This window comes from Acanthaster planci, linkage group LG21, assembly GCF_054643075.1.
Source record: "Acanthaster planci isolate LZ-2023a linkage group LG21, COTS_SCS, whole genome shotgun sequence".
Taxonomy (NCBI): domain Eukaryota; kingdom Metazoa; phylum Echinodermata; class Asteroidea; order Valvatida; family Acanthasteridae; genus Acanthaster; species Acanthaster planci.
The window spans coordinates 7,721,146-7,945,515 of NC_141797.1; the positions used below are offsets into that span (position 1 = coordinate 7,721,146).

General features: G+C 42.0%; 11 protein-coding genes and 3 long non-coding RNA genes across 42 annotated transcripts; 10 read left to right on the forward strand and 4 right to left on the reverse strand.

The window, feature by feature from the left end:
- Window positions 1-2,688: 2,688 nt before the first annotated feature.
- Window positions 2,689-5,985, forward strand: LOC110984052 (retinol dehydrogenase 7-like). Its single transcript, XM_022243846.2, has 4 exons — window positions 2,689-3,204; window positions 4,071-4,329; window positions 4,629-4,795; window positions 5,036-5,985. Exons 1-4 carry the CDS (start codon window positions 2,874-2,876, stop codon window positions 5,275-5,277), a joined length of 999 nt encoding a protein of 332 aa, XP_022099538.2. The 5' UTR covers window positions 2,689-2,873; the 3' UTR covers window positions 5,278-5,985.
- A 139-nt stretch (window positions 5,986-6,124) lies between these two features.
- Window positions 6,125-12,355, forward strand: LOC110984051 (retinol dehydrogenase 7-like). Its single transcript, XM_022243845.2, has 5 exons — window positions 6,125-6,889; window positions 7,306-7,677; window positions 8,529-8,787; window positions 9,562-9,728; window positions 10,919-12,355. Exons 2-5 carry the CDS (start codon window positions 7,356-7,358, stop codon window positions 11,176-11,178), a joined length of 1,008 nt encoding a protein of 335 aa, XP_022099537.2. The 5' UTR covers window positions 6,125-6,889; window positions 7,306-7,355; the 3' UTR covers window positions 11,179-12,355.
- Window positions 12,356-13,131: 776 nt separating this feature from the next.
- On the forward strand, window positions 13,132-56,930 carry LOC110984003 (uncharacterized). Of its 3 annotated transcripts, none has more exons than XR_015423615.1 (7): window positions 13,132-13,184; window positions 16,550-16,653; window positions 30,340-30,478; window positions 37,080-37,241; window positions 49,604-49,670; window positions 51,198-51,573; window positions 56,446-56,930. It is a non-coding gene; the product is annotated as an uncharacterized LOC110984003 (long non-coding RNA). The 3 variants fall into 3 exon arrangements; XR_002598818.2 differs by lacking the exon at window positions 56,446-56,930 and adding an exon at window positions 29,409-29,579 and having other exon boundaries at window positions 51,198-52,003; XR_015423614.1 differs by lacking the exon at window positions 56,446-56,930 and adding an exon at window positions 39,159-39,261 and having other exon boundaries at window positions 51,198-51,998.
- Window positions 13,911-66,954, reverse strand: LOC110984001 (uncharacterized). Of its 3 annotated transcripts, none has more exons than XM_087131024.1 (71): window positions 66,723-66,954; window positions 65,485-65,669; window positions 64,677-64,824; window positions 63,789-63,854; window positions 63,441-63,509; window positions 63,063-63,128; window positions 62,781-62,858; window positions 62,465-62,533; window positions 61,793-61,942; window positions 61,412-61,483; window positions 60,674-60,745; window positions 59,524-59,595; window positions 58,809-58,892; window positions 58,307-58,384; window positions 57,493-57,624; window positions 56,300-56,449; window positions 55,897-55,974; window positions 55,038-55,175; window positions 54,618-54,761; window positions 54,205-54,423; window positions 51,196-51,264; window positions 50,795-50,872; window positions 50,458-50,532; window positions 49,304-49,372; window positions 48,419-48,487; window positions 47,762-47,833; window positions 47,242-47,310; window positions 46,941-47,081; window positions 45,922-45,993; window positions 43,277-43,342; window positions 42,854-42,931; window positions 42,148-42,332; window positions 41,182-41,308; window positions 40,018-40,211; window positions 38,541-38,607; window positions 37,926-38,144; window positions 37,531-37,620; window positions 37,035-37,213; window positions 36,657-36,754; window positions 36,212-36,443; window positions 35,770-35,913; window positions 34,994-35,163; window positions 34,443-34,612; window positions 33,761-33,978; window positions 33,524-33,664; window positions 32,597-32,784; window positions 31,766-31,919; window positions 31,022-31,185; window positions 30,594-30,656; window positions 29,462-29,564; window positions 28,580-28,759; window positions 27,673-27,806; window positions 27,365-27,499; window positions 26,841-26,915; window positions 26,277-26,426; window positions 25,711-25,815; window positions 25,274-25,381; window positions 24,802-24,961; window positions 24,455-24,647; window positions 22,980-23,065; window positions 22,297-22,392; window positions 21,879-22,060; window positions 21,020-21,256; window positions 20,651-20,823; window positions 19,736-19,879; window positions 18,767-18,952; window positions 18,442-18,539; window positions 18,020-18,090; window positions 17,786-17,851; window positions 16,486-16,612; window positions 13,911-16,059 (listed from the first exon to the last, which is right to left on the reverse strand). In XM_087131024.1, the coding sequence occupies exons 2-71, from the start codon at window positions 65,621-65,623 to the stop codon at window positions 15,884-15,886; spliced, it is 8,670 nt and encodes a 2,889-aa protein (XP_086987150.1). In that variant the 5' UTR covers window positions 65,624-65,669; window positions 66,723-66,954; the 3' UTR covers window positions 13,911-15,883. The 3 variants fall into 3 exon arrangements, with proteins under 3 accessions (XP_086987150.1, XP_022099459.2, XP_022099460.2); XM_022243767.2 differs by having other exon boundaries at window positions 66,615-66,954; XM_022243768.2 differs by having other exon boundaries at window positions 66,576-66,954.
- On the forward strand, window positions 22,387-26,788 carry LOC110984002 (uncharacterized). 2 transcript variants are annotated; one of them, XR_015423616.1, is made up of 3 exons: window positions 22,387-22,480; window positions 25,317-25,437; window positions 25,726-26,788. It is a non-coding gene; the product is annotated as an uncharacterized LOC110984002 (long non-coding RNA). The 2 variants fall into 2 exon arrangements; XR_002598817.2 differs by lacking the exon at window positions 22,387-22,480 and having other exon boundaries at window positions 24,957-25,437.
- On the forward strand, window positions 49,838-50,910 carry LOC147795742 (uncharacterized). Its single transcript, XR_015423617.1, has 2 exons — window positions 49,838-50,247; window positions 50,392-50,910. It is a non-coding gene; the product is annotated as an uncharacterized LOC147795742 (long non-coding RNA).
- Window positions 66,955-69,945: 2,991 nt separating the features above from the next.
- On the forward strand, window positions 69,946-80,916 carry LOC110984047 (lactadherin-like). 5 transcript variants are annotated; one of them, XM_087131347.1, is made up of 4 exons: window positions 69,946-70,103; window positions 74,020-74,194; window positions 74,892-74,959; window positions 76,629-76,788. In XM_087131347.1, the coding sequence occupies exons 1-4, from the start codon at window positions 70,055-70,057 to the stop codon at window positions 76,640-76,642; spliced, it is 306 nt and encodes a 101-aa protein (XP_086987473.1). In that variant the 5' UTR covers window positions 69,946-70,054; the 3' UTR covers window positions 76,643-76,788. The 5 variants fall into 5 exon arrangements, with proteins under 5 accessions (XP_086987473.1, XP_022099534.2, XP_086987471.1 ...); XM_022243842.2 differs by having other exon boundaries at window positions 69,947-70,103; window positions 74,892-75,072; window positions 76,629-80,916; XM_087131345.1 differs by lacking the exon at window positions 69,946-70,103 and adding an exon at window positions 71,691-71,900 and having other exon boundaries at window positions 74,892-75,072; window positions 76,629-80,916.
- Window positions 80,917-82,693: 1,777 nt separating this feature from the next.
- LOC110984020 (EGF-like repeat and discoidin I-like domain-containing protein 3) lies at window positions 82,694-91,803 on the forward strand. The gene is made up of 5 exons (XM_022243804.2): window positions 82,694-82,804; window positions 84,559-84,795; window positions 88,651-88,831; window positions 89,347-89,527; window positions 90,717-91,803. Exons 1-5 carry the CDS (start codon window positions 82,759-82,761, stop codon window positions 90,864-90,866), a joined length of 795 nt encoding a protein of 264 aa, XP_022099496.2. The 5' UTR covers window positions 82,694-82,758; the 3' UTR covers window positions 90,867-91,803.
- Window positions 91,804-92,495: 692 nt separating this feature from the next.
- spryd3 (SPRY domain containing 3) lies at window positions 92,496-120,888 on the forward strand. The gene is made up of 9 exons (XM_022243827.2): window positions 92,496-92,594; window positions 104,200-104,470; window positions 106,699-106,826; window positions 107,804-107,948; window positions 109,160-109,342; window positions 109,903-110,110; window positions 110,907-111,021; window positions 114,440-114,668; window positions 115,065-120,888. Exons 2-9 carry the CDS (start codon window positions 104,204-104,206, stop codon window positions 115,197-115,199), a joined length of 1,410 nt encoding a protein of 469 aa, XP_022099519.1. The 5' UTR covers window positions 92,496-92,594; window positions 104,200-104,203; the 3' UTR covers window positions 115,200-120,888.
- A 512-nt stretch (window positions 120,889-121,400) lies between these two features.
- LOC110984007 (large ribosomal subunit protein uL11-like) lies at window positions 121,401-127,542 on the reverse strand. The gene is made up of 5 exons (XM_022243772.2): window positions 127,377-127,542; window positions 125,153-125,226; window positions 123,559-123,739; window positions 122,266-122,465; window positions 121,401-121,581 (listed from the first exon to the last, which is right to left on the reverse strand). Exons 1-5 carry the CDS (start codon window positions 127,411-127,413, stop codon window positions 121,576-121,578), a joined length of 498 nt encoding a protein of 165 aa, XP_022099464.1. The 5' UTR covers window positions 127,414-127,542; the 3' UTR covers window positions 121,401-121,575.
- A 482-nt stretch (window positions 127,543-128,024) lies between these two features.
- LOC110984048 (protein phosphatase inhibitor 2-like) lies at window positions 128,025-137,655 on the reverse strand. The gene is made up of 4 exons (XM_022243843.2): window positions 137,510-137,655; window positions 135,431-135,628; window positions 134,666-134,769; window positions 128,025-132,872 (listed from the first exon to the last, which is right to left on the reverse strand). The coding sequence occupies exons 1-4, from the start codon at window positions 137,590-137,592 to the stop codon at window positions 132,649-132,651; spliced, it is 609 nt and encodes a 202-aa protein (XP_022099535.2). The 5' UTR covers window positions 137,593-137,655; the 3' UTR covers window positions 128,025-132,648.
- A 513-nt stretch (window positions 137,656-138,168) lies between these two features.
- Window positions 138,169-151,557, forward strand: vcpip1 (valosin containing protein interacting protein 1). 3 transcript variants are annotated; one of them, XM_087131081.1, is made up of 15 exons: window positions 138,169-138,284; window positions 139,299-140,199; window positions 140,346-140,474; window positions 140,639-140,769; window positions 141,353-141,464; window positions 142,211-142,429; window positions 143,193-143,280; window positions 144,523-144,666; window positions 145,567-145,756; window positions 145,960-146,271; window positions 146,650-146,967; window positions 147,458-147,656; window positions 147,943-148,089; window positions 148,348-148,535; window positions 148,940-151,557. In XM_087131081.1, exons 2-15 carry the CDS (start codon window positions 139,332-139,334, stop codon window positions 150,005-150,007), a joined length of 4,113 nt encoding a protein of 1,370 aa, XP_086987207.1. In that variant the 5' UTR covers window positions 138,169-138,284; window positions 139,299-139,331; the 3' UTR covers window positions 150,008-151,557. The 3 variants fall into 3 exon arrangements, with proteins under 3 accessions (XP_086987207.1, XP_022099478.2, XP_086987208.1); XM_022243786.2 differs by lacking the exon at window positions 139,299-140,199 and having other exon boundaries at window positions 138,227-138,284; XM_087131082.1 differs by lacking the exon at window positions 138,169-138,284 and having other exon boundaries at window positions 138,291-140,199.
- Window positions 151,558-152,422: 865 nt separating this feature from the next.
- uap1 (UDP-N-acetylglucosamine pyrophosphorylase 1) lies at window positions 152,423-170,416 on the reverse strand. Of its 3 annotated transcripts, XM_022243814.2 has the most exons (12): window positions 170,256-170,416; window positions 168,242-168,557; window positions 164,876-165,080; window positions 163,648-163,823; window positions 162,818-162,990; window positions 162,488-162,681; window positions 160,630-160,770; window positions 159,220-159,405; window positions 158,621-158,662; window positions 157,180-157,252; window positions 156,824-156,948; window positions 152,423-155,759 (listed from the first exon to the last, which is right to left on the reverse strand). In XM_022243814.2, the coding sequence occupies exons 2-11, from the start codon at window positions 168,510-168,512 to the stop codon at window positions 156,847-156,849; spliced, it is 1,563 nt and encodes a 520-aa protein (XP_022099506.1). In that variant the 5' UTR covers window positions 168,513-168,557; window positions 170,256-170,416; the 3' UTR covers window positions 152,423-155,759; window positions 156,824-156,846. The 3 variants fall into 3 exon arrangements, with proteins under 3 accessions (XP_022099506.1, XP_022099505.1, XP_022099507.1); XM_022243813.2 differs by having other exon boundaries at window positions 152,423-156,948; XM_022243815.2 differs by lacking the exon at window positions 158,621-158,662 and having other exon boundaries at window positions 152,423-156,948; window positions 170,256-170,414.
- A 3,613-nt stretch (window positions 170,417-174,029) lies between these two features.
- On the forward strand, window positions 174,030-222,225 carry LOC110983999 (sorting nexin-33-like). 16 transcript variants are annotated; one of them, XR_015423664.1, is made up of 21 exons: window positions 183,782-184,333; window positions 187,441-187,602; window positions 193,261-193,332; window positions 195,089-195,139; window positions 196,316-196,384; window positions 197,778-197,831; window positions 200,971-201,066; window positions 203,370-203,837; window positions 207,183-207,301; window positions 207,955-208,051; window positions 208,783-208,908; window positions 209,344-209,458; window positions 209,849-209,979; window positions 210,862-210,965; window positions 211,649-211,752; window positions 213,629-213,706; window positions 214,477-214,506; window positions 216,862-217,028; window positions 217,580-217,694; window positions 218,080-220,566; window positions 220,612-222,225. XR_015423664.1 is itself a non-coding variant. In XM_087131234.1 (20 exons), the coding sequence occupies exons 1-20, from the start codon at window positions 174,360-174,362 to the stop codon at window positions 218,217-218,219; spliced, it is 2,310 nt and encodes a 769-aa protein (XP_086987360.1). In that variant the 5' UTR covers window positions 174,030-174,359; the 3' UTR covers window positions 218,220-222,225. The 16 variants fall into 16 exon arrangements, 15 of the variants coding, with proteins under 15 accessions (XP_086987360.1, XP_086987359.1, XP_086987361.1 ...); XM_087131234.1 differs by lacking the exon at window positions 183,782-184,333 and adding an exon at window positions 174,030-174,371 and having other exon boundaries at window positions 218,080-222,225; XM_087131233.1 differs by having other exon boundaries at window positions 218,080-222,225.
- The last annotated feature ends 2,145 nt before the right edge of the window (window positions 222,226-224,370 follow it).

The window sequence follows — 224,370 nt, forward strand, 5'->3', positions numbered from 1 at the left end:
GATGCACAACATAACCAACAGCGTCAACTATTTTAACCTAAAAACAAAGTTTGTTATCGTTTCCTTCTCTTCTGCATTTTCTTTCCAAGTATAAACCCACGTCAATGAATGCAAATACGAATCAGGAAGCACACGTTGCCATAGAGACCAATTTGAGAATGGAAATTTTCTGCTCGTTGATTACATTGAATTCTTGATCAATCTCTTCCAAATGCTTCCGATGAATATGAATAAACGATAGGACTATTTAAATTTGATGCGACATATTAAAGAAATTCGAAAACAAAATCAAACACTTTTGGATGTGCAAATGCAGATTTTAAACTAATTTCCATGAGCCTCGTCGCATTAAACTTCACGAATTATATTGGAAGGGTCAGGAAAAAGCTATAGGCCTACATATAGTATTTTCCATGTAATCTGTCGGGATGCACGCACTCTGCGTGTTTAGAATAGACTTATTCTGCGCCGTCGTGCACGCGTTGGAAATGCAGTTCACTTCAACAAAGCTCTTTTTTTTTGCTTAGCTGCAGTGAAGCATTTGCACTTTCACTGATAATGATTTCTATTAAATTTTTCATCGTAAATGATTCTTGAACTGAAGAATTATTGTTCGATAAATATAATTAGTTAGAAATACACACTCTTTCTTTAGGATACTTTGCCTGGACATACCTTGTATGGGGTACATTCTTTATACCTGAAACTGAAAACGAAATTGAAATGAAATAAAACTAAAGTGATAAACGCATTTATCATAGTTCAATTATAAAGGAGGTCAACTTAACGGCAAGTACAACTATAGTCAAGAACATTGAAGTTGGGTCGTTTAACAATGTAAGTTTGACTATTCTGTAGTCAACTTACAAAAAGTAAACTCCAATGAGAAGTCAACCTTGTTACATTTTCCCGATGGACGGCAGCAAGAGTCGAACCTACAATGTGCAAAATTAAACTGTCCACCCATTACCGTCCGGTAGGCCACTGTCCATCAATGTTGAAGGCGGTGCCTGTTTAATTAATGCTGCAAACTTCAGTCTGCGGCACGTGGCCAGCCAACATGCCAGCACACAACCTGGGAAGTGACTTTTTAAACTCTGGGAGCTCTCGGAGAGCGCGCGATTTCAAACACAGATCACGAAGTAAAGTACAATGGGAAACTGCCAACGTTAACTACTCATTGGAAGATCGAACAGGTCAGATTTTCTTCTGTAGTGTCGAAAAAAATGGATCAAAATATTAAATGAGTTCGACGTACCATCAGTGTCCGAAGATAACCAGAACGAAGTTCAAATTAGGGCATTGTGGATTTGGAGGTTTCCATAGTATATTATTACAATTCTGAATATTTCTGTCTGACCGAATAAAGTTCAGCTGAAGGTTTGCGCCAATACAAAATGCCGCCAACAACAGGATACCGTGGAAGTGCACGCTGTAAAAGTAGAGCTCATGTATAGGGAAAAGGCCATGGTTCATGCTCACACATCGTAACAGCTGATGCGCTAGACCTAATTGTTATAGACGGTTAAACTGGGTCATGTTCACGGAGAATTTCGCACGAAGAGATTCGTATTTACCGTGTGTCGTGTATCGACCACCCAGCAGCGGGTCAATCCGCCAACGCGGCTTCCATTCATGGGGTGAACAAATCGGAAGTTATTGCTTGGCACTCCCGTTGCTGGCCTGGTTATTAGACCTGCGTCACTTCGCATCGGCAATGGCGCAAATTCAAGCTGAGTTATTCTCATCACGAACTTTCTTTTCCGGGCAGTACCGGCACAACGAGGTCGCCAAAGATGTCAATATAGGACCATAATGCTTGATTTGTTTCGCGAGTTCCACCATGGGCATCTCATTTTTTAAACCATGCACCATTAGATTGTGTCCGTGCCTCCGTGGTATAATCCTGTTTCAGATACCTTGAAAACATTTAGATACCTGAATACACTTTATATCTGCTTCATATAAAATTCTGGACGTGCAACAGGGTGTCCGTTTTGAAAATTGATCGCCAAAATGTCCTTGTACTGTAGGCAGGAAGCTTGACGGATATGTGAATTTATTTATACCGTACGTCATTTACAACAGGTCCATGGTTATTCCTGTATTGTCGGCATTAGCCTGTCTCTTTATGAGAACCATGCGTCTCACTCTGTTTTATGAAAACAACCACAACACTACAGTCAAAAAAGGGACATGTGCTATATGTACTCGCATTCAAGCGCACGCTGAATTATATTCCGTGTTACCCTGGAACGTGTTTACATGCAGATACCGCGAAATTACATTTTATCCCAATAGGTTGAACACATGAGATGCATTAATGAAACGTAGGCTTAATTCTTCATGCTTGCAGTTTTCACATCGACTGCCGAGATCTGAGCATTTTTGGTTTGGAAACAGCCAATTCTCCTGGACGACCATAGATGAAGCGTGCTCGATGAAAACAATCATCTTTCAACCTTAGAAATATTTGAAGGAGGAAAAATTCACCCAACTTAGGATCTTCGTCTTAGGGGAAGATTTGGACTGTAAACTGTGAACTCAACTCTTTAAGACATAACTCCTATCGATATATTTGCATCTTTAACGAGTGCCACGTTAGCCGTCTGTTTAGATGTAGGCGTCGATAACAATATTGAAATTTAAAACTAAGTGAGTACAAAGATCACCGGCGAGGTCACAGATCCGGCGTGCCGCTAGTGTAAACAAAGTGCATTCCAATGGAAATGGTGTACTGGGATACACCGACACCCGTTTGCATTGACTCAAAATACCAGTAGGCCCTGTATTTAAACCGTCACAAATATTTCATTTTTGTCTACGGCAGGCTTTGCCATTAATCTCGTTCTTGCAGTGTATGGGAAAACAACATGGAAGTTTGGCCATTAGCGTTGGGATTGTTGTTTGTGGTGCTGGTGGTGGTCACCACTATACTCTTCACGGATCGTTTGTTTGTCGACATCACTGGTAAATATGTCCTCATCACTGGATGCGACAGCGGCTTTGGCAACTTACTTGCCCGTCGTCTCGGCGAAAAACGGGGCTGCCATGTGATTGCTGCCTGCCTGACAGAAGCTGGAAGGACTGCGCTGGACAGTGTGACGTCATCAAATGTAACCACTATCTTCATGGATATCAGAAACAGCGACAGCATTCAAAGAGCACGCGATCGAGTAAAGAGTATTATACCAAGAGGCGAAGGTAAGACAGTGAACAGGTGTAGACCTTCTGTAGCTATCTTGAAACAGAAATATAACCTAACTGGTTGATTTTGCATTGAAATTAGAATATCTGAATTATGGAAAATATCAGACTTAAGAATTTAAAACGAAGTGCACAGGCTCAAAAAAGTCATACCCGCGTCGATGCAATTATACATCAAACCGATTTCTTCAGAAGAGTGTCGATAGTGTAGTTCAGGTTGTAACACGAGCCTTCAACGCCCACATGCACGTGCTATGTTTAGAATTCTTCTCCAATCAAATTTAAAGTATTCAGGATTTTAATTTGACAAATGCTTCCATCAGGAGTCGTTGATCGGACGTTTTCATTAACGTCCTATGTATTCCACGATAATTGGCTTCTGATGTAAAATACAACGTACTGCATCACTTGGCTAGGGAACAGTGGACCAGGGGAGGGCAATGAGACTGGTACAGAACACCGAAGGGGACGGGAGGGGTTTCGTGGAGAGGTCTGTTAATGGCTGACGCCTGATGGTTTTACCCCATCCCCACCCCCCAAAAATTGTTTCACCGCCGTTCGCCAACTTAGGGAGGGGTAACAAGTAATACTACGTTGTTAGTTTAGCGGCATGACTTATGTTCAGACTACAACAGTTTCCTAAAATAAACTTGTTCAAGTTGATTTGCAATTTGGATATAAAACAACTCCTGATGGGATTGTTCTAGATTCAGTTTAGATAGCGGTAACCCCTCCATTACAAAGAGCCATGTGCCCTAATGCTACACAAAAGCACAATACTGTTTTCTTCGATCTGAAGACATGCTTGTGTGATTTGCATTGGCGAAAGTGTATTTACTGAGTGGAGTGGATCTTCGACTTAGGACTGTGGGGACTAGTCAACAATGCCGGAATTATATCCGCCTTGGGTCTTCCTCACTGGCACACGAGACAAGAGGTAACTAACGTAATGGAAGTCAACCTCCTGGGCACGATTGACGTCACCAACACTTTCTTCCCGCTGGTAAGGGAGGCACGAGGCCGGGTCGTCAACGTCTCCAGCGGAGTGGCGCTGTTTCCCACCGCGGGGAGCTACTACGCGGTGTCCAAGGCTGGGGTGGAGGCCTACTCGGATTTTATAAGGTAGGTTCAAGAGTACCTTTGACCTCTAACCTCCTGGATATTTGACATGATGAAAACGGACCATCCCAGCGAGGTGACAATGTCCCACTCTTCTGTCCCTATTGTTCGTAGCCTACAATTTTAACTATGAGGCCGACCGCAGCTGGGAATACAAACGCCTTTAAGAAAAAAATCACTTACGTCTTCACACTGCCTTTGTTAGATTTGGATTCTTCTGTAGGCGATGTCAATAGAAAGCTAAATTCGTTACACATTCACAATCTTGTTTTGCCTTTTCCTGTAATATCTGGTATGTGCAGGGCGTCTATGCAGCTATCTGGAGTATCTGTGCATATCATTGAGCCTGGTTCTTTTAAAAGTTCGTTTGTCAACCCGCAAACAACAAAAGACTTGCTGAAGAAGCTTTGGTACAGGCTACCCTTAGAAGAACGTCAGGATTTTGGTGGCGAGAAGGCCTATAAAGCACGTAAGTTTAACATGCGCTGCACTGGCAATTTAAGACAGTCTTTAAGTATTTTGTAAAGGAATACAAAAGTAAAACGATACCGTCTTTGTAGGTGTACCTATACCTGTAAAAAAAAAGGGAGACGGAAAGCTGTACGTCCAAACAACTTTAAATCGACAGCAAAATGATGTTTTCGTCGCCATGGTAATACAAACTGAATAATTGTGGTATTGTGGGTTTTTCTGTTTTCACTCTAAACAGTTGAACTAACCATGGCACAAGCTTTGGAAATGGCGTCTCCCGACCTGCACCTAGTCACGGATGCCATGGAGCATGCGCTGAGTGCCAGGTTTCCATGGCGACGATACTTGCCCGGTTTGGAAGCCAAGTTATTTTACAAAGTTTTCTCGCTCTTACCCGCCTTTTTCACTGATTTTGTCTTCGCCTTGGGGCTCAATTTCCTCTTGAAAAGAAATACGAAGACTTTTCATTCTGTCACATAAAACGGGAATGGTCATTTTGTTTTTGGATGCAGTCCTCTAAACTAGTTTATGTTCCAGTAACTAAATTAAGAAGTGATAATAGACTGCAAGAGAAGTGTAAAATCTCATAATGAAAAGCGTATTATGGATTCAAGTAAAGATTTTGTATTATAAATTATGACTAGTTTCATGAAATGTTTCTCTTATTCCCAAACTGAAAAAATAAATAAACCTATTAGCATAGCATTATTCATACGTGAACATCTATGAAGCAATCTATGCTTTAAAGTTTGGTATATTCCAGACTAACAGTTACTTTCAGTTGGAATAGAAAGTTATTTGGTGTTAGAAATGACAAATAGTTGAAAATTGTTTCAATTAGCAAATGAAAACCACGGGTAAAATAGTCCTCATGAAGTATGGCCGAATGAGATGTCTGTTCATTATTTTTGCATTCTTGTATGCCTCCCATTTTTGTGTTATGTTTTCCGTTTGTAGGATCAGGGGTTAGGGAATGCAAAATATCCGCACTTAGGGTGACAAAAGTGGGCAGGAGGGTCAAAATAACGCGTGGACTTTTTAATTTTTGAATTTTTTTTAGTTAACGTGGTATCTTAACTTCTTTTTTTACCCATTTGTTGATTGTGTCATCTTTTATTGTAAATCCTGTGCAATTTGACTACGAGACATGAGTTTCAGTAAACCAAGAATGAGTGAATGACAATCTAACACGGTAGCTATTGGATTTTATTAATTATTTTAGTGGCCTATTGTCGAAAAAGAGAGTTTGGGGATTAAAAGGTCTTAATTCGAACGTAGACTGAAATCAAATGAAAAGTTCAGACACTTTCCTATTTTGTCACTTATATAGAAACAAATACATGTCCCTTTAAACTCCATCAAATACAAATGAACGTCGCCCGGCACGCAAGCAATGAATAATGAACAAATTCTACACTCGAACGGGCAGGTATAATTGTATTTCATTATACAAATTGGAAAGGTTCGCCACATTTCGTTCAGTCAAATCCGAGGTCGAGCATTAAGTTAATGAGAAAATGAGACTAGCTTTTTCAGTCACCTATCAGAAATGTGCTGGTATTAGTAACATTTAATAATGCATTGTAATTATTTTTGGATTTTATGAAGCACTCACAGCTGGAAAATACTCAGGTTTTTAAACAGCCTTCATGGTGCCGCTGTTTATTCTACTTGGGCTTTTAAACATGGCTATTAACTGCAAGTGCAATCCTAGTTGGTTAAAAACAGTGAAGAGTGACTGATCGTTTGTCTTATACGTCACATATGTCCATCATTAAATCTGAAGTTTTTGATAGACAGATCATAAAAATTGTGGGGTTTGGGTGTGTTTTTTTTAGGTTTTTTTTTTGTTTTGCATCTTGCACAGTCTGCTATTAGACTATTGGTGTCATTAACTGAACTCTGGCAGCAAACTATTTAAAGTCAACTAGAGTATTTTTAGCTCCCAGAGGTCAAAGAACAGCGCTTCAGTAGTCAGAAAGTGCGTCAAGTTTATAGTACAGAGTTCATAGTACATGGGAAAACCACTGACCTCTTGTCAGTACAGTGGTCTCCTAGCACAGACTATTGGCTTTTTCTCAACACACAGCAGGTAGGTTATTGCTCACGATTTCACGTGTGTCCTGGTCATGAATTGTGTCCAAGGACGAGGAAATGTAAGCGCAAGTGAGTCTATTGTATAGAATCTCTCATCTGATGTGCCGGTCTGTGCTGGCCCACAAACCTTTCCGCCGCCAATATAAGTACTTATGCTATCATGACACTATTCGACTACCTGTACTACGTTTGACTTCTAATTGTCCATTGTAACAACCTTGAACGAAGGAGCATGATTACTTCTCAAATACCGTGATGTTAGCCACTGTTGATAACGAGTGAAAAGATTGTAATGCATAAAGAATCATTAAGCATATCCATCATCTAGTTTTATACATCAGCCTCAACCTCGTTCTCATATTGTGTGGTCTCAATTATGCTCGGTATGTTTATCATTTCTAAAACCTTTAGTTCGGGAACTCGATCTCAAAACGCTTGAAGTACAGCAACAGACAGCAAGGATGTTGGTGCTGGTAGGCGCAGCGGCTGCCGTATTCGCCTGCCTGGTGCTGATCGTGCTGCTGGATCGCATCTATCTGGACACCAGCGGCAGGTACGTCCTGATCACCGGCTGCGACACGGGCTTTGGCAACCTGCTGGCCCGCAACCTGGATAAGCGCAGGGGCTGCTGCGTGATAGCGGCCTGCCTCACCGAAGAAGGCAGAGACACGCTGAAGCGTGTGGCGTCGCCCAGGCTGACTACGTTGCGACTGGATGTCACAAGCAGTGAGAGTATTCGGGATGCGCGTGATGCGGTAAAAGCCTTGATCCCAGAGGGAAAAGGTACATGTGCACACTTGAAAATTTAAAAGGGAAAATTGGGATTCCCACCTCCATGCATTGGAGATGGGGGCACGTGTCCCCTCCCGCGGCCACTGGCTTCATTAATTATTGATAACATGTAAAAACATTCTCCAAGGGGATTGCAGATGGCATCTCAGTTACATAAACACAAAGACTAATTCTTTGTTTACATTACTTATTGAGCAATGCGGGCACAGACTAGTACTTTTCCCCTCAATTTGTACTCTAAACGTTACATCTGAGATTCATGAAACTAACGCTCATATTTTGAGACTTGTGAAATCTTAACATGTTTCAGGAGCACCGGCTCACAGTCATCCGAGATAAGCCACTGCACTGAAAAATTACCTGGGTTAAATTTTAACCCAAGCGAGGGTAAAAACTGCAACTATAGTTCAGGTTGTTTCAACTCAGTCTGGGTGATTGAAATCAATTTCTGGTTTGTTTTAACCAAACAGCGGTTAATATCCGCTCATTTTGTGGATGAAAACTGAAACAGAAAGTTATTCTCAACCAAAAATTGGGTTAATACAGCCCATATTTGGGTATATAGTTGCAGTTTTCACCCATCCTAGGGTTAAAATTCAACCCAAGTAAGTTTCCAGTGTGACCGGCATTAAAAGCTTGCTAATTTAAACATGCTCTGTATCATAAGTCCGACTTGCCAAACATTCTGCTGAAAACGGACTAAGCGATAGTATTTCTACGCAAAAGTGTATAGCCTGGTTGTTCCCTTGTCGAGACAGATTTTGTTTGTCTCACCCTGCAGGTATGCACAACTCTCGGGAACAAAATCGGTTTGTTATACTATTCATAATTATTTTCCTCAGGATTGTGGGGCCTAGTCAATAATGCTGGAATTATCTCTCCGCTGGGACCATACCACTGGCTCAATAGGGAAGACATCTCGAAAGTTCTGCAAGTCAATCTTATTGGCGCCATTGAGGTGACAAACATGCTTTACCCGTTAATCCGCGTTGCCGGAGGACGAATTGTCAACGTGTCCAGCGCCGTCGCGCTGTTCCCGTCATCGGGCACGATATACACAGCCTCAAAGGCTGGGATAGAAGCTTTCTCCGACAACATCAGGTATTTGGGGAACTGGCTTTTTTTTCTCCTTTTTTTTTTTTTTTTTACTAAATCTTGCCCTAATAGTAACGTATTACCTGATGTCGGCAAGGTGGTATGGTGATTTCGAAACACCGTTTTTAGTGCAGAGTATGTTGACTTTAAAGAAAGAAATAATAGCACTAGCCATGTTTGCATTTTCTGGTCAATGGGTTCAATGTAAATTTTCAACAGGAACGTTTTCTGCATGTGCAGGTACTTCTGGCGTTTGTTCCTATTTATTACTATGTACAGTTAAGCAGCGAACACAAAATGACATTTACATTAAACTTGAAATGCTGTTCAACTAACTGTTGTTTACATTTAAAAACTGATCAACATCCGTCCACGCTCTGCCGGAAGAGGGACCAAATGAATCCTGCACGAAATAAAGGAATTTGTTTTCAGGCTAATTCGACTGCTTAAATCAAGTTTACAGTATAACTGATATCAAGTTATAGAGTTGGGAACTCTTCAACTAGTATCTTTGGTTGATGGCATATTAACTTTAATTTCTGTCAAAAGATCAGTATAAATGTGATTGTTCAGCCTACGTCAGCACACACACATATATACATTGAATTAAATTTCCTCTATTTGATTTCCTCTAACTCCTCAGTATTAAAAGTGGTCTTTTTTTACGTAGGATATGAAAACAAACTCCTGCAGTCTTGGCATCCGCAACCCTGTCACCATACTGCCATGAAATGAATTAACTGTTCCCCTTTCCAACTCTTGGCCCGCATGAACCACAAGATGCGACATGAAGCAGTCAGACGTGTCGGTTCACATCATCGAGCCCGGGGCGTTCCAGGGTACATTCTCCGACACGGATGCCATGAAACGAAGAATGGACACCGCTTGGGGGCGTCTGCCGCAGGCAGAGAAAGACCACTTTGGCGGAGACATTGCACGAGAAGCAAGTGGGTTCAATTTGGCCAGCTATAATTCATCACTTTACATTATAAGTTGTTTCACTGTTCGATAGCTTCCCCACGAACTGCTTCTTCTGTGCACAAGCGGGGGAGCTAGGAGATCTCCGTTTTAATCTATCCCTCGCATTTTAAATGATTATAGATCTTTCGCTCCTTTGCTACATGAGCCATGCCTGCATGCGTATGAAGATTTATACAGACTTGCCTATCGAAGTATGGCTTAAAATTTTAAAAGTTCAGTCAACGTTATCACACTCCCTTGTCGTTTTTTGTTAAGCTTCAGGTCGTGAACCAGCTCGGTATTTCAACAGAGCGTACCAAAATTAAGTGCTTTCCAAAATGAAACAGCAATACGCGTGCGTGAGTTCATTCTATCAGCGAGGCCACCATCATAGGACAAGTTTGCGCGAGGACTATCCGGTTCGGTTCGTAAGTGACTTAGTCATACACAACGACGCGCCACGACGTGACGTTCGGGCTCCCACTGGACGATCGCTGAAGTTGCCCGTTAATTTCCCATTCCATGTAAACGGCGATCAATGCATTTAGCTCTATGTGCAGTGCACGTGCAGTGGGCGTGGTTTAAACTGAAGTGACGTCACACTTACGAACTGGATGGTTAACAATAGATGGATTTCACATTAGCGCCATCTGCGCATATCTGCATCGAAACCGAGCCTCTCTGTTCGATCAACAATGGATGGTTTGGACTATCTAGTCAACCCTTTGGGACCAGGCCCAAAGGTATGGTCGCGCCGCTTAGCAATAGTCGATTTCATTTATCATTACGGAGGCAACCGTTCCCATGACAATAATTGTACACCATTCAATGACCAACAGAGAAATAATTATGAATAACGATGAGATTTTAAAAAGTAAATATATAGGCTGACTAGGGTCGTTCGAAAGTTACTGAATTAATTGAGCGTCCGCATTGTTAGACGACCATCTGACCATTGGCTGAACTGTGGTTTACGTCCGAACTTGCCCAACAATGTCGGATGAATTATTCTGATATCTATCAGCCACATGCCAACAATTGCACGCGTGCTTAGTTCTCAAATGACCTTGCCTTTTTGAGGCACAGAGCTTGGCTTATTCTTTGCTAACACTCTGATATTTTTCACTATCCAAAACTAAACTGAACTCTGATTCGTTATGTTCAATTTCGTTTCCAGTGCAACTTCTCATTGTTGACGCCCTTCGTATGGCATCCCCTAAGTTGCATGAAGTGACAGATGCAATGGAGCACGCCCTCTGTGCCCGGTTTCCTTGGAGACGCTATCTACCAGGACTGGACGCTAAATTCTTCTACAAACCAATGTCTCTTCTTCCTGCCTTTTTGGCGGATCGTATTTATAGTGTTTTGTTTAGACAGGCTTTGGAAAGTAAAAAGGAGGTTGTGAGAAAGGCCAAAGCGATTAGCAAAAGCGATTAACGTAAAATCTAATCAAAATTCTTTTATGTCGTATGCTGTACCGCCTATATTTTAACAATGACACTGTTGATTACTAAAACGCAAAACCTTTTTATCTATTGTAGGGCGAAGGTCACACTGAACTACCATTTGACCACTCTTGCGATTAAGGGTTCCAGGTCTTTCCCTGACTCAGAGACCGTTGTATATCAATTGAGTAGGCCCATCACCAATCCCAATCTTTACAAGAATTACAAAGGATGACTGATGAACCAAACATTACGCATCAGTGATCTATTATGAAATCCATATACTGTAAGTGTGTTTATGCAAACCAACCTCAATAATTATTTGAGAAAGATTTTATTGAAAACTTTAAAAAAGATTTTGCAACGACGTTACTCATTGTGCACAGTATTAGTACGAAGTATTTAGTTTCACAATAATGTAATTGTATGTGGTAATATTATTTACAGATCGTGGGGTTTGGACACATGGCACCAACGTCTCGTGTGCAAAGGCAAACTAATTTCCGGTGCTGTGAGATGGCAGCATTTAGGCATTTGATGTTAAATTACAGCATCATTAACATTAATAATACCAAAACGGAGGTATAAAAATACGTCCAAATGTAAGACAATAAATTGCAATAAAAATTAAAGCAGAAGCGTTATATAAAAACATCGCTTCTGGGCGAAATTAATGATAAGTATACAAATAGGGGAAGTCAAAAACACTCATAAAAACGAAACCACGAAGGGCCTACAACACTTAAGACAGCACACCTGTCTTAACACTTTACGTATACTTGTCCTCGAATTATTAGGCTACTATAATGCTCACAAATTTGAACACCTAGCATTGTACATAATAACAAATATAGCCCAACATCGTAGTAATTTGGGACAGTTTCTATGTGATAAATTTCAACAACCCTGAGACAGCTGTCGGGACTGCTGCCGTGTATGGAGGAGGAACGCATCCACGTTGAGATCGTCCAGCCTGATTTAATTGGGAAAAATCGAAACGGTCCTGGGAAAGGATCAATTTCGCAAGTAGTGCACGTGGATTCAGATTTCCGACCCCCTTTAATCAATAAACTGAACTTGACTGAATAATTCAGTCAGAACATGATGCCAGCCCGAAAAGAATAAATAAAACTGACTAAGGGAATAGGCCTAGGCCTATTCTGTGTTAATGTCTTTGCTATATTAGTTTTTCTCAATTCGGAACTTATAGTTGCGCAATGAACTAAGCAGGGACCAGTGGCAAACATTTCAGCTTTTTGGAAAAATAGTTAAGAAATTTTTGAGAAATGACCTCAAAATACTCTTTTTTGTTTCTTAAAACTAAAAAAAACTGTAGGTTGATCAAACTTTGAATCACCCCAGTCAAAAATGTCCACCCCACATTGCCCGGCAACGGATTTACACCCTTGGTTGCTGCACTATGAATTTGGTGGACACCCTGTGCTTACAAGTTGGACAAAGTTACTAGCTCGTAGTTTAAAAACAAAATTAAAGTGCGTCGGGGCACATCTTTAGGCCTACATATTAGGCCGTGTTTGAATCACTTGGCTGCGGCTTGAAATTACACACAAGTCTAAGGTAGTGGCTGCGTCCAGTTCCCATAGATTTGTGTGCAATTTCCGGCCGAAGCCAAGTGATTCGGACACGGCGTTACATGTTATAACACCCCGAGTAGGATCATCGGACATTTCCACGGTGTCACAATTTTATTTGCATCACCAACTTGTCACGACTGTTATGTTCCACATACGCTGCAAAATCTAGAGCTCTTTTGTATCCCTTGGTGAAAACCGATGCAATAAGCCATAGACAAAGTATTACTAATGACGCTAATGAGGTCAGTATTTGAGAAAATAGGGTAATTGTGGCAAAGGACTGAACACACCCTGCCTTTAGCTTTGTGAGTGACGCAGCGGAAGACTAACACACTTTGCCATGTGAACCGCCTTCGGACATCTTGTCAGCCTCTCTTGTCGTTGCCATCTCTCCGAGGAACAGGTAATGCAAAGTTGCTCTCGAAATTCCCTCTATTTTGTTCTGCCCCTACGCTCGTTTTCTCCCTTCATGACATGCAGCAGCTGTACTATCAAACCCACATGCTTTTGAATGAGTTAAATTTGTCTCTACTATCGTGTTTCATGGGTTTTGAGCGTGCTTTATTCGCCTTGATTCTGAACACTGACAAAGGCTAGGAAACCTCGCGTGCGTGCGTAGTGGGCATTATTGTTCACGCGTGCGAATTCATGCGCACACAATGCCCACACCGGAGGCCTATCCGTGCCAAAATCGATTGGTCGCAGCGAATGTCGCGCTGCGGTGCATGAACAGCATGAAGCTATAGGCCTCTCCATTTATGTCCAACGAAGCCCAATACAGGCTTTCAACGCCTTCTACCATTTAAGCCCACGTTTTTTCAAAGAGCGTTCACTCTGTACGTGTGGTATTGATATTGCTCATACATGTAGTGAGAGCGCTTGACGCAAACATCTGTGTTTCATTATTGCTAGTCACATTATGGTCATTTTGCAACGCCCGCACCCCCCCCAAAAAAGTGAGTAAATACCGTTCGTTTCAAATTCAGACTGATGTCAACTGGTAGCATTTATAACCGACTCGGTTTTCAACAGGACACACTGTGCTCGATGATGCTTTCACTTTATATTATTTCATTTCAATTTGATGAAGGAGAGAAAGACCAAGTAAAACACAAGCTCTCAAAAATGCTTGCTTTTAAATCTTAAAATTTAATGTTAAATGTGCTCATCAGTGCAGAAACACTATACATCCTAATTTCACTTTTCTCGGATGCAGTGCATTAACATTGTGATCTACTTTTCTTCAACTACCGTTAGTCACATTGCGTAGAGGCTTAAGCTATATTTGATATAAAAAGTATCCTTTGCACATGTACTACCAAATATGGCCAATACTGCTAACCTGAATACAGTCCGAATGCAAAAAATCTGTAATATTTGTCTCTTACAAAGTATAAAGCCCTAAACTTGCTAGGCGTAAACAGTAAAATTCTAGCACCTTTACCTTGGTCACTGATGTGCATAATTCATAACAAAAATAACTGTCTATAAAAATGTGAATGTTAAATCTAAACAAATATATTAAAAGCTGAACAGAGAAAACTAACAGGTTATAAAATCACATAGCCAGCCAGCCACGCTGTAAATTTTTTTTTTCAAAAAATTTCAAATATGAAAAGGTTTAATGATAATACATGTATAATATAATAATGATTTCAATAATTAACATTTTCTTCCATAAATTTTTAAAGGGTATTCTTTACAAACTGTACTGGTAACCCGAATTTTTCAGTTTCTTTACTGTTTCATAGACAGCACAAAATCAGTTTATAGCACTTTTATTTTACCATACAGTAAAGGCATTGACATCGTGGCATTTGATCTTGTCGGGTTTGGTTTCCTAAAAGTCACTTTACACCCCCAAAATTAGACTGGTGCAATATGCAAGACAAAGTACAGTAAACTATTGCCTTCTTTTCTGGATGCAAACAAAAATCACCTCGTAAGGCCAAAAAAGGCTCCAGTTTATGGTCAGTGCGCGCATTGCCGTAGACCTGCACATAGGAAAAATAAGTTTTTTATTTGGTATTAAATGATGTCCAAAAGCTGCCAAATTTACTTTTTCGACTGTAATTTAATCCTGTTACTGCCTAATTTTGACGTGTTTTTGATGGGGTACGGTTGAGTAATACTGTACGTACAGTAAAGGAGTTCCTTTAGTTTCCCATACATTTAGTCGGGAATTCTTTTACAGATGACGTCATTTCTATATTTTACATTTATATGTACATCTGGGAACCAGACAAACGAGCTGGTCTAATATGTCCTGTGTACATGTACAAGCTGAAAGTGCTTTAAAACAGTAAAATGTGTGGGGACCACTTTATTTTAGCAGCCAGCGTTACCCGCGCATGCAGTCGCAATGGACATCACACGTTATCATACATCATTTCCAGAAAAAAAAGTGAGGGGAAAAAAAAGAAGCTGCTTTGCCGCACCACTTTTGGAGCCAGCTCCTAAACCAGAAACTGGAGACTTTTTTGGCTAGCATAACTGCATTTCTAAAATCCATCAGTTTCTCATTTTAGTACTGAAGTCCAGCTTATTCCAAATACCCAACAGTAAATAAGCCTTTTGCGAGTTAAATTTGAATAAAATCTGCTAAACTGAGTTATCTATTGCACATAAACATAACAATTGAATTCCCCAGACTAAAGACACTGTTGCTACACCTCGTGACTCAGGGCAAGCTTTTGCATAGCGACCACCATCTCTGAAATGGACTGGTTCCTTCCTGCCCTTCTTATCCATTGAAAACAGTATATTAATGCAAGGCATCTCTTATGTAACTAAGGAAAACTAAGAAATCACGAGGTATAGCTGCAGCAACAGTGTCTTTAGTTAGGAGAATTCAAACTGTTATGTTCACACAAATTTTAAGAATTCAGTGTACCAGATTTTATTAAAATTACTTCGCAAAAGGCTTAGTGAAATTTGCCGAGGCTGTCAACCACTCTCACCAGAAAACCATCAAAAGTGAAAATAGAAATCAATGTCTCAACTCAAAGGCTTCAAAAGCTTTTCAGAGAACAGACCAAACAAATAGTTTCCTTCGTGCTTTGGCTTGAAAATATAACAGCCAAAATAATACTGTGTACTAATCTACAGCTCAGCGTGCTTTTCCATGTAGTGATTTCTAACACTTCGCCGTCTGCGTCGGTTCTCTGGGTATGTGACCTGGAAGCGACCCTGGTCAACAAAGCTGGGAGTGAAGACAGGGCTCCCTACTATCAGACCATGGTGCCCATACAGGCCGTGGTCCAGAAGCATAGTGGATCCTGAAAGTCCAGAAATACAAACTCGTCATCAATAGTGACGGAATTTCACTGCTGTAACTTGCTGTATACAGTTGCCAGAATGTTTATGTTGAAATAAAAAATTCTCCTGCATTTTCACACATTCAACTGAATGCTCGGTCTTTGACCTACTACACAAGTTGAAGAGTGTTTGAGTGTCAAATGGAGTAAATATTACAATTTATTCTCAAGACCAAGTTTCAACAAAAAGGTTTTTAACTCCAAAAGAAATTTTACAAAACCTCAGAGCAAATACATTTAAAGAAACAGTTGTTCATCTGTTATTGCGGGCATCGTGATACCTTCTTTTAACCAGATTTAGATTGGAAACCTTAACAGGTTTACTGTCGGAAATCATCCATGGCTGAGGTTTTCACCAGAAGTGGCGTGTCCAAACTTGTGTCCTACCTTGTTCCTCATTGTCCATATTATAGTGTGCGTCCAGCAGATCTTTGTGTTTCTGTCGTTCCAGGCTAGCCAGCTGCATGTGCTCCTCAATCTCAGCATCAGAGAGACTTACACCCCATATACGCACCTGTCATAAGAACAACATTGCTCAGCAATCTTCTAAAAGTGGTAAGCCTTGTGGCAGACCTGTCAGTACTGGTAGAGATACATGTATTGTATCAGATTTAAAGTTTTCTCATGGTGAAGGTGGCAAGCAAAGGTAGTGGGTTTGCACTCGAACCATTAAAAAAACCTTTTTTGTGAGTACTGGCTGGTATGTGTGGTTCTGATAAGAACTGGAGGGTACTCGAACGGTATGCTCACAACTGGTACCACGGCAAACCCATCGCCTTTGCAGGTATTGTACTTTGGTAGGTTAAAAAAGTGGTATACTAAGGTAACGAAACCCATCTGTTAGGGTCAAATGACAAACAGTTCAAATAAAGTTACGTTTGTTACATGCTCAGACAGTGATGAAACTCAAAATTTCCCAAATATCCTGAAATCCTAAAAACCATATGAGATTAAGGTGAGATTTGTAGGCCTAAATTGAACAAGTTGGCATCTCTGTAGACAGGGTCAGAAAATACACCAAATATAAGGAAACTGTGCCGCTTTCAAACCTAATTAATGTGACTAAAGGCTAGCAGGAGCTCTGCATATGACCCAGGACATCCTACTTACGCTACAGGTATAGGACCTAATCCGACAAAAAGTCTCCATTGCAATCCTTCTCCTCCAACCATTTCGAACTAAAGACATTTCTTATACTTTTGTCAATGTCCTTTATATTGCGTGACTGATCTACCACTTTGTACATGTTGCCGATCGTTGAATGAAAAGCAGATTATTTCGCTTGACAGCTTGACATGATACAAGGCTAAAAACAGAACATGTCAGACGAGTAGCAAAGCGCAGGCGCATAAGAGATACAGCTTCTAGTCTTTGTGCAAGGCGTTATTCTACCCAAAATGGAAGAAGGCCTTTTTTATATGCGCGCGTTAAGTCGTGTCCGTGTGTGATGTCTGTAGATGGATCTATTCTATAAACTACTCATGTCAGCTCGTTCTGCATGCAATTTTTACGTGACAATGCATGAGATTGAGGTTAGCTATAAAGTGTATTTTCACCAGGGACAGAAAATCAATTAAAATCCGGAAAATCCAGGAAATATATTTCTGCCGCGCTGATATCCGGACTTTCGGATAAATCCAGGTAAGTTTCAACACTGTCAAGAGGATAAAGGAACAGATTAACCTACCTCATCCATTGTTCCGCTAAAGAAATAGTCTTCATTTCTACCAATATGCACTTGGGCACTAACATCCTGTTAAAGAAGAGAAGTGCAGTTAGGGGAAAAAGTGCATTGAAATTGAAAGAAAAATAAACAAAAAGGAAACAAAAAACCAAAACCGAACAAAACAGGAAAAAAACTGAACCCACAATGCCAGAAAAAATGAATGCTGTCTTTCAGATTCGTTCCAACAATACCTACCCATTCAGGGGTTCCAATGTTGGCTTGTGTGGTTCCAGCATTTCCATTGATGAACACAGTCAAGTGTCTATCTGAAATGATACAAATATACACGATACCCAGCATTCACAAATGAATCTTGCAATAGATGTCAAAGAAGATTCTGAATTATTATATTCAGTTGCTTTCTCACAAAATCCAATTCTTTTAAGCCAAGTATTAAGCCCAAAAATGCTTACCTCAAAAACTCTACTGCAAACCAATAGAAATACTTCTCATTAAAGGCCTTGCTTATGTCAAAGTAACTACAAGACATGGCAGAAAATCTTGCAGATGAAGCGTCTGGGTGGCAAAAATTATTGCACATGAAGTTTGCGTCTCTTTATCAGAAAGTGCAGGTCACAATTCAATTGATTTACACATTCTAAAAATACTCCTCTTACTTTGGGCGTCAAATCTCATCGCCAGGTGTGTCCAGGTGGAGTTGGGTAGAACTGTATTGCCAACAACAATTTGATCACCTACTCTGCCCTTCAGATACCTACACCAGACATAGACAAACAGTGTATTTGTTAGAGCTGGCAGCTAACCATTGATGACAATAACAAAATGCATACTCTATTGTCTGGTTGGATAAACCCATCGTGCCAATGTCAGTCATAAAATCTTGGCCTCAGTATGACTACTTGTATCCTTAAGTCTGCGTCCAGGTCTGGTGTGGAAATACTGGCATTTCCATCATTCAGGTCAGTATTGTCAGTGACTAACCCATTTTCTATGAACATGCAAAGTCTTCGATCGAGAGTGCACACGACGGGCATGGTGACCAAGGGGTAACTTGAAGGAAGGTGCACCCATGCTTCCAGGGTGAAACTCGAGGTAAGTTGCAAGGTTTCTAGGCTAGGAAGGATGACGTAATCATCAACGCCATCAAACTCCAGTGCCTGATTGACCCTGAAACAAATGAAAATTATAAACCAAGATGATGTCAAAGGTGAGGTGCAAGGTGTCTGTGAGACAGGATGATATTGTCGCAAGCTACACCAATTCTTCAGACTGAGTTAACCAGCACTTGAATCAATAAAAGGACAGGAAAATTTAATACCACAGCATTTGAAATAGTGGTTTGACAATGGCACAGAAATAAAACCAGCATCTACACCTTCAACTTAACTTTGAAAACTAGCAGGTACTCAGAATCAGAGGAACCTTGGTAAGTATCCTTGTTCACGGGAGTAAATCCTTGTTTCTAGCATTTTGCATTCAATGACTGAAGTGTTAAAGCAAACAAAAGTATGAGTGAACAAACCAAACATTTTCTTTGTCAGTTTCCCATAATTCCTATGTAGGCTCTCTTTTGAACCATTTTCTCACCTTGTTTACTCACTTTTCAGAACATGCTGAAATGTTCAATTTTAGATTTTTGCCCTGCCCGACGTGTATCACACCGTATACTCAGTGTTTGCCCCCGAAGGGCTTGTGAAAAAACCACAATCGTACTCGGGCGGGAGTCGAACCCCAAACTTCCTGCTTACTCGTGCAGACATCTTAACTGCTCGACCACCGAGCTTGCCGAGGTCGGCTGGCTGGTTCGAGTCTGATGTAGCAGCGGGTACTGCGAACAACTACTTCCAAAGATGGAAATGATTAACAGGTTACTGCATGCCTGGTGAACCAAACATTTGTCCTGGATTACTTGAGAGGCAATTTGTCACCAGTTTTGCTCACAGCACCTACCTTTCAGCACACTTGTAGCTAAGTCGTGACCATATGACATCCTTCTGATCATAGACAAACACCCCAAGTCGACCACCAAGGTAAGTGGCATCATAGATGTCTCCAGAGTCAGTCAAAGTCTCCTCTCCCACCTTGATGACAACTCTGCACAGGCAAAATGCATGACAGATACTAAACATATGGCTATGCTTATGGTTGGTACTAAACGTATGGCTATGCCTATGGTTAATACTAATCATATGGCTATGCCTATGGTTGGTACTAATCATATGGCTATGCTTATGGTTGGTACTAATCATATGGCTATGCCTATGGTTGGTACTACGGCTAATGTAATGCTTGCAATTTCAGTTACAACTGCAACATCTTAAACTATGACCATGGCTACCGAAAGTCTTTATTACACTGAACAAGAAGTTCCTTCAGGATGTTTACGACAGAGGCATGTTGCCCAAGGACATGCCCGGGGTCATTCTACAAATTAGGGGTCCAATAGTTTTTGTGTCCCTGTCACACCTGGCATTCATGCTTTGTAAGTTCAGAACGTACTTTCTAATTTCCAAGAGGGATGAATTAATTCAAATTACCTGCCAAACAAATGTAAATAGTTTGAAATCAATTTCAGTGATATATCAATGTCAAATGACACAGGTCAGGTGTAATGGGCACAAAAAATTCACATTTTTGGATCCCGAATTTATAGAATGACCCACCTAGCATTTATGTAACTCTGAACACACGGAATATGTGACTGCAACTTCAGCTACCTCTGTCAGGTAAGTGTGAAAAAGACGAAAGTGTTATAAAGGATTTGCCATGGCAGGAGGATAAACTGATACACTGTATGTTAGTTGAAATGCAATGAAGATGTCATCCAACATGGGTTTGGCCACAGACACAATGACCTTTTAATACCTGATTAATCCAATATCTGGCCTATGTGTCAGGAACCACTTGTACGAAGTTCGGTGCTGCCACCCCTGCAAAAATGGATCCTGCCAAAGCAGCTCAACCTGATTGGCGGTGGTGTAGGAGTGGTACAGAGCATCTGCCAATAATTGGCCAGGCCCACTGGCAGAGTTCACTTTCTGCAACAGGACAGGAGACAAATGCATCAACAAGGGACTACACAATGGACTGCATCAATCTGGTTGCAAGATGGACACAGACTGCAGTTCACGCCCCAAGGAAGAGGTTTTCAATGGCCTTCAGAGAGCAATGTTACAGTTGCTTCTTCTCACAACCGAGTGTGATCTAGATGTTAACATCGTTTACACAACTTACCTTAATCTGTATTCCCCTGATACCGCCCTTGTTTCTGGGATTGTTCATGTTATCATGTCGCCACATCACCACATAGAATTTCCGGTTGCTCTGGTAACCAAAGACAAAGCCGATGTAATTACTTCCCTCATCGGTGTTGACAAACATGGTCCCGCTGTAATCTACTGCTGCCAGTGTTGCCTGACCAATCAACATGGATGGCATGATGGTGTTGCTGATGTCACGAATCTCTTTCCCCTATACACAACAATGGAAAATTTCATAATCTTTAATCTGTCCAGGTGGGAAAGGTCTCAGGAGCATAATTTAATAATATGAAAACATTTACTGATTTAGTTGTTTGAGAGTTGTTTCTATCATCTCCCATTTTTAATGCAGGAAGACTTGCCATGCTCATGCATACAGTCCTCAGCCAAAAAGCTCTATGCATAAATGAGAGCAAGCTCTTTTTAACCAAATACCAATCTCCCTCTGAGCAAACTAAGTGCTCAGTGTATCCAAAAGTGGTTTCACAAATCTGGAAGACCTTTGCATGTGCAGTGAGCGAGTATGGCTAATGACAATCACCTGTAACCCCAAGCAAGCTCTGAACAAGCATTGCATGTACTGTTCACACAAACCAACTTATTTGCTTTTTCTATTTTGCAGACTTGAGCCTTATCCAAATCACTCGGCTGTGGCTTGAAATTGTGCACGACTCTATGGGATCTGTCTACAGCCATAACCATAGACTCACACATAACTTCAGGTAGCAGTCAAGTAAATCTGAACATGGCTATATCTTCCTATAACGTCATATTTATTTACTATAAAACAAGGGCGAATTCTGTTCAGATAATCAGAAACCAGCTTGACATACCTTATCGGTAACAACCCAGACTGGACTGGTGCCGTTGATGAGTCCAGAGTGTAACTCCACCGAGATGAAGCCTCGTGAGAAATCTGTAACTTGATACTTGTTGCTGTTGGGGCAGATGTCATCGCTGTCAACTGTGCCGTCACCATCGTAGTCTGTTTCACATGCATCTCCCAACTTATTACCTTGAGAGAGTTATCGGGCAAAAAGTTGTTTTCCTTGATGTGATTTGGTGATCACTTCTGTGGGCTCAAATCTCACTTGGATTTGAAGAGTATGGTAAGCAGCATTAAAAGGTTACAAGGAGTGTATGACATTGTTTTTATAATTGTTTACCATGCTCCCAGTAGAAGAAAATTACAACCTGTGGCATGGAGTAGAAACGAACTTTGCAATTACAAGTCATAAATGTCAAATTTACCATTTGTGTCTTCCTGTCCACTGTTCGAAACATAAGGACAATTGTCAACGTCATCCAAGATGCCATCACCATCTTTGTCACTGTCACACAAATCACCTGTCAGGAAAATTGTTTGGCTTTATCAGTGCCCATTTAATTTGGAGGTAACATTTTCCAAACCTACTGAGAAGCATTCTTTGTACGGGTAAGCAGACTAACACATTTGCACTCTTAAAAGGACTTCATCAGCAAAGAATTTGGACAGTAGTCATGGCCATAACTGGCGGTGCTGTAGTTGAGTCCATCACAAGTCCCTGTAAACCCTGCAAGTCCATCACAAGTCATTCAGTCTTGGTCACAATGATGAACTGTGACAAAAGCATTCTTTTGTCATTTTTCACCCTGTTACTTGTGACAAGACTTGTGAAAGGACTTATGACGGGAATTATGATGGACTCTACTACAGAAGTGCTAAGTGGAAGTGTTTTGTAAATAGAACTTAATTGAAGGTACTTGAGCAGCTACAGTGTTTTAGCTGAGTCCAATCAGGCCATCACAAGTCCCGTTACGAGACAAGTCATACCGCTAAGTTAGAGAGTGAACATTGGCAAGACCGGTAGGGACTTGTGACGGACTCAATAACAACATTGGGCATGAAGGTTTCAACCAAATCTAGGGATGGCAAAATATGAGCAATGACTCACCAACACCATCAGCATCATTGTCCGTCTGATCTGCATTAGGAATGCTGATACAGTTGTCGTCTATATTGAGAATACCATCACCATCCCTGCAAAAGTAACATAATCTTGAATTAAAGTTGGTGAGTGCAAGAGCAGATCCAAATTTTCACAAGGGTCAAAAAATTTCAGAATAATACATATGACTATTCTGGGACCTTTCTGACAGGTGAGGCTACATTCTGGGGCTATTTACACGCACTGGAAAGAAAGAGAATGAAATAATTCCCCCTACTTACCATTTCTCATTATGTGTTATCAAAAATAAAAAAAAACCTTCGCCCCTCTTTGGTGGGCCATGATAACCCATTGGTCAACCTTGAATACGGTAATGTCTCAGTGCTGCACATATGATATTGCTCACCCTTTATCAAGTGGATCTACAACTTCATCCCTATCCCTAAGCAAAATGAAAAAAAATCTTGGCTCGTAGTACTAATGCAGTTATCTAAGTTGAGAATGATAGATGTATCTCTGCAAAATAAAGCCAGACTTCTGTCCGCAGTATAAGTATTGCAATACCAGCACAGCTTTTTGGACGCTATAGGGGAAAACTATCTATATGAAATAATTCAACAGTAAATTGAACCCTCTCCCATTCATATTGCAACAATATTATTTAGTAAAACACCACTCTTATCCAAGAGAGATAATTGCCATCAATAATCATAACACTACAGTTGTAATCAAAGATTATATAGCGCCGCATAGCAGCGCAAGATTGGTAATTCGGACATTAAGGTGTTATCACCATGGGCGCCATTCGAGTGTGAACGTTACTGTGTGTGCCTGACTGTCGCGGCGCCTGTGCATTAACATGCACTGCGCAGGCGTAGTCCAACCAGAATGGCGCCCATGTGATAACAACGTTTTACACGTATTCATGGTGAAGTTCCCCATCTTGCGCCGCTATGCGGCGCTATACAATCTTTGGTTGTAATGCTGTTCTTGACAAATGTCGCTGTTGATTAAAATAAACCATTGTTTACCGTTACTTGTTTCAAGCAGTATTTTATCGTAACCGGGTATAGTTCGTCATGTGCCCAGCAGAAGGGCGTAAGCGCTTAGGCCCTTTTGCCGGGAAGCATAATCACTGCAAAAAAAACTTTTCCCGGCAAAAGGACGAAAGTATGCAACTTTTGTATTTTAAGGAAATATGAATATTTCTTGGCGAAAAGTAAAAAGAAAAAGGCCCAAGTCCCTTTAATAAGTTGTTCAAAGGTTGCTTTTTGTACAGCCCAGGTTGATTTTATAGTAAATTATATCCGTTTTTTACTAAATAAAGAGAGTGTGTTTCTTACACCCTTTTGCCGGGAACATTTTTTCTGCTGTGATCATGCTTCCCGGCAAAAGGGCGTAAGTGCGCTTACACCCTTCTGCCGGGCACCCAACGAGTTACACTGTCTTAATTTCGCAGCTTTTTGGGGGGGACATCTTACATGTCTTTGTTTGTGCCACCGACGACATCACAAGCATCACCATATCCGTTCTGGTCCGTATCAGTCTGTGCTGTGTTAGACACAGCAGGGCAGTTATCACATGCGTCACCCACACCATCTCCGGTTGGTGTCTCTGAGTCCTCCTGACTTGTGTTGGGAACAAGTGGACAGTTATCGGCAGCATTAAGCACTCCTTTAGGTAAAGAGATACCAAAAAATCTTTCGTTTGTGTACAAACAGGCTTCGAATTCGCAAGTTAGAAGTACACCGGATCATCAACAAAACCATTCACTTGAGCAAGATGCATTGATGTTCCAAAGCACAATGGATGCCAAGTTAATGCATACCATCATTGTCAGTGTCTGGGTCACATGCATCACCAAGCCCATCACTATCCGTGTCAGCCTGGTCTGGGTTGTTATCGCTGAGGCAATTATCACACGCATCACCAATGCCATCACCCTCTGTGTCTTCTTGGAAATAATTAGCTGTGTACTGGCAGTTATCCTGTTGAGAGACACAATGTGATAAGTTCACTGTAAAAGCCTGAAGAATCTCTCTTTCTGAAGATGATTACATGGCTGACTGGTTCTTCTGAAAAAAAATGATCAATATCTTCTCTGGTTTTACAGCCAACCTTCTATGGTTTACCTCTACGCCATACTGTTGCACAAGTTACTAATGAGTAACAACTATCTACTAACAACCAACCATCTGTTTGGTAAATTCTCACAACTGACTGGAGGCTTGTCTGCAGTGAATGCTTCTCCAGCAAACTAGTGACCGTTTTTGTGAATTTTTGATGAGTTCAATACTGACCTTGGCATCAAAGATACTATCATTATCGTCGTCATCGTCACAGATATCGCCAATATGATCATCATCTGCATCTTCCTGCCCACTGTTGGGATGTTGGGGACAGTTGTCCTTCAAGACAAAATCAACATATTTAGAGTCTCACCTCTAGGCCAAGTACAGTACTGGTAAGTACATAAAAGCAAACTACTCAATTAGGTTTATGGTCTCAGATGTGAAATCCAATTGTGTGCAATAGGCATGCTGTGATTTTGAACTCAGAGTGTACTGACATGTTGTTTATCTAAACAGTACTTATTCGAAGGAGTCACATACCTGTCTCTCAAACCCACATTCTCTTCTGAATTTACCTCATGCTTATACAGTGTCATGTCTGACATTGGATATAAATTTTTCATTTTAAAAATTTCAGTGGGGCTCATAAAAATTATTCCACTCACTGCTTTACATGCCAGATCGCTGCAGAGAAGTGTCATCTCTGGCCGACCATCAAGATCGGTGTCAAGGCCGCAATAGACTCCATTGCCCGCCCAGCCGTTGTTGCACTGTCAAAAACAAACAACTGATGTTAAAAATCACCAGCAGAGAAGAAAGAGCCACATGACTTCAAAGTTTTTTTCATCTGACCCAGGTAGCATACAAAAAGTACTCTGCATCAGAATATACGTAGAATGATAAATTGGTAATTTAGCGATTTAGAGGTATTATCAGGCTTCAGTTGTTGGCTAATCTTTGCCTTCAACATGTATCTCCAGGTACCTTGGTTTGAATCCCACCTAGTGCATCATTTTGTCAACTTTAATCTTGTTTATTTCTGTGTAGCATAAGTATAACATTTCTCCTATGGACAATCCATACTCCTGGATATTTTTTTTGGGGGGGGTCATATCGAAACTGGAAAAAAAGGAATCAAGACCACAAAGATCTGGTTTTAATGGTGTGTTGAGATAAGATGGACTGGACTGAAGAGATGGCAAATCAACCATGTCAGTCTCTGAGAACTTACCTCGCAGACATAAGTACCAGCTCCTGTGGAGATGCATGTAGCATTCTCATGGCAGTTGTTTTTGCCCGTGAGGCAATAGTCGCCAGGGAGGCAACCAGTCTTACCGTCTCCTAGGTAACCAGGTAGGCAGAAACCACAATGGTAACTTCCCTGTAAAAACAATATTAGTTGAGAAAGACCAAGCTTCTTAAAACGGCAGAAAAAAAGCTGCTGCTAAACTGACACAGAAAAATCACACTAGACCCAGGGAGTGGCTCCCATTCATGGACCTGAGGCAAAGAATGTTTACTAATCAATTATGACAAAAATTGTGATACACAAAAGGTATTTCCAGAAAGCTGGCACAGGGATAACGAGGAGGGTTGTTATATAGCAGGAGGTAATGAAGCTATTCTAAAGCACAGAGAGTTTGGATATCAGATAAATTATACATTCTGTTATTAATTTCAAACTGCAAAAGTCAGTCATTAGAAAATCCTAAAATGGAAAAGGAAAACAGATTTGCTTCTCCATGCATGGATCACTGTTTTTATTCCTTTAAATTATTATCGATGTTTACTGTACCTCAGTGTTCACACACTCAGAATTCGGATCACATCCGCCATTGTCGATGGCACATTCATCAATATCTTTACACACCTGACAAAAACACAACAAACCACACCCTGCATTAGCTGCAGACTTAAGGACAAAGATGACCAAGAGTGGTTATTGTTCACCTGGAAAGACAGGTCTAGAAAGGCCAAGTCGATGTTGATGTGAAAAGTTCACAGCACTCAGGCAGATGCAAACAAGAGGGACTTCCCAAGTATGTTTATTATGTTACTACTTAATGTTATCCTTTGAGGTTGTTATAGTGTAATTCGGCAACAAGAATTACAAGCCATTAGGGCGGTAGTGCAAGGCTCGTGGACAGGTGGTACACACGCATCACATGCCTCTTTGACAAATCGGGTGTTGGGAATTGCCAAAAGCACACTCGCGTCAAGCTTAAGAACGCGCATGGCATTTATGGCATCTCCTTGAAGTAGTAGAAAACTTAGAAAATTAAGGCCCTCCCTGGCACCCTTTTTACCACCAACCATTACCTGGGGGTTAGCCAATGCATGATCCACTCCTATACCATGAGGTGTATTGCCGGCATAGCCAGGTTTACATGCACTGCATTCATAGCCTGGTGACAAGTTGATGCAGGTGAAGTTGCAAGGGTCTGCGATGGCACACTGAAGTACAAGCGTAACAGAGAACATTTTAAGGATTTATCATTTCTTAATCAGTTACAACAACCTTAAGCATCTTTCGTTTCAAACTCCTTAAAATCATTCATTCTTTTTGGAATTACATAGTGACTATCCCTATCCCACAAACTTTCTGATCATTGGTACCGGTACCTTACCTCATTAATATCTGCACATCCATCTCCAACCTGAGAGAAGCCAGTCGGACACCCACCACAGATATATTTCCCTGCTCCCTGATTGATGCATAGTACATCTTCAGCACAGGGGCTAAACTCTGTCATACAGGGACCTATTAAAAAAAAGGAGGAGCAGTAACGTCAAGTAGTCCAATGAACAACCCTGCATGAAAAGAGAGGGAGGTTTTTCCTTTGAGGCAGCACACCTGACAAACATGCAAACATCGGGTATGGAGAACAACACTCCAGCAATTGTGCACATCTGTAGTGTCTTCATACAGGCACCAAGCACACAGGAACAGAGTTAAGTGTCACCTCGGTTTCTCTGTAAATTTCTAGGGCACTAGGCTGGAAGCTGATAGGTCCTTTTAAAAAGTGTGTATCCAATAGATTTAGGTCTTGCATCTTTCCACTGCAAGCTGTGGCCCTTATATTGCTCAGTGGCTTAAATGTGATCAGTTATTTTGTTTTAGTGTGGGGAGAAAAAGTAAACTTCTTTTCGTATATCACTCAGTGTGGCATCCTGATGAAAGTGGACACTACGTAGGTGAGAAATGTTGAAGGGTTGTATATCTTTTCACAGCCCTTAACTCAAGAGTGGCCCTGGCAATCTTCAACTCAATTTGTTAGACTGGGTCACAAACGGTCTCGTCTAGTTACCGGAGTCATGAGTTTTAGGATACGTTTGCGTGGTTACTCCTGTTAACACGAGTAGGATGCGTGCACATTACACTTGGATGCAGGAGTACACCCCCCCAGCGAGAGTATACTCTCGCTGACCCGCAGAACGTACTTCAGCTGTTTGAGCGCTTAGGAGTATACCCATGCTAACACGAGTAGCTCGCTCGAACGCACCCTTAATGTGCAATTATTAATGGCTACTTACATTCAGCCTGACTGGAGCATGACTTGCAAGGCCTCCCGTCTCCAGCCGACCATGCTGTGATGTGGCACGGTGCGCAGGAACTCTTACCCTGTGTGCTCTGGTATCCTGCAGGGCACTTCTCACAGATCGACTGCCCAGTTAAGTTATTGAATGTGCCCGGCTGGCAGGGCTTGCAGAACTCTGCAGCAGTAAAAGTAACATTAGGTAGAATATGAACCCCACTGAATGAATGGAACCTGAGCATCTTAGAAGTGGGCCATTCCATGACGTTGGGGCATAATTTGTAACGGTGTCCATTGTTATGTGGGTTCCGTTACAATGAACAGCTATTTCCCTGCAAGTGGATTCCAAATTATACATCTTGCGAGGCTAAATACAGAGGTGTGTGTCATTTTTACAGAGTAAATAACCTACTCTAAAGGTTATGACGAGTAGTAAAAGTTACCGATGTATATAAACAAGGACACCGTCACAAATTGTCCCCAAATCTCATGGAATGATCCAAACTATGAATGCACATATCTGTGAAAAGAGTCAGTTTTGCATATCTTGAAATCTAAGCACAAACTGATTCCAGGAATTATTTTTATACTGGCTGGTGACATATTTTGCTTCAGGGAAGGTAATTAACAGACTTAAAGAAGTCAAGATCTCGTCTGAGGTGCTATGATTATAAAATTTCAAAATGCTACATTTCTTGCCGGGAATCATTACCTACGAGGACAAGTTTCTTAAAACAATAATCAAGGATTGTTATCCCAACATATGCTAGCACTTGCATTGCAATCTTTTGGCATCACAATTCTGTGTTTGTGTACTGTTTCCTGAGATTGGGCATAGATTTCTACCAACCAAACGTGATCTCTGATCTCTGCAACTGACCTGAATCAAATCCTTGTGAGAAGTAGCCTTGGGGGCAGATGGACTGTATCCCCCTAAAGCAAGCTGTGCCTGGGTCACACAGAGCACAGGCCTCTGGGCAGTGCTGGGAAAAAAAGAGGTAATTTTCATGTTCAAGGGTCCGTTCTATACGTGAAGGGTTGGTACTATAGACAAAACCAGCAAACTAAATCAGAAATCATAACTTGTGAGGCCTTGCTCCTGTTTCAAGTACTGAAGTCCATCACATGTCTGCCACACGTCTAGTCACAATCGCACATCTTTTCACAGGACCAATCACAAAAAACAGGGACTACACAATTAGAGTCCAAATTCATCTAAATAGCTGTGATGACTCAACTAGAACACTGATGAAGGTAGCCAAAATGCAGACACCTAAAACTTAGCAACACTTGCACACTGTGACAAATGTTCATGAGAGAACTGAAAAATATCTACCTTCAAATTTTGGTTTACCAATTAAAATAATGAATATGCTTCCTTTGAGATAGCATTCAGTGGGTAGATGTCAAGCAACTTGATGTTCATCATAATCACTGATAACAATTTAATAAGCTTGAACTTTTCCCATTCTGACTAGGGTCGGCCAGCCAACTCCGGCAAGCTTGGTGGTCAAGCAGTTAAGACATCTGCTCTAGTTAGCAGGAGGTCGGGGGTTTGAGCCCCATTGGAGTAAGCTTGTGAATTTTATCACAAGCTCTCAGACACACACTGAGAATACAGTGGTGACTAATATAAATCGGTGTAAGGGCAAAAATCCTGTAGTTATCTGGATAGATTGAATGGTTTACCACCAATATTTCCCGAGACTGCCTTCTGTCTTTATCATTCTAACACTACAATTTTTTCTTTTCTCCAAGGAAACCATCAGATGTCAGTGACTACAAAACCAAGTGCTAAACTGGATTTGAAACAACAAGGTAATCCCTACAAGTTTGGTGCTAGAGGCGACACATCTTCCACTAGTGTGAAGGAGGTCAAGTGTTTTATATCACCCAGGTAAGTTCATTAATTGTTTTCTTCCACAGATGAAATTGAAAAGAGAGAGTGCTAGGGGAACTAAAGCATATGTAGGACAAAACCCAGAAAAAGCATTCAGATCTTCTGCACTCACTGTTTCATTGCAGCGGCCATGATGATACTTTGGGCATGGTGTAGCATAACCATCTTTGCACAACTGCAAAATGCAAACAGTGAAATGAGATTATTATCACCATTAAGGCACATAACAAATGGTCATCAGCAATCGGTAATTTTGGCACAAGAATTATTCCTTTGAAAAGGTCTAGCCCCAAAGGAAAACCAACAATTTGACAGTATATCTTTTTTTCCGTTCTACCTGGCTTTAGAAAATTCTAGATAACACACAGGTCATGCTTCATATTTCTCATAGAAAATACATGTAGTCAACACCAACCTGTCTTTCATTCATTTCCACAGACACTTTTTGCATCTCACTGTCAATAGTTGAAGCTTCTGGTCAGCAAACTAACTATCTGAAACTCTTCAAAAACCTATCCAACTCCTGATCCTTATACTTACCCATCCAATAGGGCAAGGTACACATTCTAAGGCATGGCCAAAGGAATGCTCTGTTGGTGACCGGTCGCACGAGTCCAACGGAGGATCACAGCGACCACAGGGGCGCTGTAAACCGTCCCCTATGCAGTAGTTGGTGGTTAGACAGCGCTCACACTGGGTCAAGTCTGTCAAGAATAAGGATGTTGAAAGTAGCTGATCCAGGGTCATTAAACTACAAGAATACAGAGCCACAAAGGTGACCATGGCCCTGCCCATTCCACTAAATTCATATATTTTAAGTAACCTGGACTGCCCTGCTCTTGGATGCAGAGGGAGTTGGTGATGAACCAATCTTTACCCTAAACCAACCTCCAGAGGCAATCCGGTTCGTACGTGTGACATCACTCAGTTCAAACCATGCCCACTGCACATGGAGCTACATTGAACCATGGAACTGGAGGTTAACAAGCAATTTGATAGCTCAACCAGTGGAGGCTTGCAATAAGTGTTGCATGCATGTGTATGACGAAGTCACTTAGGACCAGATAAAGAAATAAGATAACACGTAGCTGAAAGCTATTGCTTTTCCTCATGGGATTCAGAGCATTATGATAATATGCTGGAAGAGCTTACAAGATGTGATTACAGTGCAGTGGAGTTATTTGGCCAGCTACAGACAACTCTGAGTCAGATACTTTTATAGGAGGTATAGCAAACAGGTAGATTAACTTTAAAAGTAGAGGCAAATGCATCAATGTGACTTACGTCGTAGCCGTCTCTCTGTGGTACAACCAACAATTTCTAGCCTCAGCCCTATCTTGCTGTGCCATGATTGGGGCAGAATGCGGATATACTGAGCATAGACTTCATTAAAGTACACACTGGAGACAGCATCCTGGTCTATGTTACCAGTGAAGAGCTACAAGGAGTACAAAAGAAAATGCACTGACATTATAAGCAGACAGTCAGTGGTTTGTGGCTGCAACTGCCATGCTGATATTTTCTAAGAGGATTCTAACCTGTCATAGTGCTTGTGTTCTTAGGCAAGACTATTTGCAGTAATTGCTTCTGTCCAAGGATGAAAGGAGTTTTCACCCGATCAAGGGTTAATCGAATGGCGTTACATGAGCATAGGTCCAATTATTCTCCTTTACCAAATACACGCACACGCTGCAATACTATAAAGTATCTCTGAACCAAGTAGTAAGACCACTGGAGTGTGCTAAATAGTCACTCACCAGAAGTATTGTATCTGATCATTGTCATCTTTACACTTTATCCTTTACAGTGTGCTATTATCATAGGAGTATTCTTCATAGATACTATCAGTAGCATTATATCTGACCACTGCCATCTTTAGCCTGCTTCCATACTACAAAATATCTCTAGATACTATTTTCACCTTAGAAGTAGTGTGGTTACTTCCATCTTTATCACGTACCATGTACTACTATCATTGGAGTATGGTACATTGTCTCAGTAGCATTATATCTGATCACTGCCATCTTTATCCTGCTTCCACACTACAAAGTATCTCTGTTCAAAGTCGTATTATCAGTGGAGTGTGCTGTATGTACTTCAGCAGAAGTACGGTACCTGGTCATTGCCATCTTTATCCTGTATCCTATACCATGTGCTGGTATCATTGGAGTATGCCACATAGTAAGTCTCAATCCAGACTTCTGCATCCCCAACACCCTGAGTCCTGACACCAGAGAAGATAGTAACCAGATCCATGTCGACCTGCAGCCACTGGTTCGTGTCAGTGGTTTCTGCTATCCAGCCTGCGAAATGGAATCACAACTATGATGTGGGTTATACTTTTAGATTAGCCATACGGATTTAACAAGCTAGTTACCATCAGCAGCGGCAGGGGGGACCAATGCATAATACTCAAGAAGTTTTCTCTTCAAGTGTTTTTCTTTCCATAAGCTCTTTACAAACAGTGTGTGTGTGATAAACTGTACCTTACACATTGCCATGCTAATAAACATACGAAAGGTCTCAAAGTCGGTGCATATTTGGAATTTCTTCTTTCTCAACACAGTTTCCCCAGGACTTCTTCTTGTCAAGAGCCTACAAGTTGAGATGAGGTTGCCATACCACCAAATCTTTACTCGACGCATAAAGGTTCTTGCCACCTTAGATATCACAAGTCGTACATTTACATGTACTCATTCATGAACTTGTTGCAGTAATGTCGTCATACTTAATATTTGATGGATGTTGTAGTTCTCGGTTGGAGGGCCAGGATGGCATACTGATTATTTCCTTGCTTTTTCCCCCCTGCCGTCAAGGTTCGAACCCCAGTCATACAGGTTGTCCTGTTCAATCGGTTTTCAGTCCCTACCTGACTCCTTTGCTTTCACCTGGAATGTTCTTCCATGATGTCCCTCCCATCTAGAACTCCAATTTTTGTCTCAATTCTTCAGTTTCTTCAGATTTACCGGCTACAGTGCCTGAGGCACTTTTGAGGAATCACTGGTCGCATTACCTGAGATAATCCAATTACATGAAACCCACCTGACCCAAATTCACCATCTGTGCTGGCATTAGCATGGAGCCTTGCTCTGTTTGGTGTGTGCGCACTGTCATAAAATGATGACGCTGATACCATTCTGTCTTGAATAACGCCTGTCTGCATTCCGAGGGCATCTCTACAATCTTTGAAGGAAGAAACAATATGACAACTTAAAAATCTGTTGAACAGTCCACTCCTACATGAATCTCTGCAGGTCAATTACCACAGCTTCAACGTACCATAAACAAAGACGTAGTATTTGGGCACCCTAAGGTACAGGCCACCTGTCAGGACATCAATGTAGACTTTGACTTCAACTGGCTCACTGATAGCATCATAGAGACAGGTGTTGCTGATGGTCACGGTGACGTTGACGACTGTGCCGCGAGCTGGAGTGCCATCATCAATGGCTACGATTGTCAGCTGAAGTACTGAGAAGGTGTCGTTGATGATTGGTCTGTAGTGAAGGAAAATAGGGAGTTTAAAGGATTGAACCTTGCTATTCTTGCCAAAATGAAGATGCGGGATGAAATTGATCTTTTACTCAAATCAACAATGATCTGCATGATTCAAAGCAGCCTATTGTCTCTGAGAAATACAGAATAAGACTAAATGATGGACGTGGAATATATTGTACTCATACAGTACTCGAAGTCAAACAATTGTTTACAGGAGCTCAGGTGCATTGGATATACAGCACACAACACAGCAAGGTGAAACTACTAAGGATGTTTAACAGCAATGCATTCCATTGTGGCTTGAATCTCTTTCATCAGTGCCTCTGAGGTTAAACGAACTCACACAAAGTCCACAATAGCCATGTTCAATTTTTCCTCGGCTAATCAAAACAGGAGCCTATAAAAGCGAGCTCCATATTCACATTGGGTTCCTACATTTGTGGATCAAATCCAATCAACTCACATCTCTGTGACTGCTGAGGTGTGATAGGTGATCTGACTGTTGGCCCCGCTGTCCGCATCAGTCACTAGCACCTCGGCCAGGGGTTCCTGCTGCAGAACGGGCAATGGGAAGAAGACAAGGCTGTTCTTGGACACCACAGGGCAGTTGTCGTTCACATCAGTCACAGTAATCTGGGAAAAGAAAAGGTGAGCTTAAGCTACAGGTGAGATGCATCTGAACCCCAGGCCTTTACTGTCATGTGGTCTGTATATATATCAGACCATCAAATAACACTGCTCTTTACTGTATACAAAGTGAATACGTCATGCATGCATTTATGCGTGTAAAAGGCATTGGCGCGATAACCAGCACGTAAACCAGCACAAACACATACTCTATTCCTCTGCACAGCACTTCCTGGTTCAAAATGACGTCACACATCAGTATTCTATATTGCAGGCTGGACTGATCACTTCTTTCATAATAAAGCATGCCATCCATTGACCCATGCTGCAAATCCATTGGACTGAAAGAGTTATTGGATGTTTGAGCAATACTCAGCGTTAACTTACCTCAACGGTCAGCATGCCTTCATGCGGTGGGCTGGCATTGAGATCAACTACACTGATCTTCAGGAAGTACCATGAAGCAACTTCGTAATCAAGCTCAGTTGCAAGTGTTATCAAGGCCTTGTCCGTATTGACATTAAATGTTTGCTCTGCAGTTTCATTTAGCTCCGGCACTGAACAGCACAAAAGCAAAGATAATAATAAAAATGGACACTACACATATTATCATCATCCCTGCATACTGGGCTAAAAAATTCTGAACATTTCTGAGACCATCTCAGCTCCCTGGGGAGTACACAACCCCAATGCTGCCATATTTGGCACAAACGAGTACAAAACATAACCATATCTGCTATAACATCTCCCTATTTACTCCTGGGGTAAAGTGACTTGCCCAAGATTACAACATGCCAACACCAGCTGGATTCGAACCCCTGACCCTATGATCAGATTGACAAAGACAGGTTTCAAACTTGGACCTCAGGCAGCACTGGAAAACGGAAACAAGTAATAAGCCTGATGGACTCTCTGCAAACTATGTTATCTGTCAGCAAAAGTGCAAATGTTGGAGACTGCAAGAACCCTCTGTGTCCTGGACCATGCTTCAGTGAATACCCCTCAATCGGATTCCATACGCTTGTACCCTTCAGTTGAAAACTACACACAGCAGACTACTTGCAACCAGTTTTCAACTGAATGTACAAACCTTTATCAAATGCACATGAGCAAACTAAAAAGAAGACACATCTTTAATACTCCTGAACGCCTCGTGTCGTTACCTTTCTCTGATTCGGAGTCACAAGTGATGAAGTCTGTACCATTCACCGTATTACTAAATGATGGTGGACCAGCAGTAGGGGCCTCACCATCTGCTACATTTTCTTTGGTGTTGTTTTTGAGGGTGAAGTGTCTTGCTTCATTGCCTGTTAAACAGATAAAATATACACATTACTCTATACTGTATCTTGGTATCACAGATTGTGAAAGTTGACCAGTGGACATCTTGGTAATACTTTTAACGTGGTGATTAGATGGAGATACAAAAAACAAGTCTAGGTGTAACACTCATCATACCTTTAAGCAATCTTAATAACCAGAATGGTATCGTCATAAAAGCTTCAGCCATGAGATTCACTGGCTTTCTCCCTCAGCACTTCAGCAACCAACAAAAATGTGTAGGGTGGCTCATAAAAATGTGTCAGGAATATTTGTCACGCATACCACTTGTGATGGTGACTTGAAAGTTTGGTCCGGCAGAGAAGGCATCTGCCACCCAGACTGATTCCAGGATGGCACTGAGGTGTAGGTCCTCATCCACAGTGACAGCATAGTCAACTGGAGGGTTATCTGGGTTCAGAGGAAGGAACTTGATACCTTGAACCTCCAGGAAGAACTCAGAGGAGCAAGGATTCCGCTCGGTGTGGAAGAGGTCAAAGTGGTAAGACTCACCAACCTGCAAGATAGTAAATTATAGCAACAAGACTCAACGGCCTGCGAGATAGTAATAGCAAAAAGTTGTAGTCAAGGTACCACAGGTCATGGCATAAGTTGCATTAAATCTTATTTGTCCAGTTTTAATTCAGGTTTCAAGCTACTAAAATGAGCTGGGACAAATGCAAATCCCTGTGAATCATTGGGCATCTTAAAAAAAATTATTTCTTCTTACCTCCATTTCAAGAAGTACTTGTTCTTCAGGAATGGAATTGGTGATGACGCATTCTCCGTCAACAATTGTTCCCTCCTCTGGAGTTAAATAGTTCCCACCTGAGAAATATGATTAAGTACTTCAGCTTCGTCTCTTCCAGTGGTCAAATTTTACATAAGTCAAGTTGAAATTCTTGGTTCTACCACATTAGCATTTTCTGCTAGGATTCTGTGTCGAAATGCCAACATCACGTCACTAACTCTGTTTTTGTCACACAGGCAAGTCTGGGTTTCAAATTTGTTTCGTGCAAGTTTCAACGAATCCCATGAAATTGCTTCACATTTTCACAAATGGTGTACATAAACATGCATTCCGAATTGAACAAGAGACAGCCCATACCTTGATCAGCTGCTAATGCCAGTGCAATGCTCTTACACCTGACAGGATTGCCTGAAGAGTCACCGTGGACTTCCAATACGAGGACCTTGTTGACGTACACCCAGATTTCATCCCCGCCACCAACCGTTATGACCTCAGTCTCATTGAACATGATCCCAGTTCTTATGGCACTCGTGAAACTTTCAAGAGTCAAAAAACAAGCCAAAGGTACTTAATTTGTCTTCATTTGTTTTTCAGGACTGTTATGTCGAGGGGATATAAATTGAGTTATATATCCTTTAGAATGTCGGCACCACCTTAAGCTACAGCCAACAGTACAGACTGCTTTGTGTTAATAACAGACTTAAGAACACAGCTGTTTGGTTGAAAAGGCAAAACTTCCCCTTGTATAATCATAAAAACCCTTTGACAGAAGTGATGGAATTATGTATCCCTAGATTCTGTACTTCTCTTTCGCTTTCACATTAACTGGTCACGAGGTCTACACCTGTCTTACCCAAAGTTGTGGAGAATGAAGCTGCAGTCCCTTTGTCCCTCAGCGGCAAAGCCAAGACCATCCACTGGGTAGAAAGCCTCTGACCAATACCTGAAACAAAACACGGACCTATAGACTAATCCAAAAAGCACATCAGTATTTTACCTTTTTGTCTCATACCATCCTTAACAGCCATGCCTACCCTCTCTGTAATGTGCTTCATTGCCCAGGCACTGGAAAAGTTCTATTAATACATCAGGGAGGGAATCAAATAACCAAATTGTAATACTTTGTAAACACAAGTAAAAAGTACAGACTCATGGAAACGAACCCTCAAGACAGCCAGATACATGCATTGCAGAACACTGTCCACAGCAAATAAACGGTAACAAACACAAGCTCTTAAGCAGCCCCACCTGTTGACGGGGTCGACAACACCTGATGAGTTGAGCCACTTCAACACCAGCTCCGTATCAATGGCGTAGTTCACGCCTGGGTTGTTACGAAACCAGCCGGAGAAGGCGTCACCAGTGGGGTTGTCTGATATGGCCAGCCAGGCCCCATAGGGTGAGACCACATATGTTGGTTGGCTGATGACATCTTTTCCAACTGGGGTGAAGTCCGAATTTCCAGAGCTGAGCAGCACAAAGGAAAAAAACAAATGGTTTCGTTCATTTTAAGTAAACGTGTTTTATAGAAATCCTATGAAAGTGGGGTCACATACTAAAAAGTAAAAACAATTCCAACGGAAATAGACTTCATGTTCCACAGAAAAAAAGGATGAATTAACTTTGTATCACAACATTCACATTAGGTGGCAACATGTAGCTTTTTCAGTACTGTCACATGGAGTGAGTGTCATCATTACACATCCTTTCTTGAGCATTAGACGCTTAGGATTGTTTCTCTGTTGCTGCAGTCTTCATGCTAAATGAAGTTCATGTACTCTGCCTAAAGAATTTACATGATGTGTAAAAATCTACCAGATTAACAACACGGAAGACAGGCATATTGCAGTATTTTGAACAAACCTGAAGTCATAGTAGACAATAGCCAGCTTGATGTCTTGAGCTGTTGCCTCAGTAAAATTTGTTTCAGCTGAAGGTGAGAGAAAATTATGCATCATACAAATAAACCTCTTAACGTGCCAAAACCTCATTCAGCAATAACCTCAAAATTAGCAAGAAACTGCTTATGAGCACAGTGCATTTACAATTTCTTCAAATGTCCGAAGTACTGCAAATGCTGAACGGACTCACATCTAAATACCTGCTCTCTGTACAAGTACCCAGTCACAGTGGTAACACGTGGAGATGCTATAGCTACCAGGCAAAAGTCAATATGCATTTGTCACCATGCAGTATTGTACCCAATGCCAAAGCAAGTACACTAATGGCTTACAATGTGTGCTCCGGGTCGGACAACATCCAACAAGCACAAGGGCTTGGTATGTCACCCTATCATTGCTTGGTACAATTTTATCCTGTAAAGTCTACAAATCTCTAGTGGCGATCTATAGTCCATTTGTGTGCATATAGGGTGCTCTATTTCTGCATGATGCCAATGATATTTGAGTGTAGCATTTGATAGTAGCCTTTCTTTCTGCCACCATTATTAAAGGTTGCTAAAACCATTCATTGTGTCAACAGATCAAAGTGGAGCAAAGTGACTGCATCAGGCCTCGAATTTCCCTACGGCCACGACGGCCATGGCCGTTGGTGCCCTCCAATTTGGCCATGGTGCCTCCGAAAAGTGAGCGTGTTTCACCGCCAAGGTGGTAATGCCCTTTTTTTCTCTTGGCTGTAGTGCCGTACACGTGCATATCGACTGCCCCTGTTTAGCGAGGTACAGGGAAAGTGGCATGGAAAGCGACATATCGCTCCATGATCATTCATATTCCACGGGAACACCGCGCCGCGCCTCACAAATGCATGGCATGCATGCATATACAGGGCGTGCGTACACTGTGTGTATATGGGGATGTCATACACTCAGCCCGCTGCGTACCGGCGGCCCGGCCTGCTCCATGCACACTGCATGCACCATCGCAGCACATGCCCAAGCCAAGCATTTTAATGTACCATGCAAAAAGTGCTCATCAATGTGTATGCATTAACGGTGTATCAAGATCTCCACATTTTTCATGCGCACAGGATAATCTTATAGTCGTGGCAGTATTTCAACTAACACCGCAATGTAGTGTTTGCAGTTTAGTGCCTCGGCCTAGAAGCGTTATGATTGAATTACAGTCCGCCTAGAGCAGGACCACGCCCTCATCACTTGAACAAAGCGATGTTGGTCGGGAGTGTTCATTTTGCTGGTAGCGACGCGACCGTACCACGTGCAGTTCATAATCATTTCTGAACCGGGGAAGTGCAATTCTGAACAGAGGAACCTCAGTTGGTTGGAAAATTGAGCCTTCTATCTCTTGGTCCAGCTCGGGGCTCGTAGAGAACATCGACAAAAGGTGAGTCTGACAATTATTAAAACACTGTTGAATATACACACCGACATTCTCTAGTGTGGTGACTGGGACATATTCATCAGGTGCACCCGTGTAGTTTCCCACAGTCAGGGTCACATGACAGATATAATCCGTGCCAACCTGCACCCCATCACCAGCAGTGAAGAGATGGCTGACGGAGGTAGTGTTGTAATACAGCAGAGGTGCCGTGTTACTGGTACAGGTCACACCATACATCCTGCATTGACATGTACACAGGGCTTGAGACATTGGCAAAGGTCCCTTGTAAAAGTGGCCAGCTGCTAGAAAAATCAGTAATCTCAAATCAGACTTAAAGGTGCAGTCCATTACTTGTCATTTGTGCACTGTGTTCCTTTGAGGCAACAAAGTACTCCAAATGTAAAGAAGGGTGCTAAAATACGCCTGGTGAAGATTCAGCCCAGTGAGTACTGTACATCCTGAGAAAAGCAATATACTACGATTTGGATTTCAGTTCAAAAGTTGCTGAGTCATGTTTTACATTGCACCTGGAAACAGTGTCTGATAGATACATATTCTCACCTTCAGCTGAATGCAGCTACATGTCCGTAATGTCATGCACTGAACCAACAAATTATAGTAACCATGCACAAGTGTTGTGTCAACATTTGGACATGCTTTCCAAAAATGCATCTGGACATGCTTCCTTGGATGTGGCCTTCTTTCATTATTTTCTCCCAAACCAAGAATGCTTTTCAACCATAATTTCATCAATTATTTTGGCTTAAACTACAAATTATGGACTGTACCTTCAACTTCCAGCACTGGAATGGAATCGGAACTGTCCAGCCTGCAGTTTCTACATGAGAGGTGATCTCAATTTTGTAAAAAGAAAGTTTCCCTGGTGTTTGTCAAAGTAACGCTTTTTTAATGGAAAGTGCCAGAGTTGCAATTAAAACCCTGTAAACCATCACAAGACCTCCTGTCTTAATTCAAGTCACAAACTTCATCCTACGTTTGTGTTCAGTCTTGTCTTTGGTCTTGGTCAGGTCTCATGAAGACCTAAACTGCAACACTGATCCCAGATTGTCAAAGTCAAAATTTCAGTGCAGAAACTTGCAGCAGGAGGGCCTTTCATATTCAATGGCCACACCACTTTATGGCAAGACTTTGTACAACAGTTGCAAGCTTGGGATGCACCAGTAAGGATGTTTCAGATTAGAACATACCATTCATCATCCGTGGAGTCATCTGTTGAATTTGTGGCATTTATGCTGGGAAACACTTCAAACGGTTCCGTCCAGCTGACTAAGATCTGCCAAAGGTGTGGGGGAGTTGCCGTCACATTATACGGTGCTGTTTGGATGAAAATACATTACCACAGGCTTGACCCCCAATATTTCTAATGTGGATGAAATCTCCTAGTGTTAATGGTCTCCCAGTTGTAAGTGTATTTTATTAAAGGGGAGCTTGTTGGAGACCAAATGCTAATAGTCACACTTTGGCAGTCACATTAGCAATGCTGCAAACCTTTATGAAACAGTTTGGAATTTCAAACAGGCATGATCATTCAAGAACAAAGCATGCAAGTGGACGTATAGATGTGCCAACAGGGCAGACCTTGCCCTTGCATATTGGTGCTCCCCGATGACCTTGTACCTTGGATATGCCAATCCGCCCTGAGTTGAAGTGCACCCTCGCCAGCAAAAGAAAAGCTGGTGAGAAGTTTTCCAACCCGGTTCCCGTACTTATTCTCACATGGGCATACTCTGTGTGCCCCCGCCACATGCGCACAGATAAACTTGCACACCTGCGCGCAAGTTTGTACCAAAGGACCGTCATTTTTATTGAAAAAAAGGCCCTCTTTTGTTCCTGCTCGGAGTGGATAGGGTAACCTTACACTTGCCTATTGCTGCTCCTGTATGACCTTAGACGTGCTTTGTATAGCGCATGCGCTACTTGAATACCGAACTAAATTATTGAAAACAACAGTCAGGGTTACTCAGAGAGGTTAAATTTTGTTACAAATCAATGCAGAAAGGATGCAGGTTTCGGTTACAAATCATCAAATAGGCTCGGGTTGCTCTGAAATATCCGGTTGACCAAGGCTGCAAGGTTATGAAATGGAGTGAAGAGAAATTTCTCAGTCTTTCCAGAATACACACAGTCCAGCTATAGTAGGGGACTGGACTCACCACACTGGAACAGCCGACGGGGTACATTGGTGAAGTACATATCGGACGACTGACTGAAGTATGAGAACAACACTCCAGCTGCCTCCTCTGGTGTCGCACATTTGCCACCAGTGACAGCAGTGCGGTCGTAATCCAGCGAGTAATACAGGTTACAGGTGCAGCCCAGAGGGTTGCTGGCAAGATTTCTGTGAAGAGTTGCAAGTTCGCACGGTTGGAAAGGGTTCACACTTTCACTGGTCAATGCCCAATAAGAACCAAGTCAACTGTAATTCAGAAACCAAGTGCTCAGTTTCAACGTGGCAAGCATTCACTGAGGATTACCACAAGCACTGATTTATCTGGTTTGTTGAATGTTTATACACGTTCCTAAAATAGAAAGTGTTCATGGTAGATTGATTACAGAAGGCTATATATATATATATATTTACTAATTTTTTTTTAATTGTAAATTGGAGTCTCTAAATTTGCTTCATTGAGTGTGCAGCTCTTTTTCTTTAAAATTTAGTATTAGACTGATGCCAGCCATCTTTATATATTTTTTTACCACTCAGTAACAAGTCCGTTTTGCTACACTGTATGCAGTCCAACTACGCTGTCTGCTGACAGAGATGAGAAACAATGAAGAGTTGTGAGAATGACTGCACAGTTTATATTTATGTACATGTACGCCCGACAATCGTTTCAACTTTTGTTTACGAAAACTTACAGCCATATAAGGACATCGGCGTTGAGGTCATCAAAGGCATTCTGCCCAACTGTCTTTATGTTGTTGTTGGACAGATCACTGTAATTGATCAACAAGGCACAATGTAAGATTAGTAAGCCCTGAATTCTTGATAATGGTTTTTGCCTTTACGTAATGTAATTTTCTAAGCTATATAGAGCCTGTTCTATCCAAAAGCGTGTGGGAGAAAAGTAAAATGTTCCAACATGTTGGGACTTTATTGCAATTTGCTTGCTATTGAAGATTATAGACAAAATAACTCAACGCAAGTTGGGTCTTGGTGGGGTAGCCAAATGATACCTGTATAGCTTTTTCAGACAACGAGCTTAAATAACATTGGGAATTTTGGGGGTCTCTCTGTAATTGTAAACACTGCACTAAAGCATTCATAAATATATGACTCACAGTTGCTGAAGCATTGGAAGGCTGGGCATTATGGGCCAGTGACTCAACTCATTGCCTGACAGATCTCTGGAAAACAAACAATATGGTGTACCTCTTTAAAAATTATACTTTAAGAAAGTTTCGCACACGTACCTGTGGAAAATTATACAGACCGACATCGTCTTATAGCAGCATGATAAAAGGAGCCGAATCACTTTGGTTCACCAAGTGCCACTAATAACAATCACAACAATCATCTCAAGTAATCTAGCACTTGTGAAAATGCAAATTACCTTTTTCCCGCAAATTCAGCATAAATTCAACAATGCCTAAACAAGACTTCAAAATTTCTTTCAACAACCAAAACTTCCTGTGATTGCGCATGAAGAACAAGACGTCAATTTAAGTACACTTTTGAAAGAGCTATATCGGAGCAATTTCGAGAAAAAGGAAAGAAAGCAAGACAAAAGTCATTTTCATTGTAACCTGCCATTCTGTAAAACGTTTGTACAACATCAAAAAATTTCAATTTCAATTGGGAAAACAGGTGCAGTATGTACATGGATGTATACAGAACAACAGTGTACTTTGCATCACGATGTCAGGGTAATTCCAGAAATTAGGGGTCAAACAGTGTGACATTTGTGTGTCCTTGTTACATCTGGCATTTGTTATTTGACATGGAAATATCACCGGAATTGATTTCAAACTATTAGTACTGTTTGTTTGGCAGGTAATTCATCACACTTGGAAATTAGAAAATGTGTTCTGAACTTACAAAATCATGTCAGATGTGACAGGGACACAAAAAATGGAGCCCTAATTTCTGGAGTTACCCATAAATGTAAATCACATAAACTACAAAATGGTAAAACTTGTGATGTCAATGAAATGAATATTCATGATTTGATGTTACTTACATCCTCTGTTGGCTCGTCAGATCTGCAAATGCACCTTCAAATGGGACAGCAATCTTTATAAATGTAACAACATTCAAATTGTGACATGTTTATGAATGAAATGCAAATGACACAACGTAATGATACTTAAACTCCCTTGAAAAAATACACCAAATTGAAATGCCAAAACTATCCCTCAGGTTTCGTAGCAGTAATGAAAAAAATACCAACAATCAGTGCCAAGCAGCCTTTTATTCAAAATGCTGACAGAACAGCGAGCCAAAGCAACATCATCAGCATGCAAAACTAGTTAACACTAAACTTCAAAAGTCGCTTTACCAATCAGCCACAAAGGGATATTTTCATTCAGCCACACCAACATCCTTCCCAACATTTGACAGCGAGTCATGCAACTTTGCCATGCTTATTTACTTTATTTCGGGATCCATGACCATAAATCATGATGTGACAAGGAGAACTGAGAAATCGAGTTGAATGTCAGTTTGGGGCATTTTCTCACATCTCTGATCTCTTTGTACCAGTTAGGATTTAAGTATCTCCATGGGACTTGAACTGGACCAAGAGATAGAGGGTGCTATTTCCTTAGCAGCGGAGGCTCCTTTGGTACTAACTGTGCATCGCTACCTACAAAATGAATCGATGATCATGAGGGGGTGCTTCTGCTTGAGGCAGATTACAAGTCTAAGAAAATATTGATCATATTAAAAACGGCTTCAGTTTTTCTCCCTGAGCTGTGGATATGCAGACATAAATATCTCTTTGAGTGTTTCTGCAAACACATCTACACATGCTAATGGTAAGTGATTTCACTATTGCTTTAACAATGTGGTCAATAGTCTTTTCGACCATTGTTGCAGTTGAGACCTTCCAAGACCTCAGTTTTCAATCGTTTTGATTTCGCACATTAAAACAAATTGCCGAGTATCGTTACTTGGAAAATAAAAGTTACATACATGTACATACAAATTATTTTCAAGTTCAAGGCAAACTTCATTATAAAAATGTATTTTTGAGAGTTAGAATTTAATCCATACTAGTGAGATATTTTATTCATGAAACTGTAGAGGCAAATTTTAACGGATAAAATAATGTTCAACGTGGAAACATTCCTCACATTAGAATTATTTGATGTTCTGATGTGGGGTCTTGGAAATGGTCTCTACTACATAACTGTTCCATACACCTGACAGGGCACACTGCATTTGAGGCAAAGCCGAGATTGCTCAAAACAAATGGGTCAGTTTTTAACAGCACTTTTAAAACAAGGAATCTAACATTCAAATTTCTTGACGAGGATGATTTAGGTGATGTATCTTGACACACAAGTGATGTACTGTGCAGGGACTATTCATGATCACAGGTGACAAACTTCTGAGATGGGTCACAGAAAAAGTACTCAAAGCAAAGACCGTCTGTTTCAATTTAATTTCAGCAATTCAGAAAAAAAAATGATTTTTCCCCCATTTTTAAGAGAAGGTATAAGAATTACTTTGATTGATTACGCCCATTTCCAATGCAATTTAAAAACTTTCACTGTTCATTTCGAAGTGAAATGAATTCTGTGACTAGGCCCAACGTTTGACAACCTTGATCACATTTGCTTGGTTGCAATGATTGAATTTCATGTTTTTTGTGGTCTATACCTCCCCTCGGTAGCATACACACACTTGTAATTTTACATATTTTTTTTTAACATTGCGTAGTGCTTCATGTGCATATAAAGTACACTGCAGAGGGAATACGTACAGTTTTTCCAAGTTAGTCAATGGTGCTAGGATTCCAGGTGGAATCTCACTCAGCCTGTTGTTCTGTAAGTTCCTGTGTAAAACCAAAGATCAGAGCCTGAATGTATGTACACTACACAAAAAAGTTACGGACCACTTGTTATTTTGTGTATATTTTTTTTATATGCAATATTTTACTGCGGAAATGTGCATTTGATGTTTTGAAACATTTTTAAAATTTGAAATTCCAATGAGAACACCATCTAGACAAACAAAAAGAAAGAACTAGAACACACTCAAGTTACGAAAAAAGTGGTCCTTAACTTTTTTAAGTAGTGCATGTAAGCAAAGGACTGGCACTTGATACTTTTAATTCTATGGGTGGGTTTGATCGAGCTACTCACGTTAACATGAGTATACTCCTGAGTGCTAAAACGGCTGGAGTACGACCCAAGGGTCAGCGAGAGTATACTCACGCTAGAGGGAAAGTATAATCCTGTACCCAAGTGTAATGCACATGCATTCTACTTGTGTTAACAGGAGTAACCGCACAAATGCACCGTTTGGTTTCAAGTACTTCATGTACTGATAGCTAAGTTACCTAAGGTTTCAACAGCACTGAGACTGCAGATACTCGTCCAGTCGTATCACTCGATATTATTTGGAAGGCGGTTACTGCATTTTCATTTTCTGGTTGGACCCTTAAAAATTTCATTAGAGTTGAAGTCAGGGCTGTCATCACAAGTCAAATAACAGGTTATTGCCTAGTTTATCACAAGATTGGCCTCAGATTGATAAGATTAACAGATTTGTGAAAGTGGGTTGTTATTTGAAATGAAACTAGATGAGTTCTTATGAGGACTTAAAAGTTATCTCAAGAGACTTACAACATGGAATCAACCCATATAATTTGGAGTATGGACCTGAACTTTGACACTGGGGACCATTGGGCTTAATGTGACAGGACATGAACACCTACCTGATTACCTAAAGTTTATTATTTTAATTGGTTTGGGGGTAGTCACAGACGGCTTAACTTACAGTAACTCCATGCTGCTCTGCCCCTCAAATGCATCAGGGGGTAGAGTTGCAATCTGGTTGTCATTCAGATGGACTTCAGCCAGATTCTGACTAGAGAGGGACTTGGCTGGGTACGTGATCAGTGCATTGTTATCCAAAGACCTGCAGGTTGATTGGTAAGACTGCTTGAAAGTTGTGGCCAAGACAATGATAAGTCAGTTGAGAGAAACGGCTTCAACAGAGTCAAGACAAGACCAGCTTTCTCAACTTAGACCACAGAATGTGACATACTTTAAACAAATTAATCTACGGATGTACTCACAGTGTACTTATGGATGCCCCATCAAACGCGTCACCAGGAAGTGATACAATCTCGTTGTTCTGCAACCACCTGCAACACCGCACAGAATTTTCTCATATTCAGTTGTGGAATTGGGTGTATATACAAAGTATGACTTAAATTACAGGACTACAGGAAGTAATTCCTTTTTGTGCAACTTTTCGAAAAGTAATGCTTATACAGACGATTCTTTAACCCAAATTGTTCGCAGAGGTGATCGGTAGCATGTATTTTAATCTGGCCAGGTGTGGTACATAAGAGCGTGCTGACAGGCTTTTCAGAAAATATCAACTACGAAAGGTAAATGTTTGTCAATTATTCTTCTTAAAGGAATGTTGTGAGTTCACCCAAATAGTACCCTTTTTAAATTGTGAGGAATTTGTTATTAAATGTTCCAGGGCCATGTTTATGGCTGGTGCTATGTATGTTATTTGCTATATGGCACTGTGTCACCGTTGCGTTATGTTGTTCCTTTCTAACACAACTATTGACAGGCACTTACAAGGTGTCTACAGTGGTGCCATCTGCGAACATCTTGCCTCTAATGTCATAGATCTTGTTATTCTCCAAGTGTCTGTGGAGAACAGGAAAGAAATACATGTTGTAACACTTCCACCAAAAATGTGCATTTTCTTTAAAAAATTGTTGAGTTCTTAGCCACATGTACAAGTCTTTGGTACAAACTGAACAGAGCGATGAACTTGCGCTAACAGAAAAGTTTGGAAATTGTTTTTAACATCTGTGACTACACAGTTGCTACGTCCGGAGTTTCACCACTGATTGTGAAGTCTGGTTTGTTTCCACAGGAAGTGGCAAAATTAGGGACTTGGCGACCATGTGGTAACAGACATTAGAAGTATTTGCTGATCATGAACAGTTCCTTTCTTTTACTAAAACTGATCAAACAGAAACGGCAACAGCCTAACATTTTTTTTCAAACGCTAGGCATGCAAAGCACAAGCCATGCATCCTTCATAAGGTAGCAACTGAATTTTCACACATGCTAATGAAAACAGATATTAGAAATCTTGAGCCATAGTTAGTTCCTAATGATCGATCCCCAACTCTCTTATAAAAATGGAACATTTTTGGAGATTTCACCCACTTCCATATTATACAAGTCCTTGATTTACACAGAACAGGGTACGCAGACACTTACAACTCTTCAAAGACATTGACATTAAACGCTTCCTCCTCGACAACTTGCACAGAATTGGACTGCATTGAGCTGTGTGTAAAAACAATCACGACCATGATGTAGTGAGAGCCTACTCAGACTTTTCTTAATTGAAGAAACTGAACAAATCTAAAGCCACAAAATAAAAATTAAGTAGTTAGTGAAATGGAAATATCCATGCAGGTGTCTGAAAGAAGAGATGATTATCATCACTCTGTCTGGCATGGATTTTTTTGCGAGAAATTTGCCTTTAGCATAGCACAAAAAGGTATGTGATAGTTGCTAAACCTTGGGCCCCAGCATTAGGCCCAAAACAAGGTTTCGCATGGCAAATTGGGAAAAGTTGAACATAATTGGGCTCAAGCAAATTTCACTACAAATGTTATGTGGTGTTATTTTTACTATGAGTAAATTCACATACAGTACATTCATTCAATCCACGTTTGGAAATATGGTGCCTTGGGGAGACCCAGAATGAGTTGAATAGGTCTCCACAAGGAATTTCTAAACGTGTATAGGTCTCCACAAGGATTTCACGAAACTGATATTTGGAAATTGCTCAAAAAGAAGAAATTTTTAACGTGTAAGAATCCGTCGCAAATTGAAGTGTTTCACATAAGGGACATTCGGTCGAAACCTCTACTCCAGAAGAGTGATTCATGTTGAAATGGGAGCCTTTTGAAAACATCGTTTCACACGCGACCGAATTGGTACAGGAGAACAAAGCCATGTCTCCACAAGGATACAAATTTCAGAATAAAAGAACTTGTGTGTGGGCTGATGCAGGAGATGGACCATAAATGTGCCACTGATGGGAACTGAAAACAACTTCCTAATCTCTGAGTATACAAAGAAGGCCAAACTTACAAGTGGTATGCTGTGATCCCATTGAATGCAAAAGAAGGAATGGTAGTCACACCCACTGAGAGCATGTTACTGTCAATAAAATATACAAAATGCTTTTCAAAAGAAAGGGCAAAGTACTTGTGTAACGTAAAATGTAACCCTTTCTTCGTGTGGGGCAGCTACCACACCTGGGTAAAAAACAGCATCTCTTTCTATACAAGTAGGCAACTGGACTCAGACACAAATACAAGAGTAACAGAAAGAGTCAAATACTTTCCACGTCTACAACTGTAAATGCTTCTCTTTGTCTCCTCTCTGCAGGTTTGTTTCAGGCTTGCGAGCTACAGTGGCTGGGGCACTTTTGAGGAATCCCTGATATTATTACCAGGTATGTTTACTAAAATCAATAACAATAATAGTAGTAAATTAAATACAAGTGCCATCATCATGCCAAGGCTGTGAGTCATCCGATGTTATTACCAATTACCCACTCTCAAATCCAATCGCACAAGCTATACAAATAAACTATCAGAAAGGTCCATTTTCATTGGGAATACATGTAAATGGGAAGAAGTGCTTGACAGACTTCTGACAGACTGGATTGCTGATCTTCACTACTTGCCAGATGCCCATACAACCATGCGACACATTTTGTGCACATTCACACAAAAATTAGTTGTTATTCCTTAGCACCATAAATGAACAAAGTGCATGGACAGAATGCAGTTCTCATCATAGGTGGCTACTTTGCATTCGTTTCTGTTCCTCCGTGGACAATCCATCACATATATACCCCTCAAACATTGCCTTCGACCGGACATCTCAGAAAGTTTGAAACCCTAAGATGGTTTGAATCATACGGTGTATCACTTCCAAAAGGCACGCTGCAAGCGCTAGCACACACAATTCTTGGCACGAAAAGGGTCGTCGAGACACACAAGCAGCTGTGTATTCAAGTCCATCAGGTACAAGTCCTTTTACAATTCCCTTCACAAGGCCAGTCATAATAAGTAACAGGGTGAACAATGACACAAGAATGCTTTTGTCACAGCTCACTTGAATAGCTTGTGAATTGGCTTAAGACTGAATGACTTGTGATGGACTTGCAGGGACTTGTGATGGACTCGAATACAACACTGTACACAAGAGGAACGGAACCGATTGAGATTACTTACAAGTTCCTGCAGGTGATGTCATGGAAGGAATGTGAGCTTAGTGTCTGTAGGGGGTTGTTGTCCAATGTAAGAGAGCTGCAAACCAAAATGTTGCGAGAACATTTTAATCAGATCAAAGTACCATATGTAAATTTTTGGATTGATGAACTAACATGGGGAAGGGGGACTAGTTAACATAAATTTTTCAATTTCACATTGAACATATGGGTCGGAATATCAATGAGAAAATCAATTAAAAGAATTTGGTTACATGGACCTGTAAACATTGTGCCCAGAAAAATGGCAATTGATTGTTGACAATTTGACACATGGAGCAGAGTTCAGTAAATATACTCACGAGGTAGTCGATCCCGACAATGTGATATCATCAAATGCATAGGGCTCAATGTGTGCAATGTCATTGTTTTGCAAGTATCTGGGACAGTGAAAAGATACCTTCAAAGTTACAACAAATTCAGACTATTAACATGCAATTCATTTAATGTATGTGATAAATTAGTTTCGATTTCAACATTTAACATTTCTGGGGACTCTGAATTTAGTAACATGAACAGGTGTGGGCCACGTATGCCATTGCGTAGCAGTGAAGCTAAATGTGCCATAGAGATTGCAACACAGATCAAGGTAACCTTCATATTTGTGTCCACGAACGCAGCTACACAGAAACTGAAAGTTACTGAAATAGGGCATTGCAGGATATGGCTCAAAGGAAGCTCCAATGTTGTTACTATTACTCACAGATTTCTAGCAGCAAGATTCTGGAAAGCACCCGTCTTGATTTCAGTTATGCTGTTGCCTCTGAGGTCCCTGAATAGGTGAAGGAGTTTGAGACAAACTGAATTGGGAGGTCATTTAAAGAGGCCATGGACTGGTTCTTGAGCTGACACATGATATCCCAGCATATACAAGTACCATCCACACCTTTTGGATCCCAGCCTAAGAGTATCTGTTGTGGCACACCTTCAGACTCTGCATCTATGACACCCCAGGATGTATTTCACACACCTTAAAAACCTGCACTGCGGCACCCAAGTCTCCTAAGTGAACCTTCAGACCTTGCACTCAGCTACCAGTAGGACAGCCACAGCTTCAGATCCTAGATCCAGGACATCCCAGGTTGGTCACGCTCATTCACCTGCACCTAGCAAATCCCCAGGTTATCTCTCACACCTTCAGATCGTGAATGAAAGCGCATCCCACGTTGTGTCTCATACCCTCATATCCTGCATCTAGCCAGGATAGTTCCAGTTAACTCACACACCTTTAGATCCTGCGCCCACATCTCTTAAGATCCGGCACTCAGCCAACCGGTAGTATGTCCAATACCTCAAGACTCTGCACCTTGCATACCCCAGATTGTCTCACGTACCTTTGGATCCTGTACCCGAAATAGCCCAGGTTATCTCACGCACTTTCAGATCGTGCACCCAGGATATCCCAGGTTGTGTTACACACCTTCATACCCTGTACCCAGAATAGCCCAGGTTATCTCACACACTTTCAGATCGTACACCCAGGATATCCCAGGTTGTGTTACACACCTTCATACCCTGTACCCAGAATAGCCCAGGTTATCTCACGCACTTTCAGATCGTGCACCCAGGATATCCCAGGTTGTGTTACACACCTTCATACCCTGTACCCAGAATAGCCCAGGTTATCTCACACACTTTCAGATCGTACACCCAGGATATCCCAGGTTGTGTTACACACCTTCATACCCTGTACCCAGAATAGCCCAGGTTATCTCACACACTTTCAGATCGTACACCCAGGATATCCCAGGTTGTGTTACACACCTTCATATCCTGTACCCAGAATAGCCCAGGTTATCTCACACACTTTCAGATCGTACACCCAGGATATCCCAGGTTGTGTTACACACCTTCATACCCTGTACCCAGAATAGCCCAGATTATCTCACACACTTTCAGATCGTGCACCCAGGATATCCCAGGTTGTGTTACACACCTTCATACCCTGTACCCAGAATAGCCCAGGTTATCTAACACACTATCAGATCCTGCACCAAATGTATCCCTAGCTATTTACATTCTACACACATCAAATTCAAGTTGATGGTGTGCGGCGCCGTATTTCAGCCAAATATAACCAGAACACAGGGTCAGCATTTTTTAAAGTACACCCCAAGAACAAGGAAGAAAGAATTCCGTAAGCCAGCAGCACCTTGGCTGTCAGCCAGTAATTGGTTAAAAAAGCTTACACGGACAGAGAAGTTACAGAAAAGTAAAGTTACAAGAATCATCCACTTCAGGCCAGACCAATTGTTGCCAGTGAGGGTATCCTCACTGGCAACAATTACCAGTACAAGATCAGCCATACTAGAAATGTCATTAGAAATATTAGAAGCGTTGTACATGTGTGTTCCCCATCCACACTGTAAATAATTCATTTGTGGAATACGTTAGCGTGTATATAGATTACCAAAAATGGGTCACTTGGGAGACATTCCCATAAGAACGTGCACAAATTTTATTGTCCCATAATTGAATACATGTACGTAAATCTGATCTAAACCAAACTTTGTACGTTTTCAATTGAGACCCTAATCTATCATCTCTCAAAATTTGGACAGTAAAATTCGGCTTCCTTCTGGTAGCTGGGGCATTAGAGAGACATTGAAATGTCTCCCTCATGACCGATGTCTCCCTAAGGTCGAAAAATTTACCACGAAATGTCTCCCTAATGACCCATTTATGACGCGTTGATATAGAGCATTCCAGTACAACCAGACTTTTAATGCGCTTAACACAACATCTCTGCTCACTGGGCCCAGAAACATTGCTACCAGGGTCATTCTATAAATTTGGCCAGGGTCCAAAGTGTGACATATTTCCGTCCCTGTTACCTCTGACATGTATACCATCTGACATGTTTGACAAGGGATGTATCAGTGACATTGATTTCAAACTATTATTATTTGTTTGGCAGGTAATTTGAAGTACTTATTCAGTCTTGGAAATTAAACAATGAGTTCTAAACATTTAAAATCATATGCCAGACGTGACAGGGATGGGAAACATTTGGACCCCAAGTCTATAGAATGACCCATCAATAATCCCATCTCCCTGGGGAGCATACAACCATTGGTGTGACCATTTCATGAGTTACCAGGTTGACCGATCACAGATGATCCTTTCTACCCTCATGGGTACCCATGCACTCCTGGGTGGAGAGATGCAAATGAAGGTCAAGTGATTTGTCCAAGGTCACACCGAATGCCCCAAAGCTAGACTACACACCCTTTGGGTGATCAACAAGCATGCCCACACTCCATGCTACCCTATTAACCCTCCTATGGTTTTACAGCACAAATGTCCACAGTCACTGGTGAGCATGTAGTTTCTATATGGAACTCAAACATGCACAGGTTCAGTGTGTACACAGTAGATTGCCAGCACAAAATGACCCAGGGTCTTTTGTGCAGTCCTCTTCACTACATTTGGTTTACTGCACAATTATGCACATGAAACAGTGAAGCACAGTTGTTGGGCAGCACAAAAGTGCAATCTGATATTCCTGTGAGGGACAGTTGGTGCAGTGCACAACATGACACAGCTGTGCTTCTTTGAGGTGTTTACCAAATGACCCAAAGAGTGACTTCAGCATAGGAGGGTTACAGGAAAATCTCTGCTGGGCAAACAAGCTCTTCCAACTATACTGTAGTATACATGTAACAAGAAATTGAAGGAAGCTACATCTATTGTAACATTGATAGGTACTTACAGCTCCCACGTGATTGAAAGATTGACAAAATCTCCTCCCATAGGAATCTTGGTCAGTCGGTTGTTCTGCAGACTAATACTGAGTGTTGACGTTATATGAGCCAGGGAACCATCCTCGATGTATGCTATCTCATTGTAGGCTAGATTTAGACCATTGGACAGTGGACAATCCTCAAATGTCGTTTTGAGAATTCGACCAATTTTATTGCTGCTGAGACCACTAAGATAAGAAAGTATACAAAGCAAATGAAAAAATGTATCAACTACATTCAACATTTGCCAAGATTTGCTCACCAGCTGCAATATTTTTGTACACCACAGCCCAAACATGAAATCCAAATGAATCTGAATTTAAAAATGCTTGACTCTCAGTAATTCAGCATTGGTAGTAGAAAGACGAAGGTCTTCACTCACAGGTTTGCAAGAGATGTGCAGCCATCAAATGCCGAGTCTGGTATGACATCAATCTCATTACTCCCCAGCTGAAGCCAATTCAGTGAGGTCAAATTACTGAATGGGTTCTCATGCAGGAAGTAAAACTCGTTACTACTAAGGCCACTGCAAAATTTTGAGATAAAAAGACAAGACTATTAGTCAGATTTCTTTCCAAGACCAAAAATGATACAGGATTTTCAAAGATAAGCAGGTGAACTGTTATAACTTTGCCTCTAACCAAAATTTCGTTTCTGAAACTTTGGAACAATGGCTTTGGTAGCCTTTAAAATCCAACAAAATAGCCCTCATGCAATAATGTTTCAAAACAAGAAGTCTAATGACTTTTCCCAAAAAGATTCTTTATTCTTGTGTAGTAAAAAATAGCTAATTCTTACTCACATGTGGGATATATCAACAGGGAAGGCATCATTTTCCACAGAAATGATGTGATTACTTGACAGATAAAGACCTCTTAGAGTTGTTACATTGGAAAATGCCCCAGCCAGTAAAAAAGTCAAGTCGTTTCCAGAGAGATACCTGCAGATAGATACAAGAAATGAAGCAACTTGATAATTTCGCTTGCACAAGGGCATGCCTTTTGACTGTGTACCTACATTAGAGATTGAATGCTGTGTCATTTTGAAAATTTTGCCATACGGGAATTTAATTTGCAGGCATTTGAGAACTCGTTTCTCAACGAGAAAGGGCCAGGATTTGATAATCTGAAGAGTCTTTTTGCAAAATTACCTTACCTGCTTAATGTGTACTACAGAGAATACAAATGCATGTAAGTTTCAATTAGTTAATGAGGTCCACAAAGTTTCTTTTTCCCCTAATTTTTCTCTGAGAAAGGTTCAGCCTTGAAGGCGCACAAAAATGCTCGAGCTGAATAATCCAGTCGGGAAGACTTAAGAATTTATAAATTGCACACATTTATTATTCATATCAAGCCACAGGATTAGAGTACTAACAGTGGCGTAGCTAGGATTTTACTAGAGGTTACACAAAGGGGGCACCAACATCTTTTGGGGGGCACCAGCTTTCAGTGGTGCAGTTTATGGGGGGCAAGCTTTCATTGGCCTTGTTCAATATCCATTCAGTATTGCAAAGCATGATTTTTATCTTGTTGTTTTAGAGGGAGGCACATCCCCCCCGGGCTACGCCCCTGGGCATTAATTACCCTCTGATGCAAAAGTTTCAGTAGTTGAAGCAAACACCAATATTTCAAAGAATAAATAAAAGCAGCACATAAACTTACAAATATCGAAGGCTCTGGACTCTTTCTTGCAGCTGCACAGCAGGTGGAACATACCTGAAGTAGTTGTTGCTCATTTCCCTGTTTCACAAAGTGAAAATACCTTTCAGTATGTAAAAAGAAATTCCCACATTTCCTCACAAGTGCGCAAGTTACTTTTTTTCAAACATGACCCCATAGTCTTTACTACCCTAAGAATCGATTTTTGTGATTTTGAAAATGATCCAAATCCCTTCAGCCTTCATCAAAGAGAGTAACCTTGGATTTAATGAGCTTCATCCAAGACTGCCAAAGGTGTATCTCAATTCTCTGGAGGTGCTGTTTGATACAGGAGAGATAACTGCTTGGTAAATAAGCTCCCTATCTTTCTGACCACCCACAAAGGACATTTCTTCCCAATACTCACAGTCTTGTCAGAAAGGTCAGACACTGGAAGGCACTCTGATCCAGTGTCTCGTCTCCAAGGTGATTGTTGTTAAGGTTCAGTTCCTCAAGGACAGTCATATTGCACAGGTCTTCAGCATTAACCCCCTTGATTTTGTTCATGTGCAGGAATCTGCAGAGGGCAGCCATTTCAGGAGGAAGGTTAGTACTTTGTTCCCTCTCTCTTTCAACTGCTTGACTGGATTCATTTAATTTCCACTGATTTTGAGATTTTCAAAAGCTTCCCAAACAATCTTTTGTTTCCAAACATATCCTACTGTTTGAATGATATCCTCAATCTCATGAATATGCTGGCTATAGTAAAATCGGTCTTTCAACTGGACAGCTGGAGTAGAGACAGGCAAGTTGCACTTGTTACTGTCATAGGAAGAGAGTCTTTAGCCTTCATAAGCAAGTACTAAATCTATCTGCCAGTGCAGCCTGCTGCTAGCTCAGCACAACCTTGCATTACGTGAACAAGATTACTGGCAGGATGCCAAAAAATGTTGACTGCCATAATTCCTCCACACCAGGATTACAGCATATCACATCAAACATGAACAATGAGAGCGATCCTGTAGAATCAGCTAAGGGGACACCTCAAAAGTTGGAACGTTCCTGTTCGTATTGGAACATTCCTGTTCCTGCTGGAAATTAAATCCCAATTATCTTTGGAACGAGCTGTTCTTCCGTTAGCATGCATGTATGATGTGTGATTCTAAGTATGAAAAGCAGGTACTTTCAACAGCAACAAGTAATGTTGTCATTGGAATCTTCTTTGGCATTCCAATGTCAGAAGCTCCCTGAAAGGAGGCCAGAGTTGCTCATTCACCTGATATATATTCTGTATCTACGGTGGTTCTGCAGTAGACATACAATGGTACAGTTCAATCAAAATACAACTCTCTACTTGTAAGAGAGGAAGCAAAAATTCACTCAATATGGAAGTTTCACAATAGTACACCACCAAGAGTTTGTGGCATGTTGGCCGATCACAACGTGCAAAATGTGTCTACCCTTTCCTGATATGCATTGCCAGTCGACACATCCGGACATGTCAACCCATTCAAATGCGCATTGCGTACAGTGACCACTGCATTGCAAAAATGGTGGCGCACTCTTGAAATGCCAGTATTTGGAGCAAAAAATGTTCTTGGACCACCAGTTCCAACTCACAGCTTCTTCAGGTTGGGAATCTTTGCGAACGGTTCATGTATCGTCAGCCGGTAGTTGTACAGGGTCAGGGCATTGACAAACTGGTTGACATGTAATTCTGTGACGTTGGTGATCAAATTATTGTCTATGTGCCTGAAAATGGTAAAAAATGAAAAGCAAAGCTATCTGTAAGTTGAAATTTGAGTAGACCACTACAACTCATCATCAAAAAACACGAGAAAAAAAAGTTTAATAAGCCTCCTCAAAACCTGAGTAAACCACTTGATAAAACTGCTATAAGAACGTTTCAAGTCACCGACCAACTATACTTCTTCAACTGTTTGTCCATGTGTTTTATGGAAGAATAAACATACAAGGGAAACGAGAAGTTCTGCACCTGTTTCGGTAAATTAACAGCTTTTCATAGTGCAGGAACATTTGCTGTTGAAGGTTTCAGGCAATGACTTGGAAATGCATCTCTTCTGAACATTACAAGAAGTTCAGGTCTCTTGATTCACCTAAGAAAAACATGGAGCTGCAAACGGTGATCCTATTACAATTTACACCTCTTGCAACTAACTGCCTTCTTTCCAAGAGAGAGATCTTTTCCTGAAGGTTCCACAAGACCTTTCTTGGCTCAATTAACCATCATAAGTATACTCAGCACGCACATCAATGTGGGCACAAAAGATCATTTCAAACATCAGGTTCCATCAAAATCCACACAATGAGCTAACTACCAAGAAAAATTCAAGCTAAATGTATTTCCACCTAGGCTGGTTATTACGGAATGTCACAAACGCAAACACGTTACAATGTACATATCAAGACTCACAGGTCTGCCAGCTGATCGTATGTCTCTTCAGACAGGACAGCATGAGGGAAGTAGGGCAGTGCATTAGAACTGACATATCTGCAAAAGAAAACCAACAATTCACAATCTGATTCGAACAGTAAACAACTGCAGTCGTGCAACCCTTTGCTGTAGGGGGCACCATCAAGAAAGACTTTAAAAATGGAATTCAATACGTAATTCAAAAGAAATGAAACAATGTCAGAATTTAACAGCTTGTGGCTAGGAGAGTTTGTAAATCCCAAAGTTTTGCCTCTTTTGCTAGGAAATCTTTCCTGTAGATTTTATATACTCAAGCAGCTTTAGTATGCCACATCTTTCTTTTTCTTCTACTGGCAACCTTGGAAAGATTAAGCTCCCAAGGTAACGAGCATGGCTGTGTACTTACAACTCTGATTTAGTATGCCACATCTTTCTTTTTTCTTCTACTGGCAACCTTGGAAAGATTAAGCTCCCAAGGTAACGAGCATGGCTGTGTACTTACAACTCTGTAAGGTTGCCTCCAATACCAAGGAAAGCATTGTACTGAATGCTGGCCAACTTCAAATCCTGCTGATTATGCAAGATACTGTGCAAAAACAATACAACAGAAGTGATTTATTTGACGGACAGTTGACTTAATGATTTGCTCCTTGAAATTCCAAATATTGTGCAAAGTTGCACAGCAGAGAGAATTGAACCACTCGTAATAGCTGTTGGACTTGTTCTTGACGGCCTCTTGAAACGATATTGCATAATACCGGCATTTCACAATGCGGTGCACCACAAAGAGGTTGCCACGTAGAGGCAGTGCATTGTGGGAAAAACAGTCAACAGCGCAGGCTTCACTTTGCATGGGGAACTTGCATAGTTTCCACTGTTTGTGTGGATTGAAGATACGGGAGTGTTAAGAGTATCAGAGTCAAATTCATAGAAACTGGTGCCATTTTTGCAAGGCACAGAATTCCCAGAACAATCACCCTTTTCCTCAAGTTGCCTAATCACATTTTTGCTCAAATGCAAATTGTGGTGAATCCACCACTTTCTGTCAACCATAAACTTCACAAATGGCCTCTCTATGACAACCTCTTGGTGGCGCACTGTATGTAACTTGCCCTAATTTGCGAAAAAAGGGATCATTTGCCACTCTCCCCTCTCCGGTGACACCCTGCTGTTTCTACTTAGTTTGGGGGAATGATGAGGTAGTAAGTGTCACTCACAGTGTCCTCAGAAATGGCAGATCCGTCACCGATTTGGCTTTTAAAATTTGAAGCCTGTTGTAGCTCAAATCCCTGCAAATAAGACGAACCAGATACACAAGTGGTTTAATGGAAGTCTAAATACCAGACAACTACCTGCTTCTGCAGGTGGATGTAATTAAGAAATACACAGGTGCGCTAGAGACAATCAAAGTCTACAATCAACATGGCTGACATGCTCTCACTGACCCATGTTACCCAACGTACATCAGACAATGTCAAAAGCAAAGGCAACGGTGACGAGCACAGTATTTAAGTGGTAGAAAAGTCTTAAAAGGTTAATAGAAAACATGACAAAGGCAGCCACAGTGCTGAATATGCTTGATTACAACCACTATATATTGCACATAATGCCATTATAATGCCATTTGCTAAAGTGTTCACATTTATTCAGAGTGAAAGTAATCCGCCCCCGAGTTGAAGTGCACCCCCAAGCGGCAGAAGAAAGACAGATGGTAGTAAGTTTGCCAAGCAGGTTCTTGCACGCATTCTGCGTGTACGCATTGCAAAGACCATATACAAAAGTCAGCATGCTCTGCGTCAAACGCGCTATTTATCACCATTATAAACACGCACCTGTGTGGTGAGTACCCCAAAAACATGCCCTCTTTTTTCTGCTTGGAGTGGATTAAGCCTTACTGATGCAATGCCTGATGTCTGGTTAACATGCAGCAAACAGTTATCTGTACCGCAGTAGTTACTAATCTCAGGGAAACCACACCATCAAGTGGTAGTTACTGATCTCAGGGAAACCACACCATCAAGTGGTAGTTACTGATCTCAGGGAAACCACACCATCAAGTGGTAGTTACTGATCTCAGGGAAATCACACCATCAAGTGGTACACTGAAATCTTACTTAGCGTCTCATAATTAGGAACAATTCCCACTAGACATGCAAGAATGTTGCCTTAGGTCTAAAGTGGACCATTCATTCTGACATGTCAACTTTAGGATGGAACGCTAGCATTCCACTGGGAGCAGTCCACCGGAATTCAAACTTTCCCAATCTTTTGAGACTGTTCTATATATGGGACCCTATGGCGATCACTCAAGCAAGTCTCTACCAACAAATTTCAGCACATGCAGGAACGTTATGCCTCAACACTCACAAGTGTAACAGTTGAGGGATCCTGTCCATGGTTTGAGGGGGCAGATCATCCAGAGCATTCCGATGCAACTCTCTGTGAAGAACGTACACCACAAATTTACCTTTCAAATACTCTTTCTGAAACTGACACTATGTGATGCGGGCCTCTAGGATATCTTGGGTTTCCATAAAGAATTGATGAGAACTATGACACAGTACAGACTAGATGATTGACACACATGTACCTCATCACAGCACCAAAGATCAATAGACCTTGTACGGGGAAGACATTTTTCATCATGTAATTCCCTGAATCTATCATATTTAATGTAAGATGGTAAATGGAGTGGTGCCAGACTATTTGGGGTTCCAAACCTCACTTCCAGGGCTTTTAAATGTAGCTTAAAACTTTTAGAAAATTTATCAAATATTGTAAACGATTAAAAATGTTAAACTGGCATTAATTGGCAACAAACTTTTACTTCGTTGCCGATATTTTTACTCTAAGGTTCCAAAAATGACAAGTTAACCTCACTTTCAATTCAAGATGGCTGACACAGGAATACAGTCAATTTCATTGCAGTGATGTATGTCTTCCAGCATCCCCAATGAATGTGTTTGTTGCAGGAATAAATTTCATCAACTGACATTCAAACTCGCATCCAAATCCCCCCAATTTACACATTCCTCCAATTTCACAAGTGAATTCAATGTGAAACAGTCCAGACCGAGGGAAACGGGTACATGTATTTATACTCACAGAATCTTCAGGTGTTGCAGCTGTCTGAGGGCTTTTGGTGCAACATAATTTATCTGGTTGTTGCTTAGATTACTAATAAACAAGACAAGGAAACAATTTCATTGTGGCAAATGTCCTCAAATCAAAGAGGATGGTTCATTTTTTTAATCTAGGATTGCAAATCGACTCATACAAGTACGTGGTGACTTAAACCGACTAACTCAGACCTGGGGCCAATTTCACAGAGCTGCTCAAGCTTACAATTGGGCATGATGACTGGTGATGTGTCTGATCTTGTGTCTGGTTTTAAGACTGGTCTCATGACTGATCTTGTGACTGGTATTGTGACAGTCTCAGTTACAACACAGAACCAAGTGACTGATGACAACTGTAAAAACTTACAGATGTTGAATCACAGAGGACGCTAGGGGTAAGAGATTGCGTTTGGAGACCGAGGTGAGCTTGTTGAGGTCCAGAGACAAGAAGGTTAGGTTCTTCATGTTCTGGAGGGAATCGCTGGGAAACGTGGCCAGCTTATTCATGCTCAGACCACTGGGGAAGACAGTACAAGGGAAGAAATATTGCCAGACTGAAAACAACTATATATTTTGCATTTAAAGTTATGGGTTTAACTATTATCAATGACGAGAACCTTGATTTTCTGACTAATGTACACAAGGAAATACTCGCCTTGATTGAGTTATCCACTCCACCAACAGGTAGATGGAGTTATCCACTCCAACAAACGGTTGATGGAGTTATCCACTCCAACAAACGGTTGATGGAGTTATCCACTCCACCAACAGGTTGTGGAGTTATCCACTCCAACAGCTTGACGGAGTTATCCACTCCACCAACAGGTAGATGGAGTTATCCACTCCACCAACAGGCTGATGGAGTTATCCACTCCACCAACAGTTTGATGGAGTTATGCACTCCACCAACAGGTTGATGGAGTTATCCTCTCCACCAACAGGTTAATGTAGCAACATTAAAGGAACACTGATTACCAGTGATGATGAATATGTGAAATGGAATGCGGAGAATGGGACACGATATCTTGGGTATACTTACAGGTACTGAATGTTGGTGTTGGCAAAGAATCCAGAGGGAAGCCAGTTAATGGTGTTCTCCATCAGGCTCCTGATGGAGGGTAACAGAAAGGGTGACAGATAGGTGTACCGACAAAGACACACATGTGCTTACAGGCTGAACAAAAATAACTTGAAAAGGAAAGGGTTCTTAGCAGTGTAGATTGTATGTTTTTTAAGTCAAGATTTTTAGGAACTTAAGTGGAAAAATTTCTTTAGCATGAAAAACCAAAAATGTACAAACATGAATTATGACAGAATTCCATCCATCTAAAGCTACTGGGTTTCACAGAACTTACACTCTTTTCAGCGTTTTGGCAAATGTAATGGTTTTGTAGGTGGACGGAGACAGGTTAATCTTGTTCCTTGTCAGATCCCTGCAAGAGACACACATGTACCGTAGAATAACATTGCTAGTTTGCCACTGACATAAGGAACAGTTTGTGTACCCGACACGCTAGTTCCATCCCTTGGGCTCATAGACTACAGCAATTTTCAGTTACAGTGCAAGAAATAACGTGTTGTAAAAAAATACGTTTGAAACATTCTCTCAGAGCTCTGAGGACAAAGAAAATACTTACAGCTGCTCCAAACTTGTGCAGTTTGACAGGTCAGGAAAGGTTGATATGTCCGTGTTGTGTATTGTCCTGGAGAAAGAAATGAAATAAAACCATTCATTTAAACTGTGAGAAAGTCTGACTCACCTGTCTGACATGCTGCAGTTATACCGACCAATGGAATGAGTCTGCATCCATAACCATGATTTTAATATTTTGCTATAATGAAGCCAAATTTTACAGCTCTGAAAACCATTATTTTGTACCCATGAAATTCACAAGTTCTTCTCTAACTAACTGGCATGCAGCTTGGACTTTGATAAAAAACTGAGGACATTCCAACCTTTACAAGACTTTGTACAGCATTTTGCATGCCTGACACTAAAGACTTCAACAACTTACAATTCTGTGAGCTTAGTGAGAAGGCCGAATGCATTTCTCTCAAGATGTTTAGGACCTCCAACAATGGTTCTACAAGAAGAAATAATCAATGATAATGTCGATAATAAAACAATCTATCACAACAAGTTACAACGAACTGAGCAATGTCAACAACTTCCAATGAACTAGTAAGATTACTTTCTTGTCCTACTTACAATACTCAATACAATAAGGCTCTTCTAAATTTGCCAAATCTGAATGTGACTTGTCCAAATCTCAGTATAGTAATTTTTATTCATTTTAGTCTGTCTAAATGCCACCAACGATAAGACACTCAAATTAGCAAGCAAACACAGGAGTTCTACTCACATATCTGTGGTTTCTGGGTTGAACATCTCCGCAGTAATGTTATCAAAGTTCATATTCTTCAGAATTCTACGGTTCGTTCGTTTACAAGAGAAAAAGACAAAAGGATGCAATACAGTGAATCAAACAAAATGCAGAACAAACAAATTAACCCTAACACTCCTCAGTCCTCCAAAAGGTGAAGGATTCAGGAGGGTTAGGGTTAATGATCGGTATTGTGCTGAATGCACTGAAAGTGGGAACATTGACATCTGATGAAGTCAGTGTTCGAGTCCGCTCTATGAGTACGACCATTCTGTAGATGCATGAATTGCTCTGTGCCAATTATGCAGAAGTTTTGCAGATTTTGAAGTTACCCCCACTCTTTGCAACCATATTTTCTCCAAAGACGGGAAGATATTTCTCGCAATCCGCTTCTGAAGATTCATGTGGTTTAGAGGCCCACTGCAATAATACACATTATTAAAAATTAAATTTGATTAGCACAGCACCCACAGCTTAATGAACTTAGCCAGCCAGCCGACCCCTGCCAGCTCAGTGGTTGAGTGATAAGACACCTGAACTGCAGTTTAGAAGGTCATAGGTTCACGTCCAACCTGAGAAAGCTGGTGAATATTTTCACAAGCCCTGAGGCGAGACTGACCACTCTACGGAGTAATAGGCATGGCTGACTGAATGACAATACTAATATAAAATTTAGTACCTCACTGACGTAAAAATTAAATCTTATATCTTATTATTTTATTAAAAAAAAGAATTAAGTTTAATTCATTCAAGATCTTCAGCATTTGTCCTAAACTTAACAGGAAGAAATGTGAGAATGAAGTCCCATCCAACCCTGGCTCTCTGTCGTATACACGAATCGTAACTAAGCAACATCACTGAACCTACACGACTGTCTGCGTTCTGCAGTCCGCAGTTTTCTCTTTCTCATCACAAACGCAGTTACAGACTCTTGAGCTGTAGTCTGTGTCGGGCCGTCCGTAACCACCTTTGAGGTTGGGCTGATCTGACCAAAGGCCATTGAACATCGCACTACCTGCAAGATGAAAAAAACAAATGGAAAATATTCACATGTACCGGTACATGGTGAGTTGTTTTGCAATACCTGCATAAATCCCTGTCATCTGATTGGTGGATTGTTGATCAAATGTCATTGAATTATTTGTTATATTGAATGGTACCTGTTAAATAGAACTTCATTTCACTTGACTGGTTCTCAGCCCCATTTCATTATCTCATTTCAAGTAAGAAAGGAAAATAATATAGGGGTAACTCCAGAAATTAGGGGTCCAAAAGTGTGACATTTAAGTGTCCCTGTTACATCTGACTTTTGTTATTTGACATGGAAATATCACCGGAATTGATTTCAAACTATTACTATTTGTTTGGCAGGTAATTTGCATCAATTCATCACTCTTGGAAATTAGAAAATGTGTTCTAAACTTACAAAATCATATGTCAGATGTGACAGGGACACGAACAAAAATGGACCCCTGATTTCTGGAATTACCCATAGGGACCGAAACCTGTACATTGTTAGAGAAAACTTTTCAGAACAGGCTCATAGGGTTTGTACGCAGGGTGTCAAGTGATGTCTGCATATGGAACTCTTTCAAATATTCTCTTTCAGAAATCTACTGGAGTGGATTTTGGAAAACACTTGTGAAATCCACTGCTTTCATAACATTGCACTCACCGGTTTCATAGTCGATGCCGAATTCCTTGTAGCGGTCATTCCAGTAATTCGCTCCATAGAAAGCAGCAAACGTCCCAGGCAAACTAGCCATCACTGCAGCAACAGCAAAGACAACGATTGCCAGGAAACCTCCAGCCATGGTTTCAGATGAGCAGCGAGGAAGTTGGAGAACTTACAGAATGTGCCTGGAGAGAAAAAAAGCAAACTGAAGAGTTCTCAATTGACATCCCATGCACAAACTCAACGAGACTGATCTAAAAAATCCTTTCTAAGCAGAGGACTCGACATTTTCCCCGCTCCATTTCACTTTCCAGGATGTGCTACTGCTTCCTCATGGCTGATACATTCATCAAGTGGCAGAGAAAAATTAACAATATCAGGTCTAGAATCCTTACCGAAGCAATTTATCAGGCAACACTTCCATACACATCACTAATTTTTTCCCGTGTTGATGTACATGTATTAGGCCCACCCTTAAATTTTAGCCATCGGAAAGTCATAAAAAGTTAGATAGCAAGGAAAATATCGAAGCATTAATTAGGAAATACATGTATTTAGAATTTTTCAGACCAGTCTCATAAGGTTTGTGCACAGGCAGACAGGACCCGTGTAAAGAAGGCCCTCATGTCAGTGTATGGAACTCTTTCCAATTAATTTTTCCCAACTTAGTCACTAACTCAGTGCACATCAAGCTATAAACTGTAAAGGAGGACTGTGCCCAGTGAGTGACCACTGCAGATAAAGCAGGAGACAAATCTTCAAATGAGGCCACCGACTGACTGGTGGTGAGTCTAGCAACTGCAGGTACACGCACTAGGCCTAGCATCGCGAGCAGACAGGCCCTGATAGTGATACAGTGATTGTAATCAATACCAGATCATTTATGATTTAGTAGACATGGTATTGGTAGATGGGGCTGACAGCACCCCGTTTACCATGTTTACCACGGACACCCAACCACGCAGGAACAAAGTATTCGGGCCTAGCCCGAGGCGTTGTGCCTCAGTGACTGCATGCTATCGCGCAACGTCCGGGAAAAACTGTGCTGTCATCGGACTTGACGAATGGTCAGTTACAAAATGCAGACTTACAAATAATCTAAATTAACATCAGGCCGAACCCAGTATTACCAAGAAATGATCCAGCTTTCTGTTGACATGTTTCCTTTGACATCTGATCAGAAAGAGTTACAGCTTTGTGCTTAAAAATGTTTCCGCATCAGTTCACCTGTCACTCACATCTAACCATGGTGGTTGTAGCTGGCAGAGCTCAAACTTCAAAGGTCAGAGTTTGAATCAATAGAAATAGCTGAGACCGTACTTGCACGAAACAGGTGCTTTGGTCTACGGCTGCGAGTGTTCTGTGTATATATGCAGGATGTTGGCAAGTGAAGCATTAGCCACAAAATTACTCACAAATTCTGACTGTTTCTTGATACTGCAACGCAAATGCACGCCGAAAATGCCGCCGTACCAATGTGTTGATAATTTTACGATGGACGATGCAAGACACATTTACTCAAACGTATTGCCGCCACGCATTTTCACGTACGCACGTCATAGCTTCACATACGTACGTGGAAACTGTCGCGTACGTACGTGAAAAAATTATATGCGTGACGGTAATACGGGTGCAGTGTCCCAATTCAAGGAAAATTCTCCGCCAGTCTCCAGTTGTAAATATTTCTGCGAATGTTTTTCCAGCAAGCCAACGAGAAGTTGCTCGGCTTTTGACGCAGTTTTTTTTTAACGTAGTGCCCCCTTTGTTGTACCAACAATGCCCAACCGATACGCGACTTGTTGTCAAGTCGGAAAATGTAGGTAATTACGCGTGCGTTTGAAAACTTCATTTCCGCCTAGATTGCTGGAAAAAAATCGCGGCAATACTTGCGACCGGAGATCAACGAGTCCTGCGCTTTTTGCTCGTAAACAGTGGCATCAATATTCGCGACTGAAGAGCAAGTCGCAAATTTTGGTCCCAGATATTGATGGCAATATTCACGACCAGAGAGTGAGTCGTGAATTTTGTTGTGAATATTGGCGTCAATATTCGCGACGGAAGAGTGGGTCGTCACGGATGTGCTTGCAAAATATCGACGTCAATATTGACGGTTGGCGATGTCCCTCCATGGCCATCATGCTATCCCAATTGTAATATATAGGTGACAACTGACTTCATCGTCCCCAATGGCCTTATTATTTTGTATTCATGTTATTTATTATCTCGGCAATGTACTGTTCCGGGGCAGATTCTATTTAGAAGGCTTTATGAGCGCCGTCATTCCTGTATGATGACCACATCATAAACATCGACCGCTGTTACAATGTCACATCGGTCCCACCTTGTACTTTGTAGTAGAAGCCCCCAATCCTGGTGAGAAGGCGCCGGCACTGCCTGATGCGATCGGGGGGGGGTCGGCGTACTTTTTTGGAGCCGGCAGCGAAACGTAAGCGGAATGTGCACCTTAAAATAAATGATTCATTGTGAATTCTAAAAAACAGGCCGTTTTTTTCTGGTCAGAACTGCAATGCTAGCAAAAGGTCGAGGCAGGAAGACAGACAAAAGCCGAGTCCTTCTATCCCACAGTTAGTGCGTCATGTACGATGGCGGCTCATTTTAAATTTGCAGCAGACAAAAGAGAAAAAGCAATCATTGCGTTCCTTACGGCTTCACCGATTTGACCTTTTGCGAAAGGCCCGGTGCAGAGATAGGCTTTTAGTTTTTATGTTGTTAGCACAAAAATTATCTTGTCACGGCTCTGTATGCTCCAACTAGGCTCGGCAAGCGCGGTTCTAGGGCCATTTTTTGGGTGGGGGCAAGATTCTTCGCACGTCTTTTAGCCTTCGCTACTGCTCTTCCACTTTGGGAGCTAAAAAAAAGGACAAAAGAATCTAATGTATAATGCGCATATTCTGCAAAATGGTCTCGGCTATATTCATTTAATTTAAAAAAAAAGGAAAACAGAATTACGATTCTAACATTTTCCGGTTTTATCGTCGTCATTATTAGGCTTTTTTTTTTGGTTGGGGGTGAACAGCCCCAACCATCCCCACTCAGTAGCGTGGTATGCTTCACCGAAGATTGAGGAGCCCGGTCGCGGGGGCTTCGTGAACACGGAGGTAGGTTCCGTGCGCTATCCAATCGTTTATAGAGAAGCGCTCGTTCTGTGTACGCTGTTTTGGATTTACGACAGAACAACAAATGCGTACTGTCTTCACTCTTTGTAAGCGTCATACTCGCGGCCTTCCATTCATGAATGGTGTAATTTATTAATTGGAAGATAATGGGATAAAATCTGTCTCGTTTCACTGGACCGCAATATTTCTCCAAGGAGACGCGGCAGAAATCAGGAAATCCCTGGATGGCTTCCTTGCTTGATGTATATTCGTGCAGTAACTGCATTATTAATTGGGACTTTATATCCAAAAGACATTTACATTTCGCAAGGTCTAGACCGCTGTACCAGTCAGGCGGTTTTTTCCTGTGTTGCCGTTGTCATGTAAGGCTGAAAGGGCTTGCTTTGGGTTAGTTCTCTTCCAGATTTATTTATTTGTAAAAACTCACGTCGGAAGATAAACCATGCAGTATCAAACTTATTGAAATTGTCAGCAGCAACTTTGATTTCATTTTAAGCGAGATTACTGGACACAATTTTTGGGTTTTTGCGAAAGTCCCCGGAATGTTCCTGCCGTCCTTAAAACATCGACTAAACAATTTTATGGACATTCTCTTCTCGGGACAATTTGCCCAACTTAATTTCCATTTCCCTTTACGCCCATAGGAATATAAGGCCGGGGTTTATAAACGAAAGTTGGATTTACATGTTGGATGGCTAATTGGAACCTGCAAACAAAGCGTATGAACAGTGACATGCAAACAGTCAGTTTCTCATGCCTTGCGTTGCTTTTGGATAAGGGTCATGCATCATTAGGGTCGGGTTTCAGCTGGTATTTTTGAAATAGTGGGATTGTGTCAGATGGACCTTTGCCTAACAACTGCTGTGGTATGCAATATGGTTGCACTAGTATAGCATTGGCACCAAGAAGCAAAGCATTTCTCATTTCTATGGAAATCGGATTGGTTGTCCCTCTTCCTGCTTACATTAATGACCACGCCTAAGTAGTAAGCTTGAACCACTCAGACGAAAAAGATTTGGACCCTGGTTTTTGCTGATTGGCTGCTAATGGCGTTAGTCTGCTCCCTGCCTACGCTGAAGGGTCGGATAATTTGAAAGTCATTCAAGCATGATATTCAGCACCTGACAAAATGGACTGAGTTGCAGCCTTTATTTTGATCGACAGCCACTAACTGGTAGCCTTTTTTCTTCCGAGTTCAAATTTTTATTAAGTCTGATGTATATAGTCCCGCCCATTAGGGGCCTACTGCAAATTCGAACCAATGAGGAAGCTTTTGGCTCTGGTTCCACTTTCAGACTCTTTCCTAAATGGCTGTTAATGACATCTAACCGAGCAGCGCTCTTCACAGCAAGCTGCTGTGTGATGGGTTGTGAACGTGTATTTGATTATAATGATCAACCAGAAAGATTCACGTTCACATTATATCTGGAGGAATGGACGGTGCAACTGAAGTTCAGATTCTGGTGTTATCGACGTTGACAGGTAAGCTCGCGTTTTCAGTTAGACTTACTTTTTTCATTGATATCTCCATTCACATAGACACGCACGGAGCAATACTCATTCTCACACAAATTTGTCAGAAATGCCTTTCACTCTGTTAGGACGTACGTATGGAAGAGATTTTGCTCCTGACGGTAATCTTTTTGCTCTTCTCATTTCTTTCTCTCAATGCAGTTTTCTCTACATATACGTTCGTTCGTTGGTCTTGGCTAGGGGGCTGTTTATCCCTGCCCAAAAAAGGCCTAACAACGACGACGACAAAAACGGCAAATGTCGGAATCGAAATTCTGCATTTCATATTTTTTTATTTAAATGAATAGTTCGGGATCATTTTGCAGGGTCATTATGCGCATTTCACATAAGATGTTTTCCCCAATGAAAGAGCAGTGACAAAAGTTTAAAATATGACATCATGTGCAAAGGATCTTGCCCCGACCAAGAAAAACCAAAACAAACCAAACAAAAAATGGCTTTTGAACCGTGCTTGCTGAGTTGGAGCGTATAGAGCTCTGACCAAATAATTTTTGTGCTGACGACATAAAAAAAAAAAAAACCTACCTTTGCTTCGTATACATGCATATACATATATAAAAAAGTTATATTCACTAGAAGCGGGCTCTAATGTACGGTCATGACACTACAGCCAACCAGTGGTGTAGCTAGGATTTTACGGGGAGGGGGACGCAAGGGGGGGCACCAACCTCCTATTGGAGAGCACCAGCTTTCAGTGATGTGTTTTTTTGGGAGGGGGAAAACCTTGTTCAATATCTATTAATCGGGTTTTTTTAGTGGGGGCACCGGGAATACTGGAAATATTGCCTCAAAGTTTCGATAAGACCACGTCTGACATCAAAGCCATTCCCTCTTTTTATGATTTTTTTCCATAGTTCTGGTATCATGCCATCAACTATGCTTCATTGGAACGGAGTACAACCCACGGTCTGGTACCCAGGCCCGCTGGTTCCTACCTTACAAAGATCACTGCCAATGTACTGTCATACGTTTTGATGGGGTAAACGTGCCTGCTTCGTCATACCTACAGGGGGCGCTACGATACCTGGACGAACTTTTTCTGAGCGAGGACCCTGTAGAGATCCAAGCTTACTTCAAATTAAATGCAGTCGTACAGGTAGCACTTTTTTGTGGGAAAAAGGGAGGCTTGCGCCCCCACGCCCCTAGATCTACCCTTGGCGGTAAAATAGGCCAACATGTACCCTTTGAAATATTGAATCAAAACTGAATACAAGATTAACTAAGACACAAAGGTGCACTTTGAAGGAGTGCATTAAGCGAGGTGACACATTGTCCAAATTATGGCCAAATCATATTTATATTACAAAGGACTTAATCACATTCTCCTACTAGCTTTCTGAGTAAAAGAGATGGAAACCTCGGGCAAGCCTGTGTGTATCATTTTGCGTGGTTACTTACAGAATTTTTCCACATGGCCAGAATCAGATTCCGGGATGGGGGGGGGGGGGGCTGGAGGTCAGTGAACTATCGGCTGGGCGCCAGCCAGAAGGCTCTAGAAACGCTGACAATGATAAGAACAGTGACTCTGTGGCGTGGTCCATTTTATAAGAGGGGAGAGGGTATTTTCTTCACAAACATGTAGCAGACACGTGGCAGTAGGGAGTCGGTGTACGAACATATGGGAGCAGCACTTTGTGCACGAACAGGAATGTAGGTTTGGCCCCGCCCTGTTTCAGTGACTGTCCGGGCATGGTCCGGGTGACCATTAGTGAAACCCCTAAGAAGAAGTCACGGGATGTGGAATAGGTATGTATAGCTTTTGATGGAACAAACATAACACGTGATTTCTGGCCATTCTGTGGACACCCTACCACCACGAACTATTAAAACAATCTGACTGTAGTTAAGACTTGAACTTTGCGTGGTGGAGATAGGCTAAAGAGAGGGCTTGCGGTAACTCCATGTGGATAAATTTCTTTTGGAAGAGGTACGGTTCTGATGGGAACCGGTGAGTTCCTTGAAGCTTCCCTTAAACTCATCCCCGTGTACCGTCTCGCTGTTTAACATGGCTCACATGGCCCTCCCCGGGTCAGAGTTGCCGCGTGCAAGCAAATCGAACGCACTCTATTTTGCTCAAACAAAAGCAAACAATAATTGGGAAAGGACCAGGACGTTTGCCACCTTCCAAGCGTCTTTAGTTAAAAGTCTCGTATTAAAAGGTGTATGTATTGTAGTTTTTCAACATAGCCGTTGAAAATACACTTTTCTGTTCGGAACTGTTGTCATTTTCCTGCTATAAAGGGTATATTCGTCTTTGGTTTTCTGCTTACACAGAAAGTCATATTCATGAGCAAAAAGTAAGGGTGATGTGCAGTGTTCCATTGTTTTGTGAAAAAAATACAATTTTTGATATTTTGTTGTCCCAAATAACCGTTTCGTCACTGATTCCTTGTTGAGTAAACGGCAATAAGCCAAACGAGTAATCCTTTCTCAGAAATGTTATTGAATTAGCACATTTTCGGGTTCACACCTCCCCACCCAACCCCGCCGCCCCACACTGCTCACACCCATCACGCACACACACGTTAATGCACCTAAACCGAAATTTGTATCCTTGTGACGACAATGGTTTTAGGGATTACCAATCAGGTGCCTTGCGGAGACCCAGGAGAATAGTTGAAAAGGTCTCCATGAGGATAGATGATTTGTATATTACCCCAAAAGGAGGAATTTCAATGTGTAATTATCGGTTTAAAATTGAAGAATTTTATATATTAAACATTTTGCTTAGAAATTTCAACCTGGGGAAGTTCAAATGAGAGCATTTTGAAAACAGTGTTTCACACTCGAATGTTTTAATACGCGAGTGTTTACTAGTTTCACACACAGGTATATTAGGATTGTTTTTAAAGTGTAGATGGACAGAGTTTTTCCCAGGCACTGATTTTCTGCCACTATAATACATGTACTCTTGTTCAATGTATGGAAGTATGGACCAGTTCAGTATTCTAACAGCGCATGCCCAAGAGGAAGCACAGCCGTTGGTTTCTCGGACGCACGGCGAGGTCTGCTCTATCAGCACGGCCTTAAGGCGCCTTCCATTTGTACGTTTTTTTGGCTGCGCGACGCGTTGCGTTTCACTTTCACGGACACAAATATCGACTCCATGAACCTACACGTGTCCTTTGCGTTCGGCAAATCAAAATCGCCCCGGAGCTATTTTGACGGATATATACGTTACGTTTGGTGCAAATGTTGACGAACTGACCGAACTGACTCACGGGTCAATCCGCCTCGAGCAGAAGCACCCCCTCATCGGTTAAAAAGAGCCGCGTTGGTCGGGGGTGTTCATTTTGCTGTTAGCGATATACGACCGTTACGCGTGCATTTCCTAGTCTTTTGTGAATCGGCGAAGTCCAGTTCCAACAAAGGGAGCCCCGTTGGTAAGAGAATAGCGCCCTTTCTTGGTCGAACTCCAGGACCTGTACCTTCACAAGTGTACTTTCTTGAGCATTCATAATTATTTGTGCTTTGTCAGACAACAGAGAGCCCGGATGCTGTGATGTCATCCAGTGAAGACATGGTTCAGTGCATAGTTTTCTTTGTCCAAATTGCATTGTGAACTCACTGAAAACATCTCGTAGAAAGGGTTTTCTTTCTGAGATGACATGACAGTTTTGTTCATGAATATGAAAATACACATTCGAATAAAATCTCAAACGGCAAAAAAATAAAATGCCTTTCACAATAATAAAGCATTAACAGGATTAACTGGGACTAAAAGATGAAATTCAGAGATTGACATCATAAAAATTCCATTGCAGCTTCCCTTTAAGTATCATGAGCAAAGTTTCCTCACACTGATTTCAAAATGATAATGATTGTAAATTCTCATTTTTATTTCCATGTTTGCCCGAAAATGAAGGACCAACGGAGCCACTACCCACGGCAGTTGAGTGTACGAAAGGCGAGTGTTCATCACCATTAGGGATGGAGGACGGCACCATCCTCAATGCAAGAATCTCGGCGTCCAGCAGTGCAAGTTGGGCCCCTGCCCGTGGTGCGCGCCTCAATGGGAAAAACCGGTGGGCACCCCAAAGGTAAGTCAGTTGAGAACAAAGCATATGCAGCAAGGTACGAGACGGAGAGAACCCCCCCCCCTGCTTTGTGTTGGTCATTGTCTCGCAGGAATCTGGGGAATTCCTTTCAGACATCTTGGGGGGGATGTGTTAAGTAACAATAGTCTGGAATGTGTATAGGGATGTATGCATATGTATGTACCCCTCGGTCTCATTTCTTGCCAGGTATAGAACAAAGCATGCACGCAAGTCTTCGTATGGCTACTCTGACAAGGAAGACCTTAGACCGAATGCGCTTCAGGAATACATGTACTAGACCACTGACTGGTTCTTTGGATCGAAGAGCAGGGTGGGGAGGACCTGTTAAATCTAGAGGGCGCTATTCATTAAAATATTTCATAATGTTGCTTGTACATACATACCTAACCACATGCACTTTCGCCCCAGAGGGGAAGTTCGTGCCATTTACATTTAAGTGGTGTCTCTCATTCGTTTCTTTCATTTATCATTTCTTTTTCACCTTTAAAAAGTTTATGGATGCGGAAAATCTCCGAGATGATCTTATGGTGCTACCCGCTCAAAAAATTTGGCGTAAACCCCTCCACCAACCCTGGTGATCGGCCTCCTTTGCATGGTGCTTTTCTGCCCTAAAGGCAAGTTTGGTTGCAGAATGCTATTATTTCGCTGTTCGTTATCCTTTCACCCTTTTTATATGTAGAAACGCCGGTTCTTGGATCGAAGTGAACCTCGGCGAAAGCACAGTGGTGTCTGGCGTCATCACGCAAGGTAACCCGTCGTGGCGCAAGAGGCTGATTTATGTCACGAAGTACAAGGTGTCTTATCAGAATTTATCTTCATCTGGCCGTGTATACGTGACAGGAGGAGACGGCAACATCACGGTATAGACATGATGTTTGCACAAACCTCTCGGAGCTTAATTAATGTCTTTGTGGGAATGTACGTAAGTTTATGGGCAAAACCCAAGAAATGTTTTCCGGCAGTCTTTTGCTTCGTTTGCCAGACTTGTCCATTTCATGTCCCTACCAATAATGTCAAATCAAAGTATACGATGCAAAACTTTGGTGTTAAAAACAACTCTTTTTAGTGTTATCAGATGACCGTACCAAAATGTGTTACTTTAACACTGCTGGTGTTACTTTACACACCTACAAGTGTTACAGTGCACTGGAGGATGTCAAAAAGTGACACCAACAGCTTTGAAATAACATCGAAAATTTTAACACCAATGAATTAGTGTTAGAATGGTCCCCTAATAACACTGATTTTTTTACAGTGTCATAACAGCGATTGTCTATTGTATTGCGTTTTTATTCTAAATGTCATCTTGCCAAGAGACGTTGCGCATTGTTTCCATAGATAATCTGTATCTAAAATGCAATACGGGCGATTCACAATAGTGCGCTTCCAAGAGTTTGCAACGCGTTGGCCAATCACAACGCGTGAAATTTGTCGACCCCTTAAAAACGCGCATTGGGTCGCCAACGTGTTGCAAACTCTTGGAGGCGCACTATTGTGAAACGCCCGTATTATTAGATTAAAAGATCTCCATTTAAATTTAAATGTGTTTAGGCAACCAAACGTGAAATCTAAAACTCAATGATATTCACTTTTTCGTTTTCTTGAATCTTTTTTTCCCAACTCGATTCACATGTTTAACTCTCCAACCACACGGTAAACGACATTACGATGTATGCAAGGGGGTGTCTGGTTTATTTGGTTTAGAGTTCTGATTTAATCCGATTCAGTAAATTAAGGGAATTATTTATGTAAATTGATTACATATAGTTATAATATCCTGTTTAACTATTTATGGTTTTGTCTTGTTTTGTTGATTTTAGTGGGTGAATTGTTGAATGCAACAAAATAATTATCCGTAATTATTTTAGGTGGACACAACAAATTTGAATCGAAATTTGAATTGGAATTTGAATTGAAATTTGAATTGGAATTTGAATTGGAATTTGAATTGGAATTTGAATTGGAATTTGAATCGAAATTTGAATTGGAATTTGAATTGGAATTTGAATTGGAATTTGAATTGAAATTTGAATTGGAATTTGAATTGAAATTTGAATTGGAATTTGAATCGAAATTTGAATTGGAATTTGAATTGAAATTTGAATTGGAATTTGAATTGGAATTTGAATTGGAATTTGAATTGGAATTTGAATTGGAATTTGAATTGGAATTTGAATCGAAATTTGAATTGGAATTTGAATTGGAATTTGAATTGGAATTTGAATTGGAATTTCATTGTGGACGTAATAACTTTAATTGATTGAATTGAAGTTTTAACTTTCAGACAGAGCCCCATACAGGCGGAAGTATGAGTTCAAGTGCTGCAGTTTGATCAGTGAGTGGTTTGAAGAAAGTTTCTTCCTCCAGTGCATGCTAACATAACAGTCTGTTTTATCCGTTTTCGTTTCGGTCTCAGGTGTTCACTGGTAACATGGACTCCGACACCCCGGTCTGTAACGTGTTTGATGAGAGTGTAGAGGCCGCCGTAGTGCGTATTGAGCCCATCGAATGGTATGGTGGAGTTCGCCTCCGATTTGAGTTGCTTGGATGTCGCCATAATTAATTCATTTTCGATGCGTCCAGCAATTCATAACCTTTGGTTATGCTACAGAAAACTACCACCCGGCAAATGTATATTAAATTGGCTCTATTCAGACAAAAATCTGATGTAGATTTCCTGAAGAAGTTGGTTAAGGTCACGACAATGACTTGTAAACATGTAAATATCACTTTCAAACACACATTTGAAAAGACCCCAAATCATCACTTTTTTGTACAATGTAACTTTATGATAACACAAAATACAGAAATGTCATTATAATTATGATATTTAAAGTGGTTGTTATTACCGAAAATGGGTCACTTGGGAGACATTCCCATAAGAACGTGCACAAACTTTACTGTCCCATAATTAAATATTCCCCAATCTGACCTGAACCAAACTTTGTATGTTTTCAATTTAGACCATAATCTATCATATCTCAAAATTTGGACGATAAAATTCGGCCTCCTTTTGATTGCTGGGGCATTAGAAATGTCTCCCTAATGACCCATTTGTAAGAATTTAAATTAGTTTAATTAAGCAGATAGTTAGCAAGCTTGTATTGCAGACTGTTAATTGTAAACCTTGCGGGCACGAAGTTATGGTAGCACAAGCTCGCGTCACTAATGGGTCAACGGCATAGATCTGATCAGATTTTCTCTAATTAGCTAACCCCTGCCCTAAGCAATGTCCTTAAGTCACTGACTGCCATTTTTCTAATTTTTTTTAATTTTTCTAACAGCATTTTTTTTAAAAGAATAGTCGCTGTCACTGTAAAAATGCTGGGCATTTTTGTTAACGAGGGATACCAGGTGAATCGTTGGGCAAACAGATTACCCAACCGCGTTAATTCTCTCTTGAAATACGGAATGGGCAAACTTGTCTCATTTTATCAAACGGCTGTAGAAATTTTTTGGAAAACCACTTTTTTACCCAGTGTTATTCTCTTTTTGCCCAACAGTTGGGCAAAAAAAATTGCAAAGCGTTTTTACAGTATACGGAATGCACATGCCATCTAGCTTAACAATTTCACGAATTCAATGCATCATGCCGAGGCATAGGACGTAAATTTTTATATCAAATGCATGCGGGAAAGGACGATTCCCCCACATTGTGGGATTTCGAAAAGGGGCGTCATTTCCCTTGTATAATAATCATTTTTGTTCATACTGGGACACGGCTTCCTTTCCAACTCTCAAATAGAAATTCTTCTCGTAGTTTACTTTTGGTCGACTTTGCTGAACGGAAAGCTGCATAATACAACATGAAAACCTACCCATTGTGCGGCGTTCTTATACCGTGGCAAGAGCCGCGACTCGGCGGCACGGTGCTGAGGAAGTAGAGCTCCGTGACAGAAGTTGCCCCAGCTGCAGGTTGTACAGTTACGACCATAAAAAAAGACTACACGTGAGCCAAAGACTTGGCAGAGAATGCAACCTCGAGTCGCAGTGCTTCTTATTCTTTAGTATGAGACGCGTAAGCGTTATCGTTTGGTTTGTTGAGGTCCACGAGCTCCGGAGGGCTGAAGACAGGGCAGTCAAATATGATGTGATGGGTTCTCTGTTCCACAGCCCTATACCCTTTCATGGGCGCAGCCCCCAGCGAGACATGTTGGCATTGAAGCGGCCCACTCCAGAGCGCCGTACTGCTAACATCGCTCGACCATTCCCGAGACATCTTCGAGAGAAGGCATTTCTCTGTAAATTAAACGCGATCACATAAATACACAGTTTAATCCAGGAGAACAGACTAGTTAAGAATGAGCTCAAAATAGGATAGTAGGGATCGATTTACAATAAAACAAAATACTCTCGTAACAGTCTCCTGCGCACCGTCCACCTTGTTATTGCTAGCGTGGACGAGAGTGGCACAGACATCCCCTGCGACGCCTTCTGCAGACATGTATCGTGTAACATCCGGGAAAATCAGAGCATGGGATGAGGAATGACTCGTTATAAAAGTGCACGTTAACATCCGGCCGAAACCAGAACATGTGTTACCAAGAAATGACGCAGCGTTCTGTTAAAATGATTCTACTAACATGCGGAAATGGAGGGCGCTGTTTTGAAAATTTTGGGGAAAAATGGAGAAAAAATTGACGCGGACGTTTAAAATGATGCGCGCGCTGACTAGAGACCGAATTTCTTTTCTTTTTTTTTCTCTTTTTTTGCCTAGCATGGTAATTCCTTTAGACCGTGATGAAGTGCTAGTGGCCGAGCTCAAACTTCAAAGGGTAGAGTTTGAATCCACAGAAGTAGCTGAGGCCGTACTTGTACGAAACGGGTTGCTATTGTCTACGGCTTCGAGTCTGCATGCAGGATATCAATTTTGGCAAATGAAGCCTCAGCCACAAAATTACTCAATTCAACCCGCCCCCTCTTTATTTAGCCTACCGTGAGTACTCAGCAAATGCACGCTGCAAAAGCCGTCGTGGGTGCTAATAATTTTACCATGGCCGATACACGACACATCAGTGTTACCAGGACATTAGCTTTTTATCGTAAAAATAATCAATAATAATCATAAAACAATGCCCAACAATTAGTTTACATAAACAGGCACGGTGCTCAGAACTTGGAATAATTCTTTCAAAAAATGGAATTGATTGACATTTTAGCTCAATTTTTTGTTCCGTTAATCCAACTGTTATACTGACCTCAAGCATGTGTTCCAATAATCCTCAAACGAAACAACGATTGATAAACAGAAGAACTTGTGTATTTGTTATGTGTATTACACTTGTTACCTGATTGATATGGCAAAAACCATTGCAGTTGTCAAAGTCGGCATGCAAAGGTAGACGGAAAGGCCGACACGTAGAACGACGTTCGTCATATGCGTTATGCTCGGGACGCATAAAATACGTAGTGTACATTTTCTGAGCATAGTATTCATATCCGTACGTCGTTCTACGTGTCCTCCTTTCTACGTTCAGATGAAAAAAATGAAGCGGGTCAGACTACGGTGAATGCGCGCGTGCGAGATCAGCCCAATTGACACCGCCCATCAAAACCCTCTAAATCATTTCAAAGTGTTACAAATATCCTTTTGACTGTTTGGAAGGTTTCATTAAAAAACTGGAAAAGCTGAAACAGGGTGAAGCCGCTCGGGAAATATTGTATTAAATAAACCACATTATAACATTATGTAGTGTTTATTGGAGTTCCTTCGCTTAGGCTGGCTTGAAAGCTTGTCAAGACAGACTACCTAAGTCACTTAGAAGGTCCATAATTGTGCACTGTGCGTGACATAAAATCCAAAGATATCAGCGAAATGCCGACAATCTTATTCAGTTATAGTTAGTTGCTGTATCATAACCGTTATTGACCGCTTCAAATGAATCCACTTCTGTATGTATATGAAACCAAACGTAAACTATAAATATCTTTGTGAGCACACAAATTATTTGTTTACGGCTCTTCACTCTTCTCCACAGTATGGAAAATTGCAGCGCGTCATATATGCCTCAATGAAGTGGTGGCCATTTTTGGAACCCTCAGTTGTTGTAGATTTAATGGCATGTACGGCAGTCTTGTGCCATGTAATGAAACAACGATTACTCAAACAATATTAAATAATGCGCGAGAGTTGGAAGAGGGAATACTGCAAGAAAAGGAAGATGCAACATCACTAAACGGTATCGGCAGTAGGGCGTGGAGGCAGGAATCGGGGAAAGCGCCAACAATCCTCCAGACATGCAGTACCGGTGGTGCCCTTTTAGATCGGACCGTGTACCATGCAGTTTAAGGGCCTGGGCCCCGCTGGGTTCTTCGCAGGTCCACAACGCCTTCAGGTGATGATAGCAATGGCGTATCGGGGGCGGGGAAACCCCCCCCCCCTCTGTTTTTTGGGTTTTTTTACAAAGAATACTTCATTGATAAGAAAGTCATCGGTATATTTTGTCAAATATTAGCACCAAAACCCTTTTGAAAACAACACCATGAAATAAACGCTGGAATGTTGGGATCGGGCGTAAGGCTTTTCATATCCCCCTCCCCATTATCATGTTGAATGACTCCGAAACCGTATTCGCTTTTGAATTCCCCCCACCCCCCACCAAAACTTCCCTCTCCTGCACATGCGCTAACACCGCAAAAACCAGGAGGCATTTTACAAAGACAAGGTAAATGTTAATGTTGCAGTTTTGGATGTATTTGAGGATTTGGTGACAAAGTTGGTTTTGTCCCAGTAAATGTTTTAGAGTCATTGCGGTGTCTGTTGAGCAAAGTGTTCTTTTGGAGAGATTGACTTTGGAAAGGAACCCACAGAGGCATCCCGGAGGATCCTTTAAATAAAAATAGAGATTTGCGCGCTGTCCACTAGTTTCTAGAGAGATCAGCAAGCTCTGCGGTTGCTCTGGTGAATTTACAACCGCAAAACGACCCAGGTATACCGTGCCCATTGTCTTGTAAGCATCATATTTTCGGCAATTCCACTCGTGAATGGTGCAATTCGGCAGAAAGCGGGTGCTTAACGGATGCTGTCCTTGGCGGATACTGGCGCACTTACCGCATGTATGTTTTGATTAACTACGATAATGACTAAGTGGCATGTACCTTCGCTGATATCCAACAGACTTTTATATATGGCAATGGCTGGATCGCTAGCCCTGTCTGGCGTTTTTATAGGGCGTTTTTATCGGGGATTTCGTCGTCATGTTTGGTTTGGATTTCTACCCGATCTACTCTTTTGTACACACTCATGAAGGGAGATAAACCCAACATCAAACGCATAAAAAAAAATAATATTGCCAGGTGCAGTCAGTTACGGCCGGGGCAAGTCTGCTTTCATTCTAAATAAAGGAATTTGGACTCTAAATGTTTACGGATTTCAAAGAAAACCACATAATGTTCCAGCCGTCTTTGAAACATCAAAATAACTACATGTATATGCCCCTTCCCTTTACAACCATGGAAATATTAGCAAGTGTAATAAACGATATCTGGAATTGTACAGGGTGAAAGGCTAATTGAAATCTACCGTGAAGCAAAATGTTTGAAAAGGGACGTGGGAACATGCAATCCCTCTCAACTCTATGTAAAGGTATTCCTTTGAATTAAATGTACAGGGAACCTGGGGTCACGCGTCTAGAGGGGTTTCAGCGAATACTCCCAGGATTGGACCAGGTGGACATATGAGGCAAGATATGGGACAAAGACACCCCCCCCGTGTTAGTCAGTGTTTTACTTGAATCTCAAGAATTCCTTTCCGACATCTAGGGAGATGTGTTAGGTAACAGTAGTCTAGAGTGTGTTTAGGGATTGGACATGTAGGAGGGTATCCATTTGTCTCATTTCTTGCTGGGTATATAGATTCGTCCATACAACCTTAATGCACCTTTACCCAGTAATTACTGTGGTGTGTAGTATTTAGTTGAATTAACCATAGAAATAACACAAGCCTACAGTCCACTATGAAGTAGCCTTTAGTAGGGCGCACCTCGCACCCGTGACACAAGTACAGTGATAACAGAAAACAGTGGCACACCTGATACCTGCAGTGGTGACACGAAAAAGACCACGAAAGTGGCTTAATGGTAAAGCCCGGCCAACTCGCGCCGGCTTTAGTGTTACCAGCTGAGTATCCACGGTGCCACGCGAGCTTGACTGACGGATAACACACTGCAGACGGGGTGGGGTCGTTTTACAGTCACAGGTCATACATCCAAAGTGTTCTTGCTGCAAATTAAGTCACTGCATTTGAGGAAATGGACTGATCTTCGGCCTTGATTTTGATTATGTCTGCACTGACAGGTGATGAACCTGTTTTCTTCTGTGTTCAAATATAAGTAATTCTAATTGGGTCCCGCCATTGCATATTCCAAATTTGAACCACCGAGAAAGCACTGGCCCTGGTTCCACTCTCAGCCTCTTTCCTGATTGGCTGGCGATGACGTCAAGCCCGCCAAGCACTCTCCATTTATAGCTGCTGCGTGGATTATGCAGGTGCGCTTGATTTATACCATGTCCAAGCACATAGATTCGCGTCACTTGCATCTGGAAGAATGGACACAGCTGGAGCTCAGATTCTGGTGTTCTCAACAATGACAGGTCAGCTTGCATTTTCAATTAGACTTATTTTTTTACTGATATCTTCAACTACAGACAGGCACGGAGCTCTAGTAATTCTGGTGAATGCTGTCTCTCACAGATTCGCAAGAAATGCATTCCACTTCGTTTTATGATATGACGTACGTGTTGAAGCTGTTCAACCCATGACGGCAATGATTTCGCTTCACCGTTTTCATTGCGTTCATATTTGACTACGGGTTGACGTTCGTATTTCTTCGGTCCGTTCACCACGTAAACTCCAAATCCAAACCTCCAAATCGATCATTTTTGATATTCCTCTGGCCATATAAAATAACTCACAGACCCTTTGACCGGGATTTGTATCAAAATGTTGACTACTTCCTATTTTAAATCGTAAACAAACTTTTAACAAGTCAAGTCTAATCTTCGTTTTACTTGTTTTTACAGTGGCAAAAGTCCTTTTATTGAGTAATGAATTATTGTTTAGTTGGGACACGTTTTGTACAACCATTGAATAGCGATGTACAAAGCTTAAATTTTATTTAAATGCGGAACTTTCTCAAAACTGTACTATTAGTAGCATATAGGAATTATTTTCCAATGCAATTATCTCGGAATGTACATTTGGCTGGATAAGGAGGATTTTTCACAATGTGGCACTGTCGAAATGTTTACACATAAATAAGGGAATTGACTTAACCATGACGTTCCCAGTCCACGGTTTGAAATATTGTGAATGTTCTTCGTTAGTAATTCCAAATCGAAAAAACGTTCCTTAATCTAAAATGTAATTGCCGTATATCATGTGGTGATCGCCTGACAAAGAAACGCAATTGAAACGCTGCAGTGCATTTTCAGCCATTTTGACACCAATTTCATGAAATCTGGGGCCCTTAGGACCATTTTTCAACCGTATTCTTTAGCCATTCTGCTCTCAGATTAAAGCCCAAAGACCCAGGGAGTTGATTCTGGCAAAGATTTACTCAATCTCACCATTTTGGGGGCCAAACAATCACCTTTTTCAAAAGATACTGTGAGGGTACTTTTAATGCTGGTGAGCTTAGCGGAAATTATTGCGTGCATTAGTGGACTGCACCCTGAAGCTCCATATTTCTATTGAGAAGGAGTGTTTCACTTGCATGCCAAGTTTTGTAAAAAAAAACAAAAAAAAAACAAAAAAAAAACGCGCCGCTTTGACTTAAGAGAGTCCACATTTTCATTCATGAGATTTTTGTGACGGTCAGCGTTAAATTTACACAGATGTATGTGCGCGGAAAAGCACGTGCCTTTGTTTTATCTTAACATCCTTGCGTACATGAAATTACCAATCCGATTCGTAAGTGCGACGTCACTTCAGTTTGAACCACGCCCACTGCACACGTGCACTGTTCATGGGTTTACATGCTTTGATCACCGTTTACATGGAACCGGAAGTTAACGCGCAACTTCAGCGATTGTCCAATGGAAGCCTGCAAATCGGGACGCGTCCGCCAATGTGACGAAGTCACTTACGAACCGGATAGAAATACCCAGATAATTAAAAAATGTACGTGCCTCCACGAATGACGTACACCTTCTGAAGTCAATTTGCCGGTCATGTTACGTCCCGTGAGAAACCTCCATAGGATGCCTTTGACCGCTTGATTTTACGCGACTACTAGGCCTATGGCATGAAGATGCATGGAGAATGCATCACTACCCGAAGTGTAGTGATGAGACTACGACATACACATTATCAATGCTGTTCTCCCTTTTTATGATCGTTTCCATAGTACTGGTAACATGTCATCAGTTCTGCTTCGTCGGAACGCAAGACAACCCGCAGTCTGGTACCCCGGCCACCTGGTTCCTACCTTACAAACATCACTGCCAATGTACCGCTGTAAGTTTCGGCGGGGTATACATGTCTGCTTCGTCATACCGCCAGGTGGCGCCCCACTACATGGACGAGCCTTTCCTGAGCGAGGACCCAGCTGAGATTCAAGCTTACTTCAACTGCGGTCGCACAGGTAACACTTGCCCAAGTTTATGGAAAACCTATTAGACGTTTAAGGATTGCTCCCATGTGACTGATCCGGTGTTTGGTGCGTTCCTTTAGCTTCCACGAGTTGACTGCAACCAATTTTTCTTTGACACAATTTTTCGTCAACTTTCTTTTCTTCATTGTATGAAAACTCTTTTGAAAAACTCTATTTGTTTAAATGCATTAATGTCCTTTTGACAATGAATCGATAATTTCATGAACAAATGAGGGCGCTGTTGCAGTAAAGGGGGACATTGTTCAGTGCATAAGTAAACTGTGAACCTAGAATTCACCCAATGAGAACATTAATGAGAAGCGGATTGATGCTTGTATTGCTATGCACATTAAAAAAGTGAATTTGAAAATAAGAGAAAACTGAGTCCGTGAAAATGTTTTTAAAATGCAGGACTTTTGTGTACAAACCAATGTTGGTTATAGCTTTCTTAATGGAATGCTTAGCATGACAACCAAAAAAGGCGGTAAACTACCCTTTAAAATAGTGAAACAAAGTTGAAAAAAGATTAACTGCGATACAAAGGTGCATTCTGAGGTTGCATGAAGCTACTATTCCATGCACCGTCCTACTCGTTTTACACGGCTCACACGGCCATTCCCAGGTCAGAGTTGCCCAGTGCAAGTTAATCGAATGAACCCCATTTGCTCAAACGAAAAGCAAATAGTGGGAAAAGGACAAGGATCCCCCCCCCCCGAAGCGTACCAAAAGGCTCCTATTAAAAGGTATATGTACTCTGGTACTTTGAACATAGAAAACACTTGAAAATACACCTTTCTGTTCCTCGGAACTGTTGTCATATTCTGTTATTTTCGTCCTCTTTGATTTTATTCTAATACATATTCATGAGCAGAAAAGTAAGGGTAATCTTCAGTGTTGCACTATTTTGTGAACAAAAAAGCTTGGAACTGTTGAGAATTGTCCAAAATGACGGTTTCTTTAGATTGGGTGCATTGCAGTAAGCGAACGAGCAAACCTTTCTCAGAGGGAATGTTATTAAATTAGCATTTATAGGATTCACACCTTCCCACCCTGCCCCAGCACCCACACTGGTCACACACCCACACTTTTCTTACATACTGTGGACATTCCTTTCTTTTCGTGCAATTAAGAAAACTCAGTCAAAATACTCATTTTTTTCTTGAACTTGAAACAGCTGAACGATTTTCAGCTGTTTTTTGTACAAGGTTTCCTTGACTGTTCCTCTTCCTTTTACGACGGATGACCCCTACCCCAAAATTTCTCTGAACTTCTTTTTCAGAGAAGGGAAAACGTCCTGCGGACGTGTGGTAAGTCCACAGAACGTTTCCTTTCCTGCATCGTGTGGACATCTTTTGGTCACAAGTCCATACTAGGTATGTAAGCTCAAGGTTGGGTACATGTGAGTTTGTTTCTGCATTCAATTGGGGACGCTGAACAATAGAGGACAATAAGGTCCCCGATTGACAGAAGGTCCCCCATAGTTACGCATAGTTGAAGAATTCCAGCCATAAAATTCTATGAAGCCATTTTTTTTATTGTAAAAACCCTCTATTTACTTAATTTGGCCCATAGGGATTCAAAACAATGCGGTTGCAAAATCTGAAAAAAAGAGATAGCAGTACCGAAGAGCAAAAATGTGAACGTACTTGGAAGCACATGTAACTAATACAGGAAATGTGAGTGCGTTGCACGTAATGCGCACTGGACGCGCTGCCATCCACCGTTTCGCCCATTGTTTTCCCGTACTTTTCAAAATCACGGTTATACGCGCAAGACTGGCGGTCTCTGCGTTTATATGTCTGTGATAAGAACTGACTATTATTAATATAATTATTACTTATTATTATTATTATTATTAAAATGACGCTGACTGGTTCGTAAGTGTGACGTCACTTCAGTTTAAACCACGCCCACTGCACACGTACACGGCACACAGAGTTACATGCATTGATTGTTGTTTACGTGGAGCCACGGAACCGGAAGTTATCGCGCAACTTCAGCGATCGTCCAATGGAAGCCTGCAAATCGTGGCGCGTCCGCCTTTGTGACGAAGTCACTTACGAACCGGATTCAGAATGAATACACATAAACGTAAAGTCAACTGCACACTATTTCAAAAGCTGCACGCTCGCGCCTAAGCATTCTCCTGCGCGTCACGCACGCATAAATCTGCATATCGCGCGTGAACACACTGACTGAAGTCCTAATTCAAAATAGGCGTACCCTAAAAGTGAGATATTTAAATTGTGCAATACGGGGGGTGGGGGTAGATCGCGAAAGGCATGGTGGGAATCACCATGGAGATCAATGGTGGGAACCAAGAAGGCGTGGCAAGATTGTACCCATGAGAACGAAGTGGAAGCTCCAATGTATCTTTCCTCCAGCACATGACTTGGCACAACACGCGTGAAACTGTTGAAATGAGCGTCAAGAACGCCCGGCGCACATCCTTTGGCGTGATAATGCCATTTTTTTGTTTCGGTTGCGTCCTGTGTTTGTCACGTTTGATGCGCACTTTTGTGTCTTTCCTCCAGCTCGTGACCCTCTAGGCAAGATCTCGCGTAATCACGCATTGCCGATCTACTCTTTTATTCTAAAGTCATAAATACCTCAGAAAGTCTCCCCATTCAACAACGTGCAACTTGACCGTGTTTTAACATTTGATAATGCCCGCTGCGTAACACTGGCGTTTGCATCTGGATACGAGACAGTTTACTCCATCCCTATTGGTCATGAGTCGGCGTGCGAAGCATGCGCGCGCCAAGTCCATTCTATTGGACAACTTTCAAAAGGAATATACGATAAAATGGACGGGGTGGTCGGGAAAATGAAAGAAAAATTTTAGAACAAAAACATCCATCATATGTTGACTTCTTTTGGTTCTCTATATACAAAGGTATTTATGAATGGGAATAAATATGCGGCTCGGGCATTAGTCGCGTCCATTCTCGATCTCCCGCGCCGGTTTTAAAGAACATTTAAGACCGGCCAAGCATACCTTTATTCCCTTTGACAATTCGACGAGACGCAGTTGGGAGGGGCCATTTATAATCGGGCAGCTGTCTCAACCTGAGCTCACACACTTTGGCAATTGACTGCTGCCAATTGGTCAAGGCGGAATTTCACGCGCGTGCACTGCCTGCCTGCATGCAGACAGGATGGCCCCGTAGTCAAGGGTTCTATTTTTGGTTGTCAAATTTGTCTGTGGCACGACATTATGCGGACTCGCGCGAGTTCTTTGTTCCTGAATGCTTTTCTTTTTTTCTTTTTTTAGAAATACCAAACTGACTCACGGGTTAATCTGTCTCATCCATTTTGGGCGTTTATAATATCCGAGTTTTATCAGATAACGGAGGGCCGGGATGCTGTGATGTCATCCAGTGAAGACATGGTTCAGTGCATAGTTTTCTTTGTCCAAATTTCATTGTGAACCAAAAATTTACTCACTGTAGGGGTGCTTACTTGCTTATTGCCATGCACAAGTACATGTACTTATGCAACAATCTATCACCAAACAAGGAAAATTTACGCCAGCAAAATCGTTAAAATTGTAGGCGTTTTATGTGCCCAAGGCAAAGTGACTTTTGGTGTATTTTTTCCTGACGTCACAGTTTTGCTCATGAATATGAAAATACATATTCGTGTTAAATCATAAAAAGGCAGCAAAACACTAACTGAAATAAAATTGATTAACTGAGACAGAGAGATGAATTTGGGAGATTTATACCACAAAAATTCAATTGCAGATATCCTCCAGGTAACATGATCAAAGTTTCCTGACACTGATTTGGAAATGAAACTGTCATAAATGCAAATTCTCATTCTGGTTTCCCTGTTTCCCTGAAGAGAAAAGACCTGTGGGGCCAGGACCCGAGACAGTTGAGTGTACGACAGTCGTGTGTTCATCACCATTAGGGATGGAGGACGGCACTATCCCCAATGCAAGAATCTCGGCGTCCAGCAGTGCAAGTTGGGCCCCTGCCCATGGTGCGCGCCTCAATTGGAATAGCCGGTGGGCACCCCGAAGGTAGGTCAGTCGAGAACAAAGCACACGCGCAAGTCTGCGTATGGCTAGGGAAGACCTTAGACCGAATGCGCATTAGGAATACATGTACCGAAGTGGCTCATTGGAAGAGCAGGGTGGGGCTGGACCTGTTGGACCTAGAGGGCGCTATTTATTGAATTTTGCACAATGCTGTTTGTACATACACACACACGCACACCTAACCACCCTTCAGCCCCAATGGGGTAGACGTGCGTGCCATTTACGTTTGAGTAAAGTCTTTTTCACCCGTTTCCTTCATTAATATTTTCTTTTTCAACTTTAAAAAGTGTATTGATGCGGAAAATCACTGGGATGATCTTATGGTGTATACCCGGCCAAAACGTTTGGGGTAAACCCTCTGCGAACCCTGGAGATTGGCGCCAGGCATGCCAAAAATTCCTGGTGCTTTTCTGTCAATCGTTCCACTTAAAAGCAAGTTTGGTTGCAAAATGCTATTATTTCGCTGTTCGTTATCCTTTCACCCTTTTTATATGTAGAGACGCCGGTTCGTGGATCGAAGTGAACCTTGGCGAGAGCACAATGGTGTCTGGCGTCATCACGCAAGGTAACCCGCCGCGGCGCCAGAAGCCGACTTACGTCACGGGGTACAAGGTGTCTTATAAGAATTTGTCTTCATCTAGCCGTGTATACGTGACAGGAGGAGACGGCAACATCACGGTATAGACATGATGCTTGCACAAACTTGTCGGAGATTAATCAATGTCTCTTTGACCTTTGTGTCCTATTTCGTTATAGCCGCTTGACATTTCCATCGGACAGCATTGGGAATGTACATGTACGTCGGGTCCTATGTATGTGTAAGGGAAAATCCGGCAGTCTTTCGCTTCGTTCGCAAGACATATCCATTTCAAATCCCTACCAATAATGTCAAATCAAAAGTATACGTTGCAAAACTCTGGTGTTCAAGTTGAAAACAACACTTAGGGCCTAACAAGTTTGCGTTATCAGATGACCATGCCGAAAGGTGTTACTCTAACACCGCTGGTGTGACCTTACACATATATGCGTTACAGTACACTGGATGTAATTAAAAGTAATACCAACAGCCTTAGAAATAACACCAAGACATTTAACATCTGTGAAAAGTGTTAGAATAGTTCCATGATAACACCAATTTTTTTACAGTGTCATAACAGCGATTGTATAATTATTGCGTTCTTATTCTAAATGTCATCTTGCCAAGACACGTTGCGCATTGTTTAAGCGACGAAACGTGAAATTTCCAATTTAATGATAATTATTTGCTTCTTCGTTTTCGTGAATCTTTTGTTCCCAACTCAATGAATTGTATGCTGTAAATTAAAGGAATAGTCCATCTTGATTGATTAGGCCTAGTTGTTTCCTGTTTAGTGTTTATGGTTAAAATGTCTTGTCTTTTGCGTTCCTTTGTTGTTTTTAGAGGGTGAATACGGCCGTTTCACAATAGTGCGCCACCAAGAGTTTGCAATGCGTTGGCCAATCACAGTGCACAAAATTTGCTGACCAAATGCGCGTTTAGAAAGGGTCGACAAATTTCGCGCGTTATGATTGGCTAACGTGTTGCAAACTCTTGGTGGCATAATATGGTGAATCGCCCGCATTGTCGAATGGAACAAAATAATTATTATCTGCATTTTTTATTATTTGAACACAATAATGTGAATCTTAATTTGAAGTTGAATTTCAGTGTGGATACTATAAATTTAAATTGATTGAATTGAAGTTTTAATTTCAGACAGAGCCCCATACAGGCGGAAGTGTGAGTTCAAGTGCTGCAGTTTGATCAGTGAGTGGTTTGAAGAAAGTTTCTTCCTCCAGTGCATGCGAACATAACACTCTGTTTTATCCGTTTTCGTTTCGGTCTCAGGTGTTCACCGGTAACATGGACTCCGACACCCCGGTCTGTAACCTGTTTGATAAGAGTGTAGAGACCACCATTGTGCGTATTGAGCCCATCGAATGGTGTCGTGGAGTTCGCCTCCGATTGGAGTTGCTTGGATGTCGCTTGGGTGATTAATTCGCCTGCTCCATTTTCAATGTGTTTAGCTTTTTATGACCTTTGGTTTTGCTACTGGAAAATACTCGGCAAATGAACAGAAGATGACTCTGGTTGTTTGAATACTTTCGTTCAACTATCTGATGTAGTTGTTCCTAGAGGAATTGGTAAAGGTCGAGACACCTGACTTTTAAACATGTGAATTTAATGCACAGTTGAAAAGTCATTACTGTTTTGTGCAATGTAGCTTGACGATAACACAAAATGTCATTTTAATTAATACTGTAGTGATGTACTTAGGAAGCTTACGTGCACGTAACTCAAAAGGCGCGACACGTTGGCCGCACGGCAGCAAGTTGTACAGTTACCGCCAAAAGAAAAGACCACGCGTGGGCCAAAGATTCGACAGAATACAACCTCGAGTCATCGCACCGTGCAACTGCCATCGCTAGACGATTCCTGAGAAACATGCGTGAGCAGGCATTTCTCTTATAAGTTAACATGATCAAGTACACAGTTCAATCCAGGAGTAAAGATTGGCTCAAGAGTGATAACTCTAGTGCGTGCCGTGCGAACGAAGTTTGAAATTGCTAATGATGACTATGTTACGGTGCAGTATGTGCCCCTAACCCCTGGGTTCATATTAAACTGCAATATTTAATACGGGTGTTTCACAATAGCGCACCTCCAAGAGTTTGCAACGTGTTGGCCGCAAATTGGTCAGTGATTGGCCAGTGCGTTGAAAACTCTTGGAGGCGCGCTATTATGAAACCCTCGTATTAAACAGATGTTCATGCGTTGTACAATAGATCGAGGTACCTGCCTATATCAAAGTACCTAACAATATCATTTCGTCTCTGAACGCCTTTGTATTGTACAACATGGTCAGAAGCGTACTTACTTTGTGTATTCATTTGAAACCAATAAATTAAAAGAACAATAAATTAAAAGAACCAGACTCCATTCTATACAATTAATTCCAACCCCTCAAAATCACCCGGTACCATCTCATTAAGGGTTTCAAATGTATACAACAGGTGCAGGAATACGACTGAAATTGGGTCTCCCGCAAATACAGTCTATTACTGACGTGTATTGGGTGCTAGTTGGGGCATGGCATTCAATAGGAAGTGCTTTTTACAATTAACACTAATTGTTGCTTAAAATGAAAATTTTCTGTTTGTACTTTTGACATTTAGTTTCAACTCCTGTTTTGATTTTCAAAAGAATATTTTTGTAAAACAAGATACATGGAACTTATGTATTTGGTGTTTATAGCCCACTTGTCCCCCCTCCCCCAAAATGCATTAATACAATGTCGCTTCACAGGAAAAAAAATCCGACACAATGACTTCTCTTTTTAATATTCTGAGAATACGCGCGGCCGACCCTTCAGACAAAACTTGATTAAAGAAAAAGAAGCAGAAATCAAAAACAATATTTAACTAATAATTAACGCTGTCAGCATCTGGAACCACCAATTAGCAAACAATTCATTAAAACTAAATTGTTAACACATCCAAACAACGTGTAACGTATCTCTGCAAATTGGAAATCCGACTTTGTGCGAGGGCGCCCTATACCAATTTGCAACTCTGAATATTGCATGTTGATGTGTCATGTATCGGCCATCACGAATATATTGCACAAGTGACGTTGCATCAACAACACGGCCATGAGAATCAACGACTCCGATTAGTAGGAGGTGCAGGTTAAGCAGAAAGAGTTCTCTCGATGACATTTTGACAGGTAAAATATTACCCTTTTTTCCCATGTTATCATGTGACTCAATGAAATCCAAAAAACGATCCATGGATGCGGTTATTTCTTTCTCTCAAACGCTGGGAGCTGGTTTAGGAAGACTATACAGTGTCACGAATGTAGTGTGTACTACACTACATGATGTACATACATGTACATGTATGTACATGATGTAGCTTGCATATTCTGCATCGCAGGCTGCACGTAGGGCCTACCGGTTTATCACGTTGAATGAACGCAAACGTAGGCATTCATGTACCGCTTATCCGTGGTGCTTTACCACGCGAGTAGTTGCCGTTACATTTGTGTATGTCAGTCAGTCCATTATGAGTTTGATACAGTATTATTACTTTCTATATTAGTACCATGATGAAAATCGGAGACTCATATAAATTGACGTTTTTTTCCCATTCATGCCATTCGGCAGCACAATCCATATTGAAATCATGCAACATGTATGGTGTAGGCCAAGGCCTACCGTAGTTCAGATGACATGCGATATGGGGGACCGAAAAATATACTGTTCCGATCAATAAATTTCAGTGAAATTTCACGTGTTACTTTTAAATAATCAAATAATGATACAATCACAGTAAAAACGGATAATTTACATGTAGGCCCCACTTACCGGTAGCTTTTGTACGGGCACATCAGGATATTCTTAGAACTTTCAAACGTTTTTTCCAGATGGCTGGCATCTGCTTGCGTCACCGTATACATGTAGTTTACATGTTTGTAAACAGAGAAATTATGTCACACAAAATTTTTTTGGAGGGGACCCACATGCAGCGTGTGCCCTGAGCAAAACCGAATACAAAGCTGTGCGTAATTTGTGCATTGAAGCCACGGGGTGATTGCCGCATACAGCGTACATGTACATGTGGCCAACAGTTTAACGCACACATATTGTACTGTACATACAGTGTACATGTACATGTAGCCAACAGTTTAACGCACACATATTGTACTGTACATACAGTGTACATGTAGCAGCACATGCATGCAACCCTGGAGGGTGTAGCAGGCCTAATTACATGTATGTCTTTAAGTTGGTTCTTGTAGACTGTGTGCTTGGAGTCCCCAATGTAAGGACTTTCCTTCCTCGGTTTTGAAGCATGGTGTGAGGGTAGGGGGCTTTACATGTACATATGCTGAACCTCCACGGACATGTGTACGATAGTTTGAGCCTCTGTGTAATTACTTCAGTGTTGTATTCGAGCCCATCACAAGGCCAGTCACAAGGCCAGTCACAAGGCCAGTCACAAGGCCAGTCACGAGGCCAGTCACGAGGCCAGTCACGAGGCCAGTCACGAGGCCAGTCACAAGGCCAGTCACAAGGCCAGTCACAAGGCCAGTCACAAGGCCAGTCACAAGTCCAGTCACAAGTCCAGTCACAAGGCCAGTCACAAGGCCAGTCACAAGTCCAGTCTTAATAAGGGTGAACAATGACAAAAGAATGCTTTTGTCACAGCTCATTTGAATAGCTTGTGAATTGGCTTAAGACTGAATGACTTGTGATGGTCCTGCAGGGACTTGTGATGGACTTACAGGGACTTGTGATGGACTTACAGGGACTTGTGATGGACTTACAGGGACTTGTGATGGACTTACAGGGACTTGTGATGGACTTACAGGGACTTGTGATGGACTTACAGGGACTTGTGATGGACTCGAATGCAACACTGAATTACTCTATTGGTTGAGGTGGTTTTGAACATACTCAATCTGCACACGAGCTTGGCTCCCTGGTAATGGCTTCTAACGTGTATTTCTGGTTGATACGTGTACTTGGACCAAATATTTCTCACATACATGTTTACGATTATGAGACAGATAAACTGATGTATACCTTGGAAATTTCTCCTTTTTGAGTAAGTTCCAAAAATCTATTTCGTGATACATTGTATGTGACCCACCATCCCAAAACCAGACTGAAGTCGGTATTTGTGATGTTGGACGATTCCTCAGCTTTTTTTAACACTTGAAAGTGATCCTTGTTAAATCATTATTCTGTCTGCAGTGAGCTTCTTACGGGATAGCTGTAAAACTCCCATGAAAATCTGAACAGAGGAAGTTCCACTATTTTAGGGTTATAAAGTTACCAACTTCAGCCTGGTTTTGGGATGGTGGGTCACATATTGTGATGGGGTACCATGGGGAACAACAAATGTTCCTTGTGGGGTACTGCCTATTGTTCTGATACCCTACGAGGCACCACAAATCACGATAAATTAACGTCCCTGTCACCTTACCAGGGTCACGAGGTAAAACTAACAGGTCGGAAAGGGTCGTGGAAGCTTTCTGCGCAGCCACAGTAAGTCAGCAGGGGTGCAAAAAGTCCAGTAGGAACGGTTCCCATACACCGCGACCACGCTACACATACAAAGCAGACTACTGCCTCCACAGAGATTGATAGCAGGGATGCACAAATGGTTGTATGGTTCCCAGTCCCCAGCTCTGCGTGTATAGTACAGCAGCATGCCTCGTACACACAGTGAAGCGTGCCCGGATGAAGCTATACACACATCATGTACGGGGCTTTTTCTGTATTGGTTTATCTTCTTTGTGGCAGATTTGGCCGAATTTGTCTTATTTTGTCTCTGTTTTTGCCGATCTCGTCATGATTTGTACAGTGCATGCAATGTAATCAGCTGGCCTTATTAGGCACATTAGGCTCAAGGATTCAAGTTTGCTTGAAAATAAATCATTAAGAAAGTAACCTGGCCATATAAAGTTAATTCTTTGTTTCTCATCAATGCTAGATTAATTTTGCCAATGTTCAGGCATACGTACCGGTACATGTAAAGGGTGTCCCAGAAAAAACCAAACCCTGAGGAAAGGCGTTAATATGCCCAAACCATGAGATATGATATGACAGAGGACAGCCTCATTCAATGGTTTATCTAAAGTGTTACAACTGAGTTCGGATGCCCCATTTTCAAGACAATGGTGTTCAGTCATGCATGAAAGGAGGGATACCATCAAGGTATCATTAGAAAGAATACTGCTTCTAATTTGCGGAGACCCTTATACATTAAAATTACATCTCATGGTTTGGACATATTAACCCCTTTCCTCAGGGTTTGGTTTTTTTTTATAACTAACAGCACAGTTGGCATAAAAACCAAAATGATTCCAAAATTTTTTTTAATGAAAATGGCGTAGTAAAATTAGGTTGAACATGACACAGCATGTGCGTACAATGACTGTATGAAAAAATTCATTGCACGCCTTTAAAAAGGTACATGTAGCATCCCTTTTAACAAGATAAAGGCCACAGTATCTGTTTAGGTGCTGAGCTTTCATGTTACTGTACACCCAGAATCACTGATTATTGAAAGTGCAATACATACATGTGCCTTTAGGCCTACAGTTCAGTTTGGAATTAAACTCTTTTCAAGTCACATGTTCTCGCCAAATCCCTGAATTTATTTGAAACACCCTTCTGGCATATTTTTTCTTCACAACTTAAATCAAATTTAGGAAGTCTGAAGTCACATTTGAATATCTTAGATCTTTCCCCCACACTGTCTTCCTCTGTAATCCTCGACCAAGCGCTGTCCACATGCAGTGTACCAGTAGATGCCATGTGCTCGTGCTGTATCCAAGAAATTGATGTGTGCAGTTTAAATATGACCTGTGTAGTACAGTGTAGGTCTATACATGGCATTATTTTTGCATTTCCACGGTGTGCAGACATAACCTGAGGGCAGTACTGAAGACTATTTTTTCCCGCCATCCGCTGTGCACGTGGCACTATCAGAAAAAAAATAAAAAGGATTTATTTGAATCTGAGGCTTTTTAATAAGTAGGCCAGTGTGCATACATGTGCTCTGAATGTGGGTCGCTGGGATGACTCACACAAAAAGGAGGCTTGTGGAAAGCCTGTTCCAACACAACATGAAGCTTCAGTTCCTGTGCTTCTGCAGGAGTCTGCATGGAGTTGGGTTAAATTATATAATTAGTCTGTCCCCTGTTGGCCATTATGGATGGAGTCTTCCTGAAATGCCCAAATATCCAGCACTCTGCAAAATGTTTTGCACTCTTCAATCTGAGATATCAAAGGCACATTTGTCCTACAAAACCAGGCTACATGTATGTAACCTTTTTGCTCCAATGTAGGCTTTGTTTCCATCTTTGAGTTCATCCTTGTCGGTGTTAAGGTGATGAAGTGATGTCATTGTTGTGACTTACAGGTGCATGTAATTGATAACGTAGGGAAATAGAGAAACTTTCACTTTTCTGGCTGTGCAGTGGTACGGGCACTGTCATTGTGGGGAACTCTCCGCTTTTTGGCGGTGGCAAAGCTGTTACAGTGATCGCAAGTTCAGTGGGGAAAAACAATCAGTTAAGAAGGAGCCAGAAGATCTTTTTCTGTTTCATTCGGCCAATTCAAATGGCCGATCCGCCGTTCAAAAGGTAGATTCACATGCTGTAGCGTGAAGCTTTTCAAGGGGCATCGTTGGGATAAGGGGGTATCCCCTCCCCCCGGATAAAATTGAAAGGGAAAATAAAGGGAGAAAAGAGAGAAATTTAAAAAAAGAAATTGACCTTTTCCTCGGTTAAAGGTTTATTACATGTAGGTGTAGTTCATTACTTTGGCCCTCTCCCCGGAAAAATTCCTGGTGATGCCAAGAAGCGCTTCTTATTCAGTGTACGGTACCGACTACGACGTGGCTACTGGCTACTGATTAATTACAGGCACATGTGGCAGTACAGGCAGGGTGCATCATGATTGTAAACCCACAGATTCTGAGCCTTGCTGCTTGGCCTTGACAACAGTTAATTATCAGTAATTGAATTTTGTGTGAAGCCATTTCAAGGCCACCGTGTGAGACTCCTTGGCTCATTGGTGTATACCTCGTCACTTCATATACATGTACACCATTTTCCAAATTGCAGCATGATCTTTGGCTTCTGTGTCATCTTAATGTGCCAAACTTCTTTCTACTGTTAGAACCAAAAGAAAAGAAAATGTTCACTTTACTGTAGCCATGCATGAAACGGTTTGATGCGTATACCGCCAAGAACATTTGCTCCAGAGAGTCTCTACTGGCGAATAAACGTTAATGTACCGATATATTGACAAAATCTGTTCAAAGGCCGTAAGCCATATTATCCAGACACAAAAGCAAGGTCTGGGAACCGCTTTTCAAATTGATGGAGTTAGGAGAATCTTTGTCTCAGTCTCACCCCCAGTTCTTGTCAGAGACAACATGTTTTACAGTTGAGAAAATACAGGATTGAGTACACGTGGTATTCCTTTACAGAGTTTCAATCCTTCGTGTACATACATCAGCAGTTCACACTTTCTCATCTTTTTTTCCTTTCTCTAATTCTCCTTTCCCATTCACAACTTCTCTAGACACATGTGTACTGTGTACTTGTGCACCTGTTTGTCGAAGGGGGACAGGGATAAGTTACTTTTTTCCTGCCATGTGGCGACTTGACAAGTCTGTCCTATAAAATAAGTGAAAAATAAATTTCTTTGACACTCAGTTCGCAGGGGAATTCCAGTAAGGCCAAACCAAAAAATAGTTGTGTTTCAGAACTGTCAAGTTTATCTGACTCGGTGTAGAAAATAACAAGTAGCCTACATGTACATCTCTTTATTTTATAAACAAAGATAAAATGAATCTAGGTATCAACCCCTAAAAATAATACTTTTTATTAATCTTCCTGTATTTTGTAAGCATTCTTTAAGTTCTTCAGCTTGTGCCATATTGGGTATTGGTTCATGTCTGTGTGGCTGTGCATGTACCGGTACTCGCAACTGCCACTGCAAAATAAGGAATTAAATGTGCTTGGCTGGTCTTAAACATGCGCTTGAGACTGGCTCAGGAGAATGGACGCGACTTGGGCATTATCAGCACTCATTCTGTCCACCAAGCCCCTGTTTATTCCCATTCATAAATACCGTTTCAGTCAGCGGGTTAAAAGAAGTCAATGTACGATAAATTTCCAAGGATGCTGTTTGAGAGTTTTTACTTTCATTTTTCGAACACCCCTTGTGCAAGAAGTCTAAAGGGCTTTACAAACTAAACAAATCTTGGGGTTGACACAGGGTTGAAAATTAGTGACAATTCACATTTGACAATTTTCAACCCTGGGTCAACCCCAAGATTGATTTCAACCCGGGTTGAACTCAACCCTACTCTGGACAAGGGTTAGGAATTTTCAACCCGGGTTGAAAAAATTTGTACTCATTTCCAGGTTGAACTCAACCCGATAAGTTTGGTTTGCACAAAACAAGTGCGAAAGAACACCGGGTTGAATGTGGGCATGGTGGGGTTGAAAAATCCAATTTTCAACCCAGGGCGGACATGGGTTTGCCCAGGATTGAGAGGCTGTAGAGACCTCAAAAGAATCTCCTTATATGGACTTGGCAATTGTGGCAAAAGTGTGGCAATTTCTGCGTGCAACATGCACGAGCACAAAGAGCCTTGACCATTGCAAATTGATTAAACTGTCTCGTATCCAGGTTCCAGCACGTTTATATTCGTAGCAGGTCCTATCAAATCACAGCAGGCATTATCAAATGTTCACACACTGTCATGTTGAGCATCGTTGAATAGGGAAAAGGTACATGTACATGTATAAATTCGGATTTAAATATACTAATTCAGAATTTAGATTTAAAATTTTTCTACTCAGCCAGTGAATAAACCAGTGCAATGCTGCTGTATGCATGTATCCGTTACAAATCTACAATGTAGGAATCACAATAGTACTGGTACTTAAAAACTATTTTGAGAATACCGGATTACCGGTACACGTCAGTGAAATTTCTTAATTACTTTTTCATCTTGTTTGTCGTTTACTGGGTACAAAATTAAGAGGTGAAAAAAAAAACTCCCCACCTCCTTCCTTTTTTTTGAGGAAGTCTGGAAACACAGAATTGGATTTCAAGTTCAGCATCAAGGTCAGGTTGTCCTCTAGCATGCCTATGTGTAAAAAGCATACCCCAGCACAAGGTGGCACTTGAAAACCAGGATATTGGTAATTCTCTTTTCAGGGACATGGTCCATGTACATGTATGTGCCTGCCAGCCGTGGCAGGCTGTCCAGGACATATCCACCATTTCTGCTTTCTCAAACCAGACGTTGCTTGATGTTAATATCCGTTCTAAAAGTTAATCCACGTATTGGTAAATGGCTTCAGTTTCCTTAGATTTGTGTTTATGAGCATACCGGGACGTATGCATGGATTGATGCAGCTGTGCGTAACACCACTTTGCGGCATCCGCAAAGAGCACAGACATTAAAGGTACTACCCCTCATTTGTGCATTACCGGGATGTTCGTTTGAGGTGACAAATATGCTCAAAATCTAAAGAAGTGTGCCAAATACTGTTACGACCCGATGACATTTAAGTTCGGTAAATGCTGAATATTCTGAGAGAAAAACTTTCAAGCATTTTGATTTCAAATCCAAAGTTGCAGAGTCGTGTTTTGAATTGGCCCAAATTTGGCACCCAAGATGCGAACTGAACTCACAAAGTAATAACCGTGCCTCCAGAACACGCGTGTGCTGGTGCGGATCCAGGGGGAGGCAGGGGTTTGGGGGTCAACCCCTTACCCCCTCTCTCCCCTCCCCCTGGTTTGTACCAAAAAAGTTTTTTTTTTAAATGGGGAAATTAGTAAAAAAAAATAACGTGAGTGAATTAAAAAAACAAGAAAGCATCACCCAGGTTTTTCTTCTGTGTGCAAAGTGAGTGCTTCAAATAAGAGACTGTAGCCTGCAAAAATGAGACTAAAAAAACATCTCTGGCTGGTCCCCCCCTCCCCCCGATTGAATTTCTGGAGCCGCCCCTTTTATGTGTGACAAGTCGATGCTCGCCAGCGCTCTGGTGAATTACAAATGAAAAATATTAGCAACAATTTCCACAAATGCATCTTTTTCCAAATGAAAGCTTGCGAGAAAAACTATTTCACGGGGGGGTTTAGTCCTACAGGTGTAACTGTCTTCGAGCAAGCACTTCAACAATTTTGGGATATGTGCTGTGGCAATGATGGACTGTACCTTTAACATTCTTTGGAAAATTGTGTCTGTCAGATTTTTCAGGAGGGGGATGAATTTATTCCTCATTCAGAAACTACAACATGCATCTACCAGTAACATCATTTCTATCAAGATACTGGTCAGCAATATTGCAGTACAAGTACTGGTATGTGTACATGTACTTGGATTTGAAATGAGCACTGCACTGTCCATCCATTTTTGAGCTCAAAGAAAACATGTACCTACATTTATGTAGTTGTGTTTCCTATTAAAAGTGTACACGTACATTGGAACCTGGAATTTTTTTTTAAATTTATAATGCTCTCTAAAAAAAAAAATCTACAGTTTTAGAAGCTCTGAAATAATTTTAGCCCGAATGTTACTAGATGGGATGATCAAAAACAATTTCTATGCATTCAATTGTAATGTACACATGTGCGTACACAGGTACATGTACTTGTAAGTCACAATGGTACATGTTACTGGGCATAATGCACATGTACATGTGCATGTATGTACATGCACGCATTTACTAATCACAATGGTGCATGTTACTGCACATGATGCACATGTACATGTACAAATGACAGCCACAGTATCACTATTCCACTGCCTGTACAAAACCGTACACATGTACACACATGTATACACGGTGTATTGTGTGCAGTTTGATTGAAAACATGCTACAGGTGCCGGTAGAGTACTTGACAACACACACTGAGCAGTGCATTATTCAGAAGGAATTACTCCCGTGTGCACGTTTGATAATGGTAAGAATTGGTCAGCGATGCACTTGACTGTGCTCAAATGTACATATTCCTGTAGCACTCGTGCGTCCCTGCATTTACAATGGTGCCGGTACTTCCTGCGAGCATAATTCAAGCGAGTGAAGCCGTCTCAGATGCCGCCGCTTTTCGATGCAGTGAGAAATCCAATCAGCTTCCCGAATCAAAAATTATCCGGGAGTTGGGAATGTCTTGGCCAGAGCTGAAGGCCGTCCATTATGCATGTACCGGTACAACACATGTATGTGAGCCTTATTAGACAAGCTAGGAAGTAACACCCCACAGTCATTGTGTTTTTAAGCCCACAGCATCTTTTTGGTGAAATCAAATTGTAATTTTTTGACTTCATGTGTACGTGCATGTATCTACAGGTAGATCTGTACCCTTGCTCAACTTGGCTATTGTGCTGAGGTATGAGAATTTACATTTTGTACAAATATTTGGCTGCATGATTTCAGCTTTTGTCGTCCAGATTTTTCCTCTTAATTTCAGCATTTTTGTACACCTGCTGTGTACAAAAGTATAGGAACTTTTTGAAATTCAGCCCTTTGCTACTCTAGCTACATGTATGTATACATGTACGTGGGTCATTTCAAGAGGTTGGGGCACAATTTGTGCCGGTGTCTTTGTTAACACTTTTATCCCCTGTCATGACCAGTAGATTGGGTCATTTACTCTGTAAAAATAACACACACCTCTCTATTCAGCCTTGCAAGATGTACAACAATGTCAATAGGGAATCCACATGCAGGGAAATAGCTGTTCATTTTTACAGAATCCATGTAACAATGGACACCGTCACAAATTTGTGCCCCAGCTTCATGGAATGACCCACATTACACGTATGTAGTTTCAGCTTTTTTTGTATGTGGCCACTCACACCCCCGACTGTGCAAACTCTATTTGTGACCCGCTCGGCAAAAAAGGTACAACGTATCAAGGAATACTGTGCCATTTCACACTGAGGGCTTTTGTACAATGTGGACAGGGTGAATTTTTACTTCGTGGTTTATTGGCTTCTACAGGTATGACATCAGTACATGTACAATGTACTTTCACAATTCATACAAGAAACCTTAACTGTTGCTATGGGTATCAAGAGACTTTCGTCTTGGCTGATTTCTTTTTGCACTTCCTGAGTTTAAAGGGCTTTATCTCTGAGAGCAATTCTGTTAATGTGTATGATAGGATTATGCAAAAACCAATGTATCCCCAAACTGCAAAGTGCCACAGGGTTCAAACCTACGATAAATTAAAGCTTATAATGTACATTTAACCAATTCAAATGTGTATCTATCGTTAACTCGTTTAAAAAAAAATGTCCCATAATGATCATTTTTGTGGAGCCGGTCACATCTACACGTAGAGGGTTCATGTATTCGCCACAGGGTAGGAACAAGCTAGTACAGGTGTCCTGTGCAGGTGTGACATTGTATACGATTACTACTAATAATGGAAGCCTTATTTTCAGATGGTACATACTGTATGTAGCCATATCATCTATAAAGAGAGATAATTTTCAATTGGCCATCTATCAACATTAAGCTTACAAGCTAATAAAAATACACAATTTAAATGATACACAAGGACTTAAAGATACCCCGGTAACAATTAGAAAAATGATAATAGTACGCATCAAAAACGTGACTTAAAAATAAATAGATCAGAAATTATGCCGTGATAGAAGTCTTTGCAGCACATGTACATACTCATAAAAATCCCAACCAAAAATGAATTTGGATGAAAAATCACATTGATTATGGTGCTGAGAACCTTAGCAATGAACCCGAGCAAACCCCCACCCACCCATCTTGGTGTCAACATTCGGGGAAAACCCACATCAGGAATAGGGTACAACAGTACTGTACAGTGCTATGTTCAACGGTGGAGCTACATGTATATGGTTCTACACTTCTCGCAAAAGTCGTTAAAAAACCATGCAGGAACTTGTATGGTACATGTACATGTACTATACTGCATACATCTTTAAAAGAGCACATGTACTGTACATTGTACATGCACATGTACATGTACTGTATGTACACTTACAGTGAATGTTATGCATTGCCATCTGCAGAGCAGATTAAGATCCTGGAGCCAATTTCATAGTGCTGCTTGAGCGAAAAATTTGTTTAAGCGTGAAAAAACCTTGCTTGACAAATCGGGTTACCAGCCAAAACTTCTTGTGACATACATTGTTTGGGAACGGCATGTACATGTACCGGGTACCTGTCTTTTGGTAAGCAATCACACAGAGTTTGAGCCTGGTAACCTTTGTTTGTTAAGCAATGTTTTTTGTGCTTGTGCTTAAGCAGCTCTATGAAATTGGCCCTAGATTCTTTGCTAAACAGACCGGTTCCTAGCAAATGCAAAGATCAGCATATGTACATGTACCATTGCGCAGTGGGATGCATCAGCAGCTGAACTTGAAACTACGCCACATGTACTGAACATCTGCAAGATGGACTGGTACATGTTGCAATATGGACATTGTACATGTCCATCGTCTGTACATGTACACATTCCATTTCGCCAAATGATTGTTTCATGTATGTATTCAGATACACCACATGTAGAGTTGTACATGTGTACATGTACGGATTGCACCGGCATTTTATGCATGAAGAGTTCTTTTCATGTACCTGCACAAGTGCATAAGATTGTGTAGAAATGTCCACAAATGTACATGTACAGGTAAATTGGTGAGCATCAGGCTGGCTCTTTGTACACGTGCATGTACCGTTATGTAAAAAATATACAAGGCTGAACACCCGCATCTCATCAAGTGCTCTTCTGTCCTGTCTGCAGGGCAATGGATGCCCGACGACCCATCGTGCCGTTCCCCGGCCTGCCCCGCATGCACCACGCCCGCTTTGTCAAGGGCCCGCCTGTCAACATGATCAACGGGCCCCAGATCAACGGCCTGGACTCGCCCAGCCCCCAGAACGTGGAGATCAAATCCAAGCGCATGGCCGTCAGCTGGCGGGACGACACCCTGTTCTATGTGCCAGACCGGACGGGAAAGCAAGGTGTCTGCATCCTGGAACCCAGCATGCAGCCAGGCCAGGAATATTTTGAGGTGAGAGACTAGTCTGTGAGCTGCAGGCGGAGAATCCAATAAACCCCAACTGTTTTTTTTTTTTTTTTAATTTCTCAATAACCTTTAAAAAAACCTCCTTGTTCTTTGTTTTTCGTATGTGAGTTCTAAATGGTTAAACTTACCCAATTCCAGAATTTGGAACTGTTCCTGAGGTCATCCGTCAGAAACAAGTTTTGCACGGCCCATTTGCATGTACATGTATTTCCACAGTGTTCACAAATACAGTTTTGTGGCCGAGTGCAAAGTTACAGCTGGAATGGACGTTAGACATTTTCCAACCACATGCTGTGTTTGTCTGATCAAATGTAATGTAATGGTACATGTAGATTTGGTCTGACAAAATGTCTCAAGGAAATGTTAAAATAAAAGTAAAAAGGCCAAAAGACAAAATCTTTTGATGCTTTGACTCAGGGTTTTGTGCTGAGGATGTTTGAACTGTGAGTAGTGGTGAGAGTGTTCTGGAGCAGCATTGTCTAATCAAAAGTTGCTGATGGCTGAACGAAATCATCATTTTGTATGACCACATTTTGCAGGAATCACAGGGTATTTCCTAAATCATGGCTTTGTCTCTGACGTTGCATTCAGGTTTTAGCTTTATAAATTCCATCCCCCGAATAGAGAGCCTCGAAAACTCAGGCCAGCTCAATGTTTTCTGAAACGGAAACTTTCAATTTGTTGGATGGATACCAAGTTTTGCTTTGGTTCATAGGCAAGCATTTTAAAGTGATTTTACATGCACATGTAAGAGCTCGAGATGAAGATGAAACGGAGATGAAGCAGAGATTTGGGAAAATGGCCCAGTATCCTGGAGCCTCTTAAAGCACAGAAAAGTTGAGCTCATCAGCAACATGAGATAATCAGCCCAAAATGTCTAAAGGTCAATTGCTTTCAGCTACTTCCTGTGTGAATTTGACATCATATCCGACCATGAAGCTGAATTTAATCCCCTTAATTATATCCTGTTGGGATCTCCCTTCAAAACATCCTAAAGTCGACAGATCTTCAAGGATTTCCAGTTAAACTGGCAGCTTTGCGGACTTGCTTTTTACTGACTGCCTCTCGACCTGATTTGTGGATCAAGAAAGAAGGATTTAGATAGATGTGGCAGGTACACTTCCTACCAGACAAACATCTGGAGCTGGTAAAAGCCGGTTTCCTTCTCTCATAATCATCAATATACACCTCGGTAAAATGAGAGTACCGGTTGCACAGTACTCGAGCACGGAAAAGTACTCAATCTTCGCTACTCTGCTCCGAACGCGTCCAGGCTTCAACTGCCTAACAAGACAAGTTCTCCTATGGTAGAGTCATTTAGATTGGGAACGCCCGTTTCCGGAGCATATACCTATACCTGTATATGTGGACTTTGAGATCTGGGATCCAGTGCAGACTTGGAACAATCTTGTACATGTAAATCAAGCCTGGTTTAACTTTGTTTTATTTGTCTTCTGTGAACAGTCGTAGTCACTGATGTATTTTTATCGATACCAAGACACATTCAAATGCTGCACAGCAGCATGAAATATTTGTCCACATATTGTATGTACGTATTTTTCTCAGCTGACGGTTCCATGTTTATAAGTATGCCAGTGTTTTTAACCCCTTGACGATGGGAATTTCTTACCGAAAGCCGACTCCAAGAATTCCAGCCTCGCTTGGCCACGAAGGCCACCTGCCAAATTGCAAATTCTCGGTCTGTGGCCCTGCGTGCTCTGCACTCTTTGAATTACACAGTGAAAAGGCTGATTGTTCGGTGGCATGCGGCTCTACTCACGCTTCCACATTCCCGTTGCCTCTTTTCAAAGTGGGGACTATTGTGAAGCTGGTGATTATGATGCAAATTCGGTCTTTTCATTTCTGGGCTACGCACAAAGGCCAATTACAATGTACCATATATATAAGAGCCAGGGTCTGCCTTCTTTCACCGTGTTCGCTCGAGCGTGGGCCGAGAATAATAGCTGAAAAGCGGGCTGAGGATCTCAATTTTTACGGCATTTCTAGCCGCGTCCCGGCGCGAAGGGGTTAAAGATGTTGTTCATAGCAGGAAACCAAACTATTGTACCCTAGAGTTGTCCCCTGACCGATGGAATGTGGTTTTCATTATGGGATGGATCGTCATAATTGTAATGAGTGTCGCTTGTTTGGGACCAAATCCCTGTCTTCACTTCCGGTACTAAAAACACTTTTCACTTCTTAATTTGTTCCAGGCTGAAATAGTAAGCACAGGTCGATGGGGAGCTATACGGATAGGACTAGCTCCCCCTGATCACTCTCTAGAGGTACACCTAGGAATAGAAGGCAACTCAGTAGCGTTTAGTGTGGACGATAGTACAGTGTAAGTCTGCATTTGTGTCATTCCATGAGGTTGGGGCACGATTTGTGACGGTATCAATTGTTACATGGGTTACGTAAAAATGAACAGCTATTTCCCTGCATGTGGATTCCAAATTGACATTGTTATACATCTCGCAAGGCTGAATACAGAGGTGTGTGATATTTTTACAGAGTAAATGACCTACTCTACTGGTCACGACAGGTGGTAAAAGTTACCCATGTAACAAGGACAGTGTCACAAATTGTGTCCCAACCTCATGGAATGACCCATTTGAGAGCCTCTTTAGCGCGTCTCCGACAGCTTTCATCCCAGAAGCGCGGCTTGACTGAACAGGGGAAAATGCACTTAGATGCCTCGCTTGTGGCTGGACAATTTGATTAGACCGGAAGTCTCTTCACAAGTGTGGTCTGCCTGCCTGATCCCCCTTGCTTGAACTGCTTCTCGTTCAGCGTTCATACATTAACCCCACCTGCCCAGTATCCGTCAAACTTTAACAGCAGGTATTCCTAGGTTTTGGCAGGTGTTGCACAGTGTACCATACCCACTTAACTTCTTGTTGAATTTTGTTGGACTTGGTATCAAAGGCCCAGGGTGATGGTATTGGATTTTGTGTGAATTGGGACACATAAAAGTCACTAAGTGCAGTGTCTGGCTTGCTGTACCAAGTGTTGGACTTTGCTTAATTTTGTCAGGTTTGGTACTGTTCAGTGCAAGTCATTCCACACTGCATAGACCCATCCACACCATATTGACTCAAATTCCAACGGAGTCACATTGTTGGAGGTAATCAGGTTTGGTACAGTGACCTTCAAGTACATATACATGTAGTTATATGTATCTAATGAAGTTTGTTGGGTTCAGTATGCTCCCAAGTGCAAGAGCCTACGGGGTTAGGGTTATTTTTTTGTTTACCCAAGGAACTCTGCACCACGAGACCAGCGTCACTGTTTGTCATTCGTCTCCGTTTTATCACCCAGGTACGGCCAGGACAAGAAGACTCCCCTGCAGTGTCGGGCCAGCAGGCCGGGCGACAAGATCGGCGTCGGTATCAAGTTTAGTGAGAACTACATGGAAGGGGACGACGAGAAGTGTCCAATCGTATTCACGCTAAATGGGAAGGAGGTTAGTATTTCCTCCGAGCGGGACCAAGAGAGGGCCCAAGTTTCCTAGCAGTGGAGTCTCCTTTGGTAGCAACTACGCGTTGTTGGTTTAGAACAACTCTGAAATGCAAGCGTTGCAGTTGCATCCCTACCAACAATATGAGCACTATTTCAATGATGGATTTGCGCAGGGGAGATGTAAATTAATTTTGGATTTTTTTTTTTTTGCCCTGGCCGATGTGTATTCACGTTGGGCAGGGCAAAAAATCCAAAATTAACTTCCATCTCCCCCCACGCAAATCCATCTTTGAAATGGTTGTTCGCGGTACCGACTAATACATCTGATTTGAACCAGCCAGCCAACACCAGCAAGCTCGGTAATCGAGAGGTTAAGACGTCTGAACTAGTAAGTGGGAGGTTGTGGGTTCGAGTCCCACCCAAGTACGCTTGCGGTTTTTTCACAGGCCTTCGGGGGCATACACTGAGTATACAGTGTTAAAACACATGTCAGCAGGGCAAAAAAAAATCCAAAATTGATATGAACACTCCCGACCACTGGCTTTTTTCAACAGATGAGGGGGTGCTTCTGCTCAGTGCGGATACAGCCCATCTGATGTAATTTACAGCATTGTCATTGAGTTATTCACAAGTCCCTGTCCATTACAAGTCATCCAGCCTTAACCCAAGTCACGAGCTGTGTAAATAAACTGTAAAAATAGTTTTGCCTGTAATTTCAATTGCACACTCGAGTGGTAACCACAGTTTCCATGGAAACGCACAGTTTTCACATTGGGGGGAGGATGTGGCCTAATGGTTAGTTTTGCCTGTAATTTCAATTGCACACTCGAGTGGTAACCACAGTTTCCATGGAAACGCACAGTTTTCACATTGGGGGGAGGATGTGGCCTAATGGTTAGGGTTTGTTTTGTAGCTTCCGATCATAACATCGGGGGTTTGAATCCAGCTGGTGGCAGCATATTGTGATCTATGTGCTTCTGTCCACCCAGGGGTAGATGGGTACCTGTGAGGGCAGATAAAGTTATTATGTTTTGCCATTTGCGCCTGAAATAGCAGCATCGGGCTAGTACACTCCCCAGGGAGCTGAGATGGTTTCCAGAACGTTCAGATGTCGTGAGCCAAATGTGCAGGCGTAATGATAATAAGCACTTTGCATCCTCTGTTAATGTGGCAAGTGTTATCGTTATTATTATTTCCACTTTGCAACATTTCCAGATCCACAGACGAGACGTGGTCATCCCTTTCAAAGGCCTCTGCCCAGCTGTTTCCATGGCGTCGCCGGGGCAGATGGTACGGTTCAAGGCCCGCTGCGATTGGTCCAGCCAGGAGGAGGAGATGGTGATTGACAGCTGCGAGGACGATTGGGCGCGGCTCCACGACGTCACAGTACACGGCCAGGTAAAAAACAGAAAAGATCAGCTCCAAATTCTAACAATTCTCTTTTCTTTGACAGTCTTGCATTTCACCATCCAAGTGAGTCAGAGACAAAACATTTTCAGAAAGCAGGATGTATCACCCTGAGGAAGGCGTTTTATGAATTGGAGGTCTTCCATCACAAGAACCTTGACGTTGTGGTTTGGCTTGCTGAAAGCTCATTGTTTATTCATACAGCGAGGTCAAAGTGCATTCGGCATTTTTCATTTGAATATGCAAAACTATGTAGCTTCCTCAAAGGAGGTGAAAGCACCAATGGCAGATGTCCCTGAGCTGTTGCGCTTGAAAATGTGCTCAGCACGGAAAATCTTTGCTCAGCAAGAACAGTATCAGCGAAAAGTTAAGGGATATGTATTACATGTATCAAGTATTAGCCAATTTTTTGACTCAGCACTTCAGTGTGCTAAGCAAAATCTCATTCTGAATACCTAACTTTTTCCAGTAATTACATATGTTTTTTATTGAGTGTACCATTTCTTTCCTTGACTATGTAAAACATGCTTCCCATCTTGGAATTCCCCCAGATCCTTGCCTACGCCGGCAGAGGCAAGACCATCGCCGACGTCGGCCTGGCCCAAGCCAGGAAGCCCCTCAGCCCAATGAATCACTACTTTGAGCTGGAGATCATCGACCCGGGTAAGAACTGCTACATCGCCATCGGCCTGGCCAAGAAGGATTATCCCAAGAAGAGGCATCCAGGCTGGAACTACGGCTCCATAGCCTATCATGCAGGTACTGTGCACCTCAGCTACTTAAGTCAGGACTTTGGAAGTTGGCTTCCGTGGGCGAGTTTTGGCGACCCAAACCACAAACATGTTTGAGCTGTGGTCGTTGGTGAATCGTTTTTGCGACTTTGGTTGTGCTTCTGTGACGTTATTGTTCCAACTGAAAGAGAACCAAAGGTTGGAGTTGGTTCAGTGCCGGTTCAAATATGGCGATAAAAAAACATGCCCCATATTTGCTTTGAAGAATCAATTGGGTATTTGAAAAAGACAAGGTCACTAGAGAACAAAGCATGCTCGAGAGTTGGCATATGGCCACACTGATCAGGCAGACCTCATGCTAGTGAAAAAACCTCCATCATGGTGCAGCCATCTTGCTTTCCTTTGATTCAAAGCATTGCTACCATACTGAGGCTGGAAGGAAAAATAGTCTGATCCCTTTTATCAATGTGTGAGGTGGTATTACTTTTGCCAATGGGTCTGAAGGGAACAAGACAAATATGGCAGTATCATTATAAGCATCCGTTGCTGTCCCGGAATGTGTATTCTTGATATGGGACATGGGCTGTTGGAATACCAAGCTGGCTCCCTGAAAAGAGGCATGCAAGCTTTCGTCCGATTGGCTGATTTCCTGTTTTGTTTACTTTTCAGAAATTTTACAACTGGAAAAGGATTGTACAAAGATATTTTGCCATTTAGAATTTTTTTTTTTTTGTAGAGGGTTACAGCATTCATGCCCGGCTGACTGACGGACAATGCTGATCTCAAGTACATGTAGATTGTGACTTTTTATTTTTCCTTTACAGACGATGGCAAGATTTTTAAAGGGAGTGGCGTGGGCGACTCCTTCGGCCCTCGCTGTCACAAAGGGGACATCATGGGGTGTGGCATCATGTTCCCAAGGGACTACATCATGGACAGGTTAGTTGAGGAATGAGACTTTCAAGTTTAAAGCTGTAAGAACGTGACTGCCAAAAGGATGAGGTGGAAACTTCTCAGTTTAAAAGTGTTCTTCCTTTCTGGTTTACAAGTGCTTTATTTACAAAATTTTATATATTAGTATAAAAAGAACAAGATTTGATTAAGGATTTTATCGGGTATTTATTATCAGGCTACTATTAAATTGCCTCTTTGTTTTCTGATTCATAGTTATCCAATTTAACGTGCCGGTATTCTGTTACTCCAAAAACAAAATTAAATTCAATCAATGAAATACGAAATCAATTGGAGCTTTTACAAATCATTTCAGGCTTCTTACAATCACAGATTAGAGTTCTTTGTCATAAAAAATGCACAAAAGGTTTAGTTTCTTTCTCATTGAGAAATACATGTAGTTTTCAGCGTAGACATCCCTTATAATTAAGTTCCAGCTCCCACGGTGTCAAATCTGTTCGCTCAATTCTCAGCACTGCACTCAGGTATTTATAGGGTTTCTGTCGTCCAGATCAATTTGTGACACCGGGTAGCACAGGTGGGAGGGGTAGTGTGGTTGACATCAAAAGTGACCACTGATCATCTAAATTTAACGAAATGGCCAAACCTTACAAGAACCACATTTCTAATTTGGAAAGAAATGGTAAGTTCCTGACTGTAATTTAAACTTCAAAATGTCGGGGTGCCCGGTACCGGAGACCTTGGCTTTGTACACTTAGCCGGGGTGCCCGAAATCGGACAAAGGAGCTGGGCCTTGAAGCAAAAGACCAGACTCGGAACAAAAGACTGAGCTGCTGGGAATTGCCAATCAATTTTCGTATGCTGTCAGCACAGAGTGCTGGATTAGCGAAGGTAATCCTTCATTGTTTTGAAACAGTGCATTTATATCATTGATTGCGTCATTCAGTGCCTGCGGATTATCAGCGGGGACAAAAGCACTCCAGCGATGAGCGATACTATACCGCGGTACGCTAATCTGGCTGCATTTATAAAGATACCACTGCCGTTCAGCAACTTACTAGGCAAATTTCGGGAACAAAAGAAATTACGTAACACCGCACAATGTGAGCTCTCTTTACTGGGTGGCAGGCCTGGCTGCAATACCTGGGCGTCAATGGAGGTTGCCTGTCAGATTAGAGTAGCCACCAGACAGTCATTTGTGTGGGTGTAAGCATCCAGTAAATGAAAATATGAATTTTTGAAGAATTTTGAAAATGGAAAATCTTGAAAATCACCCGGGAACTCATCCTGCATGTGCAAATTCCACCTGGCAGGAAGTGGTTAATAGTTCTTGAATAAAATTACACAGCTGAATCTTTCAACCTTGACAAATATGACTGTATAATCAAATCAAAATACATCCACAAATTCTATTGATATTTTCAGTGAAGGAAAGGAACTTCATCTTATCAAAACATCATTGAACATTATGGAATAATCTGCCAAAATAAGTAGGGTATTTGCACTTGCCAGTTTCTTTTGTGAAAAGTACTTGAGATGGTTGAGTTCTGCTTCACTGCTGGCCTTGACAACAAAATCTGACAGGCTGGGTTTTCCTCAGTTCTGTTCTAACTGTGACAGGCTAGTTGTTGCATGAGACACCTGAATTTGTGCCTCTAAATTGTGTCTTGTGGCCAACGAGAAGATCCTTCAAGGGAGCAACTCAAATGTCATGCTGACATAGCGGAATCATCTGGCATTCTGACTCTCAGCCTAGCCATGGTACTTTCCACATCACTTCCATTTCACACTTCACTCCAACAAGCTCAAGATAATGTTTTAATAATAAAAGAGGCAGCTTCTTGCCAGAGCCTGGCTAACCTAATTTACTAGTTTATTATTCAACACGTCTGGAGTGAACATTTAACCAACTTGTCAGGAGAGGGGAAAAACTTCCTAGTGGCCTCGCATCTCTAATTCAACTCTAAACAATACTTCCTATCAGTGAATGAAAATTGTGCAGACTACACAAAAGACCTGCATGGAAGGACTCCAACTGGAGGGTGTATATACAATGAGAAAGTTGCTGAAAGTTTCTCATGGCCTGGTCAACTTAAAATTGGAGGGGGGAAAGAACATTCCATTAACTGCTTTCTGCTGGGTGGAATGTGTTCCCGGGCGATTTTCAAGATTTTCCATTTTAAAATTCTTCAAAAATTCATAACTTCATTTACTGGATGTTTATACCCACACGAATGACTATGTGGTGACTACTCTAATCTGACAGGCACCCTCTATTGACGCCTGAGTAATGTGGCCAGGCCTGCCACCCAAAGAGAGTCCAGAGCGGTGTTGTGTAATTTCCTGTTTTCCCGAAACTGGCCCAGTGCGTTACTGAATGGCAGTGGTGTCTTTTCAAATGTGGCCAGATTAGCATGCAGCGGCACTGTATCACTCATTGCTGGACTGCTGGAGCACTTTTGTCCCCAGTGATAATCCACGAGCACTGAATGCTGCAAACAAGTGGTATACTGTTTCAAAACAATGACGGATTACCTCTGCTCATGCCAACTTAAAAATGATGGTAATTTCCAGCAGCGCAGTCTTTTGTTCCAAGTACAGTCTTTTGTTACAAGGCCCAGGGCCTATGTCTAATTTCGGGCACCCCGGCTATGGGTATAAAGCCAAGGTCTCCGGTACGGGGCACCCCGGCTATGGGTATAAAGCCAAGGTCTCCGGTACCGGGCACCCCGGTTATGGGTATAAAGCCAAGGTCTCCGGTACCGGGCACCCCGGCTATGGGTATAAAGCCAAGGTCTCCGGTACCGGGCACCCCGGCTATGGGTATAAAGCCAAGGTCTCCGGTACCGGGCACCCCGGCTATGGGTATAAAGCCAAGGTCTCCGGTACCGGGCACCCCGGCTATGGGTATAAAGCCAAGGTCTCCGGTACCGGGCACCCCGGCACAGAGTAGTTAAAATCTGAGGGATTAAAACAATACACTCACCAAAACCTAAAAAAGAAAAGAAAAAGGAAAAGAGAGTCTTACAAAGTATTCTTTTATGCTGCCATAAATTGAAACTGTGCAAAACATGTCTAGCTTGTACTTGCCAGAACCTTTCTTCTTACTCATCCACGGCCTGTTAAGTCCCAACTCTGGAGGAGTTTGGCCCGGTGGTTATAGTGGTTTGTGACTCATAATCAGAGGGGTTAGGGGTTCCAATCTGTGGCCTGTGCGAGCCACTTTAGCCCTGCTTGTTTTTCTCCTCCCAGGAGTAAAAAAAAAATGGCCATTGGCATTAGCCGGGGAGCAATTTGCTATTAACTAGCATCCCTTCCAGGAGGGAATAGAAGTTATTTCCTGCCAGGGATCGGAGATTAGGAACGACCAGATGACCCACATTTGCTGGGACGATACTTTCTTCTAAACTCTCCAGCGCTTGATTTTTTTGTCGTTGACCCACAGTGATGAAGGTGAGAGCGACAACGAAGACGTGGGCGTGGTGAAGGCATGGCAGGACCGGGAGGGGCCCTTCAACCGGCTGAACCGGCTTGACCGCCTGGCCCAGGATAACTTTGCCCTGGATGTCTATGACCTGTCCGAGGACGAGTACGAGGATTACCTGTCAGAAGAGGAAGAGGAGGAGGAGCCACAGATTGATGGGGTGCATCAGGGCGCCAAGGTGCAGGTGCATGTAAGTATGCTATGATTTGAGGGAGGGGGAAGTTTTGAATTAAGAGAATGGGTGGAGCTATGGAGGATGGTGGGTGGAGCCTTCAAGAGGAGTGGGTGGAGCCTTGAAGGGAATGGGGTGGGGACATGGTAGGCAGTGGGTGGAGCAAGGAGTTGAATGGCTTTAGTAATGAAATAGTGGGTGGAGCCATGGTGGAGTGTGGGTGGAGCCATGCATGATGGAAAGTGGGTGGAGCCATTGTGTTGAATAGGTGAAAGACAGTAGGAGGAGCCAGTCAGGGGCAGTATTAATAGCTCAGATGAAGTTTAAAATTTGCATCTTTCAAGAATCTGAAATCAGTTTAGTAAAAACCCATCAGTTATTGTTTTCAGTGTCATTTCTATGTGTGAAATCCAGGTGTTCTTCACTAGAAATGGAACGACAATAGGGAGAAGAGAGGTGCATATTCCAGGCTCGGGCTTCTATCCAACTATCGGCATGCTCAGCTTAGATGAAAAGGTTCGGGTTGACCTTCGACCCCTGAGTGGTTGACCCTCTACCTTTGCCCCTGAAGTTAGGAGGTTTTTGGTAGCGTCTCCATTTTTGTTAATATTTGTCTTGAAAGTACTTGCGCAAGTCATTTCATAGTGACCAGTGTGACATTTGACCTTGAAGGTCATGACCTCTGACCAGCCAATCACTGTAGTGAATCTGCAGTTAGGAGTTTGTTTCCACCCAGTCAAGAAAGAGAATAGTTGCCAACCTACTTGAAGCGCAAAAGAAGACTGTAAGACAAAGTGCTGTCCAAAGTGTCCAGAAATTTTGACTCGTGACAAAACAAACAAGCTCTTGCCTTCAAGCTCCTTTCTGCCTATTCTGTGCTAATCTTCACAAATGCAGTGGATTCCTAATCACTGGCAAATAACCTTATGCTGCTGGGTTTAATTGAAGTTGCATGACGTATTCCCGGGGGATTTTCCAGATTTTACATTTTCAAAATTCTTCAAAAATTCATAAACTTCGTTTACTGGATGTTTACACCCACACAAATAACCGACTGGTGACTACTCTAATCTGACAGATAATACGTATTGACGCCCGAGTATTTCAGCCAGGCCTACCATCTTGTAAAGAGAGCCCAGATTGTGTGGTGTTACCTAATTTTCTTTTGTTCCTGATATTGGCCCAATTCCCCTCATGGCATCTTTTCAAATGCGGACCAAAAAAATGTTGGCAATTCCCAGCAGCCCTGTCTTTTGTTCCGAGTACGGTCTTTTGTTACAAGGCCCAGCTCCTTTTCCCAAGTTCGGGCAGCCCGGCTTTGCATATTAAGCCAACATCTCCGGTTGCGGGAACCCCGGCACAAAGTCGATAAGGGTAAGTTTGGGCGTGGACTATAGTTCGACCAGTAGTCAATTGCTTTTTAACAATGCGCATGCACAAAGCAGTTACACCCGAACAACCCCGGTTGGTCAATGTTTAAAATCTCATTGCTACTCATATTTCACCATTGGCTGCGAGTCTGGCAGGGTACACGGTCATTGGAAATCTCGTACAATTGTTTCGTGTGAATGGTTCCCTCTGTAATGATAAATGAAATTGGCTATCGATGACCAGCAGTGCGACCATACCCCTGAAACTACATGGTCCCAAGTGACTTTCTAGTGGACACTAGATAATCCAAACCATCTGTCTTTTGGGTGGTTTTAGTCAAACTGTAGTAACCTGTACTCGTCGCTGGAATTCGCCTTTTGTTCCCATGTGCAGCTGAATACAGCCTGTAGTGCCCTTGTGGTTCACTGTTTCCATCTTTTGTGTCTGTCTGTGGTGACCTTTCCCTTTTGACCCCAACTAGGGTCTGTGTGGTCAGCTGACGGCCGTTTCTCAGATCCCAGCTTTGGCTTCGCCTTGAGCATCCGGCTCAACCTGGGTCCTTCTTTATTGCTTCTAACTGGGCCAAGAGGTTATCACAAATGATGATAAACAAATGATGAGCTAAGAAGGTAAAAAGACCGGCATGTTCTAAATCGGTCCAGTAAATGGCCCACGATTACCACACAGAAGACAAAGCTGAGATTTCAGAAAGGAAAGCAGTGTCTATATTTCTGAATCACTTCAGTACCCTCTTCGGTGGATTAAAAAAAAAAAAGTACTGAGAATGTTGTGTGTGACGGTGTTAACGTGTTGGTTGTACGAGGATAATCAATTGTGTGTTGTGCAACTGTTGCGCTGCGTATTGCAGGTGTCTGGGAAAGATATTCTTTAGTGGGTATTTTAGGTGCCGTAGCTTCTAAAGATGGTAACTAGTCAAGTGATGGAACTCTGAGTTGTAGGCCTTGTCCAAATTACTTGGCTACGGCTTGGAATGCAAGCAAATCTATGATAGCAGCTGCGGCCTCTTCCCATAGAGTTGTGTGATTTCAAGCCGCAGCCAAATAATTCAGGCATGGCCCAATAGACCTTTATCATGATGCTGCCATGTTTGTCTTGTTCCCTGCACACCTATTGGAAATAGTAATACACTTGCACGTGTTGATAAAAGGAAACAGACTAGCTTTTCTTTCCGCCTCAGTATGGTTACATTGCTTTGAATGGTAGAAAAGCAAGATGGCTGCCCCATGATAGAGGTCTACTCCACAGGTTTCCCTGTTGGAAAAATGAAGCCATCTGCAAATAAACCGGATGTGGCTATGGTAGCACATAACTGTATGGAATATAGCTGCAGCCACTTACCAAATTAGCAGATAGCTACTTGGACATGTGGCAGAGTAGAAACGAAAGTAACCAAATGTTTATTTTTGCTATGTATGTATAGATGCACAGAACACTGATTAGCTGTGTCGTTGCTGTGCATTTCTTGTTTGGATCTGTGGACACTGTGTCATGTTTTGCGCTTCAAAAGGCTTTATGTAAAAAAAAAATTAAAAATGTGTATAAAGTATATGAAATAACAATATATATATTTGACTTTATGCAACTGATGCTTAAGTTGGGGTGTAGGTTTTGACATTGTTAGCAGAGGCAGGGGAAGTAGTTTTTGTATTATTTGTTGGTTCCAGTTCTACCCAGAACTTGGGGGAGGGGGAAGTTCCATCATGATCCCAAGTTGAACAGGTATTTCTTGAAGTTCAAACAGAACAGGCCTAGATACCAGTCTTCCCACCTGTTGAAAATAATGGCATTCCTTGGCCATTCGTCATGGAGCCGCTCCACAACACAGACACCACTACACAAAACATGTGGCTGCCATAAATGCACTATGTTGGATCCCAGATTTTTGCAGCGTTCACCCATGGTCAGTTTGCTGGACTGCAGTGAAAGCGAGGCTGAAATGGCACACTTTAGTTTGCCACTGAGATTCCTGCGTGTCAAGAGCAGGCTACACGTTAAAATTGCAGAGTACGGGTCCTGCAAGTGCAGCCTCGCTTTGGTTCCAGCAGCAAGAATCCATTTGGATGGGTAATACTCAATACACCCATCTTGATAGCCATGGATGATACTGTTGTAATGGCATTGCATGGTACTCTTTGAGTTGACAGTGGTTAAGGATCATGAAGGAAAATGCCGTAGTTGTTTCGAGAAGAACAAACACTTTCTTCCCCACTGATTTTTTACACAGTACACGGCTGCTGGTTTGCTGGTCTCTGCATTATAGCGTACTGTTATATACAGCATAGATGTACATTTATATATTTTAGAAAGCACACCTTTCTCAACTCGCAGAAATATTAAGCTGTTGCGTAGGCTGATCCTCGACCACAGCAAAATGTTTAGACCTGATGCAGTAATAGAGGTCTTTCATGTGATGTAACATGACGAGCAAAGGCACGTCAGGAAGCATACCATATCCGTGGAGGCGTGTTCATCTTCGAATCTTTGTTGGCAATTTCATGTACGCCTACATGTTGGAGAGACTTCGAAGGTGTGCACGTTTCTGCTCGAAATACGGTGTACATTGAACGCTGACCGTCAAAAATCATGTGGCTGAAAATCTTCTGCTCTCCTGGCAATTTATTGGGAATTATTGGGAATCAAGGAACTTCATAGGTTACATGTAAATCACTGGTCACCCACTGCAGGGAACCATTGACACTTTCTTTACACATGCACTTTCCCATGGAACCAGTGGAGGCCCATTATCCACAGAGCCCTGAAGGAAACACAGTAAACAGTGTGGCATCATCAGCACCGAGGCCTATGAAAGAAAAGTTCATTAAAAATATGCATGTTTCCTTGGTATTGAATTGAAAATCAGTATTTGCTTGGAAACAGGTATGCCCAAAATAAGAGTTACAGGTCAGCAAATGTTGGAACACAATTTGCTCAAATACATTTATAAAAAGCCGCTCGCTCACAGTTGCTGTCCATGTCCCTGAAAACTGACCATCCTCAGCTTGCAAGGTTTTTGTGTTATTCAAATGAGCATCAGCAACATAGGCAAAGAGAATCACTTGGCCAAAGTGGTCCATCCATTTTGCTGTGGTTAGGAATGCTTTTCATAGCAGTGGACTGAAAGTATAAATGTAGTTTTGATGTATAAATTTGATGTAATTTAGTACAGTACAAACTCAAAGCTCCACTGTATAATTGTAAACTCGCGCTTCAGAAAGAAAAAATTATGCTCCGAAGACTTGTACATTGTTGTAAGATATTAGAAAATAATTTGCTTTGAATTTTCCGATAGAAATTGGGGAGGACCAAGTTAAAGATAACTCACAAGACTGGAGAGTTGTTGCTTGTTGCTGTTGTGGGCAATAGCTTTTTTTTTCTTGAGCGTTTATGTATGGAATGAATTGGACACACGTGTATGTAGCATTGTGTAGTTGTAACTCACACGGGTATTTTTATGAATGCCTGTAAATGGTTTCTTTTGTTGCATCTTCCGTTGTAAAGCCGCTTTTGTTCAAGTTGGTATAAGAATTTTGCTTTCTACTGGTATTGCCTTATGTTGATAACATTGAAGCAGAAAGTTGACTTTCCAACGTTTGGATTTGCATATCAAGTGATAATCGGGAGCATTGTAGATTCAGAATGAGCTGTGACCAATTCTTGTGGAACTGCATAATTGATCCATGGCAATATTCTTGGCAAAAAAGGATAAAACAGTAATCGATTGCGTCCACTAAACCACCTGACCGATAGTGGGTATCAACTCCATATCAACGTGTTTTGAGTGTTGTTTTACAAACAATACAGCCAAGTTATGGTAGAGTACCCAGCACATCAGTAGTCCGAGTACAGTACCTACCGTCGTTTTTGTTTTTGGTAAATGATATTTATGAAGCACTTTTTGTGGACGTCGTGTTGGTTGATGTTTAATATCCACTACAGGTCCTGTGACTGAGCTGGCTGGTCTGTCGTATTGCAATACATGTAAACTGGCATTTTGGGTATATTGGTTGCTTTTTGTTTTTCTTGCTTAGCACATATCTCTGCTCAGCAGTTTTATTTACTTTGCTGTTTCACGGTCTTGAACCCAGCAAGTACAAAGTGTGATTGTAGTCAAGTGAACCTGTATTGTGTACATTATGCGGTAATTTTTAAATGTGTCACAGTGCTATGATTATGTCTATCATAAGTCATCATCCCGTCACAAGTCATTCAAATGAACCGTGACAGAAGCCTTACTCTGTCATCATTCGCCCAGTTTCTTACGACTGGTCTTGTGAGTGAACTTGGGATGGGCTAAAAACACTGGCACGTTTAGGAAAAGGTCCATGTTCTATTGTGCTCACTGGGAAAATACGAGGTTGTCGGTGAATTACAGGATAATTTTTTGGGGTACAAGTCCCAGTGCAGAGGCAGTTTCATATACCACACGTGTTTCCAATCTGTCCAGTGGTTTGCTTCCAGACTTCATCAATCATTGATTTTGATGACGTCTGTTCAGTACAAATTCCTTTTCCTCTCCGAACTAAAAAAATTCCTTTGTCTTCCATTATTTTGAAATTGTGTTACTTGAACAATTTAATCTTGACAAATTTGATTTGTAATTGGATCTGGTGCAAAGGGAAGGTATTGAATCAGTGCGAATGTCTCCTTGTAATCACGCATTATTTATATCTAATTTGCATAACGTACATTACTCATGAATTAACACCATGCACGTGATCATGTTGAACTTGGTACATGCAATCTGAATTCAGGATTTCTGAGTTGTTTATACATCGAGGAAACGTTTGTCAAATTGTGTTCCTCTTTGATATGAGATATTAAAAGCAACTGTTGCTCTTGGAAGGATCATTGGACGTGAAAGCTGATTCTTTCCCTACCCCCCCACTCCCTGGTCTTACCGATGGATGCTTGTACAGAACCTTAAAGATACTCCAGTGCCAATTTGTACAAGTATTTGCACCCACCACTTTGGAATGGCTTTGTATTGGCACACGTCTTTGAGCAGGCAGACTTTAACGACGGGAACCGTATACCTACAGTGTCAATGCATTATGTTACCACAAGCCATGTCCACAAGTCAACGGCTGCGACTTGAAATAACACCTGTGCCAATGGATGCCACCACCTACTGATACCTAGCGCCTGCAGCCGCTTCCCATATTCACGTGCATCTCTGAGCCACAGCCAATTCAAGTGCACACGGTCCCAGACCCCCCCCCGAGTCCGTATCTGCAAAAGTTGTCATTCTAGCTGCCGACGACGGACAAAGAAAGCTTTGTGGAAATACATGTGCAATCAGAATGAGACATGCGACAGCGGGACAAACACGGCGGAAAAAGATCACCACCACGGACTGAATTTCAGTTTTTATAAGCTCTGCTTCTTTAATTCTTCCACGACATTTCCCCGACTTGTTGAATAAACTTGCATCTTCAGCCTGACACGGTCCTTTTCAACGGTCATCACCATGCAGGATGTATATATACATGGTTCAGGCTACAGCACGGCACGGGGCTAAAAAGACCTGTTGTGTTTATTCCTGTGGGAGACAGAAAGTACGTACGGAGGAAAAAGTACGTCAGTTAAAGGGCCAATCGGAATTCACTTCAAAAAAGAAGCTTCATGAATTGCAGTCAAACCTCGTCAACACGTTCACTGCCGCGCAAAGCTCCAAAGGGGCATTCCCATTTGCCAAGCGTTGTACGTATGCGCGTGCATTTAACAGGTACCGTTCACGCGACTAGTTGAATATGAGTATTTTACGGATGCAAGTAGACGGCAGTTAACGTGTCGACAAGTACTGTTTATGCTAACAACAAGGAAATTTTTAGGTCTCAATACGGCCGTTTCACAATAGTGCGCCACCAAGAGTTTGTAACGCATTAGCCAATCACACTGCGCAAAATTTGTGGACCCAATGCGTGTTTGGAAATGGTCGACAATTTTCACGGCGTGTTGCAAACTCTTGGTGGCGCACTATTGTGAATCGCCTGTATTCTTAGTTCATTGTTTTCATTCTAGTAATACAAGGATCCTGTTATAAGAAGGTTATCTTCAAAGTCCGAAGGACCTCAGGAACCAAAGGTGGAGACTTCAGAAGTGTTTTTTTTTCCCAGAACTTTGCAATGCTCTAGAATGTTGGTTCCAGAATCCTGGGACTGCCTCTTTGACCAGAGCCTGACGGCGCAGGGCGATCTTCAACCAGAAAGATGCAAAAGCTCACCTCTGGAACTTCAATTTCTTCATTGTTGATCTTCTCGATGACGTCGTGCGGGTTCATGCCGTCCACCGTGCAGCCCACTGACTGCGCCGTGCCCAGGATCTCCTTGACGGTGCCAGATAGCTCTCGGGCCATGGAGCGCTCCCGCATGGTGCGGGCGATCTTGACAACCTCGTCAAAGGCTATGTTGCCATTGTGCTTGACTTGATGAGGGGAAGACGGGACAAAACAATGGCAGCTGAGAAACCTTTTGCTCTGTCAGACCCTCTCGCAATTATACTTTTGTTTCTATGACCACATGACAAATATACCGCTCTTGACACTGAGAAAGTTAGCCACTTCTGCCAGGTTTCATTTGATTGTGCATGACGTAAAACCAGGGGATTTTCAAGATTTTCCATTTTCAAAATTCTTCGAAAAATCATAAATACATAACATGAATGACTGTCTGGTGGCTACTCTAATCTAACAGACACCATCTATTTCAGCTAGGCCTGCCACCTGGTAAAAAAAGCCCAGATTGTGCGGTGTTACATAAGTTTCTTTTGTTCCGAAACTGGCACAGTGAGCAGCTGGCTCTTTTCAGTGGGGGCCACATTAGCGTGTAACAGTATTGTATCGCTCATAAGTGGAGGGCTTTTATCCCTGGCGGTAATCCGCTCGCGCTGAATGCCACACAGTGGTATAATCTTTCAAAACAATGACAGATTTCCTCTGTTATTGAAGTTGAAAAAGTGTTAGCAATTCCCAGCAGCTCCGTCTTTCGTTCTGAGTACGGTCTTGTTATTAGGCCCAGCTTTTTTGTCCAGTTTCGGGCTCCCCGGCTTCATGTATAAAGCCTGTGCACCCGAAACCGGGCACCCTGGCAGGAAGTAGTTAACCCTAATTCTGACATTCTTGCATAATGGGGAACAAGACCTTGGGCATATTTGAGAGCTTTTTCTACAAGCAGGAATGTGAGTGGCCACTTAAAATTAAAGCTGGAAAGTTCCCACACTTCAGTACCGACCGGGCGTACAAAAAACCTGAAATTCGGAATCAACATCTAAACAAAAAGCAGATTTTTTAGCTAAAAAGCTGAATTCTCACACCCCATGTAAATGCTGGCCAAGCTCAGTTTTGTTGGATGTTTCTGGCCCCGGGTCTCTCCGGGCCACACGTAGACAAGTACGTGCACCAATTGAACATCTATCTTACAAAATTTGCGGCCCCCGAATCTTTAAATTCAAAATTTTCCAGCACTGATAATACAAGGTCCTTCTGATTGTTCCCCGTGAGGGACTGGTCGCTACTCACTGTTCTTGACCTTCTTGCGGTCGCGGGGCGGTTCCTTCAGCGCCTTGATGATCATGGAGGAGGCCGAGGGGACAACCGAGACTTGCGCCTGGCGGTTCTGGATGGTCAGCTTCACCGTGATCTTCAGCCCCTTCCAATCTTGCGTGGCCTTGGCAATGTCGTCACCGACTTTCTTGGGGGACTGCCAGGTGGGAGGTGAATGGATAAAACTAAATTCCATGCGAGAGATTAACCCCTAACCTTACCAAACGCACCACAGTCCATCAGGCCAAAAAGTCTGATGCACTTTAATGCACTCGGCAATCAGCAGCAGCCAAAAAAAAACCTGGCCACGTTGAGACAATGGGAGCTAGTCCCATTGAACAATGCCACTGTTGGACCTTGTGGTAAATCGCAACCAGACTCCCAGGCTGTTTGGCATTTGGAAGACTTGACCTGTTGGATCTTGTTACACTGGGCAGGCATGCCACTTTGACAAACGGTGCAGTTTGATGCATCTGGCAGGGTTTCTACCGGTAGCTAAAGTAGGCTGGGGGTTAGGGTTAGGGCATTGTATTTCTGGTGCAATGGCTTTGCGGTTGGCACCGCAGACTTTATTTTCCCACAGCGTTCTAACATACAGGGATTATGGAATTCTGTTATGGTTAACGTTCACAACCCTTTTTTGCCCCGTTTGCTATTGAAATCTTAACTTGGCAGTTTTTTCCATGAGGGATACTCAGATTTCCGAAGACTACCGAATTCTGTCCCTTATATCCAATTCAAAATGCAGTGGCACTTTAGTATCACCATATCAACCCGAGGAACAACATTCTTTAACCTTTTTATATTCCGCACTGTGTGACAAATAACCACGCCAATTTTGGACATGAAACAAACTTTGGATATCAAGCCAAATGTAAAGCAAACAGCGTCTCATATCATGTCAAAACTGGGCTTCCAGAATTATGGCTAGGTCTATTGCCTGCCAGTCACTGTGTATCTACATGTAATAATACAATGTAATAGTCAGTATATCTAATAATAATAGTCAGTTCTTATATAGCGCATACCAGGGAATGTATCTATGCACTTATTATTATCCCTGTACATTGGGCTCACATCATCTGAACATTCCTGAAACCATCTCAGCTCCCTGGTGAGTATACTAGCCCAATGCAGCCATTTTTGGTGCAAACAGCTAAACATAACCGTGTCTGCCCTCACAGGTACCCATTTACTCCTGGGTGGAGAGAGGCACATAGGGGTAAAGTGACTTGCCCAGGATCACAACATGCTGTCCCCAGCTGGATTCGAACCTCTGACCCTATGATCAGAAGCTACAAACCCTAATCACTCGGCCACATGTCCCCCTTTATTTCCAATGAAGTGAAGACCTACATGTAGACCTAGCTCTAGACAAAAGATTTGGATGCAGCCTCGGTCTTCTGAACTGTACTGAAACTACTCAGATCCTCCAAGGGTCTGAAATGGCTCTTGGCTAACATGGGTTCCAGTGGACTGGGTGAAAGGTTGAATGGTAAAGATGGCATCTTTTGGGGGAGCGGGACAGGAGGGAGGGAAGTCACAGCCTCTGGAGACAGGTCACACTTACCAGGCCGAGGGGGCCCACTTTAGGGGCGAGCGAAGAGGTTGCACCCACCTCACCACCGACAGCTCTCAGGCAAACTGCATACCAAAAAAACAAAGAAACAGAGTCCCATTTTTAAAATTTCTTATAAAAAAACTTCCCGTCAAACTCGTCCTCGGAAATCAATGGTGGTAAAACCCTTGACTGTGTTTTTTATCCATGGGTGTGGCTTTGTTTAGTGCAAAGGACCTTCACTTATTAAGAGAAAGTTACCACTTGGGGTTTGTATCACTGGGGATCCCTATTTTTTTGTCATTTTAATCTTGTAAAACTGGTCAGCCCAACCAAAAATCAAATGCAATGCTCTCTTTACTGTAAAGTCCAGAGCTTTCTGCACTGCGGAAAATCCTTAAAAATTGTGGATTTGGGGGTAGAAAGCGGAAAAGGCAATTCTCGATAAAAAAAATTAAATAAATAAATAAAACTCTCTGCACAATTAATCAAATAAATATGAACCCAAATTAGGAATGACAACTCATTTTCACTGTTTAACTCACTTTGAAAGTAACATTTGGTAACGTTTCCCCGCCTGTTTTTCCTTGGCGATATTGCAGAAATCGGTATTGATTTCCTCCGGCTTCGCACTGCGGAGATCACACTGGTCCCTGTTCCCTACATATACCCAGATGTCTCACGGCTTATGAATAAATCAGTAGGGACGGGAACCAGTCCAAGATCACAGTGGCATGGTGCGTGTAGGCCCTACATGTATCATTATGCCAAAGATACCTGTAGATGTACAGTAAATGTACGCCTACAGTACATATGTACAGTACATGTACATGTCCAAAGGGTTATCTTATGACCTTGTAGTCACATATTAAAATTTAGAAAGCAGAAGAAACAGCAGAATTTGACTTTCAGAAAGTAGAAAATGCTCAACTTTACTTTATAGCACTGACATTATTTTTCGGAATTTCGATTTGTAAGTTGTGAGAAAATGTGACTTTCTAACTGATAAACCAGCCATGCAAATAGGAATCCGCAATGTGGTTTTTGTGTTAAAACACTCAGTTTCCCTTCATAATTTCACTCAAAAACTCAAAACCTTGCCCTCTATTCACAACATCAATAACCCTACGGTTATTAAGTATGATGTCAAAATCACCTACCAAGGTGAATCCAAAAAATTTAAATCTAGGCCTCCCTTCTTTATAGGAACAGGGCCCCCAAATATGCCACCCCCCAAAAAACAGGCATGAAGGATCAAGGATGTGGTTTTCATGTCACATCTGCCCTTGTTGCTTTGGGCATGTGAATGTTACTTGTAATGTACCCGAGGAGCTATGGGGTCCATGGTTCTGGCCCAACAGTGCAAGACCATGGTGTAAGACCATAGCCTGTATCTGTTGTGCATTTGTCCCCGTCATTGGACGGTCAACGCAGCTTTTTGAAATATTGTCCAATCGCATCGTGTAAGAACTAACGCAGCACGCGCAAAATTACTAAGCACCATACACGGGAATCGCTGAACTGGCTCAATAACTGATTGTGTGAAGCTGCCAGATTGAGGCTCAGTCTGTTTACTACATATGTCTTGACATGGAACAACCTTCGAGACGATGAGGGGTCAAGAGACGTAATGTTCAACGACCTTATTTTAAAGATGGCAAGTGTGAGAGCGAGCCCGTTAGATTGAATGGATAAAGGCAAAAAGACTGGAAAATAGCTCAATAACGTGAGTGAAATCATTCAATAAATGGTTTTTAGAAAGCGGAAAGATCAAGAATCATGTTCATGTGCAAAAGAAATTGCACCCACGATTATAAGTGGGTGCGGCGAAATGTTCAATACGCCGACATGAAATTGCGCATACGGATGTGTGGCTAAGGATGGATCGGGAGCGAGGGTCCGTGCCACACTTGTGCCAGTGAGTGGGGCTAGACCAAGATTAGCCTATCAGACATGCCAGAAAACAAGTTAAAGTCATGATAAAGAGGTTAATCATCATCTAAAGTAGTGTCGTAACGGGGTCATAGGTTAGACTTGATCAGTGCGAGTTTAAACATTCACAGTGCAAATTGATCATGTCGATGTATGCGCTGTATGCGCTTACACTTACAGCACATGCAACAACATGTCCGCAACATGTGAACGAATGTAATGTTAACGCATCAATCGAAGTTGACACAACCGCCAAACACTGTCTACAATCCGGAAGAATATTTTGTATTTAATTCTTGCTTACCGATTTTGATCTCGTTGGGATCGAACTTGGGAGGCATGTTTGATGATGTATAGACTCCAAAAAGGAAGAAAACGACGGTGAAAGTGTCGGATGAGTCCGATTCTGGACACTACCGAAAAGTTACACTGACACCTCTCAGATGGTGGTTCTGCGAAAGGCCGAGAGAGCGCCCTCAATTGGTTAAATATATTGAGTGTAAACAACCGCCGGCGGTGTAGCGAATGGTCTGCGCTAGTAAGCAGGAGGTCGTGGGTTCGAGTCCCACCTGAGTGAGCTTGTGAATTTTTTCGAAAGCTCTCGGACAAGCACCGAGTATCCATACATTTATAAATAAAGACGTTGGGTAAAGGCAAAAAAAACCTTATTATAACGCCCATTGCCACTTGGGAAAAATAGATGCCCAAATGCCATTGTCAAAACAGCAGTTTGAGGGTGCCCATTTTTTCAGAACTACATGCATGTCAGCAGTCTTGCTGGTAGCCTCTATCTTTGCTAAAAAAAAAAACCGATCACCCAGTCCATGCGCCACCAAATGCTCTAATAGCACATAATTCGACAGGATACAACCGTGATTTGGCCCACAAAGGCCTGGCCCAAATTTTGAACCAGGATTGACGTAAATCAGGGAACGGTATACAACTAAAGATATAATTTTCAGTTGTTTTCAATAATTTTATTTCGATCATCGCATTAGTTGGTTACAGCAGTCTCCACATGAGCCAATAGAGGGTTAGCCATCTTGCAGGCCAGTGCTTTTGTTCCACAGGGAATGCACAAAGGAGCTTTCCCTGCGGAACAAAGAGCCACCCTGCAAGATGGCTACTATGCAAAGCCTCAATTCACGTGTTTAACTTGGAGCAATCAGCCACACATTTCAGATAAGAAAGGAAAAAATGTGGGCAATGTTGGCAGTTGAAAAGAGGGAAAAATATTAAAATAACCAAACTGTACTTGCCCACTCAAGCATTCAACCAAACTTGCCAACTGTTGCATGAAAATGATGATTAACTTGCTCACTTGGTGAAAAATTAATCTGCTGGTCTCATTTTTCAGAATAGAACAACTGCTTCAGAAAGCTCAAACTGCATGTATTTCACACTAAAATTCTAACTTAACAGAAACTTTAGAAAACTCATGAGACGGAACAAAACTTTGTGCTCATTTCATTACATTCCAGACATGCCACTAATGCACGAGAAGGGCGATGTACATCATGCACCACCAAATTAACCTTTGCTGCTGTAGATAGCATGGACATCTTCTTTGCTGATCGTTTATAAAATAGGCAAAGTTTATTGGCAGTAAATCACTTGCTTAAACAGCAGCCATGTGACACAGTGGGCAGCCACATGTTTAATGTGTACAGAGGGTTTGCATGGCTGCCATCTTGTAGGCCAGTGTTTTTGCTCCACATGCAATGCACAAAGGAGGTTTCCTTGTGGAACAAAAGAACTGCCCTACAAAATGGCTACCATGCAAATCATCTATAACATAAGCCTTTTACATTTTTTATGTTTTGCTTTATAAATTGCTGATTTTTTTTCCACAGGGACTTCAAAAGTTTTCCCTTTGTTTTCTCTTTTGACAAGGGGTTCACAATTACTGCCGCAAACTCTCAATCGTGGTGACAAATATGACACTGTAACTGAATTAACCAAACCAACCTACAATGGTGAAAGGAATATGTGACTAACTTCCCTTTTTTCTACTGATGCTCGTTAAGAATCATATAACAAGCAAAAATTACTGAATAAACTTACAAAAGAGTGGTGTTTGGAAAGCCCATAATTTAGAACACAGAGACAGGAACTGTGTTATTCCTCAGTCTGTGGTCAAAGGCATGGTTACAAAAGTAAGACTGCCATATTTAGGGGCATGCACACTCAGTCAAAAATGTATGGACAAATACAGACATGACACTGTGAGTGCAGAAGGTACTGATCTCTATGCTGTTGCAATACATCAGTTGTCAAATGGGCATGGCAAATGAACATAACATAATCATTTTTGACAAAGCCTTGATATGGCCAAACATATGCCCAAAACTGTCCCCTTGCGTATGTCAAAACTATCCACCGCTGAAATTGACATCTATCCGGTCAAGTTCCAGCGGCCACACCTGAATTTTAAATAATGCATTCATCCGCAACAAAAAATATACAAAACATGAAATTAAACAAATTATGCATATATACATACATCACATGTTCTCATTTTTTTTGCATAAATCTGTTAGCTGCTTCAAAATGACGTCAGACATTACAAGGCAATGGCAGAGAATTCTTTCTTCACTATGAAAGTGAACTGGTAAACATACACTCTGGATGTCATATTGTACACTGTACATTTTTTTTCAGGCTTTGAAAAGACAACTGTGTCACCAATACCAGAGACGATTCACTGCATTAGTACAAAAACACACCAAGTACACAAACTGTCTACCTGTACCAGCCCCCAAAGCAACTATGCCCAGTTTCACAGAAGATATTGCCCATTTGACAGTGCGTACATTTTGGCCGACAATCATTCCCAAGAAATACGCACCACACTGCCCTCTGGCTGGTAGTGCAGTCTTTGCTCCTTTCACTTTACCAGCAACTTACTGGATAGAGTGTCATCCATGGTATCCTCACCTATAGAATTTTCGTTCCTATACAAGGGTCTGAGACAATTTGACGCAAGTGCGTAGCATCACACTCTTCCGATGAAAGCTCAGAATGTATAAATCTGTTCTCATTTCCTTTCCTGTCGCTACCACTAACTGGGATTAGTTTCCAAACCAGATTCAGCATTGTTGAAATACCAGAGACAAACTTGGCTTTATACCATTGCTGTACTGTTACTTAATTAACAGTGACTGCTCTTATCAAGTCTAATATGATTCCTCACATCTCAATGCAAAACACACCATTCCATACCAATAATGCACTGGAGTTTAAGGGGCAGTGGTAGATAAGTTCAGCAATGCATCAGAGTCCAGTTTTCAGTTGAATGGGCAAATGTGATTCAGTAGGATTTGAACTTGTGACCTCTGACCTTTACTGGCGACTTTGGTGACCAATGTGTAGCAACAGCAGTAACTAATGCCAAAATGTAAGCTCCATGCATTACTCAGAGACGGAATTGTCGGGAATGTTGGCTTGCTGATTGGGAGCAATGACTGCGATAAACATATTGAAGTTAACACTCTGCAAAAATGGTCTACGTAAGCTTTCGTTATCAGTGCAAATATGATCCCCAACATTTGTTAAACCTCCTCTCCTTCGCAGCACAAGGATGGAGACTCATGCAAGACTGTGACACATGCTGTGCACTGAAGTTAACATGCATCTCTTTGGCTTGGCAAACAAACTAACTACTGAATCTATGGCCATACCCAAATTGGGCACTACATGTAGCATTTAGGACTGTGGCTATTCACCATAACAGCCAATGGTAAAAAAGCCACAGCCACAGCCACGACATCTCCAATTTCAAAATGGCTAATTTTACTATATCTATGTTGAAAAAATCTGCAGCTTCTTTTTACACGTGAGAGAGAATTCCTCGAAGTTTTTTCTTTAAAAGTAATACAAATACAAGTATGTTTACAACATCCCTTTCAATAAATTACTCATCACACTGATTCTTACACTTAACATCATGCCTTCTTTTTAACAACAAAAAATTTACACCGTGTTTCAACGGTTAAAAAATCCAGAAATGGACCCACTCATTGACTCTCCCGTTCAAAGTTAACAAAACTGTGACTTGGGCTTGATCAGGCTGTCTTTGAGTTGAAGTTGTCATTTAACAGATTTGCTACAACTTGAAACTGACCTTGCATCTTACTTGTCAAGCCCTGGCAAAACTAAGCACACACAACAAAATGACATTACAACTTGAATATTGGTCTCGAATTTCCAATGCAATGCACCCGCAACATCCCATCAATCTTTCAATGTGGGGACAGAAAAGTGTGCAGTCTGGGGTTGAAATCTCCCCAGATTGGGGTATCTTTTGTCTTTTATTTTATTTCAAGGTAATTCCATAAATCAAGGGTCCAATATTTTTCATGTCCCTGTCACATGACATATGATTTTGTAAGTTCAGAACACACTTTCTGATTCGAAGAGTGATGAATTTAATGCAAATTACCTGCCAAACAAATAGTAATAGTTTGAAATCAATTCCGGTGATATTTCCATGTCAAATAGCAAACATCGAATGTAACTGGGACATGAAACTGTAACACTTTTGGACCCTTAATTTCTGGAATTACCCTTCTCAGAGCTTTTGGAAATGTGATGGCTGGACAAAAGTATTGGAGCAATTACATTGTACATATTTGCAAAAGGGAAAATCTTGTGCAGGAAGATCAGTATTACGTATCTTTGCATGATTCCCTGCACATGTAAAATTTGGCACTGAGCAGTGTGAAAATACATATTCATGAGGATAAATGTCATTCATGAATGCGAAAGATAAATATGAATGTCATTTCATGAATATGTATACACAATCATGAATATGAATGTTATTTAAACTTGGGCTCTATTCCAGTGACAAATGGCAGCTGCCTGTCTAATCATGCTGACCATATGTACCAGCTTTGAATATTGTTTATCTCGAGGTTTGACAAATCCTAGTTAAATTTAGGTACTAGCTACACTGCGTTTCAATATCCTTTGCTTGTATCAATAGTGGTTTGTAAAGTTGAACAACAATCTCAACATTCCAAGAAATTCTCAATATCCACAAATTTCCCAGAACACATCGTGTACAATACACTGCACATGTATGCTTGTAAAAATCTGTATATAGCTACTTGGAAAAAAATGCACTCAAAGGATGTATTCTAGATTGCAATACATGAGTAGTATTTGGCAACAATTCTTAAATACTACAGGGAAAATTCTTGGCAGTCCCGGTAAGTGCTACTGTGCTGGCACTAAAGTGGTAAATATTCAGTGTGGTAGACCCACCTTCACAGACACACAGGAGTGTGGTCCACGTGCCGTCCAGGCTAGAGCCGGAACAAGAAGTATGATTATACTGGACATTGGCGCTGAGGAATGCAGCTAAACAGTGATACTCAGGCCTGTGATTAATATCAAGGCTGCTTTTTGGGCATTGAATGGCGTATGGGTGAGATCACACACTCCCAATCAGACCAACTGGAACTGACTAGTTTTATGACACTGGATCCGGGTCATACGGTATGTACAGAGTTACCTGTAAGTTGCCTTCCTGCAATACCGAGGAGGGGAACAAATATGGACGGGGAAGAAAGTCAACGATTGACTTCTGACGAGTGCGCGTCGTCTTTACTCTCTTGGGTCGTCTGCTCCTCGAATCGCTGCTCCTCTGCCTCCCCCCTCCGCCGCTCTTCATCCTCTTCCTCCTCCAGACGTCTCAGCTCCTCCTCGTCCTGCTCTATGAGCTGCTTGGCCAGCTTCAACTTGGAGGCCTCGTCGTAGTGCTGCTTGCGGTGGAGCTCAAACTTGCGCTTCCGATCTGGATGAAAAGGGGGTGGGGGCAAAAGCGGGGAAACTGCAGGGTCAGTTGCTCGTTCAAATCCGACACAAGGGTACGGCAAACAGTCACATTAATTTTGTTTTTCAGTCAGAGGCAAGTGAATTTGATCATTTGGTTTAGCTTTCACAAACTGACAAGTTGACCACGACAGGCCCACTGGTTGAGTGGTTAGGAATCAGCACAATAAAACCAGGAGGATGACAGTTCGAATCCTGCCTCAGTTACTGCCTAAAATTTGTCCCACAAGCTCTGGAATCACTGAGCATGAAGTACTTGTAACTTTAACCTGAAGATGGGCAAAACTCATTGAGCGAGCAAAGGCCACAAAATGAGTCTGGAGGACACAGTTTTATTTCCTCTTTTTCCACTTGCCTTTAGCAAGTGTATACTTTACTCCTCATTTGGAGATAGTGTAATTTGACCACCAGAATTAGAAGCCATTACTGCGGTGGCACAACGCTCGTGGACAGGTGGTCGGGCACGTTACATGCCTCTTCGACCAATAGGGTGTCCTGATTTGCCTAATGTACGTGCGCGTCAAGCTGAAGAATGTGCGAGTGAGTGCGGTGCCACCGCAGTTATGGCGTCCAATCGGATTAGACAGTACCGTACAATATGACGTACAAATGAAAGTGGCCATTTTGTGTGTGAAAATTGGACAATTCCTACAGATACATGTATCTACCACACAAGTTTTGTCATCAATCTAACAAAATGAGTCACAAGTCCTTCAGGCCACTCTGATCTACAGGCCTCTTTCATATTGTACATCAATATGAAACCTCAACATTTTTCACCAACTTAACCCCTTAACGCCGCATGCTTTTGACCGTCACTGCTGGGCTGCGGTATGCCCAGTATGCAAAGCTCTGTCCAGCAGCAGGCCCACATTGAAACCGCAGCTGCATGGTGAATAGACTGTATGTGTGGTATGCACTAATCCTCACACAAAGCTGCGGCTGTCGACAGTTCCATGCGAAGGGATTTATGTCCATTATCATCAGGATGGTAAACTTAGGGAAACATCGAGTCAAAAAGCTCAGTTTTCAAGTGGAAACAAAAGCAAAATAGGGCTGTCCCAAATATCCGAAAACCGAATATTCAATTAATTGTCGAATATTCAAATATAATTTTTTTAATTTGAATATTCGAATGCAAATTTATGAAAAGGAAGGGAAAATTTTCTTTGGTTTTAAATGAGAAAAATTGCACTATGGAAGCTTGTTTTAAGCAGAAATCTTACAACAGTTTGAAAAGTAAATCATTCATTAAACAATTTAAAAGAAACAAAAATTTTCAACAGGGCAAGAAGTCTTGTTCGTCTCTTAAATCTTGCTAAATAGTGGCTGGAGATACTCCTAGACGTGAGAAGCTATTATATTGATCATAATGTACAATTGTGCGTGTTATTGCAACTGATTTTGTATATAGATTGTTCATCAACAATCTGCTGGTCGGTGCAACCAAATATTTGGATATTCGATCAAATAGAAGGTTACATATTTGAATATTGAATTATTTGAATTGACTCAGCCCTAAAGCCAAACTTACTAAAAATGGCCTTTATTTATTGATGTCTGACTCATTTACTTTACTCTAACCACGCCAAGTCCCACGATATCCATCAACAGGCTCTTTCTGTGAAATTTTACTGATGTGGGCAGTGAACAAAACGCCTTGTGTTCTAAATGTTGTATTCTATTGGCTTCAGCTGGATGCCTGGAAAAAACCAGAAGGGGACTGGGGTAAAAGGAATCCTATCTTTCCCTGACCTTGGGCCTCTGGCGACATCAGATCTTCATCCTCTTCGTCACTCTCGTCCTCTTCCCCAGGCTCTTTGTCCCACCACCTCCTGTCTTCTGTGTCCATCTCTAGTCTACAAGGAAATTGAAGACTAATTGTAATACAGAGTGTGGCTCAAACTTCAAAAATGAATCAAAATGCATTCAGCGTCGAAGCATTTAGGTTACTGGAGTAAAACATGCCGTATAATCTGAGGATCTATCCATTTTCTTTCGCTGTTACATGTATCGGGACTGTGCAAAATATGAACTCCCCCCCTCGAAAGGGCAAGCAAGAAAGTGATGGCTAGAGGTCGGACGTTTTGTACATGCTAACGATAAAAAACCAAGGACAACCCCCGATATGACCCAAGAATGCGCATAGTTCCAGCAATGTGTCATCTTGCCTCTCTGTTCCACCTCTGCAGCCCGAGTTCGATTCCTGGTTCAGTCCACGTGTGGATTGGGTTTTCATTCCGTACCCGATTCCCTGGGTTCCAGCCAGAAATTTCTTCTCTGGGGTTTTCTTCCCACCTCTTAAACTGCAACTGCTTCTTACTGTCCCCCCCTCTATAGATGTGGGTCATTTGGCGGCTACCTGAGGCACCCTTGTATACCATTTGCTCGACCATAATTTAATGGCTTCATTGTACTGTGCCTTTTTATACAACTCTGTGCGACGTTTGCACATTATAACTGAATAAATGACAGTACCCCTCCTCCAACCAATCCCCCCCCCACGAAGACAATGAATACCTGTCAGCAAGTGTTCCGGAGTCCAGGACCTTATCGTCTTCAGTCTCGCTCTGAGGGTCAGCGTCAATGTCATCCTCGTCCGGATCTGTGTACTTGTTGTAGGGCGTGTCCGGCTCGTCCACTTTCATATGGCCGTAGTCCTTCCCCTCCGGGTGGAAGGTGGCCAATATGTTCATCTCGTCCCACTTGATGCCATCCCTGTGAGACAGAATTCAAAGGCAGAACTTAATGTTTTTCCGCTACCTGCCCACCCTGGTTTGATAAATCGGCAGAATCATAACAGAATGAGCATATAACTCAATGTGGTCAAAGCTGCCGAACGTTGCACCCCTCAAGAAGCAGTCATTGCCATGGGCGTGCAGACACCGCATGTTTATTGGGAATGGTCTGCTCGGCCGATGGGACGTGACATCGCCTCCAGGTATATGAACATACAGTTTGAATTGCCAAATGAAGGAGATGGTGACTCTGAGCTCGGTTGCTGAAAGCATTTCCGATTTGAATGGGAAAGTTCTCTTTTCTTCCCATTTGTGCGTTAACCTTACCATCATCATTGGAATCTTTGATTCCCACTGAATCCTACAGTGGGCATATTAGACAGTTTCAGGACAGTTTGGAAGTGAATCCAACATATTTTTGTGATTTTGATTTGGGGTAAAACATTATCATAATCATATTAAACAATAAAACCTAGTAGTAGTACAAGCTATTTTGAGTGAAATCGAATAATTTTTTAGGTATTAGGGAATTACGGACATACATGTAACTTACTTTTCCTTACAGTGGTTAATAACTTAGCCATCAGAAAGTGATAAAATGCCCAAAAAGTCAAAGTTAACAGTGGAAATAGTGTTGTGAAATTACATGACATGTATTGGTTATTGACTATTAGTTAATGATTATTGGTTATCTTTAATATTACCTGTTAGCGCGCGTTGCGATGATCAGTGCGTTCACGCTACCTTTGGAACATTAAGGCCTGCACTGATAGTGCATTATACATCACTGCCACATCATGCATGCAAGCCAGAATCTCATGTTAACAGTGCGAATATGCTTGGTCCCGCTAGCGCCCTCTTGTGGTGGATTGCGTTAAGTTGTTTTTGCCACACTACGTGCCGTATTTGTCCTTTCTTATGTTTTTCCCATTAAATGTTATGGTCAAATGGTTTTTACTTTGTTTTTAGTTAAAAACAAACCCAACATGTGTCAATAGTCATTCTAGATTAGACATAGTAAGTTTGTTTTGGCGTTGAGAGTTGTTAGTTCAAGTGCCTACTCGTAAATCTGTGTGATCGTCCTTTTACAATTACAATGCCTCTGCCTTCCGATGGACAAACCCACCACAATCAATTACTTAGAAAACACTTGTCTTAGAATTTTCCAGACTAGACTCATAGTCACAGGGTTTGTGCACAGCGTGTCAAGCGATGCCTGTAAATGGAACTCTTTCCATTTTTAATAGAAAGGAATGCCTACATCATGTACAAAGGGTACATGTACTTGGACTTTTTGTCCAACCATGTCTAAATGCTGAAACAAAAGGCAATTTGTCGAGTACTAGATACTCAGATTTGTTGGACTAGCGCAATCATTTTAATGAATTAACCCCACCACTGCCCACCAGACCACATCAGTACATGATCAGTGATTGATCTGTTGATGATGTGTTACGTTCCAACTACAGCTTAATGGGACTGGTCCAACTACAGTTGATTCAAATTCAGAGTAGGCCTAGGTTGAGAAAGTAAATTCTAGTTAAAATTCTACAGAGAATATGTCACTATGTGGACAGGTGGAGACTGGCCAGCAATAGTTGGTCCAGCCCAACTGCAGCACCAGTTCTTTCTTCTTTCCTTACTGCAAAAAAACTCCATAAGCAGGATATACTGTTGAAGATAGTTGGGACAGACGCAGTAGTTAGGGCGTATGATGGTCATGCATGTTACAAATAATATGATTATTGATGGCCATGACGATCAGATGATCAGACATTGTCAGATGATGCCCAACTTTTTTTTCCAATAATCTGATCCAACGGGAAACGTAAGCTCCAAACATAAAGTTTCCTAAACTTACTCGGGCTTGTTAGCGGGATCTTCGTAATGTCCAGAGGCCTTCAAAATGCCCTTTTTAGGATTTTCTGACAGTTTCTCTGCCATGCTGCGCCCAAAGTCAACAAAATCAATGCAAATGTATACAAACACTCGGATTCCCAGCCCTACTACCACTATAAGATTGTACAAGAAGTCTGGGTTTTAGACGGTATACATGCTTGTGATGGCGCCCTCTAGTAAAGTCCATCCAACTTCTCCTCTCAAATTTGGGCTTCGTTTCATTCCCCGCACCAATTTACATCTTTGTTCTCTTTTTATCCCCTCAAAATTTACTCTTAATAAAACCTTATCTGGATATAACCTATTTATCAAACAAAAGAAGTATCTTTTTCTGATAAATTTTTAGCATTACGGGTCTAGAAGTGATTTCAATGTCGAAGCCGCCTAGTAAAGAACAATTCCGAGATTTGGAATCCTTCCCGTAAATCAGATAGTTAAAATAGACTTTTCTTCCAAAAATAGACTGTGCAGTTGATTTACCAAATTGATTGATAGCGAGCCTAATCAGCTAATACCTGAATACCAATTCTTACTTTCACTCTGTATGTTTTACAATAGCTTATCTCATATGTATATATCTTAATTGTCTAAAAATTATTTTAAAGCGGAAAGTGAACGCATCATCTTGCCCACGGGGGGTAATTAAATAGGTATGAGGTCAAACTTTGCATAAAAGGTCAATGTACAGAAAGAAACATTGCGATTTTGGCAAATGACGACACGCACTCATTTTTCTGGTAAGTATAGCCCGAGAAGCTAATTTTAAAAAGAATCTGTCGATGTAAATGCACTGTCAATTGCTGGTACCATTTTATGTGGGGTTTTGGAACCATTTCCATTGAGCGGTATCGATTTATTTAGAGTGTGTTTTATTTGACCAATGTCGAACTCGTCTGCCGCGCCGCGCCGCGCCGCGCCTGTCCGTATCATCACCATGATCATGATCACCCTGCTGGTATGGCTGGGGTAAATCGTTATCAGATAAATAAGCATATTTTTGCCGTATTTGCAAACACACTTTAAGCTTCTAGTGAATAAGATGGGGTTATCTCTTTACTTATGTTGAGCTCAATATTGTCTGACAATTCTTATTCCTCCATGGTCTGACACGGTGAATAATGATGTAGCCTAGGCCTACATGTACATACATGATGAATGCCATTAATGTAGACCTGTCTGCCTGTGTCCTTCTGTGTCTTTTGTTTCATATCGTGCGTAATGTCCTTGCATCAATTGATTGATTTCCAGTTTCCAGGAATTTTGCAACAGTTTAACAGGTCTTGATGGATTTAAAAATTCAGTCTGATAAAACTGAGAACTTCCAATACATGGTCCAAATTTTGAAAATTTACCTGTATGACTTTGTAGATTTTGTAAAACAGTAAGATGCATGCCAAATTTAAATATCCAATGAGTGCTTACTTTCAACAAAAATATTGGGGGGGGGTTGGTTAAGATTATTTCACACCTGCAAATTAGTGTTTGTTTTTCAATTTTTTATATACTACTGTATACATGTATGTAAAAATGATCACCAAGAAGAATATTTTAGTTATGATATGGTGTTTAAGAGAAAATAATATAAGTTCTGTAAAGTATTGTTTAAGGATGCCAAAGAAAAGCATACATACATATTATATTCTTTCTACATTGCAGGATTTTGTGTTTTGTGGTGCAGTGCAGTAGTTTTTTCTCGTCCAAAGAAAAGATTTGCTTTTCCTATTCCTACTTTTTCTTTACTCTTTAATGAGGACTGAGGACAACTGAGCCTGCCTTGGAACAAGATGCTTTCACGATCATCTTCCCAGATTGAGGATCGGTACCGCATGCTTAGCGGGTATTGCCCTGACTCGCAATGCCAAACTAAGCTGTACTTCCCGTCCTTTGACTCCAGCATTGAGTGCACAGGCTGCGGGCAGCGGCACGAGCGCGGTACCCTGCACAACGTCCAGGAGGTCACCGACCCCGAGGTGGCTCTCCACAACATTGTGCGCAACCTGCTGGTGGGCAACGCTGCCCCTAAGCAGACAGCCGACTCGGTTAAGGTCCTGGGCCTGTCCAACTACCATTGCAAGCTGCTCAGCCCGCTGTTGACCCGATACGGCATGGACAAGCAAGGGCGCGCCCAGCCCCTGTCCGCCCTCAGCCAGGGCGCCGAGGTCTTTGACTGCAGTCTGCTGGGCGGCCGGGCCTTCCTGCTGCAGCCCGAGCATGTCGGGATCATGGGCTATGGCCGGGACCAGACAGGCAGCGCCAAGTACCTGCGGGACACCCTTGAGTTCATCACCCAGCTCAACGGTAACCAGGAGGTCCTTATACCCATCCACGCGGATGGGGATGGTCACTGCCTGGTGCACGGCATCTCCCGCGCGCTCGTCGGTCGAGAACTCTTCTGGCACGCCCTGCGCACCAACCTGAAATCACACTTCCTATCCCACATTGCTCAGTACAAGAACCACTTCAAGGATTTCCTGACAGAGAGCAGCGAATGGGCACAGATCATTACAGAGAGCGACCCCGATTATATGCCAACAGAAACGGAAGCTTTCGGCTTGCAGAACATTCACATATTTGGCCTGGCAAATGTCCTACATCGACCGATTATTCTCCTGGATTCACTTCAGGGACTTCAGAGTTCTGGAGACTATTCAGGTACATGTGGTCTATGTCATCATTTGACTGTCCCCTGAAAAACCAAAAATACAGAACTCTGCTTTTGTCCAAAATATTTCAGAGACTTACATGTTCAGTTCAGTTTCAGTTTGGCTTTCTGACCCTAATTTGTCTGTGTCCCTCAGGAGTGTTTTTACCTGTGTTTGTCCCCCGCGAGGAGTGCTGTGGCAAAGATGGAATGCTCAACAAGCCATTGTGTATTGCATGGAGCAGCTCCGGACGCAACCATTTCATTGCCCTGGTAGGGGTGAAAGGTAAGGACTTTTCGTGGGTGTGTAATTTGCTCTCTGCAGATATGTGTCAAAAACCCAATGCAACAAGGCCCCACAGTCTGAGAGACCTGTTGTATGTACCCAAGGCAGAAGGCTGGAACCAATGCCCTGAAGTACCCAGTTTTCATTGGTTGAAATTGTGACAGGTCGCCCATTGCCACGCCTACCCAGGGGGATGCTAACCAAAGCCTGGGGGGCACCCCACGAGCTGATCGACACCTACATCGAGTTTGACAAGGACGACATGTGTACGGTGGGCGGAGATCGCTCCCTCCCGGTAAGAATGTTAGGGAAGAGTCTCTTGTATTCTTGGGCCAAACTTGTCCATTTGCTATTTCAGTGTTTCCAAGTTTAAGATTTTCGGAGTACATTCCAGAAAATAGCTTACATATTTTCATCAGCTCACATATCCTGCGATATGTAATGCAAGCGGTTGGTGCCATATAAATAAAAAAACCAAACTTTGACCTTCCATTAAAATTGGAAGGAAAACAGAATAGTGGAAATCACTGATAATCATTTCAGTGCTTGCCATTAGAGAATGTGCCATAATTGTATTGCACTAGACCCTGTCTCTCATTTGTAGGAGGTGAGCAGTCATGAACTCTTATACACCTGACAAGATAACTGCGGGGCTCATCTGATAAGTAACTGAGCGCTATCCCCTGCTATCACTAAACAGTGCAACGTCCAACTTGCTGCATTTGCGGTCTTTGCTGATAAGCACTGTATTCAGAAGGTGTGAATTATGTCCAACTAGCCAGAAAGTACATACGGAAATCAAGAAATGCTTTTAAATTTCTAACAGGGTTACATGTATGTGCTTTTTTTCTGCTCCCCTCCCCCCCAACACAACCCAGGACAAATATGTACAGAGACTTGCAGCCGCCATGGAGGAGGTATTTGTGGAGAAATACAGTCTCCACCCGTCGGTGGTCGCGGATGTGCATCACTACATCTACAAGCGCACCGGTGAGAGCATTGGTCCAAGTTAAACCCTTCCCACGTTGAAGCAGTTTTGGCTTCCCCTCCAACGAAGGGCCGTGACCATAAATGGGCAAAAATAGAGGTCGTGCATTGCTAACTTCTCCATAGCATCTCAGAGGCTGTGTTTGTCATTGATTTCGTTACAACGAATGCACAGAAGGTTTACTCAAGCCTATCCCAGTGACACAAAACTCTTGCCCTCAGCAGACGCGTTAACGCACCACCTCTATTGCTGCCATTTGTCTTGCAATCAGTCATTTTGCCATCCTTCAAAGAGTCGACAGAGACTTCATACACTGCAACTGCATTTTAAATTTTTCAAAAACAATTTAAATTTGTTTATTACAGATTTCTGTACTTCACGGCTTCTGCTTCCAGAACTTGCCAATTCAATTCTTGCAAAAAGTTTCTTTACTTTTACTGAGGAAATACAATTTGTCATGCTTCAACTCCTTGTCTTATTCCATGTCTTATATCCTTCCCTCATCAGATGAGAGTTTAATTGTACAGTATTTTAAGAGGTTTTTGGCACTTTGCGGTATTTAAAGAGCTTCTACTGTATTTTATGATTATTCACTGATCCAACAGTTGGCTCCACCTATTTTTTCACAGGGTTTTTAATTTGGGATGATTTCCACTGTTTTATTGTGAAACCTTTGAGAAATGTTTATTCATATTTTCGCTATGAGAAATGCTTCTTCGTATCGCACGAAATAAATGCTGTGTTGTAGGCGTGGTGGGCGTGCCCCAGAACATCATCATCGAGAACACCCGGCACGCCCTGGAGCACCAGCAGCTGTTTCGTTGCCTGCTGTGCAGCGCGGTCTCGCAGATCGAGAAGACCAGCGTGCCGTCGGGCTGGCTGGGGCGGGGCGGGGAGCTGTACGGGCTGGCCACCAAGCTGCACGGCCGACTGATTGAGGGGAAGGTGTACACCTTTCCTCTCCACGGTGAGCTCTGCGTGGGGTCGGGGGTCCCAGGAGTCACGGGAAAATCCCGGAAGAAAAGTGGTCCTGGAAAAGTCAGGGAAAATTGGGAAAGAAATAGGTGTTCCAGAATTCTATTGTCAGAGGAAAAAGTCAAGGAAAAGTCACGGGAAAATTGGGAAAGAAATAGGTGTCCCAGAATCCTGTTGTTAGAGGAAAAAGGTCAGGGAAAAGTCACAGGAAAATTTGGAAAGAAATAGGTGTCCCAGAATCCTGTTGTCAGAGGAAAAAAGTCATGGAAAAATCATGCGAGTCCTTGCAAGGGTTATTTTTGATGAGCTGATGTAGTCGCACAATAATGATAAATTTACAGGATAAATCCTTGTCGATATCTAGTAATGGCTGTGGCAGTCTTCCAGGTCATAATACCAAACAACTTTTTCTCTGCAAATTGGCATTAAATGTAATGGAAATTGTCATATTTTTGAGTCGTAGAATGTCCTGGAAAAGTCATGGAGTTTAGGTTTTAGGTTTCTGTGGAAACCCTGTGAATGTTCAGCCTTGTGCAGTTTTTAGGATTAAATGCAAACTATTTTTACTTGTTTGACCAGTAATTTACATTACTTAAGTACATTTGAAAAGTTAACAAATGTGGCCCAAACTGCCCCAGCCTCAGTGTTAGCCATATGCTGTTCAGGCTTGAAACCTTCAGTGCTATGGATGCTTGTGAGGACAAGAAATCGTAACCAGAAATCACCAACATTGATTCTGATTCTGTTTCTGCCAGAGCTGAATTGCACCTACGATGCTGTAAAAGACGAGCTGGTTCCGGATCAGTCCACCATGAGACCATCCCAGTGTGCCTGGTGTCAGGGGTAAGACCGGTTTCCACTCAGTTTGTTTTTAAATTCCTCACAGGAATGTGTTGGGATCATGCAGAACCAAGAAACAATCAATCAGGGCCCGAATTTCGACTTTTTGGGGGGGCACTGCTATTTGGCCTCAAGAAGTGGGACATGTTAGGGGGCACCGCGGCTAATAACGGGGGGCAACGAGGCCAAACTTTCTAAAAAGGAAAGGCACTGAGGCCAAGGTCTAAAAAATTCTGTAAAACAAGTTAGGAAACGAGAAAAACAAAAAATGGTGTTCTTTGTGCTTGAGCTATCATATTTAGATTTTATAACTATCATATTATCGAAAGCAACAGGCACATTTTCTGGCAAAGGATTTCTTAATTTAGAGCAAATTGATTCATAAAAAAAGACTTTCAGTGATTCAAACCATAGATTAAACAAAGAGAACATATTCTGTTTCAATTTTGACGCATCTTTTTCGACTGCACTGTGCAAGCTTACCGACCGAAACCCCCTGTGCCGTACAGTTGACCAACCCATTACGCCACAGAATAATCAGTTATGCACATGTAGTTGAGTGTGCTGCGCGCGCGCATACGTGATCTGAAACTAACGGGAAAAAAGACCTAGCCATAGCTGCAGGGGCCCGTTGGGACACGGCTTAAGTCCATGTGTGCATGTGCCAGCCGGGTTGCTGCACATTGTGCCAGGCTATGCTGGCTGGCCCATGCACCCGTACGTGCCTACAGTAAATAATCGTCCACCGAATGTTGGGCTGTAGAACGAATGACACGTACATTTATATATTGTAAATCGAAGCCAGTCACAGTGCAGGCGAGCCTCATCGCCCGGTATGGTACGCTGCGCTGGGTCTGCCAGCTCGACTGTCCCAGCCATATTTGCACCCGATCCCATGTGGCAGGGAGACGCTTGTGACAATCTCTATAATGGTTAAATACAGGACCAAGGAATAGTCGATCTCTTTTTATGGTTAAATGCAGGACCAAAGAACAGTCAATTGCTATTATGGTATAAAAAAGCAAAAGGCTACCAGCGTAAGCTAGGTAAGGCAACCTGCAGTTGACTTGAATCCCAAGGTTGGGATGGACTCTTCTTTGTCGTTTCATGTCAAGGACACCAGGGCAAGAGTCTGTTAGGCTCGAGACTAATCTTTCCCGTGCATACCAAGAAATTGCTCTGCACTGACAGCTGTACATTCCATACCACTCGTGTGGTTTCAACATAGACCGTCTAATCTTGCAGAAAGCAGTTGCGTCAGATTCGAACAGACGGGAGTGTCGTCTATTTCAATGGCGACCGCACCACCACCCCAGCGCCCAAGACCAAGTGCAACTGTGGTTTCAAGCACTACTGGAACGGCATCGAATATGACAACAACCCATCAATGTAAGCTGCCACAATATTCCCACCAACAATTCAGTTCCTTTTTTGAAAAGAAACGGTGTATAGTGCTGTTCAATTCCCATGACGGTTTACAGTTGCTGGTAGTGCCTCTTGTGTCTCACCAATCATGGTCCCAGGTTCGAATGCAGCCAGGTCAAACCCCATCATTTGACTGTGTGAATGATTTCAAAAGCAAGAGTCCAACAACCAGTTGATTTCTTTCTGGAGTTTACAATACAAAGAATGTGATATCTTCTACACAATGGAGGATTTAGGGAGGATTCTGGACAGCTCCTATCAAAAATTAGCCAATGAGAGAGGCTTGGTAAATGTGAACCACCCTAGCAAATAGATCCCCAAGTCGCCAGAGCCACTCTGGAGTTTAGACCTTTAAACAGCATCTTGCAAAGTAGAAATAGCAATCCTCAACGTTTGTCACCCAGGTAGTCAGGTTGGTGTGGGGCTCTTTCCTGGCCTATCACCTCTGCGATCCAGGTTCGAATCCTACCCAGGTCGGCATGTGGATTGGGTTCTCAGTCCCTGCCTGATTCCGTTGGTGTATTCCCTGGAATATTTATCAAGGCGTTTCTTCATTGTCATCTTCATCGTCACTTCATCCTGTAATTGGCGCTAAATGTGCTGTTGGATGAACAGATATAGATAAATGAAATGAAATAAAGTTTTGTCAGGATACCAACATAAGTGATGCATCAAAACTAGAGAGCGCGGGTCACTCCTTCTAATGTAAATTACAACATAATGACCAGAAAAAGAAATTTGCGATCTGAACACAATAAAGAATTTGTTATTGGTTTCCTGCAGAGTGAAGGAGTTCGAAGGATTCAGGGTACTTCCTTGCTAGATAAAGATTTTTATAGCTTCTAGGGTTTTGCCCGTTAACAGCTTCACCGTTCCCTTGAAGTGGAAGGGCCTGTCCTACCTGGAGGAAGTGCTGTGGTTCCAGGACGAATCGGACCCAGCCCTGAACAGCAACGCCTATGACATTGCCTCGGCCCTGGTCCAGAAGCACTTCCCGGGGGAGTTTGGCAGTGAGAAGCTGGTCCAGCAGGTGGTAGAGACCATCCTGCAGAACGTGAGTGGCTATGGACGCCCCCCCCCCAAAAAAAGCGACTACGTGTGGAATTTTGCATTGGTTTAATAATGACAGTTAGAAAGCAGCCCAGTTTTGCTTAGGCTAAATCTCAGTTGATGCTGAGAAAGAGTCATAAAATTTATTTCTCCATATTTCTAGCATGAAATTGTTACTCATTTTGTTTTTGTTTCTGCTGTTTACAGACTGCCGGACAAGAGGAGGAGTTCCAGCCAATCAGCCTGAAGGACATGCCAACCACGAGCACTGCCGACCAATCAGCCGCCGGCTTTGCCCCCGCACAGGGGGGCGACACTCCCGAACTCAAGCGCGGTTTGAAAGGGGATGCAGGGGGACACACTCCCAAGCACTCCCGACCCAAAGATAAGGATGGCCATGCAGGAAGATCGGCATCCCCCGCGAGCGGACGTAGTTCACCTAGGGTGGGGTCCCCTGCAGAGAAGAAAGGAGGCAAGCTGGATGAATCGCCGTCCAAGATAATACTGACTGGACACGCTGTAAGCAGAAAAACTTGGAAGAGAGTTGAAACTTTAAAGGTTCCAAGGCCTGTTTGAATTCAGTGCAAATAAAGTAATTTTAAAAGAAGCGGTACAAGGAAGCCTCACTTTCTAGGTGTATAGATATGTTGTATAGATTGTACATCGCTTGGCTGGTAACCGATGTTTGCATGGCTAATACTGCTTGTGGACCCAGGACTCTCTCCATGGGACAAGAAATTCACAATTATTTTTTGGAAACACGTCATGCACTCCGGAAGATTCCATTTTTATGGACCGAGGATGTTTATTTCTGAAACACTCTTTCCAAATTTCCTTGGTGTTGTTAGATAACTGTAGTGTAATTTGAATCGAAAATATATGGATCTCGATTTTCAGGCCAAGACCCTTCACAAAGAGGAGCTTACCATGAGCGAAGCGGAGCGAAACCTTCGCAAACGCATCCAGGATAAGGCACCTGTCGTGCAGCACCATCATCCATCACTGGAGGAGTCAGGAAAGCAGCCCTCTCCCAGCACGCCCCCAAGCGGCAGAGCACCCACACAGAGGGAAGATGTCGTGCAAGGAAGCCCACAAGGTGGACCCAAGGAGGAGATGGCCAAAGCAACCGACATTGCCATGGAGACAGTCGTCCAGGCAACCAAAGAGCCACCGAAGCAGAAGAGGATCCGACTGACATCATCAGATGGGAAGCAGGTACAAGAAGATTTCCTTGATCCTGCAAAGGCCTCCTATGAAACTCCAGCTAAATATTGAAAAATCTGGGAATACAGCTTTAATAATCCTTTTTGTTTCTTGACGGATGATTTTTGCCAAGATTTTCATCTTTTTTGGTCTTCCACTTGTCTTTATTCACTTCATACGGGTGTTTCACAAAAGCGCGCTTCCAAGAGTTTGCAACGTGTCGAGCAATCACAGTGCATGAAATCTGTCGACCCAATGCGCGTTTGGTAGGGGTTCACAGATTCCGTGCACTGTGATTGGTCAACGTGTTGTAAACTCTTGGAGGCGCACTAATGTGGATCGCCCGGATTGATATTCAGTTTTCTACTTTCATCTGTACTTTAAAACGTGTTTTTTTTGTGGATATCAAGATTTCTTGTATTCAGTAAAAGTGCATCTGCTTGAGACTATGAGACTGCTTGAGACCTGAGATTTATCTTCTTTTTTTTCGGCTGGTGCTCAGGCTACACTGGTTCTCGACCCCAGCACGACATTCGCCCAGCTGCAGGCTAAGATCGAGGCTGAGTTCCACATTGAAGCAGCCGACCAGAAGATACGCTACGGCTTCCCCCCGAAAGAGCTGACCGCCGAGGAGGACCAGGAGGATCAACCGGTGCCCCTGCAGAACGGGGACAGGGTGACGGTGGAAGTGATATCGAAGGGTGAGTGCTTCGGGGCCGCAAAAATGCAGTTCCTGTTTCTAGACCAATCCTATGACTCAAAGTGCACTCTTGAACTTGAAGGAAAGTCGCAGCATCCTATCCGCCTTGAGCGGGAACAAGAGAGGGCATTTTTGAAATTGCAGTGACTGTCCTTGGGCACATGCGCGTTTGTCTTGGGGCGCGCTGAGCCTGCACGATCCATCTTGTCTCATTTTCTTTTCAATTCAGACTTGAACGTTCTGCTCATGGTCACTTATGTTTGTTTGTATTTTTTGTGCGCAATCAGTACAACCCATGGAGGTAGGACCGTCAGAGCATGGCCAGCATTCCCTCAGCACCTTGCCGGGATCTTCCACTCTCATGGAGGGGGGAGGCAGATCACTGAACCGGGAGGAAATCATGAGGGGCATGGAGAATTTGCAGCAAGACACAGGTGCAGTTTCAGATTAAGTAACGGGGCTCAAGATACAGCTATCATGATAGCCATGGCCAACAAGTTTGCCAGTGATGCAGATTTTTTTTTTCCTGCATATGCTCTGTCCCTGGAATAAAATGGGTATCATTGTCTACCATTTCTACGGCACCTGTGCTTTTCCAAATAATATTTGGGAAATTTTACAATCATATAATCAGCAGAATGACCTTTGACTTCATCTTAATTATGCTGATTTATGTAAACGCATTCAATCAGGTGACACCCTCGACCTCCAGCTCTACTCGCTGAACCTGATGGCCACCCTGATGAACTTGGACATGTGGGCTTACGTGCAGCAGAACGCCACGCTGTTTGAGAGGGGTGGTCTCTTCTACGCCATCGTGGAGAGGGACTTGGGCCTGGCGGATGGTAAGCACTTCTTGCTGCCGTCAATACCAAACAAGGTACGATTTAAAGTCGGTGTACCAACCCCCCCCCATTTGGAAGTCTTAGCCCCTCCCCTTTTTTGAGGGTATATAACTTGGGTTTGGTTTAGTATTAGGTACAAAGTTTGGGCTCTGAGATTTAGGGGTGAGGGCTGAGTTATCTTGGAGTAAGGAGGGAGATATCGTTAGCATATTTAAACAAAGTTTGGGTAATCTGCATCAGGTGAACAGGATCGATCAAATCCATTTCTCAACCCTGATAGTCCAGAACCTCACAACAGCTGGAGAATATTCACAACTGCTAAGCTGAAGCTAACTTTGATGCAGAAGCTCTGAGCGAACAGTTTTATGGCACTTTTTCTAGTGTTTCTAGCCTTCCCTGATGATAAGTGTGATTTTCTGTTTTCTTCCTTTCTGTCAAGAAATTCACTTACAATGCCATGGAGGACCGCATTGAGATTTGCCTGGAGCCCATCGGACATTTCCCCATCAGGCCAGGGGTGGATGATTCAGACAGTCCATCCACCAGTCGACCTTCTCCCAGTAGCACTGACCCGGAAGACAAGGACCGGTCGGAGTACATCACGAGCGTGCGGAGCAAGCTGAAGGCCGGCGGGAGCGGGGTGGTCACCACGGGTGGCAAGCAGGTCGGAGGTTACAGGGCATTCTCGGGCCACGCCCACACTCTGAGTTCGGGGGGACAGCGGTTGGACGGGGGCACCAGCAGCAGCAGCAGCAGCCAACAGCAGGAAGGATGGGAGATGCCACGGTGGACCCAGTACCAGAGGGAGTTCAAGAAGCTCTTGGATCGGCAGGAACAGCAAGCACCCGAGGCACAGCTGTCTGGTAGTGGACAATCATCGGAGGCTGTTGAAATGCCACAGGGGTCATCTGTAGAGCAGCTAGGTGTCCTGGCCCAAGAGCCCATGCTGTCAAATCAGAGGGCAACGGAGGGGCAGAGATTAAGACCCACAACTCAGGAAGGACTCAGAGAGGAAATCATGGACTCTTCCATTTCAGATTCCGGAGAGGGAAGGGCAGGAGCCACCGATATATCGCATGGCACTGTAGACATTGCAAGCGGCAATCGTGAAACGGAACAGTCCAAAAGCAAATTAGAGGAGGGCTCTACAGAGAGGGGCATTCCGATGGAGGTCAGCAGAGAGGCGTCCGTGCAGCAATGCGCCCCCTTGTCAACCCTCCCCATGGAAGTGGACTCAAAGAACGACAATCTCCAAAATACTATCACGGTTCAGTCCTCCCTGCCGGACAGCCGTGAGAGCATCAGTGATGACGCAGCACCAGCGCCCACCCAAGAACAACGCCTCCCTGAAGGCGAACCAGTCCAAGCAACAAGTGAACCCAAGGACGAGGGCATGCCAGTGTACGTCCCCAAGAGACTAGGACCAGGCTATACGGTTCTCGTCGAACAAACCCCGCCAGGGGCATCCACGCCGAGTCCAAGTGACGAGCAGAGTCACGGAACATGATGAGAAAACCCGCACAGACTCATAATCAACTCTTACAACTTAGAATTTATTGAAACATGCAAGGCTGCAATGCATGTAATAACGTCGCCGCTCAATTTGTGGCTGACACCACAAAACTGTCACTAACTGCATCGTCGTCGTCCCTGTATCGTTATGCTGACATGGTGAGCGAAAGATGGGGGGCGGAGCCACCTGGTCACCGATTGGATTCGTCTTTGTCGAGTATTTGTATGTATTGGCAAGAATTGTTACATACTGTTAGACGGGATGTCACCCCCCAGCAAGATGACTATCTATGGAGTGGTGAAAATTAAGCCAAGGTTCTGTAGCAGCACAGTGTGACTGAACGTATTCAAAATGAAATCTCCACTTTGTTATAGCAGTCCTAGGCTGATATCTGTAAATAATGTACTGTTTTCACGCCAAGGGGAAAACCTCATAAGGTTACAAACAAGTTGATCACAAAAACCTGCTAGAAATGATTACATGTGTGATATGAACTGGTTACATGTATGTTTTTTTTACTCGTGGAATGGGCATGAACGTTGCTAGCTGTGAACCGTCAGGGGTGGGTGTTTTTAACAGAAATGATGAATTTCGGCCAGAGACATTTTGAATCACATGCCTGCTCACAGAATGTGCATCCTCTCCCAAATACACATTTAGAATCGGTTCCCAGCAATCCAAAATTGGCATTTTTATCCCAGCTGTTGCAGGAATTCACTTGAACGTTTGCATTCTACCAATACCAGCGGGCTTGTCTGTGCCTATCTCCAGCGTCACTCGTGTAGAGCTGAACAAAAGTAATTTTCAGTGCTTTGCCCATTCGTGTTGGGAAAGCTGATTCGTGTTGGCAAAGCTGATTCGTGTTGGCAAAGCTGATTCGTGTTGGCAAAGCTGATTCGTGTTGGCAAAGCTGATTCGTGTTGGCAAAGCTGATTCGTGTTGGCAAAGCTGGCCTTTTAATAACCCATTTTATGTGCACTGTTGCCTGCAGCCCACTAAAGAGTAGGTCCAGTTGCCAAATGTGTCTCACAATGTAGTCAGTGCACTTCCAACTAAGGCACTCACTTGTCAACCAACGAGCCAGTGTGCCGGTCCTCTGTATCTTTTTCAGTGCCAAAGTAGGGTAATCCATGATGCATCTTCAAATCTAACAGCGCATTGCCAACATACGCAATCTTTTGTGCACATTCAACTAAAAATCACAAACATTGGTAGGGTGTTTGTACTTTGCACTTGTGGAATTCACCGCAACCCTCGGGATCCAAAGTTTAAGAAAGCGCAAAAGTTATGACAGTGCACAAAAAATGTTGACTGTAGTGTCATCTTTTAACGATTCTTCAAATTGTCAACTAACAGATTAGCCTTGACCATGGCAAATTCAAGCTTTAAATGTGTGTCTGCCTGGGCTGCATTGCTACAAATGATAACAATAAAATTAACACTATCAATACTTTATTTCTACATCCGACCTTTGCAGAAAAGGTCTTGTGTAGCTAATGGAAATGTTCTAGTGATCTTGTAGCATTTAAATCTATTCATCTTGACTTGGTGTCTTGTGTGAATATCTTGCATGTTTGCACTCCCCTTTACCCCTTGACCTTTATCTAGCCTCCAGCTTTCTTGACCTTTCCTTTTGTCATTAGGCATTCGTCAATGCTTAGTTGATTCCGTTTGCCTGTTTTTCCCTATCTACTGGTTATTTTGCCTTTGAGAAAGATCCTGCTAGGATCGAAACGTCAGGCCCTCCATATTTTGTGTTCGCCATAGGTGTAAATGCCGTGGATTTGGTAAGGGTGTAGTTTTTGTTCAGGTTGGGATGAGAGGGGGCTTGTACTATTGCTTAATTCAAAGAAAGGAAATTATCTTCCTTGACCCAAAAAGGTACCCAAAAAAGTCAATCTGACGAAGAAATGTTAAGTTTTCTGTAAATATACTTGGACTTTTCTATCGGGGCCGATGGAATTTGTGCACCAGATTTAAGAGAGGTGCCCAGACATGGAACTCTGCAAAGGAATGTCATATCGCTGGACGCCCACCTCAGGGCATGGACACCAAGCTGAAGCTGGCAAAACGAAATCACTTCAGTGGGCCCGGCGGAGTCAGGTTGGCATAGTGGTTCTTTCCTTGCCTTCCACCTGTTCAATTCCACGCTCGGTCCACACGTAGATTGGGTTTTCAGTCCCTACCTGATTCCATGGGTTTTACCCAGAATATTAAGCTGAGGTTTTCCTCCCACCCCTAGAACTGTAACTGCTTCTCATTGTATCTTATCTCCGGGTTTCTTCAGGCTTGTGAGGTTAAGAGTGCCTTAAGGCACTCAGTTGAGGAATCCTTGGTGCTATTACTAGAAATTCAATAACAATGGGCAGGACTTACAATCCAAAAAGCAAACTCTTACGACAGAACGCAATCGATCCACCTACATGTAAAATGTTTAATTCAAATCAAAGGAAAACTAAAAACTCATACTGCATGCATTATGAGGCAAAAATGCCTACGATAGATCGGCAGCATTTTTGACTATAATTAATAACACAAACTGGAGTCACTCAGCACTGCATGTAGACCTGTGTTGGGCCCACAGCAACACTCTGTCAGTAGAAGTACACATCTCTACTGCCACGAAGTCCGTCAACAATAGAAATTTGCAAAACACAAAGAAACAAAGGCACATTATCATAAAAATTGCATGCACATTTTCATGGTACAACAACATTAAACGGTACCTAAAATACAGGCAAATCACAATAGTGTGCCTCCAAGAGTTCGCAACGCATTGGCCAATCACAACGCACGAAATCTGTCAACCCTTTCAAACACGAATTGGGTTGACAGATTTGGCACATCGTGATTAGCCAACGTGTTGCAGACTCTTGGAGGCGCACTATAGTGAATCGCCCGTATTGTAACAAAATCTCTGTGTAAATGAAAATCCAACTGAACAAAAACTTCCTTTCATCAGAGAAAATCAAATTCCCGTAGAAGAAAATACAGCCATCCATTATACCGTTTTACTGAGATGTTTACAGTTAACAACACTTAAGTACACACCTTACACCGCAGGTTTCTACGATAAATTTTCCCTGAAATACTTCAACGATAAAATATTTCTGTAAAATTCAGTGTCATTACTCCTAATCCCTCTCATCAAAGTTGGTAAACATTTCACAATGCAGACAATTATCTTTGTAACAGCCCCTCCATACATACTCCTCGGGGGAACAAACTGGCACGTGAATGTGAACAGAACAAGGCTGAAGTTGTTACCACAGAGACCTGAGATATGCCGTATTTGGAGAGCAAAAAAACTCTTGGATTTTCATTCATTAGCAATAAGAGTTGGTCCTTAGTGGAATGCATTAACTGTTGAGAATTTTAATCCAGGCACATGGAGATGCACTCAGAAAAGAATTGAGAAAAAAATACCGAAAGGAGCGGTTAACATGCTGTACCATTCTCTTGCTAAACAAGTTCATTTCATGCATTCCCCCCAGTTTCTGTCCCTGATATGTACAAAAAATATCTAAAACCGTAATTGTTTTGACCGAAGGAAATTAATAAGAACAATTCCTGCCCCAAAAAGTGCCAGAACATGAAGTTTAACACAAAGACCAGCAAGTCTAAAGACAATGATGTACCATCATAAAAGACGGTGAGGCAGCATATTTTGGCTCTTAAGCTTGCTTCCAGGAGTCACAAGTTTTCTTCTGCAACATCTGAATGTCCCTGCTTTTTAATATTTTTCACTGGCATTAATGCCCAAGAAGACCTCTTACAAATTACAGAAAGAAAATTTAGATAGCAAACGAAAGTGAAAACCTCAACCCCAGGATATTTTTCCACTAAAATGGAGGATGAGGACTGCTTAAATTGAGATAAACTTTTGCATAAGCTTAGCAACTTGTCCAACTAAAGTTTGTTAGGTTTTACCTTTAATAGGTGGCCATTAGAGTACTAAATGTATACAATTTTTCGCGGTATATCTGACTAACATGGCTGCCCACCATCTTATAGACCTTCCTTTTGCTACATCACAAGTGCAGATTTTGCCAACCATGACTGGCAAATCTATGGCTGGCCGTGAGTATAACGTTGGGTGCCCGGCAGAAGGGCGTGAGCGCACTTACGCCCTTTCCGCCGGGAAGCATGATCAAAGCAGAAAAAAAATATTCCCGGCAAAAGGGCGTAAGAAACACACTATCTTTATTTAGTAAAAAAACGGATATAATTGACTACAAAATCAACCTGGGCTGTACAAAAAGCAACCTTTGTACAACTTATTAAAGGACTTGGGCTTTTTTTTTTAATTTTTGCCAAGAAATCTTCATATTATATTAAAATAGAAGGCTTGCATACTTTCGTCATTTTGCCGGGAAAAGTTTTTGCAGTGATCATGCTTCCTGGCAAAAGAGCCTAAGTGCTTACGCCCTTCTGCCGGGCACACGACAATAAAGCCCCGTAATAACAAAAAGTTTTGAAATGGTGGTGTAAATATCACACCTTTTAACGATAAATATTTCTATGGAATACTTGATGAAAAATGCCTTCTGTCTTGACGGTCATTAAACAAAAAGTGGAGTTTGAGGCCAAAGGGGTGTCGTGTCCCAAGGGAGAATGTTTGTATATCTTGGCCGCCCATACAAATTAGCTGTCAGTGTTTGTAAACAAAAGACATGTCTACAACTTAGAACATGAGAGTTCTTGCAGTTAATAACGGTTTAAAAGACCTTATCGAAAGCTGTGACCAGCTCTGTGCTACAAACACTTTTAGTCAAGCTAACCTTGCAAATGTGACGCCAATGTTTCCAAAAGTGAAAGTTAAGGACATCTCTCTATGCTCCATAATTTATCATTTCATCACAAAATATAATTTAATAAATCAATCAAAACTGTAGTCTTAGAAAACAGTGTAAGAAAAGACAAATCAACTGTAGCCCTGGCCTTTACATGCAGATTAAAACCAGTATAATTATTTGGAATTTGATAAAATAAAACTTCCTGATTTATTCTTTTGTACATTGAGGAAAGTACTTTAAAATTGAACAATTTAACAATTCTCAGTTTTATGTCTGTTGGCTGAAACGCCAACAATATTCTTAAAAACTCTCAAGCTTGCAATACACGGTAAATTGTGACATTTGACATTCACTAATAACTTCAGTTCTCAGCCAATAATTTTCCGAACATCAACAGCGTTTTAAAAACATTTGTTTAACCCTCCCCCCATCCTTTGATTTTTCCATGACTCGCAACAGCAACTGAGAAACCTCTGGCACATGACTTTCACGGGGAACCAGTTCGTCAATAGCAATCAGGCTACGTTCTGAAAAATCAATGCCATTCGGCGAACTTTGGTATCAAACCCCGTAGAACCACTTCAGGCAACAGGAGGACTACGGGCTTATCTGTGGAACTGATATCTCTGGTTATACTGCCCTCACACGCACATTCCTCAGCTTGATGCGAGTGTGCTTATATCCTGACAACTTACTGGTTAAAGAGGCACAACACACACACATACCACCTGTCCATGAGCGTTGTGCCACCGTGGTACCGTAATTTTCGGAAAATAAGCCGCCCAGTGTACAAGCCACAACATGCAAAAATCAGAAAATTAAGATTTTAAGTCAGCGTACAAGCCCAACCGGTGTATGGACTGCATCGCAGCGCTGATGATCTAACCACAAAGATGCTGCCTGCTGAAGCGCCAGTGCAGTGCGTCAACGGTCCCAGTATACATGCAATCCTAATAAATAAAAGAAAAGTGCGAATGAGTGTCACCATAAAACTAAAATTTAAGTCCTCAAATTTAATTATATTTACGGGTTGAATGATTGTCCTGCGTGGGCAATGCATCAGCTCCTGCCCTTTTTTCCAACGGGCAGCAAAAGTTATGCGGTTGGGGGCGTACAATAAAATCTCGGTAACTCGCAATCAGTTTAGAAGTTGCCAGATCGTTTGATCTCGTAGGCCAACTATTTCTTGCCGAAAGAATACGCTTACCTTTTGTTTAATGGCAGAAAAACATCTAATGGCTAACAATAAAAAAATCTTAGTAAAATGATTGTTTGCCCAAAAATACACCATGAGTGACTAAAAAGTGGGGAAAATAATCGCTAAAAATGTTGCCACTGCAGAGCAAGTAAAGTTTGGGATTATGTACAAATTTCATGTATGTGTTTCGTGACTCCATGACACAATGAATTCCGTTAGTAACTTAAAATCCGAAACACTCGAATTCTCATTTATTCTCCGAGGTTCGAGTTATCAGATGCAAACGGCAACCAACAAAAACATGAAAGTGCCACCTGATTGACTGATTTTATCCTTCAAAGTTTGCCGTATAAGCCACCAGGCACATAAGCCGCAGACAGTATTCGGCATGAGAATCAACGCTTATATTCCGAAAATTACAGTAGTGGCCTTTAATTCTGGTTGCTGAATTACACTATAAAGACGGCTTTACAGCAAACAAAACAGAAACAAGACGTTAATGGCACAATAAGCCAAGTCCACAGTGAAGTATATTAGAGCTGTTACTTTGCCATCAGTGGCATGACTGTGGGAGGGCGCCCCCTGTGAAATTTGGCAATGTGCACAACCTACGTTGTATGAGCCATACAGCGTTTGCTGTCTGTGCCTCCTTCAAAAAATGCCCCCCTCCCCCGTGCCCTCTCAGAAATTTCACCCCAATTTGGCCACTGTTTGCCATCTTTGTAAATGACTGAACCAAGTCAGAGTCCACAGCAGTAGAAAATACTTCATCGATCCAGACACAGCTAGAGCCTGGTTTCCGGGCAGATATTCAACCTGCTAACGAGGCCTGTGTGTTTCTAGTTGGTCCCTATAACAGACGCTTTGGATTCCATTTGATCTGTCTCCGAGAGTAGTACCGGTGAGCAGAACTGTCGTTTGTCGCAGAGTTCTTCGAGGCCCTGAAAGCGAGAGAGGAGATTCATGAACATGTACGGACAAAATGAGTGACAAGAAGTCAAAAACTGTTACGTTTGTACTTGGAATGTATTTCATATTTATATAACTTCGGCAATGATAAAAGCGAGGAACAAATCACAACAAGGACTGGAACAGCCAAGAGCAAGACAGAGTATGAAATTGGGCCAAGAAAATGTGGACCAGGATTCAGTGTACGCCCTCTAAATACATACCTCTCCTGCGTACGATGTTAGAGGGGAGACTTCGCACACAACAGGGTAGTCATCCGCGTCATTTGCTCTTCGACTGGAACGGAATACCAGTTTTAAAATGCTGTCATTAATGTCATTAACTATTTGTAAGGGGCCTGGGGGGCCCACAAATTCCTGGGGCCCCTCCATGAAAAAAAAACAGATGAATGGATAATGAACAAGGCCAACGAAACCTTGCCCCCCAAAAAACACATCACTGAAAGCTCGTGCCCCCCCTATAAGATGCCAGTGCCCCTTGTGCCCCCACTAGTAAAATCCTAGCTACGTCACTGTATGTTGATAGAGTAGAACAGAAGCCATGTGCAACTTTGCCTTATTTACATGTACTACAAGTACATGTTGCTTTTTGGCTAATCATAGAGTGGACATTCTGATGGGAAGACAGTTTTGGCTGCATATGGACTAGTCCAGTGCATATTCTCCCGTGCAATATATTGTTGTAGTACCCTCTCAGGCACTAGTCCACATTGGCTGATTGTGAGTGCAATGCTGTCAAGGGGACACAGACTCACGGGAGCTACAGAAATTCATAGCATGACAGGCTGAAGTGTGTTGCAAGAGTGTCACAACTTCACCCCTATTTGCACCTCAAAACGTGCCACGTTTGAAGCAAAATCTTGTTGGTCAAGGTTAGTACAAGAGTGACATAAAAGGGTCTATTTCTTCAGCCTGTGGTGCCCCCAGCCTCTCAAAAGCACTGAGTTCTTTCAAGCACTGTACTAAAGCCCCACACTAGTGCCTGGCACTATGGCCCTCTAAGCCAATCAATATTTACATACTGGAAATGATATGGGGGAATTTTAAACTCAACAGCAATATCTGACATTTGTTTCCACCACACACATGTACTGTAACTCTGTGGAGAGGTTACTGGATTTCCATGCAGGTATAATAGTCAGACAGAAAAAAAATAAAGTCTGCAAAGGTAAACCTGCTTAATTACTTTTCCAACATCAACCCAAAAAATAAATGAAACTGGCCAAAGAGAGACTTACAAACCAGCACATGCAGGTCCAACATTCCCATTTTCACAAACACTGGTATCACTATGCAAATAAGAAATGAATTAATTGAGCACCCCTCAAACCTAGGATTGACAAAAAGGGCCTTTTCCTTTGGCCTTTGGTGTCTCTCAGCCCATTTCAAAGCACAGAATTCAATAGTGCACTATACTACTAGTACTAACCTGCACTACTACCTGGCACTATTGCCCTCTAAGCCAGTCAATATTCACATACTGGAAACAGTTTCCACCACATACATTAACTCTATGGGGAGGGTACAGGATTTCCATGCATGGTATAATGGTCAGGAAAATAAGTTTGCCAACGTAAACCTCTTAAGTTACTTTTCAAATGGTTACTGAAAGAAATTAAATGAAACTGGACAAAGTGAGACTTACAAACCAACACATGCAGGACTATTTTCACAAACGTTAGCACTACTGTACAAATGAGAAATGAATTTACGGTTAAACTTTCTCAAACCACAAGCAAACTATAGCTACAGGTGCAGAGAATTAAGCTAATTGACCAAAGAGGGAGTGGAACCTCTGACCTTCGCCACACAGCTCCAGCACTCTGTCAAGTGGGGTTATCCAATTCCAAGTTGGTCTCTCATTTTGCAAAATTTTGCCTTTTATGGCACACTTTTGATCAACTGGTAAGTTAACATCAGGTTTCAAAGATTTAAACCTGCGAACTCCAGAACACTGCACAGGTGTTCTACATCTATCTACGGAGTTCAGGGGCTACATGTACAGTAGTTGGACATGGCTGTTTATCGGAAAACCACTGGTCAACCAAATGCTGATAAAAACTGAACATGCTCAGTTTCATATGTTAGTTTCTGGATGGGCCCTACAAAGCCTGTATGACTTGTTCTGTTATGCTCAAAATGACATCAATTTTTTTTGTTACATCTCTTCGGCCATATTTTTATTAACTTTTGGGCAAATTTGGTTGAAAAGGACTATTCAGAAATGTTCACGGTCCATTTTACCTTGGGATCGCAGGGATTGGCGTGCCATCTTTCTCTACAAACTTGCCGCCGGCGTTCAAGACCCACCGATGGTGCAGGGACAGGAGGGCGTGGCGCGACGTCGTGGGGTTGTCCTTCTCGGCCGTGTTGCTGTTCTTGAGGGGTGAAAATTCGTCCTCGCGTAGAACTTCAAAGACTGCAAAGTTGCTGGAGACAGAGAGAAGTTTGGGGTGCTGGACCATTTAAAACAATGACAGACAACACACATGAACATGGATAGTGTGTACTATTTTGCGTCACTGTTTTGGCGTTTCACAAAAGTGCGCCTCCAAGAGTTTGCAACGCACTGGCCAATCATAATTCGTGAAATCTGTCAACCCAATGCACATTTGGAAAGGGTCGACAGATTTCGCACACTGTGATTGGCCAACAAGATGCAAACTCTCAGAGGCGCACTATGGTGAATCACCCGTATTGCAAAATAAAGGTGACATGCCATTCTCTTTATATAAACAAATGCTATTGAACCCACGACTGCAAGATTTGTCTTCAAAATGAAATCACCTGTATCTATACAGCTCAATCCTCAAGATTCGACATCATTTGGAAACAGCTCCAAATCTTTCAAGAAGTCTCACTTATTACTGCCCCCCTCCACTTCCACTCCAGGAAAAAGTTTCAGCCCAAACAGAGTGCAACAAGGCTAAAAAAAAACCTGTTGTCTTTTGAAGCATGAGCAATGAAAATAGTATGCACTGTGCAACTTGATGGAGCACTGCGCACCGCCGCAAAAAGTTTGTGTTGCAATTTGTTCCATTCTGTTGCATTTAACATAGTTTTCATTTCAACCGTGTTCCATTCTGTTGCATTTAACATAGTTTTCATTTCAACCGTGTTCCATTCTGTTGCATTCAACATGGTTCCAGTTTGTTGCATTCTGTTGCATTCAACATTCAGTGGAACGCCGCTATAACGAACAAGATGGGGTCCACACTCAATGTTCGGTACAGTGGTCTTTCGGTATAGCGAAATTAACTGCCAAACGTTTCACTGCCATGTTGAATAGTGCCCTCTCTTGTCTAACTGAAGTGTACCGTCTTGTGATACTATGAATACATGTAGCTATTTTCGTGATGTTTTGCCGTTGCATTCACATTTGAGGTTTCTAGAAATTTATCTGTTAATTATTGTTGTTTTTCATTAAATCTTGAGGTACAAAATTGATATTTAGTTTATCCTAAAAGTTGTGAAGCTACCGTTCAGGATCGATCTCTGATGTATGGTGTGGCGAATCTGGGTTAATTTGCAACTGCATAATGTTCAGTAGGTTTTGTGCACAAAATATTGGGAGCCAAGGACGATGTTCGGTACAGCCGAGAGCGCACAGTGCCTGAACAGAGCCTAACAAGTAATACAGTATGGAGTGCATACTTTGAGAACTCAAAGACGTCAAAGACAAACTTCTCCATCTTGATTCCGTTGGGCTTCTCGGGGACAACTCGGTTGCCGCTGTTGTCAATGTAGGGAATCTTCTTCTTGGCTATGTGGTGTTTCAGCTTCTGCTCGTGAGATCTGAGTTGCACAGGAGGGAATCACAAATGATAACTGCAGGGATCAGGCAAAATACCTGCTGCATTTGTAGATGTGGCCATTTGAGAAAAAACATGCCAGATAAGCAAGTTTTCAATTGAATTTCATGCACTTTTTCTGATATCAGAATCAAAGCATTAAACCTGTTCTTCAGTTGTATATTCTTTTGGCACACTGCGTTTAAAAAATTCTACTTCTAAATTTACATGAACATTCCCTAAAAAAAAAATTCATTCACATACATAAATTCCGAAGAGCAAACAGGGAGTATTTAGATCGCAAGAAAAATCCAAACTTTGAGACTTGGGGCAAACCTTGCCTCCGAGACAAATTACTCACTGTTAATTAACTACAAGATGCAACACCATGTCTCTATCAAAAAAGCCTTGTATATGTATTTCTAAGCTACAGGTGTATATACTTATGTTGAATTCTGTGCATAAACCAAACAAGGCTGAAGTCGGTAACTTCATAACCCTAAAATAATGGAATTTCCACTGTTCAGATTTTCATGGGAGTTTTACAGCTATCACTACCCGTAAGAAGCTTACTGCAGACAGAATAACGATTTAACATCTACCACTTTAAAGAGTAAAAACAAAACTGGAGGAGAGGAATTGTCCAACATCATTAGTATCGACTTCAGCCTGGTTTTGGGATGGTGGGTAACAATTAAGACAAACACTACCAAAGTGTTCTTTCTTGTGAAAATATGGCATTACTTCTAATCACACGAATTTCCTCTGAACATCTACATGTGAATGCTAATCAAATTTTTTTTTTAAATTGGATTTCTAATCCTGTTGAAGATAGAACAAACGTGTGCATTTTTCTACCACCACACAGTTCGCCTTGTAAAGAGAAGATCAATACGCAACGCCCACCCTGTTGAATGATCCACAACAGCTGATCTGACAAGGCCATCTGTTCAATGCTGACGCAAGCACATGTGCAAACATGTACACTGGAGTTAATTATGACAATTACACACATCTACATTTCCTTTCGATGCAGGAAGTTACTTTAAGCCTAATGACCACAAAAACTGATCTTCCAGTTTCCGGTTGTCTTTAAATTATCCCGATTAATGAAATGCACACGGCCAGGGTTACAGCCATACGTTTGTATCTCATGAATATTTGACATCATGACTGAATTATGCACATTTGAAATCCCAAAAGGTCCAATTCAATTCAGGTGTTACGCATACATGAAGCGCTTCACTATCCAGAACAAAGCCAATCTGACATGGCACTTAAGATGCATTTGCTATGCCACAGGTGTATTCTGTCTATATAGAGGGTTTGCATGGTTGCCATCTTGCAGGCCACCGCTTTTGCTCCACATGGAATGCCCAAAGGAGGCTTCCATGTGGAACAAAACAATTGCCCTCCAAGATGGCTACCATGCAAAGCCTCTATACCCACATGCCAAGTGCCTTGATTCCACCTGGTGACCACCAAGTCATGTACATTTTTATGCATCTTTTGCATGGTATTTAGCTTAAATTATACAGTACGACAAATGCTTAACCTTTCAAACCTTTTATACATTATTGAAGAGATACAGTGCATACCGGCAAAACAATTTGGAGACAGTTGCGTTCAGTCACTATAAAATCCAATTTTGTGGGGAAAAACTAACAAAAACTAATCACACACACAAGTCTATTGGGCTCTTTACCAAAAGGTCCCCTCACCTGATTAGATCTTTCAGGAATTCCGTTGTGAATAAATGGTTGCAGATGTTGCCGGCACTGAAGATGAGCCGTCCTTCCTCGTCCCTCTTCTCCGCGGTCTTGAGCGTGATTTCACTGTACTCCACCACCTGGTTCTTGCCGTTGACACGGCAGACCACTCCGACGGGCTCGGTTGGAAAAGCCTTGGCGACCACCTGAATTGGAGAAAACTACTTATTCAAAAGCAACCCATCTTGATTCTTCGAAGTGCCCACAGTCGCTCTCTTCAGCATAGGAAGGTTAACAGCCATTTGCAGAGTTTCAGGAGAGCGATATTGAGGTCATGATTACCTTGGCTCCACAGTTTGCACCCTTGGACTTGCAGAAGCCGATGAACCATGGGTCTGCCATCTTGACCAGGATGTTGTCCACCCCATAGACGTGAATGTACTGAAGATTCCGCCTGTTCATGTCTTCCAGGATGTTATTCTTCCCAAGGGCTCGGTAAAGACCTCCGTTCCCATCTGTACAACAAAAAAAGACCGAAAAACACTTTCAAACATCACTACAACTGATCTGACATGCAACCAGGCGTAAACATTCTATTCTTGTTATTCCTGAACAAATGTAGCCGTACCATAGTGGTGGCGCACTTTATGCGAACCCACCAACAGCAACTTTCAAATGACCTGAGGGTGGTTGGCACTGGCTGGAATCAGCTTTACCAAGCCACTCTCAAGGCCAAACAGTGGACGTGAACAAGTAGCACACATGATTTAAGTCACCGAGCAATGATGTACACTGCATGCGAATGGACGTCACCAGGATGAAGTTATCTTAGGCCATGTGCGAAGCGGGCTTCCAGAGCTACCGGCTATGGCTAGGTCTACTCTCTGCTTGCATTTCCAATGGGGTGAAGACCAACACTGTAGACCTACAATTCTCGCCCAAGCTCGTTGCCCCCCTCCCCCTACCTCCTGGCCCCTCCCCCCCACCTCCTGGCCCCCTTTCAATGGTGGCTCTCAATGTGCGATCTGCATTCTAGCTCAAGATGACAGCATTGACTGGGGGGGGAGTGTGGAAGACCTGGAAAGGGTGCGGCTACTGATACGTGTCCCAACCATTTTGTCCAGGACTGTAGCTCTAAGGCAACAGACTCAGATGTGGTCCTAGAGTCTCACCTGGGGCCCGAGAGATCTTCCACTTCTGGTCCAGCAGGATCTTGCCGTCGAATGACAAGCAGGGCAGCATGTTCTGTTCAAACATGATGACGTTCTCCCTCTGCAGACCAAAGTAGTTGTGCTGGAGGAAGAACTCTTCCGTCGGCTCTTTTGTGTGCTCGCTGGTCATGATGTACCTGAAAGGCAAAGGGAGACCAAGACATCCACCAAAAAACAAGAGCCAAACCTCTTTCTCCCTGACAACTCAGCAACAGATTCTGCAGTAACTTAATTTTATCTTTCAGATCCGTCTGAATTCAGGATAAATCAATCCATCTGAATGGCAGGAAATTAAATAAACCTGAGGCTTATTTTAACCCAAATTCTGAAAATCAAGTTACAAATAGTTGCATACTGCATAAGCTCTTACCATGACTACCCACCCTAAACCCATGTTGTATTTGTATATTGCATAGCACCATGAGCTAAAATTAACTATCCACCCTAAAACCAAGTTATATTTGTATACTGCATACCAGCATGAGCTAAAATTACAATTTATCTATCCACCCTAAAACAATGTCATATTTGTATATTGCATAGCACCATGAGCTAAAATTAACTATCCACCCTAAAACCAAGTTATATTTGTATACTGCATACCAGCATGAGCTAAAATTACAATTTATCTATCCACCCTAAAACAATGTCATATTTGTATATTGCATACCACCACGAGCTAAAATTAACTATCCACCCTAAAACCAAGTTATATTTGTATACTGCATACCAGCATGAGCTAAAATTACAATGTATCTATCCACCCTAAAACAATGTCATATTTGTATATTGCATACCACCACGAGCTAAAATTAACTATCCACCCTAAAACCAAGTTATATTTGTATACTGCATACCAGCATGAGCTAAAATTACAATTTATCTATCCACCCTAAAACAATGTCATATTTGTATATTGCATACCACCACAAGCTCAAATTAACTATCCACCCTAAAACCAAGTTGCATTTGTATGCTGCATACTAGCATGAGCTAAAATTAACCATCCACCCTAAAACCGTGCCATATTTGTACATTGCATACCACCATGAGCTAAAATTGACTATCCACCCTAAAACCATGTTAATATACATGTATCAATATTTGTATACTGCCTACCAGCATAAGCTAAAGTTAACTATCCATCCCAAAGCCATGTTATATTTGTATACTGCCTGCCTGATATTACCATGGGATCACCCCTCGCTCTCGGTGCATCTCATATGCCAGCTGCTGGACCCTCAAGATCCTCTCCGCCTGGAGCTGGTACAGCGTCTTGCCCGACGGCAGGCCCACGTTGTACATACCCTTGGGATACTTGACCCCGAGCCTGGTGCCCTGACCGCCAGCCAGCAGCAAGACGGCGCAGTGGCCCTTGGCTATTTCCCTCAGACCTGCATAAGAATCGCAAAAGCAGGTGTATCTCTCTTTAGAGTGAAACAGTTCAGTGGTTCTGGTGTCTGCCATGTGACAGTGCATGACTTTGGACCCAAGCGGGTACCACGGCATTTACATATTTTATTTTCCTAGGCACAATGTATCCATATTTTCTGCATACAAGTAGATTTTCATTCTCTTCTTTGGAACGGATTGGAATTGAAACATAAAGTTCAGGTTCAGTTTACACACATGTGCATTGTAAACTTGGATTGTACATGTAAGTGTTTAATTACACCTGTACATGTAATTACATGTACATGTATAAGTGTTTAATTACACCTGTACATGTGATTACATGTACACAGGACATTTTCTATCATTAAGTATTCCTGGCTACTCTTCTATAGCTGATCAGTCAGAATATTTACTGTACAAATACTTTCAGGTTCATGTGAATAAAGTGGATGTGTTACATGTACATGTAGCTGGCTAATCAGCAAAAGAAAGAGAATTGATTATCAAGAAAAAGCAAAGCCTTCATTTTGGGGATTTTCAGTACATACATGTATATGAACATGTACAGTAGCCCTTTGACCACGACTGTATTTATCTCATTTTTAAAACTTGATTTTAAGAGATTAAAATAGAGTTTTGCCTTTCGCATTGTATGTACTTCAAAGGAAGCAACTGGCCCAGTGTTGAGAACAATGTTTGTAAGCAACAACAGGACTTTAGGACTGTCTGCTACATGTAGATTGTAAAGTTTGGCACTGACAACTTAAACAGAAGGTCACTTCAAGGTATCAGCACAGGTACATACATTGTACACTGACCGTTTAGAACCCTTTCTAAGATTCTAATTAATCCTTGTAGAGACTTTGGACAATTCTGCAAAATTAAGGAAGGTACCGTTTATGCTCTATGATGTACATGTAGCCACTATTACATAATTCACACAGGACTCAGCGAGCTCTTGCAGGAGAAAATAAGCCATCGGTATTCCTGCACAGTGGTTTGAGAATGACTCGGTAAAATGCTCAGCCAGTAAAAGCTTTGCCATGAATTGGATTCACAATTTGGGGTTTTGTGCACGGCAGAATGTGCATGATATACATTGTGTATACAGGTGCTTACACTGAAATGTGCAGGTATTGACTTTTTTGTTTTTTTCTTTCTGCTCTGTGAGATTCAATTAACTGTTGCCAGCTGTGCTGGCCAGCAGGTGTACACCTTGAATAACGAGAACTGAAGCTGTGGATAACCCTATCCAAACATTTTGTGTGCAGAATGTACACTTCCATTATAAAACATACATGTACATACATGTAGATCTCCAAAATCCTCTGTTGAGACAAATTTGGCTTTTGGAGGCAGCAATGAGATACGTAAAACCATCAAAATACGTGAGGTTCCTACAAAAACTCTGCAATAAATGTTTCAACACAACTGATTATGTATGATTTCCTGGACTGTTCCTCTTCATTTTGCTACAGATAACTTTGACCCTAATTTGCCTCTGAAACTGTTTTTCAGAGAGGAGAAAACATTGTGTGGACGTGGGGGAGTCCACACTATGCCATCACACCCTACATTATGTGGACTTCTTTTGTGCAGAGGTCCACACTACATGTATGTATGCCACGCCTACGCATACATACATAAAACATACATGTACACCTGTACTTTGTCCCCAGTATCTCAGAGACAAACTTCAAAATATAAAGTGACTACTCTTCTCTCAATAAAAGCGCTGGTAAATTTTTGATAATGGCCTTTCACACACTTTATATCATATCAGAGACCGAGATATTGCATGTGCAATATAACACTCAGACCTGTACCTATCTGTGCAAACTCCTTGAAACCCACAATATCTAAATATATACCTGTAAACAGTGCATTCTCAATAAGTCCAGGCCATAATTTCTAACGCACATTTACAACCTACATAATGTACAGTATGTAGGTTAGGTTTTATCTAGGATGGAAACTTCTGCCCTTCCCTTCTGAGCCAAGGTTAAAAACTGCCTGTCCTGTCCTAGGGGCTATTTTTGAAATAGACACAGTCTCTTGGTGCTATTTTGGAAGGAAATGTGAAGACTTGCCAGAGATTTATGTAACAAAAATTGGGAGGGGGGTTTGAACAAGCCACAAACTGCCTGTCCAAATTGCCTGTCTGCAGACATGTCAGGGCAGGTGGCCCGATAAGACACTTGATGCAGGCACGGTACCTCATAAACAGCAGCAAACCACTCGACTGCTTGTCAGTTTATAAACAACATTGATTTTGAAATGAAACAATCGCTGGGATCGAGCAGAGAACAATCGTAGTGAACAAACTGAACTCTGAACTTTGGTTGTTTTATGGAGGGTTCTTACAAACAAGCTCCTGAAGAACTTTTGTTACATTGCACGATAAACCTTTACATGACAAACACATCGGATGATATTTCACAACATCCGTTTGATCATCAATTCGACACACCGAAACAATGAGTGGAAATGACACAAACAGCTGTACAAAGTACACTTAGAATGTAAATAAGTTGAATAGAATGTTGTTTTTAGACACCGAGTGAGAGCGTTTCCTTCCTTTTTTCACAAGAACTAATTCTTATTTAATCAAGTAGATGTTCATCTACATTTATGTCTCAATCAAGTTTTTTTTACACCTTTTTTTGTACAAAGCTTAACGTTGGAGTATTAAGGAACATTCTGATATAAAACATCTCCTCCCTACTGCATTTCCGGTAACTTTGGGAGCATTCACCACGACTGAGCACATAGCATTTTGAGCATACAAATTTACACATGCAGACCCCCAAACACTCCAAATTCTAGCACCTCAAATACCATATTGCTGGTGAGCCAAACCAAAAACAACGACTTTTTCACAAAGTTTCTGTGATTGTTTCTCTTTTCAATTTCCATTTTGCTGTCCTAAATCCAATAGACCTCAACTTTTTTTTTCATTTTCATTTTTTTTCCCACTAAATCTTGAATACATTTCGACCACGGATTTTCTTCTACAATATATGTACCTCTAATGCAAAATTCAGGCTTATAAGATGGGTGGAACTCCCATAAATTAATCTGCAAAAGAACTCACGTTGAAAACCTATTTGTCATCTTATGCAAATTTCACTGTATAGAAAAAAACAAAGGCTAGCCTTACCTTCCCGATACCATTTTTCCTTTTCCTTTCCTGACCTGGTCATGGACCCGAAGCACTCGGAGGGCGTCTGCTCCATCTGGCTGTCTACCTTCTCCGTCTCGCTGGCCGCCTCCATGGCCATGTTGAAGGACCGCATCAGCTCCGCCACGTCCGTGCTCTCGATATCCCGGTAGAGGGCGCCCTTCTGGTCGGCGTCCAGCTGGTGCCAGAACTCCAGGAGGTGCTGCTGGCCATACTGAGACAGCTTCTGGCGTAAGGACTCTACATTCATCTTTCTTTCTTTTTTAAGTTTCACACGTCTCCTGTTTGTTTTGACCTGAGTTCGGAGATAAAAATGGTTAAATTCTGGTAAACACCAACGACAACCATTACCCAAGTTAACGTGGATCATCTGTCCAAACTCTGGTCTCAGCAAAAGTTTGACGATGCTGACTCATGGTGTAACAGTTAGGCTGGTCCAGCAAAGTGTACTGAAGTGCATTACATGTACGTCAAGTGCCCAATTACCATGATTACCTGAATGAGTGTAAAAGACAATTAGAGCGAGAACTAGGGCGGATCGAGTCAGTTCAAACAATTCACTCTTCGGATATTCGACCTTTAATTCGATTGAATATCCAAATATTCGGTCGTACCCACCAGCAGGTTATTGATGAACAAACCGTGTGCAAAAAATCAGTTGCAAAGTTCTGTACATTATAATCATTGAATACATGTAGCTTGTCAGGTGTTGGGATATCTCCAGCCATGATTTAGCAAAATTTAAGAGGCAAACTTCTTGCCATGTTGAAAATTTCTAGACCTTTTAGATTTTTTAATAAATAATTTACTTTTTGAATCTTTGTAAGATTTCTGTCACTTTTCATTTGAATCTGCTTGAAACAAGCCTCCATAGTGCAACTTTTTCTCATTAAACAAGAAATCTCTCCCTTCCTTTTGTGAGTTTTTCATTTGACAATTCAAATTTGGCAAATTTGATAATCAATTGAATATTCGGATATTCAGCACAGCCGAAATGTAATCCATTTCTTTGGAGTACACTTCCTAGTCAAGACGACGTCAAGTTTTGGTACTCTTTTTGGAATCAGTCCAATCCACTCCATGCAGAATCAAGAAATGGCATTGACTACAGGTTACAACATGATTTTAGGGGCAAACGCCAAGTCGCTGTGAGCACATGTTAACTGCACATTAGCTCATGGCCATGCGTGGCAACTACGTGTATTACACGTACCAGTACATTACGTGCCATCATTCATTACCATACAATGATTGCCACTTCTTCTTTGTTTGGGGTGATACATCTAAGGTCACCAAAAAAAATCACACAAAATACCCATAATGCTTATGTGACCCTGAGGCTGTAAGCATAACCTCTGCGAAGTGCACGTGTACGGACTGTCAACTCTAAATTTACGATGATTTACAAAAATCTCACAGAGCTTTTCTGAAATTTCAAGATTCTAAGAACAAGGGCACACACTGACACTTAATTATGGGAACACGATTTTACGTACACTAAGCGCTAGCTACTCTGTCATGTCTGTAGGCCTACGGAGTAGTGCCTTACTGTTCAATTCAGGAAGTAACCCACACTGACCCTATCAGTAGTAGGCATAGCATGCTTAGGCCCCTACATTACTGCCTGTCATGTCTGTATGCCCAAATCACTTTAGGCGCAGATATGCCCGGGCCCGCGGCAAGTGACATGCCAGAAAAAGTTAGTGAAATTTTCTGCTAAGGTAAGCACAAATGTTCTGCTAAGCACTGCTAAGTACAGCTATACAATCGGGCCAAAGGCTCCTGCTAGCTACATTGTAAACGCCCATTTTGACATGTTTGAAACCACAGCATTGCCGGTAACGGAGGCTCTGCCAAAAACGTACCCGGCCGACCGGTCATACATGTACTCATGCCGGTACAACTTGTGGAGTTGTTTTGAACGGAGTTCGCGACGTTCGCCGAACCCCATACAAGATGAAGTTCTAGGACTACCAAAAACAAACAAACTCACTCAGTTTGGGAGGAATCTATAAGTTCTTCGGATGTGCCTACAATCTGTCTCAATCAGAACTCTCATTCGGCGGAAAATGGGCGTGTTTCAGAGTCAAAGTTGTTGGACAACGCGATCAGGTGCAGATTCAATGATAAAAAGTGTTGGTATAGCGACCTGACCGATTGAAAACCTTTATACGTTATCTGGTTACGCGCATTCTTGCACCAGACTATAGGTTAAATCCCCAGACGCAACCCCCATGCCACATCACATAAACAACCTCGTCTCCTGCAGCACGATTTTTCCCATCTTTGCAGTCTCGCACCGTAGGCGGTTGTCAGAAATACATCAGCCTTTGGGGACAAGGCCCCAAATGCAATGGTACATTGCCCAAATGAACTTAATGTTCGGCCCAGTTTTTATTACACAGCTGTCAAGCGATTGCGTAAAACGATTCGTGAGGAAAGACCAGCCTTCATACCTCGTGACAAATGTCCCTGTTGAAAGGTCGGACTTTCCTTTGAATAAATCGGGTTTTCTTAGCGTGCTGTGTAAAAAAATAAATAAAAAATTCAGTGGTCCGCCTGCACTACAATAGACAATTTTCAAAATCAACAGAGCGCGCAATAAATAGACAATTAGAAATAATCCCGTGTGCAAAACAAAACCAAAGAAACCAATAAAACAATAAACTCTCCCGAATAGATACCGAGGGTTCCTGGCAAATTTCAGCAACGACTTCATCTGACTTATTCATTTCCATTTCCAAGTGATTCGTGCGCGCCTCACACCATCAGCAACAAAGTCGCGAAATATTTTTGTCTTATTCTCAGTGAGTTTTTTTTCAGTCAGGAATCAAGTATACACAGATTACAATACTCACAAGTGCACAAACTTTCATTGACGCTTGCTCACCAAGCAACAAGTTCTCCATATATTGGTTGTTGGGAAGTCCCCAACAAAATTTCACAAACCGCCTTTTTCTCACGCCGAAAAAGTGTGTAGAGAATGACTTAAGAAGCCCACCCCCCAAACAGTGGGGGATATCCCCCCCCGATCTGCCCCCATGTGTCTTCATTTTAGTGCTGCACACAGTCAATAGGCCTGTTTAAAAGGAACCGCCACAAATGACGTACTTGCCACGTAAGAATTGCCATTCATTACAGAGGGCCCTAGTTTGAGGTGGATCGGAGGCCCTGTTCGCACTTCGTTACGAAAATTATCAACACACAGGGCTCGTTCAGGGCGCAATTCGGTCAGACCGTCAAAATCAACTTAGAAGAACATCATTATAATGTAAAAAGCCTTCTGGAAACTTGATAACAAAGTACAATAGGTTCAAATGACTTCAATCATTTTTGAGGAAGAAGGACAGAGAGGGTAAAGAAACGGCAGAACAGTAGGCCTAGTTTTCCGCTTTTGAACGTGCATCGATAGTTAGTACCGAAATCTACAGCTTAGTGGACAGTTAGGTTAATGGTTCGGCCTGCAGAAACGCACGATACAAAGACAAGGTGTATATATATATCGACATAAGTAAAAACAAGGACTATACAAAGTAAGCCATCAGCAAATGCCAGGAAAAGAAAAACTTAACTAAATAACTGACCCACAGAGGATTTCCTTTCCAATACTATTGACGTTTTAAAAAAAATACAGACATTTACATCAACAATTAAAAATATCAATACATAAAGGACCATAGCAATAAATAAAAGCGATAAAAATTAACAAAGTTAATTAAAGTAATTAATTACAATAATTAATAGCAACATTTCGTTTATTTCATTTTTGGGGATACACTTACAAAGACATTCTATTCACGGAAGATACATAGAAAAATTAGAAAGAAAACTCGAGGGGCGCAATTTAACCAGCTCCAGCTGGATTGCCCAAAATAAAAGCAACATGGGGTCAGTCGAAGGGCTCTCCAACTGGTTAAATAGGAAACAGGAAATAATCAAAACTAGGAAAATTATAAATGTAAAAAAGGGGGAAATAAAACAATATTAACGTAACATAGCATAAAAATACAGCAAAGCGTTGATGAACTTTTTTCAAATGATAAAACTATGGATAAAACAAAATTTGAAAGTAGAAAATGAACGTCTTAAATTACTTTAAGTGCACGTACATGTATGAGAAAAATACCTGTTCTTGCAAGGCAGTGGAAAACAATGTAAAACAAAATACACGTACTTATAGCCTTAAAAAACGGGAAACCTTACGGGATGAAGCTGGATATTCTACAAGGCATGGATGATAGGACCCTGGTTAAAGAGGTGTTCATGGAAAGAGTGGAAGAAGCCTTTGAGAGAGGGCTCTAGACAAAAGTCTCAAAGGTCATGGAGAAGCAAATTAAACAACCCGGGAAAGAGGGTAAACAAAGACAATTTCACACAATTGGTGCGGAAGTATTGATGTTTGATGAGCAAGGTGTCTGTCTTCCTTGTATTAGGGTGTGGAAGAAAATGTGACGGGATGTTCATATGTTTGAAGAGGTATTTGATGACAAAGGAAACACTTCAGAAGACAAGTCTGACGGAAGAGGGGGAGGTTAAGTTTAGACAAGCGTTCTTCATAGGAGAGGGGAGGGAGGTAGAAAGATTGTAAAGAAGGCGAGATTTTGTGAAGCGTGGCTGAACCGCCTCAGTACATTGGATATAGTTTTTCTGATGTTGTAACCAAACTGCTGACCCATATTCAAGAACAGTCCTGCAAAGAGATTGGAAAAGTTTCAAGAAAACTGCTGCATTTCTGGATTTGGCACAGTGCGTTGAATGAAACCAGCAGGTTTGGAACATGTTGAACGAATCATGTTAATATAATTTGTCCATGTAACTTAAAGTCGCTGAGAAAAAACACCAAGGTATTTGTAGGAGCTGACAATTTGCAGAGGTTCAGTACCCGTAGTAAGGAATGAAAGCTTGGTTTCTGGAACAGGGTGACGGTGCATTACGTTACTTGGTTGAGTTCAGCGGCATGTGGTTCTGTTCTTATACATTGGTACATGCTGCTAATTTAATCATCAGAAAACAGACGCGACCATAAAGTATTAACCCAGTTATGGATAATTTGATTGACAACATCACTTTTCAGAGATACAGGGAGTTCAGACTTAAAGATCAGGGATTAAAAATATGCATAAGGGAACCATACCAGTAAATGGAGACAATTACAATTAACAAAATTGATTTAAAAATTCGTTATAATTAATGGCTACATTAATTTGCACATTGCTACAGCTACTATTCTAAGGCAACCAAAAACAAGTGCGATCATTGAGAATGAATCCTGTTATGGAGAGGTTTATTTACAATGTCACTTCTCAGGGATTCAGGGAGTTCATTCCAGAGTGGTTGATGCTCACACCTACATTCGTTTCCCTGGTAAGGCGCTTTGGGCAGGGGCATTCCACGTCTACAACGTGAGCAATATCGTCGAGCTAAAACCGGTCACGGTTGTTTCGCTCGTATACCCAGCAAGAAATGAGACCGAGGGGTACCCCCCCACATGTCCAATCCTTTTTCACATTCCAGACTATTGTTACTTAACACATCCCCCCAAGATGTCTGAAAAGAATTCCCCAGATTCCTGCGAGACAATAACCAACACAAAGCAGGGGGGTTCTCTCCGTCTCATACCTTGCTGCATCTAAGTTCGCTCGTGCCCCCCCTATTTGGGCGCCGGGTGACAAGCGAAAAAATACTGTGCTCGTACAACCGTGGCAATTAGTGGTGGCGCTATACAGTCGCGCTGGACTGAGTCACTTGGGCGTGTGTACCGTACCGCACCATGAATCAAAACTAAGGAGGCTTTGGGGACACCACCCTCACTTCAGTGGCGTGGGGCCCGAATAATAAGCTCTGTCACAGTAATTAGGGTTTAATAAAAAAAGCCGTTTATGTGATACTTAAACCTAGGCCGGTAGTTCACACCCTACATTGAATGCTTTTTATAAAAAAAGAGGAAAGCTTTACTAGAAGAAGAAGTTCCAAAGCCAAAGGTCCATTTACGTAGAGGTGGGTGTCATCAGAGAGGGCCAGCTGGGCTACCCCACCGGGTCGGGACCGCCGGTGGTTGGCGAGATTACGTCACGTGACACAACATCCCAAAGTCAAGATGGCGAAGCAGGTGAGTGATGAACTTCCTGACTTGACACTGGCGTTTTTGTGGGTCACGCTGTCTCAATCTCAGATTTAATGACTTTGTGTTGAGAGACTTAGTGTAGGAAGCCATGGAACACTCAGGACAATGTTTCATGTTAGATGTTCTGTTTTCTCTGTCCATCATGTGCATGGGCCTGAAGTAAAGCCTATGTTTTTTCGCTTGACGAGTTAGGCATGCTCACTTGACCGTGATGTTGACCATAACCATGGCATAATGCTGACAACACGGCCAACTAACGTAATGTAGCAATACCGCCAAACCGCTGCCGCACAGGAACTTGTGCTGCATGTTGTACGATCGTACAACATGCGCAGGCCATTTACTAGTAGTCACTGTCAATAACATTGCCATGGAATGCATGTTGTAATGTGCAAACCCATCCTACTGTACATCTGGGCCTACGTGTATACTCACTACTTTCTTACTAGAACAAGTCATGACTAACTAACGATAATTACTGTCAGCACACTGTCAACATGCAGAGTAGGGCTTACCGTTGACACGGCATAGACGCCTCTAAAATATGTTCACAATTAAAAAGAAGCTGATTTAGACTGCATTTTGGATGTGTTGATGGTTTGTTGACCATGTTGACGTTACTTTCATGTGTTGAAGTTATACTGATAGTGATTAGTAAGAGCTGCCCATTTCTATTGTGGTTTAAACGAAATGTGATTGGAGGGACTATACACAGGCGTAGTCAGTGTGGTCAAGCTTGTTAAGTCATAGATGTACTCATGTGATGTTGGGTGCGATCGGCCTATCTGCATGATCGACCGATTATGCAGTGCAGTTGGTTGATTCTGCATGAAATCCCCAGCTTTACTTCCTTTTTGGAACAATCTTTCACAACCGTTAATAAGAAAGAAAAGGCGATTGGCTGACACTGTGGCTGATGGTGGTAATATCAATATACATGTATCATGCAATAAGATCTACTGATTGTGCAAAAAAGAACGATTGCTTATATCAACTGATCACCCCCGACATCGTCGCTGTGTTGCATTGCGTTGCACTGCGTTGCATTGCATTGCGTTGCATTGTCATTGTTGAACAGTATCAGGGACCGTGGGATGGTATGTTGTGCCCCAACTACCACACTAGGCCTATAGCATCTGTCCTAACCAAAGTGGGGACAATCCCCACTAAAGAGCTGCAGTTGGGCTGGCCCAACTGTTGCTGGGAAATTTCTGTGGAAAATTTCTCAACCTTCTCCAAGTTAAAACAACTCACACTTGACATAATTCATCCCAAATAATTCCAATCCAACAGTTCATCTACATGTATGCCACAAATAAAAACTTGTTTTGACGAGCATGAGTTGTAAACAAAGTGACTTTGACACAGGCTGTGGTATACATACATGTACACGTACACTGAAATTCGGTGCTGTAATTAATTGGTTTGGCCCAACTATTGCACTGTCCACCCTGAGCTGCGGCGCATCCTCACTGACGAAAGAAAAGCAGGTAGTACTAAGTTGTCCAACCAGGTTCTTGCACCTGTTTGGCGGGCACGCAAAGTTCGTACATTCTAGATTAAATTCTTTGCTCATACTCGGCAAGCTCTGCGTCAAACGCGTATAAACTTGCACGTATAGATGCGGTGAATGGGTACCAAAGGAGTGTCAGTTTCATTTCAAAACACGTCCTCTTTTGTATTCCAGCTTGGAGCGAATAGTTGGTAATGATGTTACATTAGGAGCATTTGTAACAGTTGACGTGTGGTGCTGCTGTCTTTTTTCTTCTTGTGCATGAGAATTATGAGGATTGCTTAGATTTTATGGTGAAAAGGTGGGTCGGGATTTTCCAATCATCCAGTGACAAAGTTTAACCCAAACCTTGCCAGATGCAGCATAACGCAACAGGTGTAAATGTCTGGTGCACTTGGCAATCAACTGCAGCTGAGCAAACTGGCCATGTTGAGACAATGGGAGCTGCCTGTATATACTGTATGTACAATGTATGTGTGCCATTGAACAATGCCACTGTTGGATCTTGTGGTGACTGGCAACCACAGACTTCTTGGTAGTTTGGCCTTGGGGAGAGTTGACCTATTGGATCTTGTTACTCTGGGCAGGCAAGCCACTTTGACAAATGGTGCAATCTGATGTGTCAGGCAGGGTTTCTCGCGGAAGTACCCTGGAGGGTTAGGGTTAAACTACAAGTAATTTTGAGCTTTGCCCCTGAGTTTGAATTAAATAATTTTGCATCTGGAGATGCCTGTTACTCTGCAAACTGACAAAAGTCGTACGCTGTACGGTTTGATTTCTTATGGTCGAAGCTCAAACTTTAGTGCTTTTTCCAAAAGCTGAATTAGTTTAAGGGAAATATCTCAGTAGAAAATCTTTTTTCCATGAAGTGGTAAAGTTATTGGATGGGCTTGAGCAAAGTTGTGTGTTTAATGATTTTGCTCTTTTAACAGTTGAGTACATTTACTTCCATTTTGTCCTATTCAGGAAGAGGCAGGGTTCCTGTGGCCTGGAAAAGTCATGAAAAAGTTACGGAAATTTGTTTTTGTTTTCCAGTCCTGGAAAAGTCATGAAATTTGTCAAACACTGTGTTTGATTTCTATTCTCTGAAATAAGTACAAAAAATGTGTAATTGTATTTGCAACTTGAAAGGCCGAAGAGTCCAAGCAATTGCGTTATTGGGTAATTTTCTGAATTTGCTTAAGCACGAAAAACCTTGCTTAATAAATAAACAAAGGTTACCAGCTTAAACTCTTTGTGATTGTCATGCTAACCAAAAGACCATTCCAAAACAATATATGTACATCACAAGAAGTTTTGGCTGGTAACCTGATTGTCAAGCAAGTTTTTTTCCATGCTTATGCACATTTTTGCGTGAGCAGCACTATGAAATTGGCCCCAGTGCTCTCCAACCTACAGAAGCACATGTACGGTAGCCGGGCAGCTAACCAAGTTTTGTTTGTCTCCCATGGTGTTTCAAAATCATCCACGGATCTTTTAAATTTGTTTGCCAAATTAAATTCGGCATGTGCTGCACAAAACTACGAATGTCCAAGATTGCTTCCATTTTTTTTTGGAGGAAAAAAAACAACAAACCCAGCAACCTCCATTATGGTATGGAACTAACGGTATGAAATAATTTGGACCTGAACTAACAAAATATTTTTTAGCCGGGGGGGGTCTTAAATGTAAGTGGATCTGAACCCAGTGCTAAGGTGTTACTCCCCCTGTCCCTGCCTCCACCCCCACCATGCTCCTGCCTTTGCCCCTGCCCCTACCCCATGCCTATTTCAGTATAAACGTACACACTGTATCAGTCCCACCAAGTTTACCGGGGTAATTCTTGGAGAACACTGGTGATGCTGAGTTTAACATGTTTTGAGATGTACAGTGTAATCTCCTGGTAATCTCACTGTTTGGGGATATTGAGGTGAATTTCTATTTATGGTGCAGAGTGAATTTTTTTTTTTTTTCATTAAAGGTTAACTATGAGTAGTTTCAGTTGTAAATGTTCTGGTACTTCCTTGTGCAATGAATGGTCAATTAAGATGTGTATAAACATACATACAGGTGTATATAAGCCTTCTCCAAGGCCATTCGAAGAGCCGGACATGTGCCATACATGTACAATGTACATGCATCTATACCAGTACTTGTGGGTAGGCATTCACCGCGTTCAGGGGAAAAGTTTTTTGTTAGGGAAATCTGAACCGAGTTGTGGGGACATTTCTGAGTCCTCACGACATTTTTGGTCCCCTCAAAATGGGCGAAGTGTCGAGTGTATATCCCCACAACTACCGTACGGAAGTGTATGTGCATGTATGTACTACATGTAACTTTACGATGCTTTTAATAGTGCCCAAATGTACTGAACCTCTGTGGTGTCTAACGTAAGGAACGATTCTTGTATTTCAGTATCCGTGTCAGAGATTTTAGAAATAGTTTCAAGCATTCTTATCAAAACGTGAACCCTCCGAAATTCCTCATAAACCACTGGGAGATTTTTTGACGATTTTGTAGGATTGAGAACGTGATCAGTCCTGCCAGTAGTTTTTGATTGGTGAATTGCTCAGTGATCACGTGACGTGAAAATTTATAACTACATGTACATGTACCGGGTAATTCATGGCACATGCATCCCCAACACAGAGCTGGTAGAACGGGGTGTAACTTTGAAATAGTTCATGGACAAACCAGACTTCGCACTCATATGCTGTCTAGTTGTGTGAGCAATTTGCAAGATGTCCAGGAAAGAATAATTTCATTCGTTGACAGTACACGTACTGTTCCACTTGGCTTTACCTTGTTGAAGAAAGCAGTCAATGTTTTACCTCATGAAATTACTTTCAACATTGCCGTCATAAACATTATAACATTGCGTATCAGGCAGATTTGGCAACTACATGTAGATGGTGGTTTGTTGAATTAGTGACTTTGGCTAGATGCCCTACAAAAATGAATGAAACTTTGCACTCGTCAGAGTGTGAAGTTGACCTCCCGTGTGCTGGCTTATTTTGGAGTATTCAGCAAAGAAAAACCGGCTCAGGGAGAACACAGGTGGAGTAAGTACCGTACATTGTACACCGATACTGCTGTCAGAAGCAGACCAAACAGCGCCCTCAGCAGAGTGTGCAGGCATCGTATACCAGTGCATGCACCGATAGATGATTTCACTCACAGCCTGCAGCTCTTGGAAAGACAATCTTGTGTCCTGGTACATTTTTCCATTGTGCTCCTGCATTGACACTTGATGTATACGCAGAATAGGAGTGAGGTTTGTGCTAGATTTTCTGATGTGGTTCATCGACTCTCTTGAGAGCAAAGCATGTAGGCGTGTGTACATGGTGCGTGTCAAGAGTACCCAAAGGGCAAGGGTCACTTTCCAGACTTAGTTCCTGTATTTTAGTGTACTTGAAAAAAAAAGTTTATTGTGTATTTACATTTTACGTGTACATGTACTAGTAGGTTCAGTTTACTGCTGCAATAAATTGAGGTTACAGTGCTGAAGTTCCCTCAAAATGTAAACAGTAACGTCGTGAAGTGGTACCCGATAGTGTGTTGGACTTGCAAATTTAGAGTGTATCAATTTGACGTTGAATTTCCTGCCGCTGGTTATTTGTCAAAGCCCACTAACACGTTGCTACTTAATTGGGTCCTGGCTGATTCAGTTGCTGCATATGCATGGCCAACTTTACATGTGTAATGTACATGTACACTGTACATGTATGCTTTCTACCTGTAGACTCTAGTACAATATGTACATGTACTATATGTGATATACACAGAAAAGGGAAGGGCAGGAGTTTTTCCAGGGAGGGGGGTCAAAGGCTGCAAACTAATGAATTATTCATGATGGGAGGGGTCAGTTGTGATGTACATGTACTTGTATTTTCTGGCAAATTGGTGATTTTTATCCTCCTTTTTTATATTGCTCATGTTTCTTCTTTTTTCTTGTTTTACCTTTTTTGGGGGGGTGGAAGAAGTACCGGTACATGTACCCCCTGCCTCCCCTTGCGATGTCCATGGGTTCATCCATGTTAACCTGTACATGTACGTGTACTGTAGTACCATACCCCGTTCATTAATTGTGCCATGAAATTATAAAGACTTTCAAGTTTCATGCATCCATATTGTCTGTCCTTCAAAGGGGAAGTCTTTTTTCTTGTGTAAGCGAGAATTAGAAATACATGTACCGGTACATGTAACGAGTATTCTAATTTAACATGTAGTGTTTATACTTGCTCATTGAGATGCACACAAGCCTTTTGCGAGAATTTGAATAAAATCTGGTACACTGCCTTCTTCTAATTCACATGAACATAAAAATTTGAATTCTCCATACTATTAAAAGACATTATTGCTATACATGTACCTTGTGCGTCGGGGCAAGCTTTTGCTTAGTTACATAAGAGACGCCTTGCACCAATTCACTGTTTTCAGTGGATAAGAAGGGCGCAAAGGAACCAGTCCATTCCAGAGATGGTGGTCGCTATGCAAAAGCTTGCCTCGAATCACGAGGTATGGCAACAGTGTCTTTAGTCTGGGGATTTCAAATTGTTATGTGCATGTGCAATCAGAAAGCTCAGTGTACCAGATTTTATTCAAATTTACAGATGTACAAAAGGCTTATTGTTGATTTGTGAACCAACTTTTTTTTCTTCCACGAACACGGACAACTGAAATAAAAAAAATTTCGAATTAGACTCACTAAAGTACAATGTACTGATACATACTAAAATGTGAGCCTTGCTCAGAAGAGAACGAATGCATGCCCTGTGCCTGCATGCTGCCCAGATTTGCTGAAACCCAAAGCAAACCTGGATAGCAAGGCAACCTGGGCGCACTGTGAAGCGGGTGAGAAGGACATGCACTGGCGTGACCGAGTTTGTTTAATCATTAAACCAGGACTGATTGATACTCAGTTTTGCTGGTGGTTAATTAGTGTACATGTACATGTGTACTTGAGGTACATGTACATGTACGGTTTCTGTTTTGAAAGAAGGAGTTTTGTGTTTCAACATCAACTGTGTATGCCGTGTTCATGGATAATGTGCATGTGTACATGTACATGAACATAGGGAATGTACATGGGTGTCATTACAGTTAAACTTCATTAATAAGAGCGCAGTTAATATAAGATTTTGCTTTGAACGAGGACATTTTGAGGTCCCAATCCCTTTGTTTTCCGTTGTTTCTGATTCCTGATAATACAAAGTACATGCACCTGTAATTTGCCAAGCACCTCTTAGTCTTATTAACGAGGTTCGACTGTATAGTGTTTCATGTATGGATTACATGGACATGTACGTGCATGCAGTGTCACATACATGTACCGGTATATGCACAGTGCTTTGCATAGATTATTTGAACTTGTACATGTGCATTATTATTATTTTATTCAGAAATCAATCAATTAAGTAACAATTGTATGTACTGTATGTATAGAGAAAACAAGAGACGGTTGATTCATTTTGGAATAACCCAAGAAAGCCAATGACACGGGCTTATTTCCATTGGGGTCCCTTAAGTTTGGACACATTTACACATAGAACAAACAAAACATGAAAAGCTAGTAAATTTACCAATCCATTTACCCATCACTAATTAAAATCACATTCAAATCTCTGTGCATTTAAAAAATCAGAACCATCACAAAAAAGGTATTGATGTCACACATCCCCTTCCCGTTAAATTAGAATCAGTCTTATTAATTAAAAGCAGCCATGTACAGGTACATGTATGGTTGTATACGTGTAGGCCCATGTCCTTTGTTCGATTAGTTTTTAGTCCTTTTTATAATTTGATCAGTTAAATCTTGCTAGTGTTACTGTAGGTTGCCAGTCTCCTCTTAACACTAGTAACAGTACCGATAACATAATGTTAACATTATGGCATGTGGCTAAATGGTTCATGTACATGTACATTGTAACACGTGATGGGGTCAAGGGTTCGAATCCAGCAGCTGGTGGCATGTGACCCACCAATCCAGGGCCTGGAGTGCATGTACATGTAGGTCATCACGATGTTTGTCAATTCCCGTCTCTTACTTTTTTATACACTTTGCACATTTTTTACATTTCAAAGTGATTCAGAGTCTAAATTCCGTCCGCAGAAAGCTTTGGTAGTGACAGGCAGTGACAGTTGTGGAACTTCCATGAACATGATCAGTGGAAGTCCCTCTGTTCCAGGGATATGAAGTTACCTGCTGTGCACCCTGGAACTGTGGGGTCCAACGTCCGCCCTGCTCCCTCGAGCGAGGTAGACGGAGGGAGCAGGGCAGACGTCTGACCCTACCATTCTGGGGCTACCTACTGTACGGGTACATGTACTTCACCCTGGTGAAGGAATGGTGGGTCACTGTGGGTGGATCACTTTGCTCTATATGTGCCTCTCTTCGTCCAGGAGAATGAATTGTTTTAAATGCTCAGGACTGGATGCCATAGCCCCCAACTGTTATGGCACAGAGCCATTGCCAAAAACCCTTCAAAAGCTACATGTACAAAACTGCTTACATCATGCAGTAGGAAAAAGAAAAAAAAATTCCACAACGGAGGTAGAGATGTTTGTGGATATCCGACAGGGAGCCAACACAGCCAGAGACTGAGCTCCCTGGATAGGATGGAGGAAATGTGAACCCTTGATCCTTCCTGGATGGCTTGCATTCTTGCCGTTGGACGTCCGGCGAAAATAATACTAACTGTCAAAACTGAAGGTCACCGAGGGAGGTCATCCTCAATGCCCATGAAACACTGATACAGTGGGCCTTGAAAAGGAGCATGTTTGGAACATGGATATTGTAGGAGTATACACGTACATGTACATACGTGGATACAGGTGTACAGAATATGGTCGTGTTTCATATTTAACCTACGTACTCTTCTCCCTGGTTACATACCAGACCACATTGTACATGTACTGTATGCTGGCTGGGCTGATGCCTTTGACCCCGTAAAATCCACCAAAAACGCTCATTGATTTTTAAAGAATTGGGAGAGGAGTTAGAGAGACATGTACATGTAGAATAGGCTCTACTACACAAGTTCAATCTTCAACCCTATGAAATCTTCCAAACCCTTAATCATTTCAATGGATTTTGAATGATACTAGGAGGGATGAGATAATTTACTGTACACATGAAAACCAAACATACGTGTAATTTCACTGAGGCATTGGAGGCAAATTGCCTCGATGCCCCTGGTCTTTGCCTTTGATTTTCTCATGTGTCATACTTGATGGGTTTTTTATTTCCTGGATAGGCTTACGGTACATGTACATACATACACAAATAAGGGTTGTCATTTACATGTGTACAGGTCAACCCTCGTGTGAATTGGATTTACATAAAATTTACAAGCCTTTGTCCCCTTTGAGCACAGTTTTCCCGGCTGAGTTGAGAGAGAGGTTGCACTGGCAAGCGCTGACTCTTTCATGTTCTACATACATACGTTGTACATGTAAGCTTTTAGTACAATCTGTGCCCATGTCAAACGTGATGTACGGCACATGTACGGTTACGGCAGAGGGCATGCCAGATGGACGGAGCACTGGTTCAATTTATGAAAACTTCTGCAGTACCGGCAACTGCTTGTACATGTACCTGAGGTGCAGTGTCTATATTTATAACCACATGCACACGCTGCATAGACTAGACACAGGAAATCAGGAATTTATGTGTGCATGCAAGATGCAGCACAATTTTCCTATCATTACTCACACATAGACATGTGCAGTCATGTACCAGGTATACATGTACGTACACAATACTTTACATTATGGTGAGTACGGGCCCATGCATGCGTGTGTATGTGCAGTGTAATACCTGGTACATGTACATGACTGTACATGTACATGTTTTGACAATGAAATGGGAACTACAGTGTATGTAATTGATGTGGATGTTAGTTTGGATCAGGGTCGTAGAGGAAACCACAGACAGTGCTTGGTACGGACTTCCTCTGGAGCCTTGTGCCTCAGATTGCTTTTTTCGACCTGGAGCTCCTCCAAGCTCCGGCATTGTCTTTTGGAATCCAGCCCAGGCAGGATCGTGTGTGTGTGTGTGAGTCATACCGTTATAGACTACATGTACATGTACGTGTATCTCGGCGTCCACGGCTTGCTGGCCGCAAGGACTTTGGAGCTCTGATTATAGGGGTGTCTACTTTTCCCCCACGCGGTACATGATACTGTACTCGGCAGACCTGAGTCACCGAAAATATCGTCTTTCAAGGAACCTTCAGAGCTGAGGCAATGTTTTTTCTCCCCTAGCTCTCAATTTTATGAAGTCATCACCTGAAGGACATACCTACATGTATGGGACTGTGTGCCTTCTGTGGCACAAGGAGTGGTCGTTTTTTTTTGAGTGTGTGTGTTGTGAATTGCTGTTTCTGTAGCCTGGATCGGCGTGTGCCGGGAAAACTTGCACAGAGGAAACCTGATCATGTTGGGAGCGCAAAAGGTAATGGCAGTTGGTTGACCGTTGGGGCCAAGTAAGGTCAGTCTCGTCCATACCAACCTGTAGAACTGTCAGCCACTGGTTGTTTTTTTCTCTGGCAACCTATATAAACCATACTCCTATTACATAAAATCTATCCTGGGTACCTAACAAAATCTACTGGTGTCTGGTGAATTATTTTTGATAGAATGGTCTACATTGCAGGCTGTAGTGATGTGAGCTGAGTGGTTTTGCACGCCCACGAGGGATTTTCCACCTGTTTGTCTACAAAACTGGTGGACCATATCACAATATACATGTACATACATGTACATATATGCTTTATGCAGCCACATTTTGTCCTCGTACGGGTACATGTATGGGTACCAACTCTGCATGTAAATATTGTACGTATGTATTTGAACTGCAGCATTGGTATACGTGTATTTATTTGCGGGAAGTGATACAGGTTTGTGATTAAAATGGAAAGGACAGATTTGGCCTTCATTGAGCCAACTTGAGACACCCATGTCCGATTTACGACAGGTGTAGCATCAGGAATGCATGTGACACTCCAGATGTTACTTGACATTAGAAATGGACATGGACATGGTACATTCATGAATGATTGTGTGTGATGGTATGTACATGTACATATGTATGGTATACCTTCCGCATGTATCGTGCATGTACATGTATGTTTTCATAAGCTGCCAATGAAAGGTTAAGTTTCCATTTGATATTTTTGTACAGGTCTGTATGTACAGTTAAAAATTTGGTGGTTTTTTTGGTGTAGGTATTTTTGAATGATGTCAAAGGCAAAATATACACAAGGATGTATGTGATACATGTACATCGTAAAAAAGAACATTTGATGCCGTTGATAGGTGTATGTTGCAGATTCTCCAACGTTACGTGTGATCATGGAGGCATACAGTGTACATGTACCTGTACATGTAAGTTTCACAATACAAGATGTCCTTAGGATAACATACCCTCCAGTTTAACCAACCTTCTCTGTTACATGTAAGCCCATCCGGTTCGGTTATTAATGTTATATGCATCAGACCATGGAGGTATCTCCATGATCAGACTAAATATTAATTAATTGAGCTTTAACCCTAACCCCCTAGGCTCTTGCACTATGAAGCATACTGAACCTCACAAAATCCAACAGGTTCATGTACTTGTCTATGTACTTGTACATGCAGGTTACTGCACCAAACCTGATAAACTCCAACAGAATGAGCCCGTTGGAGTTTGAGTGATATGGTATGGATGGGTCTATGCAGTATAGGATGACTTGCATTGAACAGTACCAAACCTGACAAAATCAAGCATAGTCCAACAATTGGTACAGCAAGTCAGACACTGCACACAATGACTCCTGTGTGTCCCAACTCACACAGAATCCAACACCATCTCCCTGGGCCTTTCATCCCAAGTCTCACAAAATTCAACAGCAGGTTCCTACAGTAACCAAACCTGCCAAAACCTGCCAAAACCTGCTGTTGGAGTATGGCAGGTTTTGGGCAGTTAGGGTTAATAAGCCTAGTACAGGTGCATACACCCTGGCCGCAAACACACTGTGTATGCATATAAACCGATTCATGCACAAGGTGTGTCTGTCCCAAGTTTGATGCAGCATTTAACTAAAGAGTTTCCCTTATCGGTAATAATATGGGATTAACCCGCTGCCAAACCTCAAAATAGCTCTTGTCTCAGAGCCTTAATGACCTACATGTAAACAGATTATTAGTAAACCTTAATTAATCTTTAACCCTAACCCTACATAATACTACAAATTACTTCTTGTAGTAAAATGTAGTAACCAGTGCTGCTGCTTGTAAGAGGACATGACCGCATTGTTTTCTGAAGCCACAAAATACAGTAGAAAAGACAATGTACCATACAGTGCTGTGGCACTATAAATGCATGATTTTATTGTTCTCTGTACGAGTAACAATGGAAGTAACCTAGCCAGAAGTAGTAATTTGTAGCGCTAGGTCCTTCAGGCTCAGGCTATTACTTAGTATTTTGTAGTACTGAGTACTGTAAGCCAAAAAATGTGCTTGGCGGTTAGGGTTAAAAGTGTACCAGATTGTGTGCACTGATGTATCTGCAGTTTTAATAATCATGGTGATAAGGATCACACCGCTGACACCTATATGCTGTCTCATGCTCGTGTTTTAACCCTTACAGTACCGGGCGTTGTTTGGCTCAGAATACTCAGTACTACAAAATACTGAGTAACACTCTCAGCCTGAAGGACCTAGCGCTACAAGTTACTATTTCTGGCTAGGTTTATTCCATTGTTACTCGCACAGAGAACAATGAAACCATGCATTCGTAGTGCCACAGCACAGCATTGTCTTCTCTATTGTGTTTTATGGCTTTAGAGAATAATAATGTCATGTCTTCTTACAAGCGAAGGGCTGAGTACTACATTTTACTACGAAGTAGTACTTTGTAGCATTCGGGACTGTTAGGGTTAAGGTACATGTATATTGTTATGCGTGCCTTGTCTGATATTTGTAAGTTTTGGTAAGGGATAAAGTGAATAAATGGCAGTACGGTTTTAATTACTTTGGACCTTTGACCCTGCATTTTCTGCAGGTGGTGGTTCAGTGCACTTACATGTACATGGTACATGGGCACACAGGACTGGCAATGTGGATATGGCTGTTTACAGTGTACACGTTTAAAAATTGACGTTTAAAAAAACCCAAATTCTTTATAATTGGGAAATGACAAATTTATGTTCACTTCACACTTGTTTTTAATAGCTTCGTTTAAAAATTGACATTTAAAAACCCCACATTCTTTATAATTGGAAAATGACAAATTTGTGTTCACTTCACGCCTGTTTTAATAGCTTCGTTTTGTGTACTGGTACACGTTTTGTTATTAATTTATTGGGTCGGAAGCAAGAAAGTCACTGAAAGGAGCAGCTTAAAATAAAACTGTTAAAAAACGTAGAATTTTAAAATTAATTTAAATATAAACATTGAAAGAAAAGTAGATCTCTCAAATGAATTATAAACTTGTAAGGAGAATGATCATTGTTGTCTGCAATTATTCAATTTGTGTCTTTTTGGTTTTTTGATTTGGGTATCTTTTCCTGAACACAGGTTCGAGTTTTATACGACTTTGATGGCGAGGTGGAAAACGGCGAGCTCGTCATCCGGGAGAACCAGATCCTGACCATCATCCGGCAAGATGTCGGTGACGGCTGGTGGGAGGCAGAGATGCCGAACAAACAGAGGGGGCTGATCCCCGAGGCCTACGTTGAGGTGAGGGGACAAGGAAAAAAAAGAAAGTAGAATGAAGGAAGAGAAAGCCTCCCGAGTTATTCCAGAAAGTGATACTCTGACGTGAAGTGTGATTTTTTACTTTTTCGGGGAGCGTGGAGTTTCAATTTGTAGAGTTTGATTATGGCTCCCAACATCGGAGGCTACTTAACAGACGCACATCCTCTTCAGGGAGTAGAGATGGAACCAGTGATGAACAAGCGCATCCACCGTCTATGAAATAACATGCCATTCAGGCAAAGATTATTAATCTAATTTTATACTTGTAATTCCATTTAATGTGACCGGAGAAAACCTTTCATGTGCCGTCAGTGCTCATTAATGTGTTTGCATTAATCTTAGTAGGCAGCAATCAATCGTATGGTGATGAATTTGAATGGAGAAATTCAATATATACACGTACACGTTACACACTTCATACGTACGGTGTGCCGTAAATACATGTACATGTAGCAGAGCTTTTTGATTTATGGCAGACATTTACAAGTGCAGTCTGGATCCTTAAAATAGTTTGGATGAAATAACAATATCATACCGTAGTGCTTTATTTGGCAGATTGCCAAGCATGAAACAAAGAGATACATTCAGGCCTATTACAGCAATTACTGTACCATAAGACAGTTGTCATTGGGGACCTTTCATCAATTGCATGGATTCTAAATACAGTACTACAGGGTACTGGACCAGTACATGCACGTGGATACATTCTGTAACAACAAACCAAGGCTGCATCCGAATCTCTTGTCTAGAGCTACATGTAGGTCTAGGTCCTCGCTCCAATGGAAATGCGTGCAGACACGCGGACAGTAGACCTAGCCGTAGCTCTGGAAGCCCGTTTCGGACACGGCCCAAAAGTGTTGCCTCGCTGTTCCATGAAGGTCAAAATACCAAGTACATGTACATGTGTACGTACTGGCACAGTATGTAAATGTGCTGTGTCATATATGGTACTGGTACCTACATAACGTGTGTACATGTACATATATGTTGGGTAATATCAGTCCATCAGCATGACTGTGTGGGGTTGTCAGTTAATCCCGTACGATATTTGCTACTTCCCCTGTTTGAAACTAACCTTGAATTAGAAAAGGGCAGTTGTCAGAAGCAACGAAAATGAATTTAAAGCAGTCCTTAAAACTTGCCCGTTCCATTAATTAATTGCTTTTAATTTTTGTTTCTTGTGAAGCGCATCGAGACTTTGGTGTGATGCGCTATATAAAAACTGTGTTATTATCGTTATTATTAGCAGCATCAGGCATTAGCCACTGGCTGTGTTTATTTCACACAGATCAGGATCACGATCAGCAATCCTTCGTTGGTTTATGGACCCCAAAACCCGCAAAGTGGAAGGGTTGAACCAGTGTGAAGATCACCAGTTGAGATCCAGATCCGTGTGAAACAAACAGGCCCATTTTTAGGCTGATTTATTAAGCCCCGCCCCATTGTACATGTACACGTAGGACCTGCAAAATTGGGAGGGGAATGCTCCCCTAGGAGGGGGGGAAACAGTTGTCCCTCTGGCCCCCCCCCTTTGCTGACAGTGGTCAGAAGGTGAGATTGACTGACTTCACCCAAGGTATCATTGTTAACTCATTGTTTGGGACTTTGCCCACAGATACCTAGAGCCAGGTTCCCACGGTCCATAGGAAAAATTATCAGGGAGTTGGTATCATTCAAAGTTTTTGCTTTACATGCAAGTCTCACATCCTCACATGTACATTGTACATGACTACGCTGACTTCTCATTCTGTAGAACGTGGGGCAATGACCTTCTATAAATACGTTGTCATGTTACTCTACATTGTTTGGAACATCCTGTCTCTGTACATATACATCTGAGATCCTGTCTTGTCATTGTCTACAGAACTGGAACGGAAGTGGTTGAATGACATTGCTTTCACTGTGCCTATTGTTTTACGTGCACACCTACAAAGCTGTGTGCTTACTGTAACCTACACGTACAGTATGTATGTAAGAACCAAATGGGTCCAAATAATAATGAAAGTTTTGTTAACCTTGTGTGGACTAAAGGCCGGTTCATACCACTTCGTGTGAAAGCGAAAATGAACGGGAACGTGTGACGTCAGATCATATATTCGTATTGCAAATTCGTTAACAGTTGAACACAATTTTCAACTCGCGAAATTTCACTGGAAATTTTTTGTGATATCATATTTGTTTCACTTTCGTATTGGCCTGCAGCATTAACCAGCCTTAAGTCAGGTCAACACGAGGTTCGTATTGTTGTACACATGAATTCCGTGTACATACTGGAGACCTACGAACCAAATGGATCCACGTAATGTAGGGCTTGTGAACCTTGTGTGGATTACCCCAGTGAGTAAGGTCAAAGGTGAGGGCCGTCAGCAGCAAAATGGAAGAGGGAACAGTCAGTGGAACTGTCAACTAAGATCCAGTTTGAACTGTGTCCTTTTTTCCGTGTTTGAAAAGATTTGCAGTGTGTTTTGTACTGTATGAACGTACCGTGTACATGAAAACGAAGGAATGTCCACGCTCAGATTACAGGCTGTCGTTCTCCCAGGTGCATGTCTAGTCATCCTTTGAGTAAATGCTTGCCAAGGAATCCAATGCCGTCGCTGTCACCGACAAAATGCCACATTATCCAAACAATGAATGTTTGTTAGTGAAATGTAAAATGTACATGTACCGTGGGACATTTAGAATAGTTCATCATGGTGACAAATCGAATGTTTCGCAATCCGACATGTTTGAGTGACTCAATGTTGCAGTTTCATTATTCGGAAAAAAATCACGATATCTGAAAACTGATTCTTCAAACTCTTGTGCAGGCAGTAAGGCAAACACTTGGGAATTGTTTCTGGTCATATTGTACATTTGTACGCCACTGTACAATGGACGCACATGCACATGTAATTTGATACTCCGTTGTTGCTTGTGCAGTATGGAAAAATGTTATGGATATTACATCTGTACATGTAACATGTATGCAGTTGTGATAATTATGGGTAATTCCAGAAATTAGGGGTCCAAAAGTGGGATGTTTTTGTGTCCCTGCTCCATCTGACCATTGTTATTTGGAAATATCGCCGGAATTGATTTCAAACTATTACTACCGGTATTTATTTGGCAGGTCATTAGCATTAATTCATCACTCTTTGAAATTAGAAGATTTGTTCTGAACTTACAAAATCTTATTTCAGATCTGACAGGGACGCGAAAAAAAAAGTTGACCCCTAATTTCTGGAATAACCCCTATAGCATTGAGAGTACCGTACATGTGTCTTTACTGTACATATATGTACTGTACATGTACATGTGTCTTTACTGTACATACATGTACTGTACATGTACATGTACTTGGAATGTCTGTTACATGTATTTGTTCTTTATTGACTTCCCGTCATTTCCGAGTTTTGCCGTCATTGTGCACTGGAGGAAGATGTGGTCGAAATGGATGAGGTAATTTGATATTGTTTGCATTGTAACTTCTTCTTTTGGACACACAGTGGTTTTTTTTTGGGGGGGGGAACCGACTTGGCACCAACCCCTTTTCTTCTGTTCTTGGTTATTTTTGGACGATTGTGCCTGGAGCAAATCTGGATTTCAGGAAAGATTGGTGAGGGGCAGTCGTGTCTACCAGCAGGGACAGTCCCAAATGTTATCTATTGTAGAACATATGAGTTCAACATTTTGATACCAACAAGTAATGTGCGTCTGTTTCTATCTAAAGCTTCCTGATTCAGCTGAACTTGTCCAGTAAGCTGATGATTGCTCATGTGTAATTTCCACAAATTATTCACGTCCCATATAAAGTAACAGTGTGGTGGCCAGGCAGGATGGGACTGATAAAGAGAAGATATTGTCATTAAGCAAATTTTTATACTGAGCAACAATCAGCTGGGAACCAGTGCCAACAAATATCAATTGCTGGACACTGTGGCTGGTAACCCAATTTTGCTAAGCAGATATTTTCTTTGCTTAGCAAGTTCCTGTGCTTAGGCTGTGTCCGAATGGCTTGGCTATGGCTTGAAATTATGCAGGAGTCTATGGTTGTGGCTACCGCCATTCCCTATCGAGTTATGTAAAGTCAAGCTACAGCCAAGGAATAAGGACACTGCCTAAGCATCTTTGTGTTCCAGGTTCTTGAAATTAAACAAATTTAGGGTACCACTGTACACTGTCCAGTCCTTGCACATGACCGCGGGGTAGGAACTTTGTTCTTGAAGGGCAAAGCAATATCCCCTTTGCAGAGGGCACTTTCTTTATTAGAAAATTAACTTGCCTACATGAGAACATTTCAGTGGGTCTCGAGGCAAAGACCAGGGACATCAAGGTAGCGGTATTCTGTGAAGTTCCTGCCCTGCATACACGTACCTATATGTTGTACATGTGCAGTGTAACACAGGTTGTGGTTGTCCGTGCCCACAAATGTACGCTGTACTTCGTTCTGGCAGTTTCTCTAAATAGAAGGGTGTCATTCCCTGTCACCAGTTCCTAAGAAGAGGGGAGGGAGAGTACATTTGTTTCGCTGTGACGACCGCACGTACGTGGGCCAGGATGCCAAGAATTTCCTGACTGCGTATGAGTCAACGTGCCCCTCAAGACCGCAGAGTCAGACTCCGAGCATCTGAAAATTATGCACGTGTGCCTTGTGTCTTTGTCTCCCCCCGGGACCCGTGGAGAGGGAACCCTGAAAACGGAATTTTTTGGGGGGGTCTTTCAAGAGGCGCACGTAGTGTAATTGTGGCAATAAAAACAAGGTCATTCTTACAGAAACAAGACTTTACAAGTCACACGCCAGTACAAGTGCACCATACGTATGTATGTGGATGTACATGTATGTACGTACACGCTGAACACTTAAAAAAAAAAAGGAAAAAAACTCTTCCGCTGTACATACATGTATACAGAACAACTTCAGGCTGTTTTCTCTCACAACTTTTTTTCCCCTTGAGGAAAGGCCTCGGCCGTGGAAACACCAGTACCAGTCAGTGCGGTGCTTGTGATACATCGTTTATGTCGGGCCCTCAACCTTTCCTCCTCTACTCTGAAACCTGTTCGTTTTTCAACACTGTAGAATGCGCATGGCACTTCCTTTTCCACACTCACGTTCAGCGGTTAATGCAGACAGTGGGCTCGACACTTGACACGATGCCAATACAAAAGTGCAGTGGCTTAGAGGGGGTGGGGCGCAGACACCGTACTCCAAGCAGAAGTCAGTGTCCCTCTTCAGTTGAAAGCTTGAGATGTACAGTACCCGGTACACAGCCTACAGTACCCGGTACACAGCCTACAGTACCCGGTACACAGCCTACAGTACCCGGTACACCCACCTATTCTTGGGCTTCCAGTCACCCCCTAAAAATGTATGCGCCACTGGCTGCCCCCAGTGTTATAAAAGTGATAAACCTTTCAAAACAGTACTTGTTTAAGTTGAGCCAACTGTGACAACTGAATTGAATACATTGAAAAGTGAAAATGACCCCACGAATAAATATGGTACATAGGATAGAAAAACATGAACTACATATGTATTGGATAATGTACATATGTACTGGTACATTCCAGGAAATAGACACTTGGACATCAAGCTTTTCATTCTTTGAAAGTCCATTCAGTTGAAACAGGAAATGCTGGTTTTTTTTTTCATTCTTAAAGGTAATGGTGGATACCTGGAATGCACCTGAAGATGCCCCGCCCCCACCTCCACCCCCTCCAGCAGCTAGTTCGGTAATCGATCATCAGAGCGATCAATAACTGATACCTCTCATCTTATGACCTGATGATTAACCATTTTCTCATCAAAATGAGTAGAACCCACTCGTACTACCCATTTCGTCACCTTCGGCGCCTCATTATAGATCACATATTCACCCATCATTGACCTGAATTAAGAAGTGTACCTACATGTAACCCAACTGAGCAGAATGAGTTTTGAGTACTTTGAGACGCTTCTTTGAAAACCTCCACATTTTCACTTGTATGGTGCCCAATTTCAAAAGAATGGGGAACTTAATGATGTGCTGTACATATGTGTGCATGTACATGTACCCGGTACATTTACATGCTTCAAAACAGAGCACTTGTTTTGTGAACTACATGTGTAACACCAAAGTCTCCTCAAAAGACTCATTTTGTGGGATCTGGTGGCAGGTGTCAACTGTATGATCCCTTAAAATCAGTAAACAGTTAAAATCATTCAAAATAGTTTCCTTTTCCATCGTACCCATTTTCCCCCAATCCAGCATCCTTAACATTAACATAAATGACATCACCGACTGACCAGCCCAAGATCAGGTCCTCGTACACTTCAGCGAATGAGTGATGATTACTGATCAATTATGCTCGTCTGGAATTACATTCAGATCAACCGCCACGGCAGGTAACCATCCGCTGACCTGTATATACATGTATAACAGTCTTCAGTTTTGTTATCAAAATTTGATCATCAGTAGATGTTGCTGAAGACAAAGATAATCAGTTGATGCAGCTGAAGACGATCAGAGATAATCAGTTGATGCAGTTGAAGACAAAGATAATCAGTTGATGCAGTTGAAGACAAAGATTTTCAGTAGATGCAGCTGAAGACAGATAATCAGCAAATGCAGCTGAAGACAATCAGAGATAATCAGTTGATGTCGCTGAAGACAAAGATTTTCAGTAGATGCAGCTGAAGACAGATAATCAGCGAATGCAGCTGAAGACGATCAGAGATAATCAGTTGATGCAGCTGAAGACAAAGATTTTCAGTAGATGCAGCTGAAGACATAGATAATCAGTGAACGCAGCTGAAGGTGATCAGAGATAATCAGTTGATGTCGCTGAAAGCTAGCGGAGATAATCAGTTGATACAGTTGAACACAATCAAAGATAATCACTTGATGCGGCTGAAATCAATAACAAATAATCAGTAGATGTAACTCCCTTTCCATTTTCCTCATCATTAGGCTGTGTCCAAAAGTTAGGGCTGTGGCTGGTAATCATATGTACCTCTATGGAAGTCGCAGGCTTGCCACTGAAGCCACTTCCCATAGACGTATGTGACTCTTAGCCCCAGCTATTCACTTGGACGAGGCTTGTAGATTACTAGATAACCCACTGATCATTCACTCCCCTACATGCATTTCTTTACCCGTATGTCGCAAGTAGCACGAATTATGCATTATCCATGCAGCTTGTTTATATCACATACTACTGAACATGTACATGGTACACCAGCGTCCATCACACTGTGGGTTGATTACATGTGAGCACTTGTTGCCTATCCATTAGAAAATTGAAAATCACCTGTACACGAGCCGGTATACATGCATGTTCATGCACTGTACATGTTCATGTATGTTCAGTTCCAACATCATGTTTTCAGATCAGGACATTTTGCCACTGCACTGTACATTTATTGATCGGTCAATCTGTCACATTTTTGCGCCATGGAACTTTATATGACTTCCTGTATTTCAATACACCAACACTTCTCTCCTCTCAGATGAGCCAGCAGGATGTAAGGGATCTACCAGCACCGCCCACTTTTGAGTCGGTAATGACGTTATCTTAATTTCATGTTATGTTTGGCTCATGTACATTTGTACATGATTTGCGTATAATATTGGATCACTTGTGTGCATTACTTTCCAATGGTGTATTCATTGTATTATGGGTTGATAGCTTTCTTCAATGATGTACTTGCGGTTGTCAACACTTTTTGGTGATTCATTGTGAGTTGTCGACTTTTTCCCCATGGTCGTATTTGCAGCACCGTTTTTCATTTTTATAAAAAGTTCTGTGTGTCTGCCACGAAATGCACAAAATGTCAGCGCGATTCATTCTCTATGAAAATTTCAGGACCTTACCAAGGCCCAGTTTCATACAGTTTGGATTTATCTGCTCCGCAAAACTCAGCTGGGAGCCAGCCACGAGAAATGTACACAAAAGAGCTTATGATGCAAGATATGGGGCGGAGAGAAGCCCCCCCCCGCCTTTGTGTTTGTCGTTGTTTGATCGGAATCTCTGGAATACTTTACAGACTTCAGGGGGGATGTGTTAGGTAACATTAGTGTAGAATGTGTATAGGGATTGGACATGTGGGAGGGTACCCATCGTTCCCATATCGTGCACGGTATCCAATGATGTTTTAGGCTGGTAACCCAGTTTTGCTGAGCAAATACATGTACAACTGTACATGGATTTTCCGTACTTGGTGGATAAGTCCTTACCTGTAACAAATGTATGAAGTACTGTATTTGAACAAATGGCAATTTCTAGTAGTAGATAGTTCTTGCTTACAAAAACATGCTTTGCCTCCAACAATCTCAAAAATTTATTGAATTTTGTATGTAGGTAATTCCAGAAGTAAGGAGTCGATTTTCTTTTGCGTCCCTGTCAGATCTGACATATGATTTTGTGAGTTCCGAACACATTTTCTAATTTTCAAGAGTGATGAACTAATGCAGATTACCTGCCAAACAAATTGTAGTAGTTTGAAATCAATCCGGGCAATATTTTCCATATCAAATAACAAAGGTCAGGTGTCACAGGGACACAAAAATGTCACACTTTTGAAACCCTAATTTCTGGAATTACCCGTGTACATGTAGAAAGACGAAGCCAAAACCACAAATATGGAAGGAGCTTGATTTCTGTTTGTTGTTTAGTATACATTTACATGTAGGTACCCAGTACCGGTCTATTGTGAATGTATACATTGTGTATATAGGGCGCTTCTGGAGCTGATTCCTGGGACCAACCTGATCAACCACCACCGCCCCCACCAGGAACTAACTCGGTAACAGTGGCTTCTGGGGATCACACCCCTCTCTCCATTTTTGAGGAGCAATATTTACAGTCAACTTTGGCCAATTTCATAGACCCTCTAAGCACAGATATTTCCTACTTAATGAAGGAAAACATTTGCTCTTCAAGAGTACATGTAGGTGACTGGCTAAAATGTTATGCATCGTATCTGTACATTTATCTTACAACAGGGGCCAATTTCACAGAGCTGCTTAAGCACACAATTTGCTTAAGTCGGAAAAAACCTTGCTTGATAAATCAAGTAACTAGCCAAAACTCTATGTGATGTATATTGTTTTGGGATTGTATTTAGCTGTTAGCATGACAATCACATAGAGTTTGAGCTGGTATCTTTGTTTATTAAGCAAAGTTTTTCCTGCTTGCGTTAATTTTGTGCTTAAGCAGCTCTATGAAATTGGCTCCAGGGCGTTGGCAGTTTTTGCTTGCCACATAAATTTGTGTTGCAGTCATATTGTGCCTAGCACGTCTATGAAGTTGGGCCCCGGGATTTTATACATGCAGCTCACATGGTAATTATGTCTGAGTCTTTTTGGGGGGCCAAGTGGTACAGCTACCAGAGAGCAAAGTTAGTGCTGTTACCGAAAGTGATGATACGTGGACTCATGGACGGGGCTGCAGCCTGGTTAATAAAGCGAGCGCAACTTTGTGCAAATTTACGAGACTTTGCTAAGCGAGACTTTACGCCGAAGCTTTTCAACAGCGAGATGAACTGCAACTCCAACGAATGCTGAATCAAGTGTTTCGTGACATCACATTCGTTTTGCCTTTGCGTTTCTTTGAATTCTCAGCTGATCTTTAAAACTTGACTTATGAACAAAACATGAGTTTTTGTTGTTAACCCTTCATAGAAATTTGCATCTCTGAAGAAAGGAGATGTAAATTGGAATATTTATCTTGCCTTTCATCATTAAGCAAGAGGTTATAGGTTCAAGTCCCAAGCTAGCAAACCCGATAAATTTTCCCCCCACAAGCCCTCTGAAAGCACACCATCCCAAAACCAGGCTGAAGTCGATACTTGTGACGTTGGACAATTCCTCTTCTTCAGCTTTGTTTTTGCACTTTAAAGTGATCCTTGTTAAATCCAAATTCTGTCTGCAGTAAGCTTCTTACGGGTAGAGATAGCTGTAAAACTCCAATCAAAATCTGAACAGAGGAAGTTCCACTATTTTAGGGTTATGAAGTTACTGACTTCAGCCTGGCTTTGGGATGGTGGGTCACCTATACACGTAGTGCGCGATACAAGTCAACTTGGCAAAGGATACATGTAGGGTATTCATGTCCCATTCATTGTACATGTGGCTGCTGCACGTATTTTATTGCCTCTAGTCCAGTAGGTTTTGCTTTTAATCATCCTATGAATATAGCCCTTCTCCGCCTCCGACGATCCGTGGGACAAGCTGGAACAAGAGCAACAAGGGGTATTAAACCGTTGGGACTTATTTACTCCTCGCATCAGTCATCAACATCTCATCCCCAAATGGACCCTAACTTTGTACCATGGTCCACATTGGGAATCGGACGTCATCTTGCTGACAGGGAGATCTGGGCATTTGTCCGACTCTTACATGCAGCTCTGTCAGATGTTTGGTTTCAGCTGCGAATCCAGACTCACTTTTCAGTATTTGCCTTTTGATCCAAATGAAAATTGTTTAAGTTTTTGGCCTTGTATCGGACCATTTGATGTCTCAGTTTCAGACAGAACGGTGAAGTCGAGTTTAACTTGAGGAGCTCAAAACCGAACTAAATGGGAGAGTTGAAGCTGACTTAGGAAAGGGATTTAGAACCACTGTTTGGGAACCCACCCCTTGAAACACTTGATGGCATCCGATTTATCATTGAAAGCAATAGGCTTCATTCACAGGTTGGCAACCAAGCCTCGAATTTAACTTTTTTTTTTATTTACCCACCACGTACCCACCGCTGACTTCCGCTTACCCATTCCTAAAAATGACTTACCAGTTTATTTAATGTTAGATTAGGCCAAACAAAATAATAGTTGTGCTTCCTATTACATGTCCTTGTACATTGAAAAAAGTGTCTTTTGTTTTTCTTCCAAAGTGTTGGGTTAAACAATTTTGGGTTGGGGGAATTTTTTTTTTTAATTAAGTGATTTTGATGGTCTGTGGTGTATTCCATCCACTGTTTTTTCTGCGGATTCGTAACTTGAGGATCGGTCTTGTCAAAGATTGTATCCAAGTCGGAGCCTCTTCGGACAATTTTCAAGATGTATTTTTTTTTTCAAGAGGTATTTTTTTTTTCGTTGGGGAGATGTTAATTTATATAACGGGTTTTGTCCCACCTGAGTAAGCTTGTGAGTTTTTTTTCGCAAGCTCTTGGACAAGCACTGAGCATACAGTGCTTATTAATATATGTTGGGTAAGCCAAAACCCGTTATATAAATCAACATCTCCCCAATGCAAAAATACATCTTGAAAATAGTTTGCGGTACCCTCTGCTTCACTTGACTCGGACCGGCCAGCCAACCCCGGCAAGCTCGGTGGTCGAGTGGTTAAAACATCTGCACTAGACAAGCACGGAGCATGCAGTGCATATTAATATACGTTGGGGAAGGGCCTCTTCGGACACTTGTACATGTACATTAGTGATGGACTGTATCTCGATGAGATAATGTCCAAAAATTATTTGAAAGCTCGTACAAAACGATGCACACAAAGTACTTAAAACCCACACGAAGACAATTGACACAATATGTTTTCGCGCCCTGTACCAGCTGTCACGAAACTCTTTATTGGCGAAAGCGAAAATGAACTAGCTTTATTTCAAGCCGTAAATGCACAGTGAAATGTCTGCTACTGTGAGTCATAGTGGAGTTTGTTCGTCACTACTTGTACTTCTGCTCACGCTGTTATGAGTTCCACTTACACATGTATGAATATTGATGTGTCATTGGCAGCCAATCACAACGCAATGACTGGATGGTCTCAGGATGCTGTTTAAGGCTTGTACTTCAAGCGACACAGATCCATATCACTTTACGCACGTACTGTTCACGTACATGCAGTAGATTCAGTCACGTGCATTGCTGTCTGGTGTCTGAACAATCCTATGTACAGTACGGGATGGCAGATTGCAGTGTAAACAATTTAGCTTTGTTTCAGGCCCGGAGGTCTGTGTGAAACCCGGAGGGAATAAGTTACAGGAGCTAAGGGAAAATAGAAACATCCACACAAGTTTTTCTCTGTTTATACATGATTTATTCATACGTGTATTCATCATTAACTTCACTCAATCTCCACCATGGCTTTTATTCACACTACCCAGCAACTTACCCATTTTGAAATTCAATTACCGCTTGTGAAAATCCACTTACTGCCAGTAAGTGGGTAAGCGTTAATTCTGAGGCTTGTCGGCTGTGTTAATTTGAAATGGACGTTAACTTTTTCTTTGGGAACAGAATAAAAGTGAAAGCAAAGAAATAGAAGATCATCACAATTTACAATGTAATGCCAGTTTAAAATTTATGACCAATGATCAAAATGTTTCAAACCTCTTTAAAAAAAACGAAAGTGAGGTTTGGAACCCAAAATAGTCTGGCACCACCGTGTATTACTGTGAATATGATAAATGCAGGGAATGAGATGAAAACTGGTTGCCCCTGTGGATAAGGTCTGTGGCACATTTGTCTACTGTCATCATCCAGTACGGCCCATTAATTTTGTTACTTTTGATGAAGCATTTTTACCAGTACGGTTTTAAATCCAGGCACACGTTTTCCTCAAATCAGCTGGTTTCCCATTTCTTTGTGGCTACAAAATTGTGCATTTGAGATAAATGTTCAAGGCTTTCAAAAGTTTTGAATTTTCTTATTTTCTCCCAGAATCTCCAGTTCCTTGCCAGAAAATCAGAAAGGCATTTATCATCCCTTTTGGTTTTGTTGCATTGTATGAATTTGCATTGTACTGAGTCTGGGACCTTCTTTTCATGGGTGCATTTTTGGGCAAGCCGTGCAACCATGCCCCTGTGCCTGGTCCCAAATGGTCAACTGGATAGGCCAAACCGTCCATCATTTGGGCAGTGTTAGTCAAACTATAGTTCACTATGATTTATTGTGTGAACTTGCTCTTTGCTGATGTTAGTCGCCAACTACACTTTCATTTTCTAATTTGAATTATTCATCATCTACATGATGTTGCCATTTTTTTTCATGTTGTTTAAAGCAAGACACCACAATGCACACTGGTCAGTATCACGGCTTTGCTATTAATTGTCTAAACTCATTGCAACATACATGTACCTGTATCTAATTAGCCGTGAAAACAGGAGTGAAACCGTACCCCAGTTTTGTTTTTGTAAGGTTTATTCCTGTTTTGCTGTCAGAAATGTACCGAAAATATTTCTTTCCATATTTGAGGAAAATGGAATTGTTAATTTTCTTCAGTGGTAAATTAATATCATGTTATCAGGAAGTCATGACGTTCATTTAACTTCTTATGTACATTATGTACGATGATCTTAACATAGGTCAAAGGTCAATGCAGATTCTCCCCAGGGTCTCCACTTTCACTTGATTTTTGTCACTCTCAACCTCTGTCTCAGGCGGTCAGCTCTTCGGGCATTCAGCATCAGGACTCTGTTGGGAACGAGGATGATTGGGACGACGACGATGACTGGGATGACAACCAGTCTGCACCTGTGAGTATTTGCATACATTTCATATATTCGTACCATGCGTATCTTATTCAATTCAGTTTATTCTGTGCTCTGTTTAGAAGCACCCCCTCAAGTGGCAGAGAAGAGAAAGGCTGGTAGGGATCATTTCAACTGGGCACCCAGCACATGTGAACATTCCTGCAGAAGTTGGCCACACATGTGAACCTGTGTGCTTGGGTGGTGTGTCCCCACCAAAGGGGCATCATTGTTGCTTAGAAACATGCCATCTTGTGTTCAATACACAGTTGAGTTCATGCGCTTGGTATCAAATTCGAAATTAAATGATTTTTTTTGGAACACATGGTTTCAATGAAGGGGATACAGGTCTGACAGGTTCCGTGTACAAGTGCTGCCCTCACCTGCAACAAAACATCAAAAAGGTTGGGCTGATGCTTAAATGCCATTTCTGCCTTGGTATACTTCTGGGGCCAATTTAATAGACCTGCTTAAGCACAAAATTTGCTGAAGCACAAAAAACCTTGCAGAAAAAACAAAGGTTACCAGCTCAAAATCTATGTGATTGTCATGCCAACCAAAAGACAGGCGAGTACCATTCCCAACCAATATACATCACATGGACTTTGGCTGGTAACCTGATGTGTCAAGCAAGGTTTTTTCACACTTAAGCAAATTTTGTGCTTAAGCAGCTCTATGAAATTGGCCCCAGGTTCCTGGCTGTGTGCCCATTCAGGTTAAAGCTAATTGCATGGCATACTCCACGCCACAGGGTTTACAGTTGTGGTGTGTCGGCCCAAAAGGGACGTGTTTGGGTACAAAAAAGGCCCTCTTTGATAGGTCCAGCCTTGCAAAAAGATCATTCTCTTTCTTTTAGACCTGATAAGTCTTATTTAAGCTGTATTTTTCACGTCTGTATCGATGCTCGTGTATACCCAGGACTATACAGAAGGGGACCCCAATGCCTATTATAACGAGCAGGGACTTCCACAGGTAAAAAAAAATCCACTCTTCCACGTGGTGTCACCTGTATGGTTGTTTGATCTTAACACCCTGTTACACCTGTGAACTTTGGATCTGCATGGTGTCATTCAGCGTCTTCTGTTGTTCGCAGTTTGTTGTTGGTATGTCTTAGCCAAGACCAACTACATGTAGGTTACTGCAACATTTTCCCTCTAGCTTGGTGACATGATACCTCTAGTGTTATGTACCTTTTTATACCAATTTCATCTGTTCTCTACACTGCAAAAACTGGTGTTAAAACAACACTTTTGGTGTTATCAGATGACCACACCATAATGTGTTACTTTAACACTGCTGGTGTGACTTTACACACCTACATGTACATGTACAAGTTTTACACTGTTAAAAAATAACACCCACAGTGTTGAAATAACACCAAAAATTTTAACACCTGTTGAAAGTGTCGGCACGATAACACCGCTGATGACACTGGGGGTGTTAAACGTAACACCCAGGTTTTTTTTGAAGTGTAGGTTTTTTCCATGCACCAGTGATTGTTGAATCCTGTACGTGTAGCTTTTGCTGTACCGGACTCTATCTACCGAGACTCACCACTACAGCCCACAAATTGAATGACGTCACGCTTTGTTGGAACATGCATTTTTGTATGGAAGCCAGGGCTCAATCATGAATTGCTAAAGCCGAAAAGGTATGCCTACGATAGCAGAAAAATTCGCAATCCTTAAGCGCTATTTCATGGCGTTGCTTGGCCTGGTTGTGCTTACGGTTGCACACGCATAGAGATTTCCATTAATTCGTAAAGTGAATATTTCCTCCAATAGGGTAAGCGTGCTTTTTGCCGTGCTTGCTGCTTACTGTCTCTGTTAAATAAAAAGCATAAAATTGTGAGCTTAGCGCCGCTATGAAACTGGATCCAGATGAAAAACAAAAATTCTGGACGTCCCAGCCTGGCAAATGTTTGAACGAAGTGTGACGTCATTTTGCCTTAGAGAATGCACCCCACATTACCGGGATATGGAACCTTTCTGTACCTGACAGAAGGGAGGGACAACCATGCACTCCCAGCTAAGAATAAGAAGTTTAAATTTTAAGCAGATACATTGGAATTCCTTATCATCGGGTGCACCCTGTGTCCTCACTCTGTAAGCAGTCAGTGCCTGGATGCTCTTACATAAATGTACATCCTTTAGTATACTCTGTCTGGATGGTAGTGGCAGGCCTAGCTGATTGGCAAGAAGTTTGGGCTCAAAGAACGAGCGTTTAGCTGTAAACACGTAAATGTGGCTTAGACACGTTTCACTCTTCATGCGACTTTGCATGATATGAGTACGTGTGTTTCAATCTAGCAACAGAATGATCAACACAATCAGCAACAGCAGCAGAAGAAGTATCGCTCCCAGCCTAAGGGCATCAAGAAACCCTTCCAGGCTAACACGGTCCCCGGCCCCCGGAGGGGGTCCAGCACGCAGGACCGTTCCAGCGACCCCGAGACCACCTCGTCCTCGGACCCCACATACTGCAATGCCCGGCAGGTGGCGGGCATCGGCAAGAGCCGCTCTTTCCACCACGGCAAGATGTCCACCTTCCAGCAGCGACAGGGCAGCACTGGTGGGACAGGCAGCCTCCGTATCATGCTACCTAACCGCCCACTGGAACTCCCCCCGGCTCCGGCCGGCGGCCGCCACAACCAGCAGCAGCAGCAGCAAATTTCCACTGACAGCACCAGGGTGGGATACAGGGGGCGGGAGATGGTGCGTGCCGACAGCACCAGCACTTATGATGAGTCGGACGAGGAGTTTGGGCCGGGACATCACGTGAGTGGTGGGACGGACTCGTCTGCATGCCTGGTAGTGTGCATTGTGGCAACTCCAGAAATTTTGTTTTTAAGATCTCCAGAACGGACTGCATGACCTCGGAATGCATTGAACAGAATTTGCGCATCGTGTCAAGGAAACACTCAAGAGTGCTCATTCTCTGCATATGTACGGTTTTTGAAATGGGGAAAACAGGTTGAGAATCCCAAGGTTCTGACTGCTTCTTCTCTTGCCTCCAGGTTGGAAAAATATTTGGACAATGGTTGGAGAATCTGTCAAGGATTTGCCTTCTTGTTTTGATAATCTTGAGTTTGTGACTTCAAGTTTACCATCTTTTTCTCGTGCTGTTCGTGAAACAAATATTTTGCCACTTCTTCCGTCTTTGTTAAATTCCCTTTTGCAAGAAGATGGCTGGGAAAGCCTAACACTCTTTACACGTGAACATCTGTAAATGTCCCCTTGTATCCTTTTGTGTGGCTTCTAACTTTTGCCATCCTTTTCTCATGCCATCCTCTCAGAAAAGAATTTAGAAAATCCTTGAGGAAATTTGTGACGTCTCACTTCCTTCACCTGAGGCAGTTTGTTGGCCTCCATGCCAGTTTATGATGTCCGAACCAAGAAGGGAGAGGAACCACTTTGACATTCTCTAAGGCAAATATTGCATTACCAACACAAACAGGGGACATTTGCCGACCTGAAACTGGAGTTGATCTGAAGGTCACCAAATCAAGGGTATACTTGGACATACATGTACATGTATGTGCAGTTGTCGGCAAGCCTTCAGTGGCTTAAGGGGACCATTTCTTTTGTTAGGCAAATTAGGACTGCGTTTTGGGGATGTTAGTCTGTCCCCCTAATCTTTTCAGTCCCTGCAATATCTTGTGTTTGTCCCCACAACTATGGAACAAGGATGTGTGCATTCTCTCGCCGCCCCCTCGTCCCACCACGTCACCTACTGTACTGGTAATTCCTGGTGTTCAGAATTAGAAAGCGTCCGTGGGCACTAAAATTTGGACGGAAACAAGTCGAAGTGTTCAGTGCATCTGCAAGGCAAGCCAGAAGCCTCGGTCCTTCAATCCAGGTTGAGGAGTCAGGACACCACAGTGTTCCTTTTGGATTTTGCATTGTTGTGTTTGCATGCATATTCTCTCGTGTGTTCATGTACATGTGCCAAAATGCATGAGCGCTGTACATGTGCGTGTGCGATGTACGTAGCATGCTGTTTGTCTTGTATTTCTTTTTAACCTCATCACAGTGTTGGTTTATATGCACCTTGCACCAGTACTTGCATGGAATCATGGAGTTTGCAAATGCTTTAAATTCTCCAAGAGGTTCTTGTTATACATGTATGTGATGCAATCTGCGAAAACCCTTCACATGGTGAGCTTTGTCATTTGGGTGCATATACAAGTAAACTTCCAATTCATATGGACACGTTCTTATTTTCAGATATATTCCATTTAATTCTAGATTGTCTACAACATGAATCTATGTTGTCTGACCCTATCTGCTCGACCGTACGCGAACTGAACCACACTGAACAAGTTGAGACTGGAGTGATGCCAGATGTTCGAATCTCAAATGACCTTTCCTTTTTGAAATACACTTGAACTGGCTGAGATTACCGTAGGTTGAACTTGCTGACTGCTGAGAATGAACTGGTTTGTTTCATGTCTCGGATTCATTTGGGTGAAAGCTGCTGGTCAAGTCCCATTTTTTGGCCCCATTGACACCTTTTGCTACTAGTATTTCGGTAATCACAGCCATTTCAAATCAAACGCGAGTCACCTGTACTGTACATGCAGTCTCATGTTCGTAAGCTGTCCCCGCAAAAGTGACCGAGGCATTCCTTTGGCACTGCTGACCCCTGTCACTTGCGACTTCATTTGCGGGTGTAATTCAACTTTGGCTCAAATCTGCAATCCTTATATGCACATACATAAACCAGTACCAGTTGGCTTTTTTTCTACATCACTGACTAGTCATGGCTGCAAATCACCGGATGAAAAAACAAGAGTAGAAGTTACACTCTAGGGTTGGCTGAAATTCTCCAAGTGGGTCACAGGACAACCAATTCATACAGTTTTGCTTGGAGATCAGTTTGAGAGTCCAGGGGCCAGTTTCATAGAGCTGCTTGAGCACAGAATTTGCTTAAGCACGAAAAAACCTTGCTTAATAAACAAAGGTTACCAGCTCACCAACTAACCAAAAGACAGGTAAAGATCATTCCAAAACAATATTCTGTACATCACAAGAAGTTTTGGCTGGCTGGCTGATTTGTCAAGCAAGGTTTCTTGGCACTCGAACAAATTTTTGGCTTAAGCAGCGCTATGAAATTAGCCCCAGGACAAAAGAGGGTAGGCGTATTTGTAGAGCAGACTCTTAACAATACAATAGCAAGTTTCAATTTCAGGTTGATACAGTAATTGTATTTTGCCAATTACTGTTTTAAGCATTAAGTCGGTGTAGAAATAATACTGGTTTCATTCTGTAGTAGCGGATGTTATTGTGGGATGTTTTGAACAGTTTCTCCGTCTGACAGTTTTGCTTACAAATTCAGAGAAACGAAACCACAAAGTGCTTTGCATTGTGCAAGGGATTGAGTTTTTTGGGGGCAATTCCATTGTTATACCAGCATTCTTCTTCAAGGCAGTTAGTTCTGTGCATTGACACATATTTTCAGAAGGGAAATTCTGTCTCAAACTTAGGAGTTCTATTCCCAAATTAAATATTCTGTTTCTGAAAGAGAAGTTTCAATTCGAAGAAGGAATTCCATTTTGAAAAAAGAAGTTAGTTCTGTGCATTGACACATATTTTCAGAAGGGAAATTCTGTCTCAAACTTAGGAGTTCTATTCCCAAATTAAATATTCTGTTTCTGAAAGAGAAGTTTCAATTCGAAGAAGGAATTCCATTTTGAAAAAAGAAGTTAGTTCTGTGCATTGACACATATTTTCAGAAGGGAAATTCTGTCTCAAACTTAGGAGTTCTATTCCCAAATTAAATGTTCTGTTTCTGAAAGAGAAGTTTCAATTCGAAGAAGGAATTCCATTTTGAAAAACGGGGAATTCTGCTTCAAATCACACGGGAAGCTCCATTTCAAAATGAGGAATTCTGCTTTGAAAGAAGACATGTATCTCTTTTAAAAATGGGAGGAAATTCCTGTAATTCTACCTGTTTGTTTGGAAGCAGAGAAACATTTGCTGTGCAGGTGAGGCAAAAAAAAATACATTTAACATTGCTGCTGCGAGAAACAATCCCTGTTCTGCATCCTGTAGATCCGAAACAACTGGTACATGTACCACAAGAAAAATCAGAAATGAAATGCTTTTGTTTCACTTCTCCAGGATCCGGCCGTCAATGGCTCAGGCAGTTACGGCCTGTCCCCACCCAACCGACAGTACAAGCAGCGCAACAGCGACATGTCGGCCAAAACCACGGGCACCGTCAAAAAGAATTTTGCCAGGTAGCGACTCACAAAACTTAGGGGAAAAAAATAAAACAGTAAATGTATTTACCTGTTACATTTCACTACAGAAAAAACCCATCTACATGTATGTACCTGGTATGGTATTCCATCAAAGTCCAGTTTTGCATCTACTAAGAGAAATCTTATTGTTGCAACCCCACCAATTTTCACCAATGCCAGCAGCATTCTTTTCCCATCAACATCTTGCATTTGGAATTGTAGGACCATTTGAGGGTTTTGATTACAACTCTTTCCAAATTTTAGAATTTTAGACCCCAAATTGTGATTTTTTTTTTTTCAGAGGTTTTTGGACCACTAAGGGTTTGCTATGTTTGAGCACAACGTACCGGAAGATGGAGTGCGAAGTGCCTTTACATGTAATCATCACTTAGAGTAATAGAAGTCATCCGTCGTTTTCTATTAAAAGCCCTGAAAATTCACAGCATTGTCATTGTTACGTTCTCTCCGCTGTATGTTTCATGTATGGCATCGTTGATTAAGTTCACTTTGTAGTAGATGTGATGCCAACCTCCTCAGAATGAGGTATCATCCAAATATCCCATAATTCGAACCCTATCCATTTTGTCCCTGCATTTTCTAGTTCTTCTAGTCACAATTTTAACCCAATATGTGGTGTTCTCTCCTTGCAGTCGTTTTTCAATGTTTGCCAAGTCGGGCGGAGAGGCCTACTTACTCGGGGCCGGAGCCAAGAAAGGCTTCTCACCAAATGTGGAAATCAGAATTGTGGTGAGTTGTACTCATCCATACTACGTTGGCTTGGGCAAGGCCAGGATTTTTTGCAGGGGGTGCAAAGCACTTTTTTTTTGGGGGGGGGGACATTTCCATGGGGGTAGGGAGGGCAGTAAAGCACTGAGTCGGCAATGAACTAGTCGTATCAATGGAAAGGCGTCAATGTACAGATAGTCATTTTTTATATCCAAGGAAGTTGTTGATTTTCGTCTCTTTTTCTTTGTCTTTTCGTGTCTTTCACTTTTTACCATTCTTTCATTTGTATTTTTTTTTCATTTTATTTCCGGGGGAGGGGGCTGGGGGAGGGGGTGGGAGAGGGGGGCAAGCAGCCCCCTTTGCTACCCCCTCGCATTGCCAATGCTTTATTGTTTCCCAGTGGTGGGGATTGGGCAGAGAGGGAAACGAGGGACAGTAGACAATGGATACAGCTGTATTCACAGTTGTGCACAGGGGGGGATGATGATTTGACAACAGTGTAGCCAAGGGAAAGTGTAGACTGGCAGAATGCAATGGGCAAAAGAATCCAAGACCGAGGTCTGGACACCGACAGCACAGTTGGGCTGGCAGAATGGTTCGCATGTGCAAAATCTGCTCGACGAAAAAAGATCGGGAATCTAAATTCCAAGTGGTGAAGGCACATGTAAGTTTAGGTGATGCAGTTGTTGATAACAAAAAAACAGTTCTGAAATATTTATTGTGCGGAAATTTCTCTCGTTTCTGACCATTAGGAAACCAATGATGGGCCGGTGTGGGAAGATCCCGGTAGATTGCCGGCCATTGAAATCAAGAACCCAAAGAAGGAGACAAAGATGAAGGGAATCAAAAGCTTTATTGCATACCAGATCACCCCCTCGGTAAGACAGTGGTTGGTCCCTGTTTTCATTGGTATTTTTCTGATAATGGATCGTCCCATTGCGCATGTGGGGTACACAAGATGAACTCAGGAATTTTTCTGTGGTGAGTGGGGGGGTGCGTCAATATTTTGATCTTGTCTTTAAGATGGATGATCAATCAACATAGGAAAAAGTACAAGAAATTGAAATTCACTGAGTAAAGAAATGTTATCTTTCTGCCGTGATTAGTTCAACGAAATTTGTTTTAGCTATTTTGCTAGGTTTATCTGGGATCATATTTTAATAGTGCATGTTTATAGCTGTGTTGCACGTGAGATCTAACCCAGTCTGAGGAAATGGTATTGTCCAGCCTAAATGTAAGGGGCATTTTGCGTAGTTAATTGGTTCTACCATTTCTTACGGAGGGTAATCATTGTCCGTTTGTGTTGATAACAGGATACAGGCATCCAGGTCAGTAGGAGATATAAACATTTTGACTGGTTATACGAGAGACTGGTGGAGAAGTTCACATTTGTGTGCATACCGCCATTACCAGACAAGCAAGTGACAGGTAGGGTGCTACACATTTAGTGCTGGGACTTTCCAGTTAATCTGGTAACTAATTAACCGAATATTTTGGGCGTGAATTGATATCTTTATCATAGGTTGTTACTTTGCAAGTGTGTCTTGGCTGCTACTTAAAACTTTTCAGTGATTACCGAATTGGCTGTTGTTTGTCGGTGGTTATGCCACTTGTCGTTCAGGTAGAGGTTAAAGAAGTACTTGATTCGTAGATTGTTAGCCACAAAGGTTGCGTCTAAGAGTTTTACCAGCTACAGTAATGCTTATACATGTGTCGAATTACTCATCCCTCTGTTTCAAAGGGATGGGTGGGGGGTATTCCTCCCCCGTCTTCCTGGAATTTACTCCCCTTCTTACAATGTCTGTCCTGTCTGGGCAGGGCGATATGAGGAGGCATTCATCGAGAAGCGAATGGAGCAACTCCAGAGATGGATGAATAGGATGGGCTCCCATCCGGTCATCGGCCAGGCAGACGTCTTCAGGCATTTCCTCTCCTGCACCGATGACAAGGTTTGTGTCTTGATATTTCCCCCTTTCTAGTTTGGCCAGGGGTTAGGGGCATACAGGCTAACACCTGTGTCGACATTGTTTTTACATGTATTTTGCATTTATTCACTGGTGAATTCAGAAAGAACATAGCAGTTTTGGGCTGTACGCTGCCCAGTGGGCCAAGGGGTCTGTTTCCCTTCAGAAGATGCTGAATTGGCAACCTTGCTATTTGAATTCAGATCTCTTTGAAAAAGCCAATGCTGAGTCCTGCACTTTCATTGCCGGTGTCAACTTTCTATCTTACCAAGAACTGTAGCAGTAGGAGCAGTCTTCCTGACTTTTTGGTGGGCTCGGGGTCTGTCACTATGTTCACGTCAGCCGTTAGTCATGATATTGCACATCTATCTAGGCATATAACGCCGGGTCATGGTTGGTTTCACGATGGTGAATGCCGGACGCTGATAATCACTCGACACTACATCTTTTGGGGCAGTCCGTAGTCATTGAGTGATATTTGTGCATCGAGGGTGCAAGCTGTGCGTAACTTGGGCAAATTTCAATTAAGCGTAACGATCCTATAAAGGTAAGGTCAGTGACCTTGTTAAAGTTCAGTCATTTAAACTCTGCTAGCAACACCACTAGTCTTCTTTGGTGACTGGTTGTTAGCACTTCAAGGACAGCTGTGAACCATATGTACAGTACATGTAGGATGATTGGGTTTCAGTTTTTCAGCTGCGCAACTGACGATAGACCAGCCTTTAGCCACGCTGTGACTCGCTCTTAATTTCATTGTATAATTCATCATTTGCGTATTACCTCTCAGTGTTTTTTCTTTAGCAAAAACTAAAAAAAATTACTTTTTATCTCTCACCTCTTCCAAATTCACTTGTGAACAACCAACAGAAATGGAAGCAAGGCAAGCGAAAAGCAGAGAAAGACGAGCACGTGGGAGCAGCTTTCCTCCAGGTCATCCAAGCCCCCGAGAAACCTATAGAAATAGCTGTTGTGTAAGTTGACAGCACCGCGTCCCAATTACGCAGCTACGGCTGGCTATCACACGCATGCATGGGAATGGATCTGTAGCCGATACCCAGTAGCCTCCATAGGCAGGCGTATTATTTTTTAGCCATAGCCAGGTAGTTGGACATGGCTTAGTTTAGCATTCAGTTTTAGTGATCTCGTATTATGTTGGACTATCCTTGAGACACCTCAAAATGTCACAGCTGGAGTGCATGTAAAGTGTCAAAAACTCCATCATTTAGACTTTATTCTAAAAAAAAGGACCACTTGAGCATCTCTGTTGTGTAATATCAGTAATTTTTATTCAAAAGCAGAGGGAATCTGTTGTGGCTAACTAGAAAATAATTCGGAAGTGACTTTACAGTTCTTTACACCATAAGCCTCCACTTTAAGCTTGCACGTTGATGAGACTTGAATCCAAACTCCTAAAACTTTTTGTTTGGAAGTCTCAAAATCTCCCTTTGTCCTTCACTCTGCACAGTAATCCAGCGCCACATTTGTGACACCAGAACTTCCTCTGGATATTGTAGTCCCACATAACTTACAGTTGCTCGAAGGTGCCTTCCTCAGTCCTGCAAAATCTTTTTATAAGCCACGTTGAAATATCTGAGATTTGTCAGATTTCACTAGATTTAATCTCCTGCCTTTGTTTCTCTTTTTGCCGTCACAGTGAGAAGCAGCATGACAACTTCAGCAGGTTCCAGAAGAGTATGGACCAGAATGTAACGATCGCGGTGCAGACCAGCCACGAGTTCTCCAAGAAACACACTGGTCGTACGTATCATGGGATTTGACATTTTGCCCCCAGAATAGCTCTATTTTTAATCACTGTTGGACTCCAACCCCAGGCCAAATCCAAAATCAAGGTCAGAAAAACGAGACTCTAAAGTCCACTTCAGGCCGAGGTCTTTCAAGTTGTATTTTCACGACCCTTCAAATATAACAGCATTGGTTGATCGGATGATCTTGGTTTGAATAAAATTTCTAATAATAAATGCATCCATACATTATGAGTCACGTGTTCAGTGGCAAGCAGGGCTACTCCTGTAATTGGGTATGTGGAACAATTGTACCAACTCACCCTATTTTCGGAAATGTACTCATGTTGGGGAGATTTCACCTTGTAATTTGGGTTTTTGCCTGTACGCCAACTTCTATTCGTAACTTTGAATGTTGCGCGTTGTCAGGGAGCTCGCAGAAATAAAATTCCCAAGCTTACTTGAATAGTGAGAGTGTTTAGTCCGACAGCAGTACCGGCTGCTACGTATGACTCAGACCTGCCAGCTGGCCAACCTGGTGGGCTTTATATCAAAATGCTGTCAAGTGTTGTGCCCTTGTCTGTGTTTTTGTTTTGGTGCGATTGTCTTTTTTTGGTTCAAACTTAATCTCGTGACTTCAAAGATTGCTCGATGAAGTTAAATGCATTTTTGTAGCTGATGTGCTTTGTTCTGCCAAAGGGTCAGTATCAAATACTTTCCATAGGAACAGTTACCTCACATTTTTCAAGAAGCCAGTGTTTTGAAATGTTCACTCTTAGAACATGAAATTCAGACAGTCCCTAAGCTGGAATGGCACGAAGGCAGTGACTGTCATTTTTAGCTGTCACCATAAGGCCAGAGCCGATTTTGTGATGTGACTAATTCTTGTGGGCTCCTCGGCATTGAGCCAGAGGGTTATGTAGAGCAGAATATGAACACTGTCTCATGGCCGTGAGCCAGTCAGAAGAACATTGGGAAGGAAGTATATTGTTTACCTTGTGAGATGAGTAGGGAAAGGGAATGGGGAACCCCCACAGGCCAAGTAGGGACTGCTGCCCAATTGAGAATTGCACTCGGTGTCCTTTCTGACAACGAAGAAAAAGAGGCAACTTCATCCACCAGATGCAGTCTCTTGTGTTGGGCTCTGGGCCAAGAGAACCATACTTGCTAACCACAAGCTTATCCGAGGAGAAGCGGTCACTACCACGGTGCCACTCTTAAACTCAACTTAGTTCGTAGTTTTGGCAAGCCGTCACACCTTAGCGGTACCACCTGCATGGGAATGTGATGCCAACGCGATAATGGCTTCTGATTACCAGAAGAGGCAGTAAACTAATCCATTATGGCGTCTCTGAGGAAACACCATTACTTTGGAAGCATCGCACTCATGCGTGTGTTCTTAAAGTTTTCATATGTGTGTGTGCACATTTATGCAAGTCACATTGCCCTATCTGCTTTGACCAGAAGCACCCCCTCATTGGTTGAAAAAGAGCCATGTTGGTGGGGAGTGTTCATTTTTATTGGTGGCTACGCGACTGCAGCGCACCCATTTCATAATCGTTTGTGAACTAGTGAAATGCAGTTCCTACCAAAGTAACCTCTGTTACTAGGGAAATTACACCCTCTCTTGGTCGCGCTCGGGGCTCATTGGTTGAAGAGGTATTTAACACTCATGTACAGCTTCCTTCTTATCATAGTGCCCCTACAGTAATGGCTTCTTAATCTGGTCATCAAATTTAATCATGTATATATTTAAGCTCTTTGGATTGTGTAAAACAGAAGGTAGATGTTACATTCTTTCGCTGTCACCCCTGTTGACTTGTAACGTTATCCAGTATGATTTATCTAAAGTAAAACATACATTTCCAAAATTTTTCTTTTTCTACCATTAGCCTTCAAGAGGGAGTTCCAAAAGGTTGGGCAGAGTTTCACATTGCTAGCACAGTCTTTTGAATTGGATACCAGACCGCGTAAGTTAAGATTTTCTCCTTTCGTCTCTTCAAGATCTGTTTGTAAAGCTTTATTTAGATCCAGTTGAATTCGCTAATGACACAGTTTGCCTTTAAAATATTGAAATATTGTGTACACTGGTTTTCTTATTCCTGATAATGTCATCAGTCTAGAAATGTATACTGTTTTATTCGTCTTGTGCCAAATGGTGTTTCACCCGAAAACTGATCATTGCATTTCATTATGCTTAGTCATTCATTTTCATGGAATGTGAACCGTGTTTCTAGACAGCCAAGCTTTAAATGTGGCACTTGGAGTGTCTTGGAAATTTTTGGCAGAAGCGGCAATCTGTCTGTTGTCAAAGTGTGATGTGTGCTTCAAATTTGTTCTGAAATGGGAGTTAGATCAGATTTGTGGCCGTCATCTTGAAAGAATCACTTTCGATCCTATTTGACTAAATAGTCACACAGTGGGCTTAAGACTCACTTTGCTGGATTTCGTTTCATCTCGAATTGCACACAACATGTCCAAACTTTTTTTGTCGGGACAAGTTTTGATAATGTTCTCAGATTGTTGTTGTAATGAACATGCTTCTCGTTCGAGACCTATTTACTTGTACATGCTGTTGAATTTTAACGACGTGATCAATGTTTGGACCTATTTTTTTAGAGAGTTCTGTGGTTGGTACGTATTTCATGTACAGTTGACCCATTTCATCTCATTTCATTTGTGTTGATTTTTTCTCTCCTCTGTCGTATCTGTTCATTATTTCGTTGCATGCGTACCGCAGGAAGTGTAGATGACGATAGGCCACCGCAAGGTAGTGTATACGTACACAGTGTATCCTAATTGTGCAGGGTTTGTTGAGGGCGCTGTTTCTGTTACTTGTGACAGCAGTGAGGAGCACTTTGGTGGGTTTCAAATAGGTTTCAAACCGAAGCTTTTTGGTGGGTTGCAAGAGTTTGACGTGCAAGTGATACTTGCGTTTTAAGGACCACAAGCTATTGCCTGCCAAACTGTGCACAGAGCCTATGTACCATTGTTATGGGCAAGACTTCTTATTAGGTCACAAGACCAACGCAAGAAAGCAAATCCGAATTTAAGTTACAAACCATTCAAATGAGCTTAGACAAAAGCATTCCTTTGTCATTACTTACCATGTTAGCTGTGACTGGTCTCATGGCTCGTCTTGTGAGTGGTCTTATGTCTGGTCGTGTGAGTGGTCTTGTGTCTAGTTTTGTGAGTGGTCTTGCGTCTAGTCTTTTGAGTGTTCTTGTGAGTGGTTTTGCATCTAGTCTTGTGAGTGGTCTTGTAAGTGGTCTTGCATCTAGTCTTGTGAGTGGTCTTGTGTCTGGTCTTGTGAGTGGTCTTGTGTCTAGTCTTGTGAGTGGTCTTGTGTCTAGTCTTGTGAGTGGTCTCGTGGCTCATCTTATTAGTGGTCTTGTGTCTGGTCTTGTGTCTAGTCTTGTGAGTGGTCTTGCGTCTAGTCTTGTGAGTGGTCTTTTGTCTAGTCTTTTAAGTGGTCTTGGGTCTAGTATTGTGAGTGGTCTTGAGTCTAGTCTTTTGAGTGGTCTTGTGTCTAGTCTTGTGAGTGGTCTTGCGTCTAGTCTTGTGAGTGGTCTTGTGTCTGGTCTTGTGACTGGTCTTGTGAGTGGTCTTGTGTCTGTTTTTGTGAGTGGTCTTGTGTTTAGTCTTGTGAGTGGTCTTGTGTCTTGTCTTGTGACCAGTCTTGTGAGTGGTTTTGAGATTGGTCTTGTGAGTGGTCTTGTGATAGTCTAGACTACAACAGTCTTCAGTGTGGGGTTGTACGCAGTGAACAGATGATGGCAAGGAATTGACACTGCGCAGCATAAACAGGGAGTGGTTCCCACCAGAGTGCCCTCACTGCGCGGCCTCATTTTCTCTGACTGCTCGATGTTCTATGCATGCTGGTAACTTGTAACTCATCTTTTATCTCACCTTTAACTTCAGCGGCTGCTTTAAAATCGCAACTGCTGCTGACTTGTCAAGAGTGTCTCAGAAACCAGAGTGCCTTCTTTAACCAGTATTAGTCTTAATCCTGCCCAGAGCTTCTCTCATAGCAATTTTACTGTCTCACAAGTGAAGAGCTCTGATACTTTTACCAAGCATTGGATTGGGCATACGAGTCTCTGCAGTTGGAGGCTGTGGGGAACTGCGCAAGATTGCTGGCACTAATTCAAGTCTTTCCTTAGACATTCAGAGCATAGAAACAGGGAAATCAAACTTCATCATGAAGTTCTCACGATTTTAAAATGTACACATGTGTTTTATGTTACATAAAATACTACAGGCATATGTTCAGCTATATAGTCAAGTTGCTTATCTCTGAGCTGAAGAAATGTTTTCATTATTGAATCGCTCTTACAGGAGATTTCTTCATTTCATTTCTACTTCTGTGGCCAAAGCAAATTAATCTTTTTCAACAGTTGTCTTGGATTACATACATGTACATGTATCTGGCTAACTTTGCTGTCATCTCTTTCTAGACTGAAATACTGTTAATATCATTTGTACAGCTTTCTTTAAAAATGACTTGTGGATGACTTGTGGTTGATGTGGACATGTAGTTGACTTGTGATCGACTTATGGTTGACTTGTGGTTGATCTATGGTTGACTTGTGGCTGATGTGTAGTTGACTTGACTTAACTTTGACTTGTGGTTGACTTGTACATGTAGTTGACTTGTGGTTGATCTGTGGTTGACTTCTGGCTGGTGTGTAGTTGACTGACTTAACTTTGACTTGTGGTTGATGTGTACGTGTAGTTCACTTGTGGTTGACTTATGGTTGACTTGTGGTTGATCTGTGGTTGACATGTGGCTGATGTGTAGTTGACTTGTTGACTCAACTTTGACTCATGGTTGACTTGTGGTTGCCTGCAGTTGACTCCCAGTTGACTTGTGATAAACTCTGTTTACATCTAGTTATGCTTTCCCACATTCTCAACAAATTCAATATAAAACCTGTGTAGCACTCACTCTATTGACCTCTACTCTGCTTGCTTTCCAACCCTTGGTTTCGCTTTCAACTTGAGCTTCTATATTTTTTCTTTCAACAAAGATAACTCTGACTTCCACTTTCTGATGGCAGGGATGAAAAACACCTAAGACTAAGCTTTTGGGGATTGTTTCCATTGTTTGTTCTGTTTCGTCCAGTCTCGACCAAGTTGACAGAAGCCATGAAGCACACGGGACAGACGTACGATGCTATCGGCCAGCTGTTTTTTGAGCAGCCCAAGTATGACGGGTATGTCCTGGAAGACTTCTTGCGGGAGTACTCGGGCCTACTGTCCACCTTCCCCGACATGATCAGCTTCCACAAGGTAAGTTGACAATTGGATTGTCAATACAGGCGATTCACAGTGCAGTGCGCCACCAAACGGTTGTCTCGGAGAAGCCTGTTCACAGTGTGTTATGGGATGAATAGTCGACAAAGTCTCATTTGTTGACTGCACTGTGTGAAGAAAACTTGAATTTTTTTCGGACTATTTGTTTATCTTGGTTGAAAATTCAAAATTGCTTATTGCGAATGGTGTTAGGTAGTCTTAAATGATAGTTTTACATGGTGCAGGGAATACCTTAATCCATCACATATCCCCAACTTACGTACAAAGTGCACTTAATTGCAGCAGCGTGTCAACTGTGAACTAGAAAATCGGCCCATCTGCGGCAAGCTCTTGGTGGCTCTGTGTATTGTGAATCACCCGTATTTGGGTTTTTGGTTTGGGCCTCTGAGAAAAATTCTGTTCAAATCAGAATGCGAGACCTTGTTAAGTGCTTCATGAGTTGTGAACGGTAATATTCACAAATGAAGGAGCGGACTTTTCAACACTGATTTACAACATTGTTTGCGTTGGCCCGTCGTCTCTCGCAGCACACCATCTCAACTGTCAAGGAATGCCAGAAGCAACGGGAGGAGCAGAAGATCGACTACGAGGAAGCGGAGGCGGTCAAAAATAGGGCGGACGTGGTGTCCTACGCCATGATGTGTAAGTCCACCGAGTGGGGTCATTTACTGTTTCCAAGGAAATCTTGTGAACTTTTGAAGACGTGTTCCTGAGCAGCAGACTGATAGCACATTCTGTCTGCTTTCCAGATGGAACTAGCCACATGTAGAGTACATGTACATTGCACTTGGCACATTCAATAAGTTCGCCACAGATGCTGTGAACCCCTTGATGTTAAAATGCCACGCCCCTACATCACAGCAATAATCGCTGTTGTTATTCAAAGAGAGATCTGCCCATTCGAATACTCAAATGACAGCTTAAGAATCACTTGTTTCTTACCAAGCAGATAGAGACCTTTTTGTCGTGATAAGCTGTACATACGGTAAGAACGGTTTATTATTTTGGATTTTTTGGTTCTTCCCAGCGGAGATCAACCACTTTCACTCGGAGCGAGTCCAAGACTTCAAGCAGGTGATGCAGAATTACCTCACGGAGCAGATCAGGTTCTACCAAAACATCACCTCCAAGCTGCAAGAGACGCTGCAGAAATATCAAGAAATCTGAACCATGGCAACCGTTTTTTTTTTTTTTTTGAATTTTTTTAACTCACAGTTTTTCTGTTGCATTGATTGTCATTTCTATAAAGTTTCAAAAGATACAAATGCTTCCGTCTTGTCATGGCATCACCAGCTCAAAAATCACAATCTGGCCAAAATGAATTTTCCCCCAAAACAGCTAACATCCTCAATGTTTGCTTTCACCGTGACAAATATATACCATTTGTGAATTGTGCACTTCCGTATATTTTTGCCAAATGCCTAAAAGCAGCACATGTTCTTGTTATTTGTACCAAAGGCATGGTTTCATGTTCCTTCAGTTAAAGGATGAATTTATCATTAAGTATGGGCCATGTCTTGTTAAGCACAGCCTCTCTCACAGATCGGTAAAATGTGGCCAAAATTTTTAGAGCTTGGGTCAACTTTACAATTTATTTACGTTCTTGTGGGATCGGATATGTGCACATGAAAGCGTATACTCTCAAACTTCAAAATGTTGAATTACTGTCTTTTCTTTTATAGAACTATCAATGCAGTGTTGTCCGTGCGCAACATTGATGATTTGTACAGGACATTATAGACGATATAGTATATTAATCATATATGTTCGGGTACAGTTTCATATTTGTTGAGTAGTGTCAAATGATATTCTTTGATAACTTCTTATTCAGGGGGAATCTTGTGTGTATTTTTAGCAGTTTTATCAGCAGATCTTATGTAAACGGCCAGTGAGGTACATGTATGCATTAGGACTAGCCTTACTGCCTTGTGACAAAATAGATGAAAAAAAAAAGCACTTAGAGAATCAATCGAAGATCCCAGCCACTCAGTTTGAAGCAATTTTCTGCGTTGATACCTTTGAGGCAAGGTCTTGTTTGAACCTCAAGTATTCAATTCTATGTTTGTGCACATTTCTTCCATCGACATTGTGTGCCTCTGTTTTCATTTCTCCTCATAAGCTTGGTTTATACTCACAGAGGGGAAAAAAGTCCCAGGAACATTTCAGGAAATCGGGGGGGGGGGGGGTGTTCACACCTTTTGTAGTATCCCTGTAGCACCCATGCGAGGAGCTTACAGATTTGCAACAGGACCTGAATGCATCCCTGCCAGCTCACGTCCCCCTCCCTTCCCCCCGACATCTTTCCTCGACCTCCCCCCCCCCCGACACTTTTACTAGGTTCTGTTGCATTCAGTAGGATTCTTTTCAGCTTTGTTGCCTTGTGTTGCATTCAGCATTCAGCAGGGTACCCAGAGAGAAGTTCATGGGACGAGGGTTAAAAGAAGCAAATTTTGCTGTGCTGGATTAGTCTACAAAGGAACACAGAATTTACCCCAATTGTGCTGGTATTTTGGGAAACATTGTGTTTTACCTCCACACATCTAACCCAAGTCAACAGTCAGTGTTTTTTTTAGTTTGCAATATGAGGAACTGAGAGGATCTGCCTTTCTGTGGTGGCAGTAGACCTTCATCACGATGCTGCCATGTTTGTCTTGTTTCCCGTAGCCTATTTGGCATTAGTAATACAAACATACTGGTAAGGGAGCAGACTATTTTTCCTTCCAGCCTCAGTTTGGTTACATTGCTTTGAGTGGTAGGAGAGCAAGATGGCTGCCCTGTGATGGAGATCAATAGCTTTCTGTATTCCCTCACACGTTTAATTTCCATATTTTGAGGAGTGCTCTAAATCCCACGGAGCAATGGGTTTCGTAAAATTGCACGTCATCTAATGAATTTTTCAAATTTTACCTTTGAACGTATTATGATAAATGAATGATATTTTTAAATCAAGTAATTTTTTTATTTAAAAGAAAAAAAAGGTTAAAAAGTAGTGGATTGTAGCATTTTGAAGTATCAATTCACGTTAAGTGTACAGTGTAAATATAAACTCCAAAAATTCTGCTTAACCTAGATGGAAGGTTCAATTGTTGAATTGTCTTTTTAATTTCCCCCAAACAATTTGGTTTTGTGAACTTGAAGGAATGTACGTGTAATATTTTAATGTTGGGTATTGTTAATAAACCATTTCCACTTTAATTGTAATTTTTTTTAGGGGCAGAGCTTGAGCTATAAGAGGGGTAGAATAGGGCATTTTGGGAGCCAAAACTTAGTACACATGAGACATTCAGAAATTGAGATCAGCTGACTTACCAGGAATATTTATGGTGCATGGTTAAATTTTGTCACTATCCCTGTACTGTATGTGGGTTGAGGGTACAGTCCATCGGACGTTTTGCACTGTACAAAGATTGATATATGATCTCACTTGCTAGTTTGCGTAGGTTTGTTACATTTTTAAAACTTACATTAGAATCTCATTGGACTGTAGTCAAGCCAAGCACAAGTCACCCACTAAGTCATCCACAAGTCGCCCACAAGCCAAGCACCAGTCCCCCACAAGTCATTCACAAGTCGCCCACAAGCCAAGCACAAGTCACCCACAGGTCATTCACAAGTCTTCCACAAGCCAAGCACAAGTCACCCACAAGTCGCCCACAAGTCGCCCACAAGCCTCCCACAAGTCATCCACAAGTCGCCCACAAGCCAAGCACAAGTCATTCACAAGTCGCCCACAAGCCAAGCACAAGTCATTCACAAGTCGCCCACAAGTCATTCACAAGTCGCCCACAAGTCATTCACAAGTCATCCACAAGTCGCCCACAAGCCAAGCACAAGTCATTCACAAGTCGCCCACAAGTCCCCCACAAGTCATTCACAAGTCACCCACAAGTCGCCCACAAGTCACCCACAAGTCGCCCACAAGTCACCCACAAGTCGCCCACAAGTCGCCCACAACTCATCCAGTCTTATTAAGCCAAGTCGCAAGCCGTTGCAGTGAACCGTGACCAACGTTTTTACCTTGTTTCAATTCATCCATGGATGGATTCACAAACAAACTGGGGGGAGGGCAAACTTTCTTTTTTGGGAGCCCAAAAATTGGATATTTCCGTCTCTTGTTGCTCTGAGGGATACTTGTAGGTCTTTGTGCATGCTTTTGAAAGGAAGGAAAATGATAACAAAATAGACCAAAGCAATATCTCATTCAGTATTATTTATAAAATGGGATTTTTGGGGGGAGATCGCCCCTGTTATCTCCCCCCCCGATCTGCCCTTGCAGGCACCCAGCTTCTAGCGACTGAACATGTGACAGTTTGTGAACAGACTTGTGAATTGGTCTTGACTATACAGACCTGGAATGTAATCGAAATGGCTTCCATCAGGGAGATGTGTCTTTAGGTTTTATTGTACCTTTGAGAGCAGTGTCGTGTAAGCAGCCTCAAGTGGTCAAAACAAATGGTGCACACAGCGAAAACTGCATGCACGCCGTGAAATAAAATTGTGTAGCATCATAAAAAAGATGACGTCAAGGCTCCCCTCCACTTTTCACCAACCAGCCCTGAGTGCCCTTTAACCTTTTTTGTTTTACTTCTGAACGAAGATAATAATGCAACCTTGTCCCCATGATGTTGAGCAGTGCGCCCCCTGGCTACCTGCTCTGCAAGCCAAGCTGGAAATACGGATAAAGCGCCTGCCCGGGAAAAGGTTGATGATAATGTGCTGCTTGTGTAGTGCATACTTCAGGCAAATATACAGTGCTGTGCTGAAACAAAAAACTTCACCGGTAACCAACCACAACCGGTGCACACTTTACATTTTGGTCAGTCGCTCCTTGTGGCTAAGAGACACTTGCCTCACATCAAAACAGGAAAATTTCCCAGTGGTCAATTTAAGGCAGAGCAAATAAAACAGGAACTTTGATGTTGAATCTAATATACCAACTTTGTTATAATATTCTGCTTTGTTGAATGTTTTTTTCCATAAAGTAAACAAATAGGCATTACCACCCCATATAGACATTGGCTTTGTAGCATTTGGATGTAATTGGTGCTGTATGTAAATCATTTAAATAAATTAATTATGCGTAATGAGTTGCATTTGCATGTTGCTTCATTACTCCAGTTAGTACTACCTGTTGGCAAGAAAGGAAATAAATCTTGTTTCTTGTGCATGTAAACAGCTTCTCTGTTCAGAGTTGATATTTATTAGTTTGAATGGAGTTGATGATGTTCCATTTTGTCCCTCTTTTTAACGTGTATTTTTGGAATTCAGTAATATTTATATAATAATTCAGTAATAATTGTATGCCCATAGTCGCTGCAGATCACTAGCATTTTCAACTTTTTGTTGGACACAACAGGCAAATTTGAAGGTTCTTAAACATCTGATCACAGGATCGATTGTTTCTCTAGGTTCAACTGACCATTAACATGGGTTTTTTTTCTTACCATAGATCTTAAAGTTCATTGTCAGGGAAGGAAAAAATCTGTCACCTTGACCGTCCCCCTCCAGAAAATGAGGGTCCCCAAATGAACTGTACCCTAGTTGCCCCTCTGTTGGAGCAATACCACATCTGGCCATACACAGCTGGACTAAACGCACCATCATATAACGAGAACAAGTGACTGGGGACCAATTCCACTGGGCTGAAAGTTGCTAAACAGAGAGGACTATTGCTCAGCAAAAAACAGGATACCGGCCAAATTGTACCTGTTTGTGCATGAGCTGTGGCAGGTTATGAGACGAATACTTTTTGCTAAGCAAGTTTGCTCAGCAGCTCTGTGACATTATTGCCCTGTTGAGCTTAGACGCGTTGTTAATTATGATACCTGTACATGCATTGGATGGACAGGGGACATTCTTCGACAAAGCATCCACACTTACATGTACATACAGGCTTAAGCTCATCCTGAATATTCATGTTATTCTAATTACTTATTCATAGCAATATTGAATATGTATCTAGTATTTCTCTTAATATCCTTTTACACTTAATATTGCCCGCCAAGATGCAAAATTCAACTTGACAACAATCCCACTGTTAACAAGTTTCTTATACAAATGGACAGGTTTTTAGAATATTGGGGAGTAATTTTAGAGCATTTAGTTTGGTTAAATTTACATTGTAGCTGTAAAAAGTACATGTAGATTGCTTTAAAGTGCCATTTAAGTTCAGTTTGAAATAAACAGGCCAGTTGTAATCCCAGGCCATTTTCCAATACTCAACTTCGTCTCTGTCTCGGGCTTCAACTGTTTTTTTACTAGCTGACGTTGAAGCTGTAAGCGCAGTAATTAGTTTAATAGTGCCACAAAACAAATAAAATGCAAGAGAGCCAGAAATTACAGTAATCCAATTTAATTTAAATGCTTCAGGCCCACAATCGGGGATTGGTTTTGGGAACAAAGCCTGAGACGGAGCCCAAGTTGAGTATTGGAAAAGGGCCCTAGCTAGTTTCCAGGAAGGAAGTGATCTTTTTGGCCCCGGTCTTAAAATGGTTTCAGATTATGTTTTTAATGGGACTTCGTATCACCAATACCCTGGGTGATTTTACCTAGGAAATGGCATCTGTTGGTTGCCATGATGTCCTTATACAAAATAAGGGCATGTTCGCACACCAGGGGATGTCCTCATACAAGGGTTTGAGGCATAGAGAAAGTTTTATCATTTGGGATCTTTAGTTTGTGGCCAAAATGGCGCATCATCAATTTGTTGCCATTGGAAATGTACTCGCAATACATTTTGCTCACGTTGGGATGGTTTGTTGTGCCTTGCTACTTTTTTTCTGCCTTGCTACTTTTTTATGATTTTTATGATGGCATGAATTCTTATTTCAGATTCCTTACAAGTAATCTGCAGCATTGAGAAAGGTCAAGAAATTTACACAATTTTGATGTCCTTTCTTGGCCAACCTAAGCTTAGCACTTTCCTCCTAACAAGTTGCTGGATAAAGTTCATGTTTTTTGCAGTTTGGCATTTGTGGAGCAAGGGTTTCTGGAGTTTAAAATTTCAGCATTGCTGTACTGAGTTTAAAATTTTATAAAACATGACCTAGGCATGCATGTTGGAATGTACCCTCCGCTTTGGTGAAAACTCTGCTTCCAATTAGTATGCTGAACCCAGAGTGGGTTGAGTCTGATATATCTTTTGAATTGAAGATAAGAAGTGTACAAGTGGTTTTAATAATTTAAGTACAATTTGAATAACCCGTAATAAGCGTACCTCAAAGCACATTTTTTTTTTGCCTTGAAATTTACGTAAGGGGTTCATTATTGTATCAAGTTTTGCAGTCAATACGGGCGATTTACAAAAGTGCGCCACCAA

Excerpts from the sequence above, each read along its gene's own strand:
- uap1 (XM_022243814.2), bottom strand. The coding sequence starts at position 168,512 with ATGAATGTAGAGTCCTTACGCCAGAAGCTGTCTCAGTATGGCCAGCAG. Across the intron at positions 160,771-162,487 it reads TTCCTGAAAGATCTAATCAG|ATCTCACGAGCAGAAGCTGA; the intron begins GTGAGGGGACCT and ends TGTGCAACTCAG. Across the intron at positions 159,406-160,629 it reads GACGTCTTTGAGTTCTCAAA|CAACTTTGCAGTCTTTGAAG; the intron begins GTATGCACTCCA and ends CTCTGTCTCCAG.
- LOC110984051 (XM_022243845.2), top strand. The coding sequence starts at position 7,356 with ATGTTGGTGCTGGTAGGCGCAGCGGCTGCCGTATTCGCCTGCCTGGTG. Across the intron at positions 8,788-9,561 it reads GCTTTCTCCGACAACATCAG|ATGCGACATGAAGCAGTCAG; the intron begins GTATTTGGGGAA and ends ATGAACCACAAG. Across the intron at positions 9,729-10,918 it reads AGACATTGCACGAGAAGCAA|TGCAACTTCTCATTGTTGAC; the intron begins GTGGGTTCAATT and ends TTTCGTTTCCAG.
- LOC110984020 (XM_022243804.2), top strand. The coding sequence starts at position 82,759 with ATGGACACAGCTGGAGCTCAGATTCTGGTGTTCTCAACAATGACAG. Across the intron at positions 84,796-88,650 it reads CTTCAACTGCGGTCGCACAG|AGAAAAGACCTGTGGGGCCA; the intron begins GTAACACTTGCC and ends GTTTCCCTGAAG. Across the intron at positions 88,832-89,346 it reads AGCCGGTGGGCACCCCGAAG|AGACGCCGGTTCGTGGATCG; the intron begins GTAGGTCAGTCG and ends TTTTATATGTAG.
- LOC110984007 (XM_022243772.2), bottom strand. The coding sequence starts at position 127,413 with ATGCCTCCCAAGTTCGATCCCAACGAGATCAAAATCG. Across the intron at positions 123,740-125,152 it reads AAGTGGGCCCCCTCGGCCTG|TCCCCCAAGAAAGTCGGTGA; the intron begins GTAAGTGTGACC and ends CCCACCTGGCAG. Across the intron at positions 122,466-123,558 it reads CCGCAAGAAGGTCAAGAACA|TCAAGCACAATGGCAACATA; the intron begins GTGAGTAGCGAC and ends CCCCTCATCAAG.
- LOC110984001 (XM_087131024.1), bottom strand. The coding sequence starts at position 65,623 with ATGGCTGGAGGTTTCCTGGCAATCGTTGTCTTTGCTGTTGCTGCAGTG. Across the intron at positions 62,859-63,062 it reads TGCACAAGTTTGGAGCAGCT|GGATCTGACAAGGAACAAGA; the intron begins GTAAGTATTTTC and ends TGTCTCTTGCAG. Across the intron at positions 26,916-27,364 it reads ATGCATTGGCTAACCCCCAG|GTGTGTAAAGATATTGATGA; the intron begins GTAATGGTTGGT and ends TGTTTTTGTCAG.
- LOC110984047 (XM_022243842.2), top strand. The coding sequence starts at position 70,055 with ATGGACGGTGCAACTGAAGTTCAGATTCTGGTGTTATCGACGTTGACA. Across the intron at positions 70,104-74,019 it reads GGTGTTATCGACGTTGACAG|GACCAACGGAGCCACTACCC; the intron begins GTAAGCTCGCGT and ends CCGAAAATGAAG. Across the intron at positions 75,073-76,628 it reads GAGGAGACGGCAACATCACG|GTGTTCACTGGTAACATGGA; the intron begins GTATAGACATGA and ends TTTCGGTCTCAG.
- LOC110983999 (XM_087131233.1), top strand. Across the intron at positions 187,603-193,260 it reads TCCCCGAGGCCTACGTTGAG|GTAATGGTGGATACCTGGAA; the intron begins GTGAGGGGACAA and ends TCATTCTTAAAG. Across the intron at positions 195,140-196,315 it reads CACCGCCCACTTTTGAGTCG|GGCGCTTCTGGAGCTGATTC; the intron begins GTAATGACGTTA and ends TTGTGTATATAG.
- vcpip1 (XM_087131081.1), top strand. The coding sequence starts at position 139,332 with ATGCTTTCACGATCATCTTCCCAGATTGAGGATCGGTACCGCATGCTT. Across the intron at positions 148,090-148,347 it reads GAATTTGCAGCAAGACACAG|GTGACACCCTCGACCTCCAG; the intron begins GTGCAGTTTCAG and ends GCATTCAATCAG. Across the intron at positions 148,536-148,939 it reads TGCCGTCAATACCAAACAAG|AAATTCACTTACAATGCCAT; the intron begins GTACGATTTAAA and ends CTTTCTGTCAAG.
- LOC110984048 (XM_022243843.2), bottom strand. The coding sequence starts at position 137,592 with ATGGCAGAGAAACTGTCAGAAAATCCTAAAAAGGGCATTTTGAAGGCC. Across the intron at positions 135,629-137,509 it reads GATCCCGCTAACAAGCCCGA|GGATGGCATCAAGTGGGACG; the intron begins GTAAGTTTAGGA and ends TCTGTCTCACAG. Across the intron at positions 134,770-135,430 it reads TCCGGAACACTTGCTGACAG|ACTAGAGATGGACACAGAAG; the intron begins GTATTCATTGTC and ends ATTTCCTTGTAG.
- LOC110984052 (XM_022243846.2), top strand. The coding sequence starts at position 2,874 with ATGGAAGTTTGGCCATTAGCGTTGGGATTGTTGTTTGTGGTGCTGGTG. Across the intron at positions 4,330-4,628 it reads GCCTACTCGGATTTTATAAG|GGCGTCTATGCAGCTATCTG; the intron begins GTAGGTTCAAGA and ends TGGTATGTGCAG. Across the intron at positions 4,796-5,035 it reads CGAGAAGGCCTATAAAGCAC|TTGAACTAACCATGGCACAA; the intron begins GTAAGTTTAACA and ends CACTCTAAACAG.
- spryd3 (XM_022243827.2), top strand. The coding sequence starts at position 104,204 with ATGGATGCCCGACGACCCATCGTGCCGTTCCCCGGCCTGCCCCGCATG. Across the intron at positions 107,949-109,159 it reads TCACGCTAAATGGGAAGGAG|ATCCACAGACGAGACGTGGT; the intron begins GTTAGTATTTCC and ends CAACATTTCCAG. Across the intron at positions 111,022-114,439 it reads AGGGACTACATCATGGACAG|TGATGAAGGTGAGAGCGACA; the intron begins GTTAGTTGAGGA and ends GTTGACCCACAG.